Source organism: Sorex fumeus, unplaced genomic scaffold (genome assembly GCF_029834395.1).
Source record: "Sorex fumeus unplaced genomic scaffold, SorFum_2.1 ptg000082l, whole genome shotgun sequence".
Classification (NCBI taxonomy): domain Eukaryota; kingdom Metazoa; phylum Chordata; class Mammalia; order Eulipotyphla; family Soricidae; genus Sorex; species Sorex fumeus.
Genome location: NW_026606139.1, coordinates 3,795,405 through 4,083,762, shown reverse-complemented (window position 1 = coordinate 4,083,762; position 288,358 = coordinate 3,795,405). Strand labels below are relative to the sequence as shown.

At 46.9% G+C, this 288,358-nt stretch overlaps 2 protein-coding genes and 1 pseudogene across 6 annotated transcripts; 1 reads left to right on the top strand and 2 right to left on the bottom strand.

Moving 5' to 3' along the window:
• Positions 1 to 8,747: 8,747 nt before the first annotated feature.
• Positions 8,748 to 84,415, top strand: PIK3R3 (phosphoinositide-3-kinase regulatory subunit 3). Its single transcript, XM_056130921.1, has 10 exons — positions 8,748 to 8,868; positions 49,442 to 49,550; positions 50,955 to 51,053; positions 59,748 to 59,928; positions 60,904 to 61,029; positions 67,468 to 67,610; positions 71,241 to 71,417; positions 75,359 to 75,433; positions 76,305 to 76,475; positions 80,764 to 84,415. The coding sequence occupies exons 1-10, from the start codon at positions 8,763 to 8,765 to the stop codon at positions 80,960 to 80,962; spliced, it is 1,386 nt and encodes a 461-aa protein (XP_055986896.1). The 5' UTR covers positions 8,748 to 8,762; the 3' UTR covers positions 80,963 to 84,415.
• Positions 84,416 to 88,120: 3,705 nt separating this feature from the next.
• MAST2 (microtubule associated serine/threonine kinase 2) lies at positions 88,121 to 242,931 on the bottom strand. Of its 5 annotated transcripts, XM_056130902.1 has the most exons (30): positions 206,486 to 206,629; positions 199,202 to 199,344; positions 154,850 to 154,881; positions 143,102 to 143,296; positions 118,374 to 118,465; positions 113,752 to 113,827; positions 110,472 to 110,492; positions 108,568 to 108,646; positions 106,931 to 107,085; positions 104,537 to 104,612; positions 102,452 to 102,661; positions 100,082 to 100,183; positions 98,047 to 98,179; positions 97,284 to 97,345; positions 97,053 to 97,138; positions 96,645 to 96,853; positions 95,741 to 95,879; positions 93,975 to 94,107; positions 93,085 to 93,250; positions 92,503 to 92,604; positions 92,311 to 92,433; positions 92,101 to 92,210; positions 91,860 to 92,014; positions 91,553 to 91,767; positions 91,277 to 91,474; positions 90,680 to 90,906; positions 90,394 to 90,516; positions 90,034 to 90,170; positions 89,766 to 89,959; positions 88,121 to 89,590 (listed from the first exon to the last, which is right to left on the bottom strand). In XM_056130902.1, exons 1-30 carry the CDS (start codon positions 206,502 to 206,504, stop codon positions 88,176 to 88,178), a joined length of 5,127 nt encoding a protein of 1,708 aa, XP_055986877.1. In that variant the 5' UTR covers positions 206,505 to 206,629; the 3' UTR covers positions 88,121 to 88,175. The 5 variants fall into 5 exon arrangements, with proteins under 5 accessions (XP_055986877.1, XP_055986872.1, XP_055986876.1 ...); XM_056130897.1 differs by lacking the exon at positions 143,102 to 143,296 and adding an exon at positions 242,728 to 242,931 and having other exon boundaries at positions 91,277 to 91,767; positions 206,486 to 206,633; XM_056130901.1 differs by having other exon boundaries at positions 91,277 to 91,767.
• A 9,316-nt stretch (positions 242,932 to 252,247) lies between these two features.
• On the bottom strand, positions 252,248 to 252,324 carry LOC130039125 (uncharacterized; annotated as a pseudogene).
• Positions 252,325 to 288,358: the final 36,034 nt, after the last annotated feature.

Below are 288,358 nucleotides of genomic sequence, written 5' to 3'. Positions count from 1 at the left end.
TCTTTTTCTTCTCCTCCTTCTGCTCCTCCTCCTCCACCACCTCTTCCTCTACCTTCTCCTCCTTCTCCTCTTCCTCCTCCTCCTCCTCCTCCTCCTCCTCCTCTTTCTCCTCCTTCTCCTTCTCTTTCTCCTCCTTCTCCTTCTCCTTCTCCTTCTTTTTTTTAAGAGGGGGTTGTTTAAGGGTTATTCCTAGCTCTGTGCTTAGAAATTACTCCTGGCAGTGCTTCAGGGACATAAGGGATGACACAGATTGAACCTAGGTTGGCCTGTGCCAGGCTAATGCCCTATCTGCTGTACTGTCTCCCTGGTCCTAGATTTCCTTCTTTAGGCAAATGACTCTCCTCTCTACTTCACATAAGTCACCCACAGAACCTCTACTGGCAATAGCATCAACCCCCAAATAAATACATTTTTAAAATGTGAAAATAGATTTAGTTTATTGAAGGGAATTGCCATTCTGCACTATTCTTCTCTTTTTTATTACATGAGTAATAACCCCTGAGCATTGCAGGTGTGGCCCAAAACTAAAAAAAATAAAAATAAAGTGACAAAAAAATTTTTAAAAATGTACAGTTCCTGGGATGCTGACCCACAAGGAGCAGTCAACTACCCTTGTCTTCCCTGGCTGCCTCGAAGGTCTTTACCACAGACACTCAGTTCTTTTGCCCCTTATTTTATCAGCTGTGAATTGTTTGCAAAATTCCAGGCAGCTTGAAGGAAATGCAGGAAAACTCTGCAGTGAGAAGAGAGCTGGTTTCATTTTCCAGTCAAGCTTATTTCTGAAATGTAATACCATATAGGGCTTTAAAGTACACTCACTTCCTGGGGTCATTATTTCAATAGTTTGGAACAATTTATAGTTCGCGCTTCCGTACTGGAATGTACAACATTCATCCTGTACATCCACAGGCCTAAAGTCTAAACACTATCATATATGCTTCATTGTACAGAGCAAAAGCAATAAATTTATCAAACTCTAATATTGGATATTTTTAGGACAATTGCGATGTTTTAAAATTTTTAATAGGGTTTTTGTTTGTTTCCATAAGCAATAAAATCACAATCATCTTTTAAAAATATTGTATGAAAATACCAGGGGCCACAGTGATAGTGCAACAGGTTAGGCACTTGGCTTTCACGCCAAGTGAAATTAGGGGTTTGATCCCTAATACCCGTATGATTGCCAAGCACCTCCAGGAGTGATTTCTGAGTGCAGAGCCAAGAGAAACTCCTGAGCATTGCTGGGTATGGACTTAAAATTTTTCTTTTTGGCTTTTTGGGTCACACCCGGCAATGCACAGGGGTTACTCCTGGCTCTGCGCTCAGGAATTACCCCTGGCGGTGCTCAGGGGACCAGATGGGATGCTGGGAACCGAACCCGGGTCGGCCACGTGCAAGGCAAACGCCCTACCCACTGTGCTATTGCTCCAGCCCCATTAAAATTAAAAAATAAATAAAACAAAAGATCAGTCTAGGAATGTCAGTCTTAAAGCACTTTTTAAAAAAATTTTTATTGGTGAAACACCATGAGGTACAGTTGTAGACTTACAAATTTTTGTGCTTGGGTTTCAATTATACAGTTTTCGAGTACCCATCCCTCCACCAGTGCCCATTTTCCACCACCACTGATCCCAGTATCCCTCCCACCCCCCTTCCCCCCATTCCACTCTGCCTCTGTGGCAGGGCATTCCCTTTTGTTCTCTCTCTCCTTTTGGGTGCTGTGGTTTGCAAGAGAGGCATTGAGTGGCAATCATGTCCGGTCTATAGTCTACTTTCAGCATGCATCTCCCACCCTGGGAGGATCCTCCCAACACCCTTTATTTGGTGCTCCCTTCTCTATCTGAGCTGCCTTTTCCCCTAGCATGTGTGACTGAAGCACTTTATTTTCATAGATGAAACCTGGGTTTGATCCCTGATACTAAAAAAAGAAAAATGCAAAAACAAAAACAAAAAACAGAAAAAAAGAAAAAGGCCAGGTATAGCGGGATAGAGGCCATATAGTTTGCCTATGAGAGGCCTCAATTTGATCCTCAGCACCAAATAACACTGGTGACCCCTGAGCAGTACTGGGGTACCCACAGCAGCTCCCTGGCAAGTGACACAAGCTCCAGAGGTTAAAGATCACGATTTGAGTAAGGGAAGCACCAGCATGGAATATAGAAGACCTGTTTTATTATGTCTTTGACTGCAAGAATTTTCAAAAGTGATATGCCCACTGTGACTTTCTTTTCATTCGGAAGTATAAACGGTCTGGTGTTCTGCTCATCTTGTGCGACTTGCAGAGCAGATACTCAAGGAAGGTCATTATTATTCTCCAAAATGTACTCCGGATCCTGTTGCCCCCTCTCTCAGTCCACCAGCGTGAGAAATTCTAAATTATGAAATGTTAGAACCAAGTAAATGCACCTAGCTATTGAACATTCACAAGGAATAAATAAATAAATGTTCAATAACAACACTTTTTTTTTTTTTTTTTGCAGGGGAAGAGGAGGATGACAGGAAGGAGGTCGCATCTGGCTTAGTACTTTGGGGACCATGTAGGGTGCTGGGACTTTATGGACCCCGGGTCAGTTGCCTACAGGAATTACTGTGCTTCTGTGCTCAGGAATGACTGCTGGCAATGCTGGGGACCATATGGGATGCTAGGGATTGAACCAGGGTGAGCCACATTCAAGGCAAGCGCCCTACCCGCTGTGTTATCTCTCCAGTCCCTATTTTATAATTTTATTTTATTTTATTGCTTTTTGGGTCACACCTGGCAATGCACTGGGCTTACTCCTGGCTCTGCACTCAGGAGTTACCCCTGGCGGTGCTCAGGGGACCATATGGGATGCTGGGAATCGAACCCGGGTCGGCCGCGTGCAAGGCAAACGCCCTACCTGCTGTGTTATCTCTCCAGCCCCTATTTTATAGTTTTAAATAAATGCAATTAGCTGAGGAGTTACATAAAGAATTACCAGGGTCATCTGAACTTGACTGCCCCAGAATCTTCTTGAAGAACCTTCCACTATCTTCTGGGGAGTTACTTGTTCAGTGAATGTTCACTATCCACTGAGCTCTAGGCCAGACGCCTGGCCCTGAGAATTTGCAGCTTTGCTCTTCACTCACAGGGAACTCAAGTAGAGGGTGGTGGGAGGTTGAATGTTGTCAAGGGCTAGGCAGATGGAAGTGCAAGGTGCTGGGTGAGCTCAGTCTGCCCCCTCAGGTGCACGCATGTGGGCGTTTGTCACTTGATAGGTGAGGTCTTTGAATGGAGGAAAAGTTTGCTAATTTCCTGAGAGCTGCATCTTGTTTAGAGCTAGTTCTTAGGAGTGACACGAAAGACTGCTTGAGAAATGGATGCAAGATGTGGACAGCAGCTAGATCACCAAAACCTTGAACGTCAGGTTTAAACTTTACCTCCAGGGCACATGAAACGACTGCAGGGTGTGGTGGGCGGGATTATGCAAAAGGCGGATTTGTTCAAATTTTTTTCTGGCTCAGAGGAGGCAAGGCGGAGATATTATGAGGAAGCTGTGGAGTCTGATTAAAGACGTTGAGGATTAAAGTGGATGAGGTGATCTGATATTGGGGTCAGCTTTCAGCAGAACTGTTTTAGGCTTGGTGCTAATCATGCAGATTAGAAAAACTGAAAAGTAAAATGGGAGCATGTATGAATGAATTTGTATATAATGTAAGTGCACGCAAGTTTGGGGCAGGCTAAATGTCACCTTCTTAAGAAGCCTAATTTGGGGGCTGGAGTGAAAGCACAGTGGGTAGGTGTTTGCCTTGCATGCGGCCGACCTGGGTAGGATCCCCAGCATCCCATATAGTCCCCTGAGCACCGCCAGGAGTAACCCCTGAGCATCGATGGGTGTGCCACCCCACCCCATAAAAAAAAAGCTTAAAAAAACAAAGCTCAAAAGAAGCCTAATTTACCTGCACGTTCGTAGAGGTCATTAGAATCTTTGGGGTTCCTGTTGCACTTCGTCAATTTCTCTGATTGTAACACTTACCACATCCCTGTAGCTGTTAATTCCTTTGTGGTCCCTCCTCTATGGGCTCTGGACATGATGTTCGGCAATTCTGTCTTGTTCGTTTTTGTTCCCCAGGTTTGGAAGTCTCAATAAGCATTCACTGAGTAAATGAGGGGGAGAAAGAATTGTGCAGGGCAGTGGCAAAGGCACTGCACAGACTGAGACGCTGGGTGGGGGCTTTAGGGGGTGGGGGTGGGGCTCTCATCCTCGCTCTGCTACTAAGTGGCTCTGTGAACTCCTCAGTGCTCTGGATCTCAATTTCCTCATCTGTAAACCGAGAATAAAAACATAAACCTGGGTGCTGGAGAGACAGCACAGCGGGTAAGGAGCTTGCTTTGAACACGGCCAACCCAGGTTGGAGCCCTGGCACCCAAGACGATCCTGGGAGCACCTCTAGGAGTGAGTCTTGAGTACAGAGATAGTGTAAGCCCTCAGCCCTGCGGGCTGTTGCCCCTAAACAAATAAACAAACATATCCTGTGCATGTGTGTGTTTGTAAGATCTCCTTCTCGGTGGTGATGGAGGTTACGTGAGGGAGCAGAGATCAGTAGCAACCTTCCACTTGGGCCTGTTTGGAGGGAAAGTCACAACAGTAGCAGACGCGACATTCACACCAGTATCTAGAGTATTTTCTGAGAACACCATATATTAAGTGCATTTATTTAGCTGCCGGACACGGCCTTACAACAAGACAAGTGGCCAAGTAAAGATGACGAAAGAGGGGGCAAAAAGGATGTCAGGGATCCTTCCCCAAAGGCGAAGGCAGTACTTGTACTGAAGTGAATGGCCTTAAAAAAATAATAAAAGTATGTTTCCATTTTACAAGACTTAATATATATATATATTGTGTGCTCAGATGGCACCTTTAATCACTGAAGAACTTTTGGCTGAATTCCAGGCTGATTCTGCTGGCACAGAGAGCTCTGAGATCATACCCTATATTCAGTGCACAGAAGAAATATTTTATCCATTTCTGAAATAAGAGGGGGAAATGGCGCATATTTCCACTGCTTCATAGCGAGATCATACCAGGGTGAGAAGTAAAGGACATGCCACCTATTTGGGAGTTCCAGAAAGGGACTGCTAGATCTAAGTCTTTAAGTGGCTCTCTCCTCCCCATTCTCTGAGTGTTTCACAATAAATGAAGCATACTGCATAAATATGAAGGCAGACTCTTATTTCACAGATATATAAATGAAGGCAGATTTGTGATTTACCTAAGACTATTTTAAATTTACAAAAGAAAGGGGACAGGCAAAGGGGGGGGGGGGAACAGCAAATTCCAAAGTAGCAGGTTGTGACCCAGGAGTCTGAGCTGCTAGAGCTGAATTATCCACACCCAGGCCAAATATAATTCTCTGAAATGGAAATGGTCCAGGACACCAGAGTTAACATTCTGCCTCTGCCAAAGAGCCCGAGGCGGTTTGGTGACAAGCAGTCAGAACTGTTTCTATTCCTCCACTGGAAGCAAGACCAGTAGTGCGTGCTAGATGCTTCCCATCACGGCAGGGCACCGGTTCAAGCCCATCCAAGGCAAGTCCGCTCTCCTTTGAGTCACTGTTACCTTACATCACTATTGCTTTTCGGAGATCTCCCATTCAGAGGTTTATTTAAGTGGACAGTCGGGTCATATAATTCGAGGTGGCAGGAGTGAATCACAGCTTTACTCCAAGCGCCAGTCTTGAGCGTTAGATTATATGCTGTGTTGCTTCCTCCATGACATCTCCCCAAAGCCTGAGCTGTGGGAAAGGCCTGGGTGATTGCTTTGTGTAGTGGAAACTGAAACTTCACCATTAAATGATGAAAAGTGGTCCAGGAGAAAGCTGCCGTGGAAATCTGAAAGCCATTATCTTTTCCACACTTCCTCTCTTCATCCATCCTCATTTCATTTGGAAACACACAAGGACACCTGTGAACAAAAATAAACCACTTGCCCTTGACAGATTGTTCTGCCTTGAGTGATCAAATGTGAGTACTTCTGGCTCCCAGATATGTTGAGGTAAAGAGACTGTGGGGAGCTAGCCATAGTCAGAGCTGATTTCTAGCCTTTCTGTGCAGAGGAATACAGTTCAGGATATTCCTGTTCGAGCCACAAGTTCCAAAGCTGATGCGACTTCTGAATCACACTTGGACTTCAGAAATGTAGGCAAGAATTCACATTCGAACTCTGATGTGTATTCTTAGCTCAGGCCTATTCATTCATTCTCACTGACGCGTTTTAACTCATGACTCGCTCAGTCCACACACACATTTCAACATCTGTTACTGGGAAGTGGCTCCACTCACTGACAGCACCTTTAAGGAAGGCAGAGCCACTCTCTGAGGTCGAGGGTGAAACGTGGCAACTCTTCCACAGGCCCTGATCAATACTGCAGAACCAGTTCAGGGGAGGGTTGGCTTAAATCAGGTTGTCAACCCCAACACAATGGGCTTTGTTACTCCTGTGTAAAGAAAGAGGAAGTGGGGCAAGTTTTGGCCTCATCAGATTGTAGGGTATGCAGGGTGTCCAGTCCAGCCACAACTGTCACGAGCCACGAGTCTGCTATTTAGCTACTTAGTCCCACAGCAAACTGATCAGTCCTCCCCTCAGTCTGCTTAAAAACAAGGCAAATAGATATTCTGCATCCACTTTTCAGCAGCAGGAGGAGGGGAGAGGGACTCGATGGACAGAATTCTGGGGCCCTCTCGGTGCGGGATTCTAGCTCTTGCGATTCAGTGTAGAAATCACAGACTAATTGTAACTGGCAGGGCGTCTTCTTTTCTGAGTTTCGAGGACCCAGCCCCAGGGCCCGGCTGCAGCGTCCCAGTATCCGTTCCAAGTGCGGGGAGTTCTCCCTGGGCTCAAAGGTCCTCGGGGAGAGGCCCGCGCAGACGTGGGGGGCACGGACCACCTGAGAGATGCCCGAAGAAGCGCCCAACTAACTGTTCCAGGGGAGCAGCCGGGACTGGGCTCAGACACCCAGCGGGAGGGTGCAGGGGGCCCCGGGCCCCGCTCGCACGGGGCGGGACTGCCCTGCAAGGGGCTGGGGACCCTCTGCTTCGGCGGGCGACTTCGCACGGGAGAGAGGAGGGTGGTCCCGGCGCGGTGGAGCGTCCGCGGGTCGGGACTGTGCCTGGGGGCCCCTCACGACCCCGAGGACCGCGCGTCCCGCCAGGTGACAGCGCGCGCCCCTCCCCCGCGGGCTGTCTCCGGGCAGAGCCGGTGCTCGGCGCCGGCCGCTCCTCCCCGCCAGCCCGGGCGGACCGAGCCCCCGCGGGAGCCCCGCCTGTCTCCGGGCAGCCCGCGCCCCCGAGCGCTCGCCCAGCCTGCCAGCGACGGCCGCTGGCGCTCGCCCGCCCGCCCGCTCCCTTTCTTCTTCCCCCTCGTCTTCCCTCGCCCCCGTCTGCCTTTGTCCCGCTTGGTAACGGGCGCCGGCCAATCGCCGCCTCCCCGGCCGGCGCCGGCCGCCTCCCGATTGGCTGGCGGCGCGCGCAGCCGCTCCCGCTCCTCGCCGGGCGCCGGGCAGACAAAAGACGCAGGCCCGGGCCCGGCGACCGGCTCGGCCAATCGCAGGCGCCCGTGCGAGCCCTCGCCCCGCCCCGCCCCGCCCCGCCCCGCCCCGCGCGCTCCTGGCGGGCGGCCGGCGCCCGGGACGTACCATCGGGCCGGGCCGCGGGGGTGCGGGCAGAGCGAGGCCGGCCGGGGACGCGGGCGAGGGCCGGGCAGCGGCGGGGAGGGCCGCGGGCCGAGGCGCGGGGCCGTCCCCCCGCCCCTCTGCGCGGGCCCGGGCTGGACGTGCGGGGCGCGGGCGCGGGGGGCGCGGCAGGGGCGCTGGCGGCGGCGGCCGGACCCCCGCCTGCGGGCACGGTTGGGCGGCGCCTCGGCGGGGGAGCGCGGGGCGGGGGCGGGTCCCCCTCCGCGCCGTTAAAATGAAACTCTAGTGGCCGGAGCCCGGGCAGAGCGCGAGGGCTGGCGGCGGCGGCGGCGGGGGAGGGGGCGGGCGGGCTCGCGGCTGCCCGGCGGGAGCGCCCGGCCGAGCCGAGCTGCTCGGGCTTCCGATCGGCCCCCGGCCCCGAGGTGGCTGCAGCTTCGCTTCCGAAGCCGGCGGGGACGGACCCCAGTCCTGGCGCCCCCCACCCCCGAGGGGCTCGATCTGCGCTGCAGACCAGTGGGACCCCGAAACTTGAACGCAGTGCCCCCTCCCCCCCTTTTTTTCTTTTTATGTCTTTCTTTGTCACTTCCATCACCTTTCTCCCCACGCTCTTTTCTTCTTCTTTTTTTTTTTCTCCCTTTTTCCTCCTCGTTCTTCCTCCCTCCCTGGAAGGGCACGAAAGTGGCTTCCGCGGAAAGCGCTGGCGGCGGTGGGAGCTTTTCCCGTTGCAGCGCGACTGTGCAGAAGGGTTTTGGGGGAAACCGCTTTTTTTTTTTTTTAAACACCTCTGCCCCCCCCAGAGGTGCCGCTCTGATGAAGAGAGCCCGTCCGCTGAGAGTGCGGGGGGCGTTTTGCTGGGTGCCGTAGGGGAGTCGGGGACCCCCCACCCCCACTCCCACCCCTCCCGGTCCCCGTCCCCGTCCTGCTAGTTGGCCGGACCCGTCCCGGTCGCTGGAAGCCCCAAGCCCAGGTTCCGTGCAGGACTTCTCCAGAGCTGTCTGGTTTTCAGATTTTTAAAAAGTATCCGGTAGAGAGAAACAAAGAGATTCTATGTATCCATTCCCCTCGGTGGTTTCTATGTATCTCCCGACGAGCTGCCCCTGACAGACCGCGCGATGTACAATACGGTGTGGAGCATGGACCGCGATGACGCAGACTGGAGGGAGGTGATGATGCCCTATTCGACAGAACTGATATTTTATATTGAAATGGATCCTCCAGGTACTTGGGAGCGCGAGAGCGGATCTGGTGGCTGGGTCGGATCCCCCGCGTCGGCGAGCGGGACCTTTCGGTGGTGATGCTGGTCGGGCTGCAGGATCCCTGAGCGCGCTCGGTGGAGGATCCAGGGGCAGAGCTGCCGGCAGAGCTGCAGTTCCAACTGCGGCTGGTTTCGGCGTTTCAAGTTTGCAGTGAGGACCCCGATGCTATTGTCCTGCGAGGGTGGGGGTGGGGGTCGGGGGGTGGCGTGGGAGTGGGAGCAGAGGGACCGTTTCTTTGGACTTCTCCGCCTTGGCGTGTCGGTTCGGGTTTTTTTTTTTTTTTGTCGTGCCTTCATCCACCCCTCACCCCCCTCTTTTTTTTTTTTTTTCTTTTTTCTTTTTCAATGAAAGATTCTCGTACCTGCGAAAGGATGCTTTCTGTCCCGGTCTTGAAGCCAGCCTTTCCCTTGGGGGGCATCCTTTAAAAGCTTGTCATTTCATGCGTGTGTCTCGTTGGGTTCGTGGTGTTTCACCTTCGTTAACTTCTGAAACTGGGTTGCCTGCATGATTATTCATGTTGAGACTCCCCTTTTTTTCCTCTCTATGAAAACCAAATGCCGGTTAGTGATTTTTTTTTTTTTTTTCTCCCAGGGACTGGGCGTTCTGATTCAGTCCTGGCCCGAGTCTGAGGTTTTTCTTTGCAGAATCTAATCGCTCAGAGAGATAGACGGGCAGGATTTTTATTGCTCTTTCATTTACCGGGATTTGACTTAATTTATGGGATGGGGTTTAAAATCACTTCGATTACTAAGAAAAAAAAAGAGAAGGAACCTTTTGTGTGTCTTGCGTGAATCAATGTGATAGAGACATATATGTGATACGTTGGCTACACGTAATGTAAAGTGTGCATGTATTTTTACTTTCGTGCTTTGTCTGAGACCTTTATCTGGTAGGAAGGGAAAATGGAAAAGTTGGGTAATTTTTTTCTTTAAAGTCAGCCTCATTTTATGATTATTAGCTGTCAGATTTTCAAACGCTGTTTGTAATTAGAGACAGTGCTTTATGTAATGATTTTGAGTAAGGAGAGGGCCTTTGTGACTCCTTATTTTTGTAAAGGGTGAACTGTTTATTTGAAAAAAAATGTCTTAGCTAAGCCTACAGAAAACATTGTGTGTCATTGGGGAATCTCAATTATGAAAAGACTGTATTTTTGGAACCATTTGAAAGGATTTGAGTCCACGCAAGTGTAATGAAGTATTGCTGTCTGATAGAATGCATGTAGAATTATTTTCTATGTCCTTGTGGACAGTGAATTACTCTTTGTGTTTTTTTTTAATTAGTCATAGTGCTAAATGACACTCGATTTAAAAATTAATACTAAAATTGAGCAAACCCTTTCAGCCTTAATGATAGCTTTAGATTTTTCCTTTTCCCTTCGCTTTTTGGAATCTCCTTTATTTGCTGTGACTGTAATTCAGAAACAGCTTTTCAGTGTTTCGCAAAGTTTGTAAGATCTGCCACCCATCTATTGTGTGTGTTTCCCTCTTTGTTTCCCCCTGATGGTTAAGCATCAAATTTATGAGAAGCATTTGTCATTTATGTAAATGGAAATTTAATACACCGTTCGTGCCTCTCCTGTAAAAAGGAAGGTGAATAATTCTAGATTTTTCTTACTCTAGCAATTATATATTTACACTACCTTAGCTCATACTGTATCATATAGTGTCTTGCCTTGTAGACATACAAAGGGAATTTGTTGGGCGGAGAGATGAGTGGGGAGGAGGGGAGAGAATGATGAAGGCGCTGGTGTTCGAGATAGATGGGCCTAGTGAAGAGATTGGCCAAGTTGAGTTGAGTTACCCAAAACTGATTTTAAGAAAAGTTGGTGTTAATATGTATGTGGTGATGTGGGTCTTGTAAGTTTGTATGGAAAAATGTGATCCAAACTTTGGGTCTCCCATGGACATAAACTTTTTTAGGTTTAAAATGCTCGTCCTCGAATGAAATTTTGAATGTTTGGATTCTTGTCAGAATATTGAAAATATGTCTGTGCTATGCTTTATTATCCATTTTTCAGCCTTTGTTTAGATTCTAGTTATTCCCTAAAATGCTTTTAAAAAATGAGTAGGCTGGATTGCTGGCTAATTGAATTTTAGGTGAGTGGATGTTAGTGAAAGCAATGTAAAAAGCCAGTTTTGTTTTGTATGATAAATTATGGTTTTGAAATATTTAAAACGAGGTAAATCGAGGCCAGAGAGCTAGTGCAGTGGGTAAGGCATATGGTTCCCTGGGCACCAGGACAGAAGTGGTGCCCAAGCCCAGAGTGAAGAGCACCACTGAGTATGACCCCCAAACCGAAAACCCAAACGGAACAAAAAGCTGTTAGCTCAGACTGCTGGTGAAGAAGTTGCAACGTGTCTTGTATTTGTCTCTTTCGCGTTGAGCTCTTGCTGTTTTCTTCCTGGTTTGATGTGGTCAGGATGTTAACTTACCTATTCTCCCATTTCTGCTCTGTCAGATCCAAAGTATTATTATTGTTGTTGTTGGTTTTGGGCTATACCCGGCAATCCTCAGGGGTTACTTCTGGCTCTGCACTCTGGAATTACTCTGGTGGTGCTGGGAGGGGTGGGACCATAAGGGAAGCTGGGGACCGTACCCAGTTCGCTCTCGTGCAAAGCGAGCTTTCTACCCGATGTATTCTCGCTCACCCCCCCAAAGTATTATTAAAGTATCTTAGGAGGTTTTACCTTCAATAGTAAATCTTCCAGTGACTTTAAAGAACTTCCTATGACTTTATTATTATTATTTATTTTTTGGTTTTTTCTTTGGGTCCCACCTGGCGATGCTCAGGGCTTCCTCCTGGCTCTGCAGTCAGGAATCACTCCTCGCGGTGCTTGGGGGACCCTATGGGATGCTGGGAATCGAACCTGGGTCGGCCCCATGCAAGGCAAACGCCCTACCCTCTGTGCAATTGCTCCAGCTCCCTATGACTTTAAAGACCCTGATTTTTCACTTGCCTTGTACTCAGCCTACCTGGTCTCGATTACTGGCACCATATACCACATCATCCCTGAGCTCTGTCCGCCCTGATCCTTGAACACAGAGTCAGGACTAAGTCATGAGCATTCGCTGGTGGGTGTGGCCCCCAAACAAAACAAAGCAAAACAGAAAAGAAAGAGCAACCCTATTTCCAGTTTACGGAAAACAGGAAACAATAACTCATCCTACTTATCGTATCGTTTATAAGCCTGTTTTTGCTTTCAACTTAATTTTCCTTTCTCCTTTTGGAGCCCATCACAAGTTCTACGTGCTTTCTGTTCCTTGAAAGTATGCTTTTTCCTCTTCTTGGACTGTCTTTCACTTTGATAGTACCCACTGTACTATCTCTTCGGCCCCATTTCACTTGTTTCAATGGTGTATACTTAGGACCCAGATTATATGCCTTCTTGGTCCTCGACCATTAGAGTAGTTCCTCCTTCTAAGCCTTCCATCTAGAGTGGCTTATGCACTTAATTATATATATATATATATATATATATATATATATGTATGTGTATATGTCCCAATGGAATTGAATTTTCTCCCCACCTATTATGAGCATCTTCACTTGGTCAGGGTCTTGCAGATAACAGACAATTTAATTTCAGGTACTAAATACCTGAGTTATTTTAAATACTGGTCACCTCGTTCCATGGTTACTCTTTGGTCTATGGCAGAATAACTTTGTTTTTTTTTGGGGGGGCCAACACCCTGTGATTGATGCTTTAGGGTTTCATTCAGGAACTACTCCTGGTGGTATTCTAAGGACCATATGGAATGTAGGGAATTGAATGTGGGTCAGCTGCATGCAAGGCAAGCACCCTGGCAGCTGTACTATCTCCCAAACCCCAGAATGGTGTAATCTTTTTATGTTACTCAGAAGCAGTAGAACTAAACTGTTTGATGAAATAGATAGTTTCATATTTGGAAATTTTAAGATTGTGGTACTGAGAACTAATTAATTATCAACTTGATTAGTCCTGCTGTGCTTTGGGAGTTGGGATGATTCCTAGCAGAACAGTTGTTGGATAGTTACTCTGGAAAAGAACTGTGTGCTGAACGTAGATAAAGGAACAGACATGACAACCTCTCAGTACCTGTTCTGCAAACCGTAATGCCCAGAAGGAGAGAGGGAGAGAAAGAAGATAAATGCAGGGTGTGGGGGTGGTGGGAAGTACACAGTGGTGGACGGATGGGTGTAGGGACGTCGTGTGACTGAAACTCAACCATGAATAGCTTCGTAACTGTATATGTCACAGTGATTCAACTAAAAAAATTAAAAAAACAAAACAAAACAAAAAACAGTTGTTGGAGAGGCCTTTCTAGATTTCCTGATTTTGGTATAGAAACTCGGGGGTTATGTAAGTGATCGTAAGTTTATGCTGAGTGCTGGATAAATAGTCATAGTGATCTGTTAGCTCACGTTTTAGTTTTGACATTGTTATTTTGAGAAAATGTAATTATTGAAAAAATGGATATAATTATTTTTAAAAGATGGAAGCTTTTTTGTTCTTCCCAAGACTCGTGTTTGGAACTATTTTTAGAGTCGCCTTCAGGTAGTAATTAGAAAATTAAAACTTTACATTTTCTAGCCAAAAAGTAAAGGATGGAAGAGTTGTTCTCAATATTTTAATTCCTCCAAATTGTTATCCTTTTTTTGTTTTGTTTTGGGGCCACATCCAGTGATGGTCGGGGTTAACGCCACACTCAGGAATCATTCCTGGTCATGCTTGGGGGGATGCCAGGGATTGAACCTGGGTGAGCTGTGTGCAAGGCTAGTTCCTTACCCGCTGTACTCTCTCTGGCCCCGGGGACCTTTTTGCATTCTTTCCTTCCTTTTATATTCTTAGAACTTGAGAATTCAAAAGTGCTAATGTTTAAGTGGGTTAGATCTTGATATTTACTATAGGTATTTAAAACAACGTGAGAAATTAAAAATACTTCATTAAAAATAGTAAAACATCTATTTTTGTGTGTGTGTGGGGCAGGGGTGGGTGGTTGGATCTATACCTGGTGGTACTTAGGACTTACTCCTGGCTCTTTGCTCAGGGATCACTCCTGGTGGTGCTTTGGGGACCATCTGAATAAGAGGGATTGAATCTAGGTCGATCGCTTGCAGGGCAAATACCTTGCCCATGCTTCTTTTGTTCTGGCACAGAGAACCCATACATTTTTTTTTAAATGAGAGAATCCCTGTAATTTTTAAAAAGCGAGAAGAAAGGAATGCATTTATGTTTTTTCTAATAACTTCGAGTTTGTAATCTTTAACATCTGGCTTAGTGAAAAGTACTTAATCCCAAATCTGCCCTTGTATTCAACCTACTGAGCTATCATAGTTAGTAGTTGTTGGAAAACTCCATGTAGACTTGTGAGAGAATGAGTGTGCATAGGCAAACAGTGTCTTAGTAATACTTAGAAAAATATTTTTGACCTCCTGGGCATTCTGAAAGGCTCTTGAATAAAATCTGAATTAGATTTTGAGAACTACTTTATCTAGAAGTTACCCAACTGCTTCGTTTAATAGCCAGCCACCACTAGTGAACTATCTTTGAGCTTCTTGAAAGCCTGAAAAAAGATTGTTTCAGGAAATTTGCTTTATCTGGCATGATTGCTATTTTCATCGTGGTCAAGTTTGGATGAGGTAACATTCTGGTGGAGAACTGGCACACTGGCACCGTGGTTGGGGAATATATCTGCTTAGACTCACTGAAAAACTAGGTCACCTGCAACCCTGTGGTCTGTAGGTTGGGTATTCCAATTTTATGATTGGATGTTTCTTTATAATTATGATAAGTTCACAAGTTCCTTTTTTTTAAGGTTTTTCTATTTTTTTGGGGGGGATCACATCTGGTGAGTTCAGAGGTTAGTCCTGGATCTGCACTCAGGAATTACTCTTGGGAGTGTTTAGAGGACCATATGGGATATGGGTTACTGGGGCTCACACCCAGGTAGGCTGCATGTAACGCAAGCCCCTCACTAATTCCTCTTAGATAAAAACTTATCTTTTCTGCGGTAGATTTTCTTTAGGAGTTTGATGGCACTTTCTAGTGATACTGTAGTATAGAACAAATGTTAATATATCAAATAATGAACAAATGTTAATATATCAAATAATGGGCTACAGCAGCCGGAGACCTCCAGGACCAGCCACCACCATGCTGAGACCACTCTCCGCACACCTGAAGGTACTGGCAGAGGGACAAAGCCACGCGGGTTCCGGGGCCGAGACCTCCAAGCCTACTCGAATTGGAGTCGAGCATCTTCCACCCAGATCCTCCAAATTCCAGTAGGCGGGGGTAACACCCACCACCTGGCCCCCTGGCGCCGTGTAATCCCATCAGCGGCCAAGACTCAGAGACTTTAAAATCCAGAACCCGGAACCGCGCGGCCGCATTTGCGGCCGCGCGACATCTTAACAGATCTTTTTTTTATGACATCTTATTGTCTTATTCCTACTTTGGACAAACTTGCAGGCTATTGAATGTAGCCTGCCCACTGGGCAGTCTGGCAAACTCCCCGTGGCGTACCAAATATGCCAAATACCAGTAACAATGATGGGTCTCATTCTCCTAAATAGCCTTGAGTATAATCTCAGGGCAAGGATGAAAGAGACGTTACTGGGGCCTGCTCGAGGCAATCGACGAATAACAGGATGATGAAATGAAATGAATGGAAAAGTCATACCATATTTTAATCTTATAAAAGATTAGATTTTCCTATAATATAGTTTATTCACCTTGTTTCATAAGAAGTATGCTTGGGACTGGGGATGTGGCCCAGGAATATTGAGCAGAGAGGTATAAAAAATACGGTTGTAAAGGTATTTTCTTGCATGCTGCAGGCCCCATTTGATCCTGGCACCACTTACCACTTGATCTCCTAAGCACCTCAGGGCTCAAGCAGTATCGCATCCTATGGCCTTGCGTTGACCTATTCGCTTAGACAAGAATTTTAGGGTGTTCTTAGACTTTATGAGGACTGCCTGAGAGGTTACCTATCTCATTCTCCCCCCTCCTCACTGCCCTCATGTTTTTGGGCCACACTGGGAAGTGCTCAGGGAACACATAATGCAGTGCTGGGAATAGAGCCTGCAGCCTGGAGTTAGTCCTGAACACAGCCAAATGTGGCCCCGAAAGAATGAAACACACAGATAACTCGAGTTTTTAAAAAATTGTAGCCAAAGGGCTGGAGAAATAGTATATCAGGTAGGGTGTTTGCCTTGCATGCTGTAACACAGGTTCATTCATGGCATCTCATATGTTCCCCTGAGCACTGCCAGGAGTAATTCCTGAGGGCAGGGCCTGGAGTAGCCCCTGAGCATCACAGGATATGGCACAAAAATTGTGGGGAAAAAAAGGTAGGAGTAAGATGAGGTCATAGGAGTGGGCTAGGGAGGAGAGAGGACAGAGAGGAGGATTTGGCAGTCTGTGAGGTACAGAAATCCATAAATGGGACTGAGGAGGTTATTCAGAGGTCTGGTGTGCCTGCTTTGCAAGCTGGAGGCCAAGGTTCTCTCCGAGTATCTCATTGTCTCTGAGCTCTTCCAGGAGCAGCACTTAAGTTCTGGGCTGGGAGTAACTCCTGAGCACTGCTGGGTGTGGCTTTAAAAAAAATTCCTCAGAACAGAAAACCATTTGTAGAGGCTGGTGAGAGTTTATTTATTTATTTATTTATTTTTTTGGTGTGTGTGTGTGTGTGATGGTCACACCAGTTGGTGCTCAGGGGTTATTCCTGCCTCTGTTCTCAGGAATCACTCCCGGTGGAGCTTGGGGTGCTGGGGATTGAACCCAGGTCTGCTGTGTGCAAGGCAAACTCCATGCCCGTTGTACCATTTCTCTGACCCAGTAGTGTGTGCTTAAATGCTCTGGAGTGACTAGGGTGAGAGGGTGCAGCGGGCAGATGAGCTTAGGAGAGTGAGTAGGGACCAGACTGCGCGCCTTATATAACATTGGGTCTTTATAGGTAGTTGGGAACTTCTCAAACATTATGCTGACGCGATTATATTCAGTCTCAAAGCAGGGACAGTAGGAAAACAAGAGAGATATGAGACTCCAGGAAGAATAGGAAGAGATTTTCAAGAAGGAAGAAAAATGATCTAACAGTAAAAAAGTGGGACTGGAGAGAGAGAGTAGGGAATGGTGTTTGCTTTGCAGGTACCTGATCTGACTTGATACCCCAAAAGATTCCCTCAGCACTGCTAGGAATGATCCCCGACTATAGAGCCAGAAGTAAGGTCTGAGCACAGCTGGGTACGGCCCCCAAATAACAAAGAACAAAACAGAATACCAGAAAGACAGTGTGACAAAAGTAAATGCTCGGCCCAAATCCGGGTAGGCTTGGAGATCTCGGCCCCGGAACCCGCGTGACTTTGTCCCTCTGCCAGTACCTTCATGTGTGCGGAGAGTGGTTTCAGCATGGTGGTGGCTGGTCCTGGAGGTCTTTGGCTGCCGGAGCCCTGGTCGGGGCGGGGAGGGAAGCTCAACCCGCTCCCTCCAAGGGGCCCCAGCATGGAACAGCCAGGCGCGGGGGCAGGAAACTGCCCACCACCAGGCCCCCTGGCGCCGTGTAATCCCATCAACGGCCAAGACTCAGAGACTATAAAATCCAGCTCCTGGAACCGCGCGGCCGCATTTGCGGCCGCGTGACATCTTATCAGAACATCTTTTTATGACATCTTATTATCTCATTCCTACTTTGGACAAACTTGCAGGCTATGGAATGTAGCCTGCCCACAGGGCAGAGTCTGGCAAACTCCCCGTGGCGTACCCAATATGCCAAATACCAGTAACAATGATGGGTCTCATTCTCCTAAAGAGCCTTGAATATAATCTCAGGGCTAGGATGAAGGAGACGTTACTGGGGCCTGCTCGAGGCAATCGACGAATAACAGGATGATGAATGAATGAATGAAAAAGGCAAGAAAAGTTTTCTTCTAGAAAATACAGAAAGCTCTCTGTTATTGAGAACATCTTGGGACATTTTAGTGAATGGTGTAGGTAGAAATCAAATCCTACTACAGCTTGAGTAATTGTATGTGAGGTGAGAAAATAGACCGAAAGGATGGATCATTTTCTTTTTGGTGGGGAGGTTTGGACCACACCTGGCAGTTCCCGGGGCTTACTCCTGGCTCCGCACTCAGGAATCACTCTTGGCAGGGCTTGGGGGTTTGGGGAGATATGAGGTGCTGGGAATGGAGCTTGGGGTGGCCTTACACAAGGCAAGTCCCCTACCCATTCTGCTATCACTTCAGCCCCAGCCCCATTTTCCGAAAGATTTCTGTGAAGCAGAAAGGTGACTAGAGAGACACTTAGATTGAAAGTAACAGGATTTTTTTTTTTAATTGAAGAGTTGAGAGCTGGAGACAGAGTATGTGTAAGGAACACAGGGTAACTGTGTAAGAGTCATGGGTGATCCTGGTTCAGTCCCAGATACCACGTCTAGTCCCTCAAGCACTACCGGGAATAAGCCCTGAGCATGGCAAGTGTGACGCCCAAACAAAAGCAAAAAGAAGTTGAATTTGTGCTATGAGTTATTATGTTGAAGGTGATAGAGATCAGCCTCACTATAAAGTGTGTGTGTGTGTGTGTGTGTGTGTGTGTGTGTGATTTAATGACTAGTAAGGTGATAGGTTTGAAGATTAGATGGGATTATTGCCCTCAGGAAAGGAGATACCTTTATCTAACACAGAGGTTCCCACACTTTTTTGACCTGCTGCCCCCCCTTTCAGGAAAAGGTCACTGAGCGCCCCCCCTGGAAATTTGCGTTAACAGAAAATGTCCCTCCCTACCCTCAGTTGTACCTGATGCCCCTACCATTCACTCCGATTGTCCTCAGCTTGGGAATTACTTTTTTATTTTTGGTGTTGGTTGTGCCACTTCTGGCTGTGCACTCAGAAATCACCCCTGGATTGTTTTGGGGGACCGCATGGGATGCCAGGGACCAAGCTCACGTGCAAGGCAAGCACCCTACCTGCTATGCTATGTCTGGGAATCACTTGTTTAACATTTAAAAGATGGGCTTGAAGACCGTAGACTGGAGAATTAGGAGGGCTCAGATTTCCTTTTTCCTGTGAATTTGCCGTTGTGAGAGAAGAGAGGTGTCGTGCTTCAGATATGGAATTGCCACCGATCGCTGGGGGCTGGAAAAGTTCACTGATCAAGGCTACAGATGAACAGGATCATCACTAATTGGGTAAATAATCCGAAGATTAGGGACTTGTAAATTTGTAGTGGCATGGATTTTTCAGTTTGCGATTGTCTTCTGCAGAACTCAGCAGTTGTGGTATTGGAATAGAGAAAGCAGGTGGTTGGATTGATTCCTCAGAGTTGAGAGATTTATTGTGCTGGTGTGGCAGAAGGACAAAAAAAAGTTGGGACTGGGACAAGAGAGTGGCTGGTGCCCAGCACTGAGGGAGTAAGTGAAGACATTTACATAAAATTATTTTGTAGCATTAATTTTATAAAAGGCTTTTAAAGTATTTATTTTATAATGTTAGGGTAATAAAAGTGTTATATGTTGGAAACAGATTTAATAATGATCAGCTGTAATCTAGGGATTGTCTCAAGCACAATGGTAAAAAAACACTTTAAAGTTCAGAAAGAATTGATCACCTTTGTATGTATATGTATTTGCCAGAATTTTTATCTTGACTTTATAGGGAAAGAAACAAGATTCAATGAAGGATTTTTTAAGGGTAATTTTATAAATGGTGGAGAGATATTTTATTATTTATTTAATAGTTATATTGTCTGTAATTTAAATTTTTTGCTTAGGAAAACAAACAATTATTATTCTCAGAAGAGAATAATAATAGGAGCAATAGATAATCATCAAAAGAGTGATACTCACAAACACTTAAGAAGTTCAAAAGAAGCGTGGAAGAAAGACTTTAGAGATAATATTTGAATTTAGGCTATTATGAAAGGTAGATAAGATAATCTTTTTTCTCTGTTCTTTCTGAATTACTTTTTCTAAATATACCAGTATATCATATTTCTGGAGCTCTTTGCCCAGATAACAACAACAACAAAAAAAAAAGATCCTTGCTTATTTTTAATGAATAGACTAAGATACCATAAATGGAGCCGGCATAATTTCCAGATCTCTAATTAGAGTAACATTTGAGACTGCTTTGAAAGAAATAGAAGATATGATAGCTTTCAAGTACCTTTGCAAAATGAATTATGAAACCTTCTAGAATATGTTTCAAATATAAATATAAACCAATACGTCCATCTAAATTTCTTTTTATCCTTACACAATCATTGATAATTAAATATTATTTTTACAGTAGTTAGTGGAAAAAAGCTCACTTTATTTGGATCCACAGTTAGAGACAATTGAATCCAAGAACTTATCTTTTATGCTGAGCTAAATTAAGCAAAAATGAATATTTCTTTTAGAACAGTAGTTCACATTTTTACTTTTCCTTTCAGTTGCCTTGAACTTTCTTATTTATATTTATTACAAGTACAGACTTGTCCCTTTTACTGTTTTCCAAGTGGTAGGTACATATGTATAGGGGAAAAAAAAAATTTATTTGTAGTTCAGTAGCACTGGAGCACTGTCCTCCCCTTGTTCATCAAGTTCCTCGAGCGGGCCCAGTAACGTCTCCACTGTGAGACCTGTTGTTACTGTTTTGGGCATATCTAATACATCGCAGGTAGCTTGCCAGGCTTTGCCGTGCGGGCGAGATACTCTCAGTAGCTTGCAGGGCACTCCAAGAGGGGTGGAGGAATCGAACTCGAGTTGCCCGCATCGGCAAGGCAAACGTCCTACCCGCTATGCTATCGCTCCAGCCGTTGTGCAGTACTGTTCCATTATTTCAGGTGGTCACTGGAGGCCTTGGAAATGACCTGGCAAATGGGATGGACTACTGTAATGGTGGAATATTTCATATAACTTGATAAGCTCCATTTAAATTTATATTTGATGACAAGATATTAATCAGTATTAGAATAATTTGCTCTTTTAGGTAATGTGTTTATTAAGCCATACTAATGAAAAATGTGGCATTGGCACAGGATAGACCAACCAATGGAATGGAAAAGAGGCCAGAAATGGAATCTCTTGGAATAGGGGAACTGTTTTTTTTTTTTTTAAATTTTATTGAATCACCATGAGATAGTTATAAGCTTTAATGTTTGGGTTACAATCACACAATGATCCAACACTCGTCCCTCCACCAGTGCACATTCCCCACCACCAATATCCCTGGTGTAACCCCCTTTCCCACCCTCCCCCTGCCTCCACGGCAGACAATATCCCCCACACTCTCTCTCTACTTTTGGGCATTATGGCTTGCAATACAGACACCGAGAGGTCATCATGCTTGGTCCTTTATCTACTTTCTGCACACATCTCCCATCCTGATGGATTCCTCCAGCCATCTTTTTCTTAGTGATCCCTTCTCTATTCCAGCTGCCTTCTCCCCTCTGCTCATGAGGCAGGCTTCCAGCTATGGAGCAATCTATCTGTCCAGTGTATCTACTGTCCTTAGGTGTCAGCTCATGTTATGTTGTTTTATACTCCTCAAATAAGTGAAGTCCTTCTATGTCTGTCCCTCTCGTTCTGACTCATTTCACTTAGCATGATGCTCTCCATGTCTATCCACTTATAAGCAAAGTTCATGACTTCATCTCTCCTGACAGCTACATGGTATTCCATTGTGTAGATGGACCAAAGTTCTTTAACCAGTCATCTGCACTTGGGTTGTTTCCAGATTTTGGCTATTGTGAACAGTGCTGCAATGAACATATAGGTACAGATGTGATTTCTACTGTGCTTTTTTGTATCCTCGGGATATATTCCCAGAAGTGGTATTGCGGGGTCATATGGAAGCTCAATTTCTAGTTTTTGAAGAACTGTCCAATTGTTTTCCAGAAAGGCTGGACCAGAGGGCATTCCCACCAACAGTGAAAGAATGTCCCTTTCCCCCCCAACATCCACGCCAGCACTGGTTGCTTTTGTTCTTTTGAGTGTGTGCCAGTCTCTGTGGTGTGAGATGATATCTCAGGAAGAGGGAAACTGTTTGACAGTGAGAATGTAGAAGATGAGTGGGAAATGATTTATGGATCAAATAATATTGATAAAGAAACAGTCGGTTATATAGAACATAATAAAATGGAATTTCTGTTTATGTCACATATATGGTAGTCCCTAACAAAGATACAAATGTGAAAAGCAAAACTTGGGAAAAAAATGAAATTTTTTTATATTAGAGTAGGGAAGGTAGAATTTCTTCAATACAGTTTAAAATTTGAAGATTTTTCTGTTTTTTAGATCATACTGGCAGTGCTCAGAATTTACTCTTGGCTCTGTGGTCAGGAATCACTACTGGCAGTGTGTCCTATGCCAGGGATTGAACCGGGTCAGCTGCGTGCAAGGCAAGCACCTTACCTGCTGTACTATCTCAGTGGCCCCTGCAAAGCTGAAATTTTCTGGTTGCGTGGGCCACATCCAACAGCCCTTCCATCTGGTGGTGCTCAGGCACCTTGGGGCCATGCCTGGTGATGCCAAGGATCAAACCTGGATAAGTGCAGGATAAGTGCCGTACCCACTATATTATCTCTTCCACATATAAAAGTACTTTTTTTTTTATTATTTTACTTTTTTTTTGCTTTTTGGGTCACACCTGACGATGCTCAGGGCTGACTCCTGGCTCTGCACTCAGGAATCGCTCCTGGCGGTGCTCGGGGGACCATATGGGATGCTGGGAATCAAACCCGGGTCGGCTGCATGCAAGGCAAACGCCCTACCCGCTGTGCTATTGCTCCAGCCCCTAGAAGTACTTTCAATTTAATTTTTTTTTAAATTTTTTGAGTCACACTGGTGATGCTCAGGGGTCACTCCTGGTGATGCTCAGGTGACCGTGAGGCTGGGGATTGAATCTGAGTCTAGGACATGGAAGGTAAAAGCCCTCCTCACTGTACTATTGCTCTGGCCACATGAAAGTGCTTTCTATGCATTTATTATGATATAAAAAATTCTTATCCTTTCAATACATGGTATATCACATTGATTGATTTTTGTTTGCTGAACCTATATTGCATTCCTGGAATAAATCTTACTTGATCATGGTATAGATTTCTTTACATGTGTTTCTGGGGTTGATTTATTTATTTATTTATTGGCTTTTTGGGTCACACCTGGTGATGCTCGGGGCTGTTCCTGGTTCTGTACTCAGAAATTGTTCCTGGCCATATGGGATACCGGGGATTGAACCAGGTCAGTCACATGCAGAGCAAATGCCCGACCTGCTGTACTGTTGCTCCGGCCTTTCAGGAGTTGATTTAATCTAGTATTTTGTTGGGATCGTATTTTGGGCTCTGTTCATGAAGGATGTGGGTTGGAAGTTTTCTCTTGTGTTCTTTTTCTGTTTTTTTGTGTCTCCCCCTCTTCCTGGAGGGCAGTAATACTTTCCTCATAGAACAAATTGGCATGTGTTTCCTGCTCTGTTTTGCTGCCTTTCCCTCAAGATCTTGAATGCCTAGTTGTACACTGGGAGTAGCTCCTAAGCACTGCCAGGTGTGGGCCACAAACAAAACATCTATCTATATATGTGTGTGTGTGTGTGTATATATATATATATATATATCAGGATAGGGCTCAGAGTGGTAGAACACATGCCTTGGATGATTGACGCCCTGGTTTTGATCTCCACCAAGCATGACTGGGAGAAGCCTTAGCGGCTCTCAGGCATCACCAGGTTTGTGAATCTGGTGGTTCCTAAGAACTGCTTGAATGACTGCCTTAGTAGCCCCATAAGAATCACCTGCCATGGTACCCACCTCTGAATGTGGTCAGGTATGGCCCCCACAGTAGGAAATAAAACAAATTATATATATATATATATATATATATATATATATATTTTGTTCTAGTTACTCTTATTTTGGGGGGGGCGGGCCACAGTCAGCAGCGCTCAGGGATCACTCCTGGTGGGCTCAGGAGACCATATGGGATGCGGGGGACTGAATTTGGCTCAGTCATGTTGAAGGCAAGTGTCCTACTCACTGCATGATTGCTCTGGCCCTGGTTCTCGTTACTCATTTTATAAATACTTGGAAATAGTTTTAGGTTTTCAGAATTCGTATAACTTGCTTGTTGGCAGTCTGACTTGTGATAACCCAAACATATTTTTGTGTTTTTGGACCACACTTAGAAGGACCTACTCCTAGCTCTGTGCCCAGGTTCACTCCAGGTGATGTTTGGGGGGCCAAATGGGGTGTTGGGGATTGAACCTGGGTCAGCCACGCGCAGGGCAAATACCTTACCTACCATACTACCCCTCTGGCCGCTCCACGTCTTTCTAAATAGGTCACAATAAAAACTATCTTGCTTCACCCCCAAAAGAAAATAATCAGCATTCTGTTTGTTTATATGGAATATGTTTAAATTTATCATGCCTTAATTATCCTATTCTGCAGCAGGAAAAGTTCTGAAAATATATGCTGATATCAGGAAGTGATTGTTATCATCATTTCATTAGCATGTTTGGAATCTTTAAAGCATTTAACTGAAGAAGCTGCTGTTTGTTTAAATTATGTCATGTGAATGGACAAAAACCAAACAAACAAATTGAACTCATGAGGAATTCTTTCTCCAACTTGGGAGATGGCACAGAGGGAGGGAAAATCACATTATTCTTTCAACCTAAGGTTTTTACTTTTAATTTAATTAATGTCATTTCTCTTAATTATTTTCAAAAATTTTATTTGAGGCACTAGATTTACAACACTGTTCATGATAGAGTCTCATGTATAGAACAGAGTGTCTGCAGCCCTCCACCATTTTCTCAGTGTCCCCTTCTCCAACTGCCCCTCACCCCCCAAGTCCCACTGCGGTGGTGACCTCAGTTCCGTAGACAAGTTTTCATTTTCTGTTGCCTTTGGCTGTTTGTTCTTCCCTTTCTGTGTTCCTTTTTTACTTTGTTTTGTTTTGTTTTTTGGGGCCACACCCGGTGGTGCTCTGGGCTTGACTCCTGGTACATATTCAGGGATCATTCCCGGTGGCCTTAGGGAACCGTAGGTGGTGCTGGGAATTGAGCCTGCAGTACTGTCTTTTCTGGCCCCTGTTTCTTTATATCTCACCTGAGAGGGATCATTCTCCATCTGCCCCTCTCCTCTGACTAACTTCATTCAACATGTCACTCTCTGTATCCCGCCACACAATGGCAAATCGCATGATTTCGTCGCTTCTTATAGTTGAGTAATATTCCACTGTGTATATAGACTGCAGTTTCTTTATCTAGTCTTCCGTTCTTGGACACTTGGATTGTTTTCAGATTTTTAACTAGTGTGAATAGTGTTGCAGTGTACATAGGAGCACAAACTTCTTTTCCAAGTAGAGTTTTTCAGTCCTTGGGATAGATGCCAAGAAGTGAAATTGCTGGATCTTATGAAAAGTCAACTCTCAGTTTTTTTGAGAGGGGTCCATACTGTTTTCCAAAGAGATCGAGCCAGGCGGCATCCCACCAGCAGGGGATGAGGGCTCCTTTTTGCATATATTCGCACCAATCTTTGCTTCCATCTGCTCCGCATGACCAATGGCACTGAATCATTGAAGGTTGTTTCTAGATATTTCTAGACTCGGTATCATTAAGAATTCTGCCTACGTTTTCATCAGTTTCATATAGAGATTCAGGTCTGATACTGAGGTCTTTAATTCATGTATGTGGGCTTTTGTGAATGGTGTGGTATAGGGATCTGAGTTCATTTTTTTTTCCCACAGGTGATCAGCTTTTCCAACACTGTTTCTTTTTTTGCTGTACTTGAATCTTTTATTATTTCATTATTGTTTTGCTTTTAAGGCAATTTTTCAGAAAAAAGATTGCAAAGAAAAATATAATGTAATTTTAAGAAAATATGATGGGAGTGTAGACATAGCACAGGGGTTTAGGCATTTGCTTTACATGTGGCTTTCTCTGGTTCTACCCCCAGCCCCACATATGGTCCCCCAAGCACGACCAGGAATGATGCCTGAGTCTAGGTGGGTGTGGCCCAATACCTCCTCCCTCTCCACCCCAAGAAAAACAGAACAAGAACTGTATGTCTCAAGGATAAAATATTCTAGGCCTAGGTAGTCAAATGGCTGAGTATACTTAAGATTTGGGAAGTCTAGGTTAGATCCCTGGCATTACCTGGTCCCCTAAGGCCTTCTAAGAGCACCCCCTGAACACAGGTCCAGGAGTAGCCCCTTGCAGGTATAGTCCAGAAATTAAAAAAAAAAAAATAGATATTTCAGTTTTGCTAAACCGAAAAATACCCCTAAAACTGCCTGCTGGAAACTATAGTTTTCTGTCTCAACATCAGTAACATTTGATCCAAGTTCTGTGTTGTGATTGGCTGTTGTCCTGTTTTCATTTAGAAATTATTTTTACCAGCAACAGTTAATTTGGGATTGGGATTTAGCTCAGAAAGCCAAGTTGGTTGTTGGGGAGTAGGGAAAGGTTAGTTCCTAATGAGTATACAGCAGAAAAATTATTTCACTGGTGAAAAAAATAGCATTTGTCTATGCGGAAACAAATTTGTTCTGTAGTTCAGTGCTGCATGATAAATTGTGAAGTCTGGATTTGAATGTGGCAGCACAGTGATCTGGAAGAAGTGTTGTTTAATTGTTGGCTTTTTAAAGACTACCAGAGTGATATAGTATAGCTCGTGGCTGACCTAGGCTGATCCCCAGCACATGTATGGTCTCCTGAATCCACCAGAAGTGACCCCTGAATGCAGAGCCAGGAGCATGCCCTGAGCACCACTGTTTGTGGCTCCCCAACAAAACAAAAAGAGTGAACTTTTTCCTTATTTTGTTTTTGGGTCATACCCAGCAGTATTCAGGGCTTACTTACTCTTGACTCTCCCCTCAGGGGTCACTCCTGGCAGGCTGGGGTGGGGGTTGGGGTATAAGGGACTCGGGATCAAACCTGGTTTGCCACATGAAAGGCAAGTACCCCTACCTGTTGTATACTACTGCTCCAGCCCTAATTTTTTTTTTTTTTTTACTTTTGGGTCACACTCAGTGAAGCTCAGGGGTTACTCCTGGCTCTGCACTCAGGAATTACTCCTAGCGGTGCTCAGGGAACCATATGGGCTGCCAGGGATCGAACCCGGGTCAGCCCATGCAAGACAAGTGCCCTACCTGCTGTAGTATCACTCTGGCCCCAGCCCTAATACTTAAAAAAATTATTTTGCAATGCTAAGGATTGACTTCATGGCCTCATACATGCCCTCTTTTCCCTAAAATGATATCATTCTAATTATTCCAGGATAGTTATTATTTTTATTATTATTTGTTGCTTGGTTTTGGACCACACCTGACTGTGCTCAGGGATTACTTCTAGCTTTGCACTCAGGGATCACTCCTGGCAGGCTTGGGGGACCAGATGGGGTTTGGGGACTCGAACCTCATTTGGCTGCATGCAATGTAAACACCCTTTCTGCTGTACTATTGCTTCGGCCTTGGTAGTTCTTATTTTGTGGGTGGGGGGTAGATGGGGATGGTGGTGCTCAGGGGCTTCTTCTTGGGTAGAACAGACTTCATAAAGATTGTTTGGGGCCGGAGCGGTAGCACAGCGGGGAGAGTGTTTGCCTTGCATGCGTCTGACCCAAGTTCTATCCTTGGCATCCCATATGGTTCCCTGAGCACAGCCAGGAGTGATTTCTGAGTGCAGAGCAAAGAGTAACCCCTGAGCATTGCCAGGGGTGACCCAGAAAGCCCCCCCCCCAAAAAAAACCAAAAAACAAAATCCCAACCATAAAGATTTATGAGTGATACACATAAAACACTTAGAATAATCCCAGTGTATAAGTAAAAACTGTAAATGTTGGTATGGTTTCCACTGGAAAAAAATATATTGGTGCCAGTATTTTTATTGGGCTGGAGCAGTAGCACAGCGGGTAGGGCGTTTGCCTTGCATGCAGCCAACCCGGGTTCAGTTCCTCTGTCTCTCTCGGAGAGCCTGGCAAGCTACCAAGAGTATCCTGCCTGAACGGTGGAGCCTGGCAAGCTCCCCGTGGCGTATTCGGTATGGCAAAAACAGTAACAAGTCTCAAGTGGAGATATTACTGGTGCCCGCTTGAGCAAATGGATGGACAACGGGAGGACAGTGCTGCAGAGCTGTTTTTATTGAGCCCAGTACAAGAGGATGTTTTAATGACGCTTTCCTTTGATAAACTAAGGGTGAATTAATATATTAAGAACTGTTCTAACTCAATTGAGCTCCCATTTGACTCAGCAATACCACTCCTGGGAATATATCCCAGAGAGGCAAAAAAGTATAGTCGAAGTGACATCTGCACTTGTTTGTTCACTGCAGCACTATTTACAATAGCCAGAATCTGGAAAAAACCTGAGTGCCCGAGAACAGATGACTGGTTAAAGAAACTTTGGTACATCTACACAGTGGAGTACTACGTAGCTGTTAGTAAAGATGAAGTCATGAAATTTACATACAAGTGGTATTACATGGAAAGTATCATGCTAAGTGAAATGAGTCAGAAAGAGAGGGACAGACATAGAAAGACTGCATTCATCTGGGGAATATAAAGTAACAAAATAGGAGACTAACACCCAAGAACAGCAGAGATAAGTACCAGGAGGTTTACTCCATGGTTTGGAGGCCAGCCGCACATGCTAGGGGAAAAGGCAGCTCAGATAGAGAAGGGAGCACCAAATAAAGGGTGTTAGGAAGATCTGCCCAAGATGGAAGAAGCATGCTGAAAGTAGACTATAGACTGAACATGATTGCCACTCAATGCCTCTTTTGCAAACCACAGCACCCAAAAGGAGAGAGAGAATAAAAGGGAAGGCCCTGCCACAGAGGCAGGGTGGGATGGGGGTGGGGTGGGGATAGGGGATGGGAGGGATACTGGGATCTGTGGTGGTGGAAAATGGGCACTGGCGGAGGGATAGGTACTTGATCATTGTATAATTGAAACCCAGGCACAAAAATTTGTAAGTCTACAACTGTACCTCATGGTGTTTCACTAATAAAATTTTTTTAAAAAAGAACTATTTTAACTCAAGAAAAATAAAATATGTATTTTTTTTGCTTTTTGCATCATACCCCATGTTGCTTAGGGGTTATTCTTGGCTCTGCACTCAGGAATTCTCCTGGCAGTGCTCAGGGGGCCATATGGGATGCTGGGGATCAAGCCTGGATTGGCCATGTGCAAGGCAAATGCCCTCCCCACTCTACTATCTCTCTGTCCCCAAGAAAATATTTTTTGAGATTCAGCCGTTTATCAGGCACTGTATTTGGTAACAAGGTTATAATGACAGCCAGTGTACAGTCCTTCTAGGAGCTTGTCCTCTGGTAGGGATCATAAACAAGTAAGATGGCTTACTAGAGAATAACAACAGTGATAAAAAGGAAATAACTTACAGCATCAAATAAAGGGCACTTCCGTTTTACTAGAGGGGCAGGTATCTGGGAAGGTTCGTTGAAGAAGTACCAGGAGTGAATTACACGTGAGAATTAGCCCTCTCCACGGGGAATTAGATGGATATGGGTAAGACTTAGAGACCTACAACATGAAATCACTCCAGGTACTCCAAAGGGTAGGGTTACAAACTTACTATCTTCATGTTTCTATGAGTAAAAGGTTTGTTTTGTTGTCGTTGTTATGAAGACCATACCCTGCGGTCCTTGGAGCTCTGTGGTACCTGGGATCACACACAGGACCTTGTGCATGCGTTCTACCCGTCACCCACATTTCCTGTATGGGAGACTCATGTATGGGCAATATGCATATGTGTGCATGTATGTATATGTGTGCGTGTACATATACACATATGTATATAGTGGGGGGCGGGGCTTGGGCCACACTTTAAGGTGCTCAGAGGCTATTCCTGGCCCTGTGCTGAGAAGTGACCCTCGGTGGTGTTTGGGGACCATATGTGGTGCTGGGGATTACATGTGTGTTTGCCATGTGTGAGGCGAGTGCTTTACCTTCCATAGTGTCTCTCTGGACTTATACAGAATATAAAACAAACTGTTATACTAGCCAAGGAAAAATGACAACTGATATTTGACATTAGGTGTCTGGCTAAATCTAGTAAGTAATCATTGCTAGGTGACAAAATGGGCTCAGAATTTCCAGGTCTTCCAGTTTTTTTTTCGGTTTTTTTGCTTTGTTTTATTTTGTTTTTGAGCTCTAACTGGCAGTGCTCAGAACTTACTCCTAACTTTGTGGTCAGGGATCACTCCTGGTGGGGCTCAGGGGCACTCCTGTGGTGCCACCCACATGTGAGGCAATTGCCCTATATGCAAAGCTGTTGTTCCGACCCCCTTTCAATTCTTATTTAAATATTTTTCGGTAGTTTTTCCATTTAATTTTAATTACTTAATTAATTTTGGGGTTGCCAAATTCAGAAAAGATTTTACTGAAAGGGACAGGAAAGGAAAAGAGGGCAGGGAAGCCCCCAGATTCTCCAGTTTTTATAATATAGAAACGAAGATTTAGTTATGGGCAGCCTGCTTCTGTGCTCAGAGGTGATCCCTGCTGGTGATCTGGAGACCAGAAGTGTTGCCAGAGACCAACCCAGGGTTGGCTGCATACGAAGGCAAGTGTCTTATCCCCGCTGTGCTATGTATCTGGCTCCTAGGAATAAAGATTTCGATGTGGAATTCCCTTACTTTCAAATGTTGGCTAGTCAGAATACTTTTGGAATGGGGCTGGGAGGAGGATACTCATTGTGATGTCGAAACAGTTTAATTCTAGCGAAAATTCAAAATTCAAAATCAGCCTGATGACTGCCAGTTTGGTATTACCCTAAGTGGCCTGTGACAGATTTGGAAAGGCCAAAGAGATAAAAGAGCGTAGGGTCCCCGATGCTGAGTAAAGAGGGTGTTTCAGAAAGGAGGGAATTGTTAGTAGTACCAATGTTGCAGATAAGGACAGAAAAGTGTTGACTAAATTTAGCAACAGGGTCATTGACCTTGGCAGGAGTGGTTGCAGTGAGTTGGGAGGTTGGGAGTCAGGATGGAAGTTAAGTGGAGAAAGAACAGAAGTTTGGGACTCAAAAGATTGCACCCAACCTGGGTTTGACCTCCAGCATCATATCTGATCTCCTGAGCCCATCTAGGAGTGGTCTCTGAGCACAGAGCCAGAAGTAAGCTCTGAGCTCTGAGCACAACCGGGTATGAGGAGCCCTGTCTCCAAAAAAAAAAAAAAAAAAACAAACCAAACAAAACACAACATTCAAAAGTTCTACTTGAGGGCTGCGAATGAAGCTTAGCCATAGAGCACTTATCTTGCATGTGTGAGGCTCTGGGTCCTGTCCCCAGCACTGCAAAAACGGTGGTGGTTGTGAGGGCAGGGAAGATGCAGAGAGGAAGCTCGGTGGGTGTGGAGTATGTGCTTTGCAGGCAGAAAGTCGAAGTTTGGTTCCTGGCATCACATCTGCTACCCCGTGTATGGCCAGGAGTGACCCTGATGTACCGAGGTGGGAATAGGCCTGGAGCAGTATTGGATGTGATCCCCAAGCAAGCTCTGTAGCACTGTCCTCCCGCTGTTCATCGATTTGCTTGAGCGGGCCCAGTAACATCTCCATCGTGAGACTTGTTGTTACTGTGTTTGGCATATCGAATACGTCACGGGTAGCTTGCCAGGCTCTGCCATGCGGGCGAGATACTCTCGGTAGCTGGCCGGGCTCTCCGAGAGGGGCAGAGGAATCAAACCTAGCTTGGCCGGGCCAGCGGCTTGCAAGGGAAACGCCCTACTGCTGTGCTATCGCTCCAGCCCCTCCAAACAAAACAAAAATAGGAGTGTGTGTGTGTGTGTGTGTGTGTGTGTGTGTGTGTGTGTGTAGAAGTGAAGGGTGAAAACCCACAGCAGGAAAGAACTGAGATTTGCTGGCAGAGAAGTGAAAGGATGAGCTTTCCCTACGTGCAGGTTGGGTTCACCATCTACTATCAGTGCCCTCGGAGTGGAGGCTGGCAGTGGGGCAGATATGCAGTGCGGGCAGAAGACTGAGGGAAAGACCTGCTCAGCGACTCTGCCAGGGTCTTCAATGTTCCCCCAAAACACTCTCCAGCGGAAAAAACACTCTGCCAGCTCACAGGCTAGCGGGGGTCACTCTCAGGGTGTTTCTCAGTGGAAGCAGAGCCAGGGGTCAGCCTGCTGCTCAGGGAGGAGCCTGATGCCCTCCTCATCCAGGCACACCGAGTCGGCAGCCGTCAGAGCCACATGGGCTCCCGGAGCCCCAGAAGCATCAACTTTTTGGTAAGGAGACTTAGGAGTAAGGAAGAGGAGAGCGCTCAGGGGGCCGGATGGAGTGCGTGCCTTGCATGCAGGAGGGCCAGGGAACCCCCTGGACACTGCTATAAGCACCCCAATGCATAGCCTGGAAATGGCCACAGACTAAGAAACAAAAAGCGAGTAAAGAGAAGACCAGTCAACCGTGAGGAGACCCAGACTCCGCCCAGCCAGTCCTCCCGACCTGAGGACCCCACACCATCTTCTTCAAATCACCCACAGCACCGTGAGCGGGCAGTGCCTGCGCTGGGTCTTCTGCCTGGACTGAGAACCAGGCAGGGACAGTCAGTCCCCACATCCGTCCACCAGCACCACGGCCGTCCGTGAAGGAGTCGGCTAGAAGGGAGCAGACGAGAGGGACCTTTTGGGAAGAAAGTGACCCCCAAACAAAAAACAAACAGAAACGCTCTAAATGGGGGCTGGAGCAATAGTACAATGTTTGGGTGGGATGTTTGCCTTGTATGTGGCTGACCAGGGTTTAATTCCCAGCACCCTCTGTAATCCTCCAAGCGCCACTTGGAGTGCTTTCTGATTGTAGAGCCAGGAGTGATCCCAGAGCATTGTCAGGTGGGGCCCGAGTCCCTCCCCCACCAAAGTTCTGTATGTGACTTAGAGAAAAAAATTTGTGTTTACTTTTAGTGAAACTTGACTTTTTTTTTATGTGAACTTATATGAGTTTTGATAAATGCATATTGATGTTCTTAATTAGAATAATAGACTGGAGAACAGTTTTGGGGAGAAATTTATATTTTGTCAACCAATTTGTAATCTACAGTCAGGGAGTTATGTATGGGGGGGTTCTGGGTTTGACTTCCAGCACTATGTATGATTCCTTGAACCCATCCAGAAGTGGTCTCTGAGCAGAGCCAGAAGTAAGCCCTGAGCATAACCGGGTGTGGGGCTCCCACCAAAAAAAAAGAAAGAAAGAAAGAAAGAAAGAAAGAAAGAAAGAAAGAAAGAAAAAAAGAGCAAACATTCAGAAGTTCCACATGAGGACTGGGGTTGCTTCATTGAGTTAACATTATTTCAGGAAGGGGTTTGGCTACACCCAGTGATGCTCAGTGGTTGTTCAAACCATTGGAACTCGCAGTGGCACTCCCCTTACCTACCTGAACTACCAGTACTGTCGCTTCAGCCCCTTAGTTAATATTCTTTCAGTAACATTCTTTTGTTTGTTTGTGTCTGAGTCCATGCCTGGCTATGCTCAGGGCTTACCCCTGGCTCTTGGATCAGGGACTACTTCTGGCAGGGCTCAGGGGATCATATGGGGTGTTGTGGATTGAACCTGGGTCAGCAGTGTGCAGTGTAGGACCCTCTCTGCTTTTTTTTTTTTAATCTCTCTGGCCTGTTGTTAAGTTTAAGGCAGGACAATAAACTTTTTACTGTAAAGAGCCCGAAAGTAAATACTTAAAATATTGCGGATCGCATATGGTCTCTATTGCATGTGTGTTTCTATTAAAAATTATAGTACCTTAATTAAAAATGATAGTACTGCATGGTCCTCAGCACCAGGCCTGTACTACACTCCCAGTGGTGACCCCCCAAAAAAGGAAAAAAGAAAATAAGAGCAGGTAGAGCAGGGGCTGGAGAGATAGCACAGCGGGGAGGGCGTTTGCCCTGCATGCGGCTCAACCCCGGGTTCGATTCCCAGCATCCCGTATGGTCCCCCAAACATAGCCAGGAGTAATTTCTGAGTGCATGAACCAGAAGTAACCCCTGTGCATCGCTGGGTGTTATCCAAAAAGCAAAAAAAAAAAAAAAAAAAGCAGGCAGAGCACTATAGGTTTGATTCCTGTAAGATAATTGATATAATGTAAATCAAGTTTTGATTTGCAGTGTTAGCTGATTTCTGTTTTTGAGTTTTTTTTTTGGGGGGGCATCACACTTGGTAGTACACAGGGCACACTCTTGGTTCTGTACTCAGGGATCACTCCTGGTAGATTTGAGGGACCATATGGGGTTCCAGGTATTAAACCTGGGTCAACCACCCTGATTTCTAAAATTTAAATAAAAACATTGTGACTGATTTCAGGCTACCAATGTGATATATTAGATAAATGAAAGACACATGCAGTAATGCAGAATATTTTCCCTACAGAAATAGTCCATCTTTATAAATGGGTGGTATATTTCACAATGTCTTCAGCTGGATTCTTGAAACAGTGGATTGTACTGAACCCTGCCACATACAATAATTTTCATATATAACCTGATAAAGTTTAATTAATGAATCTTAAGTTAGGAACAAAAGAGATTAACAGTCACTAATAATAAAATGAAACAATCATAATTCGTTGGTATAATAATTATGTGACTGGTCTCAAAATATTTTTTACATTTTATTTTCAGACTGTGGTTGACCACAGGTAATTGAATCCAGGGAAAACAAATCTGAAGATTGGAACTACTGTTAAGTGAAATACTAATAAGTAATGCATTTTGAGTGTTTATCACCTCTATTTTTAACATAATTTAACTGTGCATCAATTTTTAAATTTAATTTTTAGTAATGATTGTATTCAGCGTGGAAAAGTAAGTTATTTCATTGCTGTGTTCTCTTCTTCGGTGAGAAGTATGTCCGTGGCTCAAATGATTCTGAAATTGCAGTTAAAGGGCCTACAGCGGCTGGGGCACTTGCCTTGCACATGGCTGACCCTCTTTCATTCCTGGAGTTTCATATGGTCCCCCAACAGCCAGAAGTGATCCCTGAACACAGCCAGGTATATCCCGCCCTTGTAGCCCCTAAGCCCCCGGTTGCCAAAAAAAAGTGTCATTGAACCTAAGGCTTTCAGAAATGAGATAATCGACAGCTCGTTTAAGTGGAAGAAGTAGAGTAAGTTGTAGGGTTTTTAACTTAATTTTTTTGTTTGTTTTGTTCTTTGACCATGCTCAGGGATTATTCCTAGCTCTGTGCTCAGAGATCAGTCCTGCTCAGGGGACCAATTAGGATGCTGGGGGTCAAATCCAGACTGTGTGCCCATTACTCACTCTACTATCTCTCTGGCCCCAAATTAAATTTTTAAAAATTAAAACAATACAAGTACTTAAATAGAAAAATAAATATATTTTGGAGCCAGAGCGCTTGTACAGCACACAGGGTGCTTACTGACTCTGATTTGATCCTGGTACTCTGCATCATCTGTTGATCTCCAGGAGTGATCCATGAGCATAGCCAGGAACAGGCCCTGAGCACCACCACGTGTGGCCCTCAAAAAAAATAAAGGAAAAGTATTTCAAGGTTCATAGTGAAAAAGTAAGTTATCTTATTGCGGTATTCTCTTCTTCCCCAATTTCTAATGTATAGATTAACACTTTTCTCTTTTCTCATTGGTTTTAATGTTTTTCATAATATTGGTATATATAGGTCTGTTTAAAAATCTTCCACTTTTATCCTCCTGGACTGAACATGTTTGCCACTCAATGCCTCTTTTGCAGACCACAACACCCAAAAGGAGAGAGAGAACACAAGGGATTGCCCTGCCACAGAGGCAGGGTGGGATGGGGGGGGATGGGGGTGGGAGGGATATTATCCATGGTGGTGGAAAATGGGCACTGGTGGAGGGATGGGTATCTGATCATTGTATAATCGAAACCCAAGCACAAAAAATTGTAAATCTACAACTGTACCTCATGGTGTTTCACTAATAATAAAAAAAAAAATCTTCCACTTTTAGGGCCAGAGCAATAGTACAGTGGGTAGGTTCAATCCCTGGCATCCCATATGGTCCCCCAAGAACTGCCAGAGGAGATTCCTTTTTTATTTTTCACTTTAAAAAAAATGGAATCGCTGTAAGATGTGCAAAAGTTGTTCATGATTGGGTTTCAGTCACATAATGTTCCAACATCTGTCCCTCCACCAGTGTATATTTTCTGCCACCAATGTCCCCAGTTTTCCTCTGCCCCCTCCCCCACCTGTCTGCCTCTATGGCAGGCACCCCCCCCTCTCTCTCTTTCTCTCTCTCTCTCTTCTCTCTCTCTCTCTCTCTCTCTGTCTCTTCTCTCTCCTTCTTTCTCTCCCTCTCCCTCTCTTTTCCTTTTGGGCTGTTATGGTTTGTAATACAGATACTGAAGTACCGAAAGGCATAGCCCTTTGCCTGCTTTCAACACTCAGTTCCTGTCCAAAATGATTTTTCCCGTCTGTTATTGTCATACTAGTCCCGTCTCTATCCTAACTGCCCTTCACCCCCAAGATACTGTTTTGGCAGGCTTCCAACTATTCCAATTCCTGAGTGCGGACTAACCTCTGAGCATTGAAGGGTGTGACCGAAAAAAATAAAAAAACAAAAACCTTCAACTTTTTAATTTATGTAAAAATTTTTTTTTGATCGACTCACCCTGAATTACAAAGTTAAAAAATTATTCGTAATTGGGTTTCAGTCCAGCAGGTAGGACACAGTAGTCCAACATCTGTCCCTTCACCAGTGTTCCCAGTTTCCTTCCTGCCCGCAGCCTGCCTCTAGAGTGGGCACTTCCTTCTTTTTCTTTACTTCTTGTGGGCACTGTAGTTTCCAATACTGTTACTGGTAGGGTACGATGCATACCGCGTTATCTTCTCTCAGAGCCCAGGCCTTGTCCAGACCCTGCCCCACTCCTTGGTAAGCTTCCTACGAGGACCAGTTCTCTCGCTCTCTGTTTCTGTTGCTGTTGGGCATTAGTATTCTGGACTCTGTTTCTTTATATCCTGCATCTGAGTGAGATTCGTCTATGTCTGTTCCTCTTCCTCTGCTTCATTTCACTCAGATCCATCCATGTGTCAACAAACTTTATGACTTTATCTCTTCTTACTGCTGAGTAGTTTCCATTGTGTATATACATCGTAGCTTCCTTTTGGTCTAGGTGGGGGGGAGCACCTTGTGATGCTCAGAGCTTTCTCTTGGCTCAACACTCAGGAATCACTCCTGATGGTCTTCGGGGAATGATATGGGATGCTGGGGATTGAACCTGGGTTGTCCGTATGCAAGGCAAGTTTCCTACCTGCTGTACTTACTATCACTATGGTCCATTATTACATGTCTAATGTGATTTTTTTCTTAGGATTGATCATTGCTTTAGTTTTTTTTAAAATTTTTTTTTTTTATTAGTGAGACACCATGAGGTACAGTTGTAGGCATAAAAGTTGTTGTGCTTGGGTTTCAGTTATGCAATGATCGAATACCCATCCCTCCACCAGTGCCCATTCTCCACCACCACCAGTCCCAGTATCCCTCCCACCCTCCCATCCCCCATCCCACCCTGCCTCTGTGGCAGGGCACTCCCTTTTGTTCTATCTCTGGTTTTGGGTGCTGTGGTCTGCAGAAGAGACATTGGGTGGCAATCATGTTCGGTCCATAGATTACTTTCAGCAGGCATCTCCCATCCTGGGCAGATCTTCCCAGCAGCCTTTATTTGGTGCTCCCTTTTCTATCTGAGCTGACTTTACCCCTGGAGTGTGCGGCTGACCTCTAAGCCATGGAGTGGACAACCTGGTATTTATCACAGCTCTTCTCGGGTGTTAGTCTCTTATTTTGTTACTTTATGTCACCCAGATGAATGCCATCTTTCTGTGTCTGTCCCTCTCTTTCTGACTCATTTCGCTTCATGGCTTTAGTTTTTAAACAATTGTCTGATTAACCATGTGCTTGTGACGTCAGGGATCAAACCAAAGGTCTCATACATCTCATACATGAAAGGCAAATTCTCTACTACTGATCTACACCCGTGGTCCAAATCTATTTTGGTGTCCCTGTCCCTTGTCCCGCCCTCCTTCCCTCACCCCCACCCCCAACTGGGGAGATGGTTCAGAGGACTGAAACGCCTCTGTGCGTGTAGAAATCCTGGTTGGATTCACCGGCACCAGTGTTTCCACTTAGCCCCACGGAGCAACCTCCTACCCCGCGAGTAACCCCCAGCACCACCGGGTCTGATCCCAAACCCCAAAATAAAAATTTTTAATTCAAAAATAATGAATTCGAGATTGCCCTCTTGGTAGAATATCAACTTTTATCCTGGTATTCCCATTCACCAATTTCTTGGGGATTGCCTTTGCTCGTCTCCTGTGTTAGCGTTCATTTTCCTGAGTCCTTTCTTCTAGAGTTCTTTTCGGTAGAGCTCATTTTTTTGGTAGCGCTCCCTAGGAAATAGTGCCAGAGGATAAGCTGTTTGAGATCTTGCATAACTGAAAATATCCATTTTATCTCATATGTAATTAGTAATTTGGCAGTACATATAATTCGAGTGTGTATAATTATTAAAATAAAATTTCCCTATAATTTGAAGGTGTTGCGTTTTTAGATTCTGCTGTTGCTACTGAGAAATACAAAGACAGGCCAGCATTGGTTCCTTATGACCTTCTCCTTTTTTCCCCTCTGATAGACTTTATTACCCAGCTGCCGTTCTTTCTAGCTTTTCCTTCCCCTCCACTCCCTTCTCCTTCCTCCTCAGACCTTCTAACTCCTGGTTCTGTGCTCAGAGTTCACTCCTCGTGGTCCTCTGGGGACCATATGCAGTGCTGGGGATTGAACTGGGTTGGCTGCATCCAAGGCAAGTGCCTTAAACCCTATACTCTTTCCCCTTATTATTATTATTGTTATTATTATTATTATTTTGTAGTGCTCGGGATCAAATCCAGGTACGCATGCAAGGCATATGTTGTACTATTAAGACATATCCCCAAATCCTTTTCAATCTTGCCTTTATCCCTGATGTGAAGTTCACAGAAAAATGCCTTGATGTCTGTAGGTCTTTTTCATGGTTCATGTGGGTACTTTCACTGTGAAAATGTATATTATTCATTTTTGAAATGCATTCTAAATATCATTTAACTCTTTCTCTTCTTGCTTTCCAGAATTTAGTTCAGAGTCAGATCATCTGAGTTTATCCTCTACTTTGTGTGGTTTTGGGCCACACCCACCGATGCTAAGGGGTTAATTATGGTTCTAGAGTCAGGAATTATTTCTGGTGGTACTTGGTACTTGGTACTTGGGAGACCACGTGGGATGCTAGGGATTGAATCTGGGAGAGCCATGGGAAAGGCAAGTGCCCCTACCCTTTATGCTATTTTTCCAGTCCCCGTCTTTGTTTCATTTCATTTCATTTCATCATCCTGTTAATCGTCGATTGCCTCGAGCAGGCCCCAGTAACGTCTCTTTCATCCTAGCCCTGAGATTATATTCACGGCTCTTTAGGAGAATGAGACCCATCATTGTTACTGGTATTTGGCATATTTGGTACGCCACGGGGAGTTTGCCAGACTCTGCCCTGTGGGCAGGCTACATTTGATAGCCTGCAAGTTTGTCCAAAGTAGGAATGAGATCAGGATCTGGTTTTATAGTCTCTGAGTCTTGGCCGCTGATGGGATTACACGGCGCCAGGGGGCCAGGTGGTGGGTGTGACCCCCGCCTACTGGAATTTGGAGGATCTGGGTGGAAGATGCTCGACTCCAATTCGAGTAGGCTTGGAGGCCTCGGCCCCGGAACCCGCGTGGCTTTGTCCCTCTGCCAGTACCTTCACGTGTGCGGAGAGTGGTCTCAGCATGGTGGTGGCTGGTCCTGGAGGTCTTCGGCTGCCGGAGCCCCGGTCGGGGCGGGGAGGAAAGCTCAACCCGCTCCCCTCCAAGGGACTCCGGGAAGGAACACCCAGGCGCGGGGGTAGAGACTGCACTGCTCTCGTCCGGGATCTGGATTTTATAGTCTCTGAGTCTTGGCCGCTGATGGGATTACACGGCGCCAGGGGGCCAGGTGGTGGGTGTTACCCCCGCCTACTGGAATTTGGAGGATCTGGGTGGAAGATGCTCGACTCCAATCCGAGTAGGCTTGGAGATCTCGGCCCCGGAACCCGTGTGGCTTTGTCCCTCTGCCAGTACCTTCATGTGTGCGGAGAGTGGTCTCAGCATGGTGGTGGCTGGTCCTGGAGGTCTTCGGCTGCCGGAGCCCTGGTCGGGGCGGGGAGGAAAGCTCAACCCGCTCCCCTCCAAGGGACTCCGGGAAGGAACACCCAGGCGCGGGGGCAGAGACTGCACTGCTCTCGTCCGGGATCTTTGGTCCGGGACCAAGACTCTTTGTTTAATCTTTTATTTTATTTTTGGGGCCACACCTGGCAATGCTGAGGTGTCACTCCTGATTTCTGCACACAGGAATCACTCTTGGTGGTGCTTGGGGGACTATATGGAACGCTGGGGATTGAACCCGGGTCAGCTGTGGGCAAGGCAAGCGCCCTACCCACTGTACTATCTCTCCAGCACACCCCACCCCCGTTTTTTATTATTCATTTATTTGTTTGTTTGCTTTTTGGGTTATACCCAGCGATGCACAGGGTTTACTCCAGGCTCTGCACTAAGGAATTACCCCTGGTAGTGCTCAGGGATGCTGAGAATCGAACCCGGGTCAGCTCGTGCAAGGCAAATGCCCTACCCGCTGTGCTATTACTCCAGCCCCCTCTGGTTTTTTATTTTTGTAAATAACTTTTACTTCTATTCAGTACTCTTGAATATATCTGAAAATGTAGAAAGCATCTTCTACATTGTCTACAAAGCAAACTAAGAAAGCAAAGCATTTTAGTTTGAAGCCCAAGGTTAGGTAAAGTTTAATATAGTCGTTATTTTAGGGATTGTGAATAACCTTGACATTAATTTTTTTGGCTTATGTAGTCCATGACTATAGCTGTGTCTAATTTACTGCCATATTTTCAGCTTCTAGAATATAGGAATTATTTAAAAATACCTGATTAATATATTTGGAGTGATGCTGGAGTGATAGCACAGCAGTAGGGCATTTGCCTTGCGCGCAGCCAGCCCGGCCGAGCCGGGTTCGATTCCTCCGCCCCTCTCGGAGAGCCCGGCAAGCTACCGAGAGTATTCGATATGCCAGACACAGTAACAACAAAGTCTCCAATGGAGACGTTACTGGGCCCGCTCGAGCAAATCGATGAACAACGGGAGGACAGTTTGCTTGTTTTTTTGGCAGATAGATCTAAAGCTATAGAAATAGGTAGATTATTCAAAATTTAGGTTTCATATTCATAGTTATTATGTTATTTATTAATAATAATAATAATAATAAGTCCTCCCGTTGTTCATCAATTTGCTCGAGCGGACCCAGTAACGTCTCCATCATGAGACTTGTTGTTACTGTGTTTGGCATATCATTATTTTTTAAAATTTCTGGCTACACCTGGCTGTGCTCAGGACTCCCTTCTGACTCTGTAGTATGGGATCACCCTTGACAGTTCTTGGGGGACCACTTGAGGTGCCAGGGATCGAGCCTGTGTGCGCAAGGCAAGTGCCTTACCTGCGGTGCCAGGTTGTATTCTTCTAGCAACTTTATAAGGAACTACCTCATGATCATTTTTTACATTGCGAAGGATAGCTCTCTGTAACAAACATGAAATGGCCATTATACGTTTGTTGGTAGTGGGGCTGCCAGTATTCAGCTTTCCATGGACATTTGGGTTATTTTTATCTTTTGTGTATTGCAAATAATATGTCCTTGAACTGCAGCTTCCCCACATAGGCTGCTCTACACGTCAGTATAAAACACGTCCAGAGAAGTGAGACAGACAGCAGCAGATCTCTGTCATTCCTCTTGGTGTTTAGGGGGTGGCTCACGACCCAGAGAGGCAGACTGGTTCATGCCGGGCTCTGCTAGTCAAGGGACTGAGTTCAGTTGAGGACTAGTTCTGAGAAGCATAGTGTTTATTTATTTATTTATTTTTGCTTTCTGGGTCACACCCAGATGCTCAGGGGTTCCTCCTGGCTCATGCACTCAGGAATCGCTCCTGGTGGTGCTCGGGGGACCATATGGGATGCTGGGGATCAAACCTGTGTCGGTCATGTTGGCTGCGTGCAAGGCAAACGCCCTACCCGCTGTGCTATCGCTCCAGCCCCGAAGTATAGTGTTTGAAGTTCTACTTTCCCCACAAGGGGATCGGTTGATCCCTTTGTTTGATTTACATTCTGCTTTAATTTTACCCTTGATACTGGAAAATGCTTTATAGTATTTACCTCATTCGTCTGAGTATTATTGTTAGATGTTTGTAGGCCTCACTCCCAGATCTGTTCTTTTGAGTGGTGGGAAATTCCTTGTTATTGCATCTTTCATAGTTCTGGCAAAGTATTTTGTGTAGTACAAGTTGAAGCTATTAATATTTATAGATGAATAGGTAAAAGAATTTTAAGTTTTGCAAAATTTTAGTTCTAATGAACTACTTTCGTAAGCTACATCAAATCCTTTAAAGAAGATAGAAATAAGTAGCCACTGGGGCTTGAGTGATAGTACAGTAGGAGGGCAGTGGCCTTGCCCATGGCCAGCCCAGATTTGATCCTTCTGCCTCATAGAGTCCCCTGAGCCTGCCAGGAGCGATCCCTGAGTGCAGAGCCAGAAGTAAGCCCTGAGTATCACCAGTGTGACCAGGAATTGTACAAAGGTCTCCTTCAGGGCCAGAGGGCAGCACAGCAGGTGCGGCGCTTGCCTTGCACATGGCTGACCCGGAGTCAATCCTCGGCATCCCATGTGGTCCCCTGAGCACTACCAGGAGTGATTCCTGAATGCAGAGCCAGGACGAATCCCAAAGCACTGAGCGTTGCTGGGTGTGGCCCCAAAATAAAAAAGAAAAGTCTCCTCCAGTTTAATCATTTCAGAAACCTGATGTCTAAAAATTACCATTGAAATTAATTCACAAACCACATAGTTCACTCACTTAAAGCATATAATTCAGTAGCTTTTCGTTTATTCACAAAGTTGTACAACCATTACTAAAAGCAATTTTGGAACATTTCATTACCCCCCGGGCATTCATTAACCTACACGTCCCTTTGGGTTTGCCTTTTCTGGACAGTGGAATCACACCATATGATGTAGTCTTCTGTGACTGGTTTCTTTTGCTTAGTCTGATGTCTTCATAGTTCATACACATGGTAGCACATGTCCTTTTATTGCTAAAAAAATCCTGTTATATGGATATATACCATCTTTATTTATCTATTCAGCTTTTCGTGGACATTTGGGTTATTTTTGTCTTTTGTCTATTGCAAATAATACTGCTCTAAGCATTCGTATTTCAGTTTTTTTTTGGGAGACCCAAGCAGTGCTCAAGAGAACTAGGGGCACCTCCTGGCATTTATCCATCAAAAATGACTAGTGGTTCAGTGGAAGGACCTGAGGATGGGGTGCTGCCCAGGCTCTGTGGCGCTGGGAATTCCCCCAACCTTGGAAACTTGGGGGCCTCCAGAGAAGCACATGGTGTTGCTTGGGGGACCATGTAGTTCTGGGGATTGAATCAGAGTCAACCTTAGTCAAGGCAAGTGCCTTGATCTCTTCTCAGGCCTCCCATTTACTCGGGTTTGTGTGTGTGTGTGTGTGTGTGTGTGTGTGTGTGTGTGTGTGTATGTATGTGTATGTGTGTCTGTGTCTGTGTCTGTCTGCCTGCCTGTCTGGGGCCATACCCAGCAATGCTCAGGGGTTACTCCTGGCTCTGCACTTAGGAATATAAAATGCCGGAGATTGAACCCTGGTCAGCCACATGCAAGGCAAGTGCCTTACTCGCTGTACTATCTCTCTAGTTCCTCACTTACTAGTTTTTTTTTTTTTTGATATCCGTTTGATTTCTCTTGAATACAGCTAGGATTGAAATTTCTGGGCCATATGGTTACTCTATATTTATTTAACCTTTTGAAGAACTGTCAGACTGTTTTCCAAGAAGTTACATCATTTTGCATTTCTATTAGGAATGTATGAGAGCTTCAGTGTCTCTACATTCTTATCAACCTTGTTATTATCTGTCTTTTTTGATTATAGTCATCCTCGTGGGTGTGAGGTGGTTATCTCATTGTGGTTTTGATTTTCATTTCCCCGATGGCTGATGATATCAATATACTTTCATATTCTTGTTGGCCTTTGTATAATCTGCTGTGGAGAAATGTCTATTCAGATACTCTCCTTGTTTTCAGTGAAGCCATTGTCTTTTAAAAAAACATTTATTTGGGCAGGATAGATAGTGCATCGGTAAGGCACTTGCCTTGCACGAGGCCAGCCTAGGTTTGATTGCCAGCACCACTCGGTCTCCTGAACACTGCTAAGAGTGATTCCTCAGCTCAGTCAAGCATAAGCTTTAAGGGTGGAGTGATAGCATGGCAGGTAGGGCGTTTGTCTTGCATGCTGCCGACCTGGGTTCGATTCCCAGCATCCCATATGGTCCCCTAAGCACCACTAGGAGTAATTCCTGAGTGCAGAGCCAGGAGTAACCCCTGTGCATCGCTGGGTGTGATCCAAAAGGCAAAAAAGAAAAGAAAAGAAAAGAATAAGCTCTAAGTATTGCTCGGTGTGGCCAAAATCCCCCCAACCCCCTCCAAAAAAAGTTTAAAAAAATTTAGTTTTTAATCTTCCTTTCTTTATTGTTGTGATAATACATGGCCAGATACTGTGTTTGCACTTTTTTTGTTTGTTGGTTTCTGGACAACATTGTTGTGCTCGGGGGCTGGGTGTTCCTGGCTTTGTGCTCAAGAGTTCTTGGGGGACCACAGAGGATGCCCAGGATTCAACTCGGGTTGACCACGTATGAGACAAGTGCCTGACGCATTGTAAACCGCTCCGGCCTCCACCTCCGCCTCCTCCGCTCCCTCCTCTTCTCTTCCACCTCCCTTTGCCACCTCCCTCCTTCCTCTTCCTCCCCTTTCCTTCTTCTTTTTCTCTCCTCCACACCAGACGATGCCGAGGGGTTACTCCTGGCTCTGCACTCAGGAATTACTCCTGGCAGTGCTCGGGGGATCTTTTGGGTTACCGGGGATAGAACCCAGTTCGACCACGTGCAAGGGAAATGCTGTATTATTCTAATTGCCTCCTCTTTTTCTTCTTTAAAAAAATTTATATTATTTTCGGGAAAGCAGCTCACTGGCTTCCATATCCAGGGGCAGGAGGCCGTCCGCAAAGAAAGCCAAAATACTAAGGCAGAGTAAGTGATGAAGTGATTTTCGGGGCGTGCCTGGCAATGCTCAGGGCTTATTCCTGACCCTGTTACGGGATCATGTCTGGTATGGCTTGGGGTATTATATGTGGTGCTGGGGCTTGAACCCGGGTCATCTGCATGCAAGGCAAGTAACTTACCTGCTGTACTACCTTTCTGACCCCAGCTGTCCGTCTTTTGAAAGTTTAATGATGTTAAGTCCAACAGTCAGTTAAATTCATTTTGAACCAATTTTTACATCGGTATGAGCTAGGGGTCCAGTTGCCATTCTTTCGTTTGTGTGTGTCCAGTTGTTCCAGCATCATCAAGACTAATTCTACACCATGGAATTGTCTCGACATCCTTGTGAGAATAATTTGATTATAATTAATTTGTTTTGAAGAACATTTGTTGTGAAGAACACTCACATTGTTTCCCTTTTCCCTCAAGGTTGTTTCTAATTTTTTGTTAATTAAAATTTTATTTTGGGGGCTGGAGAGAGAGTACAGGAAAGTGTTTGCCTTGCATGCAACCAACCCTTACCTCATCCCAGGCACTGCATATGGTCCTCTTAGCACTGCTAGGAGTGATCCCACATCTCAGAGCCTGAAATGAGCCCTGAGCACAGTCAGATGTGGTCCAACCCCCTTCCCTCCAGTTGTTTTTGAGAGGTGGGTGATACATCTCAGAAATAGAGTACTTGTCTTGCATGTGTGAAACCCTGAGTTCGTTCTTAGCACACATACAGAAGTTTTTGAAGCAATCTCAAACTTGTAGAAAAGGTGTGATGCAAGTTTCCTTCCTTCCTTCCTTCCTTCCTTCCTTCCTTCCTTCCTTCCTTCCTTCCTTCCTACTTTTCTTTCCCTCCTTTCCTTCCTTCTTTCCCTCCCTCCCCTCCCCCCTTCTTCCCTCCCTCCCTTCCCTCCCTACCCTCTCTTCCCCCCTTCTTGTCACACTCAGAGATGCTCAGGACTTACTTCTGGCTCTGCACTCTGGGATCAATCCTGGCTTGGCTTGGGGACCATAGTGCATTTCAGGGATCACACCTAGGTTGGCCATGTACTGTTTGGTCCCAGATTTTTATTTTCTTGAGCCATTGAGAAAGTAAGTTGCAAACATGAAAAGCCCTGTAACTGTTTCAAAAACAGGAATATTTTATAGAACCCAATGATAAGGGCCGGAGAGATAGTACAGTGGGTATGCGACTGACCTGGGTTTGATCATTGGCACCACGTATGCTCCAGAATCGGGAGTAAACTTTGAGTACTGGCCGGGTGTCTCTCGCCCCCCCCTAAAAAAAAAAACAAAATCAAAACAAAAGAACAACCCTCCTCCCCACCAAATAAAAAACCCAAACAGGACAGAACACAGTATGGTTATCAAAGTCAGAAAACTCCCATTGTTGCATTACTATCCTCTTACCATATTATTCTTTGATCTCATCTAATAGTCTGGCTGAGAATCACACATTGTGTTTAATTGTCATGGTCCCCTAATCTTCTCCAACCTGTACTGGTTTCTCAGTTTTTCTTGACTTTCACTTGATTTTTTTTTTTTTTTTGATGATTATAGGCTACAGGCTATCTCTCTGTCTGCCTGTCTGTCTGTCTTCCTACCTTTTTTTGGTAAATTGTCTCAATCTCAGTTTGCCCGAGGTTATCGCTTAGATGTAGTTTATACATATGATTTGTTAGGAATATCACAGAAGTGCTGCTATATCTTCCTCAGTGCTTCTGTCATTGTTAGTCTGTGAATTTTGATTACTTGATAATGGTGGCATGTTTGCCGGACTAGTCTGTTAGTCTTTTGTTTTGGTTTTTGGCCAGAACCAGTGGTGCTCAGGGCTTACTCCTGGCTGTGTACTCAGAGATGACTCCAGGTGGACTTGGGAGGCCATACGAGATGCTGTGGTTCGAACCCAGGTCAGCACGTGCAAGACAAGGGCCGTTCTGCTGTGCTGTCTTTCCAGACCATATGTTAGTCTTTAATCAAAAATATTTTGGTACTCCTCATCTTTACTTTTTGCTTTTCATGTATAAATGCCTATTTTGTTTAATGGATATTTTAATGGAGCGATAGCACAGCGGTAGGGCGTTCGCCTTGCACGCAGCCAACATGGCCGACCCGAGTTCGATTCCTCCGCCCCTCTCGGAGAGCCCGGCAAGCTACCGAGAGTATTCGATATGCCAGACACAGTAACAACAAAGTCTCCAATGGAGACGTTACTGGGCCCGCTCGAGCAAATCGACGATCAACGGGAGGGCCTTTACCTTTACCTTTACCTTTGTATTGATTTGTATTTATACTCTAGTTATCTGAAATTTGCTTGACTCCCGTTGTTCCAGACATGATGGGCTTTCTTCAAGCTGGCCTCTTTGTTTTTTGTCATGGGTCCTTATTCTTTGAGCACTTGGCTTACTCTTTGGTACAACACGATGTGCCAGATTCATTTGGTCCTGGTTCTGCTTCACTTCCGCCTGGAACCAGCCATTTCTTCAGAGTCTGAAACCCTGGCTTTCTTTACTTAAGTAGGATTAGAAATTAAGGACTGGATGCTAGAAATGTATGTTGGAGTGTTACAAGTCCCAGGATCTCTCAGGGGACCAAGATAGAAAACAGATACTGGCTTTAAATGTGCAGATATTTCTCTATGTCCATTAGTTCACAGTATTGTGATTTCAGTCCAAGTCACCGGAGTTCCTTCCTTCCTTCCTTCCTTCCTTCCTTCCTTCCTTCCTTCCTTCCTTCCTTCCTTCCTTTTTGAGCCCTCAGTGCTCAGGGCTTACTCTTGACTCTGTGCTCAGGGATCACTCTTGGCTGTGCCATGTCACTCTTGGAGGACCATATGGGATTCTGAGGATCGAACCCGGATCGGCTGTGTGCAAGCTTCATTTTGTGTTGTGCGCTGCATTTGGAGGCCACCTGGAGGACTGTGTCCTCAATAGCTTGAACCCCAGCACTGCGTTAGTGTCAGAGGGCATGGGTCCCTTGATTCCGCTTCATTCAGATTCAGCAGCCCACGCTGGGCTGCCCCCCTGGGGTCTACTCTAGAGCCTGAGGCCTGTGCCCAAGCTGCCTCCAGTGAACGCTGCCCTCTCACGCCCATTCTCGGCCTCTTGGCCATCAAACTCCCAATGGCTAGTCCCACTTAATAGCTTTGGAACGAAAACTAAAACTAAGTGTGATGGAAGTTCATGGTGTCTTTTTAGAGGTGATGATGGTTCTTTCAGACATATTTTCAAAATGAAAAATCAGTACTTTTTTAGTTCGCTCTATACATGTATGTAGGTGTACACTCTGCACCCCCCCAGAAAGAAAGAAAGAAAGAAAGAAAGAAAGAAAGAAAGAAAGAAAGAAAGAAAGGAGGAAAAGAAAGGTCTCTTCTGCATGGGGGCGGGGGAACGAGAAAGAAAATGGTCAAAGTCATTGGAACTGAAGATTTTGCCTGCAAAACTGAGCTTACATGGAGAGAGGGAGTTGGGGGGGGGGTGATTCCTGGGTCACTGGTGGACTTTTTGTTGATGGGTCTGGTATTGGAATGATGTATCCATGAAAAGTATGATTCAAAGTAATGTAGATCCTGGTACCTCAATAAAAGTAAAGTACAGTAAGGTAAAGGCCCTCCCGTTGATCATCGATTTGCTCGAGCGGGCCCAGTAGCGTCTCCATTGGAGACTTTGTTGTTACTGTGTCTGGCATCTCGAATACGTCACGGGGAGCTTGCCAGGCTCTGCCGGGCGGGCGAGATCCTCTCGGTAGCTTGCCGGGCTCTCCGAGAGGGGCGGAGGAATCGAACTCGGGTCGGCCATGTGGGCTGCGTGCAAGGCAAACGCCCTACCGCTGTGCTATCGCTCCAGCCCTCAATAAAAATGGTTAAAAAAATCAGTACTTTTAAAGAAGGATAAAAACTCAGATAACTTGATTCTTTGTCTGGTTTTGGGTCAGACCTGGCAGTGCTTAGCGGTTTAAGTACTGCATTTAGAAATTAATCCTGGCAGTGCTTGGGGGAACCTGGCTCTGCATTTAGAAATTAATCCTGGCAGTGCTTGGGGGAACCACGCACTTGTGGGATGCTGGAGATCGAACCCAGCTCAGCCACATGCAAGGCAAGTGCTCTAGCTGCTGTATTATCACTCTGCCCCACCATACTTTTTGTTGGTTTTTTATTCGAAATTTTCACTTAAAATTATTTAAATTTTGAAGTGCCCTACCCACTGGTTCTTTTAAAGGACTGCTTCCTTTGTCTGATGTTCAATATTTAGCATGCAGTAACAATTTTATTTATAATTACTTGAATCCTAGTGTACATTGGTTAATGAGCTGACCCTAAGGAACTTATAAAATAAATGTTCATTTCTATCTACAAAACAATTTTTGTTTCTCTTCTAGCACTTCCACCAAAGCCACCTAAGCCAATGACTTCAGCTGTTACAAATGGAGTGAAGGAAAGTGCTCTCTCCCTTCAGGATGCAGAATGGTACTGGGGGGATATTTCAAGGTAACTAGATTGCGACTGCAGTTGGACATGTGTAAAATACTATTTTGAGAATTGGTTAAAATTAAACACTTAATACCTTGCCAACTTTTAATTTAAGGATTACGCTTAAGGGGCTGCAGTGATAATACAATGAGTAGGGGGTTTGCCCTGGCATTCCCTATGGCCCCCCAAGCATCACAGAGGAGTGATTTCTGAACAGAGAACCAGTAGTAACCCCTGAGCATTGCTGGGTGTGTGCCCCCCAAAAAACAAAACGGAAAATAAAAGATTTCATTTACAGGGGCCAGGAGATAGTGCATGGGGTAAGTAAGGTGCTTGCCTCCCTCTCTCTCTATTGCATCTAATTCTGGTTCAGATCCTCAGTTTACACCAGTAATGGTTCCCTTAGATACTACCGGGAGTAACATCTGTGCACAGAGCCAGGAATAGCCCCGGAGCATGCTGGGTGTGGCCCCCACACAATAAATAGAGATTACCCTTAGATTGAGGCCCGGGGGCTAGCTTATCGGGCTGGAGCCCTGGGTTCAGTATGGGCACTGCCTCGTCCCCCTAGCACGGAATGGGGAATGGTCCTCAGCATTGCTGAGAGTGACCCAAAAACCAGGGAAAGAAAAGAGATTGCCTTTACAAGAATATGTGGGCCAGAGAGAGAGTACAAAGGTTAAGGCGTTTGCCCTGCATGTGACTGACCCTGGCTTGATCCCTAGCACTGTACATTATCCCTCCCAGTACTGATACCTAAGCCGAGAGGCAGGAGTAAATCCTGAGCCCCACCAGGTGCGGGCCACCCCGATACCCTCCCACAAAGAAAGAGAAAGTGTCTGTTAGATACCACTTAAATATAGTTTTTAAGGTTATGTGGTTCAGTAATTCAAGAATCTTACAGCCTGCCACTCCAAGTGTTTTCATTTTGCTCCTGATAGTCCTAAACTAACTCTCCGACTGAGTTTCTTATTTATGTGAATTCAAATTGGAGAATCAAATTGAAAAGTTGTGAACTTAATGAATTATGCCCCCTTTGATCGGACATAGCTGTCCCTGTTGCTTAAATGTAATCTTCTTTCTAAACATGGCTGTTTTCCCCTGAAAATTTACAAGTTCAGACCTGCCTAGGGAAGCCCTAAAGGCTTAATAGAAACACTGTCCCCTGTAGACAGTTGAATTCTAGACAAGTTTAAGAAGCAACTCGCTGTTGCTTGGGTGGAAGGACACCAAAAATCGGAACAGTAAACTTCTCTAGAGGAGACCTGAACGCCCCCCAGTTATAATTTATTTCTAAGGTATTTACAGCAATATAGTTACAATGATCTTAGTTATCGCCTCCTAAGTAGCCTTAATAATAATATGTGGAGAGAACAATAGATGATTCTAATTTTTCATTTTTCCTACAATCTTGTTCTTCAGGGAGGAAGTAAATGACAAATTACGGGATATGCCAGATGGTACCTTCTTGGTGAGAGATGCCTCCACAAAAATGCAAGGAGATTATACTTTGACTTTGCGGTGAGTCATTTTTAAGCATTTTGGCTAGTTTTCTGCATTTATTTCTGGAGACATAAATATTTCTGTATTTTATTTAAATATGCATATATTTAATTAAATTTAGATATATATTTCTTAATTATTTGGCTGTCCTTTTTCTGTATTTTTTGTACACAGTCTGTGCGCTTCTATATATTTTATGCATTAATATGTCATATAAAAATGACAACTTTTATTTTTATGTACCGATTAAATGAAAAGGTTAAAATTTCCAAATGTGGAAAAGTCAGAAATATGGCAAAAAATAACCATACGAGGTTAGTAAAATTAAGGGCATGTTCTAAATTTATTAGTGATATCTTGGGAGCCTACCCCACAGATAAACCTATTATTTACTTCAGACAGTAACAAAATATAATTTAGTCTGATAGTAAGTAGAAGATGACGTAATTAGTTTGTTTTCCTTGCTGTTCTTATGGGCATATTAGAATCTTACAGTTGATGTGTATATCCTTGTATATCCTTGTATGTTTACAAAGATGGGATAGAAATTTTAAAAGATTAGGAAAATTGTGTAAGATAGTTACACATTTGGTTATTGACATAGCCTCATTATAGTAAAGCCTTTTCAGTGCTACAGCCAGAGGGGTTTAAGGTGCCTGCCTTGCACGTGAATGACCAGGATTGACCCCTGGCATTCTAGATGGTCCCCTGAGTATTGCCAGGAATGATTCCTGAGCACTGCTGGGTATGTCCAAAAGAAACCCCTTCTCCCCTGGCCTCCCCTTTCGTCAGTTTCATTTTCATGCTTATATATTAATAAGCAAAAAAAGTTTATTTTAAAGAGACTGCTTAAATAAATAATAGAAACAGCAATACTTTATACTAAACTTTATGTACTTTATTTTATATTTGAATTTCATGGCAATCTTCTTCTTTTTTTTTTTTCCTTTTTGGGTCATACCTGGCGATGCACAGGGCTTACTCCTGGCTCTGCACTCAGGAATTATTCCTGGCGGTACTCAGGGGATCATATGGGATGCTGGGAATCGATCCCAGGTTGGCCACGTGCAAGGCAAATGCCCTACCCACAGTGCTATCACACCAGCCCCTCATGGTAACCTTCTTATTATGAATAGTTCTAGATACTGATTTTCCATTTTATGCGTTTGAGACTAGATATAGTTAAGAAACTTACTTTGAATGTGGGTAACTAGCTAGGCTTCTGTTTGACCACTCAGCAGGAATGGGTAAACCATTGGCCATTTTTCTTTCGTTATCGTAACCTCACCTTTAAGGAACATTATTATGGACACATATTTCTAGAAAAAGATTATTGTCTTGATTGTAATCCTAACTTAATTAAGTATACTTCTGTGCTGGGTATTTGCATGTTAAGTGCTCCAGGCTCAGACTCCAGCCCCCTTCTCCTCCTGTACTCATTCTTCCAAGCTGAGCTTGTTACGTCTGAAGATTTTTGTTTTTTGTTTATTTTTGGGCCACACTGGCTATGCTCAGGGCTCATTCCTGGTTCTGCACTCAGGGATCATTCCAGATAGGCTTCGGGGCCCTGATGGGCCGGGATCAAAACTAGGTTAGCCATATGCAAGGCTAACACCCTACCTACTGCACTATCGTACCACCCCCTGTGTAAAGATTTTATTTATTTATTTTTTGGACCACACCCATCTATGCTCAGGGGTTACTCCTGGCTCTGCACTTAGTAATCACTCCTGGCGGTGCTTGGGGGAACCATATGGGATGCCAGAGATTGAACCCAGGTTGACCGCACGCAAGGATGCCCTACCCACTGTACTACTGGCCCCCGATGAAAGATTTTAATATACATCTAGAGGGTGAGGATTCAGAAACTTCATCTCCAGCGCTGACCTTCAAAACTTCAGATGGGATATTGTCCAGATATCCTGCTTGACTTTCCTATTGAGATAACTAGTGGAGGTGGGCGGGGGGCTGGGGGGAGGGACGGTTGGGGGGGTGGGAGGTAGGCGTGTTAATTTTAACATGACTAAAGCAGATTTTTTGGTTTCTAACTCAGCATTGCTTAGAGTGTACTCCTGGCTCTGTGCTCAGGGACCACTCTGGTGGGACTTGGGGAACCATATGGGGTGGCAGGGGCTGAAATTGGATCTTCAGGTGCAAGACAAGTGCTCTATCCACTGTAGTAGTATTCTGGCCCCTAAGCCTACTTCTTTTTTTTTTTTTTTTTTAGGGGCCACTGATGTATTTGGTATTTTTATTTAGAAATAAAATTTATTTCTTTTTCTTTTTTTTTATCTAAGCCTATTTCTTATATCTCATGCCTTCCCAGTCTCTCTGCTTATTACTTTCAGTCCCACTAACCTTCCTGTACATCAGACAAGTGAAACTTATTTCTACCTTGTTGTTCAATAGTTGTTCTTCTTTCTAATCTTGACACAATTGGCTCTTTTTTATTATCCAGATATCTGCATAAATGCTATCTCTTGGTGTTGCCCTAACTGCTCAATTCAAAAGTAGACATTCAAGTTACATATTACCTCAATTTAATATTCCATATTGGCTGCTCACTGTGTAGTTATTTCCACTCACTGTATTTATCTCACCCCAGTAGAATTTAAAACTCTGAAACTGGAGACTGTGTTTAATCACTGCTCTATTCCTGTGTTGAGGTTACAGGCACACCTCAGTGATGTCAGTGAGTTCAGTGGTGTGCACATGAGTCAGGTTGCAGATTGCCATCATAATGTGACTATTACAATAAAATGAGTCACAGGAATTCTCCCAGGGCATATAAAAGGCATATTTACACTATACTATAGTTTAGTCTATGTGCATAGAATCATGTGTAAACATGTCAAGAAAAAAGTATTATCGTGGCTGGAGAGATGGCACAGCAGGCAGGGTGCTTGTTTTGCTTGTGGCCAGCAGTGTTTGATCTCTGGAACACTGTATGGTCTCCCCAGCCCCGCAAAGAGATATCATTGAGCACAGAGTGAGGAATAAGCCCAGAGCACCCCTGGGTGTGGCCCCCAAACTAAATCCCTGAACAAAGGAAAAATTGCATAATTAAAAATAATTTGCCATAAAAAATTTAGCCAGTGTTTGAGTCTAGTAATTTTTTGCTGACAGAGGGTCTCAGGGTTGACGGCTGTCCACTGATGTATTCTGTATTATCTGCAGATTGGGGTGGTGTGACAACTTCTCAAAACTAGTTAACCTACAGTTTGGAGCAATAGTAGAGTGGGTTAGGGTGCTTGCTTTGCAGGCGGCAAACCAGGTTTGGTACTCGGCATCCCATATGGTCCTCCGAACATCACCAGAAGTAACTCCTGAGTGCAGAGCCAGGAGTAACTCCTGAACGTCACTGGTTGTGACCCCCCCCCCCCAAAAAAAAAGGTAAACATTAAGTTTGCTGCATCTGTTAAATCTTCATTTTCTCTGCAGCATGTGTTACTGTGTTTTGGAGTTTGTGAGCCCTTTCAGGCACTGACCGGGGACCCGGAGCCATTTCCAATGATGCACGTGCTTCATTTATCAGATATAATTGCACGGCATAAAGAGATGTATAGAGGCATTTTTGACCAGGCCTGTAATTCAGCACTGGAGCACTTGCTTCACATATTTGAGGCCCTGGGCAGGCACCAAGGAGAGAAGGAGGGAGACCGAGACTGACGCGAGGGAGGGAGGATTTATTTCCCTCCACTGACTTCTGCTACTAAAAGAAAAGTTGAGACCCGATATCAAAATAGTGTCGTACTGGAATAAGGACAGACTCACTGACTAATGGGCCATAATGGATTATCCAAGGACAAATCTCCATATATATGGTCAGCTAGTTTTTGACAGAGTAGCTGAGATCATGTAGCACTGTAGCGCCATCGTCTCATTGTTCATCGATTTGCTTGTGTGGGCACCAGTAATGTCTCCATTCGTCCCTGTATCTGCTTGCTCCAGGAACATGAAGTGAGACTTGTTTTTACTGTGTTTGGCATATCGAATATGCCACGGGGAGCTTGCCAGGCTCTGCCATGTGGGTGGGATACTCTTGGTATCTTGCTGAGCTCTTTGAGAGGGACAGAGGAATTGAACCCAGGTCGGCCGTGTGCAGGGCAAATGCCTTACCCACTGTGCTATCGCTCCAGCCCTAAAATGGAATAAAGACAGCTTCTTCAACTAGTAGTGCTGAGAAAAGTGGTTAACACGTCTAAAAAAATAAAAATAAAAGTTGTATCTGTATCTCACACCGTAGATAAAAGTCGACTCAAAGTGGAGCAAAAGACCTTGGGGTCAGGGACTGGAGAGATAGTACAGTGGGTAGGGCATTTGCTTTGCATGTGACTGACCTGAGTTTGATCCCTGACATGTCTCATATGGTCCCCCACCATACCACCAAGAGTAATCACAGAGTGCAGAGCCAGGAGTGACCCCTGAGCATTGCCACGTGTGTAAAAACAAAACAAAACACAACAAAACACCAAAATCAAAGAAACAAAAAGACCTTGAGATCACACCAGAATCTGTAAAGTTCATTGAGGAAAATATAGACAGAATACTCTAAGATCTAGACTTCAAAGGTGTTTTCAGTGATATACGATTGGCAAAGGCTACAGAATTTAAACACAAAAACAAATGGGACTACATCAAATTAAAGAGGTTCTGCATGTCAAAAGAAATCTGGGCTAAAGTGAAAACCAGCCAACGGAGTGGAAGAAAATACTTGCATTCAACACACCAGATAAAGGGTTGATATCCAAAGATCAACAATAGAAAGTCTGTAAAGAATTATGAAATTATGCAATTTGCTGCAGCATAGATGGAACTTAAAGATATCGTGTTAACTGAAGTAAGCCAGAAGAAGGAGGACAAGCACGGGACGATATCACTTATATGTCATATTTAGAGGAACTGGAGAAGGAAATACAGTGGTGTAAAGGGGGGGATGCCTTGATCACCTTTCGCACTAGGGACAGGCGAGAAGCAACAGGGTTAGGGTCAAGGAGATTCAGTTACATGGGTGGTGTTAAGGAATGGAAAAGCTGAATATTCAAACCATCGAGTCAAGAACACTGAAATCACGAGACCCAAATATTAATAACCAGATTTAAATGGTGCCTGTCAAGATGGCAAGCTGGGTCTGGGGTGGGGGTGGGGTCTTAGGAGAGGGAATCGGGGAACAGATTCTGGAAGGAAGTTGACACTGCTGATGGGATTAGTGACGAAACATTGGATGTTAAAAACCCATGAATAACTTTGTAATTCACAGTGCTTTAATAGAAAATAAAATTTTGGAAAGAAAAGAAAAAGATCAACAACAACAACAAAATCCAGAAATCTCACTAAAAAAATGGGGAGAAGGGCTGGAGTGACCGTCCAGCGGGGAGGGCGTTTGCCTTGCACACGGCTGACCCAGATTCGATCCCCAACATGCCATATGGTCCCCCGAGCACTGCCAGGAGTAATTCCTGAGTACAGAGCCAGGAGTAACCCCTGTGCATCGCAGAAGAAATAAAAAGAAAAATGGGAAGAGGAAGGGCTGGAGTAATAGTACAGCGGTAGGGCGTTTGCTTTGCATGTGGCCTACCTGACCGACCCAGGTTCAATTCCTTCGCCCTCTCAGAGAGCCTGCAAGCTACTGAGAGTATCTTGCCCGCATGGCAAAGTCTGACAAGCTACCTGTGACGTATTCTATAGACCAAACACAGTAACAACAAGCCTCACAATGGAGATGTTACTGGGCCCTCTCGAGCAAATCGATGAACAACAGGAGGACAGTGACAGTAACAGGGGAGAGGAAATGAACAGGGACTTCTCTGAGAAAGACCAGTGGATGGCCAACAGACATGTTTTAAAAATGCTCATCATCACTTATTTTTAGCTGTAAGGAGCTGTCCTCCCGTTGTTCATCGATTTGCTCGAGCGGGCCCAGTAACGTCTCCATTGTGAGACTTCTTGTTACTGTGTTTGGCATATTGAATACTCTCAGTAGCTTGCCAGGCTCTCTGAGAAGGGCAGAGGAATCGAACCTGGCTTGGCCAGGCTGGCTGCGCGCAAGGCAGATGCCCTACCGCTGTGCTATCGCTCCAGCGTGATATTTTTAGGGAAATCCAAATCAAAATAACAATGAAATACCATCTCATTGAGAGTGGCATGTATCAAAAATACTAGGATCAGACTGTGTTGGTAGAGATGTGGTAAGAAAGGAGCTCTTAGCCACTGCTGGTGGGAGCGTTGTCTGGTTCAAACCCGTGGAAAACAGTGTGGAGAATGGAGAGTTCTTAGTAAACTTAGAATTGAGCTGCCAGATGACCCAGTAAGCGGTTCCACTTCTGGGTATCTACCCCTCGGACAGAAAAAATTTTTTCAAAAGGATGCCTGTATACCATTGGTTATTACAGCACCAAGTATAGCCAAGATGTGGAATCATGGTGTCCGATGATAGATAAGTGGATCGTGAAGATGTGATATATATACACAACGGAATACTAAGCAGCTGTAAGAAATATGAAATAATGCAATTGACTGCAACATGGGTGGAACTAGAAGATAGATTAAGTGAAGTAAGCCAGAAGAAGGACAAACATAGGATGAATTCACATATATGTATACACACACACACACACACACACACACACACACACACATATATATATAGTATATAGAGTAACTGGACAAGGGAGTACATTGGCTTAAGGGGGACGGGAGGAATGCTTGGATCAACCTTGACCTCAGAGTATAGGTCTGAGAAGGAAAGAAATGTGGTCGGGAGAGGAGGGTGAAATATATGGGAAGCAACGGGTCAAGGGGAATCAGATACATCCTCGGGAAAAAGGAAAGATGTAGATAAATATCCAAGTCACAGAGTCAAGACCACTGAAATCATTAGACCCAAACTTTAATAAGCTGACTTTAAAAGGTGCCTGTCAGGATGCAGTCTGGGGGTGCGGGTTGGTGGGGAGGAACCTGGGAACAAGGAAGTGGACACTGTGGTGGGGTCTGTGCTGGGATATTGTATGTCTAAAACTTAATTATAAATAACATTGTAAACCATGGTGCTTTAATGTAATTTAATTTTTTAAAATAAGATTGTATACAAAATGGGGGCAAAGAAAAATCGAGTATCTTGCTATGGTATAATGAATCAGTCTTCTGAGGTTTTAGATTATACCTTATGGGATTTGGAAGACATTGAATTTCAAGCTTCTTTAAGCTTTGACTATAAATTCTATTTTTTTTTTTTTTGGTTTGGGGGCCACACCTGGCAATACTGAGGGGTTATTCTGGTCCCATAAATTATTTTTTAAGAAACCATTGGATATGACATAGTAATTTAAAGTGTTCTAAACTATTCAAGCATCAAATTTTACTTATCTCATATAAATAGCTTTTCAAAAACTATACTTTGTGGAACAGTTGAATGACAGTTAAATCATTTATATACTGTGATGGCCTAAATAAAGATATTCTCTGGAATTATAAGCAAATATAAAAGACACTGTATTATGAGGTACTAGATTAGTTACTCAGTTATAAATCATTCAAGGAACTAAATTATGTTTGTGCATGAACAATAAAACCTTGAGGGTATTGGTGATTATGTGACAAATGTCATCTTTGTTTTTTTTAGAGAGATGACTTTTCCTTCCTTCCAAAGACACATAGCCACATGTGTTCATTTATTTAGGTCTTAAAGAGATGGTTTATGCGCCTCGAAAAAATATTGATAAAAGTTAAACGAGAAAATTCAGAAAAAATCCTGGCAAGCTACCCAGAGTATCCCACCCGCACGGCAGAGCCTGGCAAGCTCTCCGTGGCATATTCGATATGCCGAAAACAGTAACAACAAATCTCACAATGGAGACGTTACTGGTGCCCGCTCAAGCAAATTGATGAACAATGGGAGGACAGTGCTACAGTGCTACAATGCATTTTTGCTAAGTTTGATACTGAGAGCTGCATAAAATATATTGGTTTTGGGCCAGAGTGATAGTCAAGTTGGTAGGCCACTTGCCTTGTATGCGCAGACTGGGTTCCCTCCCGTATGTTCCCTCAAGCATCACCAGGAATAATTCTTGAGTGCGGAGCCAGGATTAACCTCTGAGCATTGCTGGGTTTCTCCCCCCACACACACACACATAAAAAAGTATCACTGTCTCTGTCACCGTCCTCCTGTTGTTCATCAATTTGCTCGAGTGGGCCCAGTAACGTCTCCATTGTGAGACTTATTGTTACTGTGTTTGGCATATCGAAAACATCACGGGGAGCTTGCCAGGCTCTGCCCTTCGGGCGAGATACTCTCAGTAGCTTGTTCGGGCGGAGGAATTGAATCTGGGTGGTCGGGTTGGCCAAATGCAAGGCAAATGCCCTACTGCTGTGCTATTGCTCCAGCCCTGAAAAAAAAAGTATATTGTCTTTATTTATATGCAAAATAAATCTTGGTGGGAGAGTTTGGACGACACTTTTCTGTGCTCAGAGGTCATACCTAGCAGAGCCCAGGGGACCATATGGAGATTGAAGAAGTTAGGCTAACTACATGTCAATACGGATTTATCGCTGTACCCTCTCTGTGGTTCTTTGACCTAATTACATATGCAATTTTATCCCACCACTCTTATTGGTAAAACTTGTGAATTCTATGATACTTTCGTGTCTCCAGATGCAAATATTTCACCAGTATTTTGGGGAAAATATTCACAACGTTTGTCTTCTTGTTTGCAGGAAGGGAGGCAATAATAAGTTAATAAAGATATATCATCGAGATGGTAAATATGGCTTTTCTGATCCTCTGACATTTAATTCTGTGGTGGAGCTCATTAACCACTACCATCATGAATCTCTTGCTCAGTACAATCCCAAACTTGATGTGAAGCTCATGTACCCCGTGTCCAGATACCAACAGGTATGATACCGGAAGGGGTTGATGGGGTGTCACTCTCAGCAGGGGGGAAGTCCAAAGCCTTTTCCATATGCATTATGTAAAAATGCTTTGTTTCTCACTTAGGCTTCACTTTGTTTTTTGGGGGAATGGTTAGTCCTCCACCAACTGTGCTCCGGAATCACTCCTGGCAGTGCTTGGTGGTGGGAGGAGGGGCGGTGCGAGGAGCCACGTGTGGTGCCAGGGATGATGGGCTGGGCTTGGCAGGGTGCAGAGCGAGAGTCTTAAGCCCTGGACTATTTCCCTTGCCCTCTGCTTGATTTCTTGTTTTGGGGTGTTTTTGGTTTGTTTTTGGGGCCACATCCAACGATGCGTAGGGGCTACTCCTGGCTCTGCACTTAGAAATTACTCCCGATGTGCTCAGGGGACCCTGTGCTCATGGGATCAAACCCCAGCCGGCTGAGTGCAAGGCAAAGGCCCTACCTGCTGTACTGTTTCTCCATCCTCTTTACTTCATTTCTTAATTATTTTTAATAGTGTTGCTGGGACTCTACCCCAGGTCTTTCCACATATTAGTTATGCACTCTGCCACGGAGCTGCATCTTAGCCCTCACTGTTTAATATTTACTTTTTTCTATTATTATTACTATTTTTTTGGTTTGGGGTCATACCCAGTGGTATTCAGGGCTTACTGCTGATTCTGCACTCAGCGATCATTCCTGGTGATCATAAGGGGTGCTGGGGATTGAACCTGAGCCAGTTACGTGCAAGATAAGCGCCCTACCTGCTGTCCTATCATTCAGGCCTCCGCTTAACTTTTAGAGTTGAACTATTTTCATATGTCCTAAAGGTCGATCTTAGTTACAATATTTTAGTGCTTTTTCTTGCCTGATATACATATACATATGTATGTACATATCTGTCTAATGTATATGTTACATTTACGACAAATGTATGTTCACAACCAATAGATATCTTTTCTTTTGTTCCCGTGTATAGGATCAGTTGGTAAAAGAAGATAACATTGATGCCGTGGGGAAAAAACTCCAAGAGTACCACTCTCAGTACCAAGAAAAGAGCAAAGAATACGACAGGCTGTATGAAGAATATACCAGAACGTCCCAGGTGAGTATGCTTTTGGCTTTTAGACGCACAAGTGTACTTTGCTATAGGTAGGTCAGAATTTCGGTAATTCTCCTATTCTTTTCGTGGTTGTTTGGCCGTATCCTGGCGTGCTCAGGGTTACTCCTGCCTCTGTACTCAGGAATCATGCCCGGCAATCTCAGGGGACCATATCTGGATTCAATCTGGGTCAAACGTGTGGAAGGCGTGTGTCCTATCTGCTTTACTATTGCTCTGGCCTTCGTTTTCTCCTTTTTAATTACTCTTCAGCTGTTTTTTGGGGGGAGGGTTTCGTTTGTTTGTTTGCTTGGTTTGGTTTTGGCTACAGTCAGCTGTGCTCAGGTCTTACTCCTGGCTCTCCACTCAGGGGTCTCTCCTGGTTGTGTTTGGGGGACCATATGGAGTCCTGGGGATCGATCCTGGCTCGACTGCAGAGCAAGCCCCTTCCCTGCTATTCTGTATCTGCAGTGCCTTTAGCTGTGTCAAGATCTTCAACGGCCTTTTTTGAAACTTTGATGAGAGAAATTTCTCCAGCATTATACTTTTTGGGGAAATCCACAACCAGTGGTGGTGTGGGGCCATTCCTGGTGGGGCTCAGAACACCATGCAGTGCTGGAGATTAATCCCATGGCTCCTGGATATGAAGCATGGGCTCTCGTCCTTTGAGCAATCTCCCCTAGGCATAAGTCATTTAAAAAATTCATTTAGAAAAAAAATAATCTGTTCAGGATAAAATTCGTATCAGTATTAATTAGAATAAGGTTTAACTGCAAGTTATAAAAAATCAAATAGCTGGTTTCAAAGAGAAATCTCTCATTCTTTCATAGGTAGGCCAGTGCAGGGATATGTGGCCAACTTCCCAGTCATCATCTGCACATCGTCCATCCTGATGCTTTTCTCTCTCTGAGAATCGACCCATTCCAGTATCATCGTCATAACCTTGTTTAAACAAATGAAAAGTGAAAAAAGGAAGGAGAAAGGAATATTCCCTTTTTGTTTCATTTTATTGCTTTTTGGGCCACACCCAGCAGTGCTCAGGGCTTACTCCTGGCTCTGTGCTCAGAGATCACTCACAGTCTTGCTCAGGGGACCATATGTGGTGTTAGGGATCAGCATGGGGTTGGCCGCATGCAAGGCAAGCACCTTAACCCCTGTACTATTATCTCTTTGTCCTAACTGGTTTCTATTTTTATGGTCGCTTCTTAGAAGCGGCAACACTGAGTCCACTTTCATTCATCGCTTAGATTATAGCTGGAAGGAGAAGCTGAAGTCAGTCCTGATTTGGTCAAATATTACACCAACATTTGGGAGTTTACTATCTTAACTGTTCAACACCTTGTCTAATAGCAATTCAGATAGTTTTCAGTAGTATAGAACTATTAGCTCCTTTTTTCCTTTGTCTCTTGGCTTTTTTTTTTTTTGATTGGAGCACACCTGATAAAATTCAAGGGCTGCTCCTGGTGGTGCTTGGGGAGTCATGCAGTGCTGGGGATCCAGCCTGGGTCTCCTGCATGCAAGCATGTGCTCAGCCCTCTGAGCTGTCTTCCTGTCCTTGCCCTCTCTACTCACATTAACTTAACTAACTTAATTTTTATACTTTATATGTACATCAACATAGATTTTTAGCAGTATTTTGTACATTTATCCTTTAAATAAAAAAAAAGAATCCAAGGTACAATAATATTTATTTTATTGAATCACCGTGAAATAGTTACAAGCTTTGATGTTTGGGTTACAATCACACAATGATCAAACACCCATCCCTCCACCAGTGCACATTCCCCACCACCAATCTCCCCGGTGTAACCCCCTTTCCCACCCTCCCCCTGCCTCCATGGCAGACAGTATTATTAACTCGTATTGCTTTATTTTTTTGTGTGTGTTCTTGATTGTCTTAGCTTCAGACATGATCTTATTACCTAGCTAGTGTCTGTGGTGGGAAGTGTAAAAGCAGAGACTGACTGAGAACTTCTGGATTGATGAGCTTTATTGGGACGTATTGGCCCCTAAAGATTACGGAGATTAAGAATGCTGTTCTGAAGTACTGAACGGGAAGAAGTGTGAAATTAAAATGGCCAGAAGTGACCCAGTTTTCCTATATGAGATAATTGATTCCACTTTATTTTCAGGTTTTATTAGTTATTTAGAATTATTTCAATACTTTTTTTTTGTGCTATATGTGGTGTGCTTATGTATGCCTTTTAAAAAAGGCACTGAGAGTTTCGGTTCTTTGTTTCTCCCTCTTGTGGTCAGTGTTGCGATGGCCAAGGGCTGCACAGGGGCTGCATACCCAGTGGAGTGCTTGTGGGCACATTTGCCAGGGCTTGCACTTCCGTTGTGGTAGTTGGTGCACATTTTGACTGAAGTGCTTTCCAGGGCTGCATACTTGGTTGCAGACTTACATCCTAGACTGTTTTTGTTTGATTTGTGGCCACACTTGGTGATGCTCTTGGGTTCCTCTTGGCTCTGTGCTCAGAAACTGCTCCTGGTGGTGTCAGGGAATAATATGGGTCAAACCCAGGTTTGCCACGTCCCAGGCAAGCCCCCGGGGACTGTACTGTGGCTCCAGTCCCTAGACCTTTTCTTTTACACCTTGCATCCTAATTAAGATATCCTGTTGACTTTACCCAGAATCAACCCAGAAAGTGATTTCAAGGTAAAAGAAGGTCGAAGAACTGGAGATGTTTGGGAGTTGTTGCTTTTTTGGGGGTAAAATTCTAGACAAAACCTTGGTTGCTTTGATGTCAATGAATTTTTCTCAGAGAATGGAAAGAGATGGTGTGTTCTGGGTCCAAGTTGGCTGGATGTGGGGATTTTTGACATCTGGTTTACATATATTTAATTAAGAGGAAAAGTGATAGCACTTAGAGATGGATGGGGCCAAAAGACAGGAACTTGGCAATGATATTGCCAGTGACCTGGGAAAGAGCAGGCTCTGGACTGGTGGGTACAGCACCCAGAATAGAATGAGCCAGAATGTAAATGAGGAGGAGGGGGATGGAGAAACAAGTGATCTGAACATGTCTTTCTTCTGGGGAGCCCCACAGCATGATGAACATTTAGGATGAAGGGATTTCTTTTTCAAGTGCTGTTAGTCGAGTATTTCTGTTGTTTTATATTATGATGAGAAGAAACCTTACTATTGAGAGAGCAGAGGACATAGGGAGGGGCTGGGTGGTACAGGGAAGCATCTGAGGAAGGGCGAGGAGATGCGCATGTGTCGATCAGAGCAGGGGAAAGGAGAGACGCAGCGTAGATATGGGAGGGCTATTAGTTTGGGGTAAATAAAGCAGCATTGTTAACAGGGTAGCTGCTGCTTTGCATTTATGTCAAATTCTTTTTCCACTGCTGCCCTATCGAACGCAGAGACCGGATTGCTGGCAAAGCCTAACAGTGTTTTGATGTATTTGCCCCGGAAACAACAGGACCAGCACTATATAAAAAGAAGCCATGATTTTCTTTTTTTTTTCTTCTTCTTTCTTTCTTTCTTTCTTTCTTTCTTTCTTTCTTTCTTTCTTTCTTTCTTTCTTTCTTTCATCACCGTGGGAAAGGTTACAAAGCTTTCAGGTTTAGGTCTCAGTCATGCAAATATCAAACACATTTCCCTTTACCAATACTTATTTTTTACCATGAAGAACCCCAATAAAACCCCACCCCCACCCCTCCCAGTCCCTGTGGGGCAGATGAATTCTAGTTAACACTCTATCTGCTTTGATTAGATTCATTGTTTCAATAAAAGATTCACCACTATTATTTAGAGTTTACCTCCTCCCCCCAAATCAGACATGCTGACAAAGCATTGTGAAGTGATTTGCTTTCTACAGCTGGGTTCAAGAATTAAATGTTGGTTTTGGATTTCTGCTATTTTACTTATTGACCCTGGAAGTATTTCTACTGAAAGTCAGATAGTTAAGAAATTGGTTTCTGTGCTCTGGAGTCGTGGCCGTGCTGGAGAGCCGCTCGTGGGGGGCAACTGGTGGCCTCGGTAGGGCGTGAAGGGCGGACCGAAACGCCCCCCTTCCCATGAGGTTTTAGTCGCCCCCACTCCCCCGGCTCATACCTGCTGTCCACAAGGCTCCCATGCAGCCGCCATCCTTCTTTCCAGAGAAGAGAAGGCGACTGGGGCAACACCCTTTCCCCTCTGGACAGACCTGATGGCTTGGATTAACGCATAGTCCGTTCACTTTTCTGCTCCAAGCTGCCGGGTTCTGCATTAAGTCCTTGTGCTTCTGGGGCCGTGGCCGTGCTGGAGAGCCGCTCGCGGGGGGCAACTGGTGACCTCGGTAGGGCGTGAAGGACGGGCCGGAACGCCCCCTGACCCATGAGGTTTTAGTCGCCCCCACACCCCTGGCTCATACTTGCTGTTCACAAGAAGCCATGATTTTCACTGATGATGGGAGAGGAGTAGCTAAATACTTGGACATTAGCAGTCTGTTAAGTTTCTAGTATTATCTGAGATATGTAAGATATAACCTCAGCCTTATGAAACATCATTAAGTTATGTCCTCTTATGTTCTAACCCTACTGAGTAATTGCTGATTTCTGAACAACCCCTGTTATTTCATGGAAGGGTTGTGACTCAACTCAGATGTTGCCTCCTTCATGAAGTCTCTTAAAGCGATAATTGATTAATTCGTTCAGCTTGGTTGTCTCTACCATGATATGAAATCTCAAACCTGATTAGAATTTAGAAATACATTTCACCTGTGTCCTCCATTGCAGGCTCATGTCTTATGAATGTTTTTATCACTACATGGCACTTTCCATATAGTGAATTCTCAGTAATTATTTGTTGAAATTGATCTATACTGGATAGTTGAGGAATTATCCTCTAAGTAAGCACCCCCCCCACAAATTTTTTTCCTTTCTATTTCTCTCTCTCTCTCTCTGTATATATATAGAGTGTAGAAGTACTGCTCTTTGTTCAGCCCTTGATTAAGCTGATTGAATTGGGCATGAATTTTTTTTTATTTTATTCTATTACTGTGAGATAGAGTTACAAAGCTTTCATGTTTGAGATTCATCCGTACAATGATGGAACGTCTCTCCCTCCACCAGTGCACATTTTCCACCACTGATGTTCCCAAGTATCCCCTCCCCCCACCCCACATTCCAGTCCTCACTCTGCCTTTATGGCAGACAGTTTCCCCAATACTCTCTCTCTAATTTTGGGCATTATGTCTCTCTAATTTTGGGCATTATGTTTTGGTCGAATTTTCCCACCACCATCCAAGCCGGGGGGCACATACTAGATCATTTATTTTCCATTGCTCATTTTGAATATCATAAGAGCTCGTGTGGCCTCGATTGTAAAAGTAAATTTCTAGATTGTAAATATTTGGGTTCCAGAGACATCTCTGTATGGTACTAACCCATTTTGGGATTCAACGGGGAGTCTCTGGGCCAGGGCAAAGAAAGCATCTTGATCCCTGTCCTATTTCTCTCACACTTAAAGGCCAAAAATTAATTTTGATTTAATTATTTTTTGTTAGTGAAGCAAATAGTTTTTATGGAAATAAATTTAGAGAGATGTGAGGATGTGAGGTGGTGGTGGAGGTGGGGGGGAGACAGAGAGAGAGAGAGAGAGAGAGAGAGAGAGAGAGAGAGAGAAAGAACATGGGCTTTTCCAGAGTGGAAAAGGCCATGACTAGACTAAAGGTCTAGTTATCTTGGCATAGTCATATTTTAGACCTTTATAGTATTTGACTAAGTTATATTGAACATTTAACTCCTTTTAAAGATTTCAGGGGGATTATGTATGATTCAGATACTGAGGTGTTATTAATACCCTCAGTTTTATCAGGATGTATATAGGGCTATCTACGGCTATTTTCCTTGGTGGTGTATGGGTTCAACCTACTGAGCTTTCATAGATTAATCAGATTAATCTACTGACGAATCTACCTGGAAAACTACATGTTTTAGTAATGAAAGTAAGAATACGTCAGTTAAGCTTCTTCTGTGAGTAAGGGTTTGCATATTAGTTCATGGACTCTATTTTCTTTATTCATATCTTCGGCACTTCTTGACAGGTCAGCACAACAGGTAGGAGTAAAGGCAGAACTTCATCAATGTTCTAGATAGTTCGGGTTAGCAACTCAACCCTCAGTGATCCTCAGCTGTGTTTCAAGTACACAGTTCATTTAATTTTGAGATTTGAAAATGCATTTTCCATATAAGTTATAGAGACAGAAACTTCTGAGTAAAAGTCTTATTTCACATTCTCAGTTCTCAATTGGCATGTAACGAAAATGACAAGATTTGGAGGCTGGAGCTGTAGTACAGCAGGTAGGGGATGATCCCTGAGTGCAGAGCCTGGGTAAGCCCTGAGCACTGCTGAGTGTGGATCCAAAGCAAAACGAAATTAGAAGATTCGTATGAAGAGCAATGTTAAAGAACCAAAGGCCGTAAGATTGATGTGGTTTCCTTTTCTCTCCCAAGGAAATACAGATGAAGAGGACTGCAATCGAAGCCTTCAACGAAACAATTAAGATTTTCGAAGAGCAGTGTCACACACAGGAGCAGCACAGCAAAGAGTATATCGAGCGGTTTCGCAGAGAGGGGAACGAGAAGGAAATTGAACGGTAATCGGCCAGTACAAGCATCAGGGGGAAAAGGCATCTTTCATTCACCAATAATCTCTGTCCTGTCTCTTCTCTTACCACTCCAACTTCACGTTACGGTCACATAGATTTATTTCCCACTAATGGCTTCAAATGAACCTCTTCTGTCTTCTTTATTCATCTTCTTAACTTGTTATCCTGCTCATCATCTTTCTTTTTTTTTTGGCTTTTTGGGCCACACCTGGCGATGCACAGGGGTTACTCCTGGCTCTGCACTCAGGAACTACTCCTGGCGGTGCTCAGGGGACCATATGGGATGCTGGGAATCGAACCTGGGTCGGCCGAGTGCAAGGCAAACGCCCTACTCGCTGTGCTATTGCTCCAGCCCTCTGCTCATCATTTTGGACCCAGGTTACATGACTTATTTTTTCCTAGAAATTATTCCCTAGTTTCCTAAACTGATTTCGAGACTGTCTGTTCCTTCTTCTATAGTATCTGGGCCTGCTCCCCACTGTAACATTTACTGAATGCGACTAACTTATTAGGGCTGGAGCGATAGCACAGTGGTAGGGCGTTTGCCTTGCACGCAGCCAACATGGCCGACCCGAGTTCGATTCCTCTGCCCCTCTCGGAGAGCCCGGCAAGCTACCGAGAGGATCTCGTCTGCACGGCAGAGCCTGGCAAGCTCCCTGTGACGTATTCGAGATGCCAAACACAGTCACAGTAACAGTAACTAACTTATTAAACTATGAGCTTTTGGGGGAGCAAGGAAGATGGCTTATTTTCTCTAATAGTTCTAGCACCTTTCATGATGTTGAACTGAAAATCAATTTTGACAGTAGTCTGAGAATAAATTGGAGGCAGAATAAGACCGTGGATAAGAACAGCCTGACTGTTGCAGGTGACCACACTCTTGTAGTCTTCAGACGAAGACTGGCAGGAAAAAAGAGGGAATTAAAGGGCCAGGGATAGAGTTGGGTGGTAAGGCAGTGGCCTTGCAAGTGAGTAAACAGAGGGAGTTAACAGAAAGGACTGATGCTTGTCCAGATACAGTGGTTAGGGGAGAAGGCAAATACAGTTCTTAGAGGTCCTGCCAGAGAGCTCGCTGGGTTGCAGTGTTTGCTTTGCACGTGGGAGGCCTGCTCCAGTCCTCGGCACTGCATGGTCCACCGAGCAGCGCTGGGAGCAAATCCTGCGCACTGCTCATGCTTCAGGCTAGCCCCCAGACAAAAGTTTATTCTTCGATTTGTGACATGTATGATGAAGAGATGGTGCTAACTCACTAGAGTAGGGAGTACGTGAAGAGAATTCTGGATTGGAGCCCACGAGTTTGAGTTTCCTGAGAAAACTCAAATGCAGATTTCTGGGCAGCAGGCTGCTAGTTGTTTGGGTTTGGAACCTGGTACAGAAAGGATTTGGGAGGAATGTGTAGATAGGAGATGGTCTGTGTTAGGGAGAGTGCGTGTTGGTGAGGTCTGGGAAGATGGCTCAGGAGACCAGACAGGTGGGAACCCCAGATTGAATCGGTGGCACCTGGTGGTCCCTTGACTGCTGGCTCCCCAGCACAGCAGCATTTTGCTCCCAAAGGAAAAATATGAGAATTTGACAATAGAGACCAGCATGAGAAGTCTTGGATCTGGCAACCGAAAGAAATTTGATAAATTTATTAAAGCCAATTTAGTCAAGTACTAGAAAACTGAATCAGTTGAATAAAACAATAAAACACTGTAAAGAAAAATGAGTCATGGGATCAGAGTCATGCAGGCCCGGTGGACCGAGTGTTTTCTTCCTGTGCAGATGGCCCAGATTTGATCCTGGTACTTGCATGGTACTTAGGCACCACTGGGAGTGACCCCGGAGCACCGCTGGGTGCGATTCAAAAAAATAAAAGAACAAAATCATGTACAATATTATTTGCATTTCAAAGGACCAGCAAAGTTATTTCTCTTTAGCACGAAAGTATTATTGAATTAATTCATGCTTAAGTATAGTTAAAGTGCCGTGAGGCAGCGTGGCTTAATGCTAAAATCATGGGTTTGAATTTCATACTGACCATTTACGGGTTGTGTGACCTTGGGTGAGTCATTTGACTCTGGGCCTGTTTTCTCCTAATTGTTTGTGGTTACTACGTTATCGAAATGCTACGAGAACTGAGTTATAGACACATGCTCATGAGTGCATGTGTGTATCACATATATGCACCTGTCACATGGCATGAATGTGTGGAAGTTATTATTATTAGTGAATAAATGGAAAGGAACTTGTTTAGTTTCAAAGAGGAAAGGTTAAAGGACTTTCACTTTTTGTTTTGCAGTGCTGGGAATCGAACCCAGTGCCTCACTCATGCAAGCAGGTGCTCTGCCACTGAGCACAGTGCAGCATTAAAAACACAGTGCAGTATTTGTGAGACCCGAGGCCCCTATGCATATGGGACATGAGCGCTGTTACTGAACTACCTCTCCAGCCCCTAAAGATTTTGTTAGTAACATAAAGACATATTTTCTTGAGAGACAAATTGAAGTACAACAATTGTTGCCTCGTGGGTTCAGAGCACAGTGAGAAATCTCATCGCATCACCGACTGAAGGTTTACTAAGATGTGCCGGACGTTCTTGTGCTCTTTTCTTTTGATGGGGCATGACTCTTAAGCAGTGCTCAGGAGGACTGAGGTCGCCACTATCAATTCTTGGCTGACTCGGCCAACAGTCCACTGCAAGGGCCTGAGGGTGCGGTAGTTGCTCAGGGGTTACTCTGGTTACCCCAGCAGTGCTGGGGTCTCCAGTGATGCTTTAGGGAATCATGTGGTGCTGGATATTGTAATACTACCCCCTGTACTATCTCTTGACCTCTGTTCTAGATTTCTTCTTTTAACACATATTATTTCACAGTGATACAGTGACGTAATTACTGTGTCTTCCCAATTACGTTACTGGCGCCCGCTCGAGCAAATCGACGATTAACGGGAAATCAAGTGATCAAGTGATGAAGTGACAGTGACCTACCATTGTAGGTACCCACTTTAAGAGAAGAGGAAGTGAAGACACAGAGAGGTTAAATAACTTATCCGTAAACACAGGACAAGGGGGCAGGTGCAGGGACAGAGGTGCAGACTTAGGCGGGCTCTTTGCAAAGCCAGACTGTTGTAAGCTGCCGTCTTGTATCACCTCTGAATATTACTTGAATGCAGGTACAAGCAGGATCAACAGGGATCTCGTGTACTCTTTGTCGTTTGGCTGGATTTTCCTTTGCCAGCCTCACGTGTAGGCATGCTTTTCTGAGAAGTGGCCATAGAGCTGCTTGGAATTCCTGATTTACTTGTTCACAGTTTAATGATTCCAGTGGGGAGAGAAACTCTGTGATCATTCTAGTAAAAGTCAGAGTTAACTCTCGGTGTGCTGATCTGGTTTGATCAGATCACTGCGCAAAAGGCAAGTGCTGAATGGAGCGCATGCTTTGAATGGCCAGGCGGGCCTAGCAGCGTCGCCCAGAGAGAAGGCTTAAGACGGGACCCAGCGGGGGGTATTTATTACCAGAAGAAATGGGTGTGGGCCAGGTGATGCCAAGGGACTTCTCCCACACCTTCCATACTCCCTCTGTAGGACACTTCAGCTTCGTTTCGATGTTAGCCTTAGGATGTCTAATATTTTCACAGAATTATGATGAATTATGACAAATTGAAGTCGCGTCTGGGTGAGATTCATGACAGCAAAGTGCGTCTAGAGCAGGATTTGAAGAAACAAGCGTTGGACAACCGGGAAATAGATAAAAAAATGAATAGTATCAAACCGGACCTGATCCAGCTGCGCAAGATCCGAGACCAGCACCTTGTGTAAGTAGCACTGGCCGTCCCGGGCAGCTGCCAGCACCTGGTCAGTCAGGGCACTAGGGATGTTACAGTTGGAGGAGAGATTTGGGATTGAGCACTGGTCAGTGAGATTTATGATTTATGATTCTTTTCTACTTCTCCTTTTTTTTTTTTTTTCTGGGCCATGCTCAGAACCCTACTCTCTGTTCTGTCTCTCTGGCCCTGATACTAAGAATTTATGAAACTGTTCTGTTAATAGTTAGTGGGAGGGGAGTAGCAGTATATCGATTACCATTGTGGGGGGAATATCAGAATGTGGGACCCCACTCTGCAAAAATGCTTTCGATATCTCAGAGGGTGAATTGTGGCGTGAGGAACTGACATAGCTTTAAAAGATCTCTAAAACATAGCCGTAGAGATAGTATAGGGGTTGGGGTCCTTGCATGTGGCAATCCTGGGTCCATCCTGGCACTGCATATAGGCCCCAAGTGCTGACGGGTGTGGCCCAATCACCTCTCTCCCCGTATATCAACATCAAAATCAAGTACTGGAGAGAGAGCAGATAAGATGCTTGCTGGAGTGATAATACAGAGGGTAGGGCTGTTGCCTTGTACATGGCCAACCTGGGTTCGATCCCTGACCTCCCATACGGTGCCCTGAGCACTGCCTGGAGAATTCCTGAGTGCGAAGCCAGGAGTAATCCCTGAGCATTACCAGGCATGCTAACCCCCCCTTCCCGAATTAAAAAAGATAAGACACTTTCCTTTGCACGTATCCAAGCAGGCTTTGATCCCCAGCACCACATATGATCCCCTGAGCACTAGATGAGTATCCATGAGTACAGACCCAGGAATAATCCCTGAAGCGCAGCCCCTATGGCCCCAACTCCCTTTCCTCACCAAAAACCCAAATAAAACCAGACCCAGAGTCATAGCTTACCCTCGGGGTTCTCGGGAAGGACACCAATAGTGGGAAATTACAGGTAATTATTTAGAGCAATCTATTCAAGGGTACTTATCCTACCTTGTCATTTCGGGGATTTGGGGACCACACCTTGTGGTGCTTGGAGGCTGCCCCCAGTTCTGTACTGGGGGTTGCTCCTGTTGGTGTTTGGGGCGTGGTTCCAGGGATTGAACTCGGGACAGCCTCATGCAAGGCAAGTGCCTTAGTCCTGTACTAGCATTGTTTCCTAAAGGGGTTTTCTGATGTTCTTCAGGGCCTGGAAACACAGCACAGCGGACCAAGAGCGTGCTCTGATTCCTGGCTCCTCATTGTACCCCAAGCAGTGCTGGCAGTAGACCTGCAGGTGTGACCAAAGTCAAACAAAAAAAGAAACAAGAAGAAGAGAAGTCACTTAAATAATACAAATGACTCTATGGCAGGCACGAAAGACCTGAGAAATATTACATGACTCTTTGAGACGATGGAAACTTATATAACTTAGGGGTCGGAGTAATAGTGCAGCAGGAACCGTGTCGGCCTTGGTTGCGTTGACCGAGGTTTCATTCTCAGCCACCGTGTGGTCCCCGGAGCCTTGTTAGGGGGATCCCTGAGTGCAGCACCAGGACTAGGCCCTGAGCACTATTGGGTGTGACCCACAAAACAAAACCACAAAACAAAACATCTTTTAAAAACATATTTATTGAATTGAATTGCCGACTGTGAAAACCGAATCTTTTCAAAAGGCAGTCCATCACCTCAGATGGAGCAGGTGTGCCCTCTCCCCCCCGCTTTAGATGAAACCCTGATGGCCACGAGCTTCCAGAAGCAAAATCCAGGTACGCGGGTTCAAGGACTAAGACTCCAGGCCACATGGCGGCAGTGGAGATGGGATGGCCCTTCCCATCTCCCCTTCGCTTGGGGTCCTGGCTGTCACGCCTGTGAACTGCCTCCGGACACCATCTCATCGCATCAACGGCCTTGATCCAGAGACTCCCAAATGAATCTCAGAATGGATTAGCTCCCTACAGAGATGTCTCTGGACCCAGCCGTTTACAATTTTAGAATTCCAGAAGCGTGCAGATGCTTTTGCGGCCGCAGGACCGCCCATGATATTCATAATAAGCAATAGAAAATAAATGATCTAGCATCTGCCCCTGGCAGGCAGGCTTGAGTGGTGGTGGGAAAATTCGAAATAATGGTGGTGGGAAGGTGTGATGGGGGCGGGCTTGGTGCTGAAATACTGAATGTAATCAATTAATGTGAACAACTTTATGAAAATAAAATAACAATAAAAAAAGGCAACCCATCAGCAAGTATTTACTGACTACTCTCTGAATATTTTCTATGCTAACTCTGTTTTCAGCATGGGCACATAGTTTGAGCAAACTGTTTTTTCTTTCATTTTTAAACCATCGTTTATTTAACATGGTTATAATAGCATTAACATTTATGGTCTTGCTGCACGAAGGTCCTGTGTCTTCACTACCACCAAAGCAGAGCCCTTTCTTTAAAGCAGCTTACGTTTTATTGAGGAGACAAGTAGATACAACTGAAAAATATAAATCAATACTTTTTGGCAAATCCTACTATGAAGATGGTCAAATAAGGCAAAATATATAGAGTGTTTGGGAGGGGTTGCCTTGGGTTGGATTAGGATAATATTTTTGAAAGAAAATGATGGCTTTTGAAATCTGATTGATCAGAAGCTTTTCCTGGGGAATTGTGATGAATGAATTTTTATACTCCACTCAAATTTTAGATCACCAGCCCTCTCAAGGGAAGTGTGTGTATCAGTCTATTATTTTACATACAAAAAGGTTGGTATATATTGGAGTGGGGAAGATAAATCAAGTCTAGTGTGTGCAACGCTCTGAATTAAATTCTTTCTGCCACACGTTTTCCCTCGCAGGACCAGGTATAGCCCTGATGGCCCCCAGCACTTTTGGACTGAGCACTCCCAGTCTGAGCTCTGTCAGGAGCGGCTGTGGGCCCCCAGGCACGGGGGTAGGACCTATGAACCCTGTAAAAATGCCAGCATATTTGACACTGATTTATAGTACTGTAATGCTTTAAGAATACAGTATCACTGCACTGTACCTAGCATCAGAGCATCTATATATCTATACCTATATCTATCTATCTATGATGTTGGGTCATACTCAGCAGTGCTCAGGGATTACTCCTGACTTGGCTCTCAGGAATTACTCCTGTGTTGCTCAGGGGAAGCCATACGGGATGCCAGGGATCGAACCCAGGTTGGCTGCATGCCAGGCAAACTCCCTATCCACTATCCTATCGCTCCAGCCCCAGTGTTGGTATATTTTAAGATACTCTAAGATGCTATGATTTACCTGGTGCTAGAAGTATATTCCTACTTATTATTGAGATTGACATTGGAGTTTCTTGTAGCTTGCTTAGGTGCAAAAGTAAACTTTGAATTTCTGTTTTAGAATCTTAATGCAGTGAGCTACACGGTTCCTTTCGCTCAGTGGAGGTTGGAAGTGTGACGCCGACTGTCACCTAGCTAATGACTTCAGGAACAGATGCTGCTGTGTGGGAGTGCTGAGGGGGGCGCTTGTGGTGGTCTCATCTCGAAAAGGAAAAGGGATAGGAGTGCTCAGTCCAAGTTGATTCTTAGCCTTGGATTGCAAAGTTTATCAGCAGACAGTGGAGGGAGTGAAGATGGGGCCAGAGGTGACATCAGGACAGTGGTGGAGGGTCACGGACACATTAGTGGTTAGTGGTGGGGTGAATCAATACTACAGACTTAAACATTATTGTAGCCATATCATCTCAACTATAGTGTAATTCACTTTTTTTTTCCAAGAAATTATCTGTGTTTCTGCCCTTTCGTAGTAGCTGAAGGAAAAGCAGCAGGGGGGGATCAGGGACCATTCTTACTTACTTGTATTGGCAAAAACCAGTGGCTCCTGAACGGGGGGGGGAGTTTGTGTGGCTTGATGCTGTCTGCTTTGTCCAGGCGGAATTTTACATGTGCTCACACTGTTGCCTTCCTTTGGCAGATGGCTCAATCACAAAGGAGTGAGGCAGAAGCGCCTGAACGCCTGGTTAGGAATCAAGAACGAAGACGCTGATGAGTAAGTTCACTCCGTCCCTGTCAAGGGGCTTTGGTCCCAGTACAAAACGTGGTTCCTATTTTACGCGTGGTAAATACTGGTTTTCACGGTCACTTGAGGACATGGAATCAAGAACTTGGCACCTCTTGAATTGCCTGAAGAATAGCCGCAGGCACTTAACTTCAGAGACCTGCCCAAACTCAAGAAACCTGGATGTCTGAGCATTGTTGGGACATCCACGTAGCAGATTCTCAAATGGGGAGCACTGTGAGTTGCGTGCTTTCTTCGGTGAAGCAAGAATGAAGTTGGATGCTAGAGAGATAGTACAGTGGGGGAGGTGCTGCTGGTCTTACACACGTTTGCACGCAGCTTGCTGGATCCTGTCCTTTCTACTGAATATGGCACCCTGAGCCCTGCCAGGCAGGATCCCCGAGAAGCAAACAAAAACAGCAGAGAAAGAAGAACGAGCATATTCGTGGATAACAAGGCCTGGGGAGACAGCATGTACATGACCCAAGTTCGAGCCTTGGCAGCACGTGACACCTCCACCTGGCACTACAGGGCCCTGCTAGCACTAACTGGGCACTACTAGCTCCAGTGGCCCCTGAGGAATTCCAGAATGGCCTGGCGACCCTGAACACAGGAGATCTCAAACAGCAGTATCGCAACAGGGCTGTGGGCTCAGCTGGCTGAGAGGATTCCTAGAGGCGGTGCCACTGGGCACCGGGTACTCTTGTCCCTCTTAGGAGTGCCCTGAACAACCCCCCAAAAATACCCTAATGAATTACAGTTTCACTTAGTTATTTTCTGGCTAAAGATTTAGGAGATAGTTTTGTTAATTTGCGTTTAGACATAGCCTGATAAGAATAATATTTTGACATTTTAATTTTAGAACATATTTTATTAATGAAGAAGATGAAAACCTGCCCCATTATGATGAGAAAACCTGGTTTGTCGAAGATATCAATCGAGTGCAAGCTGAGGACCTGCTTTATGGGAAGCCGGATGGCTCATTCCTGATTCGTGAAAGTAGCAAGAAAGGATGCTACGCCTGTTCTGTGGTGTGAGTCCCCCCTGGCGGCTTGGCCTTGAACATTTCTGGATTGATTGATCTGAGGGAACGAGGGTCACTCCCAGGGATGCTCACGAGGCTGTTCCTGACTCTGTTCCGGAGAGACCCCTGGTGGTACTCAGGTACCATGTGCGGCCCCAGAGGTCAAGCTAGGGTTGACCACTTTCAGGTGGAATGCCTTATACGGCATAATTTCTTCTGCATTTATTGACAGAATATCAACTGCTCATAAAATTTAGATGAAATTAGTTGAGGTATAGTATGAGGACACAGTTTGGACCATATATTTACTTTGGAGGGGAAGGGGGGGCCACACCCGGCAGTGCTCAGGAATCACTCCTGATGTACGTGGGTTGAACCAGGGTCTACTCAGACAAAATGCCTGAACCCCCTTCACTTTCTCTCTGTCCCCTCTCTATTTTGAAAAACAGCAATTTATTTTTGGTTTGGGGTCATACCCAGAGGTATTCAGGGGACCGTGTCGTGCAAGAGATTGGACTGGGGATAAAATGAGATCGAACGGGGATCACACGGGGGCTTCTTGCATGCTTCCCTCCCTCTCCCTCCCCTCCCTTCCCCTCTTCCTTCCTTCCTCCCCAGGGTTCCTACTGATTCTTTGATCAGGGGTCACTACTAACAGTGCTTGGGGGAACAGATTAATTCAGGGACACAGCTCAAACCAGGATCAGACACATACAAGGCAAGCACCTTACCTATGTACTAACTCTTTGACCCTGGTAATTTCTTCATTGACAAGAAATACAGTTGTAGGGGCTGGAGAGATAGCACAGCGGGTAGGGCGTTTGCCTTGCACGCGGCCGACTCAGGTTCGATTCCCAGCATCCCATATGGTCCCCTGAGCACCTCCAGGAGTAACTCCTGAGTGCAGAGCCAGGAGTAACCCCTGTGCATCGCCAGGTGTGACCCAAAAAGCAAAAAAAATACAGTTGTAACAGAGGCAGCAAACTTTGCTGCCAGATATGTTGGATTTGCATCCTGACCTGACTACTTACTAGACCTGTGACTTAGGATAAATTACATAATTTTTATTTACACAATTTCATTTTCTTTTTTTTTTCTTTTTGGGTCACACCCAGAGATGCACAGGGGTTACTCCTGGCTCTACACTCAGGAGTTACTCCTGGCGGTACTTGGGGGACCATATGGGATGCTGGGAATCGAACCTGGGTCGGCCATGTGCAAGGCAAATGCCCTACCCGCTGTGCTATCACTCCAGCCCCCACAATTTCATTTTCTATAAAATAATTTTTACTTGCATTTTTCTAAATATTAAGTCAGTTATCATATATAAAGTTAATGTGCTTTGATCAGTACTGATCATAATAAGTGTTACATACTAATTTTGATTATGCTAATGGTGAACAGGGCAGAAAGTTTGCAAAGATGATAAAATGATCTCACTCTTTGAGATGTTAAGCGTAGGGCAGTAGAGAGTGCAGGGGTTGGGAGTGGAGAGATGATAAGAGTAGGTAGGGTGTTTGCCTTGCATGTAGCTGACCTGGGTTTGAGCTGGCAACGCATTTGGTTCCCCAAGCCCTGCAAGGAGTAGTCCTTGAGTGCCAGGTGTGACCTGAAAAAAAGAAAAAGAAAACCCACTATGCTGTTAAGGTGCATGCCTTGCGCATGGCCAAACCTGGTTTCAATTCCCAGTTCGAATCTGTCATCACAAATGACCAGCAGTGGTCCCTGAGCACTGCTGGGTGTGGGCCTAAAACAAAACCAAAAAAAGAAAGAAAATATGGTAACAGTAGACAAAGATACTCCTGACTAGAACGCTTGGTGCTTTCCACGCTCCCTCGTCCTTAATGGTCGACCTCTGCCAGGAGTCAGTTTGAATCCAAGTTTCCTTGTGAAACCCGTGTTCGTCTGTAGAATTACACTATCAGTAAGCAGTGCATGTAGAGAACTCTGATTCTGGAGGAGGAAGAGAGTGCAGGGAGGTTTTGGGGAAGAGGTAGCATTTGAGCTGTTTTATTTTTTTTTTAATTAGACTTTGAAAGAATGAATGATTGGTTATCTCTGGGTAAAAAATGGGAGAGGAAGCCAGTTGCAGTCATATATCATATTCGAGTTGACCTTGAGGATGGTTGGAAGTAAAAAGTCTGGCATTATCTTGTTGCCAGCATTTGGCTACAGGAAGCTTGCCTGCGGTGATAACTCCCATTTAGGACATTTGCTGAAGTAGGGTTGTGAATAAGTTTGCTCTTTTAGGCTCTTGAGGCAAAATTAAAACGATTATACAGTAGGAAGACAAAGCATGGAATACTTTGCTTTTGTATTTTAATTGCTACTGTAATGACATCATAAAGAACTCTAAGAGAAAATTGCTAAACTGCTCAGTCTACTTAGGCGAAAGCCTACAACAAGCAGATGATGTGTTTATTATGCCTGACATAAGAATCAGGTCATGAGCACTTTGATCTTTGTTAGTGCTGCCATTTGGGATACAAAATATGATTAGTGATCGAAACTAGAAAGGCTGGTCCTTTCTAGAGTGAAGTGGGGAAGGCATTTGCAAGTTGACTCCAGCCCCATCCTTGGCACCGTCTATGGTCCATTGAACTTCACCAGGTGTGGTCCCAAAATGAAAACAAAACAACAACAAAGTAAGCAGGCTAGAGAGATAGCTCAAAACTGGAAAAAAAAAAAACCCAAACACTGTAATATAGAATATTATTAATAGAATAATATTAATAGAATGAAGGACAAACGCAGCCGACCCGGGTTTGATCCCTGGCACCCATATGGTCCCCTGAGCCCCACCAGGAGTGATACCTGAGCACAGCCAGAAGCAAGCCCTGAACACTACTGGGTGTGACCCAAAATCAAAAGACAAACAAAACAAAAAAACTCAAACCCAAAAGCCCCACATAATCATTTCAGTATACCCACAGAAAGAATTGACAATATTTGCAAGTCATATAATATGATCTTTTGTTTTTGTGTTTGTGTGGTGGGGGGCCCCATACCCAGTGGTGCTCAGGGATTGCTCTTAGCTCTTTGCTCAGGAGTGACCCCTGTCGGTGCTTGGAGGACCATATATGGTGCCAGGGATTAAACCAGGGTCATGCAAGTTAGTGCCGTATGTCTTATGCTATTTCTCCAGCCTGATAAGTCATTTATCTGTTTAGAGCCAATGTTTAACACATAAAGAACCCCGCAAAAATAGTGCTTAAGCAGCATTTTTAGAGAGATCCAGAAACGAACGGATTAAGCATATAAAAATGCTTATCATCATTAGTCATCAGGGAAGTACACATCAAAACCACAAACAAGGGCTGGAGAAATAGCTCAGTGGGCTAGGGTATATGTTTCGTATGCAGGAGGCCAGGGTTCAAGTCCCAGGACCACATATTCCCTGAACCTTACAGCAACCTCCCAAACAACAAAAATAACCTCCCTCAGAAACCCAGAAAATACAAAATACCCCACAATGAGATACCACTAGAGTAACTGATAAAAAGATAGTTAATAACAAGAGCTGGCAAGGATGTAGAGAAGTCAGAACCCTCAGATACTGTCGGCAGGAACAGGGGGTGGTGGGCAGCTTTGAAAAAAGGTTAAACAGAATAATCACATGACTGAGCATCTATGTATATATATGTGTGTGTGTATATATATACACACACATTTTTTATATATATATATAAAATCATGCAAAAAGGTGTACATGAATGTTTAGAGTGGCATATTGTAACTGCTAAAAAATGGAAAATAGCCTGTGTCCATTAACTGATGGACAGATGTGATCTCCCCGTACCCTGGGATATTATTCAGCCTTAGACAAAACGAAGTTCAGTTCATATGATCACGTAGAGAGACTTAGCAGTCGGTGTACTGAGTGAGAGGTGGCGGATCCGTGTGACCCGCCCAGAACAGACGGAGCCACGACAGAAAACAGGTCAGTGGTTGGCAGTGTTGGGGACGGAGGAATTAGAGAGTGACTCCTCACAGGTTTACGGTTTCTATCCAGGTGGCGATAATCCAGAATTTGGCAGCTTGTGATACCGAGAACATCAGATACCCTGAAAGCCTCTGGTTTGAACCCTGAGAACGTCGGGGGTTTCTGCCCCGTCCAGGGTGTTCTTCCTGATGAGCGTCAGGGTAGCCATCCCGTGGAGGGCACCTGTCTCCACCGGGGCGTGGGAGACACGCAGGCTCTAATGGTTCGCCTTTGCCTGACAGCTGCTCCGCTAACCAGGGCTTTCGTTCACGACCCCTCTATGCACCGTCACCTGTGTTGCTTGTGTCTTCGCAGCGCGGACGGAGAGGTCAAGCACTGTGTGATCTACAGCACGGCGCGGGGCTACGGCTTCGCAGAGCCCTACAACCTGTACGGCTCCCTGAAGGAGCTGGTGCTCCACTACCAGCAGACGTCCCTCGTCCAGCACAATGACTCCCTCAACGTCCGGCTGGCCTACCCGGTCCACGCACAGACGCCCTCGCTCTGCAGATAAAGGGGCAGGGCGTGGGCGGTGGCTCTCGAGCCGTTTTTCTACAGTTTTTATTAGACAGTGAGGGCATTCTTTCTACGTAGACTGCTTGTTTTGCACAAGAAGTGGTTCTGTGAATGTGAAGTGGAGAGGCCGAGCCGCGGCCGGCCAGGGTGGGGCAGAGGGCCTGGGTCCTGTGGACTGAGCCGGGCCGCTGCACTGACCGATGAAGCTGGAAGCAGATGTTTTCTTGGAGAAGCGTTTCATCAGGAGTTTTCTTTCGTTTAACCAGGCATCCTCAACAGAACGCAGGAGGCGTGAGGGGTGTGGCGGCCTGGATCGGGAAGCCTCTGAGACGGGGAGGGGTCATGGCTCTGTGGGGACTTCCCTGCTGGTGGTCTTTCTTAATTCCCCCCTTCCCCCCAGAGGGATGTTTCAGTTTGTAGTAAAATGGCTTTTGGTGGCAAAGACGACCAAAGGAAGACGGGAGGCTGGGGATTTCACGGGAAACAGCTTGGTCGGGGGCAGAGGCCTTTATAGAGGCTCTTCATCCCTTAGCCGATAAAGTTTAGGGTATTGGCCTGACAGTAGCTCCTCCCTCTAGAAGCATCAAGTTTGGAAACCAAATTGACCCCAGAAGAACATCGCTGTTGGACTACAGTCTGATGGAAGAGGCGGCACGCGTATCTGAATGCACACTTCCGTACCAAAACTTGAACATGAAAGGAAAACTAGACTTTGTTAGTTTTTAGCAAACACTAAAATTGGTCAGTGTAACTCCTGCCCTGCCCTTATTTCTCAGAGATGAGGAATAGTGGTTTTTTTTGTTTTGTTTTGTTTTGTTTCTGTGTGTGGGCATGGTGAGCTTTGAATCATAAAATGAAGTTGGTGCTTGTGTGGTGTTTCCTTAGCTTAAAGAATGATCTGTTGTTTGAAACCTTTGTAATTTGTTTGTATGAGTAAAGAAAAGGTGCAATCCAGTGCTTTTAGATGGCTTGATATACCAAATAACGACCTAGAACGACATTCTTGCGTGTGCTTCCCTGAGTCGAAATGCCTGCAGAAGCATGTGGTCTGTTTCCGTCCATCTCCCTGTCCTCTGCTGGCTAGGGTCTAGGGAAACGTGGTGGCACAGGCTGGGACAGGAAGGGGGCCGGCGTGGCCAGGAGCCGCAGTAAAGCACAGACACAGGCACGCTGGTGTTGGGGCGAGGGGCGGACCCTGAACCCCTCGTGCTTCCGTACGGTGGTTTCTGAAGCGTCTGAAGGAGAACTGGGTGGCTTGAAGTTACACTGTCAGGAAAAGCCATCTGGAAGCTTTTATCTTTGCCTTTTTTTTCCCTTTTTTTTCTTTTTGGTGATCCTGCCATTAAGATGATGTGCACAAACTGTCCTCATGCTTCAGTGGCCCTGATTTTAGGCCAGGAATCGCCTGCTCCGTGCAGTGTAAGCCTTCCAGCTGAGTGAGGCCGGGCAAACGGGATTGGAGGCAGCCATCTCCTCCTGCCCCCGTTATGCCCAGCCCCCATCAGTCAACACTCACTTGACAAATAGAGTCCAGCTGCCTCTGAGCCAATCCTGGAACCAGAATGGGGCGGGAGTGAGTCAGCGGTTTGAGCCCGGAGCTGTGCGGCAGGCGGCCCGGCTGAGCTGGCCAAGTCTCCATGCGGGTCTTGGTGTGAGGTTTACAGCCAGGGAAGCTCGAGCTTTGTGGATGGAAGAGACAGAGTCGGCTTTCCTGAGCGTTCGTCCAGTGACAGGGTCTGGGATGGACCAGGACATAGAAATAGACGTAGATGACGTTTTCTTTGGAAAACCAGCGTTGCTCTCAGTGAAGGTAGGAAGGAAAGGACAGAACTCTGGCTTCTCCTTGGTTACTACATCAGATTTTCAGGATTGGGTGCAGACGCAAGTGATCCCCCTCCAGCGTTCAGTTCTGACAGGCCAGCCAGCTGTAGGGCCTTTCCACAAACTGCCAGATTGAGATCTTGACGGAGTTGGACCGAGGAGTGCCGGGCCAGGCAGGGCCAGGCGGTTGTGGGGAGGCCCAGCTGCAAGGCCCCGCACCTGGTGTGAAGCTGCTTTCAGGTTGCTGGATGCTGACGTAGGATGCACAGGAATCTCTCCTCTCAGGTACTCAAGTCTAGCGGGCTTTTAAACTAACTGTCCTTGTGAAACGAACCACTGGAAACCAGGATACTTGCTATAACATGGACCCCTATGCGGAGCGAGGGCAGGGGAGCGTCCGAGCACGCGCTCGGGCTCCTGTCCCCCACACCGGCTGGCTTGTGAAGGGTGACCCTCTAGTCCTACATTCCTTCCTCTTTCGTTTCTCTCCTGCTTTTCATTCTTGAATGTGTTGCCTGGTGGGAACTGAGACCTAGGGCTCATCGGAGAGGTTGGCAAGTCGTCACGTGATCTGTTTGAGCTTTCCGTAGGGGACAGTCTGCCAGATACTCAGGCAGCTCTTTCATTCTGTGCTCTTGGTCTCCTCTCCCACGGCTTGCTCTGTCCTGCCCCTGCTCTGGGGCATTCCTGGGGCAGAGGCTGAAAGGACAGACCAAGATCAGAGGGGCTCATTTATTTTCCTGGTAGAGAATCCGGCAGCCAGTCGCAAACAGCATGGCGGTTGGCTGGGTGTAGAGCCTAGGCCCATCTTTTGAGATGGATTTTCTTTTTTTTTTTAAATCACAAAGTAACGTGTTTCCTCCTGGCCATAGATGCTAAACCTTGGCTGTAGCCAGGTTTGTATAAGCTAGCTGTGTCCTCTTCACTGATTTGGCCAAGGTCGAGGACCTCCCAATACCTCCTCTTGCCTGTCTCCAAGCCTTGATGTGACTTCCAACTTCTCTTGGACCTCATGTGCTCGGAAGACCTTAGTGCCAGTGTAGTGTCTTCCATGGGTCTCCTTGCTGCAAGAAAAGAACCCGACTTCTCTTGGGCCAAGAACTGCATCTGGTTGACGCCTGCTTTTCAAGGTCACCTGTTGCCAGTTAAGATTTCCAGGGTAGGCCTCCTCCAGGCTCCGGAGGCCCCAAAGCAGACGGCTCAGATGAGTCCAGCCGGGTCCTCTGCCGCTGGCTGCTCAGCCTTGCTATAGCTCCAGCCACTTGGGATAAACAACTTTGTCTCCTTATAAATTCCAGCATGTGACTTTGGTGCCCTGTTGTTACTTGTGAAAAATCTATTCTGTTGTCTTTGATGTAGTCAAAAAAATTCATGTAGTTTACGTAAAAATATCTGATTCACAAGCCAACTCTGTGTCTTGTGTTGGGACAGTTCATAATGTAGTTCCTAGACCACTTTTGCAAATTGTTCTTGTCACCAGGTGTGTTCAGACATTGCTGTGCAGTTGTGGGGATTGGGGGGGAAGGTGAGGGAATCTACTTTGCTGGTCTTTTTGTTTTTTACCTTCCCCAGGAGGGGACAGTCTGGCCAACTTGCTCCAGTAACGCAATAAAAACATTGCAATAAAGCACTTTTATTTTGGTCCTAATGCTTTGGGGGAGTGGGGCTGACCGAACATATTTGAAATTCCCAAACTTCCTCTCCCGTGAGCACTACTAGATCAATCCTGAAGCCAAACTGGGATTCCAGAAGCACCTTGTCAGCCCGATACAGGACACGGGAAGCACACTGGCACCCTGTCAGCCCGATACAGGACACGGGCGGCACTCAGAATGTTTCTTCCTTGCCCTCATCCTCGGAGAAATCCTCACTTATTGGTTCTTACAACATTTGCCCAGAAATAAGTGTTTCCAGATCCTGTCTGGGGGCAGGGGCCAAGGACTCAGCTGTCGGCCCTCCTGCCAACAGAAGTTGCTGTGCTGGGAACACGATCCACAAACAGGTGAGCCAAGCACAGGGCAGGGCAGGCTCATCCGTGTCTCAGGCCCCCTAGATCAGCCTGCCCGGGGACCCTGCTGTGGTCCTTCCTCCTACACTTCAGCTACCTACCAAGCGTCCCCTAGCAGCCAGCTGTCTGTAGCACTGTAGCACTGTCCTCCCGTTGCTCATCGATTTGCCTGAGTGGGCACCGGTAACGTCTTGTGACTGCTTTTGGCACATCGGATACGCCACGGGGAGCTTGCCAGGCTCTGCCGTGTCTTGGGATCCTCTCGGTAGCTTGCCGGGCTCTCTAGGAGGGACAGAGGAATCCAACCCGGGTCGGCTGCGTGCAAGGCAAATGCCCAACCTGCAGTGCTATCGCTCCAGCCCAGACTAGGATCTAATCCGAAAAATTCCTACATCTAGCCCATCTTCCACCTGAACTCCACTACCCCACTCTCCAAAGCCTGGGGTGGTTTTTTTGGTTTGTTTATAAAGAAAAACATACTTGGCTGTGAATTATTTAACCTTCAGATCATCAAATCTAGAAACTTGTTGATATCCACATAACTCCTTTCTCCCGGGTTAAATGACAAAAGGCTGCCCTTCTCCAACTAAAAAGCCATGTCACATGCATTTTAGTCGTCTTTTTTTTTTTTTTTAGGGTCACATCCAACAATGCTCACGGGTTATTCCTGGCTCTGCACTCAGGAATTACTCTTGGTGGTGTTGGGACCATATGGGATGCCGGGGATCAAATCAGGTCAGCCCCACATGTATTTTAGAATCAGTTTCCCCTCCAGGAAATCTCCATGATCAATTATTAATTTGAATTTGTTCAGTCTAGAGCCAATTGGATCATTCTGTTGACATTTAAACATTGTTGAACTTCTTTTCAAAACCGAATCTTTTTTTTTTTTTCCTGGGTGGCTGCGTGGGGAGCCTGTCTGGTCTTTATTTCATCACATCCTCAGGCATTTCAGTACAGGCTCTTCCATCACCTGAAATTGCTCTCCTTGATGTCTTAAATAACCACAGTTGTTGAGGCTGGAGAGCTCAATGGGCTGGAGCATATGCACCACATGAGCCGTACCAAGAATAGCCCCTGTACCCTGCCCAATGAACTTTTAGGGGAGGGGCATGGGTAAAAAAAAAAGTTTTAAAAGTTCAAACCAGGGGCTGGAGCAATAGCACAGCGGGTAGGCTGTTTGCCTTGCACACGGCCCAACCCGGGTTCGAATTCCAGCATCCCGTATGGTCCTCTGAGCACGGCCAGGAGTAATGATTCCTGAGTGCAGAGCCAGGAGTAACCCCTGTGCATCACCAAATGTGACCCAAAAAGCAAAAAAAAAAAAAAAAAAAAAAAAATTCAAACCATTGTTGACTATTTTTCATAAAAAACTCCTACCCATTCCCCTCATTTCTCTAGTTCTGTACTTCAGATTACAGGACTCCTGTTGCCTATTAGTTGGGCCTTTTTTCCTGGCTGTTTTCTGATTGGCCACAGCTGGTGATGCCCAGAGACACGCGATGCACGAAGTCTGTGATCAGCCCGCCAAAGCTCTTCCAAGCAGTTTCACCTACATTCCTGAGTTCACTTACCTCGTTTAGGCCCATTTTGTCCATCTTCCACAGGGAAGTGGCTCAGAGGCTGCATACTGATTGGTTTTTACTGCCTAACCCTGGTTCTTTTCCATTATTTCACGCTTCAGTGAACCTAAGTACATAATTCGTTTGGTTATGCACAGAAATACAGCCCTTATCTTGAGAGCGTCTTCCTTTGCTGCATGTCCGTAAAACACATCGCCCTTCTCCACTTCACCTTGGCAAGACGAAAGACCATTCTCTCCAGCGTCACCGCTCCATGCCCATCTGCGTCTTCAAACGGGAAGGCCTCACTCATCTCCCCAGCTGCCCACTTCAACTCCATTTTCCCAAGAGCAACCAGACATTTCAAGATGCAAATCTGAACTGCGTAAAATCATTCAATAGATTGCAGTTGTAATTTTGAGCGTTACAAAATTCTTAAAATGGCCTGGCTTCTTCCAAGTTCATTTCCCATGTCAGTTATCCTGTACTGGCTTCCTGCTAACCCCGATGTCTTGGGCCTTTCCTTCTACACATGTTCTCAGTCTAATACTAATTGACTACGGTTTTAATGACCTACACTTGCGGAGAATGCCAAATTATTCTTGGCTCCTACACGTTCCCCTGTGGGGGAAAGAAAGCTCACTGCTGTCCTTGATCAGTCCTCCAGCCACTAGTCATTACGTCCTCATCACAATGTGATTGTATCACATCATTTTCCTCTCGTCTATATTTGAGCTTTTGATTTTCCTCAGACATAAATGTGATAGTACTTGCCTCCTTCAGAAACTTCTTACGCCTCTCAGGCTGAATCAGCAGGTGCCCTCCACATGGGCTGTGACTCCTTTCCCCAACTCCTCACCCGGCCCCTTCAAGTTCCCTGCTTGCCTGAGTTACTGTGGGATGTGCCTGCCCACACCCTCACACAGGCTGAAGCCTGGGGAGTGTGGGGTGTGGTCCTCCAGGCAACCCCTTTCCACTGTTCCTAGCGCTGACCAGTATAGGCTGGTCAAGGGGCAGCTGTTAGCAGATAACTGAAGGGTGCAAAAAAAAAAAAAAAAAAAAAAGGGCTGGCATGATGGGCAGAGATCGCCCTCTGGTGGCCATGGCAGTGGCATTTCTTTCCCCCCCTCCAGGCTTCTCTTCAAACAGAGGCGCTGGATGGAGAGGCAGAAGTCACGCTGTACCTTGAGGCTCTCCTTGCCTAGGTCCCCACCACACAGGAGCCCTGCTCCCTTGGCACCATCTCCTGACACCCAGCATACATCCCCACAGCTGCCTCCTGTTCCTACCCACACCGTCCACACAGCTGCAGGGGTGTTCCCCAACCTCGGCAATATCCGTGAGCCTCGGTGAGCTCCTACCTCTGTGCTCAGCGGACTCCTACCTCTGTGCTCAGCGGACTGGGGATTGACTCCTTTCCTGCGGTTCTAACTCTTGCACCCTAGGTCTTTCGTGAACTCAGACGTCATAAAAACTCAGTTGGGCTGACGGAAATTCACTCTTCACCACTATCTAGATTCTCAGTCGCAGCCCACGTTATCTTCGTGTTGTGTAAAGAAGAGAAACGTGGGCTCGGAGAGGTAGTGGGTAGGGGGCTCGCCTCGCACACGGCTGACTCGGGTTCGACCCCCAGCATCCCATATGGTCCCTCAAGTCCCGCCGGGAGTGGCTCCTGAGGGCAGAACCAGGAATTAAGTCAGCCCTCGGTATAGCCGGTGCGGCCCAAAGACAAAACCAAGAAAAGGAAGCAAACGCGAGAAACAGGTGGTTTCCAAGAGCGTGTATTACACAGGTCAGAGTGCAGAAATGGCAAACCCCGGTCATGTTTGCTTTAAAAGCTCATCAGGTGCCAATGCCAAGTCCTGATACTTCTGAGGACCCCCAGGGTCTCGGTCTCTCCGGAGCGGGCTGGGCCCAGGCTCCTGGCTGAGAGGGCAGCTGCTGTACAGAACGTCCTGCCTCCGGTCACCTGAAGCGTCAGGCATGTTGCTGAGGCCCAGGGCTGGCCCTCTTTTTTCTGTCGGTGCACACTCAGGCTGCCACAGCCGGACCTGGCCAGGAACCTCGCATGGCGGAGGGTCACTGGGTGGCCAGGTGGCCCCCTGCTGCCAGGGCGCCAGGTCCTCCGGGTGGGCTGGAGTTGTGGGTTTTGAGTCCTGGGAAGCGGGCCCACCTTTCACTGCGGCTACTCTGCCACCCGGAGCCCTGTCTGCACCCTCAAGGAGGCACTTCCAGGGCCATGGTGCTGGCTCCCCAGAGGGGGTGACGAGTCCTGGGGAGCAGGGGCAAAGTGCTGAGAGTGCCTGGGGATGGGGGTGCTGGGCCTCCCAGCAGCCTTCAGTCGGGATGGGGTCTGCGAGTCCAGCCCTGCTCAAGGAGCCAGTGGCCACCTCGAAGCTCTGTGGGCTCCCAAGCCTCTGGGAGACGCGAGGGCATTCTACTCGGGGGGACCCCCGTGAGGCTGCTGCCAGGGGGTCCCTGGGCAAGAGACCGTCCTCCTCCTCACCCGCCCCAGCTCTGAGGGGCAGGCCCGGGCCCATTTCCAGCGCAGGCGTCATGCAGGGCTCTGGGTCACCCCGGCTGGGCTCTGGCCCGTCGTCCGCGTCGTCCTCCGAGGAGTCCACCTCCCGGATGGCCTCCTGCTTCTGCAGGGACTCGCGCCGCTCAGCCCGGTCCTGTCGGAGGGTGCCCAGGGCCCGCGAGGGGGCAGGCTGCAGCACCCCCTTCCCCGGCAGCGCGCTCCGGGTGCCGACGCCGTCCAGGGAGCTGCCTTCGCGCGGGGGCAGCTCCTTCTTGAGCTCCGGGTGCGGCGGCTCGAGGCTCGGCTTCCGAGCAGGGCCGAGCTTCTTGTCGGAGGCGGCCAGGGCCGCTGCCAGCTTCTCGGCCGACTGCACCCGCTTCAGCAGCGGGGAGCGGGGGGGCTCGGCGCTCTTGGGCCTCGAGAGCTGCCGGCCCAGGGGGGGCGACAGGTGGAGCTTGGCGGAGAAGGCCTGCGTGCCGTGGCCCGACAGGGGCGACGGGGAGCGCTGGGGCGAGGCGGCCGGGGGCGGCGACGGCGTATGGGCCAGCGGGGACAGCGGGATGCTGCCGGCCGACTTGCGCCGCGGGGAGCGGTACTGGCGCTGCAGCTTGGGGGCCAGGCCGTGCAGGGAGCTGGGCCGCGTGTGCCCGGAGCCGGCGGGGGAGCTGGGCACGCTGGAGCTGGGGGAGCTGCTCTGTGACGAGTTCCCTCCCACTGGGCGGGCGGGCAGGCAGACAGACGGACAGACGGACAGACAGACAGAACACTGTGAGTCGCAGGGAGCAGGGCTGTGCCCCGGGATGCCGCGGGACCCACTCTCCCGACTAGGACCCCAGCCCCCCTACGGAATGGAGTCGCCCCACACGCGAGGAGCCAGGGCACGGCCTACCTGAGTGCACGGCGTCGGGGGCCACCCGGTAGCCCTGAGTCGGGGAGCGCGGGGACAGGCTGTGGCTGTGCGTGGGGGAGCCCGAGCCGCTCTCCCCCGACGACAGGGAGCGGCTGAGGGACGAGAGGCTGCGGCTGGTGTGCAGCAAGGACGCCTGCTTGGTGATCTTCCGGAACAGGGAGCTCCGTCTCCTGCTGCGGGACACGGCTCAGGGTCACCGGGGGGCACGGAGGGCGCAGGGCTGCCATCCCCGGGCTCAGGGACTCACCTCTCTTGTCCGTCCTTGCCCCGGCTCCTCTTGCTCCTTCTGGCCATCTTGGCCTTGTAGCTGCCTTTCCGGGCCGGCCCCACTTTAATGGAAGTGTTTTCCAGGGGCGTGGTCGAGATGGACACCTTATTTCCACTCTGGGGGCAGAGCATGAGGTCCAGGCTCAGGTGGGGACATAGTCCCAGCCTGCCCGGCCTCCTCCTGGCTCAGGATGGAGCCCAGGGGGCCTGAGGGCCGGGCTTGAGAGCCTGGCTGGGAGGCTCATCTGTCTTGCTCCCTGGGCTCACGACAGCACAGAAGGGTCCCGGGGCTCAGGTAGGTGAAGGCCCCCCGCCACGGCACCCCCGTCCCCACACTGACCTTCAGGATGAGTTCCACCACCTCCGTGTGCACCAGCCCGTGCACCGGCTCCCCGTTGACGTGTGTGATGAGGTCCCCTGGGTGAAGGCCTGCCTCACTGGCCGGTCCCCCGTCCTCTACATGCTGGCTCGGGGGAAACGGAGCAGTGCTCAGCCCGGAGCCACGCCTGGCGTGTGGGCCCGGTCCTACTCATCGTGCCGAGCACCCGTCCCCGTGCCCCTGCCCGCCCCCCACCCTGGGGTCCCCCAGCGCTGCTGGAGGCAGGGGAGTGATACAGGAAACATACCCACACCATGTGCTGCACGGTATAGACGTCGGAGTCCCCCATGTAGACCCGAATGGCTCGCAGGGTGAAGCCGTACTTCTTCCCTGCACGGTGAATGACGATGGGGGGCCTCGCGCTGCCGAGGGCTCGCAGGAAGTCCCTGCTCGGGGAAGAGTCCCTGGACGAGGGGTTGGAGGACTGCGAGTGCGGAGACATGGGGCTGGCGAGAGGAGAGCAGCTGTGGTGTTCTGGAGGAGAAGCCAGGGCTTGAGGTGGGCTGGGGCCCAAGCACAGCCCCTGCGCCCTGTCAGGGTGCCGATCCAGAAGTGTCTTCCCCTTAGCCCCTGCGCCAAGCCCCTGGGGAGCCCTTCTTATTTATTCGTTCATCTTTGAGTGTTTTGTGTCACACACACTGGTGCTGGGGTGAAACCTGGGGTTCGGGAACTTCTTCAAAGATAAAAGCCAAAGTTTAATGGGGGAGCTGGGACGTGTGCCTGCCCTGCGGAGCCCCTACTGTGCACAGCACTCCAAGCCTGCACGCCCGGAGGCCTCCGCCGCCCCTCTCCCCAGGCCAGGTCACACCCGTGCCACGGGACCTCCTGAGACCCCAACCCTCACCGGCAGGAATGAGGAGGGACAGGGCAGTGGCCGAGGCAGACTTGATCACTTTGTTGAGGGGGCGCGCGGTGCGCTTTTCCAGAGAGTCCCCGGAGAGCAGCCGGTGGCGGGCCCTGCGCACGGCCAGGTCGCTGATGGCCTTGGGGGTGGCTCCCTCGGCCAGCTGCGGGCTGCTGTGGTCTCCTCGAGGCTCCGTGGCTGCGGACCCAGGCGACCCATGAGACGCGCGCCCCTCCCCGCTCGGGGCGTTGTCCCCCCCAGCGCCCGCAGGCCCACCTGGACTGGAGCAGAAGGGCCCCTCGGCAGAGGGTGTCAGGAGCCCCGCCGCCTCCTGCTGCTGCTGCCGCCTGGGGGGGCCACCCGCCTCCTCGGGGCCCTCGGAGCCGCGCGGCACGTCCAGGAGGCCGGAGCAGCGGCGGCGCACGGTCAGCGGCGGGCTGGAGTCGCTCTCGGTGTGGGAGGACTCGGACACGGACAGCCGCTTGCGCAGGCTGCGGGCGGGGGAGCAGGGTGAGCGGCCACTGTCCGCCCGGGTGGACCCCCCCACCCCCCCCACCCTCCCCACGCTCCCCTGGGCGCTCACATCTCGGGGGAGCCGAGCACCCAGCCGCGCTCGCGGCCCTTCAGCCCGCCCAGGCCGTCGGCGCGGTCCTCCTTCTCCTCGCTCAGGCTGCGCTGGGTGGGCGGCGGCGTGCGGCGCCCCTCCAGCAGGGACAGGCGCTCCATGCTGCTGGACACCTGCGGGCGCAGCGCGGGGCCAGCTCGAGGCGCCGGGGGTCCACCGCGCCCCTCTCCCCCCACACCCCTCGGCCCCTGGGGCCCACCTTGCTGAACCTCGGGGAGCAGGAGGAGAACTGGCGGATCTCCAGGCAGCCGTCCTCGCTGGCCTCCTCCTCGTCCTCCGAGTCCACGTGGTGGTAGCGCTCGGAGCGCGCTGGGGCGGACACGGCACAGCCCCTCAGAGAACCTGCCGGCGGCCGGCCACCCGGCCACCGCCACCGGGTCCCACCTGCCCGCCTGCCCCGAGGCCTTACTGTCGAAGTAGCTGGTGTCGTCCTCAGACTCGAGCTGCGGGATGAACTCCGCCTTCTGCCGCAGCAGGCCCGTCCAGTCCAGGCCCGCGAAGAGCGGGTGCTGCTTCACCTCGTGGGCACCCCCTGCGGGCGGGGGGACCCGGTGAGACCCGTGTCCTCCCCCGCCCCTCGCCCCCGCAGGGTCTGTCCTACCTGTGCCCAGCCTCTCCAGAGGGTTCTGGTGGAGGAGCTTCGAGGTGAGGTCCTGGGCGTCCGGGGGCAGCGCATCGTCCCCCTCGGGCCACACAATCTCGTCTGGAGCGACACAGGGAATGGAAGGGCGAGGAGGGGTTACAGATGCGGCTCCCAGCTCGCCCGCCGGACGGGGAGACGGTGCCCAGGGCCAAGGTGAGGAGACGATTAAGGTGGCCTGATAGGACCCGAGACCCAGACCTCCTACTCCCCAGCACCCCATCGGGGGGCCACGCACACCTTTGCCCCAGGCGCCCTATTCGGTTTGCCCCAGGCGCCCTATTCGGTTTGCCCCAGGCGCCCTATTCGGTTTGGGAGTGGGGGAGGGCACAGCAGTGGCTCATCCCACCTTTAAACTCCAGACACACGGAAACTCCCGTGGATGCAGAAAGGTGAGTGTCCACACACACACACAGCACAGCACACGTATGTGGGTGGCGTTCGTGGCGAGAACGGCACGCACACCCCCAGTTCGGAACAAGAATCTGCAGCCCCAAAGGAGGAGTCACATCTGCAAAGCCAGACTCTGCCCCGGGTACCTACCACTGATCACCTGCCCGAAGAGCTCCTCTGGAGTGTCCCCAAAGAAAGGGACGCAGCCCACCAGGAACTCGTACAGGATGATGCCCATGGCCCACCAGTCCACCGGCTTCCCGTAGCCCTGACGTAGGATCACCTCGGGCGCGATGTACTCTGGGGTCCCGCAGACCTGGGTAGAGAGGCCGGGGGGTTGGGGATGTTCCCTCCCCAGACAGAAAGTCACTCCAGACAACAAGCAGTAACAGGACCAGGCACCACAGCTGGAACCACTGGAGGGGTGAATTCTACACATTTTCTAAACTAGAATGTCTCGTTCTGACCTGAGATCACCATACCCCGAGACCTCAGCACGTCCTTCTGGCCCCTGACCCCCCTCCCCGTCCCCCCGGCCTCTGTTCCCCGCTGCCAGGGCAAGGCAGGGTTGTGTTCTAGAAAAATGGAATGCAGCAAAGTCCTGCCCTTCACTGGGCTTAGGAAGTTCAGGACAATCTCAGTTCAACAACAGTTAAATAACCAACTTTCTGGGGGCTGGAGTGATAGCACAGCGGGTAGGGAGTTTGCCTTGCATGCGGCAGACCCAGGTTCGATTCCCAGCATCCCATAGGGTCCCCTGAACACTGCCAGTAATTCCTGAGTGCAGAGTCAGGAGTGACCCAAAAAGCAAAAAAAAAAAAAAGAAAAAAAAAATAAAGCAACCAACTTTCTGTAAACCTGCGGAGCAAGATATTTTGGATTTTGTATCTCAGTCTCCCATTACCTTTTCCTAAACAATGACCCAGAAACCGAAAGGTAGGGCTGAGTTCCGAGTCCGCACCCACACCAGGGCGCGCGGGTGGCCTGTTACTCCGCGGCTGGAGCCCGCCTCAGCTCCGGCGTCGCCTCCACCCACCCACCTGCTTATCCAGGAACTCCCGGGCGTCCTTCTCAATGTGGCCTTCGTACAAGTTTGTCGTCAGGCTCATGAGGCCGATCTTAGAAAGGCCGAAGTCAGTGAGCTTGATGTGGCCCATGGACGTAATCAGGAGGCTGGGAAATGAGAGAAAGGAAGGAGGGGGTGACTTCCCGGGCTCGGGAGGGCGGATCCGAGCAGGTGCCACGGTTCCCAGCGGGCCGCCGAGGACTTCCTGAGCAGGCAGCAGCTGCGAGAGCAGAAATAGCACCGGCGCGGCGAGCCCGGTCCTGCACAAGCGCGGGCCTGCCTCCCTCCCACCCCCTCCTCGGTTCTATTTATTCCCCAACTGGGCTCCGTGCGCGGTGAGCGAAGCAGACGTTCCTCCAGCGCTGGCGGCCCCCGCCACGGCACTGCCCCCCCCAGCCCCCAGCTGGTCTGACTTGGGGAGAGGAAAGGGTCCTCGTCCTGCTCTGCTGTCTGTCTCGGAAGCGAGACTGCTCAGATGCTCAGAACCTGCGACTCTCCCCAGGAGCTCTCGCCCCCGCCCTCACACTGCCTCGGCCTTCTCCTGCGCCAAAGGCACTGGCCGCCACCCACTCACGGAGGCCGGGAGACCCGGCCCCGATTTCTGTCCACGTTGCCTGACTGACTGTCCCCACGCTCACTCACAGGGCCAGACCCCCGACCCACTTGAGTTGGTCACTGTGACTCACGTGGTGCTTCTCAGTAGCCCGCCGTGGCCCTCCGGACTGTTTCCTCTGACCCCTCTCCCTCCCTCGTCAGTTTTCAACTGTGGCCCCCTTGGAACATCCTGGGGCCCCAGGCTGGGAAACGGTGCTCTCAAGTACATGAACACAGGCTAGGCTCTACGATCCTGTCTAGAGGGGGGAGCAGGAACGTAAGGGTCAGAGGAGGTGAGTTACAACGTGGTCAGGGGTCCGGTGGACAGCTCAGAGGACTGGTGTGGGCCTGGCATCACACCAAGGGCCCCGAGTCCGACTCCCAGTACCAAGCGGCCCCTGGAATGCCCCGGCCTGAGCACTGAGTCCTCAGTGCCCCCCATGACTGTGGGAACTGGGTTCTGTCTGGCGTCACTCAGAGGCTCATCACAGCGCCTGGGCCCCACGTTGGAAGCTGCTCCCTTAACACCCGCCCCGCCTGCTGGATCTACGTCTCCCCCCAGCCACTCTCTTGATGATCTCATTTCCTCTTTGAAAGTAGTGTCATCCCTCGATAAAGCTCTTACCCTTCAAAACTAAACGAAACCCAAATTAACTAAGGCCCCGTGGGGACAGGCCCCGTCTCTCCTAGGGCCGCGTTCTCACTCCAGATAGTACCACGACGGCTGGCCTGTCCCTGAGTGGGCCTTGCTCCCTCAGCCTTGAGGGCTGCGGCTGTTGCTCCTCAGGAGAACTCCTCCCTACCTCACCCTCCTCTGTGTGCCCCGGGCTGCGGTCTACTCGGGCCCCCCTGTCACCCATTCGGCAGGGACGGCACTGACAGAAAGCCCGGGCACCTGCTCAGCACTGAGCAGATGTGCTGGCCCCCTCCTGTGCGTCTCTGAGAGCTCCTCAGTGACTTGCACGTGTCACCGGAGCCTGAGGCTGCCGCTGCCAGAGCTCGCTGGCAATGGCCTTGGACGGGGGCCAGAGCACGGGCCTCGATGGACACCCACGAGCACCATTTCTCTGCAGCCATTCCGGGACCAGTTCGAACAAACTGTGTCCATCTCCCTCAGAGATGCAGGAGGGACAGCGCGGCGCGTACTTGTCGGGCTTGAGGTCGCGGTGCACGATGCCGTAGTTGTGCAGGTACTCCAGGGCCAGCACAGTCTCCGCGAAGTACAGGCGCACCATGTCGACGGGCAGGGCCCCGATGTTCTTCAGCAGGGTGGCACAGTCTCCTCCTACAACAGGCGCAGGCCCCTCAGAGCAGGAACCAACCCCCTCCAGCTGGGCTCGGCGGATGGCCTGCCTGAGGGGCCAGCCAGGTGCCAGACACCGCGTGGACAGGAGCAGGAGGGAAGGCGAGGACGCCGAGAGCTGGCGGGCCGAGTGCAGCCTGCCCGGGGGCAGCCCCGCAGGGTGCACTGGCGGGGATGGGGGGGCGGGCACTCCTGGCTGGGGGGTCCTCTAGCTCAGTCTCTTCGTTGCCCTCCCCCCTGCCGGCAGTTTCTGGCTTCTGTGGAAAGCCACGTGGTCACTCCCAGACTGCACCCACGGAGTCACAGGGGGCTGATAGCTCAGGGAGGAGGAAAGGCTCCTGGTGCCGTGGCCCTCAGAGACGCACCCCAGGGTGCTCAATTCTCCCTCGAGCGGCTGCGTGCTCCCAAGGAGAGCTGCCTTCACGAGCCATCGGCCGGGGCCTGCTCTTCCCTCCTACGCCCGAGGCCTCTGCTGCGGCCTCCATGCCCTCCTCGGCTCCTGCCCGAGGCACGCGGACGTGCGTGTGCAACACGGCTTCTCACCGTGCCCCACACGGGCAGTCCCGGACCCTGCGAAGGGCTGGGAGCCTCGGGCCCCGGGGCCAAGTGCCCTCCGAGATCCCAAGCCAGAATCCGGCGCCGGAGATCGGGGAGGCCGAACCCTGCAACTCCCCTGTCCACCCGCTGCGGGGTCCAGCTCGGGGGCCCGGCCCCGGTGGGGACTCAGCCCGGCCCCCTCCCCAGTACCTTCCACATACTCCATCACCATGCACAGGTGGCGCTTGGTCTCGAAGGAGCAGAACATGCTGACCACGAAGGGGTTCTCGGCGAAGGTGAGGATGTCGCGCTCCACGAAGGCCTGCTGGATCTGGTTCCGCAGGATCAGGTTCTGCTTGTTGATCTTCTTCATGGCGAAGCGCTGCCGGGTGGCCCTGTGTCGCACCAGGAACACGGCCCTGGGAACGGCGTGCGGGCGTCATGCCCGGGCAAACGCACACAGGGCGCACATCTGAGCGGGAGCCTTCCCTTTTCTGCTTGTGCGCCACGCCCGTGATGCTCAGGGGACGGGATGAGGCGCCGGGGTCGAACCCAGGTCGGCAAATGCCCTGCCCACCCACTGTAGCGCCGTCCCGGCCCCGGGCCACCTCCTCTTACCCATAGGCGCCATTGCTGATGAGTTTGATGGTTTCGAAGTCCTCTTCCGAGGGCGTCTTCGTAGAGGTCAGAGACGAGCCCCGGCCCTGCCGAAGGCAGAGCCCAGGTGACGGAGGGAGCGCTTCGCCCGGATGCAGACTCCAGCCCAGCTTCCCCCAGACCCCTCAGGCTGCCCAGCCCTTGGCTGCAGAACCCAGAAGCGACCGTCAGGGAGGTGGGCACGATCTTTACCTCGACGGAATCATCAGTCTCTGGAGTGTCGGGACTGTCATAGCCACTCAGCTGGGCCATTTCTAGGATCAAAGAAGCACGCTGGAGTGCGGCCACACAGACACCCCGGGGTCCATCCCCCCGCACACAACAGGCACACGCAGCGCAGGCCTGAGTGCAGCCGCCTGTCTGGGACGCAAACGCGGCTCGGAGGTTCTGTCCCATTGCGGTCCAGGAGAAAAGGCAAACATCGCCACCCCGAGACGGCCAGTGCTACTAACACTGCCAGGTACTCTGATCAAGCTTCCCCCTAGCTTGGGCAACTCCTGGAAATTAGGCCCCGCGCTGGGCTATCAGTCCACATCGTGCTGGATGGGCCGGGGAGGGGGGTGCAGGAGCAGGAAGACGGACTGGGCCGAGTCTGTTCTTCAAGCAGGGGGAGGGCCTACGCCCAGAAGAGCGGAGGCATCGTCTGAAGCCCTAGGTCGGGAGCACGCCAAACACAGGGCAGTTTACAAAGTGGCAGCAGGAGAGGCGACCATGCGGGGAGGCGAGTGTGTCTGGAAAGGGAATCGGGGTCCTCGGCTGGTGATGACTCTGACTCTAGGTCGGGAAGCTGACCCTGGGCCTGGCTGGGCTCAGGGCAATGCACTCAGGGCTACGTGGGTGATTCTGCAGGGGGCTCCTCTCGGGAACGCGTGGCCCTCGAGGCTGTGTCATGTCTGCATCCAACTCTGGCTTCCCTGGGGTCAGAGCCTGTGGGCTGCGGGGCGTCTCTGCTTACCCTCCAGGGGATCCCGAGTCAGGCCCAGCTGGCTAACGATGTAGCGAGGAATGTCACATTTAATCCCTTGTCCCTCTTTGGCGTGGCCCTCAGCTGCTTCTAACAGGTGGTAAAACTCCTCAGGGTCGAACTCCTGTGAGGGAGAGGTGGGAGCGACAAGTGAAGATGTCTGGTCTCTGGTTCTACCGCCCCTGTCAGAGCCGGTGAATAAACGGGCTTCCTGTGGGTTGGGCCCGACACCCCTGAACAGCCAGGAGCATCACAGGCAGGAAACGCGGAGAGGGAATGTGGTCTTCCGGTCACTCCCAGAGCAGACAGGCCAAACCCAGGCTACCTTCAGCAACGGCAACCAGAGTGTTTGGTTTCACGGGGACCAGTGCCCGCCGCAGGCCAGTGTCAGAGGAGCCTCTCGGGGTACACTGGCCCTCAGATCTGACCCGGCACCCTCAGTGTGCCAGGGCTGCGGAGCTATGCGGAACTCAGGGGGGCGGCCTCTGGGTGCTGGGTCCCACTTACTGGGGGCCTTCCGGTGGGTGCCCCACTCGGGGCGAGACCTAACAACACGATGACGTCCCTACGAGGCCAAAGGAGGAAGGGACAAAAAACCAGCCTGACTCAGTGTCCCTGTTAAGTCCCGAACTTCGTGTTCTTGTGGCGGTGGCCCTCGGCCTGACCACAGCCGCAGCTGCCCGCTCCCACTCTGCTGTCTCTCAGAGGACGCTGCCCTCCCCTCCCCCACTCTCTCTCTTACCTACGCCAGACATGGAGAACCTCTTCCTCAGTCCCTGTCGGATGGGAACACTTCCCTCACGCCCAGCCCACCTCTTTCCCCAGATGAGTCCGTACCAGTTCCCTGGCTCGTCTGCCTGCCCCCAGACCATTAGCCAGCGGCACCCAGTGGTCCTTCTTAGAAGCAAAGCTAACAGGGGCTGGAGGGGTAGCACAGTGGGTGGGGCATTTGCCTTGCACACGGCCGACCTGGGTTCAATTCCCAGCATCCCATATGGTCCCCCGAGCACCGCCAGGGGTAATTCCTGAGTGCAGAGCTAGGAGTGACCCCTGTGCATCGCCAGGTGTGACCCAAAAAGAAGAAAAAAAAGTAAAGCTATCAGCATATTACTGAGAAATAATCACAGAATCCAAGCATTGATGTACATAATACACCGGAGCCTCATATAACAAACTACTTGATTTAACTCCTATGAAATTAAGGCCAAAGATGAATGCTGACCTGGGCAAGAGAGGCCCGGTGAGGCGGGGGCATGGCTGCCTGGCTAAGCTCTAGCTCAGCAGTGCCGGTAACCATATGGGCTGATGTTTGTTAAAACTCACTGAACTATATGCTCTAAAGGGATACCTCCCACATATAGATGGAGTGTCAGGGACAGAACCAAACCAAGTGCAAGGCAAGCACCCTACCCACTGGACTACCTTTCTGGCCCCCGAAGGGGTCTATTTCACACATGTCAATTATCTTATATAAAGTCAGTTTGAAAAAGCGACTCTGACTACGCCAACTTCATTCTCAGCGAAACTTTCTGCTGGTTCCCGCCTGCGTTCAGGGTAAACACGAACGCCAGGGTGAGAGCTGGGGTCTGTCCTGCCTCCTTTCCCGGCCTTTCCTTCACAGATGCCTCAACTACACCTTGCATGCACTTCATCCAACGCCCTTGCCCACGTTCCTCACCTGGAGAACTCACAATCATCCTTTGAGTGTCTCAAGTCTTCTACCTAAGGCACCAACAAACCAACTCTAACTCCGCCTCGGAGCACGTACTTCAGAGCTGGTTGTTGGCTTCATCCTGTCTACCAAGTTCCAGAGCGAAGCCGGTGCCCTCTGAAGTGTTGCTGAATGATCACGTGCACGAGTGCCCTTGTGTTCTCCAAGCCCCCCAGGCCCCCCTGTGCCAGGGCCTGCACAGGGTGGGGAGGGCCAGACCGATACCGGTCCCTGTCGTGCCCGTCCAATCCCCATCTTCCGGACGGGCAGTCCTTCTACAGTGTCCGCCCCACCAGGCTTCCAGCAGCCACTCACCAGGCATTCGAGGAGACGAGCCGGGCGGGCGATGACGATCATCAGCCTTTTCACCAGCTGCATCACGAAGGCCACTTCCGAGCTCTCCGAGCGCTCATGAGCCTGTGGGGGTCCGGGGTGGACGGAAGAGACAAGTGAGCCACTGGCCAGCGCGGCAGGGCGAGGTAGAACCGATCGCGGGGAGCCACGAGCTCGGGAAAGCAAAGAGCTCCGAGGGCCGGTCAGTGGGCTGTGCGATGGGGGCACGGCCGCGGGAGCACAGGGACACCCCCCAGACACAGCTTCCCCTGCTCCGCCGCCCCACCCCGCTTACCCTCACACCCAGCTCCGGGGGCGGCTCTCAACGGCCCCTCCGTGACGCCCACTCTCTGCCCAAGATAGACAGATACAAGGAACAGACAGGCCACAAGGCAGCAGAGGCATGACCAGATGGGCATTCCAGAAAGATCTCTTTGGCTCAAGTATGGATGGTCACCGAAGAAGCTAAGCTTGAAGGGAGGGAACCCCATTTTCTTGACTGTTGTAATAATTCGGATGAAAACGGCGTCAGTAAAGGCAAGAAGAACGGAGAATGGCCATAGGCCACAGGCAGGTGACAGAGGCATCAGGGCCACTCCAGAGGGAGGGGACAGAGGTGGCAAAGGAGGGGTTGGGGCAGCAGGTACAGGAGGTAAAGACAACTGCAATGTAGGAAAATTTCAGCGAAACCCTCAACAAAATAGGAAATACGGAAGTAGTGGTTTACGTGAGGTTGCGCGAGAACGCATTCGGGTTTATTTGGGGGGCCCCATGGCGGTGATGCTCAGCTTGACTTTGTGTACCTGGGATGCTGGGGGTGCCCAGGGACGGAGCTCAGGGACACCCAGACAGGAGGCACGTGCTCCAGCCCTGACACTGGGTGTGAGAGGAAAAGCAGGCAGGCTGAAAGAGCAGCTGTGTCGGACCCCTGGAGTTGGAGGGACCCAGGCTGGCGGCCTTCGTGGGGATTCACTGGCTCCGCGCCGGGCCCTTTCTCTTTTGTGGAAAACTGCTGTTTTCCAGCGGCTGCATGCAAGGCTGCACCCCTCGCTACCAGAGCCGAGCAGAGGTGATTTGATTGGGGCTCCAGAAACAGATAAATGACAACAGGTGCTCAGAGAGCGAGAGAGTGCATGACCGCGAGGAGGCTTCAGGCTCGACTTGCCATTTGGGTAATCCGGTTCCCTCTCCTGCCCACACGGCTCAGAGCTAGCTTCCCATTCACTGCAAAAAACCCTCAGAGTCCAGGTGGACAAGACCTTAGGCAGCTGGGGACAGTGACGTGGAGCTCAGGAGGCCAAGGAGGGAAGCCGTCACAGGCGGGTCCTGTAGCGCCAGGACTGGCAGTGGAGGAGGCTGAGGAGGGAGAAAGAGCGGAACACAGCCAGCAGGTGACGGGACCTCAACGCTAAGGGAGGGGCAGAGAAGGCACCTGGCAGAGGGGGGCAAGACTGAAGAGAAGAGTGAGGGGCTGAGGAGAGGCGGAGGCTGAAGGAGCTCCCAGACCTGGCAGTCAGTCAGCAAGTTTTCCCTCAGTGACCTTTGCTTCAAACTGCCTCAGTGACACGTGAGGAGAAGAGAGTAAAGGCAAAGACTGAAGAGAGAACAGGTTGTCGAGAAAGCCAACAGCACATGGGACCATTCAGAAATTGGTCAGGAACGGGAGAGGCTGTGAAATTAGTGAAATTAAATAGATTTTTTTCAAGGCTTAGCCCAAACATCAACTGTGAAGTCTTACTGGAGTTTCCCTACAAACATACACACCCACACCCACACCTACACACAGACTTTTCATATCTCCTAGCACCTGTTAATGGCCCATGGCATCATCGTGTTTTCCAACTGTCTGTCCCTCTAGCCATGCGGTAAGGCCGGAGGGTGCTTGGAGGACCATGAAGAACTGGGATTAAACAAAGTCCCCACATGCAAAGCAAGCACCCTAGTCTCTCGAGCCGTTTCCCTGGTCTGGACCTTACCCATTTATTTATTCGTTTAGTGATCTATTTATGGTTGGGGGGGGGGGGGTCACACTCAGCGATGCTCAGGACTTACTCCTGGCACTGCTTGGGGGACCAGATGGGGTGCCGGGGATTAAATCCAGGCCAGCCATGTGAGAGGAAAGTGTCTTATCCACTATCAAGAGGACTATCTCTCCGGTCTCAGAGCTGAGTTCTTGATAACAGGCGATCTTCTCTCAGAAACGCCAGGGACTGAGGGGGAATCCATCTCCTTTGGCCCCACAACTGAGGATAAGCCCAGCAAGAAGAGAGGCGGAGGTGGCCAAGAGAAGACAGACAAGGGCAGGGACGAGTGATCCCTGACCGCGTGGCGGGCGGGTCCCGGGGCACTCACGTCTTGCAGGAGCTTCTCCAGATTCTCTTGAAGTTCGTAGAAGTAGTGTGAGGTGATGAGGCCACTCCGAGATTTGTCGAGGCAGTCTCGGGCCATCTCAATCACCTGGTGATGGATGAAGCTCAAGGCCCCGTCTGCCAGGGGCAGCGCGCTGTCCGGAGCGTTGGAGGAAATGAACTCCGCGAGCCGCTCTTCCATCTGTGCAGTGGCCTGGGAGGAAAAGCAGGACAGGGGTCCTCGATTCTTGCCAATCCCGGCAGGAGCCTGAGGGGGCCGGTCAGGAGCTCTGCTTGAGCTGCTCAGAGGCCCTCTCCTCCTCGCGCGGCAGACGAGCGGCCAAGTCCAGGCCGGTTCTGCCCGGGGCCTCTCTTGACCACACGCTGTGGGGAGCTCTAAGGACAACGGGGAGCCGCTGTCTCCCGTCTGCTTTTGCTCTTTCCTGCCTGTGGCACGTTCACCCAGTCTGCCCGGCAACCCGTCACTCCTGACCTCACTACCAGGATCACCATCCTCGGAAGTCTTTGCAGGAGCCTTCCCCGCAATCTCGGGCTGCCTTTCCTCTGCGCCTCCACAGAACGTCCAAAGGTGTAGAGTGAGTGGAACACTCGCTCAGAAACCTCCGGGGACCCCCACCGCAGGCGTCGAACGACAGGCTTCACTTAACCAGAGCTGCCCTTTCCCCCTTCCCACCAGCGATTCCCAGTGTGGGCTTGGCGTGGGCGTGTAGATGTATACACATCAACGTGGGTACAAGAGGAGTGGGAGAGAGGGGAGAGGGGAGGGAGAAGGAGGGTCCAGACGAGGAGAGGAGCGAACAACACACTGCAACAAAAACTCAGCTCACACGAGGAACTGCAGACACTGCAAGCGCGCAGCACCCGAATGCGAGACCTCCGAGACAGAGAGGAAAGGGAACAGACACGCACACTGCTCGAGAACGAACCAAGGGTAACAGGGCCGTTTCACAGCTGCTTGTTCTTCCGCCCTCTTTCCCTGTGGTGCCCACGAAAGCAAGGCCGGGGCGTGCAGATGCAGGCTACAGGCTCAGCAGAGAAGAGGCGACCCTTCCTGAGAGCCCGCACATCTTGGTGCAGCCTGAGAGGCAGATACTCTGGTCCGAGACTTCAGGGGGAGCCGGAGCGGAGGAGGGAACTCGCCCATCCCGGCCCTACAGGTGGGAGGTCTGAATCCCTCATCGTCCTCATCTCTGCTGCTGGGGGTCGCTGTGTGTGTGTGTGTGTGTGTGTGTGTGTGTGTGTGTGTGTGTGTGTGTGTGTGTGTGCGCGTGCGCGCATGTGTGTCCAGGAGACTGTTCCTGAGCTGAGAGGACATTCCCAGGGGAGCAGAGGACACACCCCCCCACACGCTAGGGAGGCTGAGCAGGCTGGGAGGCGCGGGCAGAGAACAGAGCAAGCCTGGAGGGCCGCATGCTCCGGACATCGGGGAACGGGAGTGGAGACGAGGCCCGAGGTCTCACCCAGCTGGCACTGGCTGTGCGCGAAGAGTGTTCAGGCATGAGACGCCCCCAGAGAAACGCAAATGGGAACTAGGGTCCCAGTTGCAGAAACAAGGAGGCTGACAGCTAAGCTGCGGAGCGGCTGAGACTATTTCCCGCCATCTCAGGAAGGGAATCTGTCGCTCCCCTCAGCATTTCCCTCTGAAAATCCCAATGGAAATGTGTGAAAGCCACGGCCTGTCTCCCACCTCCCTGCGCCTGACAGGAACGCGGGGCTCCGTCTGTGCACTTGGCAGTGAGGCCCCAGCTGAGGACTCGGCGCACAGGCCAGGCACAGGGACCCCAGGAGCAGGCGACAGGAGAAGCACGCGTTTCAGTTCCTCTCGTCCCCGTTACTGGCTGGGTGAGCACCAAACGGTTCGGTTCTCCTGAGACGCCTCTCCTGTGGGCGGTGGCGCTGAAATTCCCTGAGGACAAACCAACCCCAAGCCCACAGAACTCGGTGGCCCTCCCCTCCTGCGGGCCTGAGCTCTGGGGTTTGGGTCTTCCTGCTCCTGGGCCGCTCGCAGCTCTTTGCAATGACCACTGGGGACCACTCCCTGGGCAGTGCCTTCAAGAAGAATCCTTACCTTCGGGAATCTTTCTTTGTATACATGATTCATCATTATTATTTCACTGTCAAAGGAAACTGGGGACCGTCCAGGACTAAGTAAGAAAGAAACAATGGTGTTACTCCCCGCCCTGAGGAACAGAGGAGAGAGAGAGCCCTTGCCCTCCCTCTTGCTCAGCCCTCCACACCCAGCACCCCCACCTCCACCTTCATGAGTTCTGAGTTCCAGGGCTTCCTTATTCCTGTAGCTGCCAGGACATCTGGGGCAGCTCAGAATGATGCCATCTGGCTGGCCGCCTTCCTGTACGAAGACTGGCTTTCACGGAGACGCCTGCCAAGGCCGAGAAGGTCTAGCAAGGAGGAAACTGCTCCCCAGCCGCTGGTGGCTTTCTGGACGCCCTCCCCTACAACAGGACACTCTGGGCCATCTCTGCTTTGGCCAGTGGGATTGGACACAGTCCGGCATATTCGAGGAATCCGATCCCATCAAACCATCACCGAAGACAGATTCCTGCCCTCCCCCACCACAAGCAGCAGGCGATTAGGCTGAGGGGGGGCTCTGACATAGGGGATGACACGAGACCAATCCAGCCTGTAGGGACTTACAGACCTGCACCCGCTCTTCCCCTTTCAGGCACGTGTGAATCGACCAGAGTCTGAGCCACACGCCGAATGGGTAGTTGGTCCCCCGCTGTGGGCTCTACCAAGTTCTCGAGCAGTAATCAAGCAACTGTGGGCCTGGGAACCTCAAACACCTAAAGGGTCCGCTCTTGGACGCTGGGGGGCAGTGGAAAGATTTGGGTGTTCTCTGTGAGACACCAGGGAGCTGCACCCAAATTCACTGCCCTGAACCTGTGACACTTTGTACTAAAAATCCTGTCTTCTTCACCCACTCTGAATTGGAACCAGTCTTCCTGGCCTCGCTCCACTCTGACCTTTAAAGGACAACGCCACGTACGTGAATCTCCCAGGGAGGCAACGCTCCCCAGAAGGTCCCCCTGAACAGGTGAGCCAATGTGTTATTTCCTGAAAAGCCGAGCTCTGGGTTCATTTTATCTGATTAATAATGAAATTATTTTGTGATGGTGCTCAGGGCTTACTCCGGACTCTGCTCAGAGAGCATGTCTGACAGTGCCCAGGGTGGCGCCAGGGATGGAAACAGTCAGCTACATGCCAGGCTTAACCTTGACCTCTGTGTGGATGCCTCCAGCGCCCCAAGCACACTTTAATCTCCACACTCTCCTTGAACCTGGAATTCTGACTTCAATTAACTAGTCGATAGTGAAAAAGAAGAACCAATTAGTCTAAGGCATTCCAGATGAATCATCTGTTAGAATGTTTGGGGCTAGAGAGATAATACAATGGGTAGGACACCTGGGGTTCAATCCCTAGCACCCTAAACGGTCTCCCGAGCTCTGGCAGGAATGATTCCTAAGCGCAGAGCCAGAAGTGAGCCCTGAGCACAGCTTGGTGTGGCCCATAAAACACAGACACACAAAGACACAGACACACACACACACACACACACATACACACACACACACACAGTTTTAAAGAACCCATGTGGTTCGGGCATAAGATCAGATGGATATCTCATTCTGCCTCCGACAGGGGCTTAATTCTAAGCCATAAACGTCTTCGGCTGCCACCTCTTTCGTTCAAACAGCCTGCGGCTCTGGGTTCTATAACCAGGTAACCATCGGATTGGAATGAACACACTCCTCTTCCCAACTGGAGCTTAAAGTATATTCAGTTATTGTTGGGTTTTGTTTCGGAACCACACCCCTCATGCTCCGGGGTCACGCCTGGCTCTGCGCTCAGGAATTACGACTGATGGTGCTCGCGGAACCATACGGGACCTTGGGGATCAGCCCTCGGTCAGCCAACGCAAGGCAAGCGCCTTAAACTACCGGACAATCTCTACGGCCTCATCTTAAAGTACGTTTCTACAGCTAATGACCCTCAAAGGGAACAGCAGGCCCACTTGACCGCATTTGCGATGGCTGAGCTGCGGCCAAAGCCAAGGAAGGGCAAGTCTTGCCCGGCATGCAGCCAACCCCGTTTGGTCCCCAGCACCAGCGCCACAGAGGGTGCCCTGCTTGCCACCGAAAGTGGCCCCTGAGCAGAGAGCCAGGCGGAAGGCCTGGTACGGACTCCAACAGACAAAGACTTGCGCTTCACTGGCCCGATTCACCTGAGTCACCCGGGGAAGGCAGTGGGCTCTGACCCCCACGCCAGACCTGGCCCGGAGACTGTGTTTGTCGAGAAAGTCGAAGATGTGGCTACATTCAAAGCCTGATGACAGAGCTGAGCAACTGCCACAGAGCCCGCAGGGGCGAAAGGGAACGTGACTGAGCCTCACGCGTTTCAGAGGCCAGTGCTGGGAAGACCAGCCGGGGAGCAGCGCCCTCACCTGAGGCTGCGGGAGCGGGGCCGCAGGGCGGGGGACTGCCGGCCCTCCTCGTCGGGCACACTCTCGGTGCTGAAATGCTTGGTCAGGAAGTGCAGCTCGTCCGCCGTGGGCTGGAAAGGCAGCTGATGCAGCTTCTCCTGTGAGGAACAGGACGACTGCGGGAAACACGACGAAGACCAGTCAGTGGAGAGCAGGGACTCCTCCCGGGCTCCTGGAGGTCCTCCAGGGCATGGCCCCGTTCGCAGCCCGACAATCTGTGATGCGGGTCCGCCTGAGTCTTGGAGCAGTCGGACTCAGGTGTTTATGAGCCGCGAGTGTGTGAGCACCACAGCGTGTGTGACCCTCGTGGAGCAGGACAGCCAGACACACCTGAACCCCCAGTCCCTGCCTCAATCACACCAACGACAACGACAAAGCAGGGGTGGGGAGGAGGGAGGGGAACTAAGTACGTAAGTTCGAGGGCTGAGGGCAATGGTTCAAAGGGTGGGAGCCAATGATTTGCACGGGCATTCAGGGTTCGGGTTCCAATACTGCTCAGTCTGATGAGCACTGATGGGAGTGAACCCCCCCAAAATCAACAGACACACAAACACACACACACACCCCAAAAAATCAACACACACACACGGCAGCAATTTAAATACTTGAGTTATAGGCTAAAACCTTTTCTAAGAGAAACTAACTAAACATTCTAGGAACAAGCCCCCTAGTCTTGGCATCAGAGAGAGACAGTACAGTTGGCAGGGCACCTGCCTGGTGGGTTCAATCCCCAGCATCCCATATAGTCCCTGGAGCCCTGCCAGGAATAATTCCAGAGTACACAGTCAGTAGTAACCCCTAAGCATTGTTGGATGTGGCCCCCAAACCAAAACCAAACCCTTTCTGCTTGATACAGATCGAACTAGAATGTCACATTCTTCCCTTCCTTTTCTTTTGGGGGGACACACAGATGTGTTCAGGGCTTACTCCTGACTATGTGCTCAGGGACCACTCTTTGGTCTGTCATCCTTTTTTTTTTTTAAAAAAAGAAAAAGGTTAATGCGAGCCAGTTAATGGGCTGGAGTGATAGCACGGCGGTAGGGCGTTTGCCTTGCGCAGAGTCAGCCTGGCCAAGCCAGGTTCGATTCCTCTGCCCCTCTCGCAGAGCCTGGCAAGCTACCAAGAGTATTCAATACACCAAACACAGTAACAAGAAAGTCTCACAATGGAGACGTTACTGGGCCCGCTCAAAGAAAAAGGTGAAAAAGGAGAAAGGTCTCACAGATCTGAGACATGGGCGAGATTATCTTGCTTGGATGCCATTCTAGGAAATTGTGCGGGGGAAGCATCTTAGAAGCCTCCGAGCATGGCCTCACCGGCAAAGCCTCAAGTCCACCTCTAACTCCAAAGGCATCACCACACCCCCAGACAATATGGGGCTTGAGTCTTTCCCAAGGTGCTTGTTGTTCAAGGCTGTGGCTGTTAAGGGGTTCAAGCTCTCAGCCCTCATCAGCCCCAGCCCCAGGAACCTCTTTGGGTCAATTTTCAGAGAAGAAGCTGAGAACCACTTTGCAATTCCGTGATTAGCATTAACTAACTCCCGGGGAAGAATTTCTTCAGCGTGAAGGAGGCACACGGCCACTGATTTGGTTACTTACTGAGACAGTAGAACTCGGAGTGTTGGTTCCATAGCCTGAAGAAGGCAAAGAGGCCAGAGACCAGCGCCGTCCATCAGTCCTAAGCAAGAAAGTGGATTAGGCAGTTTCTATGGCCTCCCCTCCCTGGGTCTGAATGCTACCTGTGGGGGTCTTAAACGGCACGATTTGGGGCAGCTGGCCCACTGGCAAGAGTTTCCTCGCCTCACGACGGTATTGCTTGGTCCGGTATATGTTGTCATGTCTCTTTCCTACACGGACCTATTACTGTCACTTTTGGAAAAGGAATGATAGAGGATTTTGTAGAAAGGCACCAGTAAGGGCCAGAATGGTAGTACAGCGGGTAAGGTGTCTGCCTTGCACATGGTTAACCTGGGTTTAATCCCCAGTATCCCATATGGTCCCCCAAGGCCACCAGAAGTGATTCCTGAGTACAGAGCCAGAAGTCACCCTAAGCACTGCTGGGCGTTCGGCGTTAATAAATAAACAAACAAACAGATCAAGGCGGCAGCCTGAGAACTGTCATGAAAATGCAGCAACTGTCTTTTTAAAGGGTCCCTGAGAAGGGCTATTTGGTCGTTTCCAAATCACTGGAGAAACCAGAAAGCCGCAGGCCCCATCCAAGCCCGAGTGTGAAACAATGGTAAATAATTTAAGGCTATCTAGGACCTATGAGGACCCTCCAAACCAGTTCTTGAGAATGTCTGCCAAAGACTGATTTTGTGACTTTTTTTCCTTTTGTGGGGGTGAGGGACTGGGCTACATCTGGTGATGCTCAGAGCTTTCTCCTGGCTCTGTACTCAGGTGTCACTCCTGGTTGGCTCAGGGGACCATGTAAGATGCTGGGAATCAAATCCATGTTGGATTCGATACAAGGCAAGTATCCTACCCAGTATACGATCTCCCCAGGCCCTGAACAAGTGAGTCTGTGCAGGGTTCTGGGCTGTACTGTAACAAAATTGTTCTTTTTTCCTGAAGCCTGGGGAATAGAGCTTGGTTGAAGTTGGAGGAAAACTTCTTCACTGTTGCACACAGATCCATAAATCATTGGCAGTGGGGGAAACTTTAGAACTTCAAGACCTTTGCTCTTCCAAGAATCTATAGACATTTGGTGTTTATTCCAGGTTTCAGAATTTCACGGGGATGCAGGGGGACGGAGAGGTGAAGAGAAAAAAGAGCCGCTTCTCCTTCGAAGAACCCTACTCCCACCACTGCCCAGTAGCTTTTTTGCAGTACTGCTTGATAAGGGGATAAACCAGGGTCCCATGCAACATGCACTTAACTCAAACCATGCCACCCGGGCAGCCAGCACAGGCAGGGCACAGCTCTGCTGGAACCTAGTCTCTGAGGGGAAGAATCGCCAGAAGGCAGCTCAAATACGTTCTCTTTGTTGGGTCCTGAGGCTTGCCTAAGCGAGTCAGTTCCAGGAAAGCAGCTCAGCTAAGACGGGGCAGTCGAGCTAAGGAATGGACGCGCTAAAATTCGTCAAACAGATTTTCACTGGTGACTTCCTCCCCACCCCCTCCTGGGCACGGCAGCCCTTTTTCTGTAAATGGAAGATCAGGGACCACACGAGCATTAAGGAAATGCCACCATGAGTGGTCTGCGCTCCTCTGACTGGTACTCTCACTAGGGACAGAGGCAAGTTGTGGGGATGACGGTGACTCGTCCCGACACTCAGGAACTTGGCACTGTGCAGCAACTCCAGCCTCCAGGGACGTGGTTCCAGCAGACGAAGGGAGGCCCCTCAAGGCCTCTTTGCTAGCCAGGAAAAGGCAATGTTCGTAGTAACAGCGGGAAAGGCTCATTACAAAAGCTCCCACCAGGAGGGGGGAAACAGTCACAGACCCTCCTGTCAGGCCATGCACAGCGGCTTCCCTCCCTCTCCCCAGAACGTCCACTGTTACCTGTCTGCTCTGTGGCCATGGCTGCAGTGAAAAGATGAACATGAGAGTGAGAATCGGGCCAGAGATAATTCAGCAGCTGAGGCACCAGCCTTGCACATGCCCGGCCCGGGTTCAAGCCTCTGGGCCTGGGCACAGAGTCCGCAGAGCCAGCAGTAAGCCCTGAGCACCGCTGGATACGGCCCCAAAACAAAGAAGTAATTAAAAAAAGACTGAGATATCGTTTTGGGCTGAAGAAAAGAGGACAGCACAGGGAAGGCATCTGTCCTGCAAGCATCCAACCTGGATTTGACCCCCAACACCACAGAGGGTCCCTCCAAGCCCCGTGAGGACTGATTCCAGAACGCAGGACCAAGAGAAGGCCACGAGCACTGTCAGCTGCGGGCTGTACACACAGAGACAGTGAGAATCAAGGACCAGAGGACCGGAGCACTGAACTGTTCAGGAATGTGTAGTCGGAAATAAATGGGCACGACTTGATGAGGCCTATCCTTAGTGTTTCATTAACTCTGGTTTCTGTGAGATATTCCAAAAACTACAGTGATCTGAGAAGGCTCAAGCTTGACCTAAGTAACCTAGAAAACAGAATTCTGGAGAATCCTTGGAGCAGAGCTGAAGAGCTCCACTGGTATCTAGCAATGTCCAGCAGCTTTCCCAGCTCCGTCCCGAACGGGCAGCCCAGGGCAGCTATATGGACCTCAGGCCTAAAGCCAGATCCTGAAGCCCCCCAGCCGGCCCTACAAGTGGGAACGAGGAGACCCAGGGACACAGTGGAAGACGGCATTCCTCGTGCCTGGAGTGGTCTGCGCTCCTCCATCCTCACTCCCCACAGAGCAGGCCTCTCCCTCAGCTTTGAGCTGAAAAGTCGAGGATTCAGAGGCTTTACAGGACCACCCACGATGCGCTCTCCATTCCCTTCCTGTTCTCTCATGGGACACTGTGCTCGTCCACTTCGTGCTGATTATCACAGTTGCTAAATATTCCTCACCTCTCGGTGAATCAACAAGCACGGATGGAGACACAGATTTCAGGATTTTAAAGCTGTTCAATGAGCAATCTTGTGGTTCTATTTGAGAGGACTTGGGTTTGGAGAGACCAGCTTGCCTTGCATGCAGTTGGCCAGAGTTTGACCTGAGCCCTATCAGGAGTGATCCCTGAGCACAGAGCCAGGAATGAGTCAGGGGAAGAGAAGGAGGGAAGGGGAAAGGGAGGAAGAGACAAGCTCCGGGAAACAGCTCAAAGGATTTGAGCACCTGCTTGGCAAGCACTGGGGCCAGAAGGTTCGATCCCTGGTACCACGTGGTCTCTTGAGTATTGCTGGGTGTACTCCTGGCAGTGACCAGCACTGCTGGGAAGGCCCACCAACCAAGAAAAAATAGTGTGAAAACAAAACGCAACGATTTGCTGGAGATTGAGAGACTCTTTTTGATCTGATGAGTTAAGAAGGCTTCTCTGAGGAGTTCTTAAAAACGGGAAAATGAAAGACAAGAATTATTTAAATCACTCAAATACATCTCTCTTCCTACCTCCCTTTTTGGGTCACACCCAGATAGTGCTCAGGGAACACATGGTACCTGGGATGGAACCTAGGCCGTCCTTGTGCAAAGGATGCGCTCGACCCTTTGAGCAATGTCTCCGGCGCCACTCCAGCATGTTTCTATACCTAAGTATCACTGCCTGGTTAAGTAATTAGAGTCATGTATACGTAAGAGGCATCTGTGATGTTTGTTTGGACTCAGGATGAGTCATCCAAAGGCTACCATCAGACTTTGTCCAGTCTGTCTCTCACTTCAGCTACACAGAATTCTGGAAAAGGATGAGGTAAACGTCTTTAATTTGTCATTCAACACAGAGTTAATGCTGTTTCTGGTGTACTCTTTTTTTGGGGGGGGGAGGTGCAGGGGGGGGCAGCACAGTGGTAGGGTGTTTGCCTTGCACAAGGCCGACCCGGCCAACCTGAGTTCGATTCCTCTGCCCCTCTTGGAGAGCCCGGCAAGCTACCGAGAGTATCTCGCCCACATGGCAAAGCCTGGCAAGCTCCCTGTGACGTATTCGATATGCCAGACACAGTAACAACAAGTCTCACAACGGAGACACTACTGGGCCTGCTTGAGCAAATCGATGGATAACGGGAGGACAGTGCTACAGTGTGTGTGTGGGGGGGGGGGGGGGGAGGCTACACCCGGCAGTGTTCAGGACTTACTCCTGGCTCTGTGCTCAGGAATCACTCCTGGAGGAGACTGCAGGAACATATGGGGTGCCCGGATCAAGCCCGGGTCAGTCGCATGCAAGGCAAGTGCCTTCCCTGTGGTGCTACCAACTCTAGCTCACGTCCCCCACCCGCCTCCCGTTCACTATACCCTCAAGACAAATCACTAATCACAAATCATCCTGTCATTCGTCGATTGCCTCGAGCAGGTCCCAGTAACGTCTCCTTCATCCTAGCCCTGAGATTATATTCAAGGCTCTTTAGGAGAATGAGACCCACCATTGTTATTGGTATTTGGCATATTGGGTACGCCACGGGGAGTTTGCCAGACTCTGCCGTGTGGGCAGGCTACATTCGGTAGCCTGCCAGTTTGTCCAAAGTAGGAATGAGATAATAAGATGTAATAATAAAATAATAATAAAAACCCTCAAGACATTCTCTTTAAAAGTTCTAAATCCGGAGCTACGGTTTTTCTGAATGTCAGAGACTCACTCTAATGAAGAAAAAAGAAACTAAAATGTAAGATATATTAGAGAACACAAAGAGGCCGGAGGATAGCACAGTGATAAGGAGCAGTCTGGCAAGCAGCAGACCCAGGTTCAATGCCCAGCGCAGTAGAGGGTCCCGACAGCACTGCCAGGAGTGAACCCTGAGAAATGAACTCGAGTAAGCGTGTGTGCATGCCTGTGTGTGTGTGTGTGTGTGTGTGCCCGCGCGCTTTGGCAGTGGTGGTGGTGTGACACCTGGCAGTGTGGCCAGACATGTGGCCTCAACAAATTAAAATTAAAGAAATAAGAAATCAGGGATTTTTACCTAAAATAAAAATAAATCTACTTGTAGTACCTCTATGCATACCACTCAAACATTCACATGCAAATCCCTGGGGTGTTTAGAAAATAAACAGCTGAAGGTAATCGTGATGCGGGCCAGGGAAGCAGGAAGGAATTTGGATGCCAGGGCCCAAGGTAACACAACAGAAGAGCAGCGCCTCCAACAGGGGGAAGCCGGTATTTTACTGGCATTCATGCAAGTGCCACGTGTATCTGTCATCGAGCAAGATTTCGATCGACTTACCTACGGGCAGGAACAAAGGAAAAGTGAGCAGGTGCATTTGGAGAGAAATTCCGGGGGCTGTCCAAAGGACTGTTACCTGTGGGAGGGAAGGAAAAGAGCCACCCCGTGAGGCTTGCTTCACAGAGGGTGGAGACCGCGAGGGAGAAATTCTTCCCACTCTTCGGCCACTGGCACAATGGTTATCTTTTTTGCTTTTTCATCGGTTTAATGAGTCAGTGTCTCTTCTCGAAAGTTCAGCAGGCAGTGGTTTACACCTGCTACCTGGCGCTGGTCCTGCTAGCTGAAAACCATTGGCCAGAGTGGATTCCAAGCTGCCTCTAACAACACGCGTTCCGGAGTCAGCCACTCCCAACTCGCTGCCTTCCCAGACAACTCCAGGCTCTGATCTGCCTAGTCGAGTTCACCCACCTTCAGACAGGCCCGAAGAGTTCCTTTTGTGCAGATGGCGCTGCAAATGCTCAAACATTTCCCGATGGACAGTACGCCTGGTTGTAAGGTCTCAAATGTGTGTCTGTCTGCACATGCCACCCAAGGGGCAATCCACAAATACATGTGACTAAAGGAAATGTTAGCGCATGGGTGGGGACCGAGAGTAGCAGCTGTCCTTAAAATAGTCCTTACACAGGAGCGGGGGAGATAGGACAGGGGTCTGTGCCAAATACATGCCTTGATGGACCCAACCCTGGCCTGATGCCTAACTACCTGCTCCCTGACTCCCACCCCAATCCCCGCCTCCTGCAGAACCACCAGGGCCTCTGTTAGCCACTGATTGCTCCGAGTGGCCTCTGGGCCTCCACTGCCGCTTGGAGTCTCCCTGCCACACGCAGAAGTACAAACCCAAGACCCTCAAATCCACAAAGATGCCCAACCCACTCCAAGTGTAGGAATTACCTTCATCTCTTTATTCGTTTTCACATGTTCCTATAATATGCTAACTAGCAGCTCACACTTCTTTTGATGGGGGTGTCACCCAATTCTACCCCTAAATATATTTTAAGATAGGTTTTGAGTTTACCATAGTAAGGGGATACTAATTTTTATATTTGAAATGAGTATATTTTTAATGTGCAGTTTAAATTGTAGCTGGGTTTGATACAAATAGTTAAGAGAAACAATTATTTTATAAAATATATTATATTGCCTCACTGACTAGCATATTTGAGTTTGCAACACTTAGACTCAATACAAAGAATGGTGGTAGCCTTTTTTTTTTTTAAAAAAAAAGCCTTCTCCCAGAGGTGAAGGGGCTTGCCTTGCATGTGGCCAACTCTGGTTCAATCCCCAGTGTCACATGTGGTCCCCTGACCACCACGAGGGGTCACTTTTGAGCAAAGAGCCAGGAACAGCCATTGAGCACTGCAAGTGTAACCAACACCTCCATGCCCTACCAGATTCTCAGTATGTGGCCAGGGACTAGAGGAATGGACTGAGTGCATAACTGGCGCACACAGGGGCCTGGATTTGATCCCTAGCACTACCCAGCCTCCTGCGCACCACTGGGTATCCTGGTGGCCTTCAGCACCACTGGGAAGGACCCCTCCAACCAAACCAATGAAATTCCTCAACAAAATGTTATCAAGTCAAATCCAACAACACGTTAGTTATACAGTATGACCAAATAGAAATTTATCCCTGGTATACAAAAGACTGGTCACCGTTGAAAAATCAATGCACTCCTTCATATGTACTTTTTCATATTTTTTGCCACGCAAGCAAATTCAAATGATCACATCAACAGGTGCCCCCCCAATTTTTTTTTTCCTTTTTGGGTCACACCTGGCGATGCACAGGGGTTACTACTGGCTCATGCACTCAGGAATGACCCCTGGCGGTGTGTGGGGGACCATATGAGATGTTGGGAATCGAACCCCGGTCGGCTGCATGCAAGGCAAACGTCCTACCTGCTGTGCTATAGCTCCAGGCACTGTCCACTGTCCTCCCTTGTTCATCGATTTGCTCGAGCGGGCCCAGTAACGTCTCCGTTGTGAGACTTGTTACTGTGTTTGGCATATCGAATACGTCAACGGGGAGCTTGCCAGGCTTTGCTGTGCGAGCAAGATACTCTTGGTAGCTTGCCGGGCTCTCCAAGAGGGGCGGAGGAATCGAACTCCGGTTGGCCAAGTTGGCCACGTGCAAGGCGAACGCCCTACCGTTGTGCTATCGTTCCAGGTACAGTGCCCCCCAATTTTTGTTTTTTTTTTGCTTTCTGAGTCACACCTGGCGATAAACAGGGGTTCCTCCTGGCTCTGCGCTCAGGAATTACCCCTGGCGGTGCTCAGAGGACCATATGGGATGCTGGGAATCGAACTGCCAAGTGCAAGGCAAACGCCCTACCCACTGTGCTATTGCTCCAGGTCCCGCAGTGCCCAATTTTTTTTTTAAACAAAATCCAAACCCATTCATGATTAAAACAATAACAACAAAACGTCTCAGCAAATTAAGAACAAGAGAAGTTTGTCAACATAAAAAAAAATCTATAAAAGCCTACAGTTGACATCATACTCAATGGTGACAGACACAAAGCTTTCCCACTAGGACCAAGGCAGCAAAGTGAAAAGATTCAATGTTTAAGGACACAATGACTCAAACTTTCAAATCCTAGTTCCTTCCAACTTGAGGTATGGATTCAATTCTACTCCATTAAAACCCCCCAGCAATGGAGTTGTGAGAGCACAGTGGGTAGTGCATTTGCCTTCCACGTGGCAAGTTCAATCACCAGCATCCCATGTGGTTGCTCGAACACCACCAGGAGTAATTCTTGAGTGTAAAGCCAGGAATAGCCCTTAAGCACTGCTGGATTTGCACCCCCCCCAAAAAAGAAAAAACAAAACAGAAACAAAACCAAATTAAGTTAAAGGTTCTTAGAATATTCTGTGAACACAAACTTCGGATGTCTAAGATTTGAGAATATCATCTGATGTTAAATTTGATCTACATGGAACAATCAGTGTTGTTTTTTTCAGTATTTTTTTTTTTATACAGACACAGAGTCTATAGGTATGAAGTGGGTTTTGAAGTAAATTCTGTCGTCTCGTGGGCATTCTAGAAGTTCTGGAGTGATTTGGAAGAAATGATGCTGACAGCCAACAGTTACGGAGAATTAAGCATGTTACATACATTGACTCAAAGCCAGAATCTACAAATCCAGGCAGGCTGAAGAGGCCAGATAATGTTCTCAATCAGTCACTTGAGTAGGGAAGATTTAGTCTTAAAATCTAACAGCCAGGAATCTAAATAGAGAGATAATTATCTCGAGAGAGGGGCGGCCACAGCAGTAATTACTGTTCTCATACTCATATTACAGTTGTGAAATTATGTACGAAGTCTAGACATGTTCCATTTATTTTCGTAAGTCCAAAAGGTCAGGTATATGCTGTTTTTTGACAAAATTCCAGGACAAAATGTACTATATATATGAGCCAAAGGAAACTCAGTCAATTTTATGGGGGGAAATAGCTAAACACAAGAAAGTGTGCTTTCAAGGCCAAGTACATAGGCCAAGTACATCTCCAAGTTTTCTGGGCGCCATTGTGCTCTTGATGGCCTAGTGTGGTGACAGTTGGTGTCTGACTTACTGGCCCCGAGAAAGGGCCCCGAGCAGACAGAAGAGCTGGGCTCTAGGCTACAAACCCAGTCAAGCGAGTTCCTTTTCCCAAGGACAGGCATCCGTTTCAGAATGACCAGGTTCTCTGGACCCTCAATCAATACACAACGTGCCTCACTTTCTCCCTCCAAGAACAGTAAAATCTGAGCAAGACAAATCCAAGTGGACTACTCTTATCAGGTCTGGTGCTGAACCCAGTTACCTACTTCAATGCTTTGATACTTCAGTTGTACCTAATTATAAGTCAGGCAAGCCCCTGGCATATCAAGCCCAGGCGGCAAGCTCCGAGCGGTCTTGGCATCACAGATTTCCAAGTCAGCTCCATTTCTATGAGCTGGGCTGGAACTTCCATTACGAATCAAACGGAGTTGTAAGGAAAAGTGTATCGGGTAGCAGTCCTTTCAGCAAAGTAAGTCTCCCTGCCTGGCTCCCTGGATTGCAAGAAAGTATAAATAGGGGCTGAAGAGACAGTATAGCAGGTCCGGAGCTTGCCTTGCACGTGGTTCACCCAGGTTTGATCCCCAGAACCCCATGTGGTCACTGGAGCTCTCCAGGAGTGATTCTTGAGTGGAGAGCCAGGAGTAACCCCTGAGTGACTGCCCCAATGGGGAAAAAAAAAACAGAAAGTATGTCCAAGAGACCAAAATATATGGCTAACTCAAATTCTGCCCTGACCTTGGATGTGGTAGCAAAAATATTCATGGGGTCCACGGCCCATTAACCAACATCACTAGGGCAGCAACACACTCGCGATACAGCTGTATGAGAGCCATGAACCCAATATACGTATCTCGCCCCAAAATATATTCACCATCAAAAAGAAAGTTGGGGCAAGGGAAAGAAACAAGCACCCAAAGCAGACCAAATCCGTCCTTCTAGTGAAGGCAAAATCGTGATACGCTTCAGTGAGGCAAGTCAAGTGGCAGAGCAGTGGCGGACAGCACACAGAAGAACATGAGTTAGGTAACTGTCACCGGTCTCCTCTTCCCTCTTCGTTCTTGGGTCTTCAGGGACTCACCTGTGTGGCCATGGAGTGGTGAGTGCGGCCGTGGTAGGGTAGGTGACGTGCTAGAGGTCACAATTAGGCTCTTGCGGTTGCTTGTCCGGCAACTACAATAAAAACACAGAAGCCGGTTACAACAGAGCCACAATCGGAGTGTAAAGAACGTGACGGCTCCAGAAGAACCCATCCCGTGGGCTGAAGAGTGCCCCGCTTGATTTTTGTTTTTTTTGCTTTTTTTGGGTCACACCCGGCGATGCGCAGGGGTTACTCCTGGCGGTGCTCAGGGAACCATATGGGAAGCTGGGAATCGAACCCAGGTCGACCGCATGCAAGGCAAACGCCCTACCCGCTGTGCTATCGCTCCAGCCCCCCCCCGCTTGATTTTTGTTGGTGTTTTGTGGGCCACATTGAATAGTGCTAGAGGTCGAACCAGGGTCTTCCACACACAAAGCATGGGGCTGGAGCCACCTTGGGCCCTGAAAGACACATCTTTAAGTCGAATCAGTTCAGAAATTCCTGTCTGCAGAAATTAGACTTCAGAATTCATTGTGTTCCCCCCGAGAATAACTTTTTTTTTTACGAGATAATATTGCTTTAATTTTTTTTTTTAATTTTTTATTAGTGAGACACCATGAGGTACAGTTGCAGACTTACACAGTTTTGTGCTTGGGTTTCGATTATACAATGATCAAGTGCCCATCCCTCCACCAGAGCCCATTTCCCACCACCACGGATCCCAGTATCCCTTCCACCCCCGATCCCCCCATCCCACCCTGCCTCTGTGGCAGGGCCTTCCCCCTTGTTCTCCCGAGAATAACTTTTGTAACTGTCTTGACTTTTGTCTCCGTTGTCACGGCCACTGCACGTTCCAATGTTTTGCTTCCCAAATAAACAAGGAGATTAACGACTGCGTCTTAAAAGCATCTAACGGAAAGTGACCGGTATATGGGCAGGAGAGGTAGGTAGCAGAGAGGAAAAGTGCTTACCGTGCATGTTGCCGACCCTGTTTTCTGCTGCTGGCACTACGCAATGGTCCCCCAGACACTGCCTGGGATGACTCCCAAGCAGAGCCAGAAATAGCACCCCCCACCAACCCCTTCCCCAGCACAGCTGGGTGTGGCCCAAACCCAGTCCTCTCGCACACTTCAAAAAAAAAAAAAAAAAGAAGTGATCATTACCAATTTGATTCACAAATAAAACCACATATTTTTTTATTTTGTTTTGGGGTCACACCTGCAGTGCTCAGGAGTTACTCCTGGTTCTACACTCGGCCATCACTCCCGGTGGTGGTTGGGGACCGTAGGGGATGCCAGTGATCAAACATGTGTTGGCTGCGTGCAAGGCAAACACCTTGCCCGCTTTTTGTACTATTGCCCTACCCCACCCCATTATTAAGTCATAAAAATTAGTGTTCTTACCTTTATCAAATTCACTTTTAAATGTTTAATCAAGCATTAAATACTATTCTCATTTTACCATAAATTTCAGAGCAGGCCTGGCCTCATTATCTAAAGTGAGTTTTCCACTACCTGTGACTATCTGAAGTGTTTTCCGTTTTCTTTCCTCTGGCCTTTTTTGAGGGGACAGGGTTTGTGGGCTCTATTCAGCGGTACTCGGGCTCTTCTGGGGCCCCACACATGGCGCTGGGGACTGAACCAGAGACAGCCACATACAATGTCCTTCACTTCCAGCACTCTCTCTCTAGCCCCCGAAGTGTTGGTGAAAAAAACTCGGCCAAAATTCAACAAGCTCACCTAAATCTGTGTTTACAAATGCTACTTTCCAATCTAATCACAGAAGGAAGGCCTCTCTATCAGAATCAGTTCCCATAACTGCCCACTCACGACGTCTATACCTGCACGACCCTCCCCTCTTCTCAGAGCAAGGAATTCCTATTTTCCACAGTTCATTCTTATCATAATTAAAGTATACTGATATTTCTTCCACCTCAAAACAGCAACAAAACCAATTTCATAGACCTCCTTGAGAATCTTCTGCAACCTCTCTTAGACCATTTGACAGTTGTAACTCCTTGTCAAAAAATGTAATTTATACTTAATAAAACATAGGGGCTGGAGCGATAGCAGAGCGGGGAGGGCGTTTGCCTTGCATGCTGCCCACATGGCCGACCCGAGTTCGATTCCTCCGCCCCTCTCGGAGAGCCCGGCAAGCTACCGAGAGGATCTCGTCCGCACGGCAGAGCCTGGCAAGCTCCCCGTGATGTATTGGATATGCCAAACACAGTAACAATTGTCACAATGGAGACGTTACTAGGCCCGCTCGAGCAAACTGATGAACAACGGGAGGACAGTGACAGTGACAGTGACGGTGAAACATACAGATCTTACACATTTTACCAAGCTGTGATAACTGTACACACGCAGATTAACGTCTAAAACAAGAGACAGAGTGACTCTCTCTCTCTAAAAACTTCCCATGTGCCACCAGCCAGTCAATTCCATCCTCTGAACACTTTTTTTTTCCCCAGCACCCAGCATAACTGAGACTGGCTTGGTACAAAGGGTCAATATTCCAGGCTGTGCTTGCAGTACCATATGTGGTATCTGGGACTGGACAGGGGCCAGGTCAGTACCTTAACCCTTCTGGACCCAGAAAAAAAAATGTAATAGAAAAAGCCACTGTGAGTTTTCCAGTAACATTAAGCAGATTGAAATGCAATTTAGAGGCCCCGGGGCTGGAGCGACAGCACAGCAGGTAGGGCGTTTGCCTTGCATGCGCCCGACCTGGGTTTGATTCCCATATGGTCTCCCAAGCACTACCAGGAGTAATTTCTGAGTGCACGAGCCAGGAGTAACCCCTCTGCATTGCTGGGTATGACCCAAAAAGGGAAAAAAAGCTTATATTGTACTTGGTATTTAATACCAAGCAAACCTATATTTCAAAAAAGTAGCTAAAAATTTTCTAGATCTCAAAAATGCTAAAGTAGGGGCTGGAGCGACAGCACAGCGGGGAGGGCGTTTGCCTTGCACGCAGACAACATGGCCGACCCAGGTTCGATTCCCAGCATCCCATATGGTCCCCCCGAGCACCGCCAGGAGTGATTCCTGAGTGCATGAGCCAGGAATAACCCCTGAGCATCGCCAGGTGTGACCCAAAAAAAGCAAAAAGCAAAAAAAAAAAACAAGCTAAAGTAATTCACTACCAGGAATGAGTTCATTACCAGTAAACCTACGCTACAATAAATGTTAAAGAAGTCCTTCATGTAGAAGGTAGGTTATTAGAAATTTGGGGCCAGAGCAACAGCACAGGGCTAAGGCCCCTGTCTCACAAGCCATGGCTGTAATCAAGCCTAACACCGCTGTGACGTTATGTTATTATAATAGCAAAGTTACTCTGCTACTTAAAATCCCCCCTATTTCAGGGGGTGAAAGCCACAAACTAATTTTAACCGTCTATACTGGCTCCCTCACTTTTCTTAGAAAATACCCAAGCACATCACTGCCTCAGGACCTTTGCACATATTTCCTTTGCTGGTGTTTTTCCCAGATAGCCTCCTACCTTGTTCCCTTGTCTCCTTCAGGGATATTTGCCCAAGCACATCATCTCAATAGAATGTCCCTGTTAATTCTATTTGAAATTCCTACTCCTCCCAAACTCTCTAACCCTCTTTCCTCAAGCAGTTTTCTCAACAGCGTTTGCCACTATCTATTTTACTAGATTTTGCACATTTGCTGAATTTACTCTGTTTCCATTAGAATCTAAGTGCTACGACGGTGGGAGCTTCTGCGTGCTTTTTAACTGGTGTGTTCCTCAATGTCCGGCACGTAGTCGGAGATTTCATGAGAGACTTGCTAAATGAATTCATGAGTATGATTTATCACAAAGATTTAAATAAAAGAGGGGACAGGCCAGAGAGAGAGTACAAGGGCTAAGGTTTCCGTTGATCCTGGTTCAATTCCCAGCGCCCCACATGGTTTCCTGAGCACTGCCAGGAGGGATCCTTGAGCACAGAGACAGGATTACACAAGTCCTAAGCAGCGTCAGGTGTGGCCTCAGAACAAAACCCAAAGATTAAATTACATTAAATATGGTGCTTATACATCTGGCATTTGAAAGGTTCGTGAAATGACTGTATCTAAACATCTTTCATATGGAAATGATGATAGACCGAATTTGCAGGTACAAATGATTAGTTTCACTTGCTGCGTTCTTATTTAAAATTTAAAATAAAATCCAAACACAAAATTTCCTGGCCACATGCCTTTTTTCCTGAAGGTACACATAATCTTACTTGGCAAACCAGCAACAGCTGCCAGAGGGGGGAAACGGTCAGACGCCCAGGACAGACGCCGTGACTCAGCTGAAGCCCAAAGTTCCTTCCAATCGGTTCTGGCCGTTTCTCAAGAAGATACAGGGCAGATCTGAGTTCTTTCATCTTAGGAGCGATAGCACAGTGAGTAGGGTGTTTGCCCTGCACGCAGTCGACCCGGGTTCGATTCCTCCTCCCCTCTCGGAGAGCCCGGCAAACTACCGAGAGTATCTCGCCTGCACAGCAAAGCCTGGCAAGCTCCCCGTGACGTATTCGATATGCCAAAACCAGTAACAACAAGTCTCACAATTTGTTGTGAGACGTTACTGGTGCCCGCTCGAGCAAATCGATGAACAACGGGAGGACAGTGCTACAGTGCTACAGGAAAACGAAAGTTCTGGACCTTGAAACCTGGTTCTCAACGGATGGAAGCTAAGTTGGAAGCCCCTGGTTGGACCGATGCCAGCTGCAAGCTGTGGTAACTGCGGTGAAGCCAGCTGCTTCCAGCACCATCTCAGCCCTGCAGGACCCAGAGCTCATTTTCTTTTTCTTTTTGCTTTTTGGGTCACACCTGGCAATACACAGGGGTTACTCCTGGCTCATGCACTCAGGGGGCCATATGGGGTGCTGGGAATTGAACCCGGGTCAGCCGCGTGCAAGGCAAACGCCCTACCCGCTGTGCTATCGCGCTAGCCCCGGAGCTCTTTTTCTAAACATGGTCATCTCAGGTACGAGCCAAGTGCAATCTCTGGGACACTTCTGAAATGCGGGCACACTTCAGAGTTTCTGAGAGACCCCCAGTTCCCTCTCAGGCACTGCAGATGGCCCCCCAGACCTGCCAGGAACGATCCCAAAGCACAGAGCCAAGAGTAAGCCCTGAGAGGTACACATGTACCTCTTATGTAATCCTCTGTGCTCAAGGATCCCTCCTGGCAGTGCTCAGGAAACCATGTGGGGTGCTGGGAATTGAACCACTGTTGGGTGGTGCTCTCTCCAGTAACTAGTGTTGGAAGCAGTGGGTGGGGGCCTGGTGATGCGCTTTTGGGAAATAAACCAATGAGAAATTGCCCAGCCCTGACGTAGTCCAAAGGCATGGAGAACACACGAACACATCCCTTGAGGAACAAATCCTGAGAAGCTACGGGACAACAGGTGGACTTCAGGTGGCCTGAGGGGCTGGGCAGGCATGAGTCTGTACCATGCAAGGGTCTCTGCAGAGCAGCGCTTGTTGCATGTGACTTAGGTGAAGTGGGGAGAAGGGAGGAACAGCAGCCTGGAGTCTGCCGCTTCCCTCCCTACCTCAGTCACCCAGGAAGCACCTGGATAATGCAGGACTGAGGAAGGTCTGCGCTGAGTCCCACACAGCACAACACAGACCTCACAACTCACTAGCCCCAGGAGGCAACCATCAAGCCGCACCTGCAGCCGCTTAATCTGCCTGGGTGGGAGGTCACTTCTGCCACCCCACCGTTCAAGGAGCCATGGGCTCAGGCTGCGGCGAGGAACTGGTCTTCACAGGAAAGGGAAGTCAGGCCTAGATCTTCCCCAGGACCTTCAGGTCTGTTACAGGGAAGAATTTTGGGGAAGGAGATGAAGAGTGAAGCTGTCTTAGAGACTGGGCGGTGGAGGCACGGCGCAGAGCGGGGGTTTCATTCAAGAGAGAATCTGGGCTTCGCAGAGGCTGAGCTTAGAGCACACACCTCAGGGGGAGATGCAGGCCACCCGCACAAAGGGGAGGTGTGCACTTCCCTTCGCAGAGTTGGGTTTTTCTTTTAAATTTTTGTTTTGGAGTAACACCTGGTGATGCTTAGGAGGTGACTCCTACATTTCTCAAGGTGCTCAGGGGACCATATGGGATGCTGGGGATCGAACCTGGGTTGGCCACAGGCAAGGCAAATGCTCTGTCTGCTCCACTATCTCTACACCTGCAGGGTTGGTTTTACAGGTTTTTCTCCCAACTTACACCCCTGTGGGGCTCTCTAACTCGGTAAGAGTCTGTTGCTATGGCGAACTTTCTGGTGGTCCACCTTCCTGTCTCCGCTGAAGTCTGTCCTGTACCGTGGGGACCGAGGCTTCTCCTAAGCCAACTCTGATGCCAACTCTGACCAGGCCTCAGTTCTGTGTCCTCAAAGTGGGTCCAGCACTCGTGCTTTTCGATGCTTCAGGGCTAGTGACAGAGTCACTTCTTCAAATCCCAGTTTGGTTTTATTAAGCCCCAAGACCTCATTGCTCAAGAGCCCCCCTAGCTTCCTGCCTGCTTCCCCTTCAGCAGCACTTAATGCTTCGGCCACTTCCTCGGGTGGCTGAGGTGGGCAGAGAGGGAAGTGGGAGATTCCTTTCTCGAGGCTGCCACCTCTCCCTCCCGTCCCCCTCCCTTTCTCTCCGTGTCTCAGCCTCACTTCACAGAAGTCACCCAAGGACCTCTAATCCTTTGCTGGTGGAGTCGCATCCCCCACCCCCAACACCAACAAGTCAAAAATAACCAAAGGACGGCTAAATCCCAGCAGGAAGGCGTTAGGACTGACAGGGGCCTGCGGCCCTCAGGCCATTCATCTTCGGCAGAAGTTCAGTCAGTGTAAAGAATCTGAGCACTCAGAAGCTGGCGAGCACCAAGCCAATACCCATTCAGCGTTTTGGGGTTCTCGTTGTTGTTGTTGCTGTTTTGTCTTTTGGGTTCAGGGCACACCCAGCAGTGCTCAGGGCTTATTCCTCAGGGATCACTCCTGGAGGGTTCAGGAGATGACAGCGGGTACTGGGGACCAAACTTGGGCCAACCACGTGCAAGGCAAATGCCCGACCTACTGGATTATCTCTCCAGCCCCCTACTTTCCCAGTAAGTATAATAAATAATAATCATAATTAAAAAGAAGAAAAATCTGGAACCACTTAAGACTGTTATAGGCAGATAGAGGACCAAGGGGATACGGTTGGGGTTAGGGAAATAGGAAATTTTGGGGGAAATAATAAACTAATATTCCTCGTTCCAACCCGAACCCATGGCCCCCCAGAGAACTCAGGTAGTAGGGACCAGTTCCCCCACCGGGCAGGACAAGTGGATTAGACAGCTGCCCGTGGGGCAATGGGCAGTAGCGCCCGTGCCACCTTGGTGCTCGCAGCTGACGTTACCAGCCCACACGTTACAGTCCATGCCAGCTCTCGGGTTCTCGTCCTCAAGCGTCAAAACTGAGGGCAAGGGACTGGAGAGAAAAAGGCCAAATTCAGAGAAGATTTTAAGAGGAGGGAAAGGAGGGCAAAAAAGAAGGCAGGGAAACTCTAGGACCATGGGAGAGGTTCCCTGGAGCAGGGTTCCGGAGAAAGGCAGAAATGCTTCCCTTCCCAGAGTTTTAACAAGGAGAGTGTATGCGCGCGAGCATTTTGCGTTAAGGGGAAAGAAGGTGGCCAGTAAAACGGGGCGATTATCTTCCGGTGTCCTGTCACCGGGTGATTCGGGCCCACTCTCCCGCCACTCCGTACCAGCAGCCTTTTCCCGAGGGCGACATTTCTCACTTTGCGCCAGCATGCCCCCAGGAGCGCTGTTTTCTCAGGGGACCCCCTCAGTCCCCGTTTCACCCACGCCACCTGGAACACGCTCAAGCACAGCCAGGTGCTATTTCTGTATAAGAACCAAAACGAGGTGTCCCTGACCAGGTTCTGCAGCGAGAGAACACACATTTCTTTGGGAGTAAGGGCGCTGCCTGAGAGGGACCACCACATTCATCACGAACCCGAACTGCTGCTTCCACAGCCTTCTACCATTCTCAGTGGCTTCCTCTTGTTTTGAATTTGCTTGTTTGGAAGGCATCCCCACTGCTCAGGGCTTGCTCCCGCCCCTGTGCTCAGGGATCACATCTGCCAGTACTCAGAGGACCATACGTGGTGCCAGAAACTGAACTGCGTTTGGCCAGGTTACCCCGGTACTCTCTCTCTTCGGCCCCCTTTGATTTATTCATAGCTTCAATTTTTATCAAGACAGTCAAGAGTGACTCTTTGAGAAAATATCGGATTGAAGGGAGAAGAGGAGCTGGATCCAAGCTCCTAGGTCCAAGGAGAGAGAGGGCGGGAGAGGAGGGGGCAGGGAGACAGAGACAGAGACACAGACACAGAGATAGAGAAACAGAGAAACAGAGAGCGACTGCTTAGGTGGAGAGTTCCTGCTTTCCAGAGATTGTTTAGTTAATTCTGGGGGAGGGTGAATGAACAGGAGATCCATATGCATTTTGCGGAAGGGAGTGACTTTCCCAATTCCAGGAACTTCGCTGCAGAATCGAGAGTGACAGTGGGCACCACGGTCTCCTGGGTCCAGCCAATTATCTACTCCAGGGACAGCACAGCTGAGGTGCTAGCACAGGCGGACTCGTTGGGCATCTTAGACGTAATCCAATGAGGCGATCTTTAGGGGGCGTGAGCTAGAACACTTCACAGATGACTTCATTTACTCAAAACCCTCCAAAGACCCCTTTCAAGTACAGAACTGGCGACTGGCACCACAGCTCTAACTCCTGCCCCTGGAAAATCCTTCCCTTGACTGCACAGCGGCAGCCCCTGTATCTTCTTCATGAGGTTATAAAAATATCACCTTAGTTTTCCTCGAGACAGTGATCTGCTCTTCCTTAATCTCCCTGATTCTACTTTTTAAGGTGGAAGCTCTCCTTGGATTAACAGCCACCTTTCAATCCCTATGCCGCAAGTTCGAAAATTATCTCTCCCTCCCTCCCTTTATTATTTTGTTCTCTGGCCATACTTGGCCGTGCCCAGGACGTCCTCCTGGCTCTGGGCTCAGGGGACCATATAAGGTGCTGGATCAGCTCTGTACAAGCCAAGGCAAGGCAAATGCCCTACCCACTGTACTCTCTCTCCAACCCTTGCACAATTTTCTTTCCTAAAAAGCTAATACTAAAGAGAGAGAGTACCGGGGTAACACGGTTCAATACTAAAAAATTTTGTTGCAGGCAGATAGATTGGGGGGTGAGGGGTCCTAGCAATGGGTTTTCCAGGAATAAAACTAAGGAGAAAGAGAAACTGAGGCACCACCTAGAGAAGGGTGGATCCTCTCAGAAATGGAGAAGCTATAAGAGACTCTAAAGGTCCTGAGAAGAATAGAAATTTAAGTTTTCTCCCCCTGTGACAACACCCAGATTAACTTTTATGTATGCAGAGAACTCTAGGCCAAGACAATTTGGAGAAACTGTGGATATATGTAAAACCTTCTCCCAAAGCCACTGACTGTCTTTTGTCTTTTCCCCTTGGAGAAGCCCATGTCCGTCCGTCCTTCCTTCCTTCCTTCCTTCCTTCCTTCCTTCCTTCCTTCCTCCCTCCCTCCCTCCCTCCCTCCCTCCCTCATATTTCTTTGTTTCTTTGAACAAAAACTAATTTGCAGGGCCGGTGAGATAGCACAGTTGGTCAAGGCCCTTGGCTTGCCTAAGGCTGACCTGGTTCAATCCCCAGCGTCCCATAATGGTCCCCTGCGCCTACCAGGAGTGATCCCTGAGTGAGAGCCAGGAGTTAGCCCTGAACACTGTTGACTGTGGCCTAAAAGACGTGCAAACAACCCCAAAAACCCAACTCGGGCTGGGTACAGTGGGTAGGGCACTTGCCTTTAAAGAGGCCCACCTGGGTTCGATTTCAGGAATACAGTCCCCCGCACCCTGCCAGGAGTAAGCCCTGAGCACCACCCCCAAACAAAAACATCAAAGCCCAACTATTCTGTTATTTTGCTTCCTGAAATTCTCCACGAGGGAAGGTGACATTCCTGAAAGGCCTGTGCCACAGTCGGGACTTTCTTTTCCTGCAAAGAGCAATTCCTCACCCCGGTGTGAGTCCCCAAGCTCCCCAGCGGGACCATCCCCTGCGCTGGGCAGAACACGCGGGCGTCAGGCGTGGCTTGACGGCTCTCTCAGTCGGCGCCTCACCTCACAGTGCTCGGAGCAGACATTGCCGTCCTGATGCGCCTGGCTTTCCATGGTTGACGAGGTGGTCGGGCAGGGAGGTGGAAGACTCTGCTTCCTCACTCTAAATTTAGTCATTCAAAACACACCCTGGCTCGCTCCCTTCTTGACCCACGTCTCTAGATTCTCTTCCTTGGTATAACGTGTTCACGATTACCCGTGTGGTCGTATTTCTTTGTCCTTCATTCCTTTTTATGGCGAATACATTCCACTGTGCGAATACGTACGTTTTGCTCATCCGGTCTCATAACTGGGCGGGCATCTGGTTGTTTGCACTTTAGGGTTATTTTGTATGACGCTGCTATGCACACTGACATCTTTGTGCGAATTGTCTTCAATTTTCTCAGGCAAACGTCCCCGCTGAATTTATTTTTACAGCTCTTGCGGACTGTTGAGGTTAGAGACCTCTCTATTTAATGGTCCTGCTATTTTACTCCAGTGTATCCAGATGTGCATTTATTTCTACCTGTCCCGTTTGTGAGGTTGTCATGATCTTGGCCTTTCCCTAATTCTCCAGTCTCTTCAGGATCTCCCACGTTTCTCAACAGCTCTCATTCAGTTTTCACATCTTCCCATCTCTGTGTGGTGCTGTAAATAGATTTTTTTCTAGCTATTCCTTCCACAGCTCTGTCTACCAAGGGTTTCCGAATTCCGTATTCGACTTCTTGAAAAAATGTTGGCATTACCCCCAAGTATGGCCAATCCTGATGTTTCTTCCAAATACTCTCATATCCTCTCTCCTACATTTGTTTCTCTTGTTTCCATCATTGAAAACACACCTGCTTTGGTCTGTCTGTAATACTACTTTCTGAAGTTATCACTGTTTTTTTCCTTTGACTGACTTTCACTTGCGGAAGATTATTTTCTTGTCCGGCTTATAATTTTATGTGTGAACTTACCTCCGGGAAGCTTTATTGATGGGACTTGTTTATGGTCCTGTGCTACCTACATTTAGGGTGGTGTCATCGATAGATTCTGTTTTGTTTTGGGCCCCACCCCTACTCTATGCTAGGGGTCAGTCCCGGCAGTGATCAGGAGATTATGAGACAGGGCAGTCAACCCTGGCTCAATCCCGGGTACCACAAGTGGTTCCCTCAAGCACTGCCAGGTCCGGCCCACGGCCCCTTCCCAAACACAAAAAAACTGGGCTTCCTAAACGCAGAGCATGTGCTCCTGGCCATTTATCTCTCTCAGTGGCCAAAGGCTGTATCTCTGAAAGTCATTTCAGGGGGGCAGGCAGGCGATGGCTCAAAGAACAGGAACAAAGGCAAGGCAGTGGGAGACCCAGATTGCATCCTTCACACTGCCTGGCTCCTGAGCACTGCTGGAAGAGTCTCCTTCCCACCCCCAAGCAACACCAGGCATGGGGAAAGAAAAAGACATTTTGGACTTGTTTCTGACCTGTGTGCCAGTTATTACCAGTCCAGAATCAGTACCTAAACTACCGATCTATCTAAACTCCAGGCCCCAAGCTGGAGAGACAGTGCACCAGGCAGGAGCACGGGCTTCTCACGCAGGAAGTCTGGTTCAAGTCCCAAATCACAGGGTACCCAATGCTTTGCACTGGGAGCAAACTCTGAGCACTACTAGGTATGGTCACAAACCAAAAAGAAACAGCAATGCACTGTAGCACCGTCCTCCCGTTGTTCATCAATTTGCTCGAGCGGGCAGCAGTAACATCTCCATTGTGAGACTTGTTGTTACTGTGTCTAGCATATCGAATACGTCACGGGGAGCTTGCCAGGATTTGCCGTGCGGGCGAGATACTCTTGGTAGCTTGCTGGGCTCTGCGAGAGGGGCGGAGGAATCGAACTCGGGTCGGCCAGGTTGGCCGCATTCAAGGCAAACGCCCTACTCACTGTGCTATCGCTCCAGCCCAAAAAGAAACAGCAACAACAAAAATAATAAGAACAATTAAAACATAAAATCCAGGTCCCAAAATAGTTGAATAATGGCCTGTACTGAAAATTCTCTCGGGGTGGACCAGAGAGGTAAGACAACAGGTAGGGCACATGCCTTGCATGCGGCCAATCTGGGTCTGATCCCCAGCACCACATATAGACACCGAACTCTGCCAGGAGTGATTTCTGAGTACAAATTTCTGAGCCAAAAATAAATCCTAAGCCCCACTGGGTGTGGCCCCCACTTCCCCTCCCCACAAACATCATTCTCTCAGAGCCTTTGGACTGTTATGGAGTTAAGGTGCCTTGTACACAGCTTAGCTGACCCAGTTAGATCCCTAGCTCTGTGTGTGGTCCCCCCAGCACTGCCAAGAGTAATCCCAAGCACAGAGGCAAGAGGAAGCCCAGAATACCACCAGGTGTAGCCCAAATACCAACCAAACAACCAAACAAAAATTCTCAAGAGACTGGGCTGGAGAGAGGGTTCAACAGGCGAGAGCACATGCCAAGGCCTAGAGACCTGGGTTCCATGCTCAGAACCAGATGGCACCCTGAGCACCACTAGGAGTAATCAACCGCGGAGCACCGAGCCAGGAAGAGCCCCAGCACCTCAAAATGTGACCCCCCAAACAACAACAGACATCACAAAGGAAATGTTCTTTTTCTTTGGACCAGTGGTGGTCAGGGGTGGAACCCAGGTCTGCACGCAAAGCATAGATCTAGCTCCTTAAACCATCACTCCAGCCCAAAATTTCATTATTAAAATTATTTAAAATCCAGATGAAACTAGTTGAAAAAAACTGTGAAGCTGATGAATCTTAGAGGAATTTTCAAAGAACTGATGATAAGGCTACACAGTCACGAAGGAACAACCCATGATATTATGGAGGTCAAATTATCCAAAGTCAATTATTCAGCAAGATGTTGCTAGCTTGAAGAAGAGTTATTATACAATAAAATACTGATATAATTACCGATATAATTTTAGCAATTTATACTACCCAAAGGCCGGAGCTATAGCACAACGGGTAGGGCGTTTGCCTTGCATGTGGCTGGCCTGGGTTCGATTCTTCTGCCCCTCTCGGGGAGCCTGGCAAGCTACCCGTGATGTATCTGATATGCCAAAAACAGTAACAACAAGTCTCACAATGGGGACATTACTGGTGCCCACTGGAGGACAGTGCTAAGTGCTATACTACCCAAAAGGGTAGATAAGTTACTTAACATAATAATCTAAGGCATCGATATTTCTGGGACAGGCTATTCCCAATAAAGAAAATTAGCTATTAAGTGTGTATTATTAGTTTTGAGAGATTCTTGGTCATGGTCCTCCTGTTGTTCATCGATTTGCTCAAGCGGGCCCAGTAACACTGTGAGACTTGTTACTGTGTCTGGCATATCGAATGCGTCACGGGGAGCTTGCCAGGCTCTGCCGTGCGGGCGAGACACTCTCGGTAGCTTGCCGGGCTCTCCGAGAGGGGCGGAGGAATCGAACTCGGGTCGGCCATGGTGGCTGCGTGCAAGGCAAACGCCCTACCGCTGTGCTATCGCTCCAGCCCAAGAGATTCTTAAAATATTTAATAAAATTGTTGAAGACAATAAAAAGCATAAAATAAATTTTTACTGACCAGAGATTAAAGATATTAAACTTCTATTTGTTACAAGAAAAAAATTTAATTTTAGTTTTAATTTTATATTTATTTATAAATAAAATTCAATAAAACGGTCTTTCTCAGTGTCAATATTCTGTCAATATTCCATTACGTCTAATAGAGCTTCTTCTAGCCCATTCCCTCATGGAGGATAAATTGTTTTGACACTCTCAATTATATATGGGATTTCAACTCTACCGGCAGAGGAACCCAGGTGTGCGGGACCCAGGGCTGAGATCTCCAAGCCTGCTGGGATTGGCACTGGGCCTCCTCCACCCAGATTCTCCATCTTCCAGTAAACAGGGGTCACACCCACCAACTGCCCCCAGCGCCGTGTAATCACATCAACGGCCAAGACCCAGAGACTATAAAAACAGCTCCTGGGCCGCGACATCTTATTATCTAGTTCTTACTCTGGAGAACCTGGCAGGCTACCAAAAGTATCCTGCACGCAAGGCAGAGTCTGGCAAACTCCCCGTGGCGTATTCAATATGCCAAAAACTAGTAACAACGATGGGTCTCATTCTCCTGACCCTGAAAGAGCCTGAATGTGGCACTTTCTAAAATCTCAGGGCTAGGACGAAGGAGACGTTACTGGGGCCTGCTCGAGGAAATTGATGAACCAGGATGACAGTGATACAGTGAATTCTTTCCTGTCTTAGGTTCTCCTTATCTTAAATAAGCCCTGAGTGTCATTTTCTATCCTCTCATAATTTCAAAGACTCCCTGGTCCCAGCTACTTTGGAATCTGGGTATTCTAGGTAGATTCTATTTTTCTCCTGTTCCGTCTGTCTTTGGCATATTCGGATAACTGAAAAATGAGAGAGAATGGTTCTAAAATGCATTCCACAACCACTTCCTTTGCTCTTACTGTCTTTGTTGCAATGTCCAAGAGTCTCATACTTGACTGCATTATACCGGAGATGACACACTTGTGGTGCCAGCAGTCACCATGGCAGAGCCACCAGGATCAGTAAAGCATCTCTACCAGGGAACTACATTTCTCAATAATCAAAGGGACATGGCCACCGAGACTCAAGACTTTTTCTCTGAATGGAGTAAACTTCTACTACAGAAACTCTCCTCAAATATAGGCCTTGGCAAAATCAAGGGGTAAAGTCCATCTCTAATTACACAATGCTCCAGAAAGTGGGGTATGTACCTTTGATTTCTCTGGCTAGCTCCCCAGGCTTCTGGGTTTCTTTAGAAGTTCCGAACTGTATACCCACCCTGAGGTTACACCTCCAGACCAGGCTGAGAGCTAATGGTTAAAGTAAAACACAAACTGTCACTGGTTCAACTCCACGGGTTGGTCCAATATCCAGGTAAAACTCTGCATTAGCAACAACCTTTCTTTCCCGACTCCTCCTCAGAAAACCAGCTCTGCCGTCCGGCCCATGCCCAAATTTCCACAACAGACAAGATCAGAATAGTCAAGATCAGCTGCGTTCTGCGAAGCAGTCCCGGGCACCAAGATTTCCTTACGGACCTGGTCCCCACTTTCAGGAAATTGGGCCACTAAGAGTCATTTTTTAATGACAGTTAATTGCAAGATTATAAATCAGACAATTAAAAGATTTGTTTGCATTGAAAGGGCTCCAGGCTTGACTGCAAAGGGACCCTGAGATGGGGGGAAAGGTGATAAGGCAAAAAGGAAGCCAGGAAAGAAGCCAGGCCACTAAACAGACGGGGGCCAGAGCGGGGTTTGTAAAGCGGGTGGCCTTCCGGGTAGATTCACGTCTGATCAGTTTGGCTGGTAGGTCTTCTTCCTGGGTGCACAGACATCTCTCTGGTCGATTTTGCAGAATCCTGGCTTGTCTTTGAGTATCCCATTGACAGGCAGAAGGCTAAGTAGGAGTATATCCTGGGTCTTTTCCCAGACAGTTTTGGGTGGTGACTTGGTATTACTGAGGTTCACAAAGAGGAAGAAGCCATGCCTTCCCCCTTGAGGGAAAAAAATTATGGGGCAAAGTGATATTACAGCAGGTAGGGTGCTTGCCTTGCATATGACCAACTCGAATTCAATCCCTGGTTCTCCCAGGCAGAGCCAGGAGTGATCCCCTGAGCCCAGAGCTAAAGATAAGCCCTATAAAATAATAATAATAAAAAATTTAAATGTGAGTGTACAATTAATTCTTGGTCCCCAGAGGCCCTGAGTTGAAGATATTCAAGGGGAAAGATCTTAGGCAATAAAAACTGACTTTGGCAGTTGGTGGCACAGGAGCCAAGAGATAGTACAGGGGGAGGGAGCTTGCCTTGAGTGCGACCAACCTGAGTTGGATCTGCGGAACCCCATTTGGTCCCCTGAGTAATCCTTGAGTTCAGAACCAGGAGTAATCCTTGAGTGCAGACCAGTAGTAAGTCCTGAGCATAGTTGGGTATCCCCCCCGCCCTCGCCTTCGTCACACACACAACATAAGCAGACAAAAAAAAATTGGAGAAATTATCTGCACAAATCACATAAAAAGCTGATATCCAAAACATAAAGCACTCATCAAACTCAACAACAACAAAAATAGTCCAAGGACCCAATCTAAAAATTGGACAAGGAGATGAACAGACACATTCCCAAAGAAAACATGCAGACGATCAACAGGGATGTGGAAAAGTACTCGTCACCACTTATGCTTAGGGAAATTCAAGTCAAAACTGGAAACAGTCCAAAGGCTCATCAGTTGCACTAAGGAAAGCGTGACCTGTGCACACAACAAGCATTATTCAGCAAAAAAGAGGAATGAGCTGCTGGCAGGAGCTGCAATGTAAATAAACCCCAAAACATTAGGCTAAAGAAGCCAGAAACGAAAACACAAAGCATATGATTCTATTTAAATAAAATGTCCAGAAGAGATAAATTTATACAGCCAAAAAGCTGGTAAGGCAGAATAAGGAGCAGGATATACAAACAGACATGAAGAAAATTTCTGTACTATGGATAGGCTCTAAGTTGAGATTCTGGTGATAACTTCAAAATTTAGTAAAAACCATTAACATATCTTATAATTCGTGATTTCTAAGTCTGCAATTATATATAAAAGTTCTTGGGGGGGGGGCTGGAGCGATAGCACAGCAGATAGGGTGTTTGCCTTTCACCTGGCTGACCCAGGTTCGATTCCCAGCATCCCATATGGTCCCCCGAGCACCGCCAGGAGTACTTCCTGAGTGCAGAGCCAGGAGTGACCCCTGTGTATCACCGGGTGTGACCCGAAAAGAAAAAAAAGAAAAGCTCTCTTTTTATTGTTGGGGCAGTGGGGAAATGACACCAGAGTCACAGTAGGAGGCATGAAAATTTTCAAAGGTCCTTGAAGCTGCAGCTGATACACTTCGTAGATAGAAAGTCAAACCTCCTCCCTTCCTTCCTGAACAGCTCTGTCTAGAAACCATCATATGAGAACAGCAGTCAAATGCTTGGGGAGTTTAGGAGAGATGCTGGGATGGCGAGTCAGGGACAATGCGGATAAGAAGGCTATCCACTTGAGAGCTCCGTGGATAGTCTTATCTTATCAGCTTGGCCTGAGCTGCTGCAGATCCAAAATTCTGGGGTCAGTGGCTGCAAAGAGAGCCTGGTTACGTACAGGAAGAAACAATCAAGAAAGTATAATAATAGGATTCAGGTTTCTACCAAAGAAAGAGGTACAAATATGGAAACGGAGGAAAATAGGATAAACTACTTCTACTGGAAGTAGAAGTTATCAACGTGGAGTTCAGAGTTTTCATACATAAAATAAATATGTAAATGAAGTTGGGGCTGGAGTGACAGCACAGCAGTAGGGCGTTTGCGTTGCACGCGGCTGACCCGATGGGTCCGGGTTCAATTCCTCCACCCCTCTTGGAGAGCCTGGCAAGCTACTGAGAGTATCTCGCCCGCACGGCAAAGCCTGGCACGCTACCCATGACATATTCGATATGCCAAACAGAGTAACAACAAGTCTCACAATGGAGACGTTACTGGGCCCGCTCGAGCAAATAGATAAACAACAGGAGGACAGCGACAGTGACAGTATATGAAGTTGAAGTATACACTTTTGGGGAACAATCATAACAGGCACCAGCAACCATTCCTCTCGTCCACACCTTGGTTATTAAATTCAAAGGAATCCAAGAGAAATGGCTAGCACAAGGACACTGGCAGGGAGGTACAAAACAAGATAGCCAGCAACATCTTATCAGGAGAGACAGTTAGGAAACTGTTGAAGAATTATGGAAACATAGTCTGAGAGAGACAGAAGCCAGCTTGAAAAGGCTCCCCTTATCGGCCAAATATGACAGAATTTGACCACTGAAATATATGCTGGAGGGGAACGGAATATATGGCTTCAAAGATGCCACTTCTGCAAAAGAACTATTTTAAACTGAAGGCAACTGAGAATCAACAAACGCACGAAGAGTTCTCTGTGCTGATTTACCTAAAGCCCAAATTTCTGTTGAGGAAGGTGCCCCTGTATACAGAGGCTAGTGAAATGGTTGGTGTATTTGCATGACCAGGTCTTATGAAAACAAGCCTTATCTTCTACTAGGTTCCTCATTTTTCTCCACAATTTACTGTGTCTTGAAATTCAATCCCTCATTCCACTGTTGAAGGGTGTAAAAGTTCGTTTCTTTTCTGTGAACTTGCTGCATGCATCATTATTTTAAATGTATGCTTTTTTTGTCTACTAATCTGTCCTTTGTCAGTTTAACCACAGGCCCTCTGGTACTAAACCTGACAAAGACTTTCCACTGACATTGCATAATTTGACTAGACCTGAGGAAGATCAGGTAAATCCACATTAAGGGACAACTGGCCTCTCTTCTTCATAGGTGACAAGTTAAAATTTGAAGGAAAACTACAGAATTTATTCCTGTCGAAGACAAAATCAATTATATCACATGAAGCTGAATTCCTAGATCAAAGGACTGATCCGTTTTGCTTGTTTTGTGCCAGACCCAGCGATGCTCAGGGGTTACTCCTGTCTCTATATTCAAAATTACTCCTGGTGGTGCTCAGGCTGCAGGAGATGAGCCTGGGTCAGCCACACGTAAGACAAACACCCTACCCACTGCACTATCACTCCGGCCCCTGCATGCCAATTTAATCCTCGGCTCCCGATGGTCCCCCAGCACGACTGGGAGCAATGAAACTGTGTGCACCATGCCGTGAGCAGGGGAGGAGAGGTAGGACCAGAGAGATAGCTCAGGGGGTGAGTCCCTGCTTTGCAATGGGAGGCCAGGATTTGAACCTGGCACCACGGGGCTCCCTGAGCACCACTGAGAACAACCCTGAGCACAAAGCTGAGAGTAGCACCCAGCACTGTGAGGTGTGCCTGTCCCTCCCAAAAGACATTAGTGGGCCACTGGTGAGGTATGAATTAAGCTCATGTTTAACTCATTAGCTGGTGACATTGATCAATTTCCTGATTTTAGTGGCTATACTGTAGTTATGAAAATGTAGTCGTTTCTGTAGTTCTATAGAAAGTAGGTATCGGGGTGCTGGTTCTCAAATGGGGACCATAAAAAAGCTAAGACAAGCTTTCTATCAAGGGTCAAAAATAAAAAGTCTCGCCCTTCACGCCCTACCGAGGCCACCAGTTGCCCCCACGAGCGGCTCTCCAGCACGGCCACGACTCCAGAGCACAGAAACCAATTTCTTAACTATCTGACTTTCAGGGTCAATAGGTAAAATAGCAGAAATCCAAAACCAACATTTAATTCTTGAACCCAGATGTAGAAAACAAATCACTTCACAATGCTTTTTCAGCATGTCTGATTTGGGGGGGGGGTAAACTCTAAATAATAGTGGTGAATCTTTTATTGAAACAATGAATCTAATCAAAGCAGATAGAGTGTTAACTAGAATTCATCTGCCTCACAGGGACGGGGAGGGGTGGGGGGGTGGGGTTTTATTGGGGTTCTTCATGGTAAAAAATAAGTATTGGTAAAGGGAAATGTGTTTGATATTTGCATGACTGAGACCTAAACCTGAAAGCTTTGTAACCTTTCCCACAGTGATTCAATAAATAAAAATAAATAAATAAATAAATAAAAAGTCTCGACTTTGTAGGACATATGTGATATCTGTGAGCGCATTTCCTTTTTATTTACTTTTTGTCTGATTTGGGGCCACACCTGGCGATGTTCAAGGGTTCCTCCTGGTTATGAATTCAGAATTACTCTTGGTGGTGCTCGAGGAACCGTGTGCTGTGCGGGACCTAACCCAGGATGGCCACATGCAAGGCAAGCACCTTATCCACTGCACTGGACCTTCGGCCCCTCCTTGTGAATTTTTTTCGGTTTGCTTTTTGTTTGTTTTTGGGCAACACCTGGCAATGCTCTGAGGTTACTCCCGGGTCTGGACTCAGGAATCACTCCTGACGGTGCTCAGGGAACCATACAGGGTGCTGGGGGTCAAACCTGGGCCAGTCACAAGGAAGCTCAGTCTTGCTGTCCTACGGCTCCAGTTCCTCATTTTCTTTCCTTTTCAAAACGTTTTTGGCCACGCCAAGTGTTGCTCAGGGCTTACTCCCGGCTCTTTGCTCAGGGATCACTCTGGTGGTGCTCGGGAGACCATCTGGGATGTTGGGGGATTGAACCCGGGTCGGGCACATGCAAGGCAAGAGCCTGAACCCCAGCACTATCTCTCCAGACCCTTATTTCAATTTTTAAAATAAATCCTTAAAAATCCAATTTTAATGTGGGGGCTCTACAAAGGAACCCCCACGCAGAGGCTGCATTTCGGCCACGAACTACATGTAGTTGGGGACACGGGGGGACTATGAATCGCCTGTTCTTGAAAATGACAATTATGTTTGAAAAAAACATTTCTGGGGATGAAGTGAGAGCACACTGAGTAAGGCGCTTGACTTCTACACAGGAGGGAGGAGGAGGAGGAGGTGGATGAAGAGGAGGAGGACGGGAAGTGGAAGCAGAAACAGCAGCAGCAGAAGCAGAAGCAAGGAGCGCTTAAAGGAAAGTAAAACAGTGCCTCTCAGTTTAGGATCATGCCCTACCGCAATAGCACAGCGGTAGGGCGTTTGCCTTGCACGCAGCCAACGTGGCCGACCCGAGTTCGATCCCTCCGCCCCTCTCGGAGAGCCCGGCAAGCTGCCGAGAGTATCTCGCCCGCACGGCAGAGCCTGGCAAGCTCCCCGTGACGTATTCGATATGCCAGACACAGTAACAACAAAGTCTCCAATGGAGACGTTACTGGGGCCGCTCGAGCAAATCGATGAACAACGGGAGGACAGTGACAGTGACAGTTCTGATGTGCCCAGTGGGCCGATTTTCAATGGTAACAATTAGTAGGAACGTGCAAGAGGGAAGGCGGAACTCAGTTGCAGGACTGCTTTAGCTTAGTCGATACTAAAGCATCCGCCGGAAATACAGGACAAGTGGTAAAACCTGAAGGTATCCATGAGAAAATAGGGAAAGAAAATAGATGCAAATGAAGTGTGAAGAACAAAAAAAACTGACTTTTGTCCAACAAAGGCAGAAGCAAAATCATCAGTAGCAACTGAATTAAGTTGAAATGGGGGTCAAGCTGAGAGTACAGCTGGCAGGGCACTTGCTTGCTTGGGTCGACCAGGCTTGATCCCTGGCACCCCGTGCCCAGCAGGAGTGATCCCAAGCCTCAAGTAAAGACAAATGTGGGCCAAAAAGAAAACAAACAAAAAAAGAAAAGTTTAAATGCATTGACTCACTTAATCCCTTAAAGTCAACCTTGGGGGTCAGAGAAATTGTACAGGGAATAAGATACTTCTTGCCTTGTATGAGGCTCACCCAAGTTTGATCCCTGGTACCATAAATGGTTCCCTACACTCAGTTAGGAGACAGCGCGTAGTACAGCTGGGTGTGCCCCCCCCCCCAAAACAAACAAACAAAAAATTGACCCCAAAAGCACTATTCCCATTTTAACTCTGTAGGAAATGGAGGTGGAGAGAAGCTGGTAATCTGTCAGCAACGGGTTTAGATAACAAATTCTAGGGCTGGGAGATGCTTAAAATGCACAATGATAAAGAGACAGTCTAAGGGCTGCCACTTTGGTGGGATTTGTTTTCTTTTGTCTTCGGTCACACCTGGTAGCGCTCAAGGATCACTCAAGGCGCAGTTCGGGTGCTAAGGATGAAACACGGGCAAGCACCTTACCCACAGGAACTGTTTCTTGGGCCTGAAGGCTGAAGCTTGATCCTGGGCTAGCTCCCTGAGCATTGCCAGGAACCACGACTAAGCATGGAGTTGGGGGCATTGAGACAACCTAGTGAGTAAGGCGTTTGTCTTACACACAGCTGAACCGGGTGCTATCCTCGGCATCATATATGGTCCCCTGAGCACCACTAGCAGTGACCCCAAAACAACAAACAAAACACCAATAAAAACCCGAGCGTGGACCCAGTTGCCTGAGTACCTGTAGGTGCCACCCTACAACAAAGAAGAAAAAAGTTCTGTTCCAGAGCTGTCCCATTCTTGGAATCTTTTTGAAAAAGTAGCTTTAAAAAAAAAAAAAGGTCAAGAAAAACAGCTGTTGGCAAAATGAAAATAGTGCTTTCTTTTTGGCAAGAAATAATCCATCAAAAATGAGTATGAAAGTCTGCTTAGTTTGGGAGGCCCCAAGGAACACCTGTCCCCAGCCATAAAAGTCTAAAGAAAGCTGCTCATACTTTCGACATGTGAGGAGCCCGAGGGCTGAAATAGCACCGGCGACAAACTTTAATAGAGAACTTGTTGGGGCTGGAGAGAATATTAGGGACTTTGCCTTGCATGCAGCTGACCCATGCCTGATCCCCGGCATCCCTATGGTCCCCTAAGCACTGCCAGGAGTAATTCCTGAGTGCAAAGCCAGGCGTGAACCCTGAGCATCTCTGGGTGTGGCAGAAAAATCAAACAAAACAAAAAATAGTGAACTTGTGGCTGAAGATGTTCAAGCAAAAGCTGAGAAGTTTTTTTGCCAGACATTTTATGGGAAGGACTTCTGTGCAGTAGGAAGAGGGTTAGAGAGAGGGCAAAAAAAAAAGAGGGGGGTATGTAAAGGATTTCTTCCTCCAAACCCTCCCAACTTTAGGTGTCGGACCAAGTCATGGTAATTCAAAACCTAGGGAATACTGTGCTCCAGAAAGTCGACAGTATCAACAGGAAACAGCCAGAGACACAGTGTCTCCTCTCTCCGGGACTACAGTCACACCACCGATCAGATGCCAAGCACTCTTTCCAACGGGGCTCCTGGTTAGGCCAACACTGCAAGTCACATCTGTGTGCCAATCAACAGGCTAGAATCATATTCTTAGAAGTGCTACAAGTTGGTTAAAGATTAGAGGTTAATAAATTCAACCCAAGTCACAGTAGCATTTATTCTGATTTTATTTTTTGGTGGGGCAGGGAATACCTGGCATACTAAGGCCTTATTCCTGCCTCTGAACTCAGGGCTCACTCCAGGTGGGGGGACTCTGAGTGGGTTTATAGAAGGAAGATGGCCACCAGAAAGACCAGACCATGATGAGAAGCTTGACCCCCCCCACCCCCCAATTTATAGCAGATAGGAGAGGTGCTATAAATGCTGTCAATAACTGATTACAGTTGCATGAGGACATCATCACAAAAATTCCAATAATCCAGAGAGGTTCCAGGCTGGTAGACACATCCACACGGAGTGAGTGATACATCCAAACTCTAGACGGACAGAAGCTTCTGCACTCAGGACTCCTCCAGATCTTGCCCCACGTGCTTCTTCACCTGGCTGTTCACTGTGTCCTATCTCGTACCCTTTAATTAACTAGTCATCAAGCAGGCTTGATGACTGAAGTAATTAAGTGCAGCAGGCTCCACTTTGCCAGGGGGTATGTTCCAAAGGATGCCTGGCAATCTGCAGACAAAACCAAACTACACAGCTCAAGTTTTTTTTTCCTATACTCAGATACCTACAATAAGGCCTAATTTAAGCAGTGAGAGATTGACAATTATTAAACTGAAACGCATTATAATAAAGGCTATGAATGTAGAATCATTCTCTTAAGATACTTACTATAATGTAATATTTTTGAACTATGATTGACTATTGGTAATTGAAACTGTGGAAAGCAAAACCACACACAGGGGGTGGGGATCTACTTGAAGTGTTATCCTGAGTTCTCTGAGCCACTTGAGCAAATCAATTGAACCTGCGAAATGGCATGGGAACCTCCAATTTGTTGCCAAACTGGACAGAGCTTGTAGGTAACCTGGAGACCTTCCACTTGAAACAAGCATTCGGGGTGAGAATGGATCCGTGGGACTAAGTTAGCTAGTGTGCCTCAATCGAGTTTAGCCGGTTCCCAGAGCACTGGATGGGGAGTGATCTGCCACAACAGGAAAGGAGACACAGTAGGCAGAAGTAGACTTCTCCCTCTACAAAAAGAGGAAAGCGGTTTCTAACACATTACCCAACCATTACCCATCCAAGACACTTAAGCTTGTCTGTATCAGTTCCATCTCCTCCAGTCAAGGAGCTGCATCATTTTGAAACCAAGTGGGCCATCGCTTTGAAATGGTGACACTCTCATCCTCATTATGAGAAAGTTCAGGTAGGGTGTTTGCCTTGCATGTTACCGACCTGGGTTCGATTCCCTGCACCCCCTATGGTTTCCCGAGTCCCACAAGGAGTGAGCCCTGAGTACAGCCTGGTGCAGCCCCAAAACAAAACCAAAAATTCCTGTACGTAAAACGCGAGGTGATTTGGACTACTCTACCCTTTAGAGAGCTGAGCATTCTGCCATTCGATGCTTCCCCTGGCGGTGGTCAGGAGGCTGTCCATGGGCAGAAGAGGCAGAGACTGAAGCACTGATAGACATCTTTACTCTCTCCTGGTACTTGAAAGTAGCAGAGACCTGTGCAGTTCCCTATACTCTTCTCTGAACAGCGCACGGCTTTTACTCAGTCACTCCCCATTATTAAAAACAAAGATTAGGATAGTAACCATCAGGCCAGAAACAACTGCCAAGGCCAATGTTCACGTCACAGCATGTCTCCTTACCTCCACTGCAGTGGGCGGCTGGAACAGGGACTGCCAGGGCTGCTGTGGGCTTGTGGGTTCAGGAAAAAAGCAAAAGGAGAAGTGCCCAGAGCACCGTCAGCACTAAAGGGGACTTTTGGGAGGGACAGGGCTGGAGCCGATGTGGGAGGAAACACGTGCTGGGTTCCTTCAGATCCTCGGCCAAAAGTAGAGATTCTGACAAGGCACCACGGTAGGAAGAGAAACATGGTCAGCGATCAATTCTCAACCGCAAGAGAAAGAGAACCCAAGTGGGTTAGTTTAGACAAGAGACTCGAGAAAAGTTAAGTGGACAAAAATTAAAAATCATTCTCAAATGCTCTATCTTAGTACCCGTTTTTAGCACAAAATGGCCATGAAGATTAACATGTGATGCAAAATTAAAACTCAAAATTTAAGCTTCGGGTATTCAAAGTGTGTTATGTCCTAATGAGAACCATTATTTTTAGTGTAAAATGATAAGCTAAAAACAGGCAGATGGTGAGTATAGATTTCTACTCTGTTGACAATTTATAGATGTATCATAGAACAAAAAAAAAATGGATAAATCCATAGCATTTTATTGCTATGGTAGCAGAATGTTCTCCTAATAAATATCACATTTAACTACAATATTTCATTTCCAAGATAAAGAAGATGCACATAAGCACTGGATCTGCTTTAAAACGTTCATTTCCTAGTTTGTTACTGTCAACTGCTTGGATATGGATATGGTAACATTCTACTTACGCTTAATCACATTTATTCAAAGAAAACCTTTACCTTTCTACTTATTATACCTTCAGCAGACTTCTTTATATTTCTTAGACAGATACACAATATGAGATACAGAGTAATAGGATATGATGGGTAGCAGACAACTATTTAAAATTACAGGTGTGCTCCAATTTCCGCAAATCCAATATATTAAAAAACTGGAAGAAGTGAAAAATGTTAATTTCAGGCTAATTTTTCATTTTGAAAAGGAGTTTCATTTTGCTGAAGAATTATTACAAAAGTAAACTCACTAGTGTATATATATATGTATGTATATATATATAAAAGCTAGAACTAATGGCTAGAACTAATGAGAATTAAAAGCTAGCACTTTCAACCTGACTAGTAAAAATTTTACTAAATTTTAGAAGTCTTATCATATAAAAGGTTTAGCCATTTTGATAAATAGACGCTAGGTTTCAAACAGATACGAAAACCAAATTTCATTCTCTTTTCTGTTCCTAATCGCTACTATGCACAATGCAATTATAAACTAAGTCTAGAATCTTAAAAGAATTGTTAGTGGTCTAGTAATTTTTACAGCAGGGACACAATGACACAAGGCCACATGCTCAGGGATCACACCCAGGCCCTCATATGTGGGTTTCACCTCTGGAGCCACATGCAGGTCCCTTGAAAGGGTCATTCTGGTACACCATGCTGCACCTGGGTAATCCCTAACATTCAGGGAAAAAATACAGGATTTCCTACAACATGCGCTCGCTCCCTCCTGCGGATTATGTCAAGGAAGTTCAAGGCACATCTCGGAGATGGAAGGGTGTCTACAGCACGCCTTCCCTAATTTCCTGATCTGCTCATCAAGTATTCCCTCAGAAGTTCTCCATAAATGAAACTGGAGCAGCTCTCAGACTACTCTGAAGTGGAAATCTTCTATTTTGGGCTTTGAAATCCTCACATAAGGACTCTGTATTGGCCACCAGAGAAATACAATTCTGGCCATGCCCTCACGGATTCAGGTTTGAACCTGCAAGGGCAGATGTGGGGTTCTGAACGGAAGGTCAGAGACAGAAGCACAATACCAAAGGAGGAGATACCGTTCCATTTGTTTTTCACGCTCCTGGGACTTGTATATGCAGCCTTGATGGTATATGCATGTGAATATGCATTTGCTTCCAAGGCAGAAAAAAATATCTTTATTGGTAACCCAGTTCTCCAAGCAACAAAGAACTTCTAAAATGACCTCTAACTCCGTTTTTTAGAATTAGAAATACCGTATGCTCCAGCCAGGGCATACTGTCTTGACCTTGAACGTACACAGCCAGCACAGCCCTCTTCCCGAGTGGCATATTCAAAGCAGTCTTTCTACACATGAAGGTGTGTTAGTCGGCATTAGTTCTCTTCCTAGAATCTGCCAGTTCCACTCAGACCCCCGCCTCCTTACTGAATCCGTAGGCATGGTGCTCCCAGTCTCTCTCTCCTCCGCTTCATCATTTTTCTGGCTACTCAAGCTTTTGCCCTCTCACACTGGAGTCTTGGCAGGAGTTCTCTCACACAGGGGATATGCCCTCTAATACACCAAAGGAAACTTAGAAAAGTTTCCCAAACAGGAGAAAATCAAAGCGCTTTTCTTTAAAATCAAAAATGATAGTGAGAACTCTCCCACACCCCCCACAAAGGGCCTCAGAGCTCAGGAGGCAACTGTGAGGAGTCCCAGGTCTCAAATGAATCAGCTGTCTGCTTGACATCATTCACACTCAGCCTGTGACAAATCAGAGCCTCGGAGAGCACCTAGTTCCTCCTCAGCGACAAGCACCGGACTCCCTCCCCCACCACATCCCACCCTGAGCCTGGCAACCGTCAAGACTGGCAGGAAGTGTACATTCCAACTTGGAAACTCACGCTGTGACCGAAACACTATAACCCAGGAGGCAAGGGCCAGGCCAGAACAGCTGTTGCAGTGGGCAGGAGACTGGAGGGGCATATTCGGGATCCCAGATTAGTCATTAATGAAATAAGAATGTCTGGGCATTTCTGCAACATTATTCACTCTCAGGCCCACCCCTGGTGGAGAGCGAGTCTTAAAATTAGGACACAAAGCACAGTGTTTACTCTAAATCTGACCAATTTAAAAGTGAATGGATGGGTTCTTTTTTTTTCCTTTGGCAAGGTGGAGGTGGGCGGTGGCTGGGGATCAATCTAGGCCTCCTGTATGCAGAGCATGTATTCCAGACAATTAAGTTACCTCTCTGGCCATTTGCTTGATTTTAAATCTAGCAGATAAAATGGATTTTTAAATCTGAGCCGTAATTGGCATACAACATGGATTCTATATGAACTAATATTGGCTACTTGTTTATAATACTGCATGTATTTGGAAAAACTCTTAGCAACATTTTAAATTGCATTTCTCATATATTTCAATGACTTGTTAATCTTATGGTAAGAAAAGTCCTAAGGTTAAGAAAGTAAGGGGCCGGAGCAGTACTTTGATAGGTTTGCCTTACATGCAGTAGTCACGGGTTCAATCCCCAGCACCCCATAAGGTCCCCAGGCCCCACTAAGAGTTAGCCCTGAGCACAGAGCCAGGAATAAACCCTGAGCACCACCAGGTGTGGCCCCCAAAAACATAAGAATTAGCCCCCTCTCTGGGAAATCAGATGGATAGGGATAAGAAAGGAAAGGGCTGAAGCTACAGCAGGTTGTGTTAGAGCCCCAGCACCCCATGTGGCCCCCCCGATTCCTTGAGGAGTGATCCCTGGGCGTAGGCACAGACAGGAGTAAGCCCTGAGCACCATAAGGTGTGACCCCAAAACAAAAACAAAACAAAGAAGAAGAAAAAGAAAGTAAGCCTCGAGGGGAAGAGGGTACAGGAGGTAAGACACTGGCCTTCCAAGAAGCCAACACTCCACAGAGGATCCCAAGTCCAGCCAGGAATGATGCTGGGACAATACTGGACATGGCCCCCACTATGGAGAGGACGGTAAGAGGGAATACAATGAGGGAGAGGAGTTATTATCTTACGTCCTTCGAGATCTAACCCAAGAAGACAACACCTTACGGCCAGGGTTCAGCTCATCGCCACACAGAGCACTCTCTTTAAGGAAAGTTCAACACTTACTGGCAAAAAAAGTCCATTAGTGTGGTTTTTTTTTTATGTAGGAGTACTGCTATTTATTCAGCCACTGATTATAGCTGATTAAATTGTGCATGAACTCCACCTTACTTTTTTTTTTCATTTTTTATAATTTTATTTATTGAGTCACCGTGAGAGCAGTTACAAAGCTTTCGGGTCTAAGTCTCTGTCATACAATGAAACACCCGGACCTTCACCGGTGCCCATTCTCCACCCCCAACAACCCCAGTATACCCCCATCCCACACCCTCCCCCTGCCTGTGGGGCAGATGATTTCCACATTACTCTCTCTCTACTTTGATCACATTCAGTATTTCGACACCAGACCCACCATTATTATTTGAGATTTTACCCCAACACTCAGATCTGCTGAAAAGGCAACAGTAGACAATTTGTGTTCTATTGCTGGTTATGAATAAGATATGATGTCGTGTGGCTGCAGTAGGGTCATGTGATTTTGAAATTCCGAAATTTTAACACTTAAATCTGGAGGGATTTCAGCCAAAAGCCACTGGGTTTCGAGATTTGCTCCTGAGTGTCTGGGATCATGGCCGTTGAGCAGCTTGATCAGTGCCAGAGAGGCTGTTCGTGGGCGATGACTTGAGGTCTCGTTGGGGTGGGGAGGACAGGCCCGGTTCCACCCCCATCCCGTGAGGCCCGACAAGTTTTGTCACTGTGGGCCAAGCCTGAAAAGTTCATTAGTGTTAACAGCCCTGTAGCTTGGTCAGCTCTTCCTAATGGGTCTCGCATTTCAAGTACAGAGCAAGTATTGAGAGTGAGGTCTTGATGGGCTCCCAGCTGACCCCAGTTCCACCCCTGACACCGTTTATGGTCTCCAGAACACCACTGGGAGGGAGGCGCCACGTTTCCCAGGCCTGCTGAGTGTAGCGGGGAAATTGTCAGTATGGAAGTGGAAACATCCACATTTCCTATTGAGACACACCACGACTGATTAACAAAGCACCCTCAGAGCCTCTGCATGGGCTGCTTCTCCCTGGAAATTACACAAACACAAGAAAACGAACTGCAGAAGGAGGGTAGTTTCTGTCACCTGGGATTTGGTATTTCGTACTTCCAAAAATGACACCCTAAAAACTCCAATTCGGAGACGAACACTGTCCAGACCCCCAGGAAAGCGTTTTCCTCAGCTCTCTTCCTGTTTTAAAGAAAACCATGTCAGACGGCTGTTTAGGGACGGTGAAGCTGCCTGAAGTTACAGAAAATCGGAGTAGCAGAGTCTTCTAAGTAGAAACACAAAATTAAATGAAATTTCAAATCCTTCCTTCCACATATTATGAATGTGAAAGACTTATTAACGAACGACAAGTATTGTGTCTGATGACAGCCAAAAACATTCATTTGCTTGATTTGTTTCTGTTCCAAAGAGAGTTGTAATTTAGTATTCTGACAGAGCAGGTGGCAGGTAAAAAACCGTGTGCAGAACTGAGAAACTCCCATGACAAGTAAACATATTTGCATGCCAGTGATCACTCGTTTCTTCCTTCATTTATCTTCGTTTTCTTGTATCCCAGTTTTAATTTGTAATTTTTGGGAAAAAAAAGTTTTTATTCCAACTTAGCATTTTTTGTGGTGCTGTAATGGGACCAAACTATGGGGAGAGCCTCGCACAGCAGGGCATTCACTCTACCAAGGATCATGCCAAGTCCTCAGTTCCTTTGGTTTAGTTTGGGTTTAGGTTTTGGTGTCCATCTGGGGCTACTCTTGGCACAGTGCTTGGTGGGTGCTCCTGGCAATGCCTCAGGGGATTAGGGGGGCGGTCACACAGTGCTGGGAATCTAACTCAGGACTCCCTGATACAAAGCCTACAAACCAGTCCTTTGAGACATCTCCCTGTTTTTAGTTTTTAATGCAGTAGCAGAGATTTCTACTTTTAGCTATTTTAAAATTATGGATATTTATAAATTTCCTAAAATTTTCCTCTACCTATCCATTAGACTGCATGCTATAAAGTTGGATACACTTAGCATTTGTTGTCATTTTATTTGTTTTCTGTTTTTGCTTTTTGGGTCACACCTGGTGATGCACAAGGGTTACTCCTGGCGGTGCTCAGGGGACCATATGGGATGCTGGGAATCGAACCCGGGTCGGCCGCGTGCAAGGCAAACGCCCTACCCGCTGTGATATCTCTCCAGCCCCTTGTTGTCATTTTAATCTTTGTTTTTTTGCTCACCACCTGGTTGTGCACAGGGCTTACTCCTGCCTTAGATCAGGAATCACTTGTAAGCTTGGGGCACCATATGGGGTGCCAGGGATTGGACCAGGGTCAGCTATGTGCAAGGTAAACCCCCTAACTGCTATACGATCTCTCTGGCTCCTTAATATTAATCTTATTCATTATACCCTTTCAGCCATTATAACATCATAGCATCACATTTCAAAAACAGCAACGTTTCCCCATAATGAGAAAGTAATTCTTATAGAATTCAGTTTTCACTTATGGACATGTAAGGCAGGTGTTGGCCTGGTGGCCACTAGTACCTCCAGGCCAACCCAAAGACCACCTAGCTATCAAGACCAGCACTGCCAGGCTGAGTGTTTCAGCCTCCAGGTTCCCAAACACTGCCAGTGAGAGGAGACCAGCCCCCACCACTAATGTCATCAAACAAAATTTATTAAAGACTCCGAAAACCTAATTTCTATGAATTATAACTACCAAAGTGGAAACAAAAATTTTATTGTTTGGGCATATACAATGGATACTGCTCCTCACAGTTCTGGGGGCTGGGAGAGTCAAGATCAAGGGGCCAGCAAATGTGGTTCTATATATATAGAATATATATATTCATTTATATATATGGAATATATATATATTCTTGTATATATAACTTCCTGGGTTGCAGAGAGTAAAAGAGAACAAGGAAGGGTGGTCTGGTCTCTCGTGCTCTTCCTTTAGGGACATAAATGCCAAGGAAATTTAATTATGTTACCAAAGACCCCTAATTCCACATAGCATCACACTGAGGAGTAGGCCTTCAAAACTGCTTTAGCAGACACAGAATTCAGACCATAACACTGTTAAACACAAACAATCACAAATCATCCTGTTAATCGTCGATTGCCTGAGCAGGCCCCAGTAACGTCTCCTTCATCCTAGCCCTGAGATTATATTCAAGGCTCTCTAGGAGAACGAGACCCGTCATTGTTACTGGTATTTGGCATATTGGGTAGCCACGGGGAGTTTGCCAGACTCTGCCGTGGGGGCAGGCTACATTCGGGAGCCTGCCAGTTTGTCCAAACTGTTAAACAAGCCATTCTAAAACCGAGTGTCTCAACATTTTATTAACTGTCTTCATTTTGTGATTGACTGGGATCCTCTGGGTGGTCTCAAATACCTTTAAACTCTTATTTATTGACTAACTTAAAGATATTAATGCTAAGTGTATGCATGTTAACATTATCTTAGTATTACTACTAAATTATTTCTTGCTTTGAAAACCTTCCTCTCCAACTGTAAGTATGTTTCAAGTAAAGGAGATAAAAAACCGAAATTAGCCGGGGCTAGAGCAATAGCACAGCGGTATGGTGCTGGTCTTGCACGCAGCAGACCTTGTTGGTTCAACCCCTCTTATCCCTTATGGCCCCCTGAGCACTGCCAGGAACAATTCCTGATTGCAGATCCAGGAGTAACCCCGAGTATCACTGGGTGTGACCCAAAAACAAAAAAAAGAACAAAAATTAGAAAATTAATTTTGTTTTCCATTGCCATGAACTGGCTAAAACTTTTTAAACTATGAAGCGGTTATAATCTTTTTGTTTGTTTGTTTTTGTTTGTTTTAGAGCACTGGCTATGCTAAGGAGACCATATGCAATGCCAGGGACAAAACTAGGGTTGGTGCGTGCAAGGCAAGTCCATTAACCCTTGTACTATCCTCTCCAGACCTGGTTAAAATCTCAGCAAAACTGGGGCCAGAAAGATAACACAGCAGGTAGGGCACTTGCCTTGCACACAGCCGACCTGGATTTGAATCCCTGGCATCCCGTATGGTTCCAGGAGCCCCCAGGAATGATTCCTGAGTGGAGAGCCAGGAGAACCCCGAGCACTGCTGGATGTACACCCCCCCCCCCCCCAGGCGGGGGGAACACCTCAGCAAAACTCACTGAAATTTGATAAGCCAGCTTTGTTGGCTTACTGTTTGGTTTGGGATTTTTATTTTATTGAAGAGATGACCATTATTAAATGTCATAGTGTCTTCCATGCAATATGCCGAGGTAACAAAAATGTGTCTTACGAGGATATTTTTCTATGCTATATGTGGGTTTACTACGTTCTTGATGATTTAAGGAAGCAAATGAACTAGGGCTGGAGCAATAGTGCAGGGACAAAGGTTAAGCCACTTGCCTTGCAACTGGCCAATCCAGTTTCGATCTCTAGCACTGCATATGCTCCAAGAACCACCAGGGTCTCTGCAGAGCCAAGAACCAGGAGTACGCCCTACACACAATGGGTATGAGCCAAAATAAAGAAAAAAGGCAAAGGAAGATAAACTAAAGTTCTTCATTTGAGAGGCTATAATTATCATTGCTAACGATTGAACCTGGACTTTCTACATACTATAGAATAACATTGGTTTTTCGGTTCTCCCCGGCCACGGGGCGCTTAGATTTATTGGGTTACACCCATCACAGTGCTTCCGAGGCACTCCCGTTTCTGTGTGTTTATCTTTAACCTCTTCTCTGTGCTCTGCTTCCCCAACCGGTCAGTCACCTTTATCCCCAAATCAGCCTCTGTTGACTTGTAAGGTCCAGATCCTTCTAAGGACACTGGGTTTTGTATTTGTAAGTGAAATATTGCTTTTCTCCTTCCCTTATGCCCTACTGCATAGTTTACTTCAGAGCAATGTCCTTTTTGTTTAGACGTGGGAAGTCAGTTAATGCTTTTGTAACTTTTTAGTTAATTGACTCCGAATAGTATTTGCCCCTGGGAAACTCTCATATTTTCTCGACTTAATTCCGAGCACCCCAAAAGTATGGTCCCAACGAAGGGACTGGATGGACAAGCTGTGAGCTACCCATCCAGTGGGACTGAAATGGGCCAAGCCAAGCGCCGTAATACGTAACTGGAAGTCAAGAGCAGCTCATGGACAAATTCTGTCATAATCCGAAGGGTAACAACTGGGTTAGGACGCTGCTAGGGTTAGGAAAGACTAATCCGGCCTGAGCACTGTAGTCTGGGATCTATACTGAGATGTTCCCAGGAGAGCCACCTATAAGCTCGATGTATCTCTTACCGTGTCTATACAAAATGACTAATATTAAGAAGCAGAATTAAGATGAATGTTTAAAAGGTTGCTGGACCAAGGAAAGAAGAAACACCCCTAGAAGATATGTGGCCCTTGAGCAGACCTCCCAGCTGCAGGAGAGTTTTGTCCTGGCTTAGAAGAGCTTCCCTTGGACGTGCTACCCCCAACGCTTGGAGGCTGGCACTAGACTAAGGCTGCGCACAGGACTGAGCCTGCAGAGAGACTAACGTTGGGGACAGGAGGAATAGGGAGTGGGTGAGACTGGAAGGAGGCAGAGGGAGACAAAATCGGAATAACCAGCAACAGATCACCAACCAGCCTGGCGGGCCTGTTCCCTCCTTCACCTGTGGGGGAGCAGCTCGTGGCCACCTAACGCACGGGGCGGGCGGCGAGAGACAACACCACATGGCTCCCTCATTTATTCTGCGATCACACATCATACAGTGCACATGCTCCAACCCACTGAGCTACCGAGCTCTCTCGGGTCACTGGAACTTCATAGGAACATGTAAGTTGGACCAGGAAACAGCTCAAAGGGCTCGAAGCTCATGACCTGCATACCAGAGGCCTGGCGAGGACCACAGGGTCCCGCAATTAACAAGCCAGGAATAGCTGCTGAGAACTGCCAGGTACAGCTCAAAGCCAGAAACTACGCCAAGGACCTACTCCAGATTTACTTGATTTTTTTATCCCGTATCCCTACTATAGTTTAGGTATGTTATTGATTTATACATCATGCCACAAAAAGTTATGTATCAAATTTTTCTTCTAAAAATACTATACTCATCCATGTTTTATAATTTAGATAGAACTGTCTTCTCGAAAAGAACTACTCTTAGACACTTTGGCTAAGACTTTTTTTGAACTGGCTTTGTTATCATTTTGCTTTGCCTGACACAGAAACAATTTAGCAGAAAAACAAAAACAAAACCAAAACAAATTTCTTTTGCTGGCAGGAAGAAACATGACTCTCAGAGGCATTCATCAGATCTTTCTCATTTAAACTTATCAGTATTAAGCTGATCACAGTTACTTTAAGTCTCATTCTCTCTTACACTGAGTTAGGATTTCAAGAATGTCATGTCTCAGATTCCCGTAGGAAAGGACTGTGGCAGGTATATCAAATTGTTGACATTTCAAAGGACAAATTCTTGGGTACAAGTCTCTGATGCTGTTGCCTGGACAAGTGGATAACTTCCAGACCATTCCAGCAGACCAGAACTCTTTTTAATCAAGAAGCACACTACTGACCTAAGATCCAATGAAATGAGAATTCCACAGACTGAGTAAACTACCAGGGGGTGACGGCAATTAGTTTGGAATACTGTCTTAAAGTCCATTTTCTGAGTACAGGATGAAGTCTACCACCCACCTAAACTGGAGGTCACAAAAATTATTTGGCCTATTAATCCTGTAACAATATAACATTAGGGGACAGATCAGTAGTGTAGCAGGGCACTTGCCCTGCATGTGGTTTACCAAGGTTCGACACCCAACACCCTATATGATCTCCTATTAAGCCCTGCCAGGAGCAATCCTCGGGCACAGAGCCAGGAGTAAGCCCTGAGGACTACTGGGTATAGCCTCAAAAATAAACAAAATGCCAAAAAAATTAAAAATAACATTACTTGTCCCTTTCTTTTGGGGTGGGGGGGACACACCTGATGGTGTCCAGGGGTTACTCCTAATTGGACACTCAGGAATCACTCCTGGTGATGCTTGGGGGACCATTTAGGGTGCTGGGGATCTAACCTGGGTTGGCCGTGTACAAGGCAAGCACCCTACCTACTATACTACCTCTCAAATAAGAAGAAACTTCCTTTAACCACTACTGTATTCTAGTATCTAGAATAATGCCTGCATATAAAAGGACCCAAATACAGTTCGATGGATAGATTAACTTGAACAAACAAAATAAGTACAGAGAAAAGTCAAGCAGAGGCGCTGGAGAGATAGTACAGTGGGTAGGATCCTTGTCTTGCACACCGCCAACCCGTTCAGGCGAGATCAGGCATATTCAGGGTGGTCTGGCCATAGACTCAACCAAACCGTCCAATCCTGGCATCCCATATGGTCCTCTGAGCCCTACCAAGAATGCTCCCTGGGCACAAAGCCAGGAGTAAGCCCTGAGTACTACCAAGTGTGCCCCCTCCAGCCGCCACAAATAATGTCAAGCAAGTAGCTTATTTTAGAAAACAAAACTTGTCAAGACCCCTAGTGCCAAGACTCAAACACTGGTCTACCAGGGTTTGACTTATAGCTCTATGTTACTTCCACTTTCCAAAAAGCTGGTTTAGCCTCTTGGCTTCCCTGATCATATCAGGGCACAGAGAATTAAAATCAAACAAACAAAATTGATGGCAGGGCCAAAGCAACAGTACACTGGGTAAGGCATGGCCAGCCAGTCCATCTCTGGCACCCCATATGGTACCCCAAACCTGCCAGGAGTGATTCCAGAATGCAGAGCCATGAGAAACCCAAGCCCACTGGGTGTGGCCCCAGAACAACAAAAAAACTGTTATTTTTGAATGGGGTTCTGCAAGCCATACTAACAGCATACAGGAAGGATTCCTAGAGAGAACATCATAATAATTATAATGCTGATTATCATCTACTTACAAGCTGCCTCTTCTTGGAAGACTCAACTCCTTCTGAAAAACAAAGCAAAAATGCAAGTTAGAGCCCAAGAGAGTGTCAAGGGATCAAGGCCTTGCCTTACACGAGGTCTAACCTGGCTCAATCCTTGGCACCATACGACGGCCCCCAGAGTACCACCACCAGTAGTGATCCCTGAACACAGAGCCGGGACTAATCCCAGAGCACCACCAGGCATGGCCCCAAGACACAAAATAAAACAACTCACAATTAGAAATAAGGACCCCTCTGAGTCCTACCAGTCTGCATGAAATGTCCTAGGAAACTTACAGACTATCTTCAGAATGGTAAAGACAAAATTTCAAAATGATAACCCATTCATCTGCTCCTTACATTTTAGTAAAATAAAGAGGAATCTGGTTAATTCCTATTCTTCTTTTCCAAAAAGAAGACTTATAAGAAACTTGCAACTTTTCCCCCACTAGATGGAACCATTTTGCCAGGTAGGTTCCTTGGCAGGCCAGCCGCAAACTGCTGATAAAGGATACACATCATTATTAGAGTCAAGGATTAAAAAGGTATGAAATAGAATTATTTTAATTAGAAAATGTCTTCAACAAATAAATATAAAAAAATAGTAAGAGCGGTGACTAGGACTGAGGAGACAGAACAGGGGTTGGGGCACATCACGGGACCCTGGTTCAATCTCTGGTGCTACGTGGCTCCCCCACGCGTCCCCCAGCGATGTTGGATGTGTCCCAGGTGACACAGCTGGTGGTCCCCAGCACTGTGGGACCCCGCACTGAACCAATGGCCCCTCTGACCAAGAATTGCTGGGAATGGAAGCACAAGCAATCCTGGGCACCACTGAGAAGTTCAAATTCAAAGATACAGATGACAACTGTGGACTGCTGGTGTAAGAAAGAATTGTTACATTAACAGCTGGGACCCCTGTTTTCGAAAATTATCATGTCCACCTCCCATTATCCCCAATTAACAAGTAATTTTTTGTTTGTTTTCCACAGATAGTTGTATTTTATTACCTCTATATTCCTAAATAAGTCTGTTTTGTTTTACATGTTTTAAAAATCATAGATGTTATCTACATATATATATGTATGTGTATATATGAATTCATAATGTGTGTATGTATTCATCTGCTGACAACAATCAACACACAATTTTGGGGAATCACCCCTCTGAATGTCATTCTAAATCATTAATCCAGTACAATGAACAAATTTACTTTATACTTACACTATTTATTTTCCCATTCTCTGGTAAATAAAAACGAAATTTTCTTTCCAAGTTTTTCTCCACTGAAACAATACTCCTATGAGCATGCTTATACTTATGCCCATGTTTAGAACATTTCTTGGGGATCAGAGAGACAGTACAGTAAGTAGGGTGCGTGCCTTGCACATGGCCAACCCAGGTCTGATCCTCTACATACCCATATGGTCTCCCAAACACCACCAGGGGTAATTCCTGTGTGTAGAAGCAGGAGTAATGCCTGAGTATCAGCGGATGTCGCCCCCAAACAAGAACAAACCAAAAGGATAAAACCTTTCTTGGAAGTATATATTTTGGAAAGAAAGTGCTGAGTCATAAAGTATCAGAAAGTGCTCCCCCAAATAGTAATGCCAATGTACTGACCCCCCTACGCTTAAAAAAGGTCTCATATCTGTCTCCCAAATCCTTACACTTATCACCTATTCCCCACTCAGCATCTCAAATTCAACATGTTCAAACCAAATCATTTTCCCCCCCAAAAGTGACCTATCAATAGCTTTTCCCCATCTCATATAATAGTAACTGAATTCCTCTGATTCAGATCAAAACCATAGACATCTATCTAGACACTTGTTTTCTTGGTGCTGGAGAGAGACTACAGCAAGTAAGGTGATCATATTGCAAATGGTTGATAAGGGTTCGATCTCTGGTACCACACAGGCTTCCCAGAGCCTGCCAGGAGTGACCCCTGAGCACAGCGCCAGGAGCAAGCACTGAACACCACCGGCATGGCCCAAAACCAACAAATAACTAAATAAAATTCAGAATGCAACCCTTTTAATTTTTTGTATGACCAACGGTCCTAGTTAGTTATTAGGTGAGTTACAACACCAGTTCTGTCATGTGCAAAGTTTCAGTGGGATAGCTGTTTTTTGACTCTATTCTGCTCCACTGCATTATCAGACACTGTCAGGCCACACTGCCTAACTGGCACTTCGTGACAGTAAATCTTGATCTTTACAAGGTTCACATTTGTTGTTGTTATTCTGTGTTGAATGCGAGCTATTCTTCAGGCTACGCTCTTCTGTATAAACTTGAGAATCACTTGTAGATAAAAACTTTTACGTTGCTTTCTAACTAGAGTTGATCTGGAGACAACTCACATCAACAGTAAGTGACTACTATGCATTTCTCCATTTATTTAGGTCTCTTTAGTATATCATTTAACCATTTTTCCAAAGAAATTACATAAATCATTATTGTATTTGTTCCTAGGCCCTTATATGCTCTCGTTGCCATTAGTGTCATTTTGGGAGCACTCAGACTCAGAGGCCACTCCCTGCCATCCTTGGACAGGTGGGGCAAGTATCCTGAGAGTCACCCGAGCTATACTGGAGGCCACCAAGGTCACACTGGCAATACTTTGGGATAACAAGGCTTAGAACCAGTGGTGTTCAAAAGAGGGTCACGGGGCCTCAAACTCAGATTAGCAGCACACACAGACACGTGCGCCAGCCCTTTGAGCTAGATCCCTAAATAGCACTTTTTTCAAAAATCACATTGAGCATGCTCTTAATAAGACAATTTTCCTCCCCATCTGATAGAAAATTTTTCTACGAAAACAGAGGCCCCAGGGTTAGGGCACAGTGGTAGAATGCCTGTCTCGAAAATATGTGGCCATCTCACTGGATGGGGGTGGAGCCGGCCCTGTCCTCCCCACCTCAACGAGACCCCGAGTCGCTGCCCACCAATGGCCTCTCTGGCTCCTGATCCAGCTGCTTAACGGCCATGATCCCAGAGACTCAGAAACAAATCTTGGAACCCAGAGGCTTTTGGCAGAAATGTGGACCCCGCAGTAGGTTACTGTCGCCAGGTCACCCCAGGGGGAAAAGGGTGCTGTCCCTCCGCCTGCTCCCCCGTGGCGGTTCGGTGGCTGCCATCCTTCAGAGGCCAATGGACAGTCAGGTTGGGGCCTGCAGTGATGAGACACGTGGGGGCCTCACAAGAGGGGGTGGAGTCGGCCCTTTCCTCCCCATCCCAACAAGACCCCAAGTCACCGCCCATGAACGGCCTCTCTAGCTCCTGGGGGTATATTGGGGTTTTCGGTGGTGGAGAATGGGCACCGGTGAAGGTCCGGGTGTTTCATTGTATGACGGAGACGTAAACCCGAAAGCTTTGTAACTGCTCTCACAGTGATTCAATAAATAAAATTATAAAAAATTTTAAAAAAAAGTAAGGTGGAGTTCGTGCCCAATTCATTCAGCCTAATCAGTGGCTGAATAAATAGCAGTACTCCTGCATAAAAAAAAAAAAGAAAGAAAAATATGAGGCCATGAGTTGCCCAAGCACCAGCCCACATGCTGAACGCAATCCAAGGAAGCACCGTCTATCGTGATGCTCTGATGCCACAACAAAAACGATACGATTACTAGTGCACACAACTAACTATAAAAGCATCATAATTAAAGTGTGCAGCCACACCCCAGTGTTTGACCACTATAACAAAGACAGCTGCCAGAACAAAAAAAGGAAGGGCGAAATATGAAAGAAATGATTTTTAAAATTTAACTACAAAAAAGTTTTAATGTTGAATTAAACATTTTAATTAAAAAAGTTTAATGAGTCATTTTTTTCTTTAAGATTCACTTCTCTTTTCAGACACCTCAATGGGTATCTGGGGGGAATAGCTCGAACAGCTGGACCGCAGGAAATGATTGAGTATACAAGGCCCTGGGGAGGCCCTGAGTTCAACCCCGGTCCCCCAAGGCCCCTGAGAAATGCCCCAGGGACTTCCAGTACTCCTAGGTATAAGCCACACTGCATTGCCAGACAGGAGGGAACACTGAACCAGTAGGCCAGAAGACAGATGAGTAACCCAGAGAGTGGCTCCTTAGCCCCCTAAACACTGGTGGGGAGACTCCCCTAAATAAAATAAAGTCTAAAATCCATTCTATAGCCAACTACCTCCTTGGAATCATTTGCAAAAAAAAATAATAACAACTCCTGTTTCACTGGAGTTTTTATCTTAGATTTATGTTCAGGTCTTCACATACATTCTTCAATTTCTTTTCTTTAGGTGGGCCACGCCCAGTGAGGCTCAGGGGTTACTCCTGGCTCTGCACTTAGAAATCATTCCTGGAAGTGCTTGGGGACATATGGGATGCCAGGGATTAACCCGTGTCAACTGCCCTACTCACTGTACTCTCCGGTCCCTGGACGTCTGTTCTTTCAGCCTGAAGTACTTTCCTTATGTCCTGTTATACATCCCTATACAACAGATTGCATCTCACTTCCTCAAGGGCGATTATTTTTATACTGTCCCCCTCTAAGTCACCCCAATTTCCTACTATAATTAGCTGCTTGATTCTGAATTCTGGGAACAGATTCGTCTTGCTCAAAATGACATTCCTAGTCCCGAGCACAACAGCTGGCTGGTAGCAGGTAAGTATCTGATGAGCTAACCAATGAATGTGATCAATTAACCAATCAGGTAAGTGGTACTAGATAATACTAATTTATTATCTTCACTATGAGTTTCACAGCCAGGTTCTGCTCATTTGCAGTTAACAATAAATAAAAACTAGGGCTGCAAAGGTAGTAGAGGGATTAAAGAACTTGCCTTGGAAGAGGCCAAGCACAAGTTCGAATCTCAGCACCACATACGCCCCTGAGCACCACTGAAAGTGACTCCCGGAGCTCAGAGCCAGGCGTAAGTCCTGAGCACTGCCAGACATGGGCCCAAAAACCAGAACCAAAAACATTGTAATTGTCTGTTATAATTAGCTCAGCAAAAGCAGTTTAACTGAAGACTAGATGGTACTATTATCATTTTACTGACAGGTTTCTTACTGGCAATTACTTGAATGAAGGTCAAAAAGAATGTTTTGGGGCAGAAAAATATTGCCTCCATCAAAGAATCTACTGTCATTTACTAGTCAGCCCTAAAAGTATCAATTTACCCATCTCTTCAACCCTGGCAGCAAAAATACTTTTGTGCTAGCATGTACAGAAACCTCCACTTCCTATATAAGAAATATGCCATGCTCTAGGCATTACGGTGTTTTAACTCCATTTATTCATACTTGAGTGGCAATCTAGCTTGGCATTGTAAGTCAAAGAGGGAAAGTCAACGTACATGCAGCTAGAGAACTCCTCTGAAACTCAAATGGCTTTCATTCTTCTAGCTTTATTTTCTTACTCCACGAAATTCACATGTCAGTACTCTGAGAACAGGTTTTAATGATGGAGTATTAGCATTATACAATAATATTAAGAAACGTGGGAAAATATAAAATGTGGAGTTTGGAAAAATTATGTCCACAAAAGCTGAGCCCCAACATTTACAGCAGCTTTATTCCTAATTGTCAAAACCTGGATAAGTAAACTGTCACATATCTACACAAATGGAACAGTATTTAGTGCTAAAAATAATAATTTTTTAAAAAGAGAAAGGAAAGAGAGGAAGGGAGGGTGGGAGGAAGGAAGGGAGCAAGGGAAAGAAAGGAAGGAAGGAAGGAAGGAAGGAAGGAAGGAAGGAAGGAAGGAAGGAAGGAAGGAAGGAGGCGTATGCTGCCTGAGCCCATGTGCTGCTGGCATCCAAGTAAATGCATGCATGTGGTGCCTGGGCATACGTGTCGCCTGCATCTCCCCTCTTGAGATGTGGACTTGCATGCTTTCCTGTCTAATGCGGGAGAGGGAGATGCAGAGGCCCTCTCAGCCCTTGGAGAAGCCTGCATTCTCTCTTGATTGCGTTTTTCTCTCTCTCTCACTCCCCATCCCTCTCTCCATCTCTGCCTCTCTTACTCTCTCACCCCCCCCCACCTCAGTCTGTCTACTTCAAAAAAGAAAAGGGAAGGAAGGAAGGAAGGAAGGAAGGAAGGAAGGAAGGAAGGAAGGAAGGAAGGCAGGAAGGAAGGAGAAGGAAGGAGGGAGGGAGGGAGGGAGGGAGGGAGGGAGGGAGGGAGGAAGGAAGGAAGGAAGGAAGGAAGGAAGGAAGGAAGGAAGGAAGGAGAAGGAAGGAGGGAGGGAGGGAGGGAGGGAGGGAGGGAGGGAGGGAGGGAGGGAAGGAGGAAGGAAGGAAGGAAGGAGGGAGGGAGGGAGGGAGGGAGGGAGGGAGGGAGGAAGCAAGCAAGCCAGAGACATGCCTCCAGACCCCGTGCCAAGCGGTTTCATTGGGGCCCCTCCCCACCACAGCCCCGGCAGCTGCAAACCTCCAGTCCTCAAGCGCAGCCATGCCCAGGCCGCTCTGCACACGCTCGGAGGAGTGCACTCATGAGTTCATCTGTTCCTGGACATCTCACACTTTATGCTACCAAAATACTTAAGAGGAGCACACCACATCTGACAGGGCTGAAAGGAGAAGGCGACCAATCTTAGGGGGAAATCTATTTACACAGATGATCTACATATATATATGTATATGCATACATACACACACATTAACAACACGTTACTAATCTCTTATAGAAGGGCTTACTGGCTCCTGGGTGAAATATAACAATCTTCACACAGTTTCCTCTAAGGAACCTTTTTTGGATCATTTTTAGCAGATCATTCATAACAAGCAATACGAAATAAATTATTTCGGTTCACTTTGGGCAGTGTTTGGGCTTCGTGATGGAAACAGCCGAAATATCGTGGTGGGAAGGTGTCACGGTGGTGGAATTGGTGTTCGAATACTAAATGTAATCAAATATTATGAACAATCTTATAAAAATAAAATTTAAACAAAGGGGACAAAAATGAGGGAAGTAGGGAAGGAGGGAAAAGCAAGCAGGGAGGGAGGGAATCGAGGCAGGAGGAGGGAGAGAGGGGAGGGCCAGGGAGTCATCAAATAATAAAAGGGATGGAGGAGAAGTTAAATACATGCAATTAAGTGAAAGAAGATAATCTGACAAATCAATACTCAACGCAAGGACACTACGTAATGTTCTAGGAAAGGAAAACTACGAACACAGTTAAAAAGGTAAACATGTAACAGGGGTTGAGATAAAGATGGAGACGGGATGAAGAGGCAGAGCACTGAAGATTTTCAGGGCAGGGAAAACACTGTATGGTATTCTGGTGAATGCGTTGCTACATCTTTGTCCAAACTGAAAGAACATGACACCAAAAGGAAGCCCTGAGGTAAACGATGGAGTCTGGGTGATTCTGTCTCTATGTAGCTTTGTCCTTAGTAAAAACTGTTCAACTCTGGTGAGAAATGCAGACATTTCTGCGTAAGGACAGAGAACTTAGGGGAAATCTCTGTTCCTCTCTTTCAATTCTGTTGGAAACCTAAAACTGCTCTTAGGTCAGAAAGAGAACTCACAGGCTGGAGCACTTGCTTTGCATTTGTGAGGGCCAGGGTAGGATCCCCAGTACCACGTGGTCTCTGATGGCACCACTAGGCATGACCCACAAGTAATACACAGAGGGAAGCCCCACCCTCAGCACCACGGGCTGTGATTCAAAATCCAAATCGATCAAAAATATAACATCTAAAGCTGTCACGAAAAAGCAGAGCTGCGGGGCTGGAACGATAGCATAGCGGGTAGGGCGTCTGCCTTTGCACGCGGCCAACCCAGGTTCGATTCCCAGCATCCCATATGGCCATATGGTCCTCTGAGCATTGCCAGGAGTAATTCCTGAGTGCAGTAACCCCTGTGCATCGCCAGGTGTGACCCAAAAAGCAAAAAAAAAAAATAAAAAAAATAAGCAGAGCTGGAGAAATAGTATAGCAGGTAAGGCACTTGCATGTGGCTAATTCAGGTTCAATCCCTGACACACAGACAGGCATGGCCCCAAAACCAAAATAAGTAAAAAGTTAAGCTTTGGGAAGAAAAACCTGAGGCCTCTTCCCACCCCTGGGCTCAACATTAAAGGCTCAACAGACTGGGTTATCATGAGCAATCAATTCTTTTTTTCTCATCCAGTCTATATGCAGTAAAGCCCTAAATAGTAGATGAGGTGCTATTCTCCAAAAGCCAACTTCAAAAATCAGGAATACAATGTTTATAGAATCCTAAACTTTTATTACTACCATTTGGGAATCCTTCAAATGGATGTAGATTGGTAACTGCCTACAAAAGAAAATATTTACTGCTTTTTTTTTTTTTTGCTTTTAGGGTCACACCTGGCTTTGTACAGGGGTCACTCCTGGCTCATGCATTCAGGAATTACCCCTGGCGGTGCTCAGGGGACCATATGGGATGCTGGGAATCGAACCCGGGTCGGCTGCATACAAGACAAACGCCCTACCCGCTGTGCTATCGCCCCAGCCAATCCTACTTCTCTTTTTGAGTTATACGCCAACGTTTCAGAAAAGCTGTACATACTAAATTTTAAAAATATAACTCACTAACTTCCTTTTACTGGTTTACTAAGCAAACATCTGAAGGTCTTATATTGTCTTTCTGCATTACTCATTTATGCATCCACAATGACCAAACCCATAAAATATTTCAAAAGAAAAGACAAAGAGCAAGTGTCCAAAGGCAGTAACCCCCACAAGTAAATATGCAAGCCAAGAGTCACAAGGCTGGTGTTTGTCCTTTAGTTCGCAGTCACCAACATGGAGACCGCTGTTTGTCAAAACTGCCTAGGGCAGCTTCCTCCCAGGCCTCCCTCCTCTGAAAGCTCTCTCTTACGCATCTGTCTTTCCAGCAGGGAATGTGGCACTCACGCGGAGTAGAGCTCATGGGCATTGCGGCCAGTCACCCAAAACCAAAAAAACAAAGTAGCAGTGGAATACTAGACAAAAATTGTATGTCAGTTTAGAAGGGTGATGAGAGGCAATGGGTTCGTGTGTTGTTCAGGAAGAAGTTAGAATTTGAATTTATTCTAACTCACTAGCAGAGCTGAAAACTTGATTAAAAACACAAACTAAAATGATTTGTTCAACATCTCTAAATGGCATAAAAGTAGCAGCGAGCGGGCTGGAGCGATAGCACAGCGGGCAGGGCATTTGCCTTGCACGTGGCTGACCAGGGCTCGATTCCCAGCATCCCATATGGTCCCCTGAGCACCGCCAGAATAATTCCTGAGTGCAAAGCCAGGAGTAACCCCTGTGCAATGCTGGGTGTGACCCAAAATGCCAAAAAAAAAAAAAAAGTAGCAGTGAGGCATGAAAGCGCAGCACATGGACAGCAAGAAGGTGGGAAAAAAACCTGAAATCTCATCAGTAAAAATAAATGCAAACTGGAGTCAGACAGATAGTACAGTGGGGAGGGGGCTTGCCTTGTATGCATCTGACCTGGATTTAATCCCTGGCACTCCACATGGTCCCTCAGGCACTGACAGCCGCGATTCCTTAGCACAGAGCGAGAAGTACGCCCTGAGAATTTTGATGTGTGGCCCCAAAACCAAAAGAAACAATGTAAATAACTTTACCAGTGAGGGTGGGAAGGTTAGGGAAATCGATATGCCACTTACAAGAAATACATCAAAAGCAAACTGATAAAGCAAGTCCAAACAAAGAAATACCTGACTCTCGAAAAACTAAGAGAACGTGACTTCTGCTGATGCTGGTTATAAAAAAAAAGCAAGATTACTGGGGCTAGAGTGATAGTACAGCAGGCGGGGCACCTGCCTTGCACACAGCCACCCAATTCCCAGCACCACACACAATCCCCCGCGCCCCCTCAGAGCGAGGAACCAGAAGTGAACCCTGGTCACTGCCAAATATGACTCCCCCTGCCAAAAAAAAAAAAAATTAAGGAAGTATATTCAGTATCAGAAATAAAACTGAGCCTATAAAAACAGATTCAGCAGATTTTTAAGTACACATTAAAATTTTAAAATAAATGGCACGAGCTTATGTAGCACTGTCCTCCTGTTGGTCGTCCATTTACTGAAGCGGGCACTGGTAACGTCTCGTTACTGTTTTTGGCATACTGAATACGTCATGGGTAGCTTGCCAGGCTTTACTGTGCGGGCGAGATACTCTTGGTAGCTGGCCGGGCTCTCCGAGAAGGGTGGAGGACTCAATGCCCCTTTTGCAGACCACAACACGCAAAAGGAGAGAGAGAACAAAAGGGAATGCCCTGCCACAGAGGCAGGGTGGGGTGGGGGGGTGGGGGGATATTATCCGTGGTGGTGGAAAATGGGCACTGGTGGAGGGATGGGTATCTGATCATTGTATGACCGAAACCCAAGCACAAAGATTTGTAAATCTACAACTGTACCTCATGGTGCTTCACTAATAAAATAAATAAATAAATAAAGAGAAGGGTGGAGGAATCGAACCCGGGTCGGCCACGTCGGCCGCATGCAAGGCAAACACCTTACCCGCCGTGCTATCGCTCCAGCCCAAGAGCTTATGTGACTTACACAAAAATATATTCTCATAAATATAAATATATCCTTATTCACAGTTCCCTACACTGATAGATTTCGTGATGAGGGTGACATAAGTGTCTTGTTATCTGAATGGAGCAACTCTTAGCTCAAGCTCAAGACGGGAGCTTTTTAACGAAAGAGCCAGCCAAGTGACAGATCAAACCGAGTCTGAGTTCCACCCTCAAGCCCTGAGCATCGCCTAGACCCAACGGCGGAACATCCATTCCTAGTACCAGATCTCTAAATCTGGGAGAGGGGCTGAAGAATGACTCCACTGTCCGCGGCCAATGGGTTACCCGACGACGCCTGTGTGCCTTAGTAAACAGAATGTCGGTAAAACCTGAAAGGGGGACTTGACAGAGTGCAGAGGTTAAGACACTTGCCTTTTAAGTGGCTGCAGCTGCACCACGGCTCGAATCTGGACGCCACACATGGTCCCTCCTGGAACTGCCAGGGCTATCCCTTGAGCAGAGTCAGATGTGGTCGTTGATCAGAGCCAGGAGTGACACCTACGCAGTGCCCCGTGTTGGACACCGCACACCTCCCCCCCCCCCCCAAAAGGAAAAACTAAAAGGAGGAGCCAGAGAGACAGCACAGCAGTCAGGGCCCTTGCGTACATGGGATCATGATTCAATCTCTGGCACCACGTGGTGCCCCAAGTACTGCTTAGTGTAGCCACGGAGGCCCTGGTGGTCTCAGCACCACAGAGCTTGAGCCCTAGCAAGGATGGATGGAGGAAGAAAGAGGAGGAGGAGGAAGGAAGAAAGGACAGACAGATAGACGGACAGGCAGGTACTTGTTAGTGAACAGCGGATTGGGGGAGGATGCCTCACCCAGAAAGGTGAGGACGCGCAGGGTCCTTCCTCCACAACTGTCCTGTGTGTCTCTTCCGTCCGGCTACTCTGAGTTACGTCCTTTGTACTAAATGGGTGATCCAATGGGTTTCAAATCTAAGTAAGATTCTCTGAGTTCTCTGTACCTCTTTACATTATTATTTTTCTCAAAGGAATCTTTGAGGTCGCAGGAATAAAGATGGTCACAGGACCCCCACCAAAAGGGTTTTCCCCCAGGGCTTCCCAGGAGATAAAGGTCCCATAAACCACTTTCCCAACCCCTCTCTTTAGTCTAATTAATTTTTTAAACCGTAGCACGGTACTGTCCTCCCGTTGTTCATCGATTTGCTCAAGCAGGGACCAGTAACGTCTCACAACAAATTGTGAGACTTCTTGTTACTGGGTTTTGTTTTGTTTTGTTTTTGGGGGGGAGGGGCATATTGAATACGTCATGGGGAGCTTGCCAGGCTTTGCCGTGCAGGTGAGATACTCTCGGTAGCTAGCCGGGCTCTCTGAGAGGGGCATAGGAATCGAACCCGGGTCGGCCAAGTTGGCCACGTGCAAGGCAAACGTCTTACCCACTGTGCTATCACTCCAGCACCAATCTTTTAAACTAAGTATAATATTTATATGTAAGTGTGTGCAAATAAACAATGGCACTTGAATTACCATCATTTTTGGAGTCTCTAGGTTTTATCCACTTATTTGGGCCACACCTGGCAGCGCTCGGGCTCTCTGGCTCTGCACTCAGGGCTCAAGGCTGGCAGGGCTCAGGGGCTTATATGTGGTGCCAGGGATTAAACTTGGACTGGGCTCATCCATGGCAAGTGCCTTAAAGCTATTCTACCTCTCCAGACCTCCAGGCTTTACTTTTATTTTTTATTGATTTATCATGGGCCCAAGTGATAGCACAGCGGGTAGCGAGTGATAGCATAGTGGGGTAGGGTGTTTTCCTTGCACACAGCTGACCTGGGTTCAATTCCTCCACCCCTCTCGGGAGAGCCCGGCAAGCTCCCCATGACATATTCGATATGCCAAAAACAGTAACAACAAGTCTTACAATAAAGACGTTACTGATGCCTGCTCAAGCAAATCGATGAACAACGGGAGGACAGCACAGTACAGTATTGATTTATCACGGTTTTACATTATGATAGAATTCTACAGAGTAAGCTTCATGCCTCTAAAGATGTATAAACCACAGTTTTCATTGAGTCTAGAAGTTAATTACTATCACTTATCGATTAGAAAAGAAAAAAGAGAGTAATTCAGTACCTGTAAAAAAGAGTTTTCCCTTCTATACACAAAAAGACTGATCACCATGCCCCCTTACAAGCAAATACTTAACTTGAAAATACTGGAATTCTGGGGCTGAAGTTATAGTGCGGCAAGTAGGGCACTGCCTTGTAAGGGGCTGGCCCAGGTTGAATCTCTGGCACCCACGCCGCACCAGAAGTGATCTGTAAGTGCAGGGCCAGGAGTAAGCTCTGAGCACCACTGTGTGGGGCCCCAAAACAAAACGAAATTGGAAATGCAGAAAGTCTACTTGTCATCAACATCATGGCAACATGATTAAGGTAAAGGTAAAGGTAGAGGTCCTCCCGTTGATCGTCGATTTGCTCGAGCGGGCCCAGTAGCGTCTCCATTGGAGACTTTGTTGTTACTGTGTCTGGCACATCGAATACTCTCGGTAGCTTGCCGGGCTCTCTTATATATCATGATATGATTGAAACCAAGCTCCAGGAAGAGAACAACGCAGTCTCCTGACCCTGCAACTGACTGTCCTGATCAGGCCCCGGCAGGGGTGGGGGGGCGGGCTGAGTTTCCCTCCTGCCCCAAGCAGAGCCCCGGCAGCTGAAGACCTCTGGAACTAGCCACAGCCATGCTGAGACCACTCTCCACACGTTCGGATGGGCCTCACACATGAAGGAACCGGCAGAGGAACCCAGGTGTGTGGGACCCGGGGCTGATATCTCCAAGGCTGCTCGAATCGGGACTGGGCCTCCTCCATCCAGATCCCCATTTTCCAGTAGCTGGGCGTTATACCCACCAACTGCCCGGGGCGCCGTGTAATCCCATCAACGGCCAAGACCCAGAGACTATAAAACCAAGCTCCTGGAAGCGACTTCTTGTTGTCTAATTCTCGCTCTCAGAGAACCCGGCAGACTACCAAAACCCAGTAACAATGACGGGGCTCATTCCCCGGACCCTGAAGGAGCCTCCAATGTGGCACTTGCTAAAACCTCAGGGCTAGGACGAATGGAGACGTTACTGGTGCCTGCTCGAGGAAATCGATGAACAACGGGATGACAATGATTGATACAGGGATGACTGAATGAGAACATATATATCCTAGTCAGATGAACCCAACAAATGCATAATAATACAGACAAGTCAAAAAATAATAACTAGATAAACTAAAGAGATAAGGGTCCTAGTCCTGTGGAACAAAGGCACTACTTACTACTCTGCCACCTCCTCTCAAGAAACCTGGCAAAGAAAAATTGACGCATAAAAATAGGCTGTATCAGGCTGAAGAGTACAGAGGGTAGGGAGTTGGCCTTGTACTTGGACGGCCCACATTCAATCCCCGGCATTCCAGTCCCCTAAGCACTGACGGGGTGATCCCTGAGCACAGCACTAGGAGTAAGTGTGACCTCAAAATGAAACCAAAAAATAGGTTCTATCTTGAGCTAGCAAGATAATACCAGGGTGAAGGAACCTGCCTTGCATGCAGCCAACCCTGGTTCTATCCTCGACACCCCACAGAGTCCTTTGAACAACGCCAAGAGTGACCGACCCCTAAGCACAGAGCCAGGAATAGCCCCCCAGGCACTGCTGGGAATGGCCCCAAAACAAGCAGGCAAGCAAATAAGCAAACAAAAAGAACAGGCGACTTTCTGGAATACTTTTGGAACTCTAATTTATTCACCTAAGAGCAGTTATTGAGGCCCACAATAACATTTTTAATTTGTCTTACAATGAGGTTTATAATCTAATCATTCTGGGTAAATCTTAGCTTTTGTGTGCATGACTTGTAATTATAACATACCTGCCAAAAAATAATAATAACCTAATCCAATATGCTATAATACTAGCAACACTCTACTTCAGAATGTTCCAACATAATTTTAATGCAATTTTATTAAGCACTAAGTAAAGAGAAAGAGGCCGGAAGAAAACACGCCCCAGTGCCAGGTAACCTGGCAAGCTGAAACACCTACTGGATCCATACAAAGACTCCAGAGGAAGGACATCAGGGCACCAGATCCTGGAGACTGACTCAGTCCTCAAGAAGAACTAATAAATTAACTAATAATAAGCCAACAAAATGGCACAATTAAAAATATTCCCCAGCAACAACTTGGATTTTCTCTCTCTGTCCTGACAACTAAAGATAAAAGATATAAATAGTCAATGCAATTAAATGTGCTTATTGAGTCAGCCATTTTTCACTGGCAGCTACTTCAACATACGTCACCATGAGAGATCTTTTCTCAGCACTTCTCAAAATACCCCAAAGCAATCAAACAGTACATCTCATCAAATCAACTGAAATAACAAAAGCTGATAAAATAAAAGATTTGGGCTGAGGACGGAGCTCAGTGTGAGAGTGCAGACCTGCATGCAGGAGGCGCTGGATTTCGTCCCCCGCACAGTAAGTCACACAACATTAAAAACTTAAGGTAATGAGTTAAAGCCTAGTTATGCTGAACTCAGCTGGAGTGGACATACGCTCCTGGAGGCTATGTTGTTTAGAATACCATTAATAAGAAGCACAAATAATAAATAACAACAAATGTCATGTCTTAAATTTTATCAAGTCTAGAGAAAACCAAAAATAATTGAAGACGCTAGGTACTTGAACAAAGCTTAAAAAATGACAAAATAAATCAAGACCTTTATGACAAAACCCATTGTAAGATTAGTTCAGTTTTTTTACATATATTCACCATACTGATTTTAAAAGTATTCAACAATGGGCTAAATAAAGCTGGTTTGTTCTAAGACAGGATATCACTGATAAAAATTTATCAACCTGGGGCTGGAGAGACAGTACAGCAAGTAAGGCATTTGCAGGTGACCCAGGTTCAATCCTCAGCACCCCCTGTGGTCCCCAGAGCCTGCCAGGAGTGATCCCTGAACACAGAGTCAGAAGTTAAACCCTGAGAACAGGTGGCTGTGTCCCCCAAAGTAAAAACAAAACAAAACCCCCAATTGATCAGTGTACAAATTTCATCTCTGTGCACACACTCTAAATAAGCTGACCCTCAATAAATTTAACATTTGCTAAAAAATAAGAGCTCATTCTGTAAAACATGAAAAAAAAAGCCAAACTTGCAAGAATTGTGGTCTCCTTTTAGATTTAAGGTCATTAAGGCTGTGACTGATCCTGAGTGCAGAGCCAGGAGCGAGCCCTGAGCCGTACCGGGTGTGGCCCAGAAAACAGAGCAAAAAAATTCAGCTAAAGGTTGTCATCAGTCTCTATTTCTCCCTCATTGTTCTGCCTCACTTTTTTTCTGGGACAAATTCCCAAGACTTAAAAAGAAGGCTCCCAACACCTTTCCAGAAAGTACAAAGGCTACCGTCTACTTGTACGTTTTATGAAATACCATCATCTTAAAGTTCTTAAAACTATGTGTAGAGTCAAACGTACATGACACAAGTAGGACTTGGGGTGGGGGGTAGGGAGACAGAACCTGTTTGCCGTGACAACAACAGTGACTGCCTGATGTCCAAAACTAGACCGCATCCTGCACAGGTCCTGACTGCCCCCCTTCCTTCCTGTCAGGGACCCTAAGCGGCATCTATTAGCCATCAAAATATAAAGGTCCCCGGAAAAGACTATAATTGAATCTCTATGTGATGGAATGAAGAGGAAGTTAATTACATTATACCCTGCTGCAAATGAATTAAACAGAACTGAAGCAATCTCTTCAGTGCATTTTCAAAAGACAGGAAGGAGGTCAGCGGAAAGGCTTTCGGCTACTCACCTGTAATCCTCGCCTTTGTTGGATGCTGGAATCATCCATAATAGACACCAAACAAAAAAAGCCACTCCCCAGACAGCCAACTCCCAGCACTGGCGTACCAGCGGGTACAGAGGAAAACAATCGGTGCTTGCGAGCAGCCGCCTCCAAGCCAGCTCCCTCAGTCCAGGAGGAGACAATCACTGCCTCCCTTCAGAGCTCGTCTTTCTTCCGGCAGAGAGATCAGATGCACGATCAAAAGCAAGGGAAATTTTCCTACGCGTTTTACGTTTCCACGCATACCACTTTGGCTGAATGATCTGAAGTATTGGGAAAAGAACCGAGGTCCCAGGGAAAAAAAGAAATTTCCAAGCTTCGAAACCCGACTTCACTGCTTATTAAAAAGACTCGGCAAACAAAACAAGTGAGTCTCCACCTACGGCTACTAAGCTTATAAAATCCATGTCACGTTTTCCTTTCCAAAACAAAACCACTCTACAGACATTTTTAAAAGGAAACCATTTCTCGGGATTCTTTTTTAAAACCCTGTTCTTCTGATGCCTGTATTTGAGGTTGAAACTGATACATGAAATCAGTTTGTTTTTTTTTTTCACTAAGCCGGCAGAATTCCTTTCATCCTCGGAATAGACAAAGCAAATGTCAGATTCTTTCCATACTGTCTCAGGCTCTTTTGTTTCTTTATCTCTAGATGCGCTGGTCTTCACTTCTTGGACAATCCTGAAAGGCTCCTCGCAGGCGCTTATTAGATCATTGCTAAGGCCAGTTTCTCTGCTCCTTTATGTCTTGCAGGGGGCTAGTAGGCGTGCGCTGAGTTTTGAACATGAAGGAATCCATCCATCCATTCACGGCTGACAGTACCCTCACAGAAGCTTCCCATTCCACTGGACTTCACCGCATCAAAAAGTGCAGTTTTATCCCAGCTTTAATAATCTCGCATTGTTTCTTCAAACAGGCTGCCATTTTCAAAGTAGGATTTCTGCCAAGTTTAGAGATACTTCTATTCTCTTAATGTATAGCCATATACATATGTAATACGTGAACTATTTGGTTTGTGTTACAGGTAAGCTCTTATAGCCAGTTAAATATTCTAAATGCGATATTTTAAGTTTTCCAATTTCACAGTAATTGCCAAAATCCTCGTAAACATATGGGGAAAGTAAGACAAGCTCGTGATTTTTCCAAGCTGTACAAATTATGAGTGAAATCAGAACTGCATTTTCTTAGGAATAGGTTAAGTACATTATCAATTCACAGCCATTATTTTTCTTCAAAAGATTTCTGGGTATGATCCAAAATTTCTTAATTTGACAAATAAGGTAAGCATAAAGCTGAATCAGGCTGTTCTACCTTCAGGAGCAAACACACCGGGTAACTATAGGGCAGATTCCATCTGCACCCCCCAAGGAGGCAAAGCTGCCCCTTCTCCAATTATGGCAGCTGCATCAACAATGTGAGGCATGAAGGAACGTCTATTTACAAAATCTTTTTCTGCCCTTACAGTCACAAGAACTAGTCACAAGGCTGAAAACTATACAGAAGGCAGGTTCCATCTCCCTTTCATTCCACAAACAACTTCTAATCCTTTGTACCACCAGTGTGGTCTTTTATTGTGGGAGCTAATAGACCCGCATCTCCATGGACTCCTTCCATCTGCTACTTTATACAACTAACTGGCTGGATTAGGTCTACGGGGAAAACAAACACGAGACCTGAAGAGACAGCTGATTTGCACAGGGTGTGCTCTCCACCACCGAGTAGCTGCAAAGTCACGGGCTTTTAAAGCAACACAACCTCTGTGTCAAAATGAATGTTACTAAAACACGTCACTACAAAGGAAGCAGGAGAAAAGTTCTGACTAGCCAGTGGACTCTGAGGAAGATAAAGAATACATTTTTTATAAAACTGTTCAGACCAGAGATCCAAAATTCAAATTCTTTATTCAGTTGTTAATTCGGGAATCATTTATTATATGTAGCACTGAGATGGCATGGCGAAAGCTACAAAGATCAAAATTATCCATAAATAATTTTATTCTAGAATAAGACAAATACGATAGAAAGGTCAAACGCAAACAGGCAGTTAAAATACAAAGAGAGAAATTCTAGATCAACCACAGAACAAGCAGTATAGAAGGGAGTAAAAAAATCACTCAATTCATCAGACTGGTAAATCTACAAAAGGCTTTCAGGGGAAGTGCCGTCTGGTCATTGAAACCCGTACTGTGGATCTATCAGCCTTTGGTCAAGCAATAGTTTCCCTTTCATCAAGTGTGGACAGTTCACAAATCTTCAAGCAAGTTCTCATTAACTAAAAATGTAAGTACAAATCTCCTAGCCTGGCATTCATGAGACCCCATAACGTGGTAACAATAGATCCTCTCCCCTCTACTTTACTTTACTGTTATGGTAGTCCTCCAATGAGAAAGAGCAGTGAATAGTTCACTGAATATATGCCATCTTTCTATTCCATACTCCTTGCAGTTCAACAGGTATACAACAGGCCACATTACCTGGTCCAACCACAGCTCCTTTCCGCTTGCTTCCCCCACCATCCCGGCAAAGATGAACAGAGAAGAAAAAGAGCAATCCCCAGCCGAATCCCCCAGCATCTTCCAGGGGAACTGACTTTTGCAGTTAGTTAGAAGTTAGACACCCAACACTGCAAGACCACTAGAAAACACACAGAAACCCACTGAGTGGAAACAGTATCACCGGAGAAACAAACAACAAACACAGTCAGTCCTCTGACAGGACTTTAGGGACACCATGATGAGGATGAACTTAAACTGTGGCACAGTAAGACAAGGAAGTCTAAGCATCAAAATCATAAAACTGCTATAACCAGAAATGACAGAAATGAAGAGCACCACAGATGACATAAAAAAATTCAATACAGACCCACATCCCACAGTCTCCCCATGTCAACTCATTCACTGACCTAGTTCTGCAGATTCGCAACTCAATCTTGGAAGAGATGCACGCCCAACCACTAAAATTTACCAAGGACACAGGTCTCCCAGATGAAAACTCTGAGGCACGCTCAGGAAGGGAGGTCGGCCATGTCCCTGCCCTGCCAAAGCCCCAGGAACTGCACCCAGATCCCACAGTTGCAGCCGTGCCAATTGCCCAACTCCACTGGTTCAGGGTTCATCTCTGCAAAGTCACCAAACCAACAGGTACACCAGTTTGGGGGCTGAAAACTCTGGGGTCTTCTTGGAGTGAACGTGGGCACCCCCTACCTCCGCTTGACACCTATGTACTACCAGAAGTCCAGCCCCACAGACTCCACCATGTAAACTCATCCACTGGCCCATTCTACAGATCCTGGAGTTCCTGGGGCTCACGACTGCATATGCAATACCTCCAAACTCCAAAATATTAATAACCCAAGTAGGAGCACACCAAATTAGATGGGAAAGTAACATAGTAGCCGACTAAGCTCTATAATCAAGAACAGTAACACAGAAAGCTTAACTAGTAATCAACAGACAAGGACTTAAATGATGCCACTGCAAGCTATAACAATATCACAAATTTTCTTTTACTGAAGTATTTTTTGATAATTCCATTAGACATTTAGTTGTAAAAAGTAATTTATAAGTTATTTTGTGCCTGCTGGAGGGGGCACGCTTGGGAGGGTGGTTGGGAAAATGTGGGCCATGGTGGAGGGAAGGTCACAATGGTGCAACAACTGTACTAGAAACAACTTTGTAAACCACAGTGTTTAAGTAAAGTTTAAAAAAAAATTAATAGAAGCTCTGAAGAGCAGAAGAACAGTCCCTGAGCAAAAGCTCAAGGAGCTCCAAGAAGAGAAGGAAACCCAGAAGGTGGAAAATAGTCTGCAAAGAAATGAACAGCACACCAGCGAATTATGAGATGAGTTCAAGAGAAACAATAGAAGAATCATCAGGGTCCTAAAAGAACAGGAAGGCAAATTCCATGGAGAAACAACAGTTAAATAAATCACTAATGAGAATTCCCCAGAGTTGAGGAATACAGGCACTGCGATCCAAAAGGACCAAAGGATACCAGGGAAAATAAACTTAACTAGGAAAACTCCAAAACACACTAGACTATACTCAACAAAAGCCAGAGCCATACGGTTCCCCAAGCACACCCAGCAGTAGACCCTGAACAACAACAGGTGTGGCCCAAAAGCAAAACAAAAACAAACAAAAAAGACAAAAGCTAAAGCTAGTGACAGAAGACTGCAAGCATCAAGACCAAAAAAAAGGAACTTACCTACAAAGGAAAGCCCATAAGACTCACAGCAGATCTGGCAAATGAGACTAGATCAGAAGAATACAGTACAACCAAGAACACGCTATCTGGGTAGATTATCATTCAGATTGAAGAACAATACAGAATTTCATGGAGAGGAAACAGGTTAGGAAATTCATTAGCCTTAAAATCAGTTTCACAACCTGCATTGAAAGAGTTTCTTTAAAGGAAGGATAGGACGAACTTCCCAACAAGTGACACTGAGTACGGCACTCACTAATGGTGAATGACTGTCTGTTAATTATATATATATATATAATTTTATATATATATAATATTATATATAATACAGGGCTGGCGCGATAAGTAAGCGGGTTTGCCATGCACGCAGCCAACTCGGCTGACCCGAGTTCGATTCCTCCGCCCCTCTCGGAGAGCCCGGCAAGCTACCAGGAGTATCTCGCCCGCACGGCAAAGCATGGCAAAGCCTGGCAAGCTCCCCGTGACGTATTCAATATGCCAAACACAGTAACAAGTCTCACGATGTTACTGGGCCCGCTCGAGCAAATCGATGAACAATGGGAGGACTGTGATATAACACACACACACACACACACACACACACACACACACACACACAAAACAGGTATACAGTATAATAGTTGTTTTGTTTGGGGATTTTTTTTTCTTTTGGTTTCTGGGACCATATTCAACAGTGATCAAGGCTTACTCCTGGCTTTGTGCTCACTCCTGGAGTGAGAGACCTTATGTCATGCAGGTGATCAAATTCAGTCTGGGCACATGACAGCCAAGCATCTTCCCTGCTATACAATCTCTTCAGCCCAGTTTTGTTTGGGGGCCACACTTGCCTCTGTGCTCAGGGGACTGTAAACGGCGCTGAGGACTGAAACGGAGTCAGCCGCATGCAAGGCAAGCAGAGAGTACCTGCACTCTCTCTCTAGCCCCAATAAAAAGTTTTATTTTGTTTTGTTTGGGGGCCACAAGCAGCTGTATTCAAGGATCGCGGAGGTGCTGGGGTTAGAACTCGAGTCTGCTACACTGAAGGCAAGGGCCTTGGCAGCTGTACTATTATTTCTAAGCTCCCACTCCAACTGTAAGATTTTTTAAAGACTCATTTAAACAACACGTATAGGTGTTTCTAAAACTTTTTCAGTATCTCCAAGAACCTTGCCCAAAATTTCCTGCCACAACCTGGTTTCTTTGAAACCTCATGTCTACTTTTTAAAAATGTACAAAATTTTTTTTGGGGGGGAACACCGACAGAGAGGTAGTACAGAAGGTGAAGTACTTTGCTGTTTGGTGGTAGCAGTGACCCATGTTCAAATCCTTGAGACGATATGTGGTCCCCTGAGTACCACCAAGGTCACAGCCAGAGTAACCCCTGAGTACTACCAGCAGTAACCCAAACACCCCTCCCCTGAAGTATAGGTTTTTGTATTCTCTGATCTAATGAATAAAGAAATATTTATACGTATGACTGTAGGAGACTAAAGAATAAGCAGAAGTAGGAGAAAAACCAAGATTGAAAATATTATTAGATAAGCCCAAAAAATATGATGAAAGGGTTGAACAGTAACAAATGCTGACAGAAAACCGATCACGAAAGAACACTCTTGAATTTAATAACTCAGAAGTCACTGGTCATCTCTGTAAGAGCAGTTTCTGGGTAAAAGGGGAACAGGAGGAAAGCCCAACTACAGTGGACTGAAGATTAGAGCAGATGAGGAAGTAAAGAAGGCAATTGCAGGGGCTGGAGAGATAGCACAGCGGGTAGGGCGTTTGCCTTGCACGTGGCTGACCCAGGTTCGATGCCCCGCATCCCATAGGGTCCCCTGAGCACCGCCAGGAGTAACTCCTGAGTGCAGAGCCAGGAGGAACCCCTGGGCATCACCGGGTGTGACCCAAAAAAAAAAAAGAAGGCAATTGCAGACAATCCTGCCAACTTCCACTTAACTCTCTTCTATCCTTCACCTTTGCAGTCAAATTTCTCTAAATACTATTCTTAAAAATTAAAAAAAAAAAAAGGAAACGGGAAATGGGCTGAAAGCATCCATGAACAGTGGCTGAGGGACATGGGTACTTTACGAACATGAGGCAGTAACGCTGCGCCTTTAAATCATATAAATACGTATTACACTCTGTATAAAGTTACTTCTTTAAAAAAATCATCAATGCACCATAATTTACAAAGCTGTTCCTAGATGAGTTTCCGGTTACAGTGTTCCCATGCCTTTGTGAACGTCCCTCCGCCTCCACCCCTGGTTCCCCAGGTTCCACAGCCTCCACCCCCGCCTCCCTGCCTCCTTGACAAATACATTTTTAAGTTTGGTGATTGCAGTCTGCGTGTCCTGTCTGCAGGGTTATTGGCTCTGTGGTTTAGACATATAGAGACCTCACCTCTATACCGCCAATGTGGGGTGGTCCCTGACTTTATGACTTCCCACCTGCCTCTTCTTCCTTTCTGGATTTCTTTCCTTCCTGGTCCTTCTCTTGACTATGATCTAGACTCCAGGGTAATCTAGGCATTCCCCTTTGATACATTCATTCTCCTGTACTGTTCTATATACCACAGATAAGTGAGATATCCGATACTTGTCCTTCTTCTGACTTAACAATTCTATTCGAGCTGCAAAGAGTGGCGCAATTCCATCATTCCTTGAAGCTGTATAGCATTCCATTTAAAAAAAAATTAAGTAAAAGAAATGAGGACTGAGGGAATACTGCAGTGGACCGGAGCACGTGCTTTGCATGCAAGAAACCAGAGTTCAATTCCCAGCACCACGCAGTCCCCTGAGTGCCCACGGCGTTGGGAATAATTCCCAAGCAGTGAGCTGGGAGGTGTGCCACAAAAAACAAGGGGGAGGGAGGGGAGGGAGGGGCTAAGTTTCTACGGCTATTTTTCTTCATGAAGCAAGGAAAAAATGAGCGAAGAATAAGCAGATTGGAGATTTAAGAAGAACAAAGAAAACGTGAAAGAGAATACAGAGATCAAGATAAGTTTACTAAAAGAAAGAGCAGGACTGGCGAGCCGAGCTGAGGACTGAATGACTGGCATCACGCATCATAATTCTACACAATCACACACGAATGTGTCAGTGAAAAATACCCGGCCCAAATGGGCTGTAAAGATGGTACAGAGGTAAGGCACTTGCCTTGCGGGCAAATGCAGTGCCTGCAGCCCTGCCTCAAATCCCTGGCACTGCACAGGGCTAGGAATAACCTCTGAATGAATACACCACCAGATATGGCGGTAGAGCCCTGGAGGCTGGGCCCCCACCTCCAACCACAGCACTGCCAGGTACCCTGGACAATCCGCCAGTACTGCAGGACCAAGCGAACTGCACCCTGTGGTGCCCACATTTCACCACTGGACCAGTTGGCTCAGAATACTGGGTGGGGCACCCACGCTCCCTGAACAACCCTGGCAGCCTCAACAACAACAGCAAAAAGATTCATAACAATGATTGAAAAGTGAGTTAACAGAATATAAATATTAGCTTAAAAGGAGGAAAGTAAAGATTAAAGGAAAGGAAGAAATTAGAACAGCCTAATAGAGTTGCTGATAAGCCTCTGAACTGGTATGTTTTAGGATAATAAAATTAGAGAGCTGTAAATTTATGAGATCGTAATAAGGAGGTTAGTGAGTATTTGATTTTAGTGGAGAAATATGGTGGAATTAGGACAAGGCGCGAAGTATGATCCTAAAGCGAGTGCTTAGGTAGACTAACAATTAATGAGAATTAAACGTAAAAATTCTCAGAATACCTCACCTCTGTACAAGTTTTCAATATATGTTATCTTTTCATACAGAAAATGAGTATACTTTCCTTTAACACTGACCTTATGTGGAAAGCAGTAAAATGCCTGTCAGGATAAGCAAGCCAAGTCAAGAGCAGCATGAAAGCAACTTTTTATTACAAAACTAAAGCTTAGGGCAGGCAGTCTCAGGGGAGACGTTTCCTGCAGCCTATCACAGTTGTTTGGGGGTTAGGGGCAGGGGGCAGGCCATTAACGCCAACCACAGCAGTTAAACACAGAGGCTGGAACCACGAGGGTTCCTGGCTGGGGGCGGGGGCGGGGAACATTCTCAATAAAGGATTCTAACTGACTGCTTAATTAAATAGAAAGTTAATTGAGTGAAATCCTTTCAAAACAAAACGTTTTTATGGAGAAAAAATGCTCCTCTGGGTGAAAAAAACAAATGGTTTTCTTGAGATTACCTATTTTATAGTTTTCATAGATTTATAGTCAAGATCCCTCCCTCAATCCTTCTAAGAAATCACTGGGTTGGAGAGATAGTACAGTGGGTAGGTTCTATCCTTGATATCCTATATGGTCCCCCGAGCACCCCCAGGAATAATTGAACCAGGAGAAACCCCTGAGTATCATCAGATGGGCCCCCGCCCCTGCATACTCCCCCTGAAGAAAAGAAATCACTGTCTCTCAAAAGCAAAACTCCTTCTATTCATTTCATTCACAAATTATGCATCCTCTACATAATAAGGGCTAGTCTGGATTCTAGAGATGTTAACTATTAGTAAAACAGATTAAGATCTGACGTCTCAGAAATTACGTCAAATGAGTTTAGGAAAATGTTAAAAAACAAAAAACAAAAAAAAAAAGAGGGCCAAGGAGATAGCTCAACGTGTTGGAGCCCTGGGTTCAATCCATGGCATCGCAGGCTCTCAGAGCAAACCCTGCACACTGATGGGTCTGCCCACCCCACACACACAACACAAAAATGTATAATCTAATAGAAGATGATGAATGCAATGAAGAAAAACAGGGAGGTAAGAACAGAAATCTGGGTAGTATTTATCACACAAGTTCATTATTTAAGATAAACTGTTAATATGCTAATGTTAATATGTTAATGTTGACAAACATGCATTCAACCACTGAGTTATTTCCTGGCCCTTAGAGTACAGGCTTTCCATGTATGGGCCTGTGGTTTTGATCTGCGGTGCCAAAACACATAAAATAACTCAAGTTTACTCCCCACATATAAAGCACATCTTCTTTTTTTTTTTTTTGTGAAAAACCATGAGGTACAGTTATAGGCTTACAAATTTTGTGCTTGGGTTTCAGTTATACAATGATCAAGTGCCCATCCCTCCACCAGTGCCCGTCATCCATCCCCACGGGTCCCAGCATCCCCCCCCAACCCTCATCCCCCCCTCCCCCGTCCCATCCTGCCTCTGTGGCAGGGTATTCCCCCTTGTTCTCTCTCTCTCTTCTTTTGGGTACTGTGTTTTGCAAGAGAGGCATTGAGTGGCAATCATGTTTGGTCTATAGACTACTTTCAGCGTGATTCTCCCACCCTGGGAGGGTCCTCACAACACCCTTTATTTGGTGCTCTCTTCTCTACCTGAGCTTCCTTTTCACCTAGAGCCTGTGGCTGGCCTTCCATTCATGGAGCAAAATTCCTGGTACTAATCTCAGCCATTCCTGGGTGTTACTCTCCCTTTTTGTTGCTTTATGTTCCCCAGATGAATGCAATCTTTCTGTGTCTATCCCGCTCTTTCTGACTCATTCCGCTTAACATGATACTTTCCATGTAGTACCACTTGTATGTAAATTTCATAACTTCATCTTTTCTAACAGCTACATAGTACTCCATTGTGTAAACTAAGAAGCTTCTGCACCTCAAAAGAAACATTGACCAAAATACAAAGACAGCCTACAGAATGGGAAAGGATATTCACCAAGTACACATCCGACAAGGGGTTGATATCAAGGATATACAAGGTACTGGTTAAACTCCACAAGAAGAAATCACCCAACCCCATCAAAAAATGGGGTGAGGAAATGAACAGAAACTTTCGCAAAGAAGAAATTCGAATGGCAAAAAGGCACATGAGAAAATGCTCTATATCACTAATCATCAGAGAGATGCAGATCAAAACCACAATGAGATATCATTTCACACCACAGAGACTGGCCCACATCCACAAGAACAAAAGCAACCAGTGCTGGCGCGGATGTGGCGAGAAAGGGACCCTCCTTCACTGCTGGTGGGAATGCCGGCTGGTCCAACCCTTTTGGAAAACAGTATGGACGACTCTCAAAAAATTAGAATTTGATCTGCCATTTGACCCAGCTATAGCACTTCTGGGAATATATCCCAGAGAGGCAAAAAGGTATAGTCGAAGTGACATCTGCAATTGTTTGTTCACTGCAGCACTCTTTACAATAGCCAGAATCTGGAAAAAACCTGAGTGCCCAAGAACAGATGACTGGTTAAAGCACATCTTCTTGGGGCAGCCCACCACTCTCCTTATCTAACAGCATTTAGTCAAGCGTACTCACATAAAAAAACAAATTTAGTGACTAAATTCTCTCCAACACTTTTTTTGAAGGGGGACTGGGGGTGGAACACACCCAGGATTGCTCAGGGGTTACTCCCGGTTTTGCACTCAGGAATCGCGCCTGGCAGTGTTCTGGAGACTGTATGGGAGGGATACTGGGGTTCAAAGCCTGGTCGGCTGCAGACAAGGCAAGCGCCTTACCTGCTGTGCTATCTCTCTCTCTGGCCCCATAATGTTCTCCCCCTTTTCAAAAGACAGCCCACACTCTCACTATTCCAAAGCCAAGGAAACCCAGTAAAGCCACATACAATGCTCAAAGGATAAACTAGCTTGTTAATGAAACACAAATCTGGAGGAGTGCAAGAACTACACAAGCAATCAAACACAGAATGCGATCCCTCACAAGCAGTGCAACCAAGTGTGCAAACACAACGATGCACGTGTACGATCCTAAGTCCTCACGACAGCTCAGAGAGAAACAGGAAGTGGTGGTGAGGATGTGGACAGAAAGGAGCCATCATGCCCCGTCAGCTACAAGGTGAACTGGTGGAACCAGAACAATCGCACGGCAGGTTGCAGGTGGCCTACCCCTGGGTCCAATCCCTTCTGGTTCCTGAGCCCTAACAGAAATAATCTCTGAGCGCAGAACCAGGAATAAACCCTGGGCACCTCCAGGCGTGGCTCCAAAGCAAAAAGAAAAAAAAAAAATCCCAGAATTGAGAAAAACGAGCACAGAAATGCAACAGGTCAAAAGGGTCCAAGTGAAAACATTCAAAACCCAAAGACAAAGACAGAATATTGAAGCAGCAAGATTTAAAAGAAAAAGAGGTGGGGAGATTTACATCCAAAGGAAAGCTCTTAAGATACAGCAGATCCATCAAATGAGAATCTATGAGCTAGAAAAGAATGGAGGGATACAAGTGCAAAAACTCAGTGAAATGAACAAGTCACTAAGAATAATCAATTTTGTAATATTATTATTATCTGAAAGAAGAATATAGAGCTTTAAGGACAGGAAACAGTTTAGGGAATTAATAGTCTTGAACAAGTCTTGCAAGAAGCATTAAAAGAGCTTTTTTATTTTTTTTTCGTTTTTTATAATATTATTTATTGAATCACAGTGAGAGCAGTTACAAAGCTTTTGGGTTTAAGTCTCGGCCATACATTAAAACACCCGTCCCTTCACCAGTGCCCATTCTCCACCACCAAAAACCCCAGTATACCCCCATCCCACACCCTCCCCCTACCTGTGGGGCAGATGATTTCCACATTACTCTCTCTCTACTTTGATTACATTCAATATTTTGACACCAGACCCACCATTATTATTTGAGATTTGACCCCAACACTCAGATCTGCTGAAAAGGCAACAGTAGACAATTTGTTTTCTATTCTGGTTATGAATAACATATGATGTCACGTGGCTGCAGTAGTGGCCACACGATTTTGAAATTCTGAAATTTTAACAATTAAATCTGGAGGGATTTCTGTCAAAACCTGCTGGGTTCCAAGATTTGTTCCTGAGTCTCTAGGACCATGGCCGTTAAGCAGCTTGATCAGGAGGCAGAAAAGCGGTTCATGGGCGGCCACTTGGGGTCTTGTTGGGATGGGGAGGAAAGGGCCGGCTCCACCCCCATCCCACAAGGCCCCGCGTGTCTCGTCACTGAGGCCCCAAACCTGACTGTCCAGTGGCCTCTGGAGGATGGTGGCCACCAAGCCGCCTAAGGGACAGCACACTTCCCCCTGAAATGGCCCCGTGACAGTAACCTACTGTGGGATCTGCACGCATTTCTACCAAAAGCCACTGGGTTCCGAGATTTGTTTCTGAATCTCTGGGATCATGGCCATTAAGCAGCTTGATCAGGAGCCAGAGAGGCCGTTCATGGGCAGGGACTCGGGCTCTCGTTGGAACTGGGAGGAAAGGGCCGGCTTCAACCCCATCCCGTGAGGCTCCGCGTGTCTCGTCACTTATGGGCCCAAACCTGAATGTCCAGTGGCCTCTGGAGGATGGCAGCCACTGGGCCGCCAGGAGGAACAGGCTAAGGCATGAAACCTACTCCCACCTGGGGTGGCCTAGCGCCAGTAACCTACTGCAGGGACTGGACGCATTTATGCCAAAAGCTGCTGGATCCCAAGATTTGTTTCTAAGTCTCTGGGATCATGGCCATTAAGCAGCTTTATCAGGAGCCAGAGAGGCCGTTCATTGGTGGCGACACGGGGTCTCGTTGGGGTGAGAGGGAAACGGCTGGCTCCACCCTCGTTCCCTGAGGCCCCACCTGTCTCGCCACTGTGGGGCCAAAACTGACTGTCCAGTGGCCTCTGGAGGATGGCAGCTACCAGCCCAAGGCACGAAACCTATTCCCACCTGGGGTGGCCCAGCACCAGTAACCTACTGCAGGGACCCGACGTATTTCTGCCAAAAGCTGTTGGGTTTCGAGATCCGTTTCTGAGTCTCTGGGATCATGGCCATGAAGCAGTTCGATTAGGAACCAGAGAGTCATGCCTCCAATTATATAGCTGAGCTGGAGGTGGTTTGTGGGTGTGTCTCCCACATACCTAACTTTTGGCTGTTTACTTTCTTGCTAAACTTTGCCCCAAGTTTTTGGGGTCTGGCCAAAGGCACAGCAGCAATTTTGGGGTATCTGGAAGTCTGAAGGCGCCATCAGGCTGCTGATGCACTCGCCTCACTGGCACAGACTGACCAGCTGGCGGCTCCATACCCCCCTGAAAGAGCTTCTTTTTTAAAGAAAAAAAATTCTTCAGCATTTAGCATTGAGTATGACATTTAATAATGGCATTCACGGCTGCCCTCTACTAGGTTAAGGAAGGTTTGCTTATTCCTGTCCTGTTAAGGGATTTTTACACACTTATAATAACAAATTAACATTTCACTTTTATTAAATGTTCATATATCTGTTCAGGTGGGATTTTTTTTACATCCATGGAGATCTGAATTACAATCTTTCATTTATTAATACAGACACATGCAGTACCCATAATGTAATATTTTCTAATGAAAGCAAATACTCCCTTTTTTAGGACCAAACACATTTTTCCTTCTGTAGACCTATTCAGATTCTCCTCTTAGATTTTCCTTATGCCCTTCGCTCTTACTGAATTTTAAGTTTGTAGGATTTATCTCATTTATGTACATCGTAAAATGTACTAGTACAGAATTATTCACATTAACTTTTTAAAATCATATAACTGTAAAATAGGGCTTTTAGGAAAAATTTTTAACATTACCGATTTATCATTGATTTACAATTCTGTGGAAATCCAGGTTAGATCTCTTTACCTGTATGTGGAGGTACCACACCATACACAAAATGAGAGGTGGGGAGAAGAAGAAAGGTCGACCCCAAATACGATAGTGAAAGGAAACAGAATAAGGAAACAACGGATGCTCAAGTCATCAGGACTTAAGATTTTGTCTACAGAACTGAGCGGGGAGGGGGCAAGCCGGGAGTGAACCTGGGACACCGGTAGAGGTAAGTGGGCTCTGGTGACAGGTGTAATACTAGAACAATGTACCCATGAAAATACAAATAACAGTACTGTAACTTGTAGCACCTCAATAAAATTTTGTTTTTTGTTTTTTGTTTTTTTAAGGAAAAAAGAAAAAAGAAAAAGAGGGTCCCAGGGGCTGGCTTAGCAGCTGAAAGAACCTGACTTTCGAGTGTAAAGGCCCCGAGTGGTATTCCAGGGTCCTCCCCAACCAAGCACCAAGCATCATCCCAGGAGTTCAGCTACCTGGGACCCCCACTGCCACAACAGTGTGCAATCTTTGGGACACAGCCAGGTATGTGAGAGTACCACAACCGAAAATGTGTGACTGGCAGTGAGCAGCACCAAGAAAATGTACAAGCACAATCACGGTGGCAAACACTGGCAAGTAATGTGTGTCGGTACCACAGTGACCCCAGCGAGCTTTACAACCAGACGGCCGTGAGCACCAGAAGTCAAGGAGTGTGAACCCAGCAAGCACACAGGCAAGCACCACATCTACAACCCCCAGGAAATACCATGGCTGAGTCACCAACAGATATGAGACCACCAGCACGTACAATTGAGTGTGAGTAAGCAGGGCCAGAGAGATAGGACAACGGGTAGGGTGCTGGCCTTCCACACCACTGATCTGGATCCAGTCTCCAGCAAACCATCTCGTCCCCCGAGCCCACCAGGAGTGATCCCTGAGTGCAAAGACAGGACTTCGCCCTGAGAGCTGCTGGGGGTGGCCCCAAAACCAAAAAACAAATCAATAAATAAATGCGTGAGTAACATAAAGGAATATGTGGTCCCTATCATCACAACACCAGCAACAAAGGAAAGGGGAAAAAAGAAGATATGTCAACATGTATAACCATATGGACAGGCCTTAAGAGTTAAGCTAACTAAAGTGAGTCAAAGGAGAAAAACAAATACAGAGTAACTTCACTCATCTGCGGAATATAAAGTAACAAAACGGGCTGGGAAGTAAGCTCAAGAGGCAGAGCACACATACGGTATGCTAGCAAGATGCCCAGTAGATGTGGAGCACCAGGAAATGTGGGTCCTAGGCAGGAAGGGACTAGGATAGAAATTGGACAGAACGGAGAGGGCTGTGGTGGTGGTGACTGAACATACGGGCCGATGTGGTTTGATAAGCCAGTATTACCTCAATTAATATCATTTAACCCAAGCAAAACTCCATAGATATAAACAAAGTTATTCTCAAATTTATAAAGAGAAAAGAGCTAGCTAACTAGAATAATTTAAATGGAAGAAACAAAAAACTAAAGTAGAAGACTTTTGTGTTTTTTTTTTAAAGGTTTGTTTTTTCTTGAATCACTGTGAGATACAGTTACAAAGCTTTCATGTTTGAGTTTCAGCCAGACAATGATCAGACACTAATTCCTCCACCAGTGCACATTCCCCACCACCAATATCCCCAGTATACCCCCCCTTTCCCATCCTCCCCCTGCCTCTGTGGCAGACAATTTCCCCCATACTCTCTCTCTACCTTCGGGCATTGTGGTTTGCCATATAGATACTGAGAGGCCATCACGTTGGGTCCTTTATCTACTTTCAGCACACATCTCCCATCCTGAACGATCCCTCCAACCATCATCGACTTAGCGATCCCTTCTCTATTCCAGCTGCCTAAAAGAGAATAATTTTGTTCAACTAAAATAGAAGAACAAAATGTTAGGAATCACTCACTTTACAGAGAAGTCATCAAGACACTACAGTACTGGCATAAAGGATAGTGGGAAAGGTCAGTGAAATGAAACAGAGAACCCGGACACAAATTTCTCCAAATATGCCCAGTATATTTTTAAAGAAGGATAAAAGCAACCCAAAGGACAAAGGACAGACCTATGAATATCTTGCAGTGGAGCAATCAGACATACACGGACAAGATTTTCTTTTAAGTTGGTAGATATATTGGTAAGATGTACAGAGGACCTAAAGCCAGGCGATAGAGTCAAAACAGCCGACTCGGGTTGAAAAATAGTCTTTCAGCTGGACTAGCTGAAGAGAGTCAAAAGCCATGAAAGAAAAACTGCATCAAAATTCATTTTTTTCATAGTAAGCAAAATAAGTCAGTGAAGAAAAATATCATATAGGGCCTAGAAAACAGCTCAGTGGCTTAGAGGGACTACTCTGCAAGCATTAGATAGTGAATTCAATCCCTGGCGCTGCCACACCCAATAGGCAAGGCCCTAAGAGCTTCGCTTAAGTCTGACAGCCATTCTGTGACCCCTAGTACAACCCCCCCCCCTTTATTAAAGATTTTTATTAGTGAAACACCATGAGGTACAGTTGCAGACTTACAAATTTTTGTGTTTGGGTTTCAATTATACAATGATCAAATACCCATCCCTCTACCAGTGCCCATTTCCCACCACCGCGGGTCCCAGCATCCCTCCCACCCCCCATACCCCCCATCCCACCCTGCCTCTGTGGCAGGGCATTCCCCCTTGTTCTCTCTCTCTTCTTTTGGGTACTGTGTTTTACAAGAGAGGCATTGAGTGGCAATCATGTTTGGTCTATAGCCTCCTTTCAGCATACTTCTCCCATCCTGGGAGGATCCTCCCAACGCCCTTTATTTGGTGCTCCCTTCTCTATCTGAGCTGCCTTTTCCCCCAGCGTGTGCGGCTGGCCTCCAAGCCATGGAGTGACCCTCCTGGTACTCATCTCGGCTATTCAACAAGTCACTTCTGACCTCACTGTGGCCAGGGACATAAGAGCACGATGGTGGAAACATGACTCCTGGCACGCAGGAGCATAAGCACACCAAGTCCAGCCAGCTCCACAACCAAAACTGCACCTGCAAACTAACAGAGCGTGACCTCACACTAGCACCAGGATCGGGCATATGTGTGATTCCTGGTTACAGCCCAAGCAACAAAGGGGGAGGACAAAGCAGGGGAACAGAAACAGACAAGGTCTAATGAAAACAAACCCTCAACTGACCATATAATTGAGGGAGCTGAGGGAGAGAGCAGAGGGTCCAATGGTCCATTTGGAGATCTCGGCCCCATGGTGGTGGGCTTCATGTGCTGACACTGTACTTACCCTAAGCATACATTTACACCCTTGTCAATCAATCCTGTATCAATAAAAATGATTTTCAAAGAAAAATACTTTTTTCCTCTGCAAGAGATGGTTTAAAGGGGAGAAATGGGGTCAGCGAGATAGCAGAGGGGTTGATATGTTTGCCCTACACACAGCCGACCCCATTTCGGATCCTGGCACCGCATCTGGTTCCCCTAAGCACAAGGAGTAACCCCGGAGTATGAAGCCAGGAGTAAGTTTTGGGCTACTACCAGACCTAGTTCCAAAACAAAAGCAAAGAGCGAAACATAGGTGGGAAACTGAAGAAGATATTTGCAAACCATCAAATTTACATCTATGACACATTCAAAAGTTAAAATCCATCACCACGTTCGTGAATAAACAAGTGTTGATAGAGCCACATGGCAAAATGTTACTCAGCAAAGAGAGGAAGGGCTTACCAGTGAATACCAATGCCCAATCTGAACAATCTCAAGAACATAATGCTTAGTGAAAATAAACCAATGAATATGGCTCCGTGGTAGAGCACACGGCTTGCATATAAGTACACCCGAGTTAGATCCCTGCAAAAAATAAATGAAAGGTTCCATAGGATATGTTCCCTTTCTATGATATCCAGAGAAGGAGACCACAGAGATTAGGGGTTGAGAGGTGAAAGTCCATGGGCTGGAACACAACTGTGGAGCACAGGGCTGTCTCTCTGCAATGCCACTCTCCTGCGGGCATGCAAACGCCACGGAAGGCCTGCAATCTGGGCAACGACACTGCACTGAGGCCGACTTCCTGGCTCTGCTGTTATACTGGAGCCATAAAAACGTCCCCTTTGGTGGAAGCGGGAGAAAGGATTCACGGGAGAGAACCGTGGATTCTTGCAACGTGCAAGGAGTCTGGACGTACCTGGACGTCAGAGATACTGCAACCTTATTTCACAATAAGTTAACAGAATTAAACAGGCCCGGACTCGTTAGGCTTTTAGATTTCTAGCTAACTGTTCCTATAAATACACTTTATCGTATTCCCAAGAGACCTCCTTTCGGTTCAGTGAAGTGTCCTCTCTGAAAAGGAGTCCATTAACTGTCTTTGCCAGCAGCAGTTGGGGTAATTCATTCCAACTGGAGCTCAAAATTAAATAGGTCAAATGTGGGCAGAAGTGAAATAAAAGCAAAATACACTATGCGGTTTTAGACTCTAAGCAAGAGTTACACATTATGACGACAACAGAAAAATCGATTTAAAAAGCTATAGCTTTTGCTTACAAGTAAATTTTGTATTATCAAAACAGAAATGGTTCTTTTTTTTTTTTGCTTTTTAAAAACTACAATGGATCTTGAATTCCTCTAATATTTGAATGTTTTTGCAAACTGACCTTTCTGAATTTTTTCTAGTTCACTTGCACAGATTAAAAAGACTCCTTTTTCCAGAGACCATACGAGCTAAGGACTGGAAACCCTGATGTAAGTTGCAGAGTACTCATAGTAACTGCACTCAGACTTGACTTATTTGTACTTCCAAGTACCTGGACGTCAGAGATACTACAACCTAGGAGGGCCTCTCATCAGACAATATGTTAATCAGTAACTAGAAATAATCTCTGACCTGCAGTTCTAAGAGTTCGTAACTGGATTTTTTTTTTATCTTATTTGGGGAGGTGGGGATCACACAGCTGTGTTCAGGCACCGTTTCTGGCAGTGCTTGGGGGACAATATGGGGTGCTGGGGATCGCACCTAGGTGAGTTGTGTGCAAACAAGTGCCTTAACCCCTGTATTATCTCTCGGATCCCTATAATCAGATTTTTTAAATTTGCTTCATTTTTCACTTTTTTTCCCCTTTTGTCTCCATAGAACTCTTACTCTATATCAAAAATTTAAGTACAAGTGAGTGCGATAGCTCAATGAGGTGAGAAAGAGGTTTTGCATGTAAAATTCCTGTCTCGATCCCCCAATACTGCATGGTCCACCAAGCACTTTATAAAGCGACCTACTGAGCATCATGGGAGGAGCAGCTATTGAATTTTCAGGGCGTGGTTAAAATACAAAAAAATACATTGTAATTAACAATTTAAGCACAGGGGCTGGAACAATAGCACAGCGGGGAGGGCGTTTCCCTTGCACCTGACCGACTGGGGTTCAATTCCCAGCATCCCATATGGTCCCCCGAGCACCGCCAGGAGTGATTCCTGAGTGCGGAGCCAGGAGTAGCCCCTGAGCATCGCCGGGTGTGACCCAAAAAGAAAAATAAATAAATAAATAATTTAAGCACGACTTTTTATTTTTCAATTTTTGGGTCACACCTGACCATGCTCAGATATTACTCCTGGTGGTGCTCGGGGACCCACATAGGATGCTGAGAATCAAACCTGGGTCAGGGTCAGGGTCAGGCTCAGGCAAAGCAAGCACTCTGCCCACTATCCTATCTCTCTAGCCTCCTAAGCACAACTCTGTCGCTGTACTAATCTATTCTCGAGACTGAGAGACTAATTCTATGGACAAACAACATTTTAGTTAAGAAACTTCTCAAGAAGTTCCCAAGATTTCCATCACTCCGCAAGTCAAAAACTCACATAGAAGAGCTGTTAGATCGGTCCTTTGGATAGACAGAGAATTTTATTCCCATAAATAGGTAGGACTTATGCCCCTATGCCACCAGAAAGAAGTTCCAGAAAGCAGCTCTCTACCATATGCTTTTAAATATTTTAAGAGGGTGAACAAAATGAAAATTACTTTCAGTGCATTTTAAAATATGGAGTAGACTTGTTTTTATTGTTTTAGGGCCACACGCAGTGGTGCTCAGGGCTTATTTCTGGCTCTGAACTAAGGATCACGCCTAGTGGACTCAAGGGAGCATATAGACAGCGCCACGGAGAGAGCTCAGGTCAGCTGCACGCGAAGCAAGAGACTTACCCACTGTACTGTCTCAACCAGCACCTGACTTTTAAAATGTGGAGGCCACTATTTTGGAGGTTGTATAGCTTCAAGGAGGTTGTAGAGCTTAAATTCTTTGTAAATTGTCACAGAAGATGGTAAAAATGCGTAGGAGTTCATAATCAAATTCAATCAAAACACATTTGTGTAAGCCAAACAATCTGTTCTTTTGTTTTTGTCTTAATGTTTTTTGAAAACAAGCAATTAACTGCTATTATCAATCTCATGAAAATGACGTAACTTTTATTTTAACAAATCTTATGAAATACTACTCATACCTTTAAGAAAACACTAGGTGGCATTAGAAACAAGCTCCTCTTTTTAAAAAAGAAACCAGAGTGTGGGAAGAATAGCAATTCTCAAATAGAGAACATACTTAATCCAATTTCCTATTTTAAGCTTACTACTTCACTTTTACTATTTCCCCCGTTCGTGTATAAATATTTAATACTCCCCTGCATTTCCTTCCATTCTCTGGGTGCTCCTCCATGATAATTTAACTCAGCCTCCAAATCCACATCTTACCTCTAAAACTGCTCTCCTTCACGCATCTAACTCTTCAAAGAATGTCTCAAGCAATGAATAACCACAGGCAAAGGCGAAAGTGGGACTCCCCACCTTACAAAATGTATAGAAATTACCTCAAAATGGATATAAGTTTAAGAGCTGAAACCATCACACTAATAGGAGGAAGCAAAATGGGAATCTTCGTGGCAAGGATTCTTCAATATGTGACCAAAGGCCTCAAGAATAAAGACTAAATCAATTATACTTCATCAACATATTTTTATTTTAATGCATCAACAGACATTATTAAGAAAGCATGCAGTCCAGGGTGTGACTCATGGTAGAAGAAATGCTTCTTCCCATGTCCAAGGCTCAAGTCCAATCCTCAGCACCGCATGCGACCCCCCAACATGCCCTGTGACCCTCAAAACAAAATAAAGCAAGCCCACTCCTATATGTGCTTCTAAGCAGAAGTTCCCGTGACCCACTCTTCTTAGACTTGGATGCCGGTTGCGAACCAAAGCCCTTATGTGTGCTCTGCCCTCGTGGCCAGAAATCAAAGGTTTCCAGGACAACACATCATGTTCTGTTACACTGAAATGCTCATACAATTTAGGACACCCAATGACTCACTAGATCACTGACTTACTACAAGTTATGTGACTCAAATACAGTCAATAAAAGAAGTGCAAAGTATAGGGAACGGACAGAGCTTTCTGCCCCCTCCAGAGGTATCAACTCCCCAACTTTCGAAGTATCCACTGGTCCAGAACCCACAGCACTCCGTCTGTGCTCACGTGGAGGCCTACTTACACAGGTGAGACTGATTACACCAGTAATGACTGATACTGGGCCCGACTTCCAGCCCACCTCCCCAGCTGGAAATCAGGGGGCAGGTCTTTGAGTTCTACTCGTTAGGCCTATAGGTTTCCATAAAGAACAACCCCATTCTAAGATGTTTGCCAAAACACCTTTAATACTCCCAAACAGGAAGGTTCCCAACTTTAGGACTCTTAAGAACTGTGAAAGTCAAATTATGTATATAAAAGTCAAATTACATATATATATATATATATATATATATATATATATGGGCTGGAGTGATAGCACAGCGGTAGGGCGTTTGCCTTGCATGCAGCCAACATGGCCAACCCGAGTTCGGTTCCTCCGCCCCTCTCGGAGAGCCCAGCAAGCTACCGAGAGTATCTGGCCCGCCCGGCAGAGCCTGGCAAGCTCCCCGTGACGTATTCGATATGCCAAACACAGTAACAAGCATCACAATGGAGACGTTACTGGGCCCACTTGAGCAAATCGATGAACAACGGGAGGACCGTGACTATATATATATATATGTGTGTGTGTGTGTGTGTATATGTATATAAAATTGTGAAGGTCAAATTATATATATATATATATACACACATATATACAACAAATCATACTGACCATCTGAATCACAACAAATTTCTTACAAACTAACATATGGGGGGAGGGTGTTGTTTTTGTTTTTGCTTTTTGGGTCACACCCAGCAATGCTCAGGGGTTACCCCCTGGCTCTGCACACAGGAATTACTCCTGGCGGTGCTCATGCTTGGGGGACCATATGGGATGCTGAGGATCGAACCCGGGTCGGCCACATGCAAGGCAAATGCCCTACCTGCTGTGCTATCACTCCAGCCCCCGTTGTTTGTTTTTTTTTTGGTTTTATTTTTTGCAATGGGCCCCTTACAGACGCTGACTCTCTTCCAAGTACAGAAAAGGGTCCTGCCAGACAAAGGCTAGGAACAGAGCACACGGAGCCATCTGGTACAAGCCCCACTCCTGAAACCTTCTATTGAAAACCTGTTTGAGACCTGAGGAAGTAGACCATTCAGATTCAATGACTTTTTTTTTACAAACAGTAGTGCGAGATGGAGGTCTTCTATCTTGGGAGAGATGTGTGCACCCCTACTCATTCCCACTCTTGAGTTTCCCCAATGTCAACTGAAGATAAGTCGGTCAAGTGGGAAGTGAGGGGGCTGACTCCAAAAAAGGGTGTTTCCACCTCGATGCTCAACCCACCTCAGTTACCGCCGCATGAGGAAATGACTGGCATGGGTCAGGACTGGCAAAGTCTGCCACCAGCACCTACACGGCACATACACTCACATCTCACCAGCTCCACGAGGCAGCTGCCAAGCTGTGCCTGGAGAACATGTGGTTGTTCTGCAAGGCGTGGGGGACGATCGGTGCCATTTTCCAGGAAGCCGTGGACTCAGGCTGCAGAAAGCAGTTGCTCCTTGCAGGAAAGGAAAGTCAGTCCTGAGCTCAGCGTAAGCATTCTGGGTTCAATGCCCTTTTCTCACAGAAAAAAATTCCAGGAGGAGTGGAAATAATGAAGCAAGGTAGTTTTTATTGAATGAAACTCGTTAAGACATGAACGGAGAAAAAAGGGGGGGAAAATGTTCAAAACAGAACACAGGTTTCTCCAAAGTGAAAATAAGGAGGCACGGGGCCAGAGCAATAGTACAGCAGGTAGGGCGTTTGCCTGGCACGCAGCCCACCTGGGTTTAATCCCCAGCATCCCATATGGTCCCCCAAACACCATCAGGAGTAATTCCTGAGCACAGAAGTAGGAATAACCTCTGAGCATCGCTGGGTGTGACCCAAAAAGGAAAAAAAAAAAGTAGGCAAAGGAACACATAGACAAGCAAGGTACATGATCAAGAGAGAACACGGGCTTGAAACACCAGCTATATTTTAATTTAATAATATTTTTATTGGGCTATATTGGTGGATGCAAAGTGGCATCTCATTGTGGTTTGGGTCTGCGTTGCCATTATCCAATGAGCATCTTTATCTGTTTCTTTTTTCTCATTAAAAAAAAAAATTTGCAGTTGAGGTAACATGGTTACTACAGAATTAATGTGTATGCTTTTGTTGCACAAAGTTTTTTCAGAAATTTTTTTGGGGAGTGGGGGTTATGTGTAGCCACACCCAGCAGCACTAGAGGTTACTCCTGGAAGTGCTCACAGGACCATGCATTGTCAGGGTTCAAACTGGGGTCGGCCACATCAAGGAAAGCACCTTCCAAGCACCCGTGCACAGAGTTAGCGCACCTCCACCTGCACTGAAGTACCAAAGACCCTCTACCACAGTCCTGTCAATTCTTTTTTTTTTTTCTTTCTGAGTCACACCCAGTGATGCTCAGGGGTTACTCCTTGCCCTGCATTCAGGAATTACTCCTGGCACTGCGTGGGAAACCATCTGGGATGCTGGGGATTGAACCCAGGTCGGCCGCATGCAAGGCAACCACCCTACGTGCTGTACTATCGCTCCGGCCCAGTTCTATCACTTCTGGTTTACCGCTTCCCCCACCACTTGGTAACCTCAGTTCTGCAGTCAAAGTCCAGTGATTTGCTGACATCCCATGCCATCTCAACTGCACTGTAACACTGTACCTGAGACCATTCAGATTCTGCTGGCCTCATGACTTCACATCCACATTAGAGTAAAAGGCAAGATTTCACCTTGTTCTTGCTTTTGGGCTATATCCAGCAGTCTCGGGACTTTCTCCTGGCTCTGAGCTCGGAGATCCCTCCTGATAGTGCTTGAGGACCGTATGATGATGTGCCACGATCGAACCCGAATTGGCTGCATGCAAGGCTACCTGCTATAGTCAGGCCCAACTGCCATTTCTTTATCCATTCATCTGTCGATGGCTGTTTGTGCTACGTCCCTATCTTGGCCATTGTACTTAGCACTGCAATGAAGATAGGTGTGCCTGTTTCTCTTTGAGTTCGTGGTTTTGTTTTGTGTCCTTGAGGTAGATACCACTTAGTGAAAATGCTGGGTCATGCAGAAGACCTGATTTTACATTTATTTATTTATTGATTGATTGCTTTTGGACCACACCTGGCAATGCCCAGGGATTACTCCTGGCTCCACACTCAGGAATAACTCCTGGAGGTGCACGGGGGACCATCTGGGATGCCAGAGGACAAACCTGGGTCAGTCGCACGTGAGACAAGCACGATACTATCCCTCCGGTCCCCTGATTTTGATTTTTTGTAAGAGTTCTCGTTTCACAGAGGTTGCATTTTCACCGAAAGTAACTGAGGGTTTCCTTTTTCACTGCATCCCGTCAACACTGGTTGTTTGTGGAATTTCCTTTGGATAGGAGACATCTTACTAACTGGAGGTGATAGCTCACTGTCATTCTTGCATTTCCCTGCTACCAACTGATGATGGATCTTCCTTCATTTGCTGACGTATGTTCCCCCTTATAATACGTACTCTCCGAGGAAATATCTAATCATCTCCTCTCCCCATTTTTTGATAAGGCTATTTGCATTTTTACTGTTGAGCTTCTCCTTAACAGAGACATGGTGTGCAAATATTTTTTACCATTCAGTCAGGAGTCTCTTTATTTTGTATTTCAGCCATCAATTCTTTCACACTGCAAAAACACTTAAGTCCCATTTGTCTATTTGTGCATTGGCATGCTTTGCCAATTGAGCTGAATCACTTAAGACACCTCTGAGGTCAAATTCCTGAAGAGTTCCATTTATGGGTTTTTTTTTTTTTGTGACATATTTTAAGTTCTGATCTAGTAAAATAATCTTTAAAACACTCTGAATTCACTTGTGTGAATCGTGTGAGACAGGGGTCCAATTCCACTTGTTTGCAGTTTTCACAACACAATCTGTGAAAGAGATTTTCTTCATCTACAACAACGCACTTTGCCCCTTTGTCATTGATTAACACACTTCATATATATCTAAGGTTTTACTTCTGGGCTAACAATTCTCCACTGGTCTAAAAGTCCAGTGCCACACTATTTTGATTAGCATAGCTTTGCAAAATAGACTCAAGTTAGGGGAAGCAATGCCTCCTATCTTTTTTTTTTCCCCTCAGAAATGCCTTGGCTTTTCAGGGGGCTTTCTGATTCCATACAATTTAAACAGCAATGCTGGGGCTCAAACTTGGGTCAGCCATACATAAGACAAGACCTTACAATTTTAAAGTACCTTCTCTCATTCTGTTTTTGACAGATTAAATCAACCTCCTACTGTTGCCATTATAAACAAGTGGCAAAAAAAGGGGGTGGGGGCCGGCCCGAGCAACAGCACAGTCAGTAAGGCATTTGCCTTGCATGTGGTCAACCTTGGTTCAATCCCTGACATCCCATATGTTCCCCAGATTACCACCAAAAGTAATTCCTGTATGCAGAGCAACTCCTGAGCATTGCTGGATGTTGCCTCAAAAACAAAAAAAAAGGGGGTGGGGATCAGAGCAATAGCCCCTACTGCAAGTAGGGTATTTGCTTGCACGTGGCCAACCTGGAATCAATCCCCAGCATCCCATATGGTCCCACAAGTGCTGCCAGGAGTGATTCCTGAGTTCAGAGCCAAGAGTCATCTCTGCACATCGCCAGATGTGACCCAAAAACAAAAAACAGAAAACAAAATAAATTCTTAAAATATTTTTAAAAAGAGGGGCCGGAGAAATACTACAGCAGGTAAGGCAGTTGTCTTGCATGCAGATGACCAGGGTTTGATCCCTGGCACCCAATATGGTCCCCATTGCCAGGAGTGATTCCTGAGCGCAGAGTCAGAAGTAACCCCTGAGCATTGCCAAGTGTGGCTCAAAAACCATGTTAAATAAATAGATAAATAAATAAATAAATAAGGCTACAGGGCCAGAGCAATAGTACTGAGAGTAGGACACTTAACCTTGCATGTGCCCAACCCAGGTTCAATCCCTGACACTCCATAGAGTCCCCCAAGCCTGCCAGGAGAGACCTTGAGCACAAAGCCAGGAGTAAGCCCTGAACATCACTGGGACTGGCACAAAAACAAACAAAAGCTGCACATACTATGAACATATCAAGTATCATTGAATTGCCTGGTTTAAATGTGTAAGTCATGCTTGGTTTAAAGGAGTAAATTATGTAAGGTATATACTGCAAAGAGTTTTTTTAAAAAATAATTCAGGAATATTTTGTCAGTTGGTCTAGGCTAGAACTTGAACAACTTCACTAACAAATGCCCTCTGCAACATACCCTGGTTTTGTTTTTATGTTCTTGGGGCCACACTCAGCAGTGCTAAGGGGTTACTCCTGGCTCTGTGCTCAGGGATCTCTCCTGGTAAACTCGGGGGATCATACAGGATGCCAGCGATCAAACCTGGGTCAACTGCCTGAAAGGCAAAATCCCTACCCGCTGTACTATCGCTCTGGCCCCTCTTTAAAAAAAAAAAAACTTAGAAGCCAGAAAAGAGTTCAAAGGGCAGTAGAACATGCTCGCCTGTGGATAAAGGGGAGGATGAGATCAGTAGAGCCAGTGGGTACCTCACGCAAAGAAGCAGAACCACTGAGGGCTACAAGGCACAAAATGCCATCGCAGGCAGATGAGAAAACACCTGCCCAGACTACACAATTTAATCTTGTATAGGCCCTATTTATCATCCAAAACCCAAACAAAGAAGCAACTTATTCTTGGGCCCGAGAATATACATGGGGTTAAAGTGTTTGTACTGCATGCCCACAGACCCTTCGCACCACCAGGAGTGAGCCCTGTGCAGAGAGCCAGGAGTCACTGAGAAGTGTGACCTAACCACACCCCCCCAAACATACCCCCGTACATACAAAAAAGAAATAACATTATTTTTTCATCCAATAAGTACCTCCACTGTGGCAAACATGTTTCCTGTCCTCATATACTTATTATGTCTCCCACTGGGCTATGGACACAAAAGCAACACTACTTTTAAAATCTCAGAGCCAATGAGTCTGTGGCCATATGCAGTCTCCTTCCTGCATTCCTCTGGGACATACTGGGTCTCTCTCTCCTCTCTTTCTCTCTTCCCTTGTTTCTCTCTTCTCCTTCCCTCCCTCTCTTTCTCTCTCTCCTGAATAACCTATCACTGTGAGACAGGCCATTACAAAGCTGTTCGAGATTGGGTTTCAGTCATACAGTGTTCCAACACCATCCCTCCACCAGTATACATTACCCAGAACCAATGTCCCCAGTTTAATAACAATAATAGGTTTTATATTACTTAGTAGCTAAAAAAATATAGCAAAGAGACCATATAGAAAGTAGTGGTCTTACCCTCTTGGGTTCAGTGTTGCCTAAATGATTTCATTTGAGAATCCTTTTTTTTTTTTAAATAAAGCCTCAGGTTTTGAGACTTTAATAAAGTCTCAGTAAAAATAATAAAAAAAAAAACTCAATCATTTCCATAGTAAAGCTTTCCCAAGAAAGTCATTAAAGGTATAATAATAATATTGAATATTTTTCTTGATATAAGCAACAGAATATCTTCAACTAAAGTCCCTTCTTAGTAATGTCCCTTCTTTTTTATACACTGTGAGAAATTAAACTCTCCAAATCCTGAGGAGGAAAATATCACGTGGCAATGGCAAATGACAACCAAGGATTTATTCACAAAGCAAGGCACCGTCTCCCGCAACACTTACCAGGCCAGCGGTGAGAGAAGGGGCAGACTGTCCGAGGGACTGGTTCCTCATTCGAACCAGGTTTGAGGCTTCTCCTGAAGACTGCCAAGTCACCTGGCCCACACTGCCTTGTACACTACTGGACAAGGGGAGCAGCTGCTTACCTTCAAACAAACACAAGGGTTGGAAAATACGCTTATTACGACTTATAAATAAACCAAAATGAAAACACAGCGCATAAAAGAATCCGAATTCAGGGACCAGAGCCCATGCTCGCATGTGCACGGTCCTGGGCTCAATTCTCAGTACCACCTGTCCCATGTACTGCAGCCTCTGTCCTGCCGGCCCTTGAGCACAGCCAAGCCTAATACCCCTGGAGTGGCCGCTATTGAGAAAAAGGAACTGCAGCCACCAGGGAGATAGTGCAGGGTTTAAAGGCACATGCCTTGGATGCAGCCTACCAGAGTCAAACCCCTGGCACCACATAGTCCCCGGAGTATCGCCAAGTGCAAGACTGGAGCCTCCCATTCACCACGGGGTGGCCCTGAAGACCCCCAAGCACCACCACCTGGCCCAAGCAGCTCTGTACCCTCAGGCCCACACTTTGAGCCACTGCCTAGAGAGCAGGGAACCACCAGGATGGACACTGAGCTTCGCTTGGGAGACAAACCCCAACCGAAAAATGATGAAGCGGACATAAACGTTCACAAAAGTGATGTTCTTTCCTACCCAGTTTAGACTGTCGTGCTTTAAAAGTTTCAACTTTCTTGGTATTGAGGGAAATTACAGGTGGAATACTGAACTACTTTCGCTCTCAGGAACATCTCCCACGTGCCAGTCCTTTACCTTGACACCCAATCCAGAAACCACGCCAGAGTTGCTTCTCCCTCCATCCTATTCTGCTTCTCACCAACTCAATGCAGTACCAGATGAATCTGACCCTTGTTTTTTCCACATTTCTACTCATAGCAGAATCCATGCATGACTTCATTCAAGTTCACTGACAACCAACCCCATTGAAATGCTGCAAGGAAGCTACTTACCGGGCCAGAAAGATAACATGAAGGGGAAGGTCACGGTTCAATTCCTAGCACCTCCTAGTGCCCTGAGCACTGCCAGGAACGACCCCCGAACAATAAGCCAGAAGTAGTCCCTGAGGATCGCCAACTGTGGTTCCAAAACACAGACCAAAGAGAGCAAGCTACTTATAAAGACCAAGTGCCTAGGACTGCAGTGACTTCTGGGACAAAGGAAGGACTTCCCAGCTGCAGCCAGGGCCAACCAGGGCTAGTCCTGAGCATGCTGGGGATCTAACTTGGGGGAGTCACATCTAAGTATGTTTTCCACAAAGAACTCAGGGGCTAACACCAGCTCTGTTCTAGGGAATCACTCCCAGAGATGCTCCGTGAAACATCTGGTGCCAGGAATCACACCTGAGCTCCCAGCATACAAATGCTCATGTCAGAGTCCCTAGGGATCAAACTTAGGGCCTTTCACAAATGAAGCATGTGTTCCAGCCTTTTGAGCTATCTACCTAGCCCCTATTACTGCAATGTATTTTAAAAACTAAATTGCAGGGTTCCTCCCCACCAGGTTGGTTTTTTTTTTTGGGGGGGGGGCAGGGGTTGAGTTTTTTTTCTTTTGTTTTCTTTTGGGGTCACACCCTGTGACGCTCAGGGGTTACTCCTGGCTCTCAGGCATCACCCCTGGCAGACATGGGGGACCATATGGAATGCCCAGGATCAAACGAGGGTCAGCCTCATGCAAGGCACTATCACTCCAGCCCGAAATTACAGGATTTTTTAATCCTGACTTTTGGTCCAACAACTTCTAGTGCTCAGGGGCCACTACCAGCTCTGGACTCAGGTATCACTCCCAGAGGTGCTTAGGGGACAGAACATCCAGCGCCCGACACTGGACCTAGCGCTCCAGCATGCAAAGCGTTCCAATCCTTTGAGCTATACATGTCCCCAGACCTGCCATAATTTTGTTGTTTTGTTTTGGGAGCACATCCAGCAAACTTCTCAGAGATCACACCTTACAGAGTCATCAGAAGACCACGCACAGTGTCAAAGATCGAGCCAGGGGTCAACCATGTACAAGGGAAGTGTCCAGTCCTTGTACTCTTTCCAACCCTGAAATGACTTTCAAGTTCCATAATTTCAACACCTTCCTTCAAACAATTGCTAATGATCTAACCACAACAAATGTGACATATTATTCCATTCCCTTCCTTAAAAAACACTGATTAGGGGGACTGAAGAGATAGTACAGAGGGTAGGGCATTGGCCTTGCACATGGCCGACTGGGGTTCAATCTTTAGCATCCCATATGGTCCCCCAAGTAATGCCAGGGGTAATTCCTAAGCATGGCCCAAATTAAAGAGCAACCACTGATAAGGCCCAGAAAGATCGTAAAATAAAAGGCTTGCCTTGCACACAGTTCACACATTCAATCCTGGCACCCCATATAGTCTCCTGAGCCCATCAAGAATGATCCTTGAGCACAGAGGCAAGAGTATAAGTCCTGAGCAGCATTGGTTATGGCAAAAAAAAAATCTTTTTAATTAAAAAATGTTGTGAAAAAACAAACCCTTTTATTGAAAACGTGATGCAAGTTATTTGAAGAATCTGAATGTATTTGGACTCTGTATTAAAACAGGAAGATTTAATAGTAATCTATAATATCCAAGAACAGTAGAAACAAGGGCCAGGAGGGTTGGTCTAAAGGGGGGCAGGGGGAGGGAGGGGGGAAGTTAGAATAGAGAAGGGACCACTATGACAATGACAGTTGGAAATGATCACTCTTAATGAGAACTGAGTGCTGAAAAAAGGGAAAGGGATAGACATGATAAACTTTCAGTACCTGTAATGCAAACCGTAATGTAGAAAGAAAGAGAGAGCGAGTGAGAGAGACAGAAAGAGAGAGAGAGAGAGAGAGAGAAAGACAGAGAAAGAGAGAGTGAGTTCCTACCATAGAGGTAGGCTGGGGACAGGAGTTCGAGGGGTGCCTGGCTTGAGAGAAACTGGGGACACTGGTGGGGGGAGGGGTGTTAGAACATTCTATTACTGAAACCCAATGATGAACAACTTTGTAACAGCATCTCACTGTGATTCTAAAAAAAAAAAAATAAAAAGTAGTCTAAAGAGGAAAAAAAAAGACTACAATGTTCACCTTAGCAATAAATTAAAAATAAATATTTATTACAAGTTGCATTATCTCTATATAACAGATTACCAAACTATTAGAAATAATTAAGCATCTCTTGGGGCTGGAGCGATAGCTCAGCGGGTAGGGCGTTTGCCTTGCACGCGGCTGACCCGGGTTCTATTCCCAGCATCCCATATGGTCCCCTGAGCACCGCCAGGAGTAACTCCTAAGTGCAGAGCCAGGAGGAACCCCTGTACATCGCCGGGTGTGACCCAAAAAAGCAGAAAAAAAAAATTAAGCATCTCAGGCTCGGAAGATAGCTTACTGGGCCGGGGACATGCTTCTCATACAGGAGACCCAGGTTTGATCCCCAGCACTGCACGGTTCCCCAGCCACCTCAGCAGCAACCACTGAGTACTGAGCAACCAAGTACCATCAGGTGAAACCTCAAAAGAAATAACTGATCAGTTAATTAAGCAAATCAATATGTGATCAAGAAAAAATTATGTTCAGCAATGCCTGTTGAATAAAGCCAAGACGAACTACTGAGCATACAATCCGAATTCTGATTTTATTTTGTTTGGTTTTGGCTTTGGCTTCTGGCTCTACACTCGGGATCACTCCTGGCGGGGTTGGGGGGCCACATCAGATACCAGGGATCTAACCTGGGTCAGCCCTGCGCAAAGCAAATGCCTTACTGCTGCACCATCACTTTTTTCCTGAGCTGCCAGAAACTGAACTCAAGGTCTCACACATGCAAGGCACATGATCTACCAATAAGCTGCACGCCCCCCAATTCTGTTTTCAATTTAAAACTTTATGTACATTGATATATATTTTAATGCACATTTATCTATATATGAATATATATGAGGTATAGTATTTGTATACATGAAGTAAATATACTTGGCGGGAGATATCAAAGAAAATGATGATTGAGAAGGGCCTCGCAGGGGTCCAAGAGATAGTACAGGCATTCGGGGACATGCACTGCATGAGCCTGACCCAGGCTGAACCCCCAACACCACATGGTGTCCCAAGGATCCCAGGGGCGAACTGGAGGTGCCTGAGCACCACTGGGAAGGCCTTGGCGGTTGGCAGTTGGCCTGGGCAGGACTGACCCTCAGGCCTTAGCTTTGAACCCCCTTGAACCACCAACCCAGCTACTCGAGATCTTCCCAGAGTGCCCCGGGGACCGTTTGAGCACCCCTTGGGAAGCCTCCTCCCCCTCACTATTTAGAGAACCAGGAATGCAGCTCAACATTAAGGCGAAACCCTTGAGTCACTAGCTGGTACAGCTTGTTTTTTCAGTGGATCATTCATTTTGCCGTGTGTATTTATGCTCAAAATGTTATGTTTTACTTTTAAACCAGAAACTCACAATATTTTTATCTTTCAAATTTCCTCTTAAATCTATATTTTACTGAGAAGCCTTTCGAGAACATTTTCAACGAACTATTTCCCCTCAAAACTTCCTTAAGCCTAGAGCAGAATTTGCCTGTTTTTTTTTCCTTCTAAAAATGCCATGGGGTTCTCCAATAATCTACTTATTTCTCAATCTTCAAATTGTAGGCCTAGATATTCTACATATAAATATATTCTACATATAAATTTATCTATATATATATGTTTATCTGTATATATCCATTTACACATCATCTGTATATTCTAAAGCTATTTTATGAGCTTACGCTACCCAGATATTTAAAAGCAATTATGTTCTCATTCTTCAAAATAAGAACACTGATGGAAGCCAGAGTGACAATACAGTGGGTAGAGGACTTACCTTGAATCAAGCTGACCCAGGTTCGATTCCCTGGCAGCTCATAAGGTCCCCCAACCCCACCAGGAGTGATCCCTTAGCACAGTCAGGAGTGAGCCCTGGGCAATGCAGGGTCTAACCCAAAAGCAAAAATCAGTTAAAAATAAGAACCTTGGGTGACTCACAAATGAATCTCGGAACCAAGCAGCTTGCTGCAGAGATGCCACCAGCCCCAAGTATTTAAAATTTCAGAATTTCAGGAATGCATCTGCGGTCTCTCATGCTATTCATAACAAGCATTAAAAAATACATTACCTAGCATCTGCCTCTTGGGCAGATTTGAGTGGTGGTGGAAAAATTAGAAATAATCGTGATGGGAAGGTGTAATGGTGGTGGGATTGGTGTTGAAATATTGAATGTAATCAATATTGTGAGCAACTTTATGAAAATAAAATTGAAACATAAAAAAAGGACCTTGGGGCCAAAGCAGTACAGCAGGTAAGACGCTTGTCTTGCACGCAGCCAACGAGGTTCAGCCCCTAGCACTACGTTTGGTCTCCAAGCCCTGCGAGGAGCGATCCCTGGGTAGACGAGCCAGGCGTAAACCCCAAGTACAATCAAGTGGGACCAAAAACAATAAAAAGTAAACTAAGGACCTGCCGGGGAAAGAGGTTTACACAACTACAGAAGAAACCTCTTCGGTCATTCACTCAGCCGGGACTTGAAGGATATTAAGAACTGCCAAGAATTTGAGGAAAATCAACGACATGGAAGAGAAGGAATATTATGAGTGTACAGAGTGACTTGGCTTTAAATCACTGGAAAAGTTTTTTTAAGGGGCTAGAGATTCACTCAAGTGTAGAGCACATGTGGTGTCCTGGGCTTTAGTACCACACAGCCCCAGAGCATCACCTGTAGTGACCTCTACCAACTGCAAAAACTAACAAAAATGTAAAATAAAACTTATTTATTCTGACAATAATTTAAAGTTATTCTGGGGCCAGAGAGACCGAATAGTAGGTAGAGCACTTTGCCTTTCAAACTGCCAATTCCTAGCAGAATCGATCCTGGACACTACACATGCAGTCCCCTGAGCACTGCCAGGAGTAGTCCTGAGCAGAGAGAGAGGAGTAATCCCTGAGCACTGCAAGATGTGAACCCCCCCAAAAAAGAGCTATCACATAAAACATTCTCAGTTAAAGATGGCTAAACACATCCTCATCTTTTATACCCCAGGAAACTCCATTAAAATGAAAATACAATAAAGGGCTGGAGCGATAGTACAGCACAAAGGGAATTTGCCTTGCAAGCAGCTGGGCCAGATTCAATCCCTAGTATTCCACATGGTCCCCTGAACACCGGCAGGAGTGATTCCGGTGCAGAGCCTGGGAGGGGAGAAAGTGGTGCTGTAAAAGAGAGAGAGGATACCCTAAGAAGTGTACCCTCAAGACAACCACAAGAGATGTCAAGATGTTAAGTCCGGGATAAGGAGACAGCTCAAAGGCTGGAGCACAGGTTTAGCGTGGGGGACGCAAGGCCTGGGTTTAATCCCTGGCATCATCTGGTCCACTGAGTACCACTGGGCACAATCCCGTGCTATAGTCATCTCATAACCCTGGAGACCCCGGGAATGAGATGATCCATTGGTCTAAGGTAACAGATGCTCAAAGACTCGCACATGCACACAGTGTGACCACGACAAAGTCACCACACAGGCCAGACTCGTAGTCACGTGACAAAGGCTTATTAGAACAGTACAATGATTATATATAGGCAAAAAGGGATCGTGAGATGGGAAGAGGAAGGTGAAATCCATGGTTTACATGGGCTAGATGGGACAGAGTGTCAGGAGGTGTCACGGGATTTCTATCAGCCAATGCAGACGGGGAACAATAAACTTCACAGACTCGACAGGTGTCAGCCACAGGCAGGGAGGCCACTGAGCCATGCTAATCACCTGGGAATGCTGGCTCCCCTGGCGACAGCTCTCCCTCCTCGAGGTCGGGATTCGGAGTTTCCCCATATGAGCCCAGCAGCCAAGATGGTCAGAGAGCTGTGCCAGGAAGAACTCCGACACTGTGTATAGAGCCAAAAGTAGCCCCTGAGCACCACTGGGTACAGTTAAAAAAAAAAAAGGCAAAAAGATCAAGTCAGTTGATACAACCTTTAATAATGACAACAGTCCCCTGTTTTTTAAAAAACAAAGCCAGAGGGGCTGGAGCAATAGTACAGAGAGTGGGCTGTTGCCTTGCACACAACCAACCCAGGTTCAATCCTGGGCATCCCATGTGGTCCCCTGAGCCCCTCAGGAGTGATCTCTGAGTGCAGAGTCAGAAGCAAGGCCTGAGCATCACCGGCTGTGACCCAGGAGAAAAAGAAAATCAGATCCTCACCTGACAGAGAACCGGCCATGCTTCCTCTCCGTAACTTACAGTCATCCTGGCTAAGTTGACGCTGTAGCTTGGCTTTCCCAGTGGCTGAAGATATGTCAGGGTTACTGAGTTTCCTGAAGAGCAGGGGGCTGAGTCCAGATATCACGTCCTTCAAAGGAAAAAATGAAACACAACTCTTTATTGTCTTCTCTAAAAGTATAAAAACTGGTCCTGAAAGACTTAGCGCTGGGGCTTAGAAAGCTGCCTTGTAAGCATCTGGTCACAAATTCAAACCCCTGGTGTTCCACTAGTCACGCTCAACCCTGGCCGTTCTGCTGCCTGTGCTCCCCAGAACCACAACCAACAGGTTTTGTCATTTTACTTATACTTGACAGTTATACTTCACTTAATCACTTAACTTCCCGTTAGTCGTCGATTTGCTCGAGCGGGCGCCAGTAACGTCTCCATTTGTCCCTGTCGCGTGCTAGTGTAGCCCAATGGCATCTGTTCGCTCCGGGAACATGAAGGGCCTCAAACCGATCGTTCTACAACTGGTCTCATTCACCTGACAGTTATACTTACTTGTAAATAAATGTCTAAGAACTGAAGTACTAAACCCCTCTACGATGTTCATTCAAATTGAAAACCTTTTGGACCAAGAAGGCTCTGGCAGTAGAACATATGCTTAGCGTGTGAAGCTCTGAGTTAGATTTCTGGCACTGTATGCCCCCTCCCCCTGTCCCTTCCTCCAAGCACTGCTGGGTGCAGCCCTGGTGGCCACCAGGCACAGCTACACAGGAGCACTGAACCCCGGGCCTGTCACAGCAGCCTAGCTGCCCTAGGAATGGCTCCCGATCACTTCCCACCACCAACTCTGAATCAAAGAAAATGCCAACAGGGGCCAGAGCGATCGCACAGTGGGCTGGGTACTCGCCTTGCACAGGGGCGACCAAGGTTTGATCCTCGAAACCCCATACGGTTCCCCGAGCCCACCAAGCGTGACCCTTGATTGCAGAGCCAGGAGGAAGCCTTGAGTACATCAGGTGTGGTCCAAAAACAAAACAAAGGGGGCTAGAAGGATAGTACTAGAGTAAGGTGGGAGGGAGAGTATTGGAGTAAGGCCAAAGGATGGTACTAAGGTAGGAAGTAGAACACTGGGGTAAGGCAGGCAGTCTTTCCTAGGCATGCCTGGGTGTGGCCCAAAAACAAAAATAAAAAATAAAATGAAATAATGAAATGCAACATTGTATATCTTCTAAACAGCTAAAGCCAAAAGCAAATTTCTTAATCAAGTTTCTTAGGCATGATATGTAGAAACAAACAGGAAGAAGGATAGGGGACACTGAATTTTTTTTTTTTGACAATTTCTTCCTTAGTATAGATCTCATTTACTGTCTTGTGTCATTTCTTTTTAGACGGAAAGGGGTTTTTGTTTGTTGTTTGTGTGGCCAATTGTTTTGCTTCTGGGCCATACCCAGCTGGGCTCAGGGCTCTGCACTCAGGATTCACTCCTGGGTGTCACATTATCTCTCCAGTACCTCAGTACGGATATTTATTTTTTTATTTTACTGAATCATGATAAATTAGAGTTACAAAGTTATTCATGATTGAGTTTCAGGTGTACAAATGTTCCAGCACCAATTCCTTCACCAGTGTCCACTTTCCTCTACCAATATCCCCAGTCTAGACACTGATTTCTATTATTATTATTACTTTTTTTTTTATTGCTTTTTGGGTCATACCAGGTGATGTACAGGGGTTCCTCCTGGCTCTGCACTCAGGAATTACTCCTGGCGGTGCTCAGGGGACCATATGGGATGCTGGGGATTGAACCCGGGTCAGCCGCGTGCAAGGCAAACGCCCTACCCGCTGTGCTATCGCTCCAGCCCCTAGACACTGATTTTTAAATGCCAAAGGAAAGATAGTTAATAACATGAAACAGGACCCCCAAAATATGATAGGATGGATTTATAACTCAGTGAGTATGTGCCTAGATATAGTTACTTGTTTTCTCCTTTCTCCTTACTTTCCCTACACTGAGTAAAGACAAGCATCTTCAGCTTGAAAAAGATCACTAGGAGTGACGCTGCTCAGTGCAGAGCACCAGCCCCACACGCAGGAGGCCCTGGGCTCACATCAATCCCCGCAAACCACTTCCCCCCCCCCAAAAAAAAAAAACTTAAAATGCATAATGCATAAACTTTCAATTAAAAAGTATAGAAGCATTTGGAGAAAATATAGACGAGATGAAACATTTTGACAATGCCATGGTATCAGTTACCATGAGCTGTCATCAGGAGATTGACAGCACCTCCCTTTTACCTTTGTGTACACACACGCACATATATACACACACAGATTTGTATAATTTTCCAATTTTTGGCAGAGCTGGGATCAAAGCCCAGGGCCTCACACCTGCAAGACAAGTGCTCAGCTGCAGAGCAGTAACTCCGGGACCCCAGACCTTTACTGCAGATAAACCCCTTCGTCCAGTGTCCACACCCCATTCAAGCAGAGTCCACTCACAAAAGCAGGATCCAGACACTCTGAAGCCAACACCAATCAAATTAAATGAAAAAGTCTTTGGAAAAAAATTAAGCAACTGACACATATCTTTCATATTTCTGCAACAAACAATAAAATAAACACAAAAGTAACAGATCAAACCTAACATGGGGCCAGAGCATTTGCCTTGTACACACAGACCTGGGTTCAATACAAAGCATCCCACAGGTCCCCCAAACGCCAGGAGTGATCCCTGAGTACAGAACCAGGAGTAAGCCCTGAGTACCACCAACTGTATCCCCCCTCCAAAAAAAAGCCCCAACCTGACCTCAAGAGGAATTACTGACACCTTTATGTTACCTGCCAAGTAATAAGACTCAAGTAACTGATACCATCGCATTGCTAAAAGCCACTAGGAAAGAAAGAGAACCATGCCCTCTAGAAAAATGTGATTCTCAATGCTCACCGAACAGGCCCTAGCATTGCTGGGAGGAGCCCTCGTGGTCCCCAGAATCACTAGGCCTGAGAACGGCCTCTCTGGCTCCTGATCAAGCTGCTTAACGGCCAGCCATGATCCCAGAGACTCAGAAACAAATCTCGGAATCCAGCAGGTTTTGGCAGAAATCTCTCCAGATTTAATTGTTAAAATTTCGGAATTTCAAATTCACGCGGCCACTACTGCAGCCACGCAATATCATATGTTATTTATAACCAGCAATAGAAAACAAACTGTCTACTGTTGCCTTTTCAGCCTATCTGAGTGTTGGGGTAAAATCCCAAATAAGAATGGTGGGTCTGGTGTCAAAATATTGAATGTAATTAAAGTAGAGAGAGAGAGAGAGTAATGTGGAAATCATCTGCCCCAGAGGCAGAGGGAGGGTGTGGGATGGGGGTATACGGGCGTTTTTGGTGGCGGAGAATGGGCATTGGTGAAGGTACGGGTGTTTCATTGTATGACCAAGACTTAAACCCAAAAGCTTTGTAACTGTTCTCACGGTGATTCAATAAATAAAATTATAAAAAATGGAAAAAAAAAATAAAAGTAAGGTGGAGTTCATGCCCAATTAAGCCCAATTATCAGCCTAATCAGCAGCTGAATAAATAGCAGTACTCCTACATTAAAAAATAAATAAAAATAAATTAAATAAAATAAAACCTCTATTTTCCCAACCACAAATGAAGGTGACAAAGAAAAATAACTGGCGAAGGAAAAAATATTTGTATGTCGCCAGACATCACAAACAGCAAAGCTGCCAGGCTCAAACAGTAAAGCTGCCAGGATGGCATCAGGCACACGAGACACCAAGGATCGGAACTCAAAATCATGTGTCCACAGATGTGTAATACACATTCTCACTGTGCTGTATCTCCAGATCTCAAAACGTATTTTTGATTAGCTGTGCAAAAAATTATCAAGGGTGATATACATATGTACCCAGTTTAGACAACCATGACCAGGGTGAGCACATGAAAAAAAAAAACTGGAAGCTGCAGCTAATGCGTGAAGTGAAGGCAGGGAATAGCCTATATTCCTGCCATTTGGTGGATCAAGGATGAAACCACTTATGTACCTATGAGAAGCCACAGAATCAGGGAACAGGGCTAGCTCCTCACAAAAGACGCAACACCTCCAACAAGAAGTTTTGGAAGAAGAGAGGAGACCTTAGAAAACACCGGCATCAATATTCCATATGAAGATACGTGAAAAGGAAAAGCCTCCTTCCAAAATTAACTAACAAACACGCCGAATGAAAGAGCCTGCACTTAGTGGTCTGCTACCTGTGAACGTTTACCACCAGGTTTAGTTAGAAACAAACACCACCGGGGCTGGAGCAATAGCACAGCGGGTAGGGCGTTTGCCTTGCACGCAGCCAACATGACCGACACAGGTTCAATTCCCAGCACCCCATATGGTCCCCTGAGCACCGCCAGGGGCAATTCCTGAGTGCATGAGCCAGGAGTAACCCCTGAGCATCGCCGGGTGTGACCCAAAAAAAAAAAAGCAAAAAAAAAAAAAAAAAGAAACAAACACCACCAACCAACAAAAGGCTAAATCAGCACCAGAGAAGAGAAAAGTCCAATTCCCTTCAGTAACACACCGAGGAAGCCAGAAAACAGAAGAGGAAAAATGACAAGCTACCATGCAGAGTAAAGTAAATGTACGTTAAATTGAATATGAGGGGCTGGAGAGACTTACAGCAGGTACTGCCTTGCATGCAGCCGACCTAGGTTCAATCCCTGGGCATCCCATCTGGTCCCCTGAGCACCACTAGGACTGATCCCTGAGTAGTCAGGAGAGGGCCAAAAATGAAAAACAAATCACACGGAAGGCACCCCTGAAAGTCCCCTGTACCTCTTCCAGTCTATCTCTGGTTTCCTCCACAGTAGCCACTATCCAGCTTTCAAACAGGCGAGTAGAGGAAGAAAGTGCTAAATTTTTACACAGAATTCACTGTATCACTGTATCACTGTCATCCCGTTGTTCATCAATTTCCTCGAGCAGGCACCAGTAACGTCTCCATACATCCTAGCCCTGAGATTTTAGCAAGTGCCACCTTGGAGGCTCCTTCAGGGTCAGGGGAATGAGACCCATCATTGTTACTGGGTTTTGGCATATTGAATACACCACGGGGAGCTTGCCAGGCTCTGCCGTGCAGGCAGGATACACTGGGTAGCCTGTCAGGTTCTCCAAGAGTGAGAACTAGACAACACTAGACAACAGTCATAATTTATTAATTTGTATTCAGTTTCCTAATATGAGGGCTACATCCAACCTAACAGCAGATGACACAGCAGTGACCTTCAGAGTTTTAGCCTCTCTCTGACACCTCACTCCAACACTAGACAATGGTCCTGGCGGGCCACTGAACCATTCTGGCTTCTGTTCTACCATCCAAAACACTGCGGACGATGGAAAGCTTTCCAGCGTGGGCCTGCAGAGGCGCGTGGCTGCTCTTCCTGGGACACATAAAATTAATCATCAAATATCAACTCTTCTGTATTTTGCATCTTTTACTCAACAAGACTAAGCCTTTCTTTCTTTTTTCCCCTTGTGAAGCAAGACAGCTTTTATTGAATGAAACTTGCTCGGGAAGACTTAAGAGAGAGAGAGGAAGCGTCTTCAAGAGAGAATACAGCCTTCTCCAGAGTAGAAAATAGCAGGCAAAGAAACAGAGAGACAAGCAAGCAGAGACAAGCGTTCAAGGGAGAACAGGAGTTTGAAGCGCAGCCAGGACTGAACTTTTCTAAATGTGGGAAAACCATGAATTCACCCAAGCAGTTCTTAAGAAACAGGATAGGAGAATGAAGCAAATGAGCCCAGGACGAAACACAGCTTGGAGAGAAAGCCCCAGAGAGAAGGAGCGTGGGAAGTAGGACTTCCTTGCCTGCTGCCCTCCTAACTTGCTTTCGACAGCGTTCTCATTCCCATTTCTAGTCGCATAAAGAAGTCCAGTCAAAATCCATGCTTTAAGGTTCAAAGGAAAAACACCCAATCCTTAGAATGAGTCCTTCCTACTTCAACTGAGATCAATAGCAGAGAAGGGGTGGGGTTTGAGTCTAGAAAGACCTCCGTGTCTCTGGCTCAGGTGGTCTGCTCATCAAGCCGAATAACAGAAAGAGAAGCAAATTTACAAATAAAGCCGGAGTAAACAGAAGTGTGATTTATACGTATAACAAATCATAATAATTTTGCTTGACAAGGGAACTACGCAGACTTCACCTGAGAGAAAACAAAGGCGGGCCAGAGAGAGGTAGTACAGGGGTTAAGGGGCCCGCCTCCCATGCAGCTGACGGCAGTTCAATCCCCAGAGTTGTATATGGACCCCACGCGCTGCAGGGATCTTCCCTAATCCCCGAAGCACACTGGAACTTGCACACATAGTCAAACACCCCAGCCCCGCCCCCCAAAGAAAAAGGAAACCAAGGCAGACGTAAACAATCCTTTCCAACCCCATGAATGCTATCCCTAGGACAAGCAGAGTAAAGGTCTTCCTTCAAGAGCCAGAATTAGTAATAACAAGCAAGGGAGTGGACCGGACAAAAGAGAAATCATGTGCTAATTTTAGTGAGTTCATTGCTGGAGGTGCCAACATCTCTGGATCAAGTGGCCGACCAAGGCTGACCACCAGGGGAGCATGCCCAGGACTGGCCTTGGGTGTGGCCCCTAATATAAAAAAAAAAAAAAAACAGAAAAACTGATCAGGCCACCTTTCAAAGGAAAAGGCTATGTCACTAGGAATGCTGAAAATCTGAAAGTCGGTATAGAGAAGTGATTCTTTTTGTTTTGTTTTCAGACCACATCCAGCTATGCTCAGGGGTTAGTCCTAGCACTGCACTCAGGAATCATTCCTGGTGGTGCTCAGGAAACCACATGGCATGCCGAGGATCCAACCCAGCTTGGTCACATACAAAGCAAGAACCCTCTCAAGTGGACTATCGTGCTCTGAAAGTATGGCCCCCAAGTAAGCAGCAGCACTTGTGAAACTGCTTGAAATGCCAGTTCTCAGGCCACATCCCAGAATCACTACATAAAAAATTTGGCGGGGAGAGAACTAGCAATCCGCTGTAATAAGGCCTCCAGTGATGCCGACGCCCACTTCAGCTTGAGAACCACCAGACTATTTCAAAACTTTCAATTGTGAGAAATGGTACAGTGGATAGGGTACTTGCCCTGCAAACAGCTGACCTGGGCTCAAAATCTGGCAACACATCCGGTCCCTAAGCCCCTCCAGGAGTGATCCGTGAGCACAGAGCCAGGAGCACAAAGCCCTGAGAACCACCGGCTATAATAAGAACAAAATTCAATATGCCACCAACACCAAAACCAATTGTGAGAATTTTAAAGTTACTGATCATGCAGCAATTATCTGAAGGCCTTTCTTTTTTTTTTTCAGTATCTTAATTTTTAATTGAATCACCATGAGATACAGCTACAAGGCTGCCCAGGATTGGGTTTCAGTAATGCAAAGTTCCAACACCCCTCCTTTCAGTGTACGTTTCCCACCACCAATATCCCCATATCCCTCCTGCCACCCCAGCCCCTCCAGCCTGCCTTGATGCCCCACCTTTTGGGCATTACGGCTTGCAACAGAGATACCAAAAGGTTGTCATACATTTCCTTTACCCACCAGCCCTCGAACTTTCTTCAACTAGGGACACCGGTGATGGGAAACGTACACTGGTGAAGAGACGGGGTTTGGAACACTATATGACCGAAACCAAATCATGAACAACATTGGAACTGTGTGTCTTACAGTGATTTAATAAAAATAAATAAATAAATAAATAAATAATAAATTTCTTGGCAAGCTACCCGTGATGTACTCGATATGCCAAACACAGTAACAACAAGTCTCACGATGGAGACGTTACTGGGCCCGCTCGAGCAAATCGATGAACAACGGGAGGACCGTGTCCGTGTCCTTTTAAAAAATGTTCAGTTTTTCTTCTAATCTTCCTTACATGAGATTTTAAAAAGACAAAGTTAGGGGGCCGGAGCAATAGCACAGCGGGGTGAGCGTTTGCCTTGCACACAGCCAACCTGGGTTCGATTCCCAGCATCCCATATGGTCCCCTGAGCACCGCCAGGAGCAATTCCTGAGTGCATGAGCCAGGAGTAACCCCTGAGCATCGCTGGGCGTGACCCAAAAAGAGCGGGGGGGGTGGGGGAGAGACAAAGCTATATAGGAGGCATGCCAGAAATTATACAAAACCTGCATCTACCTGCTGTCCCAATACTACAAGAACACATTTAATATACAGCCATGTAGGGCCAGTGAGATAGTACAGTTGGTATGGCACCTGTCTTGCACAAAACAGCACCAGAAGCACTTCCAGTAGTGATCCCTGAGCATCAAAAAAGAAAACAAAATTTCCAAAAGCATATGCCATGTCGGGGGTCAGAGCGATAGCACAACGGGTAGGGTGCTGCCTTGCATGCAGCCGACCCGGGTTCAATTCCCAGCATCCCATATGGTCCCCTGAGCACCACCAGGAATAATTCCTGAGTGCAGAGCCAGGAGCAACCCCTGTGCATATCCAGGTGTGACCCCAAAAGCAAAAAAAAAAAAAAAAAAAAAAAAAAGAAAGCATATGCCATATATATTTTAAATATCAAAATAGAAAAAGACTGAAGCAATTAACTATACTATCTCTAGTTCTAACTCTAAGACCTTATTGCTTGCTTGCTTTTTTCGGGGGGTAAAAAGGGGGGAGTTGTCTTCCAACAGTGCTGCTAGGGGTCACCAGTCCATCAGCAATGCTTATGGGGTGGGGGTGGGGAGACATGCAGTGTCAGAATCAAACTCAAGATCTAGCCCATACAAGGCATGTGCTCCAGCCCTTTGAGCTATCCCTTGGGCCCCTCTTTTATTTTTATGTATTTATTTATCTTTCCGTAATGCCAGAAACTGAACCCCCATTACCATTTTAAGGGAGACTTTGCAACTTCTTCCCTTTGCCACTATCATTGGATGACCAAGGGATCCCAGACACACTTGCTCATGGACCCTAAGACACATGGAGCCGTGGGGGTGATACTATTTAGGTGGTGCTGTAGCAGTTCCAGGGTTCCGAGACCATAAAGCCACCACCAAGACCCATCCTCAGCGCATGTGGGTAGCACCGGGGATCATGTTCACAGCCTCACTGGCAAGACATGTGCTTCTGCCAGGTCATTCCCAGACCCCTACTTCCCTCAACACAGGGTACTGACCTGTGGCTGTCTGGCCTACTGCTCGAGATAAAGGCCCCCCCAATCCTCCCTCTCTTAGCTCAAACTCATTTCCCTCTGCAAAATACCAAGAAGAATCTTGGTTGACCTTTGCCAGAAGATGAGCGTTGTGCTCCACTATCCTATTAAAGGCAGGGTTCAAGAAGTGGAGCGATAGTCCACACAGGTGGGGCATTTGCCTTGCATGTGGAAGTCCTGGGTTCGATCCCCAGCACCACAGAGAGTGACCCAAGCCTACCCTGAGCACTGCCGGGTATGGCCCCAAAAAACAAAAAAGAAGATAGAATTCAAAGTAAACAAAAGAGTCACAACCGAAAACAGAAGTTCACATACTAAAAACAAGTCATTAAAAAATATGGGTTAACTCTTAGTAGAAGTTATCTCTAATAACTGGCAATTCATACGTGAAAAGAAATGTGCATTTCAGGGCCGTTTTCCTGACTTATCCAGCCAAGAATTATATATAACAGATGCCATACTAATCTAAGTCCATACTCTTTCATTCCTATCAAAAGTTTTTTGCTTGGGGCCAGAGAAATATTATAATGGGGGAAGCCCATACCTTGCACAGAGCAGACCTGGGTTTGATCCCTGGCGCCCCAAAGGTCCTCCAAGGCCCACCAGGAGTGATCCCCGAGAGCAGAGCCAGGAAGAAACCCTGAGTATTGCCGATAGTGGGCCAAATAAAAAGGACAAAAAACCTTGATCTACACCTCTCGTGTGTCAAGCACAACATATATGACTTTAAACAATCATGAATTTAAGTACAATTCTAGAAGTATTAGTCTTCAGAAGAAACTACAAGAGCAAACTTCTGTGATTCTGATTAAGAAGAGTTCTTTAAAGGCATAGACAGGCCAAAGTTTCAAAAGAGTAAGTGTCCAGAGCCAGAACGGGAGCTCACTAGGGTCAGCGTATTATCTGCATGACGGAGATGAGGATTTGGTTCCTGGCAAAACATGGTCCATCAGGTACTACTGGGAGCAACTCCCAAGTTGAGGCCAAGAGGGAACCCAAGCACCTCTGGGTATAGGCCCCCAAAACATTTTTAATAATCAGGGCCAGAAACATAGTACAGGGGGTAGGGCACTTGCCTTGCATGCACCAGACCCAGGTTCTATTCCCGGCATCTCATTCAGTCCGCCAGAAATGAGCCCTGGGAGCAGAGCCAAGGGGTAAGCCATGAGCACCACTTGGTATAACCCAAAAAATAAACAAAAAACGGAAGTTTCAATAGACATCTGTGAAAGAGGCACTGCACACTGTAGCACTAAATTCCCGTTGTACATCGATTTGCTCGAGCGGGCCCAGTAACATCTCCATCGTGAGACTTGTTGTTACTGTGTTTGGCATATCGAATACGTCACCGGGAGCTTGCCAGGCTTTGCCGTGCGGGCGAGATACTCTCAGGAGCTTGCCAGGCTCTCCGAGAGAGGCGGAGGAATTGAACCCAGGTTGGCCCGGTTGGCTGTGTGCAAGGCAAACGCCCTCCCGCTGTGCTATCGCTCTAGTTAGTAAAAGAGGTAAATATGGCAAATGGACATAAAGAACTATCATCCATACCGTTTAGCATCAGGAGACAAAAATGAAATAAGAAATAGTGCAGCATGCTGTTCGCACTAATATTCTTCAAAAATTTGTGAATCACTGAAAAGTCAAGCAGACATTGTCAGATCTCTGTCAAAACTCTGGGGGGAAAAGCCAAAGATTGACAGCAACTGAGAGAACACAAAATCAAAAAATCCGGAAAGCAATAGAGGGGGGAAAAAGACGTTTTTTCCTCACCCTTGTCCCAGCCACTCCTTAATATGGAGCAGCCTTGAAGGCATCAGTCTACACCCCCAGAGGAGCCAGGCCCCACATTCAGGAGGAGAGAACAGACCCCAGGAACAAGGGCTGTTTCTGGGCTGGACAGATGGGACAGGGCTGAGAAAGAACACACAGCCCACAGAAGGCACTGCTTGGGCGCGGCCTCCGAACTTCCATTGCAACTTGCCTCGGGGCCAGCCCAGAGACTAACAAAGCTCGTCTCTATCTCCCTCAACTCAGACTCAAAGCGGGGAGGGAGCAGCAGCCACGGCTCAGAAACACTGTAAAGTGATCCCAGCACCCAGTCCCTCGAATGACAAAAGATTACAAATGAGACAAACAATAAGACTACCCAAGGTCTGGGAGCAAAGGGGAAAGTTTCTGGGAGAAATTAGGGCGATAAAAAACACCCTTGAGGATGCCTGGGGGGCTTGCAGGGTGAAGTCCAAGTCCCGGGTTTGAGAAGTGGCAGATAAACTGACCTGGGTGCAGATGACTGGTTAAAGAAACTTTGGTACATCTACACAATGGAGTACTATGTAGCTGTTAGAAAAGAGGAAGTCATGAAATTTACATACAAGTGGTACTACATGGAGAGTATCATGCTAAGCGAAACGACTCAGAAAGAAAGGGCTAGAGATAGAAAGACTGCATTCATCTGGGGAACATAAAGTAACAAAATAGGAGACTAACACCCAGGAATGGCCAAGATTAGTACCAGGAATTTTACTCCATGGCTTGGAGGCCAGCCACACATGCTAGGGGGAAAGGCAGCTCAGATAGAGAAGGGAGCACCAAATAAAGGGTATTGGGAGGATCCTCCCAGGGTGGGAGAAGCATGCTGAAAGTAGACTATAGACCAAACATGATTGCCACTCAATGCCTCTTTTGCAAACCACAGCACCCAAAAGGAGAGAGAGAACAGAGGGGAAAGCCCTGCCACAGAGACAGGGTGGGATGGGGGGATGGGGGGTGGGAAGGATACTGGGATCTGTGGTGGTGGGAAATGGGCACTGGTGGAGGGATGGGTATTTGATCATTGTATATTTGAAACCCAAGCACAAAAAATTTGTAAGTCTACAACTGTACCTTGGGGCTGGAGCTATAGCACAGCAGGTAGGGCGTTTGCCTTGCATGCAGCCAACATGGCCAACCCGAGTTCAATTCTTCTGCCCCTCTCAGAGAGCCAGACAAGCTACCGAGAGTATCTTGCCCGCACGGCAAAGCCTGGCAAGCTCCCCGTGACATATTCGATATGCCAAACACAGTAACAACAAAGTCTCAAAATGGAGACGTTACTGGGCCCACTCGAGTAAATCGATAAACAACGGGAGAACAGTGACAGTGACAGTGACAACTGTACCTCATGGTGTCTCACTAATAAAAATTAAAAAAAAAAAAAACACCCTTGTGTTCAGGCCAACTAAGAAAGCAAAGGGCAAAAGATATGCTCAGGAAAGACTCAGTTCTACAGCTGGGAACCCTGAGGCTAAGTACAAGTCAAGCGAAGAGCTCAAGAGGATCCAACGCAAAGTCAATCTACAAAGACCACAAGGAAAACTCCTCAGCACCTAGACTGTTATTGCTCTGAAATACCATTTCCACTGACAAGAAACCAAGACGTGGGGCAGAGAGATGGTACAGTGGGTTTAAAGCACTTGCCTTGCACAGGGTCAACCCTCCTTCAATCCCCAGCATCACCCCAGAGCGCAGAGCCAGGGTTAAATTCTGTGCACTTGAAAGTAGGCAAAGGGATCTACAATCTGTACCGCAAACCACAGCGCCCAAAAGGGAGAAGAAAAGTGGGGGCAGGGGCTGCAGGTGTAGCTGGGGATATCGGTGGTGGGAAATGTGTACTGATGTGTTGGAACACCGTACGTGTTAGAACACTGTATGCCTGAAGCCCAATCATGAACAATTTTGTAACTATGAATCTGAGTGATTCAATTAAATAAATAAATATATATATTTATATATTTATGTGCACTGAGGGATGTGGTTGAAAATAGGAGGGACGGGGCAGGGGAGAAACCAAGATGAAGAAAGAGATAATGATTCCAGGTCTAATGATGAGTGCTGACTGCGTAGACCCAGTGGTCGCATGCACAAATGCTCCGACTAAACAAGTGTGACAACCACACAGAGCACAACAGCCACGAATGCAGGCACTGATGTGTATTTGCTGTGTGAGCACCAACAGCCATGCATGTGTGGGGCCCTGGGCCACTGCAGCAACAGCAAAGAAGAGAAAGGGTGAGGGGTCTGGTGCCACCAGCAGGACAATCTGTACCTGTGAGGCGAGTGCATCAGCAGCCTCATGGCGCCTTCAGACTTCCAGATACCCCAAAATTGCTGCTGTGCCTTTGGCCAGACCCCAAAAACTTGGGGCCAAGTTTACCAAGAAAGAAAATGGCCAAAAGTTAGGTATGTGGGAGACACACCCACAAACCACCTCCGGCTCAGCTGTATAATTGGAGGCATGACTCTCTGGTTCCTGATCGAACTGCTTAACAGCCATGATCCCAGAGACTCAAAAACAAATCTCAAAACCCAACGGCTTTTAGTAGAAATGCATCCAGTCCCTGCAGATTACCAGCGCGGGGCCAACCCAGGTGGGAATAGGTTTGATGCCTTGGCCTGTTCCCCCTGGTGGCCTGGTGACCTGGTGACCGCCATCCTCCAGAGGCCACTAGACAGTCAGGTTTGGGCCTGTAGTGACAAGACACGTGGAGCCTCACGGGATAGGGGTGGAGCTGGCCCTTTCCTCCCCACCCCAACAAGACCCCGAGTCACCACCCACGAACGGCCTCTCTCGCTCTTGATCAAGCTGCTTAAAGGTCATGATCCCAGAGACTCAGAAACAAATCTCAAAAACCGGCAGCTTTTGGCAGAAATGTGTCAAGAACCCGCAGTAGGTTACTGTTGTCGGGCCACCCCAGGGGGAAAAGGGTGCTTTCCCTCCACCTGCTCCCCCTTGGCAGCTCAGTGGCCTCCATCCTCCAGAGGCATTGGACAGTCAGGTTTGGGGCCTCAGTGATGAGACACGCGGGGCCTCACGAGATGGGGGTGGAACCGGCCCTTTCCTCCCCATCCCAACAAGACCCCGAGTCGCCACCTACGAACAGCCTCTCTGGCTCCTGATCAAGCCGTTTAATGGCCATGATCCCGGAGACTCAGAAACAAATCTCGAAACCCAGTGACTTTTGGCAGAAATGCATCCGGTACCGGTGCTTGGCCACCTGAGGTGGGAATAGGCTTTGTGCCTTGGCCTGTTCCCCCTGGCAGCCCGGTGGCCGCTATCCTCCAGGGGCCATTAGAGAGTCTGGGCCCGTAGTGACGAGACACATGGGGCCTCACAGGATGGGGGTGGAGCCGGCCCTTTCCTCCCCATCCCAACAAGACCCTGAGTCGCTGCCCATGAACGTCCTTTCTGGCTCCAGATCAAGCTGCTTAATGGCCAGCCATGATCCCAGAGACTCAAGAACAAATCTCGGAACCCAGGCGGTTTTGGCAGAAATCTCTCCAGATTTAATTAAAATTTCAGAATTTCAAAATCACATGGCCACGACTGCAGCCACAGAATATCATATGTTATTCTTAACCAGCAATAGAAAACAAATTGTCTACGGCTGCCTTTTCAGCAGATCTGACTGTTGGGGTAAAATCCCCAAATAATAATGGTGGGTCTGGTGTCAAAATATTGAATGTGATCAGAGTAGAGAGAGAGAATAATGTGGAAATCATCTGCCCCAGAGGCAGAGGGAGGGTGTGGGATGGGGGGATACTGGGGTTTTTGGTGGCGGAGAATGGGCACCGGTGAAGGTACGGGTGTTTCATTGAATGACCGAGACTTAAATCCAAAAGCTTTTATAACTGCTCTCACGGTGATTCAATAAATAAAATTATAGAAAATGAAAAAAAAATTAAGGTGGAGTTCATGCACAATTCAAGCAGCTAATCAGTGGCTGAATAGCAGTACTCCTAAATAAAAGAGAGAGAGAGAGAGAGAGAGAGAGAGAGAGAGAGAGACGAAATTAATCAGCTAATTAAAATTTTAAAAATTAAAAGAAAGTATCAGGTTTCTCTTTTATTCTTTTTTATCTTTGTCATGTTCACTTGCTTCCCCTTCCCTTTGTTGTTGTGGTGACAGAGATACAGCACTTGTATTCCACAGTAGTTGGTCAGTGTCCACTGCGGGGCTGGGGAGGGGGGGTGCAGTAACTAAAACTTGCTGGCAATAGGCCACAAATTTGAGCCCAGGTGCTGTCCATATGTGCTGAGCACTGGTTTCTGTGATCTGCTGTCTGGGACTCAGCTGCCTCAACAGGGTGTGGTTTTTTTTGTTTTTTTGGTTTTTTTTTTTTGCCATACCCAGCAACATGCAGGGGTTATTCCTGGCTGTGCACTCAGGAATTACTCCTGGTGGTGCTCAGGGAATCATATGGAATGCCAGAGATCTGACCCAATTTGGCCAGACCGCATGCAAGGCAAACACCTTCCCCGTTATTCCTATCTCTCCCGTCCCTTTACAGAATATTTGATTTCCGCTTCACAGCTTGTTATGTGAGAGCACTGCAACAAAAGTCTGCACCCCCCTCCCCAGCCACTGGACAGTCAGGTTTGGGCCCGCAGTGACGAGACATTTTGGGCCTCACAGGATGGGGGTGGAGCGGGTCCTGTCCTGTCCTGTCCTCCCCACCCCAACAAGACCCCAAGTCATCGCCCACAAACAGCCTCTCTGGCTCCTGATCAAGCTGCTTAATGGCCATGATCCCAGAGACTCAGAAACAAATCTCGAAACCCAGTGGCTTTTGGCAGAAATGCATCCAGACCCACAGTAGGTTACTGTCGCCAGGCCACCCCAGGGGGGAAAGGGTGCTGTCCCTCCGCCTGCTCCCCCTTGGCGGCTCATTGGCTGTCATCCTCCAGAGGCCATTGGACAGCCAGGCTTGGGCCCACAGTGATGAAACTCGTTGGGCCTCATGGGATGGGGTTGGAGCCAGTCCTGTCCACCCCGTCCCAACGAGATTCCAAGTCACTGCCCACAAACAGCCTCTCTGGCTCCTGTTCAAGCTGCTTAACGGCCATGATCCCAGAGACTCAGAAACAAATCTCGAAACCCAGCGGCTTTTGGTCCCTGCAGTAGGTTACCGGTGCTGGCCAACCCAGGTGGGAATAGGTTTTGTGCCTTGGCCTGTTCCCCCTGGCAGCCCGGTGGCCGCCATCCTCCAGAGGCCACTGGACAGTCAGGTTTGGGCCCGCAGTGACGAGACACGCAGGGCCTTACAGGATGGGGGTGAAGCCGGTCCTGTCCTCCCCACCCCAACGAGACCCCAAGTCATCACCCACAAACAGCCTTTCTGGTTCCTGATCAAGCTGCTTAACGGCCACGATCCCAGAGACTCAGGAGCAAATCTCGGAACCCAGCAGGTTTGGGCAGAAATCCCTCCAGATTTAAGTGTTAAAATTTTGGAATTTCAAAATCGCGCGGCCACGACTGCAGCCACGCGACATCATATGTTATTCATAACCAGCAATAGAGAGCAAATTGTCTACTGTTGCCTTTTCAGCAGATCTGAGTGTTGGGGTCAAATCCCCAAATAATAATGGTGGGTCTGGTGTCGAAATATTGAACGTGATCAAAGTAGAGAGAGAGTAATGTGGAAATCATCTGCCCCACAGGTGGGGGGAGGGTGTGGGATGGGGGTATACTGGGGTTGTTGGGGGTGGAGAATGGGCACTGGTGAAGGTACGGGTGTTTCATTGTATGACCGAGACTTAGACCCAAAAGCTTTGTAACTGCTCTCATGGTGATTCAATAAATAAAATTATAAAAAAAATAATAATAAAAAAAAAAACCAAGGGACCAGAGCAACAGTACAGCGGTAAGGGCATTTGCCCTACACGTGGCTGACCCGGGTTCGATTCCCGGCATCCCATATGGTCCCCCAAGCACCGCCAGGAGTGATTCCTGAGTGCAGAGCCAGGAGTAACACTTGAGCTCTGCTCTGTGTGACCCAAAAAGAGCCAAAACAACAAACAAAAAAACTTCAAAACCAAAAGACAAAAAGAGACAAATGTGCCTCCTGAAATAATGCTACCCACAAACTTGCCAAAGGAACTGAAACTGATCAAGCCTCTGTATCCAGCTGTAATTGCAGTAACCATAAATTACAGGACATAGAAACACATTGAAATGCATCATTAAATGCCCATCTAGCCTGTGGAAAATTCCAGAGTCGAACGCTCCAGGTTTTAAACATTAAAATTTTAAGTTGGATAGAAAGAGATAGAGGAAGAGATAGAAAGCAACCCTACTAAAAGAAAACTAAATATACCAAGTTTTAGCACCAAGTAGTACAAGGATTAAGGCCTGTGACCGCGGTTCCATTTCCCAGCACGGCATATAGTCTCCCTGAGCAAGCCAGGAAAAAATCTGAGCCCTCCGCACCAAACAAGAAATCAGCTTTTGAGCACTGCCCAGTGTGGCCCAAAACCCCCCAAAAAGTTTAACATACCAAATTTTATTAACATAGGCAAGACAAAACGGTAATAACTAGGGAAATGAAAGCTTAAGTAAAGATTATTAATTCCATATGATGCTATTTAGGGGGTGTTTTTTCATCTCGGGAAAGGTGGCACACACTAGAGACTTAGGGAGGAAGGCCATGCCAGTATTCTAACTCAGTGAGGGAATCATGTCTCACAGATTCACTCACATAGAAAACTAAAAGGGAAAATAAGAGAAGAAAAATTCCAACCATTCTGCTAGCTATAGCAGTGACAAACAATAAATAACATAGAAACAATCAGTTCCACTACTAACCACATATTTAAAATCGTGATTTAACCATTAAAAAAAAAAAATACTGTAGAGGCCAGAGAGATAGTACAGCAGGTAGGGCCTATGTGAAAGGCCTGAATTCCAGTCCCCACACCACATGTTCCCAACCTGAGGTGGGGGGAGAATAAAAATTTTAGGGGGTTGGAGGGAATGAAGACAAACCAGAGGTAACAATAACTTTAACTTTAACCAAATTATCTAAACATTTTTAATTGAGAGGGGAGTGTTGGGGGGTGACACCTGGGAGTACTGAGGGCTCACTCCTGGCTCTGTGCTCAGGGCTCTCTCCTGGCAGTGCTTGAACCCTATGTGGTACGAAGGAACAAACTGGCGACTCCACATTGAACCACCAACCCAGCTGGCAAAAAAACTGCCAGTGGGGGACCCAGGCCCCATTCCTTGGGAGTGAGGAAAGAGAAACTGCAAAATATGTACCCCCTTTTTTGCTGCATTTGGATCACACTTGGTAGTGCGTAGGGGCGGGCTACTACCAGCTTTGTGCTCAGGATACCATCGGACATCAGGGATCAAACCCAGGCTTCCACATGCAAAGCATGTACTCAGCCTACTGAGTTATTTTTCTGGCCCTGCTAAACACACGTTCCTACCTTCATTTCGAATTCCAACTATTTCTTAACGAAACTCAAACCTAGCATGATTCCAAAAGAGTAGTTTTCTCCTTTCCTCTGTCGGTGTGGTTTGGATAGAGTGCTATTACTCTAAGCTTGGTGCTCTGATGTTCTTTCTGGCAGGGCTGAGGGGATCATGCAGTGCTGGGGACCAAGCCCAGGCCACCCACATACATAGCATGCACTCCAACTATCTTCCTAACCCCTTCGTATTATTTTTAAATGCTGCTGGAGCGATAGCACAGCGGGTAGGGCGTTCGCCTTACACGCGGCCGACCCGAGTTCGATTCCTCCGCCCCTCTCGGAGAGCCCGGCAAGCTACCGAGAGTATTCGATATGCCAGACACAGTAACAACAAAGTCTCCAATGGAGACGTTACTGGGCCCGCTCGAGCAAATCGCCGATCAACGGGAGGGCCTTTACCTTAGGGCCTTTACTATTGATTTTTAAAAACTAATAATAATTATTGATTTTTTTTTAAAAGCAAATGGGCCAGGTATATGGCACAGGGTGAAGTAAATGTCTTGCATGTATTACCTCCAGGTTCCATCCCTGACACCTCAAAAAAGGAAGAAAGAAAGAAAATGAATACAGAAGTGACAAAAGAAAACCAAAAATCATTAAAAGTATGTAAAAGATTCTCAGCCTCACTTAACAATCAGAGAAATGTATTAAAAACACTAAAATGCCAACGTCTAAACCAACAGAAAGTGATAACCTGAAAACACCAAGAGTTGGCAAAGACAGAGGGGTAAAAAAAAAAAAAAATCACAAAAAAAAAAAAAAACCATCACTGGTCAAAGTACAAATTAGTACAATCATTATAAAAAGCAATTGGAAATAGCATCCAGAAAGAGAAACTCCTGCATAGGTGTACATGGAGATAACACAAATATTTTCCACCACACTGCAGTAAGGAAAATAACTGACCTAGGGGTCAATTATTATAAAAATAGATAAACTGTTGATCAAAGAAATGCTAGTTACAGTTAAACAGTAATGAAGCTGGGTCAGGCAGAGACAGCCCAAGAGATGCCCTGAGTTCAATCTCCATCACCACATGCCCTACCCTAATTGCTGGGTGTGGCAGCGATTAAAAAAAATATATATACACACACACACATATATATATATATTCCCCCCTCCCCCCAGGCTGGAGTGCCTGCTGTGTGCACAAGAGTTCTGGGTTCAATCTCTGGTACCACGTGGTCTCCCAAGTGACCCCTGAGTACAGAGACAAGAGCAGCTCTATAACAGAGCAGGAAATGGCCCAAAAATAAAAATTAAAATGTTCTGGAACTAGATCATGGTGGTGGTGACGCACTATTTAAAAATACTCTCGTTAAATGCAAAGTGAATGTGGTTCTGTACAATTTTACATCAAAACACCTGTGGACATCCTGTACCACAGTTTTTTTCAGAGGTCATTAAAGTAAAGGCGGCCTAGGCTGCTCACTCTTCTCCACGGTTTCTTTTTGGTTTCCTCTGGCTCTTCCACCTGGCTGGGCTGATAAAGGAAAAAGGGCTTATGGTCGTTCCCTCTAGCCACCAAGACCCAAAGGAGAGCTGGTGTTGCCAAAGATGAGCTCTGCCACCAGCAGAGGAAAACAAGCTTTTCCAGATGGAGCTGTTCTTGACTAACTAACGGCCCTTACTCGCACTTAAAGGCCCCGAACTGGGCCTACAAGGCAAGAAAGGAGACTTGGCTTTAGATTTTCAAATTAGGAATTTTGGGGGGGTTGGGAAGGAACCCACACCCAGCGATGCTCAGGGTTACTCCTTGCTATGCACTCAGGAATTACTCCTGGTGATGCTCAGAGGACATGCAAGACGCCAAGGATCGAACCCGGGTCAGCCACATGTAAGGAAAGAATCCATCCTACCTGCCCTATAACTCTGGCCCCAATAATCAAAACAAGAATAATCATCAGGCTTAGGCATATGGCAAAATCTAAGTGTTAACCACACATGATTTTCACCTTTCTTCTGGATACAATCTTCTCGTTTTGTTTTGTTTCTGTATTTCTGCCAAACCCAGCAGTGCCCAGGGGTTACTCCTGGCTCTGTGCTCAGGGACCACTCCTGATGGTGCTCGGAGGACCATACAGGGTGCTGGGGATTAACTCAAGTCGACTGCAAAACAAGCACCTTACCTGCTGTGCCCTTTCCACTGCTGGGCACAGTCTAGCTGCCAGTTTCCCGTTTCCTGGCCCTGTAACTAAGTTCTGACAACGAGAAATGGATGGAAGTAATTATGTGTCTCAAGAGACACTGGAAGCCATGTGCAGAAAGGGTGACTCGTCTAGTCTCAGAATTTCTGAAGCTCTTTGTTAAAGCAACCAATGTTTTTGAAAATAAAGACGACTACCAGGAGAGCTAGTAAGAAAATGCCCTTCTCTTACTGGTCAAACACAGACTCTCCTAAATTATGCTAATAAAATTATCTCAGTTATTGGGGGCTGAAGCAATAGGACAGCGGGTACAGCATTTGCCTTGCATGCTGCTGCTGCCAACCTGGGTACGATTCCCAGCACCCCGTATGGTTCCCTGAGATCCACCAGGGGTAATTCCGAGTGCAGAGCCAGGAGAAACAAAGCCATTTGAAATCGGTAATAATATTATCTCCATTAGATATATGGAATAATTAAGTCTTTGATAAATGATGAAACTCGACTCAGATCACAGAGTTGAAATTTAAAGTCAAGGAATGAATCTTAATCCCTCTATATTCACTCACTGCATGCACTGCACTGTTCTCCCACTGTTCATTGATTTGCTCGAGCGGGCCCAGTAACGTCTCCATTGTGAGACCCGCTGTTACCGTGTTTGGCATGTTGAATACTTCACAGGTAGCTTGCCAGGCTTTGCCGTGCAGGCGAGATGCTCTCAGTAGCTTGCCGGGCTCTCTGAGAGGGGCGGAGGAATCGAACTCGGGTTGACCACATGCAAGGCAAATGCCCCACCTGCTGTGCCATCGCTCCAGCCCATCTAAATGATACTCACTCAAGTAGTATTTATGTAGTACCGCCTACATGCAATTCTACAAGCTAGAGATACAGCAGAGAGAAAAAAAGACCCCACCTCTTCTCCGCTGCCCCCTGCACCTGTATATTCTAAAGGGAAGAATGACAATAAGCAACAAATGTGTGACAGCAATAGTTGAAAAGTATGGGAATGAGAAGAAAAGCCTGAGCAAAGGGCACAGTACGTGCTGGAGCATATGTCTCTCAGGTACGACACCCTGTGTGTTCGATATTCAACACACCACCACTGCCACGGACCTGCATGGGCACGTGTGCACGCGTGCACACACACAGAGAATGACAAAGAGCGGAACGTTCGAAAGGCTGGTCTTGAAAGACCTCTTTGAGGAGCCACCTGAACAGAGACTTAAATGAAATTAGAAAACCAGTCATATACACCTATCTGGAAAAAGAAAATAGGCAGAGAAAACGAAACTACCAAGGAAAAAGTCCTCAACTGCTATTTTTTTAAGGTCCTCACAGGCAAGGAGCATTCTTAGTATATTCAAAGAATACCATTATGACTGGATCTTGGCCATTGATGGGATAACACAGCGCCAGGGGGCCAGTTGTTGGGTGTGACCCCAAGATCCAGAGACTATAAAACCTAGCTCCCGGAAGCATGCGGCCACATTTGTGGCCGCATGACATCTTATCTCATTCTTACTTTGGACAAACCTGGCAGGTTACCGAATGTAACCTGCCCACACGGCAGAGTCTGGCAAACTCCCCGTGGCGTACCCAATATGCCAAATACCAGTAACAATGATGGGTCTCATTCTCCTAAGCCAGAAAGAGCCTTTAATAAGGCACTCTTTAAAAATCTCAGGGCTAGGACGAATGAGACGTTACTGGGGCCTGCTCGAGGCAATCGACGAACAACAGGATGGTCGTGATCGTGACCATTATGACTAGAGCTCAGGGAACAAGACTAAGAGTAGAAAAAAAGGAGGTCAAAGGAGGTCAAGAGAGGTCGTCGGAATGCTATAAAATAAAGCAAATATTTAGAATTTGATCTCAATTGTGCTGAAAGTCACTAAGAGGTTTTGAGTAAGGGGGTAATAAAATCTGGAGTAAAGCTTTTTATTTTTTGAGGGGAGGGGTGCAGTTGAGAAAAAGAAACAAACTGGTTTAAGCTTTTATTTTAGGTTTCAATCCTCAGCACCACCCCTCATCAAGTGTGATCACCAGCACTGACTTAGAAACACGGGTGCCACAAGTGTGCAACAGTGCACCTCAACCATGCATGTGGGCATCACTACTAAATGCACAATCCCTGGACATTACAACTGGGGAAAAAAGGGGGCGAGGGTGGAGGAACAGAAGAGGAAGAATTTGAAGACTGTAGCACAACATCACGAGTGTGAAATCTGGGTTCAATCCCCAGCACCACATGGTCCTGTGAACACACCGGGAGCAACAGCCAAGCACAGAGCCAGGATTAGCCCCCTAACAACTACAACCAAAACAGAGAATAAAATTTAGGTCAAGAGGTATGGTTCAATGATAAAGTACATGTCTTACGTGCATGAGACCTGGGTCTGATCACCAGTACCACCAAAAGAAAAAAGTGAAATAAACATTCTGATTTTAAAAATAAAGGTCAAAGGGCTGGAGTGATAGCACAGCGGGTAGGGTGTTTGCCTTGCACGCAGCCGATCCGGGTTCGATTCCCGGCATCCCATAGGGTCCCCCGAGCACCGCCAGGAGTAATTCCTGAGTGCATGAGCCAGGAGTAACCCCTGTGCGTCGCCGGGTGTGACCCAAAAAGCAGAAAATAAATAAATAAATAAAGGTCAAGAAGATGGCTCTGGGGGGGATATTATCCATGGTGGTGGAAAATGGGCACTGGTGGAGGGATGGGTATTTGATCCCTGTATGACCGAAACCCAAGCACAAAGATTTGTAAATCTACAACGTACCTCATGGTGCTTCACTAATAAAATAAAATAAAATAAAATAAAAAAAAGAAGATGGCTCTGTGGTAGAGCCTGTGCCTTCATGTGCTCAAAACTCTCTAACAGTTTTCCATCACTTAACGTAAAAGCTGAAGTTCTCCGAAACGCCTCTGAGATCCTTCCTAGTCTCAGACTCGCCACAATCCAGTTCATCTCACCCACCTTTTCTCTCCGAGTTCATCCACTGTTCTTCCTCTTTCTAGGCCAGCCACTCAGGCGTCCTTGCCGTTCCCCAAACACAAATTTCAGAGGCGGAGGCACCAGCGGGACTTCCTAGCACGCACTCTTCGCAGGCTGATTCCCCATTATGAGGACCCTTCCCGATAATCTAAAGGTTTCTCTCATATCCTTCAGGTCTCTAACAGCCCATTCCAAAGAGATACTTCTCGGAGACAGCTACCTAAAACCATAGTTCCCACTGCTCTCTACCTCCTTGCTCTGCTTTATTTTCTTCAGAGTATTTAATCACCATTAATATGCCATAAATTTGGGGGCTGAAGAGATAGTACAGGATGTAGGGCTTTGTTTTGCTTTGCACACGGCCAACTCGGGTTCAGATCCCCGGCATCCCATATGGTTCCCGTGCCGCTTGGAGAATTCCTGAGCCAGAAGTCAGCCCTGAACATCCCTAGGGTGTGACACAAAAACAAAAACAAAATGTAATATACATAGCAAAAGCACTGTCTTCCCGTTGTTCATTGATTTGCTCGAGTGGGCACCAGTAACGTCTCCATTGTGAGACTTGCTGTTACTGTTTTTGGCATGTCAAATACGCCACCGGGAGCTTGCCAGGCTCTGCCGTGCGGGCGGATACTCTCAATAGCTTGCCAGGCTCTCCGAGAGGGGTGGAGAAATCGAACCTGGATCGGCTGTGTGCCAGGCAAACTCCATTTTTACTTATTTTATTATTTGATTCACTCTATTATCATAAAGATTATGTAAAATTTGTAGTCAGATTTTTTCACTGCTGTAATTAAAAGTATTAAAAAAGAAAAATAAGCCCAAGAGATCATACAGACGTTAAACCATTTGCCTTGCATATAACTATGGCCATGAACCTGGTTGAAGTAACTGCACCACATATTAAGCACAGAGTCAGGTATGACCTCAGAATACAGACCCTGAGCACTGCTAGGTATAGCACCTTCACCTCCCCCCACCAAAAAAAAAAAAGAAAGGAAATACAACTTGCTGATTCAAAGAATGATTTCAATGAATGAATGAGGAGGAATGGAATGTAAGACTAACAGATTTTTTTAAGATGGAAAATATTACAACTTGTTTGTACACTGATGAGAAGCATCCAACAGAAAAGGGAAACTAATGATTCGTGAACAACTGCAAGAATAAAACTCATTTAAATTAGGGGCTGACAGCAGATAAATGTGGAAACAAATTCATAGCAATAGAATAAAGGGGAAATTATGTGGGTACATTTGCAGATAATATGGCTGGTTGTAGTGAAAGCTTAGGAATGTTCTCTAATACTTTCCCCTTGCTGAAACAAGCAGCATGGATCTAAACTGAAAATAAAGAAGACAAAGACAGTATCAGCTGGAGAGACAGTAAGTGGGTGAGGCCTTGCATGCTGCCGGTCCATGTTCGGTCCCTGGCACTGCAAATGCCCCCATTCTATCCCCCCACCCCTCGGCCCAGCACTGCCAGAAGTTAGGTCCTGAGCGCAGAGCCAGGAGTAAGCCCTGAGCATATAACGATCTGCCCTGTCACCCAAAAAAAGACAATTCAGACTTTTTTGTTTTGGGGTCACACCCAGCAGTACTCAGGGGCTATTCCTGACAACAGGCTGGAAGGTCACTCCCAGCGGTGCTCAAGGAACCATGAAGTGCAAGGGATCAACCCTGGGGTTCCCACCTGCAGAGCATGAGCTCAAGTCCTTTAAGCTGTCTCCCCAGTCACTGAAATTATAATTGAAGGGTGAATGGTCTAGAGACTAGGAATGTGGCTCACGTGACAGAGCACATGCCTTGTACATGCAAAGTCCTGGATTCAATCCCAGCCCACATAGCCCACATATATATATGTACATATACATACACACACATACAAACACACACACACACACACACACACTATATAGGGTATAGCCCTGGTGGTCCCCAAGCACCGCCAGGAGTAACTCCCCACTAAAAAAATTAAAATTGTGAGTGATTAAGGAAGCATTATTGAACGGACTGTCAGTGCTGACAAACTCCTTCTTGATGATCATAAGCATCAATTTAAATGATACCATAACTGTGTTTTTCCAGTCATATTCAGTGTTGAGAGAGAGGCAGACAGTAGAGTATTAGGATATCATAGTTACTAGGAATGACAGAAGGAAAAGAAACAAGGGAACTACAGAAGATACAGGCACAGGAATGGCATTAGTCCAGAAGGTATTAAAATAGATAAGGAGAAAAGCAGGACTATAAGGCAAATATAAAGGGTGTTTGTTTTAATTCATTGGGCCAGAGTCCCAAAAAGTTTAAATAATCCGGAGGCAGGAACGTCTAAGAGGATTAAGAGATGGAAAGATAGATGATGAAACTGTAAAACATTTTCAAGGTAGAACAGCTCTTGGTGAAGATGAACATGGAAAAAAAAATAAGATGGACACGAAAATAAGAGATTCAGGAGCCGGAGACATAGTACGGTGGATAAGGCGACTGCATTGTACCCACTGGGTTTTGATCCCCAGCACCTCAAGTCCCACCAGGAGTGAGCCCTGAGTTAAGAGAGTGAGCCTTGAACATTGCCAGGTGTAGCCAAAAAAAAAAAGTTTTTTAGCAGAAAAAGAAAAGGATGCTCAGGGGGCTAGAATAACCCAACAGGCAGGACACAGGAAACCCAGCTCTCATCCCCCAATATTGCATGATCCCCTGAGCACCACCAGAATCAACCCCTAAGCAGTGAGCCAAAATAAAACCCAGAGGACTACCAGATTTAGCCCAAAAGCCATAGCCAAAAAACCAAAATGGAAAATAAGATGTTCGGGTAGATGTCAATTTGCCACCATCCATTATTTACTGTCTATCCATTATGTACATGTTTGGAGCACAAAGAAAGAGTATTTGGAAAGTGACAGTGAGGTACAATGCTGAAACAACACAACAGTCTACTTGGTCTGAACAAAAACGTATGATGTATCCACCTTCACTCCATTAACATCAGGCCTACACTCTCCTTTGAGAAATTTTCCTCTTTCTCCCAGATCTAGCCCTTTATTCAACATTTCGTTTTCAAACACTTTGGGTTCCATATCAATGATGAAAAACAAACGTCATCTACTGATGATGAATTTTTTTTTAAATTATGTGATGCCAGGAATTAAATCCAAGGTCTCACACATGCAAGACCTCTGTGTGAGTCCATCCACAAAGCCTCATCCCAAGCCCCCAACACCCCTAGTGAAAAGTAATAATTACCAAGACACCACAGGGATTCCAAAGTTAGATGGAAATTTAATAAAGAATCGCGCACCTGCTAAGGCCCCCCACCAAAGAGACATTCTGAATGCAACACCAAGTGAAGGTGCCCCTGATATTCCTGAGTGTAAGTCACTAAGAGTAATAAAAGGTGGAAAACGTTGTTAGTTTGATCTTTAGGCTAACCAAGCGAAGGGGCAGTTGAGTAAAGGAAGGAAACTCTCTGAGTAGATGGTCCTACCCTCAACAAAAAAGACTGCTCAAACTGCTTCAAGACTCCCACACTCCACTCCTAGTACCTTTGGATGAAATCAAACGTTTAAAGCGAACGAGCGTCCAGGAGCTCATCCTTACACATGCTACTCTGGTTAAGTAGGGAGTACTAATAAACTAGTAGGGAGTGCTGGCGATCAGACCTAAATAGGTCTCTACTAGGGGACTGGAGATTAGTCCAGCGGGTAGTGCCCCAGACTTGTATGGGCATGATCCGGGTTCAATCTCCAGCATCCCATATAATGCCCCAAGCACAGCTAGGAGTGATCCCTGAGTGCAAAGCCAGAAATAAGTCCTAGACCTTGCTGGGTGCGACCCCTTACCCCAACGACAAAAAAGTTTTCAACTGGGAACTCAGAAAATTGTCAGATGCCCATGTCTCAATTTAGTCTCTTAGCTAGTTTTTGTTCTGTTTTGTTTGGGGGCCACACCCAGCAGTGCTCAGGGGTTACTCCTGGCAGTGCTTGGAGGGATATGGGATGCTGAGATCAGACCCAAATAGGTCGCATGCAAGGCAAGCACCCAACCACTGTACTCCAGCCCGAACAAGATTTGAATGATTTTCTAGTCATTTAATAAATAATTATAGAGAATCTATCGTGATCAAATCCCTTAACTACAAATTATGATATATGAAATGATTATACGGTTCCTACCCTCAAAAATTAACAATTTAAAGTAGAAATAGGGGCCAAGGAAGCAGAGAGACAGTACAGGGGAGGGGTTAAGGCACTTGCCTGACATGCAGCCTACCAAAGGTCCAGATGAAGTAGAGATAAGGTTCCCAAAGTCCTCTCATGAACGATCCCTGAGCACAGAACCAGGAGTATACCCTGCACTGCGTCATAAAGTCCCCTGAGCACAGAACCCAGGAAGAGTCCCCCCTCCCCCCTTGAGCACCACAAGATATAGTCTGCCCCCCCCCAAAAAAAAAAACAGAAAAAACTGAGAAATAAAATAATACAAAGTGGATATGAAAAACTAGACATACTAAATATTGACTCATTTATCCATTCGTTACAGAAATATTTATTCAGAACCCACTGCATACGGAGACATGGATCAATGTGGCAGAAACAAAACAATTAAGAATTAGGATTTATTAAACACCTACCTACCATGTACTTTTTAGTCATTATTTTACTTATCTCACAAAACCCACACTTTCGCTTTTGGATTAAAAATTTTTGAGAACTGCAATTTCCGAAGATTCACGATTTACTCTAGTCCAATCAAGATTCTTCTAAGGATCGTACGTGGAAAAACAACTTCACAGAAGGGTGTCTGTGGCATGTGAGTCAGGCTTGGAAGTCGAGTAGAATTTTAATGGGCAGAGGCAGAGAAGAGCTTTTCAGATGGAAGACTGGTTGAAATAAGTGCATGAAAGTGGCTTACAGCTGACAAATATTAACTGAAGGTTCATTGCACACGAGTTAAAACAATGAGAGCTGGCCATATAATACAATTATGACTATGACCATCTCTGAGTAGTTTCTCCATGAGAGACTGACAATCATGAGTATTCTTTGAGTAACAGTTTGAAGCAACAATCAGTATCGCTATTCCTAAAAGATATTCAGACAAAGAACGACATTTCCAGTACCACAGTATGTTCCGGGTATATACCACAGTAAATGAAACAGTCTGGGACTTAAATCACTTCATTAAAAAAAAAAAGTCAGTTTTAATAACATATACTACTGTGGAGAAAAAGCAATGTCTTGGGAACTTCATAAATTTGATTCTTCGAAAAAAATTTATTTGCAACTCCTGGAGCCATAGAAAAAGAAAGAAAAAAAATGAAAAAAGTGTTATGTAACAGGTAGGGCTAGAATGTCAAGGTCCTCAATTTTGTTCTGCCAGCAATAAGACTAATAGACGTTTCTATGAGAAAAATATGACATGATCATTTAACAAGTATTAATCTACCACTCTAAATCAAATAGGCAACTGAGTTTCCAGTTACTTTTAATGTAATACAGAAAAAATACATTTTGAAGAACTGAAAGCAGACAAATGGAATCAAGGTCTTACCTAGACAAAATTTTATAAATGCTAAATTAAGGTGATGATAGCGAGAATAAAGATTTGAAAGACATTTTGAGTGCAGGATCAGCAGAATCTGGAGAAAGATGTGAATAGAGGGAGAGGACAAAGTAAAAGAATCAGGAGGCAATTTTCAGTTTGGTGATAAGAAAAAGAAAGAGGGAGGGACTGGAGAGATAGCACAGCGGGGAGGGCATTTGCCTTGCACGCAGCAGACCCGGGTTTGATTCCCAGCATCCCATATGGGCCCCTGAGCACTGCCAGGAGTAACTCCTGAGTGCAAAGCCAGTAGTAACCCCTGTGCATCGCCGGGTGTGACCCAAAAAGCCAAAGAAAGAAAGAAAGAAAGATAGATAGATAGAGGGAGAAGCACACTTTAGAAGAGAAAAAATAGATTCCATTTTAATGGTTCAGCAAACCATTAAACTACTTCAGCAAACTACTCACTTGTTCCTGACTCAAACTCCGCGTTCTGCTCAGAATTTATTCCTAAACACAGTATGTAGCACTGTCCTCCCGTTGTTCATCAAGTTGCTCGCGGACCCAAATACTAATGTCTCTTTTGTGAGACTTGTTACTGTTTGGCATATCAAATACGTCACGGGGAGCTTGCCAGGCTTTGTCGTGCAGGCGAGATACTCTCGGTAGCTTGCTGGGCTCTCCGAGAGGGGCGGAGGAATCAAACCTGGGCTGACCAGGACCAAAACAAAAATCCTTAAAATAAAAATGATTTTAAGTCATAAAAATCACAAATGTGGGGCCGGAGCGATAGTACAGCGGGAAGGGCGTTTGCCTTGCATGCGGCCGACCAGGGTTCGATCCCCGGCATCCCATGTGGTCCACAAAGCATCACCAGGGGTAATTCCTGAGTACAGAACCAGGAGTGACCCCTGAGCATTGCTAGGTGTGACCCAAAAAGCACTGTCGCACTGTAGCACTGTCCTCCCGTTGTTCATCGATTCGTTGGAGTGGGCCCAGTAACGTCTCCATCATGAGACTTGCTGTTACTGTGTTTGGCATACTGAACACATCACGGGTAGCTTGCCAGGCTTTGCCATGCGGGCGAGATCCTCTCGGTAGCTTGCCGGGCTCTCCGAGAGGGAAGGAACCAAAAAGCAAAATAAATAAATAAATATTTTTTTTGAAAAACCACAAATCCTGGGGCCAGTAAAATAGTACTCTGATAAGGTCCTTGCCTTGCATGTGGCTGACCCAGGTTTGACCCCCAGCATCTCATCTGGTATCCCCAGCACTGGCAGGAGACACTTTGTCCTTGAGCACAAAGCCAGGAGTAAGCCCTCAGCACTGTCAGATGTGGCCCAAAAGACAGAAAAAAAAAAAACCACAAATACTAAGGATCCCAAATGTAGTTTAATGATAGAGCACGTGCCTTGCAAGCATGAGGTCACCAGTTCAATCCCTCATGGCACCCCAAACCCCAAGTGTGATCCCCAGTGTCACCCCAAACCCCAAGTGTGATCCCCAGTGTCACCCCAAACCCCAAGTGTGATCCCCAGTGTCACTGACTCTGGGAATCCCGTACCCAAACTCTGCATATTCAGCCCCACAACCAAGTGTGCTTGAGCCTCACAATGGTGTGTGAGGTCCAGCGAGCACCTTAGCCAAAAGTGTAGGAGCACCACAGCCGAGCTGTGACCCCCGGGCAGGCTGAAACCAAAGTATGAAAAGCACCACTAACATGTGTGACTCCCGGGAATATTTGGGTTTTTGTTGGGTTTTTTTTTTTTTTTTTGCTTTTTGGGTCACACCGGTGATGCAGAGGGGTTACTCCTAGCTCTGCACTCAGGAATTACTCCTGGCGGTGTTCCGGGGACCATATGGGATGCTGGGAATCAAACCCGGGTTGGCCGTGTGTAAGGCAAACGCCCTTCCCGCTGTGCTATCACTCCAGCCCCTTGCCTTAATATTTAAACCAAGCAAGCAATCACCACAACCAAGTCTGTGCAATCTCCTGTCATCACAGCAACAATAACAACAACAAAAGGAAAGGCAGAAGAAAATATCTTTTGAAAAAAACCACAATTGATCAGAGTCTATGTTGGAAGAGGCTTAGAAATGTTAAAAGGAAACAGGGCTAAGAAAAAGGCGGATTTGAGGCCAGAGTGACAGTTACAGTGGCTAAGGCTCTTGCCTTGCATGCCGCAGACCCTGGTTCAATCTCCAGAACCCCACATGGTTCCCAGAGCACCACCAAGAGTAATTCCAGAGTGCAGAGCCAGGAGTAAGCCCTCAGCATTGCCTCAGGTGTGGCAAAAAAAGAGAGGGAGGGGTAGAGAGGAAGAGAAAAGAGAAAGGGAGGGAGGGAAAGACGGAGGGAGGAAGGGAGGGAAAGAGACAGAGAGGGAGGGAGGGAGGGAGGGAGGGAGGGAGGGAGGGAGGAAGGAAGGAAGGAAGGAAGGAAGGAAGGAAGGAAGGAAGGAAGGAAGGAAGGAAGATGGATTATTCTACAAGGAGAATGTTTCATCAACTGCATGATTCATTTATACAAAATTCAAGAAAAGGCAAAACTAATCCATGGTGAAAGAGGACAGGAGAGTGGTCATCTCGGAAAAAAATAACAAGTGGAAAAAGCACAAAGCATTCTAGGATCCTGGAAATACACTATATGGTGACCTAATAGGTGGTCACATGGGTGTATTCATTCTGAAAATGGTAAGGGCTGAATGAAAGAAACCATCAATGTATAGCATAACTTCTGTAAGGAAGTTATAGACTCTGTGGTGTGTGTGCGTGTGTGTGTGTGTGTGTGTGTGTGTGTAGTAATCAGGGCTAGAGAGATGTACAGGGATTAAGGCAAACAGTAGATCCCAGTTGGATCCCTGGTACTGCATATGGTTCCCTGAGCACCACCAGACTCTGTGGTGTGTGTGTGTGTGTGTGTGTGTGTGTGTGTGTGTGTGTGTGTGTAGTAATCAGGGCTAGATAGATGTACAGGGATTAAGGCAAACAGTAGATCCCAGTTGGATCCCTGGTACTGCATATGGTTCCCTGAGCACCACCAGACTCTGTGGTGTGTGTGTGTGTGTGTGTGTGTGTGTGTGTGTAGTAATCAGGGCTAGATAGATGTACAGGGATTAAGGCAAACAGTAGATCCCAGTTGGATCCCTGGTACTGCATATGGTTCCCTGAGCACCACCAGACTCTGTGGGGTGTGTGTGTGTGTGTGTGTGTGTGTGTGTGTGTGTGTGTAGTAATCAGGGCTAGATAGATGTACAGGGATTAAGGCAAACAGTAGATCCCAGTTGGATCCCTGGTACTGCATATGGTTCCCTGAGCACCACCAGACTCTGTGGTGTGTGTGTGTGTGTGTGTGTGTGTGTGTGTGTGTGTAGTAATCAGGGCTAGATAGATGTACAGGGATTAAGGCAAACAGTAGATCCCAGTTGGATCCCTGGTACTGCATATGGTTCCCTGAGCACCACCAGACTCTGTGGTGTGTGTGTGTGTGTGTGTGTGTGTGTGTGTGTGTGTGTGTAGTAATCAGGGCTAGAGAGATGTACAGGGATTAAGGCAAACAGTAGATCCCAGTTGGATCCCTGGTACTGCATATGGTTCCCTGAGCACCACCAGACTCTGTGGTGTGTGTGTGTGTGTGTGTGTGTGTGTGTGTGTAGTAATCAGGGCTAGATAGATGTACAGGGATTAAGGCAAACAGTAGATCCCAGTTGGATCCCTGGTACTGCATATGGTTCCCTGAGCACCACCAGACTCTGTGGTGTGTGTGTGTGTGTGTGTGTGTGTGTGTGTGTGTGTGTAGTAATCAGGGCTAGATAGATGTACAGGGATTAAGGCAAACAGTAGATCCCAGTTGGATCCCTGGTACTGCATATGGTTCCCTGAGCACCACCAGACTCTGTGGTGTGTGTGTGTGTGTGTGTGTGTGTGTGTGTGTGTGTGTGTAGTAATCAGGGCTAGAGAGATGTACAGGGATTAAGGCAAACAGTAGATCCCAGTTGGATCCCTGGTACTGCATATGGTTCCCTGAGCACCACCAGACTCTGTGGTGTGTGTGTGTGTGTGTGTGTGTGTGTGTGTGTGTGTGTGTAGTAATCAGGGCTAGAGAGATGTACAGGGATTAAGGCAAACAGTAGATCCCAGTTGGATCCCTGGTACTGCATATGGTTCCCTGAGCACCACCAGACTCTGTGGTGTGTGTGTGTGTGTGTGTGTGTGTGTGTGTGTGTGTGTAGTAATCAGGGCTAGAGAGATGTACAGGGATTAAGGCAAACAGTAGATCCCAGTTGGATCCCTGGTACTGCATATGGTTCCCTGAGCACCACCAGACTCTGTGGTGTGTGTGTGTGTGTGTGTGTGTGTGTGTGTGTGTGTGTAGTAATCAGGGCTAGATAGATGTACAGGGATTAAGGCAAACAGTAGATCCCAGTTGGATCCCTGGTACTGCATATGGTTCCCTGAGCACCACCAGACTCTGTGGTGTGTGTGTGTGTGTGTGTGTGTGTGTGTGTGTGTGTGTAGTAATCAGGGCTAGAGAGATGTACAGGGATTAAGGCAAACAGTAGATCCCAGTTGGATCCCTGGTACTGCATATGGTTCCCTGAGCACCACCAGACTCTGTGGTGTGTGTGTGTGTGTGTGTGTGTGTGTGTGTGTGTGTGTGTGTAGTAATCAGGGCTAGATAGATGTACAGGGATTAAGGCAAACAGTAGATCCCAGTTGGATCCCTGGTACTGCATATGGTTCCCTGAGCACCACCAGACTCTGTGGGGTGTGTGTGTGTGTGTGTGTGTGTGTGTGTGTGTAGTAATCAGGGCTAGAGAGATGTACAGGGATTAAGGCAAACAGTAGATCCCAGTTGGATCCCTGGTACTGCATATGGTTCCCTGAGCACCACCAGAAGTGATCCCTGGGCAGGGAGGCAGAAGGGGTAAGCCCTGAGCATTGCCAGGTGTGGCCCAAAAACAAAACAAAAAGTAAATACAAAGTTACTGACGACCATCAGTTTGAGGAGAGTCAGGGTGTAAGGCAAACCACAATCACAACGGCCATATCAAGGCGAGGAAGCTGAGAAAGTGAATTAACTCATTTTTCAACAAGGCTGTAGGTGAAAGAAAAAACAAAGCGGCCTGGCTGGGTTGCACAATTCAGGGAAACTGTGTTGTGTTGCTAAGCTTTTGAAGTAGAAAAACAAAGAGAGAAATAACAAAGATCTCCAGCAGGTGAAGGGATGAAATCAAGGTCGGACCTGAAGGGATCAGTTTCTGAAAGGAAGATAAACACTTTCTCCGTGGCTGAAGTAGCAGGATAAAGGAGCTCAGAAACTCTGAGAGGGAAAAATGAAGTAACCTTGAGCTCTTTGCTGAAGCATGAAATAAAGTCAACCGGACAGGTAAGCTGAGTCAAGAACAAACCTGAAGGCTGGAGCCACAGTGCTTGCCTCGTACATAGTACTTTTCTCGCATAAAACTGAGCTGGGTTCCATCTCTGCACCCGATATGGTCCCCAATCCCTGTCAGAGGTAAGCCCTGAGCACTCCCAGGTGTATCCCAAAAACAAAAAGAAACCAACCTAAGATTGAAGAACATTTTAGGAGCTGGGGAGAGTAACGCAGAGAGAGTGCTTTTGTGGCACACTGTTGGTTGACACAGGTTCGATCCCCGGCACCCAATAAGGTGCCCCAGAGCAGAACCTGCAGTGGGCTCTGAGCACTGCTGGGTATGGCTCAAAAAAAAAGGAGAAAAGAAAAAAGAAAAGAATAGAATGGGCTAGAGGAAGATTAAGGTGGAGCTGAGTCTGGTTCGATCCCAAGCAGCACCAGAAGCGATCCCGAGCACAGAGTCAGGTAAGTCCTGCACACCTCTGGAGAGAATCAGGAAAGAGGACAGGTGAGTGGCCTAAAGGCAAGAGCAGAGACAGCCACTGCTGCAGTGAACTCAGCACAGCTTGAAGAATAAAAGGGGGCGGAATCCAACTGTCAGCAAGTACAGCACCGCATCCAACTGTCAGCAAGTACATCACCGAAGCGACGGGACAAGGACCAATGTCTAAGGACAATTCCTACCTGATGGGGAGGGCAGGAAACTAACAGCGGCCTCTTCAAAGACTTCAGGACAGCCACTGGGTTTCCCAGCAGAGCCGTGCAAAAGCGAACCTGCCACCTGAGCTCCTGATCACAACACACTTCCCTGCAATCCCCACAGATCAAGAACTTCGTCTTCTCCTCTCACTGAACGTCCCACAGCTGCAACCGGCCCATTCTGCTCCCTGGCCACGGCATGACCTTTATCCCCTCCTCCTCTGGGTGCGCTGGGGACAAAAGCCCGGCGAGCGCGCGCGGGCAAGGCGGGTGCCCCGGGGCCGCCGACCTGCATCCCCTGATTCAGACACATTCACACGCGATCAATGGAGCAGAGAAGCACGTGCCACCCATTCAGAAACCACAGGAACCCGGGTGCCGGCGTTTTTCCCCGCCAAGGCGCTGTCTGGGGCAACTGCTGGAGGGCAAGAGCCTCGCCGCCCGCACACTCTCTGCTCGCCCCCTGGGGACCGAGGCCGCACGCGGGCAGGTGCTCAAAAAAAGCCAAAAAAGTGCTTTCTCACGAAGACCTCGCGGGAAGCCTTCGCTGCGACGCTGACCACACGCCGCCAGGACTCGTCGCGGCCAAATCGGAGAGTGCTCGGGAGTCCCATCCGCGTTTGCAAAGGGGTCCGGAAAGGGAGGGAGGCTGTGATCGATCCGATCGATCAGATCGGACCGACTCTGCCCACCCTAACGCGGTGCACGCCGCCCCCCGGTTCGGAGGCTACCTGCGATTCATTCGCCCCCAGCCTCCACCACCCACGGACCACGGACGCCGGAGGACCCTCCCGCCAGCCTCCGACGCCCCCTCCTCCGCCCCGCCCCGGGCCCTCGCGTCCCCCGTCCGCTCCCCGCCTTCCCGGCCCGGAGCGCGCCCTTTCCTCCGGCGCGACTCCCAGTCCCCACCCCTCGGCGCCCGCGGTCGCCCCCTCCCCCCCGGGACCCCCGGACGCCCCCTACCTGCTCCTGGACCTCGGGCCCCGCGGGCCCGGTCCGCTCCTCCGGCCGCTGCCTCCCGGGCGGGGCTCGCCGGCGCGGGGGCAGGGGCAGGGGCAGGGGCTGCGGCGGGGGCGGGGGCAGCTCGGCCGCCCGCGTCGTCGCGTCCCCCCGGCGGGCGGGGGGCGGCGGGGGCTGCGCCCGGTCGCGGCCGCGGCTCCGCTTCATCTCCGCAGTCGGGCGCCGCGGGCCTCAGCGCCGCCGCCGCACCCGGCCCGGCCCCGCTCGGCCCCGGGCCGCCGCCGCCGCGCTCCGGCGCCGATCGCCGCCGCCCGCGGCCAGCATGGCCAGGCGGGCGCCCCCGGCCCCCGAGCCCGGCCCGCCGCCGCCGCCCCGCCCGCTCGGCGCCTCCGGGGGCCTCGAGCACCGCGGCCTCCTCGCCGCAGCTCACGGGGGCGGCAGCATCGCCGCCGCCGCCGCCGCCGCCGTGTCCGCTCGCCGCCGGCGCACGCTCGACCCGCCGGACACCCGCGCGCCGCCCGCCCGCCCCGCCCCTGCCGGCCCCGCCTGCGCGCGCCGCCCGCCCGCCCGCCCGCCCGCGGCTTCCCGCGCACGCGCCGGAGGACGAACGGCCGCGAGGGACCCGCCCCCGCCCCACCGCGCCGCGCCCCGAGCGGAAGGGGGCGGGGCTCCGGCCGGCCGCCGCTCATTGATGCTTTGCCGCCGCCTCCATTCATGACGCGGGCCGGGATCCCGGAGGAGGAGGAGGCCGGGGCCGCGGGACCCTCGAGCGCGGGACGGGGCCGGCGAGCAGAAAGGAGGCCAAGAAAAGGAGGGCACAGCCGGTCGGGCGTTCGTGCACCCGGCACGCGGCCGACCCGGGTTCGAGGCCCAGCAGCATCCCATCGGGTGGGTCCCCTGAGCACACCGCCAGGGGTGACTCCTGAGTGCAGAGCCAGGGGGAACCCCTGGGCATCGCCGGGTGGGACCCAAAAAAGCAAAAAGACACACTCAGATACTATTGGCAGGGGCTGGAGCACAACGGGTAGGGCGTCTGCCTGGCACGCGGTCGACCCGGGTTCGAGGCCCAGCAGCATCCCATCGGGTGGGCCCCCTGAGCACTCCGCCAGGGGTGACTCCTGGGCATCGCCGGGTGGGACCCAAAAAAAGCAAAAAGACACACTCAGATACTATTGGCAGGGGCTGGAGCACAACGGGTAGGGCGTCTGCCTGGCACGCGGCCGACCCGGGTTCGAGGCCCAGCAGCATCCCATCGGGTGGGTCCCCTGAGCACTCCGCCAGGGGTGGCTCCTGAGTGCAGAGCCAGGGGGAACCCCTGGGCATCGCCGGGTGGGACCCAAAAAAGCAAAAAGACACACTCAGATACTGTTGGCAGGGGCTGGAGCACAACGGGTAGGGCGTCTGCCTGGCACGCGGTCGACCCGGGTTCGAGGCCCAGCAGCATCCCATCGGGTGGGTCCCCTGAGCACTCCGCCAGGGGTGACTCCTGGGCATCGCCGGGTGGGACCCAAAAAAAGCAAAAAGACACACTCAGATACTATTGGCAGGGGCTGGAGCACAACGGGTAGGGCGTCTGCCTGGCACGCGGTCGACCCGGGTTCGAGGCCCAGCAGCATCCCATCGGGTCCCCTGAGCACACCGCCAGGGGTGACTCCTGAGTGCAGAGCCAGGAGGAACCCCTGGGCATCGCCGGGTTGTGAAAAAAAAATAGAAAAAAAAACCCTGATGAATAGGGACCAAAGCGACAGCACAGCAGGATGGGGGTGGGGGTGGGGGCTCTTACCTTGCACACACGGCAGGTTCGATCCCCAGCCACTCCCATATGTTCCCCCTCCAGCCCGCCAGGAATGATCCCTGAGAGAGCAGAGCCAAGAGGAAGCCCCGGGCACCTTTGGGTGTGGCCCCCAAAGGAACAAATTTAATGAATTGAACATTAATTACTGCACGCCTTTTCATTGAGAACCTGCCAGCCTTCACCTGATCCTTACATTCCCGCTTTGGCAGCAGCTCTGCTCGTTGTTGTATTTTAGGTAAGACAGAAATAGGAACTAGGTGCTCAAAGGTCTGGTGTGCATGCCTGTCGTGTCCAGGGCCCCGTGTTCGATCCTGGCACCCATAGCCCCTCATCTGGGAGATCATAGATACTGCCCTGGTTTCCCTAAGCACTTCTTGGTCTGGTGACACTGCATCACTCAACCTAACAGGAGCAGAGAGTGGCCCCTGGCTCCTAAGAACTGCCAGGGGGGTCCCCCCAAACAAACACAAAACAAATGGAGTGACAGGTATCGGCTCTCTCAGTGGCCAACAGAGAGAGGACTTAGGACTTCTCTAAATATCGCCACAGTTTCCTGATGCTTTCAGAAAATAAGATAGGGTGTGGAATGTCCTATGAAAGAGGAACAAGTCATGAATTCCTTCCAGGGGGATGGAGAGGACAAAGAGACTTCCAGAACATCCCCATGATTCCCCACTGACAATGAAGTCATAGTATTAAAGCCCCATCCAGGCTGACCACAGCCTCCAGCTGTGGCCTGGGCAGCACAGCAGGCCACTTCCAGTGACTCATCTGCTCGACAACATGTCTGTGGTTCAGCCCTGCTTCAGGCTTTAGCTAGTCTACAACATTATATTTTTCTCCTTTGGGGTTGACCAGAGTTCTTTCCCAGAAGCCTTTCTAGGAGGACTTTGCCCATTTTTTCTTGAATCTCCTCCCCAAATTCTTTTTTTAGAAGTAGTAATAGCTACCATTACAGAGTACCTACTGGACACTCTGGCTTCAATTCATCAGTTTCCATATTCTTGTTTACATACATAAACATGCAGTGAGTTGTATTACTTCAGTTGTGTTCCTCAGTTAAGGACACTATGGCTCAAAGTCCATAAAGTGCTCGATATGGCATAGCCGGTAAATGCAGAGCCAGGACTCAGGCCAAGGTCTGTCAGGCACCAGAACCTACAGATGCAATCAGTGTAGGGTACAGCCTTCAACAGCCTTCTCCTGTATTTCATTTCAGTTCCTCCCCACCATCTAGCCATTTGCCTCAACTTGAAACTTGAAAGTCTTCTTAGATTCCTGCCCTCCCCTCCCATCCCTATTACCAGTGGATGAACAAGGACTTTTGCTTCTGTCACTTCACTATCTCTTCAGTCATCTTCTCTTCCCAACCCACTGGCACCACGTCAGCTCAAACCTTATCTTCTCTCACCTACTTGGCTGGGAAACCCTTCTTACTGTTTAACCTACATTCAGCCCCTTCAAAAGCGACCTCAATAAAGTCTGTAAAAATAAATATATACAAGAAGGGACCAGGTAGTGGTAGGACACAACGGTGAGGCCTTGAATTTGATCAACATTCCTTGCTTCCCGAACAACAGCATTGCCAGGTATGGCCCTGGAAGCCCCCAAAAACTGCTATATGTAGCTTCTATTTTTAAAAATAGGCAACTAAAAATGGCATGGAACATGCTACTCTCTTGTTTAAAAAGTCAGATGATGGGGCCTGAGTTATTGTATAGTGGGTAAGGCACTTTCCTTGCACACCGCCAACCACGGTTCAAAAACCCTGGCAACCCATATGGTCCCCTGAGCCCACTAGAAATGATTCCTGAATGCAGAGCCAGGAATAACCCCTGAACACTGCAGGGTGTGTTCCCCCCCCACACACACACACACAAAGAAGTAAGGTGGAGGGATCAAGAGGTACTTAAGATGTTTGCCATGTAGCTCAACAACCCTGGGTCAGGTCCTGGGCACCACACATGGTCCCCCAAGCACCATCAGGGAGCTCTGTGCTCCGAGTATGGTCCAAACATCAAAAAACTAATACATTTAAAAATGTAAAAGTTATAGGGAGAGCCAGAGAGAGAGAGAGAGAGAGAGAGAGAGTTCAGTGGGCTGAGTGCATGCTTTGCTGCTGGAGTCCTGGCTCAGTTCCCAGCACCATATGGTTCCCTGAGCATAGCCAGGAGTAACCCCCAAGTACCAACCCCCTGAGCACTATCAGATGTGGACCCAAACAAAAGTTACATGGACTTCCATGTCCCTAAAGATGAAATTTAAACTTATTAGAGTTGGCAAGGCCCTACAAAATCTGGTCTCCACCCACTTCACCTTCTCCCTGACACTTACTTACCTCACCACTACCCTGAATTCTACCAACAGTCCTACTATCAGTAGAATACAACAACGATGATGTTATATTAACGTCATGGCTATGTTATATCATATAAGACTCTGTCTTGCACAGACAGGGAATCTTATAACAATAGAAAGAAACTGACCATCTTAAGTCCAAGGGAGAATTTATGGGAAGAGCATCTAGGGCTCACAGAACTGAACAGGGATTAGCAAATCAGACTCTGAAACTGGCAGGAAGCAAGCTCTACTCAGTGCACATTATGCAAAGTTTCAGGATACTGTCACCACCAGACTTGTACCACCATCACCCAAGGTGTTGTGCTATTACCACATCTATTTACAAAGTATTCCAGCCTTTCTTCATACTTGCATCACCATTACAGATTCCTAGTCTCCGGCAAGAGAACTTATGATTCAGCCTTGGTAACTTAGGAACCGAAGCTCCAGTCAAACTTCTCATCTTGCACCATGAGGACTGGGAAAGTTAAGGCAACCCACAGACTCCACAGGGGCCCTCAGTATCTGCCCCACCCCTGTTTTCATATTTTTGCGTGATCCTTTCCCTGACTATTAGTAGGATTTGGGACTTGCTTCTAATCAATAGAATACAACAAAAGTATTTTCAATCAAGTCCAGCTTTTATTACATTGTGTAAAAGTGTCTTGCTCACAAATTCACTCTCCCTCTCCTAAAGGCTTTGAAGAAGAAAGCCACCCATGTGAGATGCCTAAGGAGAAGACTTGGTGGCAGGAAATGCAGGTAGTCTCCAGGAATTATACGCAGTCTCTTGCCCAAAAAAGCAAATAAATAAAAGTTACCGAAGTATTTAGTCCTACAACCACAAGGAAATTGATTCTGCCAACAAGCTCAAGTGAACTTGGAAATAGTCTTCGGCAGTTGAGTTTCCATATTAGAGCCCAACCCAGCCATACATGAACTCTTTGTTGTTGTTGTTTCTGGTCATACTGGGTGGTGCTCAGGGTTCATCCCTGGCTCTGTGCTCAGGGATCACTCCTGGCAGTGGGACCATACAAAGTGCCAGGGATCTGACCTGGGTTGTCCAAGTGCAAGGCAAATTCTCTGTAGTATTGTTCCAGTCCAAACTCCTGATCCATAGAAACTTTGAGAAAAGTGTTATATTAAGCTGACAAGTTTGTAGTAATGTATTATACAGTAATAATAATAAGCAATTATACAAGAGGTTTGGAGAGATAGTACAGGAGGTACTAACTGCAACCAACTGGATCTGGCTGGGGCACTGCATATGGTGCCCCCCTTACCTCAAGTCATACCAGGAGTGATTACTAAGCACAGAGCCTGCAGTAAACCCTGAGCCCCTCGGGGTGTGGTTCAAAAAAAAAATCTCTTTATCTAAAAAAAAATTTTAAGGGAAAAATCACCACCTGATCTGAGCCTACAAAAATTAAACAAAAGCACCCCAAAATCTGTGCCTTAAAATAACAATTTATTTGAAAGCCATTCCTGGTAAAGTGTTTGGAAGTTGTTGCAGTGGTGCTTGCTTAGAAAACCATGTGCTTCTGGGAGTCAAACCCAGGGCTCCAGCATGCAAATCATGCACTCCAGTCCTTAACTGAAGATTCTTCAGTTCTAAGCCAGCTTAGTTTTTCACTCCGTGCTTGCAAATGCATCTGCAGTCAGCTGAGGATTGGCTGCTGTCTAGGTCATCGAGGGAGAGCCTCGATGGACATCATATGAGCCTGATGATCAAAAAGTTCTAGATCACAGCACTGGCAGCAATTTAGCTCTCGTAATGCAGCAGGCTAAAGGAATTCAGAGCATCTGTGAAGAGGGCCTGAGAGCAGGGAGGAAACCAGCAGTAACAAATGCAGAACCACTGTTCAAGTCTTTCTTGTTGTCATGCCGCCAACGGTAGCATTGTCAAAGCCAGGCACAAGTCACAGAGCCAGTTATTGTCAAAGCGAAGCAAGTTATTGTGGGAAGGGACCAAACTTAGAGGGCAAGGTGAAGTACAGTCAGAGAAAAGTCGTGTCTAGTACAAAATCTACTCCAGAAAGATGATTTTTGCTTTCATATTTAAGTCCAGATAGAAGCTGATTAGCATTGTTGCTTCCTGGGACAATTTTATTGATTGAAATATTTGAGTCCTCTCAAAATTATGTATGTTGAAAAATGGCTTAAGTGGGACTCTATTTGGAGATGGGGCCTTTAAGGAAGTGATTCAGGTGAAATAAAGTCATAATGGTCAATAAGATAAGTAGCCAAATAAGAGACAGCAGAGAGTGCGTTCTCTCTCCCGTCGTATGTATACATGACCACAAAGGCCATACCATGACCTGGGAAGCAGCCATCTAGGTAGCACAAAGAGTATTTGTACTAGGGGGCTGGAGTGATAGCACAGCAGGTAGGGCGTTTGCCTCGCATGCGGACGACCCGAGTTTGATTCCCAGCATCCCATATGGTCTCCTGAGCACTGCCAGGAGTGATTCCTGAGTGCAAAGCCAGGAGTAACCCCTGAGCATCACCAGGTGTGACCCAAAAAGCAAAAAAAAAAAAAAAAGAGTGTTTTTATCAGAAACCAAACTGGCCAGAACCTTGATCTCCAGAACTTCAACTAAACTAATTTCTGTTGTCTAAGACACGCAGTCTATGTTATTTTTTTTTCTCTCTTTTCCCTACCCCACATTGTTTTTTCATGCTTTTAAGAGCCAGCCCTATGATCAGAACAGTAAATGGAAAGGGATATCCCTAAATGGAAAGGGATATCTTGGGGGGCTTGAGTGATAGTACTGTGGGTAGGGCATTTGCTTGGCATGTGGCCAATCCGGGTTCGATCCCTAGCATCCCATATGGTCCCGCAAACAACACCAGGAGTTATTCCTGAGTGCAGAGCCAAGGATTACCCCTGAGCATTGCCAGGTGTGACGAAGGAAGGAAGGAAGGAAGGAAGGAAGGAAGGAAGGAAGGAAGGAAGGAAGGAAGGAAGGAAGGAAGGAAGGAAGGAGAGAGAAAGAAAGAAAGAAAGAAAGAAAGAAAGAAAGAAAGAAAGAAAGAAATTGTTTTGTTATATCAGCTCAGAACTAATACTGACAACAAAGGTCCTTCCAATATAATAGAGGTTTTTTGAGGGTAGAAAATTCCTCTCCCTTAGAATAATTCCCTGATTAGAGTTGAGACTTTTAGTCCTATACCTTTTCAGATCCTAAACCGTAGCTTACCAAGGAAACTGGCAGTCTTGGGATGAGTTTCCCAAGGAACACACATCTTAGAGACCTACAGTTCAGTTGATCCTCTGAAACATTCAAATTAAATTTCATTCATTCATTCATCATCCTGTTATTCGTCGATTGCCTCGAGCAGGCCCCAGTAACGTCTCTTTCTTCCTAGCCCTGAGATTATATTCAAGGCTCTTTAGGAGAATGAGACCCATCATTGTTACTGGTATTTGGCATATTGGGTACGCCACGGGGAGTTTGCCAGACTCTGCCCTGTGGGCAGGCTACATTCGATAGCCTGCAAGTTTGTCCAAAGTAGGAATGAGATAATAAGATGTCATAAAAAGATGTCCTGAAAAGATGTCACATGGATGTTCCGGGAGCTGGATTTTATAGTCTCTGAGTCTTGGCCGTTGATGGGATTACACGGCGCCAGGGGGCCAGGTGGTGGGTGTGACCCCCGCCTACTGGAATTTGGAGGATCTGGGTGGAGGATGCTCGACTCCAATTCCAGTAGGCTTGGAGATCTCGGCCCCGGAACCCGCGTGGCTTTGTCCCTCTGCCAGTACCTTCATGTGTGCGGAGAGTGGTCTCAGCATGGTGGTGGCTGGTCCTGGAGGTCTTCGGCTGCCGGAGCCCTGGTCGGGGCAGGGAGGAAAGCTCAACCCGCTCCCCTCCAAGGGACCCCGGCGAGGAACAGCCAGGCGCAGGGGCAGGAGACTTAAATTAAATAGGACCAATTATATTACCTTTACCTGGGAATAATTGCTTACTCATAGATCTAAGGACGATTGCTCACACTGCTTTTAGGGGCTGCAAGATTTCACATCCCTTCTTGGATAAGGCTACTTCAGTGACACTCACAAGCTCTACTCTTCCATCAAAGACACCTCAGTGATTCAAAAGTGCCTTTTTTGAATTATTCTTGAATTAGATCACTCTTCTAAGAATCAGCATCAACATTTCCTTATTATAATTATGGCACAAATAAATATTTTGTCTGCCAATATCCATTTCCCCCATTTTCTGCATTGGATATGTTGTCACCTGGAGACATATTCACCAGCCTCTTTTTCTTTCTTTTCTCCTTACTGTCCTTCATTCTCTTTCTTCCTTTCTCTTTCTATCTTTCCTTCTTGCTTGCTTGCTTTCTTCCTCTCTTCTTTGTTTCTTTCCTTATTTCTTTCTCTTCCAGAAATTTCCAAATTTGTCAGAATCACCTCTGATCACCAGGGTTTGATCTTCAGCCTCATGTTTGATGGGCATGTACTTAAAGACAATGAGCCCATTTCTGGGGCCCCACTCAGCCTTATTTATGGCTAAGTATAACCACGGGCTGGAGCGATAGCACAGCGGTAGGGCATTCGCCTTACAAGCGGCCAACATGGCTGACCCGAGTTCGATTCCTCCACCCCTCTCGGAGAGTCTGGCAAGCTACCGAGAGTATTCGATATGCCAGACACAGTAACAACAAAGTCTCCAATGGAGATGTTACTGGGCCCGCTCGAGCAAATCGACGATCAACGGGAGGGGCCTTTAAGTATAACCACGTAAGTAACTAACCCATGTGATGTGAGCATAAGTGATCAGAGTATCATTTGAATTATGCTCTTGAAGGGAAAAAGTACACCTTCTCAAGACTAGAAAGATAGAAAAATTGGCAGGTGCTTGTCTCACACTAAGCCAACCCAGGTTTGATCTCCGACACCTCATATGGTCCCCCAACCAAACACTACCAGGAATGACCCCCGAGGATAGCCAGGTGTGGCCCCAAAACAAACACAAAAAACATATGCCTTCTCTTTTTCCTTTTCTCCTTTCTTCTTGGATCACAAATATAAGAAAAAATCCTAGGCATGGTAATGTAGAAAGTTTAACGGTGAATTCATCTGTTGTCCTTGCCCACTTTACTGGCATATTAAAGAAAAACATACTTCTATCCTGTTTAAATCACTGTAACTTTGGGTATCTGTTGTAACTAAACTTTTTATTAGCAGTTCATGTGGTAAAAAGTACCTGTTTTAAAAGGGAATGCCCTGCCACAGAGGCAGGGTAGGATGGGGGGATGGGGGGAGGGAGGGATACTGGGATCCGTGGTGGTGGGAAATGGGCACTGGTGGAGGGATGGGTATTGGATCATCGTATAATTGAAACCCAAGCACAAAAACTTGTAAGTCTGCAACTGTACCTCATGGTGTCTCACTAATAAAAATTAAAAAATTAAATAAAATACTACACTTGATCTTAGCCAAAAGGCCGAGAAGCGAGAAGTCTCGGAGAGCCCGGCAAGCTACCGAGAGTATCTCGCCCGCACGGCAGAGCCTGGCAAGCTCCCCGTGACGTATTCGATATGCCAGACACAGTAACAACAAAGTCTTCAATGGAGATGTTACTGGGCCCGCTCGAGCAAATCGATGATCAACGGGAGGGCCTTTACAATTACAATTAAATAAAATAATTTTTTTTTAAAAAGTACCTGTTTTACAGAGAAGCTGAACAACTACAAATTCAATCTTGAATAGGACATAAGCTAGAGATGGACATATTAAATACATTGGGATAAAATTGTCAATAAGGAAAACAGAAATATCAGGGAAAACCAGGAATAGAAGTATAGCTGACCTCAAAAAAGTCAAAACTAGACGAATCTCTAGGATTCTCAGAAGCAAAAAATTGACATTTTAGGCATTTTACTCTGTATTCTGTCATTATCATGACCTCTGATTTAATTTATCTCCTTTCTAAACTCAACCAACTGGGAATGGAATATAGCTCAACGGGCAGACATATGAGACCAAACCTTGGCTTTGGTCCCTGGCACAGCATGGTCTCCTGAGCACCACCAGGAGAGAACCCTGAGCACTGAACTAGAAGCAAACACTGCTAAGAGTGACCTAAAAAACAACCAACCAAATAAAGTGACTCGACCAGCTCACCTACCCTCTGTTCTGCTTAATATAATTGCTTTATAGTACCACTAAGTGTTTTCTACTCAGTCAAAATTTCGCCTTGCACACAGCCTCTTCTCTACTACTCGGCCTCCAGTTTTTAAAACTTCACTTTTTGCTTCTAATGTGGGATACATTCTCTCCTTCTAAGTTATTTTGCCTAATTGTGAAGCGAATTAGCCAAACTACCTGTCAACTTCTTTTAATAGGCATCGGATAGTCAACAATTAGTCAGGGTACCTTCCTGGTTCATTTAACAGTATCTAGGAATTAGGAAGAAGAATCATGTGGTTGTTAAATGTGACTGCCTAGAGTTCCTTTTGGTTTTTGGGGATGCCCAACCCAAAGGACCTCAAGGGCTATTCTGGCTTGTGCTCAGAAGTACCCACTGGTGGTATTTGAGGGACTGTATGTGGTGAGGGGAATTTAATTTAATTAATTTATTTATTTACTTTGTGGACCACACCCAAAGGTGTTCAGAGGTTACTCCTGACTCTGCACTCAGGAATTACTTTAGCTGGGACTCGAGGGACCACATGGGATGCTGCGGATCAAACTTGCATGGGCTGCATGCATTATGAGTTACCTGCTGTATTAACACTCCAGCCCCCGCAGGGGATTTTAAACCAGGATCGGCTGCTTCCAAGGAAAGTGCCTTGGCTCCTGTCCTACTTCTCTCGCCCTAGAACTTTTCTTGAACAGAGATATGGGGAGGGATAATTTTCCCTAAAGGGCAATGGTGAACTTACCTATAACTATGAATAGCATGTCTCTGCTTTATTGGACTGGGGAATAAAAATGGAGTCCAAAACCATCGGGGTGTCTATTGTGGAATAAGTAAAAGTTATTAGGTACTTCTTAGAGTTTCATAGTAGAAGGACTAGAACAGAAAGAACAGACTAGATAAACATGAAAAATATAGAATCCACCAGATATAGTGGATAGTCAAATAGCAATGAGATGACTCAGGGTTCTGACTTAAATAAGCAGATTTGGTGTTTATGTCTTTCACTGACCTAGAGAATACTGAAGGAAGAGAAAATTTTATAGTTTCATTCACTCGTTTATTTATTCGTCCAACAAGAAAACAAGTATTTGTTTAATCTTGCATGGAAGAGAAACATTGAACAAATGCATTCATTGAATATTACAAAGAGGTGCGAATAGAGACATGTTGATTTTGTGGTAGCTATGAGATTTACTATATTTATGAAAATTCAGGAATGCTTCAACTAGATACATATGTGACAGAATAAAATTACCAATGTGAGCTGAGAGATAATTCAACTAGCTGAACATAGAGATAAAAGAAGAAACAAAGGGAAAGAAGGAAAGAGAGAGAGCGAGAGAGAGAAGGAAGGAAGGAAGGAAGGAAGGAAGGAAGGATCAGATGCTCACAACTTTCTTTCCTACCCTTGAGCCAGAAGAGTTCTGTGGAAGCCAGACTCCTTTTGACGCATACCGATGATCTCACTCATCTGTGGTATACAGAGAAACAAAACAAGAGAATAGACAGTATTAAATGATGACAAACCCTTGGCCTGGATTACATAACTGAACTTACCAAGCAGAGGGGGAGGGAAGCAGCAAATCAGAAGTAACGTAAGAACATAGATGAAGGGTACTGGACACTTTGGGTGGTAAGGTGCAGAAAAATGTGCATCAAACCATAAATGTTAACACTGCTGTAAACATATTAAGTACAAGAGTTAAAATAAATGTAAAAAAATTACATACTGGTGGAAATAGCTATTCTGTGATATGAATAGATGTGAGGGAAGTGGGTAGGAAAGGAAGAGGCACTGTAATGAGCATTGCTACATATCTTCTCAGTTCCTAGACAATGCCTGTGAAAGACTTGCATCATTTTAGAGGTACTTTAGGTCACTGAACTGTGTATTTTTCTAAAAATGATTCTTTCCAGCAGAAATTGAGCCATGCGGACCTGTCTCATCACTGAAAGGATGATATATCAACTTAGAAACACATAGATGGAAGTCAAAGTTACTTCTATGTATATACCTATGATATGTTACATAATATAATATTATACTTACTACTCAGGGTTGCAACTAAAATGAAAGGTTAAGGAAGTCTAGAACAGAGTCCAACATTTAAGAAATAGACAGTGAGTGGAATACTGTTTTAAAAAAGTGAGGAAGTCTTCAACTTCTAAAAGCATCTGATCAGACATTTCACTGTTACAAACATGTAAGGACTTGAGACTGAGCATTATCGTTTCAGAACACAGTTAAATATTTGAATCTGTGGCACCAATAAATAGTAATAGAACTAATCAATGTTTAGGAAATAAAGGGGTAAAGTAAGGGTTGTTGTTTTTCGTTTGGAGGCCACACCCCTCGGTGCTCAGGGGCGACTCCCTGCTCAGTGCCAGGGGTCGCTCCTGTCAGTGCTTGAGGAACCATGCAGTGCCAGGAACTGAACCCCGGGCTCTGGCATGCAAAGCATGCACTCGAGCCCTTTGAGTCATCTCCCTGGCCCATGCTCATTCTTTCTCATAGTCTACCAAATTTCAGAATAATGACTGCACTGCTCTCTCCAAAGACGAGTAAGTTGGGGAGGTATATAGTTACAGTCTCATGGTTTCAGTGCTTGTTAGTCATCATTCTTCGATGCTCAGATAATTGTCCCAGTTTTGACAAGTGGGAATTCCTGTAGATTAACTCCTCTTTCTTTCCTTCCTTGCTTCCTTCCTTCCTTCCTTCCCTTTCTTTCCTTCCTTCCCTCTCTCTTTCTTTCTTTCTTTCTTCTCCTTCCTTCCCTCCTTCCCTCCCTCCCTCCTTCCTTCCTTCCCTTCTTTCTTTCTTTCTTTCTTTCTTTCTTCTCCTTCCCTCCATCCCTCCATCCCTCCTTCCTTCCTTCCTTCCTTCCCTTCCTTCCCTTTCTTTCTTTCTTTCTTTCTTTCTTTCTTCTTTCTTTCTTTCTTTCTTTCTTTCTTTCTTTCTTTCTTTCTTCTCCTTCCTTCCCTCCCTCCCTCCCTCCCTCCCTCCCTCCCTCCCTCCCTCCTTCCTTCTCTTTCTTTCTTTCTTTCTTTCTTTCTTTCTTTCTTCCTATCTTTCTTTCTTCTATTTTCCTTTGTCCCATCTTTCTCTCTTCATATCTGTTTTGGATTTTCAAGCCATACTCAGGGGGTGCAGAGATCACTTCCCTGATGCTTGGCCAACCTGGCAGGACAAGTGAATGCTGGGACCTGAGAGTGCAGCACTGATTCAAAGGGTACACCTGGCAGTACTCAGGGGGGCAGTGCAGTGCCAAGAATTAAACTCGGGCCCCTGTTCACGCAAAGCATGACCCCCTTGATCCCTAAACTATTTCCCTGGCCCCATATTCTGTAGCTTTTTGTCTTTTTGGTAAACTCCAGACGTCTTTGGTCATTTCTCTTTAGAAAAGAGAATGTCCCAGGATTATCGTGTACTTTACCAAACCTGAAATCATCCAGTTCCCTTCTTTCTGATAAATTTCTTAAATTTAACAAATCATCTGATAAACTACACATTGCGGGGGAAGGGAGAAATTGGGGCCATACCTGGACATACTCCAGGCTTTGTGTTCAGGGATCACTCCAGAAAGATCTCAAGAGAAGATATACAGTGCCAGGGCATCTAACTGGGATCAGCTGTGGGCAAGGCAAGCACCTTCATACCTGTACTATCTCTTCAGCTCTAAATGACATATCTAGCAGCTGTTAAAACCAGAAAGATGATTGTTACCCTTAGAGCAGCTGACTCCCTTATCCATAAATAGAGTCAATTACCACATCCTCTTATGTCTATCTATAGAAAAAAAGTTTATTTGTGCTTTTTGGGTCACACCTGGCAATGCACAGGGGTTACTCCTGGCTCTGCATTCAGGAGTTACTCCTGGCGGTGCTCAGGGAACCATATGGGACGCTGGGAATCGAACCCGTGTCGGCTGCGTGCAAGGCAAACGCCCTCCCCGCTGTGCTATCTCTCCAGCCCCAGTCCTTTTCTTATTTCTATTGCTAACTCCCTACCTCAGGTCACATCTTCTTTCATTTGTATATCCAAAATAACTTTCTAATTACAGATTTCTATTCTCCCTTTCTAATCCATTCAATGTCTAATGCTATTTTTTAAATGTAATTTAGAAAATTTTGTTCAATAAAGTAACTGGTAAGGTAAAGGCCCTCCCGTTGATCATCGATTTGCTCGAGCGGGCCCAGTAACGTCTCCATTGGAGACTTTGTTGTTACTGTGTCTGGCATATCGAATACTCTCGGTAGCTTGGGCTGGAGCGATAGCACAGCGGTAGGGCGTTTGCCTCGCACGCAGCCAACATGGCCGACCCGAGTTCGATTCCTCTGCCCCTCTCGGAGAGCCCGGCAAGCTACCGAGAGTATTCGATATGCCAGACACAGTAACAACAAAGTCTCCAATGGAGACGTTACTGGGCCCGCTCGAGCAAATCGATGATCAACGGGAGGGCCTTTACCTTTACCTTAAAGTAACTGAGGGGGGGGGGGGCAGGAGAGATAGTATAGCAGGTAAGATTCTTGCCTTGCAGAAGGCCTATCCAGGTTTGATCCCCGGCTCCCCACATGGTCCCCCAAGACCTGTCAGAAGTGATCTCTGAGCACAGACCTAGGTGTAAGCCCTGAGCACAGCTGGGTGTTGCCAAAACAAATAAATAAGCAAATAAAACTCAAACCCATGATATAGTAACTGAGCAGATGTTTGCGGGTTTTCTTTTAATTTTTTAAAATTTAGGGGCTAGAGTGATAGCACAGCGGGTAGGGCATTTGCCTTGCACACGGCTGATCTGGGTTCGATTCCCAGCATCCCACAGGGTCCCCCGAGCACCATCAGGAGTGATTCCTGAATGAAGAGACATGATTAACCCCTGTGCATGGCCGGGTGTGACCCAAAAAGCAAATAAATAAATAAATAAATAAGGTAAAGGTAAAGGTAAAGGCCCTCCCGTTGATCGTCGATTTGCTCGAGCGGGCCCAGTAACGTCTCCATTGGAGACTTTGTTGTTACTGTGTCTGGCATATCGGATACTCTCGGTAGCTTGCCGGGCTCTCCGAGAGGGGCGGAGGAATCGAACTCGGGTCGGCCATGTTGGCCGCTTGTAAGGCGAACGCCCTACCCGCTGTGCTATAATAAATAAATAAATAAATAAAATTTAGTCACAGTGAAATCACAAAATTATTCACCATTAGATTTTAGGCACACAATGTTTCAACACCATTGTCCTCACCAGTGTCCACTTCCCTCCATCAATCCGACCCCCACCCCAATTGCCTCCCAAGATCACATGTTTTTCTAACATACTTTTCAAATGAAAAAAAAAATCCAATGCAAAATTTAATCAAGTAATTGTTTTTAAAAAGCCCTAACTCAGAGATGGAATGAATTGAAAAATCTGGCCTATATTGCAGCAATCAATGACAAATAAGAAAAACCATCTAACCCTAACACTTCTAGATTTTTAAGTTTTTTGTTTTTGTTTTTTTTTGTTGTTGTTGTTGTTGTTGTTTGGCCTTTTGGGTCACACCCAGAGATACTCAGGAGTTACTCCTGGCTCTGCACTCAGGAATTACTTCTGATGGTGCTTGGGGGACCAAGATTTTTAAAAAATCTTAATAGCCTTGGAAACCTCTTTGTTTTTGTTTCTGTTTTTGTACCATACCTGGCTGTGCTCATGGCTTCCTCCTGGCTCTGTGCTTAAGGGTCATTCCTGGTGGACCCAGGGGAAAATACGGGGCGCCAGATATCGAACTGGGGAAGGCCAAATACAAGGTTCTACTCTACCTCTGGCATGACTTGGAAACCTTTTGGCGAACTTTACTGTTAAACAATTGTGCCCTTCTCAAACACATTTCTTGTGCTTCTACTTTGCTCCATCAGAGGATTGACTCATGCAAATATTTGTGAAGTGTGTTTGGTGGGAGCAACGGAGAAGGAGTTCTCCTTTGGGTAGCTTCTCCCAGACTGTGACCTTTCCTGGGTTCCAGGCTTTTCTCAACTTGCTTCCTCCTTAACTCAGCTTCCCCAGGGCAGTCCTTCCTCCTGAAGTTTCAGTTCCTTCTGCATGATCCTGCTCTTGGGCTTCTCTGACGCCACAGCCCTAGAGATGCGAGAGCTGTCCTCCTCTTGCTGACTTCCAGTTTGCTTCCTCGTCTTCCGTTTCTCTTTTTTCTTTCTTCTCTTTATTCCGAAGAAAGTAGATTCTGCTTGGGAGGTACAGTTTGCCTTATACCAAGGATGATGAAATGGGAAGATAGGAGACTGGTCTTTTATGCTATTCTGTGTCCTGGAACCTCTCTTCTAATCTTACAATCCCCGGAATGCTTAGCTCCCGGCATCTTCTATTTTTTTGGCGGCAAGGGGAGGATGTTTGGGTCATATTTGGTCCTGCTCAGAGCCGCCTTCTGGCTCTGTGTTAGCATTCACACTTGTCAATGCTCAGGGGACCTTGCAGTGCTGGGGATTGAACGCAAACGTCCTGGATGCGAAGCACGCATTCAGCCCTTTGAGCTATCTCTCTGGGGCCGCCAACCGTCTATTTAAGGGAGGAACCGTAATTGCTGCCTAGTTGAGCCATGTTAATTGCTTGCAGCTGAACACATCCTTAAGCAATGAAGAAAATGTTGTGGAAGGAGTCTACAGTTATTCACAGACACACAAACTGGAGTTCAATAAACTTCTTAGAAGTAGTTGGAATGCCAGAGATCTTGCCTCTTTTTCTCTGCATACTGAGTTTATCGATATACTTCTCTTGGGGCCAAAGATAACTACGCTTTTATGCTATCCATCCCAGTTTGATCCCAATCACGGCTGAGTGTGACTCAAACCCACCTTCTCTTCTGGCCAAAGAAAATTATTATTCTAACTTGGCTTTCTTCCCTCCCAACCTACACGGCAAAGAATAAGGTCTTCAAGAACTTCTTTAACTTTTGGAGAGAATTGAGGAGTGTTGGACCACACCCTGAATTGCTCAGGTGATACTGCTCCTAGAAGTATTTGGAGGGTCATATGTGGTGCTGGGAACTGAACTGAGGTCAGCAGCATGCAAATCAAGTGCCTTAACCCCTGTACTGTCTCTCCAGCCCCAATTTTTAATGTTTTACATTTAAAAAATACTTATATTAAGAGATCTCCAAGCCTACTCGGATCGGGGTCGAGCATCCTCCACCCAGATCCTCCAAATTCCAGTAGGCGGGGCTCACACCCACCAACTGGCCCCCTGGCACCGTGTAATCCCATCAGCGGCCAAGACTCAGACTATAAAACCCAGCCCCCTGAAGCGACATCTTATCATCTCATTCCTACTTTGGACAAACTGGCAGGCTACCGAATATAACCTGCCCACACGGCAGAGTCCGGCAAACTCCCCGTGGCATACCCAATATGCCAAATACCAGTAACAATGAAGGGTCTCATTCTCCTAACTCTGAAAGAGCCTTGAATATGGCACTTTTTTAAAAAAAAATCTCAGGGCTAGGACGAAGGAGACGTTACTGGGGCCTGCTCGAGGCAATCGACGAATAACAGGATGGTTGTGATTGTTGATTATATTAAGACATAGGTCAATGAATTAGAGCGCATGTTTTTCATGCAAGAAGCTTAGGTCCAATTTAAGGGCACATGGTTCCCCTAGCTCTGCTGGGAGTACTAATTCAGGAGTATCATCAAAATAAATAAAAAATTTAAATATCTACTGAGATAAATCTCACACTCTTGCTCCTAAATATAAAAAGGAGGGCCTGAGAGAGAGAGAGAGAGAGAGAGAGAGAGACAGAGACAGAGAGAGAGAGAGAGAGACAGAGAGAGAGAGAGACAGAGAGAGAGACAGAGAGAGAGAGAAGAAAAACACCTGCCATAGAGTCAGGCAGGGGGTGGCAGGGTTGGGGGGGTGATGGGAGAGAACCTGGGGACACTGGTGCTGGGAAATGCACACTAGTGGAGGGATGGGTGTTGGAACACTGTATGACGGAAATCCAGTCATGAATAGCTTTGTAAGGGTCTATCTCAGGGTGGTTCTATAAAAAAAAGTTTAAAAGAAAAGAAAAAAGAAAGAAAAAACCCACATAAATGCAGATTAAAACTATCTTGCTTTACTATAAATAAGTAAATAAACAGAAACAAACCACCTCCAAAACAAGAAGGGCAGTATAACAGCTAGAATTCTTGCCTTGAACACAATCAACCAGGGTTCCACCCCCAGCATCCCACATGGTCCCTCAAGCACTGCCAGGAGTAATTCCTGAGTTCCAGAGCCAGGAGTATGCCTAGAGCGAAGCCAGCTGTGGCCTAAAAATAAAACAAAAACATACCCCAAAAAAAGGTAAGAAAAAATTCATTGGCCTAGTTTGCGCCAAATGATATCCCTAGACTCAATCATAAACATATAGGGAAAATATGGAGCATAATTGCCACCTGGATCCCTATGAATAGATTAAAGAATAGGTACTAACTACATGAAAGGTGAAGATGAATGTTGGGGCAATAATACAGTAGGGAGGGCATTTGCTTTGCACGCAGCCAACCCAGTTTTTGTTTTTTTAAGCCAACCCAGTTTTGATCCTCAGCATCCCACATGGTCCCCTGAGCATTGTCAGAAGTAATTCCTGAGTGCAGAGCCAGGGAGCAACCCCTGAGCCACAAGGAGTGGCCCCCAAACAAAAAACAAAGAAAAAAAACACAAGGAAGGAAGGAAGGAAGGAAGGAAGGAAGGAAGGAAGGAAGGAAGGGTGATGATAGTACAGGAGGTGAGGAGCTTGCTTGTGTATGGCCCAAACCCTGGTCGGTCCCTGACACCAATATGTTCACCAAATCACAGCGCTGGGTGATTCCTGAACACAGAGCTGGAGTAAGCCTTAAACACAGTCAAACTTTGCCCCATACCCACCCCCCAAAAAAGATGATGCTTCATAGACATAATGATATATCTTGGACCAGGAAAATAGCTCAAAGGATGGCATGTGGGAGTCCTGGGTTCTATATCAGATGCCACATGGTCCCCAGCATTTACCAGGACCATCTCCATGCAAAAAGGATAACAGAAGATGTTTTCTGCAAAGACTAAATTGAGCCAGTGGCTAGAGATAAAAGGGATTCATAGTTTTTTGGTCCTGGAGGTCTTCGCCCCAACCAGGGCTCCGGCAGCCGAAGACCTCCAGGACCAGCCACCACCATGCTGAGACCACTCTCCACACACCTGAAGATAGCAGCAGAGGAACAAAGGCAAGCGGGTTCCGGGGCCGAGATCTCCAAGCCTACTCGGATTGGGGCCGAGCATCCTCCACCCAGATCCTCCAAATTCCAGTAGGTGGGGGTCACACCCACCAACTGGCCCCCTGGCACCGTGTAATCCCATCAGCGGCCAAGACTCAGAGACTATAGAAACCAGCTCCCGGAAGAAGAACAGTGCAGTCTCCTGCCCCCGCGCCTGACTGTCCTCGCCGCCAGGGCCCCTCGGAGGGGAGTGGGTTGAACTTTCCTCCCCACCCCGACCAGGGCTCCAGCAGCCAAAGACCTCCAGGACCAGCCACCACCATGCTGAGACCACTCTCCACACACACGAAGGTACCGGCAGAGGAACAAAGGCATGCAGGTCCCGGGGCTGAGATCTCCAAGCCTACTCGGATCAGGGCTGAGCATCCTCCACCCAGATCCTCCAAGTTCCAGTAGGCGGGGGTCACACCCACCACCTGGCCCCCTGGCGCCGTGTAATCCCATCAGCGGCCAAGACTCAGAGACTATAAAATCCAGATCCCAGAACCGCGTGACATCTTATCAGAACTTTTTTTTAATGACATCTTATTGTCTCATTCCTACTTTGGACAAACTTGCAGGCTATCGAATGTAGCCTGCCCACAGGGCAGAGTCTGGCAAACTCCCTGTGGCGTACCCAATATGCCAAATACCAGTAACAATGATGGGTCTCATTCTCCTAAAGAGCCTTGAATATAATCTCAGGGCTAGGATGAAGGAGACGTTACTGGGGCCTGCTCGAGGCAATCGACGAATAACAGGATGATGAAATGAAATGAAATAGTTTTTCGTGGTGAACATAGTGTACTGACATAGATGTTGATGTAGAAGGATAAACATCTGGAAAATATTTAATGTTATAATCCAATGGTTCTTAAATTTAAAAAAATTAGGGCGTAGGAAAGATAGTACAGCAGATAGAGTACTTGCCTTGCATGTGGGTAACTTGTATTCAATCCCTGGTATGCTTATTGTCCCCTGAGCCCTGCCAGGAGTGATTCCTGAGTGCAGAGCTAGGAGTAACCCCTAAGCACACTGGTATTACCCCCCCCCACACACACACACACATCAAAAAATATACTTTTTAATTTAAGAGGCTTTCAAGAAGTAGGGAGATCATCCCTTGGTCATTGTCTTTTTTTTTTAAGACTGTATATCATGAAGACAATTATAATTAACCTTTTTTTATTTTATTTTTTCTTTTTTTTGGTCACACCTGGCGATTCTCAGCAGTTAGTTCTAGCTCTGCACTCAGGAATCACTCCTGGCCGTGTTCAAGGGACCATATGGGATGTTGGGGATGGAACCGCGGTTGGGTACATGCAAGGCAAACGCCCTCCCTGCTGTACTATCTTTCCAGCCCCCATTGGTGATTGTCTTAGGGGAGAGAGTTATGAAAGAAAAGTTGAGAATGACTTTAAGATGTCTGTTTTCTTGAGAGAAAAAGGGGAAGAGTGGATGGTTGATATTCAATCAATTCAAGAGTTGATTGAATAAAATTAATTAAAAACAGCAGCATTGCTTGAGTTCTGTTCACTCTCTATATACTTCACATCATTTCTTTTTTTTTTTCTTTTTGGGTCACACCTGGCAATGCACAGGGGTTCCTCCTGGCTCTGCACTCAGAAATCACTCCTGGCGGTGCTCAGGGGCCCAAATGGGATGCTGGGAATCGAACCTGGGTCAGCTGCATGCAAGGCAAACGCCCTACCCGCTGTGCTATCTCTCCAGCCCCAACATGTGTTCTTCTAAGCTACCTCCCTGATCCCATACTATTTTGAACAACAGATTCTGACTTTATTTTTTGTTTGTTTGTTTTGTTTTGTGGTCACTCCCCAGCTGTTCTTAGTCCTTACTCTGAGTTCTCAGCTCAGGGGTCGCTCCTAGCAGTGCTGTGGGAATATATGTAGCGCAGGGGATTCAAACTAGCATTGGCCACCTGTAAGACAAGCCCCTTGGGGCTGGAGCGATAGCACAGCAGGTAGGGCGTTTGCCTTGCACGTGGCCAACCCAGGTATGATTCCCAGCATCCCATATGGTCTCCCTAGCACCACCAGTAGTAATTCCTGAGTGCACGAGCCAGGAGGAACCCTTGTGTATCATCAGGAGAGACCCATAAAGGAAAAAAAAAAAAAGACAATCCCCCTTAACCCTTGTACTATCTCTTTGGCTCTCTTTATATTTATGTAGATTTCATAGCAGTGAATATGAAAATCACAAAATTCCCAATGATTGAAAAAGCAGAGGGCGGAACACAGGTCTTTCACAAAGGAGGAGATTAAAGAATTGGCTGGGGTTAGGGCCTCGATGACCGCTTCAGTCTCAACAGAATCAAAGGCCTTCTTTAAAGCAATGAACATTAGACAGAGCGGCATCTTGAACTCCCGAGAAACCTCAAGGAGCTTGGTTATCGTGTGGAGATGGTCGATTGTGTTAAAGCGGAACTCTGGACCTCTAACTCCAGGCTCAATAAAAACCAGCAGGAATTAATTTTTTAAAAAAGTGTTGTAACTTACTAGTGACCAAAGCGGTGCAAATTAAAACAAAGAGATGCTTTTGAATTAGAATTAGTATTTGTTGAGGACAAGGCACACCTATGAATGGTTTCATCCCCTCTCCTTAGAGGAGATAGAGAAGATTCTTCAGAGCTGGAGAGTGAGGCTTCCTACCAGGACAGGTGAATGGATGAGGCCTGAGAGCTGTTACACAAATGTCTGCATTTTCCAAGCTGTGCACAACTTTCTAATCACTGTTATCTCCTGCCTGATTGTCCTCCCTGTCTCCACCATATTCGCTCCTTAGGAGCCGTCCTGGAGTGTTCAGATCTCCTAACTGTGCTTTCTGTGAAGTTGTTCTCTGAGAGAAAGTTTAGGGACTGGAGAGATAGCACAGCAGGTAGGGCATTTGCCTTGCACGCAGCCCACCCGGGTTCGATCCCCAGCATCCCATATGGTCCCCTGAGCACTGCCAGGAGTAACTCCTGAGTGCAGGAGCCAGGAGTAACCCCTGTGCATCGCCGGGTGTGACCCAACAAGAAAAAAGAAAGAAAGAAAGAAAGTTTAGTGGTCCCTGGTAACGGAGTCAGTATTGCTGTAAGACAGAAGCTGGGTCCTTGTACTTGGTTCTACTTACATGTGGGACCAGATCCACATACAGCCTCCAATCTGACATTCTGGCACTGCATTCAGCATATTGTGTTGTCATTGTCTGTACTAGATTTTTTCCTCTGTAGCACAGCAGAGTCTGGCAAGCTACCCGTGACCTATTCGATATGCCAAAAACAGTCACAAGTCTCACAATGGAGATGATACTGGGCCTGCTCGAGCAGAGCAAATCGATGAACAACTGGAGGACAGTACTACAGGATCAACTCCTTGAGGACTGTCTAGTGTCATCTTTTATTCTCCATTCTAGAAAGCCCTCTGTGAGATTTACTGTCAACATCTCCTCAGAGCTAAAATGCAGGAAAATGTTTGCTGGAGGACTGAATTTATAAGGTTTATAGGGCTGGAGCAATAGCACAGCAGGTAGGGCATTTGTCTTGCATGCAGCCAACATGGCCGACCCGAGTTCAATTCCTCTGCCCGTCTTAGAGAGCCCAGCAAGCTATCAAGAGTATCTTGCCCACATGGCAAAGCCTGGCAAGCTACCTGTGGCGTATTCGATATGCCAAACACAGTAACAGGTCTCACAATGTTGGGCCTGCTCGAGCAAAACTGATGAACAACAGGACATTGACAGTGATAGTGAAAGGAAACTAACATTTACTATGTTAGATTTCTGTGTTAGCCACTAAATGCCAGGAATTTGTTGTATTCAATACTCAGTTTCTCTCCTTTATCAATCAGGTGCCCTGAACCGTGGAAAAGATGGTGACTAGCAGCCCCAGGCTTATGACACCAAATAACAAGCCGAAGTAGCTTCATTTACAGAAACAGTTCTATCCCCATAGTCTATAGATCACTTAATCACTTAACTTCCCGTTACTAGCGGGCGCCAGTAACGTCTCCATTTGTCCCTGTCACGTGCTAGTGTAGCCCAATGGCATCTGTTCGCTCCGGGAACATGAAGAGCCTCAAACCGATCGTTCATGATCTTGACGAAGAAGTCTGACCATCTGGTAGGTGGGCGGCCACGCGGTCTTTTGACATCCTGTGGAATCCAGTCCGTAACAGCTCTAGTCCAGCGGTCGTCTTTAAATCTCATTACGTGACCAGCCCATCTGATTTTCGACACCTTGGCAAATGAGACAGCGTCCCTGATTCTTGATCGTGGACGGATGTCAGAACTCCGGATTCTTTCTCTCATTTGAGTGAAACGTGATATTCCAAGCATAGCTCTTTCAATTCCTCTTTGAGAGACCCGAATAGCGTTCTCATCTTATTTTGCGTAGGGCCCAGGTCTCTGAGGCATATGTTAATGCAGGAAGAACAGTGGAAGAACACTGTTCTTCCTGCAGTCTATAGATGTATACCAAAAAGAACTCTGGGGGTACAGGAGGCACTTATAGAGGCTATGACCCCAGTTCAAATTCCCCAGCACACATGGTCCCCTGAGCTCAGAGCCAGGAGTAGCCCCTGAACACTGCCAGGTATGACCCCAAAACCCAAAAGAAAAAATAAATTATAGGACTCTGATTAGCTGTCCTTTGGTCACATCTCCTGTTTCTCTCTCACTGAGTCAGGAAGATGGAGTGCTGTGAGTTCTGTGTCCAACAATAAGAGCAAAGTATTACCCAAAGAAAAGGATTTTAAAAAAAAACTTGCTGATCTACCAACCCACAGTATTAGTTACCAAAGCAAGCTGAAAGCATTAAAGCCAATTGTTTGCCCTGGGGACCTCTCCTCTCATAAGATAAACTTTACACAGTAAAGATTGCCTTCTGGCATCTCTGGAGCTGGATTCCAGATCCTCAGAATTCCTTTTTGCTTTCTGGTTGAGAGAGAACCTGAAATAATGCAGGAACCGGAAAGTCAATACGTCTGGGTAGATCTGTTCCCACCACTAGGTCTGCAGGGCTGATGTTGGGACAGATAGAGGATTTCAGGTCCAGGCAGAATTCTTATCAGTCCCAAGCAACTGGGTTGTTTGGAGACCAAAACACAGTCACACCCCGTTTATTTGACTGTTTTAATCCCCAAAACTCCTTCACTAAATGATGATCTGACCCTTCACAGTCTCCCCTACCTTGTTAAGAGACTTGCGATTGAAATCCACTCATTCAAATATCATTTGTTGCACACCTACTGTATGCTGGGACACTTTAAACAAATTTAAGAATGTCCGGGTTGGGCCAGAGAGATAGTACAGGGGTTAGGGCATTTGCCTTACATGGGGCTGACCTGGGTTCAATCCCTGGCACCACATATGCTCCCCCAAGTTCCTCCCGGACTGATCCTTGAGTGTAGAGGCAGGAGAGGAAAAGCAAAAAGAGGAGGAGGAGGAAGAAAAGGAGAAAGAAGAGGGGGGAGGAGGAGGAGGAAGAAGGAGGAGGAGGAGGAAGATGAAGAGGAGGGGAAGGGGGAGGGGGGAGAGAGACAGAGAGAAAAATGTAAAAAGTGAATGTCTGGGAGCTAGTCCAAGTGGCAGAGCACATGCTTAAATGTACAACTCAAGAATCCTAATTTGGATCCCTGACATTTCTTGGACCCCCATACTCTGCAGGATGTGACCCTCGTGACCTCTGAGCACTTCAGGCTGTGGTACTAGTGCACCCCAATACCCCTAGACAAGCAATCCCACATTGCTAGGTCCTAGCACTGAAATGTCAGGCCAGAACTGCATTGAGTATTCTCAGGAGATGCTCCCCAGGGAGGAAGCACAGCTGAAATTTTTTAAAATCATAAAATTTTTAAAAATCATAAGAATAGAAAGCTAGGGCTAGAGAACACAGCAGCTAAATCATTTGCTTTGCATGGGGCCAACCCAGGTTGAAACCCTGGCACCCCATATGTCTCCTGAGCACTACCAGGAATAATCCCTGAGCACAGAGCAAAGAGTAAGCCCTGAACACTGCCAGGTGGGCCCAAACCAAAACCAAACAAACAAAAACATAGAATAGAAAGCTCAGGGGGCTGGTGGGATACAATTCAACAGGCCGAGTGCATGCTTTGCATGCAGAGGCCCAGGTTTGATTCCTGGAACTATAGATTCCTCCTAGGGATTGAACCATCAGGAGCAATCCCCAACCACTGAGCCAGGAGTAGTCCCTGAACTCCTCCAAGTGTGACCCAAAAACAAACAAAAGAGAACAGAGAGCCTGGCAGCCAGTCCGTGGCTCTGAAGTAGAGCACTTGCCTTTCATGGATGAGACCTGTAGTTCAATGCTGGCCCTGCAAGCAAAGAAACACAAACAGGAAATCTGCAGGGGCTTGGATGTGCAGGGGTTAGCCTGACCCCATGAGGCCTCCTACGGGGCCCTTTCAGCTTCTTCCTGACTCACAGGTCTGCAGAACACTGAGCAGAGCAAGTGTGACTTACCAGGTGTGGTTCGCACTACCTTCACCCAAGTCTTTTCTGATTCCGTCACAAGAAAAACATAGGACATTCAGGTTTTTTTTAAGGGGGGGCTATCTAGATAAGATATGGCTATTCCCCCCCCCCCCCCCCGGAAATGGACTTTGCACATGTGTTCAGCTTGCTTGCTCTTTGGCCTAGGGCTGGGTAGCTAATTCTAGCCTCGCCTGCCATCCAGGCTGTTGGTCATTTTCATTCTCCCATAACTTAGCATCAGCAAGAAGACCTGATAGTAAGGTCTGTTACTCAAGGGTGCTAATGGCTTCTCCGTAAAATTGAAGAAACCATCTCCCTGGGCTTCCTCATCTCTGTTCTGTTCTGTTCCTTAGGAAAGTCATTAAGTCCATTTTCTGAGACTAGAGCAGGCCACTCCTTAATCCCAATATTTCTGAGTAATAACAGCAAATGGGAGTGAAAGAATCTCAGGCTGGAGAGATTGAACAGGAGGTAAGGTGCCTGCCTTGTGTGTGCCAGCTTCTGCTTATCCTGATTCCATCCCTGGTATCACATATGGTCTCCTGAGCACCGCCAGGAGTGATCCCTGAGCACAGAACCAGGAGCACAGCTGGGTGTGGCACCCAAACCAAAAACAAACAAGAAAGTTGAGGTTTTTATTGTTTTAAATATTTTTATTGAATCATAGTGATACACACAGTTACAAAGCTGTAAAAGAATGAAAAGCAAGAGACAGGAATGTCAAGTCAATTTGCAACTTGGTTTTAAAAGACCAAGCATTTTATCAGTGAACATAAGGGGAAACCAAGACAAACCTGTAGGCCAGACGAAGGAAATTTCCAGAGCAGCCTCTCTGATGCCCCATGGCTACCATATGCAGCGCTGGTGAAGAGGCCAGAACAAGCATGGAAAAGCCCGCACCTAAGATCTCTCCTTGTGTAAGGAAATCTCTGTTGTTGCTTATCAATGACTTGGGATCACATGGACACTATTGAGTCAATATTTTGATAGCAACTGTAAGTGTGTACATATATTGAAACTCATGCAAGCGTCATATTAATATACATAAGTAGATTTCTGGGGAGATACAGGGTAGATTAGTGTAAGAAAAGTCAGGGACTCAGTCTCCGGATATGCCAACGGAATTTATGTCTCTCTCTTCTTTGGGGGGTGGGGCAAACTTGGCTCTGTGCTCAGGGGTCACTCTGTTGGGCTTGGGGGACCTTATAGGGGCCTAGGGATTGAATTCTGGTCAGTCACGTGCAAGGCAAATGCTCTACCGACTGTACTATAACTCCAGCCCCAAGAATTTATTTCTCTTTGGCCAGTGAATACCTTCATTTGAATCCCCCTCAAAACAGCTCTAAAGAATTCAAGAAAATGTGCTTTCTAGATAACACTATTAGAGAAGTAAGCTTTGAGAAAAGAAAGGGAAGTTAAAACAGTGGGTAAGGCACTGCCTTGCATGAGGCCAACTTGGGTTTGATACCCACTATCACATATGGTGTCCAGTGCACCACCAGGAGTAATAGAGCCAGGAGTAATCCCTGAGCACAGCCAGGTGTGGCCCCAACACTCCTGCCCTCCCCCAACAAAGAAACAGATAAGGGGTTAGTAGATGGCTCAAAGAGCTAGAGCACATGCTGGCGTGTGAGAGGCTTGGGTGGATCCCAAGACCACCACATGGTCCCTGAACACTGCCAGGTGTGGTCCAGAAAGAACAACCATCACAGAAAGAGCAAATAAACCTGCTATCACTCTCGGTGACTGGAACCCAATCCCATGACAAAACTATGACAAACTGACAGAGATATCACATGTGAGGGTGAGAATTGAGGTATCGTTTCACCAACTGTCATCAACCATTCCTTTACAACTGCTAGGCAGACGGGGTATTGTTCACTTCTACCCCTGCCCTTGCTCTTCCAGCCTGCCATATGCAAGGAACGGCTGATTTTCAAACTAAGAGATGAGGATGCAGCAGGTGGACGTTTGTTATTAAGCTCTTGAGTGATAAGGCCCAAGGGGTAAGGGCAGGGCACCAACAACATCTGTTACGAACAAGCTGGAACCTGTTGGAATTACATCTCTGTCAGACTCGTAGAGAACTCTATGCACACGTAGAGAAGCTTCAGAACCCTAGTGACAAAGTCGGATTACTAACAATGCTCTTCCCTCCACAGCTCTGCAATGAACAATGTCCTGGAGGTGCAGGATACCTACGGGTGCTGCAGAAGTCCAGTGGTCGGAGCATAAGAATATAAATAGTTTTCCTTGATTCTTGTTGCTACCAGGAGTTGGGTGTTGTGGGGGAGAAGGAAGAACAGAAGTTCGTGCAGGGTTATGTAGGTTGTTAGTTTTGTGGTACAAGGCATCAAACTCAGGACAACACACATATATTGTTAGACTGAAACCCAAACAACATTCCAACACCTGTCGCTTCAACAGTATACATTTCCCACCACCAATGTCCCCAGTTTCCTTTCCTGCCACCCCCATGCTCCCATCAGCCCGCCTTTATACCTTCCTTTACTTCTTATCAGACACCTTTGAGTGAATTGTTCTTGAATTGTTTGAGGAGAATTTTTAAGGAGACTCAGATCTAAGTAAACTTGTGATAGGCATTATTATTAATAAAGCTTCTTTTGAGGCTACAACTGGTGAAGCCTAGAATCTTATGGTTGCAGAGAACTGTGATGAAGACTCCATGGCGTGACATATACAAAGGGTCAGGGGCAGTACAGTACAGAACACAGGACAATTTTTGATATTTTGTGATCTCAAGTAATGAAAGGGGTTCATCAAAGACCGAAAGGGTACCTTTCTTGATCCCTGAGTGTAGAACCAGGAGTAAGTCCTGAGCACTGCTACACGGGAACCCCACCCCAACCTTTGCAAAATAAATACACAAATAAAATAAGAAAGATACATTCTTGGGGGCTGGGGCGATAGTACAGCTGGTACGGTGCTTGCCTTGCGTTCGGCTGACCTAGGTTTGGTCCCTGGCACCCCTACCCCATGTTGTTCCTTGAGACCTAGCAGGAGTAATTCATGAGCTCAGAGCCAGGAGTAAGCCTCAAGCACCTCTGAGTGTGGCCCCAAAGCAAACAAACCAAAAAGGATATATTCCTTAGACTGCAAGTCCTTTTCTGTCTAAGCTTCTTCCTGGTCTGTCTCAGACTTTAGGGAATAACAGCTAACCAAAGCCAATCACCTCTCCCTATCTCATCCGACCTCTCTGTGTCAATGTGCACTTACGTATGTGTGTATATCAGTGCGGGTCATCATGTCAACGTACGTGCCTCTGCGTATAGACACGATGTGTGTATTCAGTTTGCATGCGTATGTATGTCTGTGGGGTTGAGGACAGTGCCATCTGCCCTGTTCTCTGTAACTTGTATCAGGTTCCCAGTTTCAACTTCTGAGCTGCCCTGGGATTCTGGATCTGGGAGAAATCAGAGGGGCGACTTATCCCAGCATCCCTTACTCTTGGAGCTAACTGCATAGAGACAGAGTGTGAGCTAAACAGATGATTGTCCGTCCAGGCACAGTCTGGACATGAGCCTAAAGGGGACATTTATAGGCAGGAGAGAAATCAGGGCACACCGCAGAGAAAGGTGAGGACATGAATGGGATTGGGGAGCTCAAAAACTGAAGCCAGGAAGCAAGAACTAAGAGAATCATTTCTATAAAATACATTAGCCCTATAATGATTTTTCAGTCCCCTGTCTTAGGAGACCTAGACTTAGGAGACACAGAATTTCCTGGATGGTCCCTGTTCAATGCCAGCTGGAGCTGAAGCAGAGCCAAGCTGCAAAGTAAAATGTTTAGACGAAGGCAGAAACTCCGCTTGGCTTCCTGGGTCCCAGAACAGCAGCCAGGATCTGGGCAGAGGCACTTTCCATGTGCAGAAAATTCACTCGTCACTTTGTTCACGCAGGAAGCAATCAGCCTCAATCAGTCTCGCAGCGCCAATGTGGTATGTTTGCAAAGAGACAAATAGTTTCTGAGTTCCTTTAACTTGAATAACTCTGGGCTGGAGAGATAGCACAGCGGGTAGGGCGTTTGCCTTGCATGCGGCCAACCCAAGTTCGATTCCCAGCATCCCATATGGTCCCCTGAGCACTGCCAGGAGTAACTCCTGAGTGCAGAACCAGGAGTAACCCCTGTGCATCGCTGGGTGTGACCCAAAAGGACAGGAAAAAAAACTTGAATAACTTTAAGTATAAGCAGAGTTACTTAACAGTGTACTTTATTGTCTCCTTTATCCTCATTTGGGCCTTTTGGAGACAACGTCATATCCATGTTACATGTGAAGTGATATAAGCTTAGAAGCTAAGTGATCTGCCTGTGGTTATAAAACTGGTAAGTGACACATTTAGTTTTGTCTGTTTCCGAAGTCAGAAAAGTCTGTCTTCTGGTTCCTTCTCTAAATTGGTCTCCCCGGTGACCCTTCCTGGAGACTCAGAGGGGCCCCTGAAACATAAAAGGTTGAGCCCTATAAAGTCCCAAACCTGACTTTCCTCCAGTAGACAGGATCTTCAGTCACACTATGCAATTCACCCCAGAAGCCTGATATGAACTGGAACAGAGAGAACCCACGGGCAAAATGTCTCAAGTGATGTTCAGAGGTGTTAAAAACCTTCACCAGCGCTCGCCCACTCCTCTCTGGAAAGAAAGATGGCGGCCGCACGGGAGCCTTGTGGACAGCAGGTTTGAGCCGGGGGCGGGGGGCAGCGGGGGCCTCATGGGAAGGGGGGCGTTCTGGGCCGTCCTTCACGCCCGACCGAGGTCACCAGCAGCCCCCCACGAGCGGCTCTCCGGCACGGCCACGACTCCAGAGCACAGAAACCAATCTCTTAACTATCTAACTTTTAATAGAAATACTTCCAGGGTTAATAAGTGAAACAGCAGAAATCCAAAACCGCGCGGCCGCAATTGCGGCTGCGCGACATCATTTTATTAAACCAAGCTGTAGAAAGCAAATCATTTCACAACACTGTTTCAGCATATCTGATGGGGGGGGGTCGTAAACTCTAAACAATAATTGTGTATCTTCTATGGAAACAATGTATCTAGTCAAAGTAGATAGAGTGTTAACTAGAACTCATCTGCCTCACAGGAATTGGGAGGGGTGGGAGGTGGGGTTCTATTGGGGTTCACGGTTAAAAATAAGTATTGGTAAAGGGAAATGTGTTGATACTTACATGACTGAGACCTAAACCCGAAAGCTCTGTAACTTTTCCCACAGTGATTCAATAAAGAAATAAAATATTAAAAAAAAAAAAAAAACCTTCACCAGGGGGTGAAGAGATAATCCCGGGTGAGTAAGTAGGCCTTGCACCTGGGTCCAATCCCCAGTATCCCATATGGTCCCCAGGATTAATTCCTGCAGAACCAGGAATAACCCTTGAGCATCCGAGGTGTGGCCCCAAAACAACAACAACAACAAAAATAACAACAATACAACCCTTCCCTGGTGTTTGAATCTGGGGCTTTTTTGGTTCAGCTGGAAAAAAAAAAAGCAGAAACACTTCCAGAGTACTTCCATTAGAATCAGCGTACAAGTTTTATAGTCCCAGCAAGAAGTCTGGATGCCCTGACGTCCTGATTCTGAAAATGAAAATTTTCTTCTAGCAGATTCTGGAATTCTGAAAAATATTAATTCTGAGTTATAAAAGTATAAAAGAAACTGCCTCCATGCATTTCTTCGCTCCTTTTGTTTTCTGCTACTCAGCGAGTTTCCTGCCTCCCTGACTCTGCAAGGAATCGCATAGCAAAGCAGAGAATCAGTTTTTTGGCATTTGAGAGTTCAACCCACAGGCAGCAAGCACACACATGTAAGAGCAAGGCTTAGCAACCTTGGTTGGGAATGCTGAGGTGAAAGAGAATATTTGGAGGACAGCTAAGAGGTGATAGAGGAACAGGGCCTGGATTTGACTGATACAATGTGCTCACAATGAGACTTTCCAGTTAGAGGAAATCCAAGCACAAACCTTTGCAACTAGGTGAGCCCACAAAGGGAGCAAGCCCCAGAGAGAGATAACCGAGAACAGTTGACTGGTTAAAGAAACTCTGGTACATTTACACAATGGAGTACTATGTAGCTGTTAGAAAAGAGGAAGTCATGAAATTTACATACAAGTGGTACAACATGGAAAGTATCATGCTAAGCGAAATGAGTCAGAAAGAGAGGGATAGACACAGAAAGATTGCATTCATCTGGGGAACATAAAGCAACAAAATCGAAGACTAACACCCAGGAGTGGCCGAGATTAGTACCAGGAATTTTGCTCCATGACTTGGAGGCCAGCCACATGTGCTAGGGGAAAAGGAAGCTCAGATAGAGAAGGGAGCACCAAACAAAGGGTGTTGGGAGGATCCTCCCAGGATGGGAGAAGCATGCTGAAAGTAGACTCTAGACCAAACATGATTGCCACTCAATGCCTCTCTTGCAAGTCACAGGACCCAAAAGGAGAGAGAGAGAACAAAAGGGAATGCCCTGCCACTGAGGCAGGGTGGGTTGGGGGGGTGGGAGGGATACTGGGATTTGTGGTGGTGGAGAATGGGCACTGGTGGAGGGATGGGTACTTGATCACTGTATAACTGAAACCCAAGCACAAAAATTTGTAAGTCTACAACTGTCCCTCATGGTGTTTCACTAACAAAAAAAAAATAAAGTGGAAGTGTGGGATTAGAACCACACTCAGTGGTGTTTGGGAACTACTCCTCACTCTGTGCTCAGGAATCACTTCTGATAGTGCTAGGGATCAAAACAGGGTCAGCAGCATTGCAAGGCAAGCACCCTAATCCCTGTGCTATCTGCTAGGCTATCCTTAAATGGAAACAAGGACTTGATTGGATTTTTTTCTCTTTCTTTTTCTTTTTGCTTGGGGAGGGCACAATGCTCACTGCTCAGGGCTTACTTCTGGCTCTATGCTCAGGGATCACTCCCTGATGGGGCTGAGGGGACCATATATGGTGCCAAAAATCAAACTGGGGTTGGCTGTGTGCAAGGCAATGTCTCAGGTTCATTAACTGGATATTTCAAGTGAACCTTATGGTCAAATCAGCATTATTCAGGATATCCAACATCTGAAAGCTCACTGATGGAAGAATGGATAAACAAAATATGCTATATATATAAAATGTAATGTTACTCAATTTTCAAAATGAAAATTCTGACCTATACTACACCATGGTTGAGACTTGACATTATGCTAGTAAAATCGGTCAACCATAAGGGACAAATATCATATAATTCCACTTAAATACAGTACCTGGTCTAGTCATCTTCATAGAGGCAAATACAATAGTGGTCTCATAAACGGTGAGGAGAGGGAAACACGGAGCTAATGGTTAATGGCGATAGCTTCAGTTGGGGAAGAAGCAGCTCTAGAATAGATTAACAACAACATAAAGACAGTGAATGTGTGAAAGTAAATTGCCAGTTAATTATGCACTTCCAAATGGTTGACATCATAAGGTTATTTTGATTTGGTATTTTTGGGAGGGCAGGTACATCCCGCAGTGCTCAGGAACTGCTCCTCACTCAGTGCTTGGTGGTCCCTCTAAGTTTGGGGCTCAGAGGGTCATTTCTGGTGATGTTCCCAGGACCTTTCAGTGCCAGGGATCAAGCCTGGGGTTTGCACATGAAAAGTATGAGCGCCAGCTCTTTGGGCCGTCTCTTCAACCCTAAATGGCAAGTATGCAAGATACAGAACAACCACAAAGCATGCTATTTTTTGGTTTGGAAAATCAACAACAACATGTGTCTGCTTGGGTTAGGACCAAGCATAATTTTTTTTATGCTTTTTGGGTCACACCCGGCAATGCACAGGGTTACTCCCAGCTTTGCACTCAGGAATTACTCCTGGCAGTACTCAGGGGGCCAATATGGGATGCTGGAAGTCGAACCTGGGTCAGCCACGTGCAAGGCAAACCCCCTACCCATTGTGCTATCACTCCAGCCCCAGAACCAAGCATAATTCTTAGAGCTAATCCTGACTCAGTGCTGGGTGGGATGGCAGATTGCTCTTGGTGGTGCTCAGAGGACCTTGCAGTGTTGGGAATCAGGGAAACGTGATATCAGATTTCCATTCTGGAGCTCCAGCATGCAAAGTACATGTTTCTGCCTTTTAAGTCATCTCTGGACCCATCTTCTTTAGAAAAAAATCTATTAAGATCTTTTATCCACTTTAAATTGGATTATTTATCATTTTTAATTATTGAGTTATAATAACATATATTCTGGGCTGGAGCGATAGCACAGCGGGTAGGGCATTTGCCTTGCATGCAGCAGAACCCGGCCCACCCGAGTTCAATTCCTCTGCCCCTCCCGGAGAGCCTGGCAAGCTACAGAGAGTATTTTGCCCGCACAGCAAAGCCTGGCAAACTGCCTGTGACGTATTCGATATGCTAAACACACTAGCAACAAGTCTCACAATGTTCCTAGGCCCGCTCGAGCAAATTGATGAACAACGGGAGACCAGTGCTACAGAATAGTGCTAATAATATATATTCTAGATACTGCCAGGGAGTTATAGCCTAAGGATAAAAGCATTCCAAAGAAATCTTAAATGAAATTAAATAGTTTTCTTATCGGTAGTAGTACTGGTAGTGAAAATATTAATCTAATTTTAATGGGTGTGCATTACAGGATAACTGTAATTACATTACAGTTATCCTGTAATGTACAGCACTGTCACCCGGGAAGAGAACAGTGCAGTCTCCTGCCCCCACGCCTGACTGTCCTCGCCGGGGCCCCTTGGAGGGGAGCGGGTTGAGCTTTCCTTCCCGCCCCGACCAGGGCTCCGGCAGTTGAAGACCTCCAGGACCAGCCACCACCATGCTGAGACCACTCTCCGCACACATGAAGGTACTGGCAGAGGGACAAAGCCACGCGGGTTCCAGGGCCGAGATCTCCAAGCCTACTCGGATTTGGGCCGAGCATCCTCCACCCAGATCCTCCAAATTCCAGTAGGCGGGGGTCACACCCACCACCTGGCCCCCTGGCGCCGTGTAATCCCATCAGCGGCCAAGACTCAGAGACTATAAAAACCAGCTCCCAGAAGCATGCGGCGCATTTGTGGCCGCGCGACATCTTATTATGACATCTTATTATCTCATTCCTCCTTTGGACAAACTGGCAGGCTACCGAATGTAGTCTGCCCACACGGCAGAGTCTGGCAAACTCCCTGTGGCGTACCCAATATGCCAAATACCAGTAACAATGATGGGTCTCATTCTCCTAAAGAGCCTTGAATATAATCTCAGGGCTAGGATGAAGGAGACGTTACTGGGGCCTGCTCGAGGCAATCGACAAATAACAGGATGATTTGTGATTTGTGTGATTTGTGTCATCCCGTTGCTCTCGGGATTTACTCGAGCGGGTGTCAGTAACATCTCTATTCCTCCCAGCCTGAGATTTTAGCAGCCTCTCCTTTCTCGTCTTTCCCAATGATTGGAGGCTCTTTCAGGGTCAGGGGAATGAGACATGTTATCATTACTGTTTTTGGCATATCGAATACGCCACAGGGAGTTTGCCAGGCTCAGCCCATGTGGGCGGGATATTCTTGGTAGCCTGCTGGGCTCTCTGAGAGGTGTATATATATTTCTCTCTATAATTTGTTGCCTACTGTCTGAACCCCATCAAATATGGTGTAGTAGTTATGGAAAATGGGTAGGATGTGTCTTATGATGTGTCTTATGATGGTTTGGAAAGTGGCCTGGAGCAAGGTAGAGGTTGGGTAGTGGAGGTTGGCTGCTGGGGTGGGGTCCCTTGGGGTGGACCACCCCCTTCTGGGGCGCCCCAAGTGAAAACAGCCTGACGTGTAGTCCGGTGGCATGGTTACAGGGGCCTCATTTTATACTCCCATCTGGAAGGAGCAGCCTGAGTTCTGGAGGGTGGCGGATGAGGAGATTATCTGGTACCAGCAGGGTGTGGCTTGTGGGTGTGACCCCTGGGTCCCTGGAGACTAGGGGAAGCAGGCAGAGGATCTCAGCTCCCGGTTCCTATTGAGCCCAGAGTCTAAGGTCACAAAGTTCTGCATTACCTGGGTTCCATGGGACTTCATTCATGCGTGAGGCTCGGCTACAGTGTCTGGAAAGCGGCCTGGAGCATGGACGAGAGCCATCCCCGCCCCAAGGAACCCAGCCCTGGCAGCCGACCTCCACTACCCAACCGCCGCCATGCTCCAGGCCACTTTCCGGGTGCTCAGGCCAAGCTCCACGTGTGAATGAAGTCCCACGGAACCCAGGTAATGCGGAACTTTGTGACCTTGAACTCTGGACTCAACGGGACCTGGGAACAGAGATCCTTTGCCTGTTTCCCCCAGTCTCCAACGACCCAGGGGTCACATATTACAGGATAAAAACAAATAACAAGGGGACTGGAGTGATAGTACAGCAGGTAGGGTTCTTGCCTTGCATGTGACCAACTGGGGTTCAATCCCCCACAGCCCATATTGTCCTTTGTGTACTGCTAGGAGTAATTCCTCAGAGCAGAGCCAGGAGTAAGCCCTGAGCACCACTGGAGCTCGCGCCCCCCAAAAGAAAATAATTAAAAATTAGCTTTTTCACTTTTCCTTCTTCAATTATTTAGGCTTTTAGTACGATGAAGACTCTAAGAGATTCTTCCTCATGATCATTACTTTATGGGCACCTCCCCAGCTTTGAATGGGAGTGGTAGCTATGAGTTGCTTCTAATAAAATATCAAAGTGATTTATCTACCTTTTTTTGTGATTATATTATATGAGGTTAATCGGAGACTTTCTCTCTCCTTTGCTAACTTGAAAGAAACATGTCGGGATCTGCCCTGTGGAAAGAGATAGCTGGCAAAGAGCCGGTTTTTACTGACAGTAAAAATCAAAGGATCTTGCTTAATACTGCAAACTGCAAGAACTCAAAGCTACCAACAACCACATGGGCTTGAAAGCAGATCTTTATTCAGTTGAGCCTCAGATGAGCTGGCAGCTCTGGGAAGCAAGCTGATTACAACTCTGAGATCATAAAGCTGAAGCAGAGGCTCCAACTAAGCCACATCTTGACACTGAGTGTGTTGCTTTAAGCCACTGTTTGTGATATTATTGTCACTAGAAACTGATGGCCAAAACAGTTACTTATTCAATCTTTTAGTGTCAGTACTGAATCATGGATCCTGTTTTGTTTGCATGTTGTTTGGGCCATGCCCAGTAATGCTCAGGGGTTACTCCTGGCTCTGTACTCAGAATCACTCGTGGCAGTGGGATGCCTCGGATCAAACCCAGTTGTGTGCCAGGCAAGAGCCCTACCCATTGTACAATCACTCTGGCCCCTGGATCATTTTTTAAAAATTTTGTCTACTGATTTACAGTTCCAGAGATCAAACCCAGGACCTCATAAACAGGAGGCATGTACTCTACTTCCAAGACATATCCCCAGCCCTAGACTATCTTTTTAAACTTCTGTATCCATTAAAATCAGGTATTAGAAGTCTAAAGACACAGCTCCAAGGGCTAGGGTGCATGAAGTTCTGGTTAGATGCATAGTCCTAGAGCACCAGCAGGGGTTATCTAGAGTGAAAACAAACCAAACCAAAAAAGAATTAGGGAATAGCACAGAGGTCTGATGCATCTGTGGGTGAAGCCCTGGTAGTGCTAACCCTGCAGGGTCCACACACAAGTCCTAGCAAACCAACAGCCTGGCCGGCTGAGTATCCCTTGTAGTGGCTCCTGGAGCTCCTGAGCACTGCTTGGAAGCACCCCCAAAAATCAGATATAGAAATAAATTAAATTTAGAACTAGCTCCTTCAATGGCTATTTCACAAAATATTAAAGCAATCTTAATTTTGTGTGTGTATGTTTTGGATGGGAAGCAGGACTTATTGGTGGGTGCAGGAGGGACTCAGTAGAGCTCCAAGTGCTCAGGAGTCCAGGGCCCACTGTTTTCCCAAGGACCCTCCATCAGACCCTGCAACCCTCCAGGAAGAGCCAACTCTAGTGAAACATAAAAAAAGAATAAAGTGTCTCCGGAAGTGGCACAGCAGTTAGGGAGCATGCTGGACTAGGGATCACCTGGCCTCCAAACTTTGCTAGGTGTAGTGGTGGAGGCCTCAGAACACCATCAGGATGAACTGGGTGGTTCTTGGCATGGCAGGGCTTGAGAGACACTGAATCCTCAGGCACCCTCTGTAAAATCTTAGCATGCTGAAAGCTGTGTGTTCACGGGCTCTCTGGACGGCTCTGTCTCACCACCCACGTTCGGTGCTCTTGAGCCACTGTGTGTGGCCTGGATCAGGACGGCTGTTGGCCAAAGGCAGCCGAAGAAAAAAAAGAGGGCCAGCCCGGTCGATACCAATTGTAGTTTATTCCAATCCTCTTCACTCCGGTCTCTCCTCTGCCTTCTTCTCTCCTGGACCCCAATCTGGAACCCTTTCTCCTTCTGGCTCTGTCTCTGGATCTCTGGAGCTCAAGCTCTCTTGCTCCTGACTCTGCCCCTCCAAGCTTATGATCATGATCACGATCATCCTGTTGTTCGTCGATTGCCTCGAGCAGGCACCAGTAATGTCTCCATTGTCCTAGCCCTGAGATTTTAAAAAGTGCCATATTCAAGGCTCTTTCAGGGTTAGGAGAATGAGACCCATCATTGTTACTGGTATTTGGCATATTGGGTACGCCACGGGGAGTTTGCCAGACTCTGCCGTGTGGGCAGGTTACATTCGGTAGCCTGCCAGGTTGTCCAAAGTAAGAATGAGATAGTAAGATGTCACGCGGCTGCAAAGGCGGCCACGTGCTTCTGGGAACTGGGTTTTATAGTCTCTGGGTCTTGGCTATTGATGGCCAGGGGGCTAGTTGGTGGGTGTGACCCCGGCCTACTGGAAGATGGAGGATCTGGGTGGAGGATGCTCAGCCCCCATCCGAGCAGGCTTGGAGATCTCAGCCCTGGGACCCGCACGCCTTTGTTCCTCTGCCGGTACCTTCATGTTTATGGAGAGTGGTCTCAGCATGGTTGTGGCCGGTTCTGGAGGTATTCGACTGCCAGAGCTCTGCTCGGGGCGGGGAGGGAGACTCAACCCGCCCCCCTCCAAGGGGCCCCGGCGAGGACAGCCAGGCGCGGGGGCAGGAGTGGTCTGAATGTCAAAGTGAAGAAATTCAATGAAGCACGGGTAAAGGGCGGGAGTAACTATGACTCACTTAAGGTCGCCAAATGCCTAGTCATCTAATTAGTGACGCGCATGAATGGATTGGAGTCGAGCATCTTCCATCCAGATCCTCCAAATTCCAGTAGGCGGGGGTCACACCCACCACCTGGCCCCCTGGCGCCGTGTAATCCCATCAGCGGCCAAGACTCAGAGACTATAAAATCCAGATCCCGGACGAGAACAGTGCAGTCTTCTGCCCCCGCGCCTGGGTGTTCCTTCCCGGAGCCCCTTGGAGGGGAGCGGGTTGAGCTTTCCTCCCCGCCCCGACCAGGGCTCCGGCAGCCGAAGACCTCCAGGACCAGCCACCACCATGCTGAGACCACTCTCCGCACACATGAAGGTACTGGCAGAGGGACAAAGCCACGCGGGTTCCGGGGCCGAGACCTCCAAGCCTACTCGGATTGGAGTCGAGCATCTTCCACCCAGATCCTCCAAATTCCAGTAGGCGGGGGTCACACCTACCACCTGGCCCCCTGGTGCCGTGTAATCCCATCAGCGGACAAGACTCAGAGACTATAAAATCCAGATCCCGGAGCCGCGCGGCCGCATTTGCGGCCGCCCGACATCTTATCAGAACTTTTTTTTTTTTTTTTATGTCATCTTATTGTCTCATTCCTACTTTGGACAAACTTGCAGGCTGTCGAATGTAGCCTGCCCACAGGGCAGAGTCTGGCAAACTCCCCGTGGCGTACCAAATATGCCAAATACCAGTAACAATGATGAGTCTTATTCTCCTAAAGAGCCTTGAATATAATCTCAGGGCTAGGATGAAGGAGACGTTACTGGGGCCTGCTCGAGGCAATCGACGAATAACAGGATGATGAAATGAAATGAAATGAAATGAAAAGAATGGATGAATGAGATTCCCACTGTCCCTACCTACTATCCAAGCTTACAGTCTTAGTTTATATAGCAATCACGCAGGGTGGTGACACAAAGGTGAACTGGACATTAACAAATCAACTAAGAGAGGTAAGACCACTCCTCCAGGAGATTAACTCAAGGATAAAATCTCATCTAAAGAGATTACTCCAGATTACTAGGAGATCTGCTCCAGGGTGGGATCCCAACGAGGGTGTGTTCCTTCCTCAGCTAGTAATCTACTTAAATAGTTGTAGTAAATCTACTTCTATTATTTCTAGCAATGTCATTCTGTGTGAGCACAGTAAGAGATATAAATTTACAGTTTGGTTCTTCCTGAGAACATCTCACTATACATTCTGCAGTCCTCAGGCCAGGTTAGTCTTCCTAGCCCCAGCAGGGTCCTAGTCTCTTCATTACTTACTTTTGGATCATGACAGCATTTGACCATGATCATGCCCTCAACTTATAGTTGGGTATCGTGGCGCTTTGGCCTGGCCCATTTCGATGCCAGGGTAGCTCACAGCTTGCTCTGGGTCTATTCAGTCCCTCGTCGGGACCCTGCTTTTCGGGTGCTAGGAACTAAAGGCAACTGAGTCAAGAAAGCAGATGCCCAGGAGTAAATATTCGGAGTCAATCAACTTCCAAGTTACAAAGCATAATATTAACTGTCTTCCTGTGTCCATACAGAAAGGACATTGCTTTAAGGTAAACTATTCAAAAGACATAACTTACAAGCTCAGTGTCCTTAGAAGGATCTGATCTTACAAGCGAACAGAATCTGATTAGGGAGAAAAGGTGATTAACTGGCTGGGGAGGAGAGCACAGAGAAAAGTTTACAGATAAACAGAGGAATGGGACTGACTTGGGAGCACTGGGATGGGTGTGACCCGATAAACCTAAGCTACCTGAGGAAGGACAAAACAGTGGCATCGTACAACCCTCCTTATAAACTGCATGCTTGGTTGGCTGAGTAAGACAGGCAGTGGCCCCTGGGCACTCTGAGCACTAGTTGAGAGGCAACCCCCCCTTCCCTAAGAAAAAAAGAATAAAGTCCTATTCTCTTCATACACACATTAGAAAGAAGTAAAAGATTTTATTATGTCTTTAAGCATAGCATAAAATTTATTTTTGGTTTTAGGGACATACTCAGCAATATTCAGGGGTTCCTCCTGGCTCTGCACTCAGGAATCATTCCTGATAGTACTCAGGGGACCATATGTGGTATTGGGGATCAAGGCTGAGGGGGATCAAGCCTGGGTCAGCCGCACGCAAAACAAGCACCCAACCCACTGTGTTATCGCTCTGGTCCCTACTTTAGAGCTACTGTTTATGATATATTTGTTATCCTTTCATTTATAGTTTGCATTGCATAGAGTTCACATAAAATATATAGATCTAGAAGACACTTTAAATATTTTATTGATTTATCTGGAACATATTGTCCTCTAGGAATACCTTTTTGGCCCAATTATCCAAAGCGACTTTTTATTTAAACTTAATTCAATTTATTTTTTTTAAATTCCTCCTCACTCTTCCCTTCATTGTTGATGCTATTGTGACGATACGGGTCGTGACGATACAGGTAGTAACACACATGCCTGCCCATGGTGCTCATGTATTTAGTTGTGCTCACCAGAAGTAATACAGTAGGTTGCAGTGAATACACACAGGGTCGCAGTACTCATCAAGGTTTGCACTCCATTAGTTGTGGTCCATTAGTCATGCGACGACTAGAATGGGAAAACATGGGAGTGAAGATAGATGGTCAGCAACTACACCACCTCCGCTTTGCTGATGACATCGTTCTAATAACACCAAACATCAGCCAAGCAGCACAAATGCTTGCGGACTTTGACCGTGAGTGTGGAAAGGTCGGACTACAGCTGAATCTTACGAAGACAATGTTTATGAGAAACAGCCTTGTTCCTGACGCTCCATTCGCTCTCAACGGAACCACCATCTCCGAATGCAACAGTTATATATACCTAGGTCGAGAAATCAACATGATGAATGACCTGGCACCTGAGTTGCGCAGGAGGAAGAGAGCGGCTTGGAACGCCTTCAAGAGCATTGAAGAAATAACTAAAAGAACAAAGAACCTCCAGCTACGAGCACATCTCTTTGATTCCACTATTCTTCCTGCATTAACATATGCCTCAGAGACCTGGACCCTACGAAAACAGGATGAGAACACTATTCGGGTCTCTCAAAGAGGAATCGAAAGAACTATGCTTGGAATATCACGATTCACTCAAATGAGAGATAGAATCCGGAGTTCTGATCTTCGTCAACGCTCAAGAATCAGAGACGCTGTCTCATTTGCCAAGACATCAAAAATCAGATGGGCTGGACATGTAATGAGGTTTACAGACAACCGCTGGACTAGAGCCATTACTGATTGGATTCCACGAGACATCAAAAGATCACGTGGACGCCCACCTATAAGATGGTCAGACTTCTTCGTCAAGACCCTAAATGATCGGTTTGAGGCTCTACATGTTCCTAAAACGAACAGATACCATTGGGCTACGCTAGCACGCAACCGGGATGAATGGAGACGTTACTGGCACCCGCTCGAATAAATCGATGAATAACGGGGATTAAGTGATTAAGTGAAGTGAAGTTGTGGTTGTACACAGGCTTGCACAAGTGTTCATGGGGATCATATTCTTACTTGAGGTAGATGAGTCAGTGGTTCTGGCGCTCCCTGGGAAATGCCGCTTTTTATTTTATTTTTCAAATAAACCATGCAACGTGCATCTTTACTATATTTATAAATAATTTCCATTTTGATTTTTTTAAAAAAAGTCACATTTTAAAACACAAAGACCTGCAGATTTTCCTATTTAGGACAATGGTTCTTATACCTGGATGTGTATTAGGAGAGTCTGGGGGTTCTTTAAACCCTAGAATGCTTGTGCCTGACCTCAAACCAATTTAACCAGCATCTCTGGGGGTTAGTCAGGGCACTGTTGGCAAAACTCAGGTGATTCTTATGGGAAGCCAGGACTAAGAACTACAGCCTTTGAAACAGGCAATTGTCTTTGAAAAGCACTTTGTGAAAAAGACCCAGTTGGAAAAACATCCTGTTTGAGGTGAGATTCTCTGGCTAAACCCAGCTCCTGGAAGTCCTGACGCTGACCCCTAGAGGAAATATAATCCAGATCACAAGATGTCCAGCCAGTATTCACATCTTTGCTCTTAACCAAAATAAAGCCCTGAGCGTTAGATAAAGGTCAAAGGCAACACGTGTCTAAGATACAAAGTGGTCCTCAACCAAGACTCAAGACATCTTAAGATATGAGGGAAGTAAGAACAATGGTTAACTGTGAACTCTGAGTTCAGTTCTGTTGTCGTGTGTAAATAAGCTACCTTACTTGCCCTTGGCGTCTCTGTTGCTTTGCTTGCCAAATTAGTATATACAATGACTGTGCAGAATAATTGAGCTGTTCTGGGCTGACCACCAAGAAAAAAAAAAAGGGTACTTCACATAATTTGCTGAAACTTCCTTCCTTCTATAACCTTCTTCCTGAAGGAGCCACTGCATTGTTTTCTAACTCCTGCATTCCAGGGTTATATGTTCCTTTGAATAATAAAAGATACTTTTCTTTTTTGTTTTTGGGCCATACTCGGCTGTGCTCAGGACCTACTCCTGGATCTGTACTCAGGGATCATCCCCCAACAGTGCTCAGGGGACAGCGCATTGGGAGTTAGAGATAAAAACCCCAGGTCAGCTGCTCTGCAAAGTCTGCATCTTCCCTCCTGTTCTCTCTCTCCAACCCTGAGAAATTGTTTTGTTTCTCTTTCTGATTATTCTACTGCAAATTTTCTGTTCAGATCGAAAATAGATTCTTATTAGATCATCTTTCCTCCCTCTGCAATTCTCAGAACAGAAGAGAAAATAAGTGATTTGTAATTATATTTCATTGTAAAATTGTTTAATTTTAAGACTCCATTTGCTGTCTTTAAAGAAATCAGGATCTTAAAAAATTTGTTCAAGGGGCTGGAGCAATAGCACAGTGGGTAGGGCGTTTGCCTTGCACACGGCCAACCCAGGTTCGATTCCCAGCTTCCCATATGGTCCCCTGAGCACTGCCAGGGGTGATTCCTGAGCGCAGAGCCAGGATTAACCCCTGTGCATTGCCGGGTGTGACCCAAAAAGAAAAAAAAAATTTGTTCCAAAAAAAATTCTTTTTGTTATAAACCAGTAGTGATCATTTTGGTGCCCAGATCGTGGCCTCTATACAGCTTCCTATTAAAAGGGCCTAGAGGGGCCAGAGCGATAGTACAGCATGTAGGGCAACTAATTGCCTTGCGTGTGACTGGCCCAGGTTCCCACCCTGGCACCCCATGTGGTCCCCTGAATATTGCCAAGGGTAATCCCTGAGCTCATAGCCAGGAGTAAGCCCTAAGCACAGCCAGGTGTCACCCCACAATCAGAATAAAAAAATAAAAAGGACCTAGAGCACCTTGGAGCCAGGTGTAAAAGGTAAAGGTAAAGGCCCTCCCATTGATCGTCGATTTGCTCGAGCGGGCCCAGTAACGTCTCCATTGGAGACTTTATTGTTACTGTGTCTGGCATGTCGAATACTCTCGGTAGCTTGCCGGGCTCTCCGAGAATAGTAATAGTAAGTTAGTATTTCCCTTAGAAAGTTAGTAAGTTAGTATTGAATCCCTTAGAATGTTAATTCTATACATGTTAGTAAGTTAGTATTGAATCCCTTAGAATGTTAGTATTTTGGTCCATAAAATAGAACTTAACATTTGCGGAGAATCTCTCAATTTACACGTTAGAATCTATAGATATTATCTATAGATATTAGAATCTATAGATATTATCTCCTCTGCCCTAGCCAGGTGTAAACTAACATAAATAAAAAAAAATAAACTAATTAAAAGGACCTAGAGCTCCTTGGAGAAGTTTTCTTCCAGGGAAAAGAACATGTCAAGGGTCAGAGAGACAGTACAAGGGGTAAAGACCTTGAACATGGTCAACTCTGCTTTGAACACTGAACTTCACCAGGAATAAGCCTGAACACTACTGGATATGACTCAAAAATTAAAACAAAAAAATTAATATGAGCTTGACTTATCTCGCTATGTTTGAAAGCAAGGAAGTAATCAAAGAGTTCTGGTAGTTGGGGCTGGAGAGATTGTTCAGTCACTAGGGCACTTGCATGGCACGCAGTCTCACTGACTCAAGCCAACCTTCTGTACCGGAGGCAGCTGCTTGATGTTAGACAACTTGGTTCTTATTTTGGGGTCTCTCCTGGCTGACACTCTCTCTAGTACTAGAGGACCAGGGATTGAGCCCAGGGTTCACACATGCAAAACATTAGGTTTTGTCATCTCCCTGGCCCTTTGACTGGGTTTTTATATGTGAAAGGATGTGAAAGCCATTTGTCATTTAAAAAACAAATCTGTAAGACTCTGAGTTTGATCTCTGGCACAAACACACAGAAAATAACAATAGTAACAACAAAAAGTACACACACTATTCCATGACTCTTTCGCTCAGAAGAAAAGTCAAACTTCTAGTTTACAAGCCCCCACATGTTGCTGCTGTTAGATACCTTTC

What these genes read in the sequence shown, in the direction of transcription:
- PIK3R3 (XM_056130921.1), top strand. Translation starts at nt 8,763, where the DNA reads ATGTACAATACGGTGTGGAGCATGGACCGCGATGACGCAGACTGGAGG. An exon ending in TATTGAAATGGATCCTCCAG is followed by an intron (nt 8,869 to 49,441) that starts GTACTTGGGAGC and finishes TTTCTCTTCTAG; the next exon opens with CACTTCCACCAAAGCCACCT. An exon ending in AAGAACGAAGACGCTGATGA is followed by an intron (nt 75,434 to 76,304) that starts GTAAGTTCACTC and finishes TTTTAATTTTAG; the next exon opens with AACATATTTTATTAATGAAG.
- MAST2 (XM_056130897.1), bottom strand. Translation starts at nt 242,931, where the DNA reads ATGAAGCGGAGCCGCGGCCGCGACCGGGCGCAGCCCCCGCCGCCCCCC. An exon ending in GGCCCGAGGTCCAGGAGCAG is followed by an intron (nt 206,634 to 242,727) that starts GTAGGGGGCGTC and finishes TTTCCTTTGAAG; the next exon opens with GACGTGATATCTGGACTCAG. An exon ending in TGGAGAAGCTCCTGCAAGAC is followed by an intron (nt 100,184 to 102,451) that starts GTGAGTGCCCCG and finishes GGACCCCCACAG; the next exon opens with GCTCATGAGCGCTCGGAGAG.